The sequence below is a fragment of the Pelodiscus sinensis genome, chromosome 13 (assembly GCF_052426305.1).
Source record: "Pelodiscus sinensis isolate ZL-2025 chromosome 13, ASM5242630v1, whole genome shotgun sequence".
Lineage (NCBI taxonomy): Eukaryota > Metazoa > Chordata > Testudines > Trionychidae > Pelodiscus > Pelodiscus sinensis.
In genome coordinates, this window is record NC_143064.1 from 15,408,971 (window position 1) to 15,645,205 (window position 236,235).

General features: G+C 45.6%; 10 protein-coding genes and 1 non-coding gene across 22 annotated transcripts; 4 read left to right on the forward strand and 7 right to left on the reverse strand.

The window, feature by feature from the left end:
* Window positions 1–12,635: 12,635 nt before the first annotated feature.
* Window positions 12,636–59,034, reverse strand: SEPTIN6 (septin 6). 5 transcript variants are annotated; one of them, XM_075941007.2, is made up of 11 exons: window positions 58,881–59,034; window positions 49,506–49,620; window positions 37,329–37,524; window positions 35,565–35,751; window positions 35,141–35,302; window positions 26,619–26,715; window positions 25,975–26,143; window positions 23,836–23,968; window positions 22,038–22,228; window positions 19,446–19,488; window positions 16,857–16,995 (listed from the first exon to the last, which is right to left on the reverse strand). In XM_075941007.2, the coding sequence occupies exons 1-10, from the start codon at window positions 58,908–58,910 to the stop codon at window positions 19,485–19,487; spliced, it is 1,284 nt and encodes a 427-aa protein (XP_075797122.1). In that variant the 5' UTR covers window positions 58,911–59,034; the 3' UTR covers window positions 16,857–16,995; window positions 19,446–19,484. The 5 variants fall into 5 exon arrangements, with proteins under 5 accessions (XP_075797121.1, XP_075797117.1, XP_075797119.1 ...); XM_075941006.2 differs by lacking the exons at window positions 16,857–16,995; window positions 19,446–19,488 and adding an exon at window positions 12,636–13,145; XM_075941002.2 differs by lacking the exons at window positions 16,857–16,995; window positions 19,446–19,488 and adding an exon at window positions 15,032–15,306.
* A 21,097-nt stretch (window positions 59,035–80,131) lies between these two features.
* SOWAHD (sosondowah ankyrin repeat domain family member D) lies at window positions 80,132–90,442 on the forward strand. Its single transcript, XM_006115410.5, has 2 exons — window positions 80,132–81,103; window positions 81,570–90,442. Exon 2 carries the CDS (start codon window positions 81,722–81,724, stop codon window positions 82,766–82,768), a length of 1,047 nt encoding a protein of 348 aa, XP_006115472.3. The 5' UTR covers window positions 80,132–81,103; window positions 81,570–81,721; the 3' UTR covers window positions 82,769–90,442.
* RPL39 (ribosomal protein L39) lies at window positions 90,290–96,522 on the reverse strand. Its single transcript, XM_006115409.4, has 3 exons — window positions 96,208–96,522; window positions 94,886–94,989; window positions 90,290–90,650 (listed from the first exon to the last, which is right to left on the reverse strand). Exons 1-3 carry the CDS (start codon window positions 96,505–96,507, stop codon window positions 90,602–90,604), a joined length of 453 nt encoding a protein of 150 aa, XP_006115471.4. The 5' UTR covers window positions 96,508–96,522; the 3' UTR covers window positions 90,290–90,601.
* LOC142818257 (small nucleolar RNA SNORA69) lies at window positions 91,192–91,323 on the reverse strand. Its single transcript, XR_012895641.1, has one exon. It is a non-coding gene; the product is annotated as a small nucleolar RNA SNORA69 (small nucleolar RNA).
* A 2,974-nt stretch (window positions 96,523–99,496) lies between the features above and the next one.
* UPF3B (UPF3B regulator of nonsense mediated mRNA decay) lies at window positions 99,497–110,489 on the reverse strand. Of its 3 annotated transcripts, XM_075940999.2 has the most exons (11): window positions 110,171–110,489; window positions 109,263–109,369; window positions 109,008–109,114; window positions 106,817–106,915; window positions 105,929–106,039; window positions 105,337–105,380; window positions 104,260–104,451; window positions 103,460–103,620; window positions 101,862–102,177; window positions 101,532–101,606; window positions 100,455–100,595 (listed from the first exon to the last, which is right to left on the reverse strand). In XM_075940999.2, the coding sequence occupies exons 1-10, from the start codon at window positions 110,288–110,290 to the stop codon at window positions 101,565–101,567; spliced, it is 1,299 nt and encodes a 432-aa protein (XP_075797114.1). In that variant the 5' UTR covers window positions 110,291–110,489; the 3' UTR covers window positions 100,455–100,595; window positions 101,532–101,564. The 3 variants fall into 3 exon arrangements, with proteins under 3 accessions (XP_075797113.2, XP_075797111.2, XP_075797114.1); XM_075940998.2 differs by lacking the exon at window positions 101,532–101,606 and having other exon boundaries at window positions 99,497–100,595; window positions 104,263–104,451; XM_075940996.2 differs by lacking the exon at window positions 101,532–101,606 and having other exon boundaries at window positions 99,497–100,595.
* Window positions 110,490–110,649: 160 nt separating this feature from the next.
* NDUFA1 (NADH:ubiquinone oxidoreductase subunit A1) lies at window positions 110,650–113,124 on the forward strand. Its single transcript, XM_075941000.2, has 3 exons — window positions 110,650–110,904; window positions 111,161–111,250; window positions 112,987–113,124. Exons 1-3 carry the CDS (start codon window positions 110,803–110,805, stop codon window positions 113,005–113,007), a joined length of 213 nt encoding a protein of 70 aa, XP_075797115.1. The 5' UTR covers window positions 110,650–110,802; the 3' UTR covers window positions 113,008–113,124.
* Window positions 113,125–113,536: 412 nt separating this feature from the next.
* LOC102453801 (putative defense protein 3) lies at window positions 113,537–123,722 on the reverse strand. The gene is made up of 5 exons (XM_006115407.5): window positions 123,466–123,722; window positions 120,010–120,122; window positions 118,798–118,913; window positions 118,109–118,173; window positions 113,537–114,924 (listed from the first exon to the last, which is right to left on the reverse strand). Exons 1-5 carry the CDS (start codon window positions 123,671–123,673, stop codon window positions 114,824–114,826), a joined length of 603 nt encoding a protein of 200 aa, XP_006115469.3. The 5' UTR covers window positions 123,674–123,722; the 3' UTR covers window positions 113,537–114,823.
* An 11,405-nt stretch (window positions 123,723–135,127) lies between these two features.
* On the forward strand, window positions 135,128–146,262 carry AKAP14 (A-kinase anchoring protein 14). Of its 3 annotated transcripts, none has more exons than XM_025180904.3 (6): window positions 135,128–137,593; window positions 138,037–138,157; window positions 138,250–138,341; window positions 141,055–141,234; window positions 145,258–145,310; window positions 146,087–146,262. In XM_025180904.3, exons 2-6 carry the CDS (start codon window positions 138,040–138,042, stop codon window positions 146,169–146,171), a joined length of 528 nt encoding a protein of 175 aa, XP_025036689.2. In that variant the 5' UTR covers window positions 135,128–137,593; window positions 138,037–138,039; the 3' UTR covers window positions 146,172–146,262. The 3 variants fall into 3 exon arrangements, with proteins under 3 accessions (XP_025036689.2, XP_025036688.2, XP_089637957.1); XM_025180903.3 differs by having other exon boundaries at window positions 135,131–137,593; window positions 141,052–141,234; XM_089781831.1 differs by lacking the exon at window positions 135,128–137,593 and having other exon boundaries at window positions 138,018–138,157; window positions 141,052–141,234.
* Window positions 146,263–146,901: 639 nt separating this feature from the next.
* NKAP (NFKB activating protein) lies at window positions 146,902–157,474 on the reverse strand. Its single transcript, XM_014569717.4, has 9 exons — window positions 157,020–157,474; window positions 155,121–155,201; window positions 154,365–154,441; window positions 154,036–154,149; window positions 152,229–152,277; window positions 151,651–151,763; window positions 151,426–151,501; window positions 149,075–149,224; window positions 146,902–147,886 (listed from the first exon to the last, which is right to left on the reverse strand). Exons 1-9 carry the CDS (start codon window positions 157,343–157,345, stop codon window positions 147,712–147,714), a joined length of 1,161 nt encoding a protein of 386 aa, XP_014425203.2. The 5' UTR covers window positions 157,346–157,474; the 3' UTR covers window positions 146,902–147,711.
* Window positions 157,475–157,590: 116 nt separating this feature from the next.
* Window positions 157,591–177,147, forward strand: ZBTB33 (zinc finger and BTB domain containing 33). 3 transcript variants are annotated; one of them, XM_075940990.2, is made up of 3 exons: window positions 165,458–165,591; window positions 167,140–167,280; window positions 172,026–177,147. In XM_075940990.2, exon 3 carries the CDS (start codon window positions 172,028–172,030, stop codon window positions 174,074–174,076), a length of 2,049 nt encoding a protein of 682 aa, XP_075797105.2. In that variant the 5' UTR covers window positions 165,458–165,591; window positions 167,140–167,280; window positions 172,026–172,027; the 3' UTR covers window positions 174,077–177,147. The 3 variants fall into 3 exon arrangements, with proteins under 3 accessions (XP_006115467.3, XP_075797104.2, XP_075797105.2); XM_006115405.5 differs by lacking the exons at window positions 165,458–165,591; window positions 167,140–167,280 and adding an exon at window positions 157,591–157,751; XM_075940989.2 differs by lacking the exon at window positions 167,140–167,280 and having other exon boundaries at window positions 165,438–165,591.
* Window positions 177,148–178,821: 1,674 nt separating this feature from the next.
* On the reverse strand, window positions 178,822–235,865 carry TMEM255A (transmembrane protein 255A). Of its 2 annotated transcripts, none has more exons than XM_075940993.2 (9): window positions 235,655–235,865; window positions 226,734–226,876; window positions 216,609–216,671; window positions 200,015–200,104; window positions 197,061–197,123; window positions 195,602–195,690; window positions 192,404–192,563; window positions 188,415–188,558; window positions 178,822–181,807 (listed from the first exon to the last, which is right to left on the reverse strand). In XM_075940993.2, exons 1-9 carry the CDS (start codon window positions 235,710–235,712, stop codon window positions 181,649–181,651), a joined length of 969 nt encoding a protein of 322 aa, XP_075797108.1. In that variant the 5' UTR covers window positions 235,713–235,865; the 3' UTR covers window positions 178,822–181,648. The 2 variants fall into 2 exon arrangements, with proteins under 2 accessions (XP_075797108.1, XP_075797107.1); XM_075940992.2 differs by having other exon boundaries at window positions 178,823–181,807; window positions 192,404–192,566; window positions 235,655–235,864.
* Between the last annotated feature and the right edge of the window lie 370 nt (window positions 235,866–236,235).

The following is a 236,235-nucleotide window of genomic DNA, read 5'->3' on the forward strand; positions in this document are numbered from 1 at the left end:
GTCTTAGACTTACTGCTGTTGCTTTGACCTAAATAAAATACACTTTGTGGCAGCAACTGCTGCTGGGTGTGAAGAAATAGGGTTGTTCTGTCACTGGGAGATGTATCAGACTCTCTCTCTCTAGCTTGAGATCCCCAGTCTCTCAATGGCAAGCAAGCAACCCTGCTTCTGGTGGCCTACTGAGCCAACAGCCTCCCCCAGCTGCCTGAATGGGTCACAATCAAGCTGCTGGCTCCAGAGTCAGAGTTACACAAAATGATCAGAGCGTCCTGAGGGTGGGGTGAACACTCTCCTATAAAGCCTCTTGTTGCCAAACAGATTAGGGTCATGTGACCAGATTTCCCCACCTTTTCTGGGTATAGGATAGGGACAGAAAGGCTGATAGAGGAAAAATCAAAATGGTGGACACAAAACCATTAGTGCCCCTCCCCCAACATACATGATTGCCAAAGAGAGGGTATCTCGGTACCATCGTTGCCACGTCAATTAAACCAGGGCTACTCAGCTTTGGAAGTCCCAGAGGCCACGATACTCATAGCCAGGGACAGATGACGATTTTGCGGGGCCCAGGGCAGCACAATTTATCGCCTCCCCCCCCTTTGACATGGCTCATGCGTGGTGGCGCCATGGCGCATGCGCGGGGCTTCTTGAAGCGCGGGGCCTGGGGCGGCCACCCCACTTGCCTTGCCCTATATCTGCCCCTGCTCACAGCATGTGCCGAGAGCTGCAACTTAAGTGTGGTTGCATATACATGGAAATATATATGCAAATAACTTTTCACACTGACAAGCATGAATACAAAGCACTTCCCACAATGCTCTGGCACTCCCAGTACCTCCTCCCTGGGGGCTAGAAATGCTAACACCCTGTACCCATCCCATCTGCTTGTGTCTTTCAATGCTCATCCTGCCTAGAAGACACCTCACTGTTCTGGAGCGTGTTCCCAATGGAGGCCATTTTTAAAGGATCCCAGCCGTAGGCCGTGTGTTGAGCCCTGTGTAAACCCAAACCGTACAGTGGGCCATAAACAGGCTGCAGACCACATGTGGCCTGTGGGCCACATGTTGAGTAGCCTTGAATTAAACTCTACAATTTTATTAGAGACTATCAAAGATTCCTTTAAGGAGGCCAATTTGTGACCTTCATTACTGATACGTTGTGTGAGTGTACAGTAATTCCTCATTTAACACTATAGATGCGTTTCTGAAAATGTTTGTGCTAAGTGAAAACATGCTATGTGGGGTCAATTTTCCCATTAAAAATAATGGAAAAGGTGAGGGTTGTGTTTCAGGTGGTGGTGGTAAAGTCAATTTTTTGTTGGTGCTGGGTTGTCAACATCAGCATTAGATGATGTAGGTGGAATAGGGCGATCTTGTTCATCAGCTAATTTTTTTAGGCTGAACACACAAAAAAAACAACTTTTGATAGAGAGCTGCTTTGCTGCTTTTTGTTTTTCATTGTAAAGTTGCGTGTAGCAAGATATGGCACTTTCCAAGCTTTTCACTACTTTTGAGCTCCACTCATGATCATTCTCACCAAAAATGTTTATTACATCACTTATAAACACAAGTCGCCGCATTGTGTTAAAACACAAAGATAAACACGAGTGAGGGGAGGAGTGCTGTGACTACGTGAATTCATCCGCTCATGCATATTACCACTGTTTTCACCAACTTATACTGCCGTGTGAAGTAGTCCGCCACTTGATTTTCATGTTATTTCGGGGATAGTCGTGTTATTCGAAAAACATTCCCTACAAAAGTCATGCTATTGTGAAAATGTGTTAAGTGGGCATGTGTTAAACAAGTAATTACTGTACTTGTACTCAAAGCATTGACAACTCCCAGTCTACTGCCCACCCCTCCTAGAAGCTTGGTAGCAATTTCTTGCTTTTGCCTGGGGTATCTAGGTTACACAGAAGGAAGCACATATCTAGTTGAGTTAGCTACACTCCTGCGACTTACCTTTACCCATCGAATTATCACAATCACGGACTACAGTAATTACAAATTGAACAATAGGATACTAACAAATGGATGAATTAAGACGTGCCAAATGTTATTCATCTCTGTAGGGTTGACAAAGATTCCCACCAATGAGCAAATTTAGAGGATTGGAGCACTTTCTTCAGTATTGTCTCAATTTGAATAGTGGAATGATGCACTATTATCATTGTGTCGTCTCCCTTCTTTACAAGTTCCTGAATAAAACATTCTAGTTCTGGATGCTTTTGCAATTGCTTCAGTAAGCTCAGGTTAGCTCCCAAACTTACAGGTTCTAAATGCTCATAAAGGTGATAAGCCAGCTTTATATCCCTGGTATCCTCCTTCGCTGAAAAACTTAATGTCACAATCCTCTAGAGATAGCACAAAGATTAGGTATAAATTAGTATGAGGATTATTAACAAGATAAAATAAATTAACAATAAATTGGTTACAAGTACTTCTAATGCAGACACACTGGCTGTTGATTATAACCAATTCCAATGGAGAAATATTTCTAAGCTACATATGGTAATGACATCTTCCCTGATTCAGATCCAGACATACGTATGGTCCCCTATAGACTTTACTAGAGCACACGTATCTAGTATTTACCTCCCACACACATGAAGATGGATCTATCCTGTAATGCTCTCCCTGATCCTCTATCCCTCACGTTAGCACAGTTGTGGGCATTAATACAGCATGGTTAAAATGTATACCTAGAGGGATTTAAGGGTACATCCACTCTGCTGAGGTGTTAGCAATGGTAAGAATGTAGGTACTGTATGGCTACATCTAGACTGGCATGATTTTCCACAAATGCTTTTAATGGAAAAGTTTTCCGTTAAAAGCATTTGTGGAAAAGAGCGTCGAGATTGGCATGGACGCTTTTCCGCAAAAGCACTTTTTGTGGAAAAGCGTCCGTGCCAATCTAGATACGCTTTTCCACAAAAAAGCCCCGATCGCCATTTTCGCGATCGGGGCTTTTTTACGCAAAACAAACCTGAGCTGTCTACACTGGCCCTTTTGCGCAAAAGCTTTGAGCAAAAGGACTTTTGCCCGAATGGGAGCAGCATAGTATTTCCACAAGAAGCACTGATTTCAGACAGTAGGAAGTCAGTGCTCTTGCGGAAATTCAAGTGGCCAGTGTAGACAGCTGGCAAGTTTTTCCGCAAAAGAAAATCATGCCAGTCTTGACGTAGCCTATGGGTATAAGGATCATAATAAAAAAACATTTTCTACAATGCATGATAATCCTTTTCAAATGGTGATTTTACGTCTCGTAAGACGTTTTTAATTTCTACACAGGAGCCTTCCTTGAAAACCTACCCGAAGGATACCTTGGACCACCGTCTGGAGCCATAACTGCACCTGATTGCAGGCACTGCTCATGTTATGTTACATTGGAAGGCATTCACTGCATCTATATCCCAGTGGAAATCTTGTTTCTGAGGCTGGGTGGTTGATCTTTAGCTGGATGGCCACCTAGTGTTGAATGTCACTAATGTCCTGTATAATTTTCCTGCATTAGTTGGTTTACATGCAGCCTGGGTGAGTATTTGTCTGGTGGGACAACCCCTACCCACCAATGTTCAGGAAAGTGCATCAATTGACAGGTCATGGCTATAAGAATCAGCAGCCAGTCTGTGCTTTGACTATTGACTACTTTTCTCAAGGTAGTTTTCAGAGTACAATTTGTTTGTTCCACTAAGCCAGAGCTTTGTGAATGTCCGTCCTGTGAGGTTCCCCACCGAGCTAGCAATGGACCACTCGACCACTAATAAGGCAGTGGGCTGGACCCCACTACCACTTCCTCACCAACCCCATATGGGGATCTACGCCTGTTGTCCTGACCAGGAATGGCCCTAGGCGAGCTGCCGGCAACTGGCGCTCTGGGCGAAACACGCGATCAGCGCGCGATTGGCGCCCCCACCTCTAAAGCCCTCAACGGCCATTTATCTTGGCACCCTAGGCAACCACCTAGTTCGCCTGTATTGACGGGCCGCCACTGATCTTGACACTGATTAGTAGATCATACAACCTTGACCCCGGGGGAAATATATTGACTCTTTGGCCACTAGGATGCGCTACCACAACCACAGGGGGAAATTATATTGGTTCATTTGGCTGTCAGGCCACACTACCCCAAAAAAGAGTGGCACAGAAGTGGACTCTGGCTATGAAGCCATGTTATCCTGAGAGAGAGAGAGAGAGAGAGAGAGAGAGAGAGAGAGAAGTGACTACTGACTCTGGCCATTATGCCTCACTGTCCTGAGAAAGAGATGGGCATGGTCATTGGGCCAGGCTGCCCTGAGGGGGGGGGGATATTATAGTAGACTCTGGCCATTAGCCCATGTTGCTCAGAGAACAAGAGGTTGAGTACAGTTTGAGGGATCACAGAGGGCCCAATGCCACCCTTGCAGGGGGACAGGCAAGGTGCGCCTCGACAATGAGGAACAGGACCAATGTGATCCTGCCCTTTTGTCAGCAATCCATATGGCAGGAATTCCATGTGTGGCACCTTTTCCATCTTCAGGTTCCAATTTAGAAAGCTAGAAGTCCAGGAAGCTAATCTGGGACTGGACACTCAGGCCTCATTGATCCTTCCCAAGAATACATAGCTGATGGGCGTAGAGGTCATTCAGAGAATTACCAGGGCCAAGCCAATAATATATTCCTGGTGACTGATGGCCCAATGAGGGCTAGGACCTCCTTCTCAGAAACACTAAATTGGTGTTCCACCTCAGCTGGCATACTGGAGCCATGTGAGACTGGACACAACCCTATTGCGTGGTCTTAAAACAATACTGCACTGATCACTCCATCAGTGGAGGCCAGCTGCAGGTAGAATGTTTCGTCTGATCTAGGGTAGGCTACTGAGGGTGCTGAAGCTGGAGCCTGCTTCAGTGCAGAGAAGACATGCTGATGCTCATCAGTACACATCCACTCGTGTCCCTTCTTCAGCAACAAGTACAAGGGTTTGGCCAATTCTGCATACCTCTCAATTAATTCTTGGGAAAAAAACCATCAAACCCAAGAATGGTCTTAGCCTGGAAATATATTGAAGTACCAGGAGTTTACAGAGGAGACTGACACACTGGACATCTGGTCGTTTACCATCTGGGCCCAGGTGGATAATGAGACATGTCACCTCAGGCAAGGCTAGCTGTGCTCCGCAGGGTTGATAAACCCAGTAGACTTGATACAGTCTAAAATGGTATTCACTATCCACAGATTCTCCTCCTGGGTGGCGGTGGATATCCAGATATTGTCCACGTAGCTCAAAATTTGTTGTTTGCCCTCCATCGAATCCCACATCCTCGATACTTGTTTATGGCAAATTGAAGGGGCATTGTGTTGGCCCAGGGGTACACAAGTGAACATATATTGCTGCTCTTTATACGTAACGGCAAACTTATGTCATGATGAGAGGTGCACGGGATGGAGAAGAATGCATTAGATAAATCCAATACACGAAAGCACCTTGCTGCTGCTGCTGTCACTTCGTTGAACTTCACAACCACAGGGGCCACCCAAGGTGTGACTTAATCTACTGGAGACAAGGTGTCATCTCTTCCCCTCTGATTTGATGACTGGCAGATTGGGGAGTTACACAGACTCTCCATTGCTACTGTTACTTCCTGCTGAAGAAGTGCCGTGACGGTGTCTTCGATGCGCCTCTCTGCAGCTGCTGGATACTTGTCTTACAACTCTGGGATCAGGACCATCCATTTTGACTTCGCAGACGTCTTCCCACACTGAAGCTTACTCTTGGCAAAGGCTTCCTGATGAGTCAGAGCCTCCTGGACCACGTTGGCTGGCCATTCAGGAATTTGAAGCTTCTCAGGAGCCTTGATGGCTGCTACCCTGAGAGAACCTGGAATAACTTCCCATTGCTGGCACCTTGAATCAGCTATTAGGCCAATCAACAGTTGCCCTTAATTTTGACATCACATTGATTCCAAGGATCCCTTGCCCCTTTAAGGACCAGAGACCAAGGGATCTCTCAGGAACAATGGTGTTGATGTAACAAGTCACTGGGACTACTGATTACTTTCCATTAAACTCTTCCAATACCTTAGAGTCCATGACTGGAATGTCATCTGCTACTGGATTACTGTCTGTGCAAATCAGAGCTAGGGTGGCACCGGCATCAATTAGCATTCTTTGATTAAAATGTCCAAACTCTCCCTTTATCTCAACCAATGTTGAGGCCCTTCCCCAGTTATCATTCTCAATCGGTGCCATTAGTGGGGAAGAAAGGGCAGCTTGGGTCCATCATAGCAGGTCTGGAAGTTGACTCATTTTGTGCTACCTTTTACAACAGTTCCTCTGTAGGGAGGCGATCAATTGCTTCCATGGTTTCATATTGAAGAAGTCTTTTCCATATTTCATTCCAGTCTCTTGCTCCTCCTGATTTGAACTGCCCAGGCAATTACTCTTCTTAAGCTGGTAGGTGATTTCCTCCTGCTGTGGAGAGCTTTTCCCCTTTTGCTGGTGTTTCCAGGGCTTAGGGTATTCTCCGTCTCTGCTGCTGCCCTTGCTTGTAACTGTTACCACCTTCTTCCTAGTCCCTGCCATTGCGAAGGCTTCCTGCTGGAGTTCACAAGCCTCCTGAATACTGTGGGAGTCAGAGAATGGAGAGACGGTTTGTGTTTCCACATGTCCGAGAGCTATACGCAGGATTGGTGTCAAACCCTGTAGAACTGCCTGCCAGAACTCTACTATATCACATGAGGCAGTGCTAGCTAATCAATACAGCAGTTTCCTTCTCCCTAAATACCTCTCTGGCCTCTCCTGAGGACATTGTCTTTCAAAGTAATAGACTTTAATAGGACTCTCATACATCTGCAGAGGGTGGATGATGACATTTCCCACCTGTAGGTGCATGGGCAGAGGGCTCGCTGGCCATACACTCTTGTATTAGGGCAGAGATGTCCTCTGATCCCACCCCAGCAGGTGCACACCTTTGCTGACCAATCTAAAGCTGCATCCCTATGAAGAGGGCATAGGGTCTTGACAGTCACTCAGTCAAATAGGACTTAAAACTCTTCGCACATTTCTGATGGCCAAGACCCTGTAGACCCTGGGCCATCACTGTGGTGGATATGTGCACCATGGGTAAGCACTCAATTACAGGAGGACTGGGCTCAAGGGGAAAGAGAAGACTACTGCCCCATTTATGTTTCCTTAATCTTATGTTTTCTGGGAGGCAAACGGAGCCTCTCCATCTCAGAGATACTGGAGCTAGGGGAGCTGCTGGATTCTTCAGAACCCTTACATAAGGGATGTTTGCAGATAGCTAGTAGAAGCCCCCTACTTTGCAGCAACTTTCCTTGGAGCTTTCAGATCTCCTGCTGGCAGTCTGAGTGTTCTGCTTCCCTGGACCTAAACTCTTTAAGTGCTCAGATCGCTGCCTGAAATTCCTCTTGGCTGAACTCTGTCACGCTTTGCTGACAGCTCTGAAAGCTTGAGTCTAATTGGCTTACATGAGTGAAATACCCTTCATTTTGCCCCTCCCCCCAATTCTACCTAACCCTTAAAACTTCCAATTCAGCTTCCTTCTCTCTGACCAGTTGGTGTAATTGAGCTTCAGTGCTTGTCTGGGACCCACAGAGCTCATAGAGCTCCTTGGAGACAACATACAGCTCATAGGTGTCAATCGATGGTCAGGGCAGCGAGTGGGGTGTGTGTGGGGGTGTGTGTGTGTGGGGGTGTGTGTGTGTGTGGGGGGGGGGGTGTGTGTCACCCGAGACTTCAACTGCTGAGACCGGGGTCCCTTTGCAGCAGGCAACCTGGAGAAGGTTACAGGGAGAGCTTATTACACCTCAGATTTCAGCTGCTAGAATACAGGATCCCTTCGCAGCTGGCAGTCTAGGGAAGACAGAGATGCCCCAACGGCATCTTCCTATACCTGTCCCTTATGACCGGCTGAAGTTCTTTTAAATTGTGCTTGGTTCTGTTACAGCAACTGAAGAAGTCAGGTCACAGCTTAAACAGTTACTATTTTATTGTTATAGGGTAAACTTAGCTGTTAAATGATACTGCTGTGTTACAGATAACACATCCACTACAAAGGACAGGACAGAAATTACACTAATAAGTCACTTACAGGTACCATGAAACCCTTTTGGTTCTCTGAGCTCTTATTAAATGCATGCAAAATAGACACCTACCAGGTATATATTCTCTCCCCTGTGTTCCAGACTTGGCGTGGCCAGCATCTTTCTCTCAATCCCTCGGGAAGAAGTAGGGCGAGGTTGGGCGACCCACAGACCTCGGGAGTCAATCAATACCTGCCAGCAGGTGTAGATGATTGGAGCTCAAATGGGGTGGGCTACTAAACCCCTCTTTATACCCCTTGGGTCACGTAGGCTTCTTCCTGGTCTCAAGTGGCCAATTAGGAAAAATGGCTTTGAACGCCAAGTTTCCCACGAAGGGTGCAAAGCATAATTCACACCTGGGAAAATGCAGACAATGGGCACCTCTGGTATGTGATGGGCGAAAATTCCTCTCCTGGGACAGTGCAGGAGTGTCAATTACTGGTACTAGCCATCAGGACGGCGGGAGGCCTCGAGTCGTCAGCTAGCCCATTTACTGTCTGGTTTCTGTTTATAGTAGAGTCAGGGACAGGCAGCACACCTGCGTTCCCAGGGCATCAAAGGCTGACTGCCTTTCCCTTGCTCTCTGGGGGGAGGGGGACGGAAACCAAGATGGGGTTCATGTCTGGCTACAATAGGTCAGAGCCTTTTTTTCTGCTTCTTGTTAGCAGACTTACCCTGTGTAAATCTCTCCTAGCACCTTATCAAGGGGGAGTACGCCTTGCCTCCCTGGAGCAGCCCTCCCTTTTCCAAAGAATGCCACACAAAATGCAGTGAAAGGTTTATTCTGTGCCAGTACTCTCCTGGCTTCTCTAATGGTCCTCCCAGCCGCCAGTGGGCAAGCAGTTGATGGTTTAATACCACCCTTGCATGAAACACCAGCACACAGCCACCCACCCACGGTTGCCGCTCTAATACCCACAGTAGCATCTTCCCACCCACATACTAGACTGCTAGCTGTTGACCGAGCCAGCAAATAAATAGGTGTCCTGTTTCAATTGCTAGACTGTTAGGCAAGGACTTGATTTTATCAATCTCAGGCTAGGACATCTGGATTAGAAGGGCCCCAAGCTCAGGCTCTCCACCCGTACCATGTATTTATCACTGGTTACTAGTCAAGCATGAAGGATACAACAGGGGGGCTGGTCTAACAAACAGCTTTATTTAACACAATACCAAAACTAATAGGACACCTTGAACTGGCAAACAAAACATAAAACCCAGTTGTCAAAAGCAACACAGTGGCATCAAGCCAGAACCCAACCTACAGATAACAGAATTGCGCAAATTTGATAGCATCATGCTCTCGATTGGAGGGGAGACAGGAAGATACTGCAGGAACAGGAGGGACAGGATAGAATTCGGGGTAGCAGGTCATTGTCGTAGGCGCTCAAGTTGGGAGGGGAGGAGCGGAATTGATCTTTTCTTCAGCTCTCCCCTTCTTCACTCATTGTCATGTATGTAGAATGTGAACGAGGAAGGCAAAGGACAGGTGGTTGCAAATATTCCTGCCTTAGCTGTACTGCTGTTGCCCTGACCTAAATAAAATACACTGTGTGGCAGCAAATGCTACTGGGTGTGGGGAAATAGAGTTGCTCCAACACTGGGGTCCGTCCCTGACTCTCTGGTTTGAGATTCCCAGTCTCTCAGTGGTAGACAAGCAACCGGGCCCTAGTGGCCTATTGAGCTGATCGAATGCCCCAGCTGCCTGAAAGGGTCACAGTCAAGCTGCTGCTTCAGCACTAGAGTCGCAGAAAGCCCTGAGGGATGAGTAAGTACCCCCTTAAGTCCTTTTGTTGCCAAGCAGATTAGGGTCAGGTGACCACACTTTTTCCCACCTTCCTCTTCCGGGTTTAGGATAGTGACGGAGGCTGCCTTAGAGGAAAAATCAAAACGAAGGCCACAGAAGCACTGGTGCCCCTCCCCCAACAAGGGGAGAGAGGGTGGTAGCAGAAATTCCATGTCTTTTTTGAAATGCGAGTTGAAGACAGCGATGGACACTGACATAGTGGAGTGGGAGTCAGACTTATTGGCCCCCACTCAACTTGTGGGGAGACAAAAGACCTGAAAATTTAAGTCTCAAATCTGCCATAGGAGCAAACTTCTGGGGTTCCAGAGAATGGGCAGGTGGCTACTGCTGCCCTGTATATGAAAAAGCCAATGCCTACATTGTTATTACTATACATAGCCATGAATTTAGATTGCATACATATAGGCAAGAGAACAGTATCTCTGTAAGAGATACAGGTAATTGATAATATAGTCAGGGTAAGGTACCCCTCCTGCGATAAAGCCTAGTGATATAAATGCGAATAGGTGCCTAAAATAATGTCCACTTGCTGATATGACTGATGGCAGATCTGACCCCTCTGTGATACTCAAGAGTTATTGGACACTGCAGGGCAAGAAAAAAATGCATTAGACATCCATGGTCCCTTTCATCTGTGACCCCGAGTTCAGTTCCTCAAGTCAGGAGGCTTGGATATAGTTCAATAAAGCAGCATCAAGTCCTTTGCAATAAAGCTATACAGCTGCTGAGGCCCTCCTGGAGCAGGTGAAACCAGGGAGCAACAATCAAGAAAAATGGACATTTTAGGCTGATTGGAAACACAGAGCTGTCCTGCTACATACTGCAGGTTTGAAAAGGAACCACTCCTTGTAATGCAAGGCCCACTCAGGGTATGTCTACCCTGCATTAAAACTCCCGTGGCCCATGTCAGCTGACTCAGAGTTGCAGAGCTCAGGCTGCAGGGATATCAAACTACAGTGCAGGTGTCTGAGCTCTGCACAAGACCATTCCCAATATTGTAGTGCACTGAGTACAATTCTGCTCCAACTGTATCTAAAACCACCTCTTAAGCAACCAGTTTGTTAGCTCCTTGAGAAGTCACTTGGAGAAATTTCAATTCACGGTTACTCTCCAGTTTAGACAGCTCACGTAGTTTCCATAACTTTGTCAGACTTCCCTCAACCAACTAAGCATCTAGTTCAAACCAGATTTTTTCCCCACTTGATACAGCTAGTTACAGTACTATTTAAAAGCAGACTACTATATATAAGATGAAATACATAATAAATACATGACAGGTTGTTTCACACACTTCACATTGACAGACCCATTGCTCAAAATGAGCAATGAAATGGTGTATTTAAAGTTGCACACAAATCCAGACAAAAACATTTTTAAGGTTCAGATGAGTTTAGTGTAAAGTAGCTAACCTCAAAAGCAAAAACAAACATCCCATAAAAGGCAAAGAGCAAAATTAAGTATTTACATTCAGTTTTAATAACCTGCAGTTGTACTAACACCCAAGTAAATTTAATTACTAGCCTGATACTGCCTTCTTAAAAAAAAAGGCAGCTAAACAATTTTATCTTTAAGTGCAACAAGTTAAAAGAAAATCCATGTTGAATTTATAGAACTTTGATCCACAATACCTTAGATGCCAAACTGTAATTCTGTATTTTCACCTGCAGTTATACTATCTTAGGCTATGATCCCCTAAACCATGGGTTCCCAAACTGGGGGGCGTTGCCTCCCGGGGGGGGGGGGGGGTAGGAGAGTGAAGAAATTCCAGAGGGGGTGCGAGGCGACCCAGCCCTCCCCCGGCATCAAGTTTTGCTGCCCTGCTCAGTTCCTTGCTCAACAAGTTTTTTTGGGGGGGCGGGGAGGCATGAGGGTTTTTCAAAGATCAGAAAGGGGGGCATGTGGTGCTGGCAATTTAGTAGGGGGCACTTTCTATCTCAAGCCAGGACTGCTCTAAAGTTCAGGACAAAGTCAAGGGTGTTGAGAGAGAGAGAAAGTATTTAGGATGAGAGGTTTAAAAAAAAAAAAAAACCCCACACAAACTCTCCCCCATCCTCACGCTGTGTTTTCCATTAACAAACCTGTGTGATCCTTCTGACCAATGTGGTGATCTCCGCATCTTCGCTGCATTGCAAAGCGGCTTATCGACTGAGCTGCATACATTTCCTTCTGAGAGAACACATGACGAGAGGATGGACTGATTGAGGGGGAACCCTTAGCACAAACAACAGCAGGACATAGCTGGGCTTTTGCATTTTTTTTAATTGAAAATTTACATTGACGTTAGAAAGGTATCACACTTTAACAGTGCTGGTTCTCCAATGTTTGTCAGGTAACTATATATGCAGTGCAGTCACTCACACTTCCATTTGTAAAAAAAGGAAACAAAAAAAGAGAGAGAGACAGTAGAATACAGTTCGGAAAAACATGCAGTGAATGTATCAAGGGAGAACAAGACAAGCAAAAAAGTTCTAGGAGAGGTGTCAAATGCATTCTAAGGACACTGCATTCTAGTCACATGGTATTTGGAAGGCGTATTCTCAGCCAATTACAACTCCACCACTTTCATCTCAATAACTAAGGATAAGATCATTCTCTAACTAAAGCACACAGGGAAAGGTCAGACTATTTGGGGTATTTTACAGAATAAATGATTAACATTAAAAACAATCTCACTCAACCCTGTGTCAGTCAGGTGATACGGTTTAATAACGTGGAGGAGGCACAAATGACACTAATGGAAACATTTCATTTTGCTTTACTTCTTCGTTAGAATTAAGTATTCTGTGGCCGGCTGTCAACGTAACAAATCGCACTTCATTTCTGTTTTCTTTGCCATCGAATACAATAGTTTTCAGAACAAACCAACAAACTCACATATGGAAAACACCCCCGTCAGGCTTCCACAGATCCTTGGAGGGGGATCCATGACCCTTCTAATAAGCCCAATAAGAGGAAAAAACATGGCGGTAACCCAACGTTTTGAAAATTTGGCTACTCAATCTAAACATCACATTTCTGTTGCTCCTCCAAATTTTTGTACACGATCAGCTTTCCCCAAGATTGTGCTGTCTTGTCACACAAAATACAAGACACTTCAATTTTAAATACCATGCAAGTCAGAAAGGAGCTTCTTTCCAAGACACTAACACTGAAGATTTGGTTTCCCCTAGACATTAGAGGATCCCTAAACTCTTCTACAAGTGGAGTCTTCTCCCTCAGTGCAGCTGGCGAAGACAGATTTAAAAAAAGCTACAGGAAGAGAGAAAAACAGGAGATCATCAAAAAGGAGAAGGACATTCAATAAAGAAAGAGACTCAACATGAAAAACAATAAATAGAAAAGAGCTGGGCACATGCATCATTTCTAAGCAATTAAGGATCCTGGAGGGGCTGCTCAAAGTGCTTAAAGAAAACCAGACAAGTTACAAGAATGTTTTTAAAAAGTTTAATAGCATTAAAAAACAAAAGTCCAGTGATCTAAAACAAACCCGCAATGCAGCAAGTGAAAGCAAGATGAAAAGCCCCTTTCAGCGAATCCCTAGAACCCCTGACGAAGTGAGACTGGCGTATTTCAGAAAACATGCTTACACATTTCACAGAGCTGAAAGACGCAAAAGCTTAAAATATTTTTAAAACATTTAAAAAAGAAAATCAAGGCTTTTTGGAGGGAAAAAAGTGTCTTTACAGTGAAACAGGACACCTGAGACAATATAAATAAATCACAATTAAGCGTTTTAATAGTCTTGATTTCTAAAACGAGGCCACACCTTAGTTTCATTTATGGATTACTGTACAAGGTTAATTGACCACTTGAGTTACTAAGTGGTTGGTAAGAAGGCTCAATACACATACCACTCTAGTGCTTTAAATTCAACTCCCCATGAACATTATTTGCTAGCCTTAGAACAGGGATAGGGAACCTCAGACTCAGGGACCAGATGCGGCCCCTCACTTTCCTGGATCTGGCCCCCAAGGCTCAGGGAACCCTCCCCCCCGCAGCATTGGGGAGCCTGTGCTTATTCTCCAGCCCTCTCACTGCTGCTCCACCGCGGGTCTGGAGAACACAAAATCTATTAGGCTGGGCCTCCCTAGGGTCAGGTGAGAGTGGGGAAAGTGGAGAGTGTCTTTCTCCTCCTCAGTCAGCAGCCACTTCTCACTTGCATGTGGCTCCTGACGGATTTTTCTGTGGGTCAATGGCTCCCAACCCCAAAAAGTTCTCCACCTCTGCCTTAGAATAATACTTTTTGGAATGCCTTGCATCAGAGTATACTTCACTACTGAAGACTAGAGACTATATACACCCCTAGAGCCAGGAGTTTGTTAAAAGATTTGGGGTAGTATGTGGTCCAGAAGCTTGTTTTGAATATAAAAATCATGGTTCTCAGTGGAAACAATGAAAAATTTACCTGAGTGGTATCTATCAATTTATATCAGTACGCAGATGAGCCTCTGTTCATTAATGTGATTTACGTTCTGGCAATAACAAAGCTGTCACAAATACGCGTGGGGTACCAACGAACGGGAGGGGTTTGGGGTGGGAAATGGGGTGGAGAGTAGAAGGAAAGAGGGATGTTTGCTTCAAACTTTGTAACATTCACAATTCAGATCTTTCTAGGTAAAGTCATCTCTCAGCATACAACTTTGTATTGAAAGATCATCTTATACCCAGAATGGCCATGTAAGTGTGCTTATCTTACATGAGTTTTAAGTTTCAATGGATCATAAAAGCAGCATTTACCAACACGGACCCTGAACCTGCAGTGGGATGTGTGCTGGCAGACTGCCACAACCAGGTAGCATCAGTGCACACAGGATCCAAAAGCCAGATCAAAGTAGTAGGAATGTCAAATAAGTATTAAAATCCCCATTTTTAGGCAACATGACTTGAGAAAGATAATTAATATTTTACAACAGTCGTATCAATACAAAGCAATACAAGGAAAGTTCTTAACCTCTCAGTCATACACCATAATCAAACCAAGGTGTTGTTGTCTTCTTAAACTCACCAATAAATATATTTTAATCTGTACTGTTATTTTGACAGCACAAAAAAAAAAAAAAAAAAAAAAAAGAACCACAACCCTTAATATTTTAGGTTGGGGGGAAAGGGGAAATCTATTTAATGTTATTTAAAAAAAAAAAAAAAAAAAAAAAAAGATGTAGGGTTAACAGTGTCCAAAAACCTCATTACCTTTTTACATGGTTTAATAAAAGCAATAGCCATCAGTACACAGTAAAGACAGACTCATGATGAATATAGTTAACAGAGCAGTTTTGCATAGGAAGGCTAGGACTGAAATATCATGAGAAGCTGTCAGTTTCTACTAGAACCTCCAATTTAACAAGTAAATGAAGGTCCATTCCAGCCCACTGTATTCAGGGAATACTATTCAGTACAGAGCCATGGGTTACTGTAAAAGAAGGGCAAAAAAATGTAATGTTAACCAGAATTCACAGTCTGAGGAAGACTATAGTAAACATTTCCCCAACATATACAAGACACTCATATGCAGACTGCGTTAAGAGGTATGTCTAGGGGTCAAAGTGTACCTGGCTACTGGGTAAAATGTTAGCCTCACTGAAGTCAGTGGCAAGAGTACCATACTTCCGTGCAAATTTTGCATTGAAAAAATCTTTTGGTGAAGAGAAAACTTCAGCCACATGGCAGCATTGCTCAGGAACACACATGTTGATCATTTCTCAGCAATACTTTATGTATTAAAAACAAAAAAATATTACAGGTCCTGAAAAACAAGTCACATGGAAATATTGCAACATATCTTTCTTCATAAACACCAGTTTGTTCTAGCAAGTAAACATGGGTCCAAGCCATCAATGTTCCCTGAGTTAAGATCCAGAGTTTGTTTCAACCCACTCAAATTCATGGAGGATAAGTTCATCAGTGGCTACTGCCAGGATGGGGAGGGAGGGTGTCCCTAATTCATTTTCTAGAAGCTGGGAATGAGTGACAGGGAATGGATCACTGTATGATTACCTGTTCTGTTTATTCCCTCTGGGGCAGCTGGCACTAGCCACTGTTAGAAGACAGGATACTGGGCTAGATGGATCTTTGGTCTGACCCAATATAGTCATTCCTATGTTTATCCTAGTGGTAGAGCAAGACAATTAAGAAGGCAACCTAGACTGAATCAGATCTGAACCTCCCAAAATGCAGGAGCATTGAGATCTGACATTTTCGTTCAGTGGGGAGGGATAGCTCAGTGGTTTGAGCATTGGCCTGCTAAACCCAGGGTTGAGAGTTCAATCTTTGTGGAGGCCATTTGGGGTAAAAATTTGTCAGGGATGGTATTTGGTCCTACTGTGAAGGCAGGGGACTGGACTCAATGACCTTTCAAGGTCCCTTCCAGTTCTAGGAGATAGGCAATCTCCTTTAAATTTAAATTTAGTTCACCAGAAGGAAAGGGAAGAAACCACAGTGGCTGTGGTGCAAAGACTGTATCCTGATTTGGTTTTCCCCAAGTCTGGGGGGGGGGGGGGCTGTTCCATCCGCTGGGTTTTGGCTCAGGCCCATCCCTACTAGCATTGCAAGTTTTGTAACAGTTACTTCAAATTAACCATATCAAACAACAGCACATCTAAATAATGATGGATTAGATGTTTATACGTGAAATGAAAACAAACAAAAAAAAGAGGAAAGCCTCTATTCTAGGCAGCCACATGTCATCAAAATGCACGACTACAGCATTCACAGGCAATCTGTGATAAGGCTCAGGCATCATGGCACTAAGTGCAACCAACAAGCAGCCGTGCTCTCTTACCATGCAGTTGTGAAACAAAAGTAAGAAACAGTCATAACAATTTAGGACAGAGAACACTAGTCACTTGGCAAACGTGCTACTGATCCAGGGAACAGATAGCAGCGTTTAGCATCTCTTGTCAGTTCCACACAGGTTACTGCTGGGTTCTTCACCAAAAAACAGCCAAGAATGCAGCCTCTTTTGCTTTTTTAAGAGTGATGAGAAGGAGAGAATGGGAGGGTGATAAAGATGGGCAAACAGGCACAGTGGCACAACAGCATGTTAACAATGTGGGGGCATTCGGTTCTGGTGCGAAGGGAAAGGTTCTACAGGAAACCCGAACTGAAAATGAAAGAAAAAAAAAAGGCAGATTAATGTTTTTATGGATTAATTTTAAAATAAAAAATAATATGGTTCCAAACATACAGGACAAATGAAAGTGTTGCAGTGTGTTGTTAAAGTTTAATTTGATTGATTATGAGACATGCTTTCTACACAGGCACACACAAGCAGTGGGATGAACCAGGCTTCTATTTAAAACAATCCTTTTGGATCTCTGCACATAACAGGATGGATAATCGGTGGACCATTTACATCCTTGCAAAACAGTGACACCCTTTAGAGATCAGTAAGTATTGTGATTATTTTCTGAATTGTTGAAAAAAAATCAGATATCCATATTAAGCTCAGCAAGGACAAATGCCCATTCAAAAAGGCACTGTCTGCAATTGTGTCTTTTGAACAAAAGAACTTTATTGAATTCAGAGCCCAGCACACAACTGCATCCAGTTACAAGGACTGCCACCAAAGGCAATCCAAAACCAACAAAAATCAGTAATGTTCACTTCAACTGCATTTTAGCTCTGGCTTTGTATTCTGCACTAGAATGATCATCACTGTTCTTTGGTCTTATTTTTCATGTTCAGATCCTGGAAGGAAAGAATTGCTCTTTTCTTTGTTTTACATCACTCTCATCAGCAGTAAGAACACTCATCTTGTCAGAGGCTTGTGAAGATTTCTTTGGATTATTTTAGCAAAGACACTTCTGGAGATCTTACCGTTAAGAGGAGCTTGGTAGACACATGAGCTTCACTTACAAGTTAACATTTACTTTCTATTCTAATTACAATTATTTCCTCCCTCTCTGAATAAAACTAGAACCAGCTTTTCTTTCCCTGTTTAAGAACAGGCTGTGGATTTGTTAATAGCTAGAACCTACAGAGAGAACTTCATTTTAATAGGTTTTAGTGAGGGCGTGTAGAATGGTCCAAATGGAACTAATACTGATTCTCTTTATAAAAAGTGAGTAAATATTATTATTTTAAAGGTGCAGTCTGAAATGTTAACAGGGCTGACATGCCACCAACACTTGGACAATAAAAATGGTTGATTTGCCAAAGAGCTAGTTGTTTTATTATCTGTCTTGTAGGAAATTGAAAAACCCACATATGTACTCATAAATGCCTGTGCTTAAAACAAGTAGACAGCTGTGAACATCAGTTTTGTGTTCATCTATCCAATAGAGACATGGGTGCCTTCTGTCTCCTTCAGCTGACAAGTGCATTTCTTAAAAGTTGTCTTTTATATGAATTATCCTCCTCTTTATAACATAAGACCCCAAATGCTGAAAGCACTTGCTCACCACAAGTTATATTCTCTCTGGTCAGGCACCAGAGGACATGCATGCTCATACAGACGATGAAGCTTCCCTAGTGCTAGGCAGCACATCTCATTTCCATGTGGTAAGAATAGATGTTAGAGACAGAAGAGACCCATGAGCTAATGATATTGCAGTGAAGACAAACCTGCTTGTGCAGGATGAATAGTTTTGCAAGCTTGATTAAAATTCCTTGAGGACTAATGTACTAAGGAGGAAGCACTTTTGTAGCCTCTTTGTTGAAACATGCTCTTTTATAAGACTCTAGCAACTACCTTAAACCTGAATGTACATGGAATGGCCCAGAGAGGGGAAGGGAATTCCAGGAGATGGTTGGTTTTAAAAGATTGAATGCATCTAGGGTGGTAATCCTTTTCACCAAAAATCCTAGTTTAATATTAAAGATTACTGGCATCTCTTGCTCGATATGCAAAGCATAAACAATGTTTCTGATTTCTTAATATCAATTATGGAAGTCTGCAGCCTGTGATCCTGGATCATTTTAGAATCTGAATTGGATGTTTGTCTTACTTGACAATAGACTATTTAAAAGTAATTAATGCTCTGTGATTATATGATGCCTTTAGATGAATGAAGGCTCACAGTTCAGAGACTTTCAATGTTTTACCTGTGGCCTGGCTGAGAGTCGAGAATAAAACTCAGTTTTGAAACCAAGTCCTGCATTCTCACCAGGAGATACTACCACCACACCCCAGGTGAAAAAGCCAATTTTCACCAGATATCTTGATTCTATCATCACCATAAGCATTTCTATAACAACTATTACCATAGTGCTGGAGAAGCCTACATATTTAAAGAATAAGCTAAATGGCTGTCAAGTTCAGAAGGAAATGCCCGTTATGCTTATTTAGCTCTGTCTATTAGCATTACAAATCAAAACAATTCTATAGGCATAATCTTGCACATTACTTTGCAGCATCTTCAAAGAACATATAAAATTACAGTGCATAGGTGAAGGGTGTAACAGTGTTTGCACAACTATAGACAGGTAATACATCCACAGCAGGTAAAAAGGGCGAGAAAATGCACTGACTTTAAGTTTGTGTGTTTTTTGTTGTTTTCAGGAACTCTAATTAATCCCACTGCAAGATCTATTTTAGTTAATAAAGCTTACCAGGGCAATGTACCTCATGCACCATGCAGCAAACAGCAGTTAACTGTAAAACAGCACACAAGTAAGAACTACTGATGATGGAATGACAATAGAAAAAGAAATCAAGTCATGAATTAGTGCAATCAATAGAGTTTGAACTCCATAAAAGAAGCGAGACGTACTGGGAAATAGACAGTCTAGTCTATGTTCAGCCACTATAAAATGAGTTTAAATACTGCGTAAATATAATCCATGGCATGTTATGGAGATTTCTGATCTAAATACTATAATGGAACATATAGGACAATATCAACTCTAAGATTTAAGTAAACAGCAAAGCACAATATCACATTTAAAGACAGCTTTTGTACCTGAGAGCAGAGAATCCTCTTACTAAATTACTATCATCTTCAGTGCTCAGTATGGTGAGCGCTCACTCTTGATGGTGTTTTCTGGGTCCCTGAACTTTGCAGTGAAGATAGTACAGGTTGAACCTCTCTACTCCAGCACCCTTGGGACTTGACCAGTTCCGAACATGAGAATTGTTCAGACCATAGGAGGTCAATATTGTCTAGCAGCATTACTAACACTTCTACTGCTTAGTGGGCACTTAGGGGTAAATTAGAACTAAATAACAGCACAGAACACTGAGAGCTAGGACTGGTGGCTGTAAAACTTTATGGGACTGTGGGAAATCTGGCTACACCCATGAAAAGTGAACATCTGGCTAACTAAAATCATTCAGGACAGACGTTTCCAGACCAGAGAGTTCTGGACTAGAGAGGTTCAACCTATACTAAACCCTTTTATGCCTAATCAAGCTGAATGCTAGAAATGACACATTGGGAAAGGGACAGTCTCAACACAGATACACAGAGCATGCTTGGGTGCTTCTGGAGTTGTTTATTCTGTAGAGACATATCATGGAATATGATAATCTCTCTCTATGCTGCTCTGGCAAGATCAATCTTAAGGCAAAAAAATCTTTAATCCACAGTGAAGATCACCATGACTGTTCTGCACGTAAGATTTCTATGGATGTCTGTGTGTTCTAAATGTGGAACACATGCAAAACATGCAACAAAGTGTGATATAAGTTACAAGACAGACTTTTGTCCTCTACACCACTTAATTCCGTCCTGGTCACCTCAGTAACAAGCTGTTGAGGAACTGAAGGGAACTCAAAACAAAAATAAAAGTGAATAGGAGGCTGAAGGAACCTCCAAGAAAGGAAAGCACAGAAAAGCTAATCAGACAATAGCCACAGCCTTACAATGCGTGTGCAGCCCACAGTAAAACCAAGATGATAGAAGTTTAGAAGAATTAAGCTAAAACATAAAATGGCATATTAAATGTTGGACCTGATTCTTTACTGCTGAACGATAGTGATCAAACTGCTACAAAAAGTTCCAAACAAAGAGAAGACATCCTTTCATGACAAACGTTCTCATCTGGCTCCTTGGCCATCTCCTATATTCCTCATAGTAATGGGACTAATTGGGTTACTTAGGACTGCTTACTGCATGCAGAGTTAATCTTGCATTTGCACAGATGGTCTATGCATTTGCACAGGTGTCAATCGTGGAAGCTATAAAAATGGATTGTTATATGCATAATGCTCCTAGTACACACAAGATGGCAGTGGAACTCTGTTTCAGGTAATGTACCATCACAGAGAGAAATAACTGGCCACTTTTGGGTGGAATGACAGGTTGCCTAAGTATGGATGACTATGTTGCTCTCTAGTGGTTGCAGACTGTAGGTCATGGACCCAGTTCTCCACTCTATTACACTAGCTTTCCCAGCAAAATAATACCACTGAAAGCCTGCTTTCGATCTTAATCTCTTCACCTATGTTGAGTCACACACCAGGTTCTTACATTTTCCCCACGGAAAATATTATTTAGCTGATGTTGCTCTAAAGTAGCTAGAATTCACTGAGTAACCAATAAATGTCTACAGATCTGCATGTGTTTGTGGCAGTTGGCTTCAATGGAAAGTCTCCACAGTGTAACCAGGAGCTATACGAAAAGCTCTAAACACTGGAAAAACTCAACTCTCTCAGTTTTAAATGAACAGGTAAATGACAGACGAGAAGCTCCTTTGTTCATCTTTTGCTACCTCCTCTGCTCAAATCCTGCTCTAGATGCATGGTACATCCAAATGGCTCCAGTGCTCTTCTTGCTTCTATACCTAACTACAGCAAATGGAGCTCTGTGTGAGACCCAACATCTGGCACCTCTTTGGACCACATGGAATTGTTCTCCATCATGGTGCTCCCATGTTGTCCACAGGAAAACATGGGAGGTCCCTGAACAAGCACTACATCAGGCTAGTTTTGTTTTGAATGCCATGGCATAGATAGGGAAAAGACAGCTGAATGGTACCCCAACTAGGCCTGGTTTAAAGCACCCATCGGCTAGTGGCAGCCAAAATACTATGCAGACTAGTTAGCACTGGGTTCCTTGGTCTTCAAGATGAAATGTGATGGTCAACAGCTTCATGTTACTATTCAGCCATATTAGGGGCTGAAAGTCTGTCTCACTTCACCTTTAGGAACTAATAAAATAAATTCATTACCAGGAAGCAAACACCATCAGGTTAGCCACTTACTTTTTTCTCTCCTTCTCCCTTTTAAGAGTCTGTGATCCTCCAGCCTGCTGGGCCTGAGACTGGAGCAATTCAGCTGCCATCTTCCTTTGTTTAAACGCGTTTACTTCATCGTCCAGAGATTTCTTCTTGTCTTCCAGCTTCTTTTTTTCATCCTGATGCAGCTTCTTGAGACGATCAAACTTTTCATGCAGCTAGAGCGAAGAAGAACAGAGGCAGATCATTCAAGCAGAACAAGGCATTAGCAGACACTCCAACACGGAGGTACTGTATTGATTCTTCCTCCATCTGACTCTGCTTGGGAGAACTGATTAGATACCACAAGCCAGTTATCGTAGGTCCATAACAACATGCTATACAGCCCATGGAAATCAGGTGCTTATTATAGTAATGTCAAGAGCAGCAGTGGGCAAAGAACAGCCCGCGAGCTGGATCCAGTTTGCCAGGATTAGCCCCTGACAGGCTACCACTGCTGTATTCACCTGTCTCTCTACAGGTATGGGCAATTGCAGCTTCTGTTGGCAGCGAATCACTGTTCCTGGCCAATGAGAGCTGTGGGAAGCAGTGTCCCGATTGGTGCCACTTCTCCCACAGCTCCCATTGGCTGGGAACGGCAATCTGCAACCAATGGGAGCTGCAGTCACCCATACCTGCAGAGGCACAGATGAACACAGTGGTAGCAGCATAAAGGGGCTAACCTTGGTGAACACCAACATCTTGTTAGCCACCCCTGTCCTACAGCCCCCATTGTGCTACAGAGTAGTAAACCGTCCTTACCCCAAAACATTTACAAATCCTAGGCATTATTTTATTAATATATCATTGAGAAAGGTGTGGATAAAGTGGGAAAATTGGCAGACAATGTAGAGTTACAAAACGTAGCAGTCAACTCCCCTTCCCCGCCCAAAACAAAGGAAAAACAAGGAGTCCTTTGGCACCTTAATGACCAACACATTTATTTGGACATAAGCTTTTGTGGACTGGAACTCAGTTCATCAGATGGGTTCTTGCCTTGAAAGCTTATGCCCAAATAAAAGTGTTAGTTTTTAAGGTGGCACAGGGCTCCTTATTGTTTTTGCTGAAACAGACTAACATGACTATGCCTCTAAAATGTGTTATTTATTTATTTCAATCCATTTACTTTACTTTCTAATAGGATCTTTGGGCTATTTTTTGAAAATTTTCTGAAGTACCTACTTAACTACAGAGGTTGGTAAATTATAGGTTTTAGGCTCCAACAGCCAGATATAGATTACAGCTATCTCATGCCATAAACTTTATTCTTACAAGCCATCACATGGCAAGATTTATTCCCCTTATGATGTGCAGGAAGTATGTATGTATGTTTAAATTCCTAGCACATGGGGAAGAGAGACTGAAGATTCCATTTCTTTCAAGGCCCTAGTTTCACTCCTGGCACCTTGGCGCACACACAACTGACGTGGAGGGGAGTTCAATAAAACAAATGGAAAGAGAACAGACCAGGGATGACAACTGAACTAAGGGGTCCGAGTTCTCCCTAGGCCATGTACACATAATACCTTAAATAAATACATCACTTTCACTGTGCTATGATATTATCTGGTAGCCATCACAATAGAAGAATGTTGCATTTTCTTATGGAATAAAAATGTTACAACCAGGTTCCCCCCCAACTCCACAACCGACTCCATTCTGAGCAAGTCACTATGTGGAGAGAACGTGGCCTAGCTTCAGAATGGCAATTTCAGCACTAATGTTCCTGAGGTGAATTTAATGCTCACAACAGCAGAGGACTGGAGACAGACAGAGCCATCTTTACCTCTTTTTCGGCCTCTTTAAGTTCTGCTTCTTTCTCCTTGACTCTCTGGACGAACATTTGCCTCATCTCCTCTTCCTTTTTCTGTAGTTCCCCCAGAAACTCATTCCTCTTGGCCTCATAGGTCTCTTGTAAGCTAAAGAGGGGAAAAGCAACACAAATAATCAGTGGTCTAACTTCTGCTCTCAATTCGTGCATCTCCATTAAAAATCATGAGTGTGACTGTACATGGCAGTGCAGAATTTGACCGTGTTGCTCTAATGCCATCAGTCATCTTCAGACATCTCCCTCACTTACGGACCATTGGGGTTCTATGTGTGGCCTATGAGACATTCTGTTTGCTGCTACCCACACACAGGGTTGCCAGATTCTGTTGGCTTTTGTCCACATAATTTTTTTTCCTACTGGTATTACAAAAGTGATATGCATGTAAAGCAAGGGCACGTAAAGCGAGGTGCATGCTGATTGCACACAACATAGTGAGAGCTGTGCTCTCCCTCTGCATCCAATCAAAGCACTGCTATGGCTCAATCGGCACACCGTACAAATTCTAGGCACAGTAGCGCAATTGGAAAAACTACCCTATTCTGGGAAACTATCTTGTTACCCACTGAGATGAAGAAGGGCCACTTGTGCAGCCCACGCACTAGCCTAGATTGCCCCTCATGGTCTTAAGAGAAGGGGCCAACTCTAAACCCACATCCAATCACCCTTAGGACTCTGGAGAAGTTTGACTCCTGATCCAAACTTGGCAGAGTAGGTCTGTCTCATTTTGCAATGGGTTTGGCTGACTGTGGGCTGTGCCCACAAAAGCTCATGATACCACCTACATGTTTTGTTAGTCTTTAAAGTGCTACCAGACTATTTGTTGTTTTTTAAGATTATCCTACAAAGACTAACTCCGCTACCCCCTGAAGCTGTTCAAGAACAGTCATCTGCAAATGAATGCCCAACATACCACACCCTCCTCAGATGTCCAGCTTGGAGCAGGAGCAGTGCCCTTTGCTTCAGAGATGATAGAGAGCGTCAAACATTCCAGTTCTAGGAGAGTCTCACATCCCCACCATAAGTCAAGCTTTGTTTCTTGTGCTGCTTTCCCTTCCTCTCCTCCCTACCGCCTGACATACATTTTCCCTACCCAGTCCTCCTCACCCAGGCCCAGTTTCCTTCCCCCACTTTTCCTATCCACGACTCTTTGAGGTGAATGGAAGGCTTTCAACTGATTTCATTGGGCTTTGGATCAGACCTTCACCATTAAACCCTTCATCCACATATAACATGCTGCTCGCTAATCCATACATTTCCAAGGGCCCTTCCTGCCATGCAATTATTAGTTCTGGTCATTATCACAGAGCTTGAATGGATGGGCAAATTACTAGCCCACTACTGCCTGGCTGAACTGTTCTAGCCTCCTAACTTAGCTGTGACTGGATGAAAAAAGAACAGCAGAAACCACTACTGGATACTCTTGTGACCAGACTGACAAATCGGTCAGGCAAAGCATTTAAAGATGGACATTTATTCAAAGGGAAACGACTACACCATGCCTTGCAGGGGGTCCCCATGGGGTAAGAGGCTCCTCAGCTTCCTAAGTGAGATTACTTCCCATACTTCTCTGCTTCTGGCGTTCTCCTCGTCAACCCCTCCTCCACCCTGCACCTCATTTCATTCATGCCCCATGCTACACTGTCACTTCGTTTCCTTACTTCTCCTTCCCCCACTTCTCTCTCTCTGTGGTGGAACCTCCCACTGAAGTGTTAAGGAGCTGCGGTGGCGTTACTCAGCAGGGCTGTGAGCAGAGTCCAGTTAAGATTCCAAAGATCACACATTTCAGGAGGTTCCAGTTTTCTGCAGAGCCAGATCAGTCAGTGTTCCCTGTAAGCTGAGCGCTTGGGAAGCAGCCCAGAAAAGATTCAAATGTCACTCAGCTGACTAGCAGAGCACCTGGAGTCAGTAGCATGTGTTTCTACTGGCGGTGCACATCCCGACACATGCTTTGGTTCATATAATATTTATTCCACAAGTGGATGGGGGGGGGGGGAGGAAGGGAGGGAACATGGCACTATACAGTGCTCGTCATCCTGCCTATGCATGTCTCTCAAGCTCCTTGCTCTCCTACAGTCAGTGCTCCAGGGATCGTACCTGAATGGCTTGCTGTCTGGGTCAGTGTCTTTAAATCCCATTTCCTCCAGTTTGCATCGCCGGTACAGCTCATAGTGGCGCGTGTGGGTTTGCTCACGAAGATCCTCCATGTTCACACGGATTAGCATCTCTCTCAGCTTCACAAAGTCGCAGTGAGTTTCATTTTCAACTGTTCAGAGTTGCAAGGAGGAGTTACACAGAGACATATGCACACGTCTTCTCCGGAGACCCTCTCAGCCTTACCCTGCCCCACAAAGGGACTTCAGTAACCCTTTCTGGCATGGAAAACAGCTTCTTTTAAGAGGAGTCCCAAGCAGTGATACACCAAAGCAGTTCTCAAACTGTGCTCTGCAGAGCCCCAGGGGCTCTGCGAGGTTGACAAACCGGAAACATCGATAGGTACAACACATACAATCAGTGGACCGCTGGGGCTCCGCATACATTTTTATGCATGTAAAGGGCTCCAGAGCCCCAAAAGTTTGAGAAGCGCAGCACTAAAGGATTCAAAGGCACAGAGGTGCCCAACAGCAGAGCTACAACAAGAGATTGATGTGGACTCAGTCCTGCTTCCTCTGGTGAGATCACACTGCCAGTGGGGAGAACGGTCACAGCATGCCCAGCCAACACCGGCAAGCAGCACTCACCTTGCACTGTGCCCCAGGGATACTGACGGATTTTCATCATTTTGTTTCCTATTTTCTGTTCCTCTGTGCTGCCAATCACTGCAAACGGCAAGTGGGCCTGAAACATTTCAACAGGCCCATATTAGTCACCTTTCACTGGTCCCAACTCAGCCTCCCATCCCATAAATCCGGTCACTAAAGTGGGGCAGGGCAGTGGCTCCAGGCCATGACAAGGAAGAGCTGTGGGGATTTTACTGTTGCTAATTGTTACTGCTCTCTAGTCATGACCTCGCTGCCCCAGCTGAACCAGCACAGAGTTAGTGCCCGGACACACATGGGACCAACTCTGCTATTGGTCCTGCCCTAGCAGGCTCACTCTGACTGAGGGGTTAGTTCTGGTGTGGAACCAGCAAGACACCAATCGGTGCTTCCTTTGCTTTCTTCAGCTCTCAACACATTTTCCCTCTTTAAGACACTCAGGAACTCAGTACTCATGAATGTGACCATCTTGGAGGTTGTTCTACAGAACTCTAGCTATAGGACAGAAGCAGGCCCTTCCCTGCTGACATGTCTATGGGGGTAGATCAGTCTCCATTCCCATTCACACCTTGGTCCCCGCACTGAGCCTGCCAGCCAAGATGCCAGCCGTGATGGTTTCTCTCAATGTGGACAAATGGCTATTGTGAGCCGACATAAAACTAGCAAGATGGCAGCAACCTGCAGTTACCATGAGCTGCAATGCATCGGAACCAGCAACCTAGAAATAAAAGGGTTGCCCGCTACCAGAGTGATCTAGTCTAGCACGAGAGCCTTTAGATCCAACTCGGCAAGGAGTCTTGTGGCACCTTCGTCAGTGGGTCTTTGCCCACGAAAGCTTATGCTCCAACACTTCAGTTAGTCTATAAGGTGCCACAGGACTCCTCGCCGCTTTTGCAGATTCAGACTAACACAGCTACCCCTCTGATACTAGATCAAACTCGATTCTCTAACGGCTTTGAATCCACTCACTCAGCCTTTGAGTTCATGAGGGGTATTTATGAAGTAGCCAATGGCAGCAATTGACTCACTCAACAATATAGGAAAGGAAAGAAACCCAGGTCAAGTTAGGGAGACAAACCAAGGAGACATTTTGAAAGAGGACAAGAGTAGGAGAATGGAAGCAGTGCTCTGATTAGCTGGGATGTATTAACTTAATTTTCCTATAAGCACATGGACTCTAGGGTTTGAAAAAAAATGCAGGGATTAATCCAGCTGAAACAACCCTAAACTGCATCAGTTTACCTGCTTACCCTCAACGAAAGCACGTTCTACCCTGCACTTGTACATCTTGTAAACTTCGGAAACATCCTCTCTGCATGGCCCTTTGTCTTTGCTGTGCCAATTTACACCGCATGGTCTCACTCACTTCCCAGGTGTGCAAAAAGGCCAATGAGGGCTGCTCTCCACTCCAAAGCAGCAAGCCTGAAAGATTTGAGAATTTCATCCTTCTTTTCATTTTGGGATATTGGCACCCCACGAGTAACAGAACACAGCATGGCCTAAGAGACCAAATATAGGGTTTGAAGCCACTTCCAGGGTGTGTCTCTGACTCTGCTACCAATTCCTTCCTGGACTCTGGGTAAGTCACATAACCGCTCAGTCTCAGCTTCCCATTGTAAAACGGAGACCATATCTAACAACCTCAAATGGTTCCTGTGCAAATTAAAGATTGAAAAATATAAGGAGCTCTATAAACGTTAAGCTGCTGCTCCTAGTCAGCTTGTAGGAGCTCTTCATCCCATCCTCTAAAACCTTCCAGAAAAGCTGTAGCAGCTGAACTAAAAATGCTGTTCCCTTAGTACTTTATTCTGTCTGCTGTGTGACGCATTAGACCTGAAGGGTGGGCGGCGGGGTGGATAGGGGAATATAGCACATTCTGCGCTACAGTGAACAAATCACACTCTGTATTTCACTGTTTAAAATAAGCAGACAGCTCCTTCTCTCCCTCCATCGATCCGTAGGCTAGATACCATGCGACATTTGCTAGTAAGAGCCATTAAGCTGAACTGAATTCTGAGTAATTAATGTAGCCATGGGATACCAATTATACCAGTAAGATCAATGACCTTGGCTTTGCTTATAGGAATAAAGAATAAGGATTTAAGATCACAAGTAGGTTGAAAATTTGTTTGGATTAGTGACAAGAATCAATAAGAGCACAAAGCACACAGAGGGGAATGTGGAGAGATTTGTTTTTAAGTTGAAAGGGCTGTATTAGAGCCAGCTCAACCCACTCTCTGACACAGAGCCAGAGACCCGTCCTTCAATCCCTGAGTAGCCATGAGATACAAGAATCTTGGTGGTGCAGCAGGTCGAGTCCCTAGAAAAGGGGAGGAAGCATCAACCTGTAAGCATCACTCTGTCACCACTTTAGAGTCAAGCCTCAGTTCCACAGGAAACCATGGCCAGCCCTAGTTAGCCTGAAGGGTGGCCAGATATGATTGGGGAAGTAAGGAAGAAGTATGTACACAGGGTGGGGAAGTCTCAGTGCATAGAAGCTCCCCAGGAAAAGTGGGGTGGGCGCAGTGGTGCATGGAGAATAGCTAGTATGTTAGTGACTGATCCTGCCATGGGAGTTTTCCTATTGGCTTGAGTAAAGCAGGATTGAGTTCCTAGTAATTTTAATGGTGGTAAGCTTCAGATAAAGGATTAGAAGCTTTTTTCCACCTGAACACATCAGTGACATAGAAACCGCCACATGGGTTTAAATCCGGCTACTGAGTAACAAACAAAACACACTACAACAATGCCTGTTTGTATCAACAACAGACTGAGATGAGCTACCTGGCCTTCTCCTGGGCCATGCTGCTCTCATCCTGATGGTCAGAGCAAAGGCATGAACATACTGTACAATCAACCAATCAATCTAGTCTGAGTACTGAGATGGACCCTTAACTCCACAGGGCCAGGCAACTGTTCAATCCCTTAAGAATGTTCTGGGCTAGGTTCTATGTGGACTGACACCTCTACAGTCTCACTGAAATCATCAGGCTTGGAAGGGTGTGTGTTAGTATAGACGTGGGCCTATTACGTTCAATTTTAGCTCCTTCTGCACGAAGAAACAGAGAAAACTTTAGGAAGCAAAGCAGCCAAAGGGAAGAAATGCAACCTCATAGCTGGAAAGTAGACAGCTGCTGGAAATTAGCTAACGGCGCAGGTCTGGAAATTCAGTGCTATACTTTTAAAGAAAACAGATAAACAGTTATTGAACTGGAAACATTTGTGTGTTCTCATTTAAAATGTATTTATTGTTTTCAAGACAGAAAAATGACACACACCCCCAACCCATTCAGTCCAGAGACCTGAAGGGAAACATCTACACATGAAAGTGGAAGGAATTCATATTAGCAACTGCCCAGAAAAACAGGATATTGCCACCTACAAGATCATGAATGGGAGATTTGTTTCCTACAGCACTGTGTAGGAACAGCCAAATACAGCTTCCAGAAAACAAATATTTGAAAGAAAAGATTAAAAAAGTAACTGGACTAAAAGAGAGTAATGAGGTAGATCAAGGACAGAATTCTCCCCTCAGTTACACTAGCACAAGTCAGGAATAACTGACGATTTTAATGCAGATATACAAGTGGAGTAACTATCAACAGAATGTGCCATTTATGCTGAGTTCACCACCATGGTACAGGTAATCGTCAGTCCACATTAACTTTCTTTGAACAACTGTCAGAAATCACTAATGTACAGACAGAATTGTTCTTTCACAATGGCCAGTTTATAAACAGCAGTTACTGCACAGTGCTAGAACTTTACTGGGAAGTCTCAGAGCTGGCTCCCAGCTTTTTACTGAGCTTCTTGGAAAGAATCAATTCAGAAAGATTTTAACATTCACTGCAAGAAACCTTCCGATTTTTTACAAAGACTTTCTTATGATATCCTGTCTGTTTCAGATCTAATGTTCTCTCATCACAGGAGAGCTTTACATTTTACTTGTTGGCTCTTTGCTTTCAGATAAATAACCCAGAGGTTTTGTAACTTTGTTACCAAATCTGGATGCTTATACAGGTTGAACCTCCCTGGTCCAGCACCCTTAGAACCTTCATTATGTTGGGCATGTCACTTAACTTCTGCTTCACTTTCCCAGCTGGTTTAGAGGGGTAGCCGTGTTAGTCTGTAACTGGAAAATCAAACAACGAATAGTCCTGCAGCACCCTGAAGACTAACAGGACATGTAGCTTTCGTGGGCACAACCTACTTTTTCAGATGCATGGAGGTTGCACCAGCTACATGTTTTGTTAGTCTTTAATGTGCTGCTGGACTATTTGTTGCTTTTTAAGTTTTTGCCAGCTGGATAATGCGATCTTGGAAAAATGAATGTGAAGTGGAAAGGCAGGGGAGGAGGGCCAGCCTCTCCGCTGGGCTCCACTCCCCAGCCTCAGTTCCTGGCTGCCCCACCACCCTGCTGGCACTCCCAGCAGCCCAGCTAGCTGCAGGCTTTGCTGCCCCATGAGTTCCAACTCTGCTAGCAGGCTCTGCTCTTCACCACTGGCAGCCTCTGCCACTGGGGCTCTCTAGTCCCACAACATCCAGACCAGAGAGTCCTGGACCACAGAGCTTCAACATGTACCCTTACTAAAACCCTTTGAACTTATCCCTAAAATGAAATACGAGACAGGTCAACGTGTAGTGACTACATGATTAACTAATAAACTCGGGCTTATTGGTTAATTCTATCGACTGCACGTACTTCTCCCCACTTTGCTGCCTCTGTATGATAAGCAATGAGGGGGGGCAGGCAGGAGCCATCTGCTCCCACACCGCTGCCTCTATTAGAGGCAGCAGCGCTAGGGGGAGGGAAGGGGCACAGAAGGCTGCCAGACAGCAGCCTCTATCCATGGGGAGCCTCATGCCACTGCAGACAAAGACTACTCTGTGGGATGTCAGCACAGTTCTTGTCCGCAGGGAGCTCGGGCCCACGGGGACAGGGGCTTCTGCCGCCCCGCACTGCTGCATCTGTATCTGATGGAGAGGCAGCAGTGAGGAATGGCAGGAGGCTTCCCCAGGACTATCGAATAATCTTTTAATGGCTAAGATTTGATTCAGTTACATGATTATTCAATTAATCAGTATCTAACATCCCTATTTCATATGAGTAAGCAAAACACTTTGCAAACAAGCCTCACAACATCCTTATCAAGTATTCAATTATTGCCCCCATTTTACACATGAGTAAACTGAAGTAGCTTTTCTAAAAGTCATGCAGCTACTGAATGATGGAAGGAAGGACTGCAACCCCAGAGTTCTGGCTCAAAAGCCTGTACTCTGCCCACAAGAAATCACACCATCTGTTCGAACTATTTTATCATCTGGCTGTTATTTTAATCTTAAAAGCAGAGTATCTTCTATCACATTTCTAATTTTAGTTTATTTGGATTTTTTCAAACTATCATAACAGAGGGGCCCAGGCAATGTTCCTGGCACAGTCTTTCAAAAATACACTAAACAAGCAAACAGCTCTGTCACTTCCTCCCGATCAAATCAAGTAACCTAGCAACAGCATCGACATAATGAGGATTAATTGATCATGTCCGTACAGGAGAGTTTTGATTTGCACAAATATGAATGATCTAGTATTTTAAGAGAAACGTAATTCTGTCCTTGGTATGTAGATCTGGAGAGAAATGAGAAGAGGAATGGAAGGCCTCTCCGTCTTTTAGAGAAGTTTTTAAATAAGCCAATCCTATCTTCTGCTCCAAATGTTAATTTAAAAAGTAAAGAATCTTTCTGCTTTTGCCTTATGCATTATTCTTACAGGTTTCAATCACTCTACCAAATTATCTCCAGCACCTGAAATCAAAGCAGATTTGCTTTATGCAATTAAATTAAATTATTATAATCTATCTTCTCCATGTTTGATAAAATACTGGAATCAAATTCAGATTCCGTCCTGTATAATCATCGGTCCTCATAAACCCGGCAATTATAATTTCCATCGGTGTAATGTGAGAATTTAAATCAGAGTCTTCCTCTTTGATCAGCTGCTGGCAATTTACAGTGTATTTAAAATCTGTGAGGGCAACTCCCATTCAAGAGAAATTAAAATGACCAAAGCATAGTGACTGATATTTACCCCTGACCTTAGTATTACTAAGAAAGTGGTAGTTGTTCCTCGGTCAATTTTTTCCCCAACAATAGTTCCAAGGAAGCAAGATCCAACAGCAAAACCATTCAAATAACAAGAGCAAGCCACAACAGAAAGTACAGACCAGAGCCACTCTAAGCACACACCCGTCTCTAAAGATTCTTTCCACTTCACATTTTTCCAAGTAGACATTATGCAGCTGGGAAAGTGAGGCAGAGGTTAAATGACATGCCCAACATAACGGAGCAGCCAGTGTCACAGTAGGGGCCACACACAATCCAGTCCTCCCCCCTCCACTTCCTGTCCTTTGTTCCAACCCTAAGCAGTGCTGGTTCCCTTTCACATGTTCTCATTAGATAAAGTCACAGAAAATACTGTCCCAATGCCTTTGGCAGAAAATGCCTTTTCCATCTTAAATCTTTAGAGAATGATTGAGATGTGAGAAGATAAGAACATGAAGCTGTCCGTTTTCCAGGAGGCCAAGGTATTTACAGGGACAGTGAACACCGTGATCAGATGCAGGACACAGGTTCTTGGATCTGAATCACAATTCAATGGCAAGCAGAACAATTGCCAACACAAGTTTTGTGGGTGCAAGAGGTGGGCCTCTCTGCATTATGGTGGAAATCCAGACGTGCACAGGAGAATTTCTCTGAGTCATAGGGAAAGAGCTGTTATTTGGAAAAAGCTAAGGTGCCGCAAGCCTTTTTGGGGAGTGGAAACATTGTGATGATTAATTACAGGCACACAGTCCATCTGCTTTCTAGTTATGGCCAAAAACACGCCACCTTCATCAAAGCACGGCAGCCAGATGAATTTCTGGCTCCAAAAGCATCGAGACAACACAGAGCAACTAGAGCCAGCAAGGGGGGTTATTGTTGTGCAAAGACATGGTTACATGACGAGGAAGACCCAAAAGTGTGACTCTGCAAGAAAAAAAAGAATGCAGAAATACCAAAACAGAAATGGGGAGGAGAACAGCATAGAAGTACGAATGCATCACTGTGTCTAACATAGACAACACTGATCTGAATAAGGCATATTCCAGAACACCACTCATGTCATAGGATCAGACTTACACATCTACCCTTACCTTCCATTTGTTTGTCAGCAGCTGCAGCACATACGCATCCAGACAGCCACAAAGGGGCTAAAAGGATGCATTATTTCCTACTGTGATCGGTCAGTAAGAAAGGTAGTAAAGAAAGCATGGGACTCTGCTGGTCGGGGTGAGTTTGGGTAACTGGAGAGAAGTGTTGATTTGAAAAACTGAGGATGGACCCCTCTGGCATTCCCCTAACCTACAGTGATGTTCGTCCACGCCACTCCTGCAGAGGAACACCCACCCTCAGGAAAAGAGCAGCCCAGTGCCAACAAAGCCACCCCTCCACATCTATAGGCAGCATCTACCAATTAAGCCATGTTAGGAGAGGGCAGGGACAGTTGACTGAGGTCAGACGGGCACAGCAGAATGGGAAATTTTAACACCCTCCCTGACAGAATTTATAGGAAAACCTTTTAGCCCATTGCACTCTGAATCTGGACCGACCAGGCTACTGAGCCCCCCCAGAAACTGTTCCGTCTAAATTACATTGAATCAACGGAATTCTCCCACAAATGATTCTGACCCCAATGAAGAAGTAAATCAATCCCTTTCCTCCCCCCTCCCCCATCTCCAAAACAATTCATCTCTTAAAATGTCAAGAAGTAATAATGGCACATTTTAAACCAAGGTAAGACATTAAAGGTGACCCGGAAATGTGGGAGGCAGGGGAAGGTTTTTTTTCTTTCACTTCTTTACAGATATACAAAAGCAGAGATCCCCGAACTGTGTGCTATACCCCCTCTAGGGCCACCCACCTCGACTCTGCCCCTCGCTTTACTCCCTGCCTGGCCCCAGTCCAACCCTGCACTCAAACACGCTCTGGCCACAGCTCTACCCTTGGCCATCCCTCAGCTGCAACCACAGCCTCCTTGCCCTGTCTGCACCTGTCAGCCGACAGTCTCACGTCTGGCTACAGCACCCCACCTTTGCCCAGAAGCCATGGCCCCACCCCCAGCTCAGCACTTGGGGGGGCAGACAAGGAAAAAGGGGAAGGTCATGAAACATTTGGGGATCCCTACCTTAAAGGATATTTCGAGAAAAAAAGACACCATTTTGCTTGTTTTTTTAATATTTAAGTTGTGCCTGCCTTGCAACTTGAGGGGCAACTGGGAAAACTAATGAATTATAACAGCACTAGAGGCAGGCCACAGAGTTGGCTGTTTAACACACTTTGGATAGAACTGAACTATAAATATAAAATTGCAGCAAAATCCTCTTATTGCTCTTTAAAGAGGAATAAAGCAGAAAATGAACAAAAAAAATCAGCAGGGTGTGGGGCAAGTCACAGTTATTGTTACTTACATTCATTGTCCCGTTTATCTCAGCCACCGATTCGTCGTCTGTTGGGAACTGGTAGATCTGCACCCCATTGCTGACCAGTTCACTTGTAATTTTAATTTTAAATTTTGTCAGTTCACTCTTGGAAATGGCATCGGATTTGGCAATGATGGGAATGATATTCACCTGAAAGGGAAGCAGTAAAAAAAGGGTTTAGTCTTCACTCAGTGACAGCAGTGAAATGAGCAATTTCCATGTCTAGCAAGAAAACGTAGGGCCACATGAAGAATTTAAGTGTGTACTATGCAGCCTTCTCAGTAACTCTGCAGCATAACCTGCACTAGCTCAAGGAATGGAAGGTGGGGAGGAGCCCTGGGACAGATCTGTGAGGTTCCACAAGAGTAATCAGAGAAAAAGGAAAAGAGGATTGAGGTGATCTGCCCCGTACCTTACTGTCGAGCTTCTTCATTGTTACCAAGTCCAGAGACTTCAGGGAATGGCCTGTGGGTGCGATGAAGTACAAGCAGGCATGGATACGGGAGTCATGGAAGTTGTGCAAGACTCTCTTTATCTTCAGTTCCTCTTGCAAGTAGGCTTCAAACTGGGCATCAATGAACTCAACGATGGGCTTATAGCTTTGGGGGATAGGCGGAGAGAGAAAAAACAGTTCATTTTGCAATACAGAGCATTGTCCATCACTCAGGCTCCATCATTACAGTTTACTAACCCAGAGTGCAGCCGCCTGTGAAACTTGCTCTTTTGTAAACAGTTTGCCTTGTGCTAGGACATTGGAATTCTCATGCCCAGTGACCCTCTTAGTCCCCTGTACCTTGTGTGACAGACATCAGCCCCAGATGCTTCAGAGAAAGCGCAAGAAACCTCGTGAAAGGATGGTTACAGAATAACCTGCCTACAGGGAAGTTCCTCTTTTACCCATGGCAGTTAGTGGCCTGTCAACTTATGCCTTGAAGCGTGAGGGTTTATATCTTACTCTCACATACCTCTAGAAATTATCATATAAATGTCTAATCAGGTCTTGGCCTCATTATTGTCATGTGCCCATGAGTTTAACTGCATTTCTATTCTCATGGGGTGGCTTTAACACCACCAGTCAATTTAATCCTCCTACTACCACAGGAAGTCTATTTTCTGCAACGTGCTCTCATTTGTTTCCCTGTAGAGAGATTTGAAACCCTGAGTAGGGATATAAAATCCTAGTGAATCAGTTAACTGGTTAAACCTCAGGTTTAATTGGGTAACCGATTAGATGGGATCCAGCCCCCTTCCCTCTATGCAGCCCCACACAGAGGTGGGGTGGTCCCTGCTCCCATCCCTCCCCCACTGCATGGGCAGGTCAGTCCTAACCCCTGTGGGTCTGGAGCAACATTTCACCTGCAGCAGGCCACGGGCTGCTCCGAGGTACTGGTTAACTAGATTACCCATTCACATCCCTAATACCGACTACTGGACACATGGAAACAGAGTGACTATCGCTTAACTGCCAAGATTGCTTATTTTAAAAAAAATATGCTGAAGTAACTTCATCCAGAGACCCTCTGCAGAAAACTACAAATGAGGAGGAAGGTATTTCTGTGATCAACACTCTGCTCTTGAACCCTAAAAATGGATGTACAGTTGTACCACTCTGTTTAAGGGCCTGGAAAGGCAAGTCAGCAAGGACCAGACCAGTTCCCGCAGAGCATCTAATTAAGGTCATGTCCCATACTCCCACTTGAAAAACCATTGCCAGCCCCCAACAAAGACAAGCAGCCACTGGACCGTAATTGTGGTTTGCATCGCTGGAGCACCAGAGCGAGAGTCAGAAAATACCTCCGCTCTTTAGACAGGGAGTGCTCAGTCATCCAATGGACAGACTGCAGCTTTGGTTACTGAGGAGGACACAGCTTTCAATCAATGAACCCTGTCTTCTAGCCAATGCTCCATGCAGCACAGACACCAGTAAGAGTCTGAGAAGGTCAAATACCTGCCCACCTAACCACCATCCTATTCCAAGCAGCCACAAGCAGCAGGGTAGAAATGGGTTTTAAAATGCGATTCCTAGGAGGTGAGAAGGCACCTACCACCCTTTCAAAGCCAACTGGACCTGCCTGGGTTGATTCAGGTTAGAGAGCAGATTGGAAACCACTGTCTAGTTAAGTCAGAGAATAAAAAATACCCTCTTACAAACATCCCCTCACTTCTTTTTGCTTACCTGTCTTCTTTGTTAATCTGGTCCCCAAAGCCCACGGTGCCCACAATGGTCAGTTTCAGGTTAACATTGCTCTCCTGAAGGTCATAAGTACTGGATTTCAGCTGAACTCCAGGTTGTGAGTGAGATGCTGGCTCACCTTCGAATTTAGTATTGAAAAGGGTATCCATAAGAGTGGACTTACCAAGGCCAGTTTCTCCTTTAAAAAAAAAAAAAAAAAGAAAGAAAGAAAAAGTGGCAAAACATTTTACCAGAGTTGATAGTTCAGCCCATCAAGGTCAGAACGGTTAGCAAGGGCGAAATTTCAACAGATGCAAGCAGAACCCATGGAAGGATGTTAAACTGTGGTTATCTGGCTAATTGTGTAGTTCATACAATTTACATCCACTACACAATTAGTCGATAAGGACCGCTGTGCAGAGCTGTAGCAGGGGTAGCTTCAGGATCCAGCTTGAGCAGGGACTGAGCAATCCTGACGTGTACTGGCTCCAGGACCCACCTGCGCTTCAGCTCTGCATTTTAAATATACTAGCCACTGGGCTCGTGATACATTTAAAATGCAGAGGCGCAGCATCCCAGACCAGTGTGAGCCAATATTGCTCGGTCCAGCTCATGTTAAGTCCAGCATCCCCTGATTGCAGCGGCCAGGGTCTGTTGCCGGATCCATGTGGCCAGCCCGGGCCACCATGAACAGCAGCTGCCTGGTGGCAGCAGCCTCCCCTATCCCCACCTTGCTGCCTCTGATAGAGGCAGTGTGTGTGTTGGGGGGGGGGGGGGGAGAGTGGGCGCGGCAGCAACACCATGGAAATGGTGCTGGGGGAAATGGCTTTTAAACCTGCTCCACTCCAGCACTGACTCCTGTCTCCCTCACCCCCCCCCCCCCCCCCCCACCACCACCACCACGCTGCCTCATTAGGGTTGCCAGGTATTTGAGCTTTCTGTTCGGAAAACAAATTGAGAAAATATAAATGTCCGGTATTTTCTAAACAAGATGTAATGTCGATTGTGATGTAATGTCAAGTGTGTCTGGTATTTTTGTTGAGACCATCTGGCAACCCTATGTCTCACAGAGGCAGCAAGTGGGAAGAGAAAAGTGAGTAGTTGATACTCCAGTCGACTATCCAATAAGCTTAGGCTTATGACTACTCACTAACATCCCTAAACCCATGTTCCAAAATGAGCTGCCCAGCGAGTAGAAAGTCACATACAATGGAAGCCTGTATTCACTGGCTACTAGACTGCACAGTGTCATTAAAACCTGCAGATTAAAAGAGATGAAAAGGCAAAGGGGAAGCAGCATTCAGTCCCTGTATAAATCATGTCACTGTGCCTTGAACTGAGTTCTTCTGTACCATAGAGGTGACTGTCACTGTCAAACACAGAGCTCATTAGAAACTTCATTTCCATGAGCACCCAAATTCATGACAACTTTAAACATTGAACAAGTGTGTACATAAATATTACTGGGTGGGGGGGTAACAACAGCTTCCCTCATATACTTACCAACTTACCGGTACATGCAAAGGTACGTGTCAGGATTACCCACTGCTCATTAATTTTGATTGGTTGGTTACACTCTAACCATAGGTAAGAATTAATGCAAAAGTCAGAAGGAAAATGGACTAAAACGAAACACCCAGTTGTAGCCATCCACGCTTTTTATTTGTGCTACATTAAGGCACTGACACAGTTTACTGTACTACAGATCAAAGACCATTTGCCCTAAAGGAAAAGGGCACAGGGCTACCACAGCACTACAATCGAGTGTGCAGCTGCTCCCCGAGTTGCTCGGTTGACAATCACATCAGCCTGAGGGCAGAATCAGCATGCCCAAAAGAAAGGGCCTGATCACATGGGCATAGAAACAGATAGGAGACTGTCGCTCAGGCTGCAGTAGAATGTTTGCTCAGCCCCAATATACGAGCCAAACATGGAGCAAATATGTAAAGCATGGCAGAGCACAGCAGCTATTTCCAGAATTTAGATCAGGATTTCAAGACATCTGCTAACAGCTAAGAGAGGGCAGAAAGCACAAACAGATGCCTGTTATCACCCCACAAGGACTTTCTCAAGGATTCCAGGAAGAGGATAGCTTTAAAAAGAGAGAGAGAGAATCTAAGCAGATTTTGAGAGGGCTGTGGCATTTCCAGGAATTTCTGCCAAGCTTTCCTGCATATACTGGTGGGATAGGAGAGCTGAAGTAGCAGCATGCCCAATTTATATGGATGCCAACCTCCCTAAATAAGTGCTGAATCCTGCATCAAAAGAAATGTTGCTGCTAACTTTAGTGGGAACACACTCGACCAGGACCAGGAGAGTAGAAGAACTAGACAGTGTCAGAGGGCTTATCCCTTCACTCCCCTACTTCCCTGGTCCTTCTCATGTAAAGCGAGAACAGCAATACCCAAAGTCTGGAGAGGAAAACAATTCAATATTTATGAATCCAGATTCATTTCCTTTTCCCCTTGGGTTTTTTGCACCTCCTTCCTGTTTGTCCCCAATGTATACAGTGATATTTTCAGGTATATCTTAACCCAGTGTTTCTCAACCTTTTTTTTTTTTTTTTAAATAAAGTACCCCTTTTGAAAAAAAATTATTAAGTACCCCCAGGACTCCTGTTCTAACCCAATGCACGCACCCTCCTCCGCCAGAGCCAGGAACCCCCAGCCCTCCCTCTCTAACCCAACGCCCCTCCCCCAGAGCCAGGCACCGGATGTATGGTAATCCTACTTTTGAAGTGCCCACTTCTACCACCTGGCCCTTGTCTGCAGGGAGCAACTGGCCTGCCAGCGTGTGGACCGCCAGCGCTGGGCTCACCGGATGGGGCTGTGCACTCCCACCCAGCGTGGCGCCCGGGGGCAACTCCCCCACCCTTCACTACGCCACTGATGCGGGGTGTGTGTGTGTGTGTGTGTGTGTCCTTTGAGCAAAGCTTATTGTGCCACTTCACCACCTTTTAGCTCCTCTCTGTAGCACCACAGGAAAGGGGCAATGGGGATGCGTTGTACTGAACTTCTGGCAGCTGGCTGGAGAACCCCAGGGAAGCTGCCGGAAAGAAAAAGAGGTGGCTGTGGAAGTGATTTTTTTTCTTCTCTGCCCAAACAGACACACAGACATCAAGAACCATTAGCACCTTCACTGTGTGTAGAATCTGGTATTGGTCATCTTCCTTTCCAAGTGCAAACTAACGGTTCTTATCAGGCTCTTGTAACTATTTAGTCTTTAATGTGCTACTAGACTGTTTGTTGTTTTTTGAGCCTTTCCTGTTACAACCCTGGCCACCAACAGGTCAATCGGGATCAACAGGTCAATTGCAAGGTGTCCTGTCTGCCCCGCCCCCACTTCCTTCCCACCCCCGAGAAGACCCACTACCTACCTCAAGTGAAAATGGAGGTAGTGTCAGCTTCCTGGGGATGGACAGAAGTCCCGCAGCTTAGCGCCACTTCCGGCAATTCCAGAAGTGCGCTAGCTGCTCTGCTGGGTGTACTGCGGGAGGGAGCATCGGTTCCCTGCACCGCACAGGAGGGATGAGTCAGCCCCGGGGAAGGCGTACGCGGGGGAGGGGGAGTGTCAGCCCTGGAGAAGGGCTTTTCATGCGCCGGGGGGTGGGGGGGGGGGTCGGCGCCGGGGCAGGCATGTGCTGGTTTCCCTCGGGGGGGGGGGGGGAATTCTGGGAGGAGGCAGATGCGGGGGACTCTCTGCCTCCACTGGCACCCCACTCCCCAGCCACAGAACTCTGTCCCCACTCTCCTGTCCCTAGCTACAGAACTGTCCTTATTCCCGTCCCCACTCCCTGAACTCTGTCTACACTGGCACCCTGTCCCCTGCTGCAGACTTGATGACATTCTGAGGTCTCTTCGGGTACGTCTAGACTACATGCCTCTGTCGCCAGAGGCATGTAGATTAGACTACCCGGCATAGGAAAATGAAGCGCCTATTTAAATAATCACCGCTTCATTTAAATTTACATGGCTTCCGCGCTGAGCCAATCAGCTGTTTGTCGGCTCAGCGCGGTAGTCTGGATGCGCAGGGGTCGACATCAAAGGCATTTGTCGACCTCCCAGGTATGCCTCCTGGGATGAAACATACCTGGGAGGTCGACAAATGCCTTTGATGTCGACCCCCACGCGTCCAGACTACCGCGCTGAGCCGACAAACAGCTGATTGGCTCAGCGTGGCAGCCATGTAAATTTAAATGAAGCGGTGATTATTTAAATCGCCGCTTCATGTAGTCTAGATGTACCCTTCCAGCTCTATGGGTCTATGATTGTATGAATGTGACATCATGTGGGAGAAGAAGCAGGTGACCCTTCAAGAAAGGGAGAGTTTTCAAGCCAGTGTCATTAGTAATAAAAGGAGAAAAAAAGAAAAACAATACAGGGTCTAATCCTGAATGCATAAAGCCAACGGGCTAGCTCCCACTGACTTCAATGGTGCAACATAAAATCATGTATCAGTTGCTTTAAGCAGAGACAATGTAAGTTTAATCTACATAAATTTAGATCTTCTAAAAATATTATAAATCCAAGAGTGACTAAAATTTGTTTTCATAGGTTCTCTTTTCAAATCTCAATTAAGACAGTTTTTTTAAATTTTGATTTCAGAGGCACAGCTACCAAATAAAACAACTCAGATTTATAATAAAATTAAGACCAACGTAGGTGCTGCAGCCCAAAATATGCAAGTGCGTGTCTGTGTATAAAGATTTAAGTTTTTAAAATAACGAATGCTTCCTTGCTACGTGTAAATACTCTAACACTTGCAGCACTAAAAATCTGAAAGCACAATTAACTACATACCAGAGAAATTAATTTCTTGGTCTAAGATGAGAAATTTTAAAAAAGAGCCAATAGGTCAGCACTGATGTAAAAATGGCATGAGATTTTTCACATTTCCCATTTTTAATAAATTCTGACTTTTTGAAAAGACATCTGACAAACTAGAGAACAATGCTATTTTAAAATGGAAAAAGGAATAAAGTGAAGGATTATTGGTCAATCCCTCAGGACTTCCTGCCTAACAGAAGGAAATTTTAGCAGGCAAGAAGATGTGAATAGCGCCAACTGCTTCTGATAGGATAGAGAAGTCCAGATGGAACAGATGGTATTGTAAAAAGGACAAGAGGCAAAGTAGACTGGGCTCACTCCATCTGACAGCATTAGAATCATCTCCAGAGAACACAAACAATGAATGAGGATTAAGGGAGGTGTATTACTCTGATTGAGCACAATGGGAAAATGCCAGTGTGTTCAGACCAATGAGAATAGCCTGACTGGAGAAGCTACTGCCTGCTGTGAAGGTTACACACACTCAAGAGTCCAGTATTGGAAGTTGTATCTAAGTGTCATGCAATACTACCCAAAGTATGGCTAGGAATTTATTTAGGGAAAGGAAAGCAGTGATGACCTGCCATTGTTATAACTTGCTGTACCAGGAAACTCAGACAGCCTGCACACCTACTGAAAAGCAACAGCAACACAATTTACACTGCGTGCCTGACTTAGTAACAATGCTGAGTATGGCTGAATTGTAATATTTGTGGGAGGGGGGAGAGTAGCAGTTGAACTGACCCTTGAACTGTAATGCAACAATATTCTGCACATAGTGATCCCCACAAAAGACTTCCAAAGAGCTTTGGAAGTGTATTCTCCCTTTTTACAAATTGGTAAAAGGAGGTTGGCAGAGAGGGGGGCATTGATTTGCTCCTTACACAACGAGTGGGTGGCGGTATTAGGCATAGAGCCAATCCCTAGTCTCAAGCATTAGGCATTAGTTCATGCTGAAGCTGATATTTTGCACTGCAAATGATTTCAGATAGTTCTGCTTTATTAAGCAGTTTCTCCAAGCCTCCTTCTCCTTGATCCTGCACCACACAGTCCTGTGCCTGTGACATCCTAGACCAGGGCTACTCACCCATGGCCTGTTTGTTTGCGGCCCATGGATGGGAGCCAAAGCAAAAAGTCAGTCCATGTAATGGTCTCCTGTCGATATGCGTTTTAGTAGTTCAATTCCTGTACTGTCATTACTCATTAAAAGTGCTGTCAAATGGGCAGAAATTGGGTAAATATTGCATTTTATTAATAGCAGCAGAACTGTCTTAAATCGGGCCTGTGTGTTGTACAGTCTTGCCTTAAATCTTTGTATTCATGCCTGTCAGTGTGAAAGAAGCTATTTGCATATATATTTGCAAGTATATCCAACCACACTTAAGTTGCGGCCCTTGGCATGTGCTGTGAGTATCATTGTGGCCACCAGGGCTTCCAAAGTTGAGTAGCCCTGTCCTAGACGTTTTAGTGAAAACATGCTGTTTCACGTTCAGCTTCAGCAGAACATCCTGTAGGAACACAGGTACTCCTGATAATTGGCAAGCATGGGCTAGAGAAGCTCATGAAAGGTGAATTAATTTTAGCTTTTAAGATGGAAGTATTTTCAAGGACTGAAAACCTGAAGCCTGCTACACTGAACCCTGCACCAGAACCAAAGCACTGCCAGACAGAAGCTAGTGAGTTTTTCGATGCAGTAACTCACAACCTGCCAAGGGTGCCGCTTCTTTGCCCTACCATAATGAAGGTTTTCAGAGCCAGGACACACTTTTCCATGCTCTGATCTGCAGCAAGCGATCAGAAGGGAAAAAGCCCAATAACTGGGGTTGAGCATTTCCTCTTCAATAAAAAAAAAAAGATGTCTTTTAAAGCAAAAGCAGGCACTTTGCTAGAGAAGCAGATTACAATGTCTAAACAACACACTACCTGTTAAAGAGATTAGGATTCATATAGGCAATTCCGCATGATAAAAACATTCCCTGTGGAGAGGGGAACAATAGTTCCCTTAGGATTTGTCTGCATGGGGAAGTTTCCCTGCACACTAACCTAGTACAATGACTGTGCTATAGCTATGCTATATAAAGCTCCTAGCTGGCCACTATTCAGGAATAAAAGTCATTTTATCCCAGAACATTTGCTCCACTTCCAATAGAAATTTGTATTAGTGTAATTACAACCAAATAATTTCAGTGTAGCTATGCTGGGAAATCTTCCCACAAAGACAAGCCTTATATGAGCCCACTGTAGGGAGAACCTTTGCAAATTGTGTGGGGTTTTGGTTCTCCTTCATTAGGGAGTTTGAGGACAAAAGAGGAACAAAGTATCATTTCAAAAGAAGTACTTTGCCATTAAGTGACAGGAAGCATCCATTTCATAGCAGATGAAACAATAAAGAAAAAAAACTAAACACAAAAATAATCAGTAGGTTTCCAGGCAACTTAAAAAGACAAAGTGTCCTCTTGGCTCAAAAGTCAAAATTTAAATGCAATGAGGCAAATTCTCCTGTGCACGTGTGGGAGCTACTTATGTGCATGTGAAGGCAGAATTTGACCCCAAATCCAGAAAACTCCATACAATATTTTTCCCTCTCCTCTTTTCAGGAGCACCTTTGTATTCTAAGCAACCTCCTTATTTTGAATCCATTCTGATCAACGCCACAGATGTTCAGTTACTGCAGCTTTACAATGGCCCCTTCAAAGTCACAGCTCACAAGCCTCACTAGGCTGTTATTGAACACCGCGTGCATCTTCTCTAGGCACCATAGATTGACTTGTCAGCCTGGGTAATCAGGCAGAAGCCTCTGAATCCACCCAGTTTTGTTGTCAAATCTGTTTCAGACAAGTAAAATGTTCCCTTTGGGAAAAGTGCAATTGAGAATTGTAGTAATCCCATCACCCCAAAGCACTAGACAGAACATGAACCAACCTCAGCCCTGGCATCATACAGCACAATTGCTAATGGTACCTAGAACAGAACCTCTAACACCATGACTCAGTTTAGGCTACGAACATGAATACAGTTTCACTTCTTGGTAAAAAGTATCTAATGAGACAGACACAACTACAACTACACTGCATGCACATAACGAAACGCATAGGCAGGCTTGCAAAAACTGGGGAGAAATACGGCTCATGAAGAAACATGCTTATCTGCTGGAAACGGGCATTTCTTTTTCTTAGAGTGGCCGTGTCACAAGCTATGAGATCAAGCCCCATTCTGGGGCTGTGTCAGTTTCTCATTGCTCCAAGTGCACAAGGAGCAGGTATTTTCATTTTAAAGATTCCCTTCAGGGAAGGAGCCACTCGCGTGAAGTGGAATGACAATCTAACATGACCCTAATCTGCACTGGCCTGTATTGAGAAAGCTCACTGAAGCGCAGGAGCTACCCAATTCTATTATCTCTCTGCATTTCACTAAATAAGGTAGACAGCACGAAGGAAACAGGGGAAGGCACCAAAATATTTATCCAACTAATGCTCTGAAAAGGAAGGCAACCGCTACTTATCACTAATTATCAGGGATTCTGTTCCTGGTCTACATGGCTTCTAGTACACTGCTCAGTTATTTTTTCCCCCACTCACTCCCCATTTTTGGCTTTCATCTCAAATCAAAGATCAATTTCAGCAGACAACATCTTAAAATGGCTCTTAATCAGAATTAATCATTACAAGTCACTTCCAAGTTGTTCCTTAACAAAATGCAATCACTTTAAGAGATTCAGGGAGAGCTGACAGAATAATAGGCTTACAATGAATGTGGTATCTATTAAAAATATCTAGAGGTTGAACCTATGAAATCCAGGACACTCTGGTCCGACATCATCTGTGGTCCTGTTGCTGGACCAGAGAGCCCTGGCAACCAAGAGTGGGGACTGGATGGGAGTCCACCATCCGCGAGCCCAGGGCTGGGCAGACACAGCTGGCAGCCAGGGGCCCAGGCAGCTGCAGACAAGCTGGTGGCCAGAAGCCACACTCGACAGGGAGCAGAGCCCAGTGACCAGTGGGAGCCTCGGTGTGGTGCCTAGTGTCTAGGACCTCCCCGGTCTGACAAACTCCCTGGCTCAGAACAGTTAAGGTCCCAAAGGTTCCAGACTAGGGAGGTCCAACCTATACATAATTTCCTTTTCTCAACAAAGATTACTTGTGATTGAAGTGTTTAAATGTTGCACTTTCATATTCAACTGTCTTAAGGAATGTTATAAACTAGTTGGGTAAGCTTCCCGTTAAAAGAATCATCCCTCCATAAAAATTGCATATTGCAGAGATTAGCAAAAAGGAAAAGGGGAAGGAATCAGTTTGTGCTTTTTTAATTAATTAATTAATGGAGATTGCCTATCTCCTAGAACTGGAAGGGACCTTGAAAGGTCATCAAGTCCAGTCTGCTGCCTTCACAGCAGGACCATGTACCATCATCCCTGACAAACTTTTGCCCCAAATGGCCTCCACAAGGATTGAACTCACAACCTTGGGTTTAGCAGGCCAATGCTCAAACCACTGAGCTATCCCTCCCCCAAAGTGGCACGAAACTAAGCCTATTATTTCCCTTCTTGTGTTTTTGCATTAAAATTTCATGTCTTGACTACTTTTCTGAAAGGAAAGACTTTCTGGATGAGAAGAACTGAATATGATATGTAAATTAAACCTGACAAATAGAAAGGAGAAAGTTATTTTTTCAGAATGTTTAATAGTTTGATTGTTAACATGAAATTTAAACAAAACACTTATAAGAAAAAACAAATATTTAACAACCATTCAAATAAGACTGAAGAAAGTATATTCTGCCTGTAAGCCAACTGGCTTAGTCCTGGGCCCCAGACCTGTGCTCCGGCCTATAAATAAATAGCAGACCCCTTTAAATTAAATACCTGGCCAGCAGGATGGACCTGGCAAACAAAGACAAACAAATAGTAGTTCAACGACTGGTAAACCCAGGCCCTGGTTCAGGGCGGGACAGCAACACAAATGAAGTCCCACAGTCAGTAAGGCCCAGGCCCTGGTTCAGGAACACAAATGCAGTTCCCCAGGCAAGAGAAGGGAGGGGAAGACTGACACCTGGTATGTGGAGTGTGGGGGGGGGGGGGGAGGGGGAAGATGCGGACCCTCCCTACTCCACCAAGTCCCGGCCCACAGCCCTAGCAGGAACAGCCCTGGCTGCCATTGGGGTCAGCAGGGATCCAGCCTGCAACACACTGACACACGCTAAAGTTCTATAAGCTCAGTCGTCAGCTTCCCCTGGGCCACTTCCTGACACCCCCAGCATCTACCCAGCCCCACACAGACTGCCAGGGTAAAGAAGGTCTCTTCTTCCGAGCAGGGGCCCGGCGATCTGGGCCAGACCTCGGCCTCTGCAAGGTCCTCAGGGCCCTCCTAGCTTGGGAGCTCAGAGCAGGCCTCCGCTTCCTCAGGTGGCTGGGGTCTTACTGAGCTTCTGGGCTGGGCTTTTATCCTACCCGCCCTGCCCCTTAGCTTCCAGGGAGATAAAGGAAGCAGGGACCTGGCTTGGCTCACCCGGGATCAGAGAGGGATTCTTTTCCCTCGGGGTCAGTGAGCGGCCACCCCTGCTCACTACACTGCCCTTTGCCAAGCCATTAATGATATTTTCCTAACAAAAATTTAATTAAAAAACTAATTACAAAAGATGAAGCCAAGATAGTACAAGTGTCTAGTCTGCAATGGAATATTTCTATGAGCACTGTTGTTAGTACTTGTAATGAGAATATTAATCTCATTGATGAACCCCCTTGTTATTCATATTGATTAATGTTTGATGGGTATATATTATAGTTTTGTCCTACTCGCAGGAAAAAAAATAAGCAGAAGAAGTCAACCACTTTCCACATATCAAAGAGAATACATAATCTAAAGAGAAGCCTACAACCACAGAAACACCACCACACTTCAACAAGCAAGAAGGAAAGAGGAGTCAAGTAGTAACAGCAAAATAAGAGTACCATCTTTGGGAACGCATGCAGGGGAATTACCTAACAGCTGAACCCGACAATGACCTCCATTTGTCAATGAAGTTTATCTTCTCACAGGAATTCCGTTGTAAGGGAAAGTTTTCCTCTCAGAAACATTTGGCAGAGCTCGACTCTCACCATTTTGCTCTTCCTGTCTGAATTTCTCATGAACTCCAGAGTGCCACACACTGCATTGCATACATGGATCTTTCGTGGACAGGGAGGGGACGTTTACACTGCAATAAGACTTCCGCAGCTGGCCAGTGTCCACTGACATGGGCCCATAGTGCTCAGGCTGCAAGGCTATGAAGTTGCAGTGTCGACATTCAGGCTCGGCCTAGGGCTGCCTAAATGTCTATCCTGCAGTCGTATAGCCCACTGAGCCCAAGTCGGCTGCAAGTGTCCTACTGCAATGTAGACACATGTGGAGAGAACTTCACAAAACACAAACACCAACTATCAGAGCCAAGACAGGTCATTAGGATTTAAGGGGCAAATTTTGCTCTTATTAAGCATTAGAATCATGTCTTCCTTTGCCCCTGCTTTAGTCTATTGACAGTACCTTGAAGTCAGAGACATGCAAGCACAGTCTATCTGGAATAGCAGCTGTAGGGTAGCAAACATACTTTACCTCTGGAGGCTAGACTTAGATCAGTCAGGAGAAGTATAGTAGTCTTGTTCCACTACTCATTAAGGAATGTTTAGCCATATGGTGACACCAGTAACTAATTTTGTTTCCACCCTGTGCTACGAAGAGGCCATTTGGCTCCACAATCCCATTTAAGACTATATGGATACATCATATACTATGGTCATAAGATATAAAAATCAGACAGTAACTGCATACGATGACTGAGGTGCCCAGACAGAGCTGTGAAAGGGCAACTTGGACATGCTGAGATGCACAAAGCCTGGTCTAGACACTAACTTAACTTGCCTATAAACACCCAAGTGCACACAAGTACAGAAGAAAAGTGGATAGGGAAAGAATATTTTTGTAGTGTTTTTCTTTGCCTTTTAAGAGTAGCACAATTTTTCTTTAAGTAACTGGCAATCCAGAAAAGGCCTCGTGTCAAATTATTTGACTTCTACAGCTGATTTTTTACTAAAAGTATTGCATTAAAATATGAAAAAAATCCCCACCAAAAATAAAAAAGCTGAGGATCTTAGAAATGACTTCTACAGTTCTTTGCTCAGTAGATTTGCACATTACATGTCTCCATTACTTCAGCTGCAGACTTTTTAGAATGCCAGTAAATCTCATTAAATTACATATTACAAAAAAAATTGCATTTTGAATAAATCAAAGCTACCATATTAATCCAATTACCTAATGTGACTTCTGGCTGCAGAGCAGCCTTGTTCTGCAATAGACTATCCCAAAATGGAAATACTCACCCACACACAGGATGTTGAAACAAAAGCCATGGTTAACTGACTTATTAACCAGCTGGTCAGGCAAACTGTCAAATCCTACATGTCCAGAAAGAGGGACTGTACGGCAGCCTTCACCCTGGAAAGATTTAAAACATTTTTTAAAATTACTTCTAAATACAACATTCTAATCAATAGACACTTTTAAGATTTCCGAAGGGGAATGCGTCACTTCTTCCTTCTGCCAAGCAAGCCAAAAAACCAGATCTGTATATACTGTAAATCTTTGCTTCTTGTCAGTATACTTCCCTCACTGCTTAAAAATGGCTCCAGATAATGCAAACAAAATACCCAATTCCACTTGCACTGCAAAGCTGCTTTGCCACAGAAATATATTCAAGAAACTATGATTAAACAAGTGTGTGTGTGTGTGTGTGTGTGTGTGTGTGTATACACAGTTTATTCATAATCATTAAAGCTTTGAGGCGTAGGACTCTCAAGACTTTCCCTATAATGGAAACAACACTCATGCCCTCCCAGGGAAAATAGAAGTTAATTATCAGTAACTGTGGCTATTTTGTAATAAAAATGTCAAAATAACTTTGTTACTTATTCTTTCTAACCATCAAGTTGTAACCTTACCAATCAGACAATGGAAATGCAACATGCTTGTAAAATGTAAATATTTTAACAACTGCTGTCAACAGAACCTAAATGGAGAGCTGCTGAACATGACATTTTCCTGTATTGTTGCACATGCAAACATCTTAGTAACTGATTACAGTTAGTAAAATCCAAATAATGACTATCAGCAATAGGAAACACCCACAGCTGCCATCGTTGCAAGGACCAATAGGAAATAATTCTGCAGGTAGATTTGACTAGGTGACCCAACAGGACTTTTTCCTCTCTCTCTATTCTATACTATACTTCTGGGATTGTTGTGGTCCAAGCTATAGGCAATACTATACATAATTAGTGTTAGTTGGCAGACCATGTAACCTCTTGCATATTTATCACAAGAGGCAACAGACTGTCCAGGAAAATGCCATGAGTTGAAAATGAGTGCTGCAATTCAATTGTGTGGATCTGCAGAGAAGGAAAATTCTAGCTTCTAGATCAGGGGAGGGAAATCTTTATTGGGTTGAGGGCTGCTGACCCACAGAAAAATCAGTTGGGGGTGATGGTCACTCTACCTGCAGTGTGGGATTATTTCCTATTGGTCCTTGCAATGATGGCAGTTGTGTGTGTTTCCTATTGCTGATGGTCATTATTAGGATTTTACTGACTATAATCAGTTACTAAGATGTTTGCATGTGCAACAATACAGGAAAAATCAGGCAAGTGAGAAGCAAAAAAAACCCAAACACATTTACAGTGTCGTTGTGGTCCTCAACTGAGAAGGAGAAAGACATGCCTCACAATCCCCTTGCACACCAGAGCCTGGGAGAGGGGGCTAACCTAGTAGATTTTGTGCGTTTCAGCCCTGCAGGGGGAGGGTTGGAGTGCCAATGCTGGGGGAGAAGCCTTGGGGGCTGGATCCAGGTAAGACGGGGGCCAGATGCAGCCCCTGGGCCTTAAGTTCCCCCCTTCACTGCTCTAGGTACATAGAACCTTGCATCAACAATTACTCCTCAGCAATGCTTTGCTACCCTCCTCCCCCAAACATCTGGCAGCCTGGTTCCAATAGTTAAGATTCTCATATGGTCAAAATGTTCCTACTGAGTCAAACCCAGAAGAGACTTTCAAACAGCAGCAACTGCCAGTCATCCACTGGCTCAGCTAGAAATAATGCTTGGAGATTGGCTGCCCCAAGACTCCATCTTTTCCTGTGTCACAAACAACACTGTTACAAAATAGGGATGTTGACAGGTACCCAGGGACCAGCTCCCCACTCATGGCCTAATTAAATGGGATTTTACATCCCTATGCCAAAACAAACAGCAGCTATGCCAGAACCACCTCAAGAGTGCAGCAGAGGGATTTCAGTAGAGTGAAAAGAAGCAGTCCTTTCTCTGACTTCCGCACCTGCCCATGAAAGAGGGATGTGTGGAGTGGATAAACCTTTGTTTCCAGGCCCCCTCTCTCATGCCAGGTACACAGAGCAGCTCCTCACCACCAGCCTTTTAGAAATATTCACCTAGCTACTTGCCACAGGTCAACTTACGATAAATCTTTCTGGACACAAGCTAGACATCTGCATAAAGGTATTCAAAGTATATGCAAAGGTTCATATTCAGAGTCTGACTCATCCAAAATTCTATTTTGGTGTTAGTCTCATATTTGCACACAAATGTGCTAGGAAGAACAGTTTCTCTTAAGGATGTTAAATTGTGGTTATCTGACTAATTGTGTAGTTGATACAATTTGTACATAATTAGTCAATAAGAACTGCTATGAAGAGCTGCAGCAGGGGTAGCTCCTGGAGCTGGCTCGAGCCGGGATGGAGCTGGGAGGGGGTTCGTTTACATTCCTAGTTTCTCCCTCACAAAGACATTTTTCTCCTTCAAGGCATCTCCCTAAACCAGGTATTCCAATCTCTAGTCCAGAAAATTCACATTTGGCCTTTTAAATTCATCATTAGTTTGTTAGAAGTACAGTGGCCAAAACCAGTGTGCGAGAGTGCATAAATGTCACTTTTTAGCCTCTCGGATTTCTCTCTTTACATATTGAAAATCCTTTAAAAAAAAGATCATAAAGTGTGTTTTTTTCTTTCATTGAACTACACATTTTAGAATAGGGAAAATGTTCTCTAGAAATGCATTAGGAATAGACTGCAACATGGATGCTATTGTTTTTTATCTGAAGCTCCACATAAACTCAAGCCATTAGCCATATTTACAGTCTTGTTATGTGTAAATATGTTAGCCCAGCCATATTTTGTGTGTGCGTCTGCTTCCTCCTGCCAACATGTTCACCAAATATGGCACTTGATGAATTCCAAAGCACCTTGCCTTGAAATCACATGTTTATGAGATGAATGCATTCTAGTCACCCAAGAAATGTTAGTTTATCTCAAGCGACTTCTGAGTATGCAGCTCTGCATTCTAATAATTCAAAAAGGAGTAAGAATTAGATAATATTGTACACAGGAGGTGAATCAGGTTGCAATAAAGTCTTCACAAGCACAAATTTAAACAAGCTAAGATAAAAACCAACGGAACACTGTCTGGCACAGTTTTGTCTCTGATAAACAATCACCACTATCTTAATACCCTACTGGAAACAACCCATTGATGAGCACTAACAAAAGCAACAGATAAGGAATCACAAATAAGATTCTAAATTAGAGACAGAGACATATGAAGTGTTGTCAGTACTAAGTCTTAAATCTTCAGTATGGAAATATTACCTAAAACACTAAAACTTTAAGAATTCAATCCAAATTGCTGCAGGAAATGTGGGTGGAAGTATATGCACTCATTCAGAACACATTCTCTCTCTTCATCTCTAAATATACATGTGATACAGATGGAACAAAAAAAATTACCCATAAAAACAAGAGGCAAGCTATATTTCACAAGGTAGAACTCTATCTACAATTCACTTCCTGTTCACTCTTCTCTAGTCACCTGTGGTTTGAAAATACTGTTAGACCACACTGCACATCCGTTCTAGACATAGCAGCAAATACGGTGCAAATAACTGATTTTTAATCTTAGTATGCTAACCTTCACATTAAAACACAAAGACTACATAAAAAAAAACTTGATATATCAAGCTGTTATACACTGTTAAGTACTGAGTGTCGTAAAGATAAACAGCCCTGAAGAATGGAAATTAAGAGTCATAAAATGAAGCCCATCACTATGAAGTATAGTAGAGCCCTACACACCTAAAAAAATGCCACTAATTCTCATTGACACTTCAGTCCAGAAGTTGAGAGATAAGAAGCAGTGAAATTCATTGGAAAGTAAATGGTTTAGACTCAGGCTGCTTGAGGCATACCAGATCATCAGCAATGAGAAAAATCTGTGGGGAGAGGACACTCTTGGGCCAAAAACGTTCTGCCTGCTGGTAGCCTACTTATGCACATGGCATGTTTTCAGGACCAGGGCCTCAACATGCAAAACGTCACCTACTCAGAATGTTGCTACATGTAATGTCTATGTCAGAAACAACATACTGAGTGTTTCAGTGCAGATATGAATTAAATTTTGCTCTGAAGGAAAGCAGTTCAGTCTGTGCTGTATTTGTTTGGATGTGCACAAGAACCTCTGCCGTGAACTGCCCTTAATAAGATTTTACATATGGGATGTAAAACCTGGGATACACATTTTCTAGCATTGCTCAGCAAAGAAATCCAGGAATTTGTACACACAAGAGCTTATCTAGGTTAAGGCCATTATCTGACTGTTTCTTCTAACAAGATTGTCCTTTGATAATGGTGTCTAGTGGGGATGTAAAATCCTAGTTAATCAGTTAATGTTTAACTGGATAACTGACTAAGCAGGATCTGGGCTGGATCCCCAGTCCACAGGGCCCCTGTCCCCTATCCCATACTGGAGCTGACCAGGCCCTGCCAGTGGGGTGCCTAGACTGTCCATGGACAGAGACCCCCTGAGACGCTGGAACAAACCCCAGCCCAAGAAAGGTTGGAGCTGCTCTAGCCCCCATCAGTTACCAGTTAACCTGAACTGGTAAAAATCAAAAGCTTCAGAGGGGTAACTGAGTTAGTAACAGGAAAAACTTAAACAACAAATAGTCTGGTAGCACCTTAAAGACTAACAAAACATGTTGATGGTATCATGAGCTTTCGTGGGCACAACCCACTTCTTCAGTGACAGGAATGCTGGAAGTCCAGATCCAAGAATAAATAAGGGAAGGGGGTTGGGAGATAGAGAGAAAAAAAGGGGAGGGTATGGATCACATAGATCACATTAATGGATGTGCAGTTAAATGAGCCTCTGATTTGGCAGTTGATGTGGTTGGGTCCAGTGATGAAATGGTTGGTAGATGTGTGGGCAGAGATGGCACCAGGGCTGATTGCAGGTGAATTCCTGGATGATCATGATGGAGGTGTGTTGTGTGGTTACCGGAAATAATTTGTTTGAGGTTGGGGGTTGTCTGTAAGCGAGAACTGGCCTTTCCCCCAAGGCCTCTGAGAACAATGGGTCATTTTCCAGGATAGGTTGTAGATAGTTGATAATGCGTTTTCTTCCTCCCCTCCTTCCCTTATTTATTCTTCGATCTGGACTTTCTACACTCCTGTCATCTGAAGTAGTGGGTTGTGCCTACAAAAGCTCATGATACCATTTACATGTTTTGTTAGTCTTTAAGGTGCTATTAGATTATTTAAGTTTTTTCTGATAAAAATCACTCATTTACAGTGATCTTACTGGTTAACCTTTCACATCCCTAATGTCTAGTAAGTGTCTCACTTTTAACAAATAAAAAGATTTTCACGTCACCTTAAAGCAAGAATAATATTGGAGCAACTTCATTTTCTGGGTGCAAGACTCTGCATTATGATACTCATGTAACTTAGACCCAGGTTGGCTCTGATGAGAAGACAGCTTAAAATAGCACTTTTACTGACTGCTTCAGACTTGTACAAGTATGTGTTTCTTTTATTTATGCAATGACCAGAAATCCCTGGTGGACAGTGTAACTATATTTCAGATGCCTGCATTACAGTTGTGGAGGAAAAGGGCTTCATGCTTCTTTTTCTTTCCTCGTTATTAGTGGCAGTAGTCAGATTAATTTTTAAACAATGATTTTGAATTCACTAAAACAACAATGGCAATCTCCACTTTAACGTGATTGCACTGATCATTCATTCAACATGTAAGAACAGTGAAGTGCTTCTGGAATTTCAGACTGACTCCTTCATTGCTAGCAATTCTTGATGCCCTTGCCAAAGGTTGCAGAGATGTCAGGCTATTTGGATATTTTCCCAGGAAAAATTCCCCTCAACAAAAAACGGATACGACAACATTCAACACCCCTCCTCCTATTACTTCCAATCTTGTACTATATAAATTATATATGGCAGCTTCCTATGCACATCTAGACTCTGATCCAGCAAGCTGACCCCCAACCCCATAAACCTTTTTCATTCAAGCAGACACACCCACTTCAAATGAAAGCATTAGGCTTCTGCCTAGGATAATCAATTTACAGGATCAGGATCCTATTGTTCAGATTCACAACAATTGAGACCTGCACCCTATTCATTTGCAAAGAAGATATCAGAGGCTCATCTGCATTGCCTTGCTAACATGTCTCAACCATAAGCAGAAAGAACTGCCCTCTAGAGGTAAAGGGTGAATTTATTCTTTGCATCTCAGCAGAGGCTGACAGTAACAGTGATCATTTTTGTGCTGTGGATACATGTTCCCTGCAAAATTGGGATGTAAGTGACTAATCAACTACCCAATAAGCAGAAGCGTATCAGATATAGTCAAGCAGTCACTCGACTAGTAGCTCCTTCCACTTGCTGCCTCTACCAGAGAGGTAGCAATGGGGGGAGAGCAGAAGCTGGTGCTGGAGGGAGCTGACTTAAAAGCTGGTCCCCCCACCCTCAGCACCATCTTCACAGGAAGCAGAGGCATCCCTATTGCTGCACCTCTCTCTCTGAAATGTACAAGAGCCACCCGTGGCTCTTGCACATTTTAACGGGAAAGGCGCAGTGGGATGGTGACTATTTGATTAGTTGATTAATCAAAATTTAACATCCCTACTGCATCAATAGCACATTTATTGCCCAGAGACCACTCAGTAATCAAATGGCAATAATTTTCCGTTAATATTGATTTGGTTGGTGGCAGAGTACAGCATAGAGACAAAAGGTTTTGTATCCTCACAGTGAATCCCTGGTGCAATCCCAGTCCTGCCCTTCTTACACAATTTTAACTGCTTTCAGCAAGAACAGTGCTCTTCTTCTGCACCATGCAATGACCATGCACAACAAAACACTGCCTCAAGTCTAGGCCTAAAACAACACGAGTAATCTATCAGGGTAAAGATGTTTTCAGCTTGTGGCACACACATTTTTTGTCTAAAAAAACAAAATTAAAAAACCTCACACAATGTGAATAGCTGTCTACCTAGCCTTGCAACAGTAGCCAAGCCATATTGCAAATCTCAATGAGTTAGTGATGCATGTCTAATAGTCCTGTACAGCATTTCTTTAAGAGAATGCAATGTTGAATTTATTTTAGAAAGCAAAGAATTACAAGAAGTGTGCCAATGTTTACAGCATGACAATGTGCCAAGGGGGATGTCCAGAAGGAAATAATGTCACCAACTGGCACGGCAATGGCTGCAATCATCAGTTCAACCAAGGTCTGGCCACTGAAAATTTATAGCTTAGAAACCAAACTATGATATTCAACTCAAATGGTATTTCCATCTTAACATTTGGATATGAAAGCTGGAAATCCACCAAAAGTACAGACAAAAGTCTAAATGTCTTCAAAACTAAATGCCATTGAAAAACACTAAGTATTATAAGGAACCAATTTATAACTAATGCAAAGATTCATCATTGTTCCAACAACTCGTTATATCTAGAGTTACCTAGAAAAGGAGATGGAAATATCTGGGACATGTGCTAAGAATGAAGCCAGAGCAGCTGTGCCATGAGCAGCTGGAAGAACATGCAAAAAGAGCTAAATAAAGAACCCATTCCCTCCAACACTGCTCCAAAAGAGAAAACATATGGAGCTCAACAGCACAGGGACATGCAAAGAGCAGCTCAGGATACACAGGGTGGAAGAGCCTTGTTTGCATCAATCATGCAATGGGGGAAAGACTTAAGTCTATTAACAAAGTGAGCTGCTAATAAGCAAAGAACAAAAATGGTGAATTATGCTTCTTTATGGATGGGAAATAATGCCAAGTAAGCAAGGATTCACAGTGATGGAAGCTGCACAAGACTTTCCCATTGATATTGAAAAATGAACAGAAAACTTATTAACATCCCTTATCCTCCACTTATAAAAGTAAGTTCTTACTGCAGTCTGACAGATTTGGCATTAGTCACTTTTCTGAGAGACATTTGGATTCAAGATGAGATAAATGCAACACCTCATCAACACTGGGTGAGTTAGGGACAGTGCAACTATGCAAAAATCCAAAGTTTTTAGTCATAAACCCACCTTATTTTTAAATAACCACAGGATCAATCAAGGATATTCCTTGTTTGTAAAACGATGCTAATTTTCTATTCCAATACCCCGCTATGGCAAGATGATCTCCATGTCTAGTGTTTTGCAACCTGTGCAATCAAGCCTCTCATCCAGGACTGACAGACTTAGGGCTAGTGGGGCTTGTGCTAGAGCTCTAAGAACAGCTGTGAGGATATTATTTTAAAGGTACAGGTTAAGCTCTGAGGGCCCAAGATACAACAACACAGCACTGGATACAGAACTAGCACGACTCCCATTAGCCCAAGTCAGTCCACCCAGGCTGTGGGATGGGCTCCTGGGGCCTCAAAATGCTGGACATACCCTGAAGGGGTGCTAGTTGCACCACTCCTAGAATCATGCATATAACTCCCCCCGTTGCCAGCACAGGATGGGTTTACTAGAAACCCTTCCCCACTTCCATCAATCTATCTATCGCATGCACTCAGAGCATCTTCCAGTATCTTATGCAAGGACACACGCCCTGGCAAACCACGGGCTGTGCTGTTAGCGTTTCTGCAGAAGGGAGGAAGTGAAGCACGGAGACTGGCCCCCCGGTCACAGGAAAGTCGAATCGAACCACGCGCTCTCAAGCACCCGGGCGACCCCCTCTAACCGCCCCCACCCCTGGCCCGACCCTCTGGTCCGGCTCAAGAGTCCCTTTGGCTTTCCCGGGGGCGCGGGAAGTTGCGGACGAGCTGCACGCGCCGCACAGCCCTGCGGCCACCGAAACTCTCCCCTGCCGTCGGGGGCCACACTTGGCTGCCTCTGCGATGGCGAGCTGGGACCTCGAAGCGGAGGGGCAGGGGAGAGAAGGGGGACAATGAGCGGTAGCATCGCCAGGAAAAGGGGGGGGATCTGGGATCCCGCGGGGGGCGGAGGACAACTGGAATCCTGCGGGGGGGGGGGGGACACAACTGGAATCGCTGGGTAGCAGGGAGGGATATGGGGAGAAGGGGGGGGGGAAATCACAGGTACCCGGCGCTGGCGGAGCTCGCCTCCAAACTCTGCCTCTGGCGCAGCAGGGGCGCGGAGCCAGCTGCACATTCCCAGCCCCCACCCATCTCCCCAGGAGGGCTTAGCGGAGGGGCCTCGCCCCGAACCCACCGCCCGGTGAGGGGGGGGCGGCGCGAGCCCGGGCTCGGGGCAGCCATTCATTCGGCGCCGCCCCAGCATCGCTCCCCGCGCGTGCAGCTCCCTGCAGCCCCGGGCGCCGCCCGCCATCCCCGGCCCCGCGCCGCCGGCAGCCCCCGCCCGGCCCCGCGCTCACCACCTGCCGCGCGATCTCGGTCGCCGCCATGGCCCCGCCGCCAGGAGCCGCACAGGAAACTCCCCCTCGCGCGGCCGGGAGCCTGAGCTACACCGGGACGTGCCCACTGCAACGGCCGGGGGGGGGAGCCGCAGTGCAGCCAGCCACCTACAGAGCCCCGCAGCCCGCCAGCGCGCCCGCGCCTCCCCACGTCGCCGCCCCTCGCGCGGCCACGGGCCGGCCTAGCCCTTGCTCCCTCCTCGCTGCGTCCTCCCCGAAGACGCAGCGGCTGGACCTACCCTCCCCCCCCCGCAAGGAGAATGGTTCGCCCCGGGCCGCGAGCGAGTGCTCGGCTCGGCTACAATGTGTCTGGGCGGCGGAGCCCCCCGCGCGAGCCTGGCAAGGTGCGAGCCCCGCCCCGCCCCGCCCCGCGGCTGCCCGCACCTCCCGGCTCCAGCCCGCTCTGCACCCGCCGCGGGGGAGCAGCTCCCCTGCGATGCCAGGCCCTGCACACGCCCCACGTGCCGCATGCCCGCCCTGCTCCCTGGCCGGGATGCCTTCCTCCTTCACCTGCCCCGAGGTCTATTTGAAACCCTCCTTCACCTGCCCCGAGGGGCGGCAGCTGCCGTCCGCTGTCCTGCCAGGCAGCCTCCATCTCGGCACTGCCCTGCTGCTGGGAGCAGCTGCCTCCCTCTCCCTGCCGCGCTGCACCGGGTTCTCCCTCCGTCAGACTCCCTGTCAAGCCTCGTTCCCTAATCTCTGCCTCAACTTCATCCTTTCCTCCCGGTATGACAGTTTCTAGGCTGCTGGCACGTGCTGCACTAGTTGTCAGCTCCTTTCGCCAGGCCTCGGTATCAGGCTCCCCATCCCCCTTATTTTGTATTGTTCTTCTCTGAACTCGCCTCAATGTCAATTTAGCATCATCTGTGACGTCTTCCATGACAGACAATTCGCTCTAGGCTTCCAGGTTATTAATTAGGAGGTTAAATAAGGCCACCAGCTTATAATGAGTTTCATGGCAGTGGAGCCCCCAGTGGTGCTTGGCTCAGATACAGGGATGCATCCAGTGTTGAATTTTGCCAGGGCTGAGCCCAGTAGCCAAAGGTGCTGGACCTGGGGGTGTGGGAGGTGCTGCTGGCTTGAAACGGTTTCCATTATATACAGGGTTTCAGGATTGGTTCAGCAGCTGTCAGCACCCTCACTACACAAAATTGTTCAGTACCCTTACCAGTACCTCTAGGCTTGGCAGTTCCTAACCCTGGCATCCCTGGGCTTGCCTCATCATTTATGAAATTTTTAAAAGATGTGCTTGAGCCGCAATGCCACTTTTGTTACAAATTGAGCACTACATGCACCAACATGGAGCTGCTTCCAGGATCCAGCCCAAAGACTGATGGTGACATCAACCTCAGTTGCACTCCATTAAACATCTCCACCAATAAGATACTTTTCTGTTTGGTGTTGTCTTTGGTTTAACGCTTTTTGGTTAGTTTCAGTTCATGTGCTAGTGTTCTTACCCAATCCAATATGAATCATAGTCAGACTCCACAAGAGGTGGTATAAATGTTGTATTCAAGTACACATCTGCTAACGCGGCGAGGAGTCCTGTGGCACCTTATCGACTAACTGAAGTGTTGGTGCATAAGCTTTCGTGGGCAAAAGACCCACTTCATCAGATGCATGTAGTGGAAATTTCCAGAGGCAGGTATACCTCTGGAAATTTCCACTACATGCATCTGACGAAGTGGGTCTTTGCCCACGAAAGCTTATGCTCCAACACTTCAGTTAGTCTATAAGGTGCCACAGGACTCCTCGCCACTTTTGCAGATTCAGACTAACACAGCTACCCCTCTGACACTTGACATCTGCTAAAGGCTCCCATTCTGTGGTAAACTACATTCTGGCAGTTTCCAGGATCTGCGTACAGCTACATTGCAATCAGAGGCCACCAAACATGAGCAGTCTCATTTTGTAATTCAGATTACACCAGTTCTTGCAACACACCTAAAAGGTGAAAGCTTGGATTGATAGAGGTGGCTAGGATTCTTTTCACAGAATCACAGAATACTAGAACTGGATAAGACATCATCAAGTCCAGTCCCCTGTCCTCACAGCAGTACCAATCACAGTCTATATCATCCCTGACAGATGTCTGTCTAACCTGTTCTTAAATATCTCCAGTGATGGAGATCCCACAACCTCCCTAGGCAATTTATTCCATTGTTTAACCACCCTGAAAGTTAGGAAGTTTTTCCTAATGTCCAGCCTAAACCTCCCTTGCTGCAGTTTAAAGCCCATTGCTTCTTGTCCTATCATCAGAAGCCAAGGAGAACAATTTTACTCCTTCCTCCTCCTTCCTCCTCCTCCCTTTTAGATACTTGAAAACTGCTACCATGTCACCTCTCAGTCTTCTCTTTTCAAAACGAAACAAGCTTAATTCCGTCAGCCTTGCCTCATAGCTCATGTTTTCTAGACCTTTAATAATTTTTGTACCTCTTCTCTGGACCTTCTCCAGTTTCTCTATATCTTTCTTGAAATGTGGTGCCCAAAACTGGACACAATACTCCAGGCCTAATCAGTGCAGAGTTGAGTAGAAGAATGACTTGTCATGTCTTGCTTATGTGACGGGACAGGCCCGCACAGTGCGGAGGCGCCCTCCCAAACGGCACTATACGGCGGGATGCCAGGCACTAGCCGGCTTTGTCTGGGCTGCTCGGCAGCTGCGCAGAGCGCTTTTGTCTTAGGCACACCAGATGACGTTGGCCGGGCTCCGTGGGGGCGGCAACAGGAGGATGTCCGGACGCGAGAGGCGGGGCCGCCAGGAGACGCTGGGGTAATGGCCCCGGCGCCAGATTTAAAATGGCCCCACGGAGTAGAGACGGGAAGGAGAGGGGGAGCGGAGGTGATCGCCCCCGACGGAGGCCGGCGGCTGAAGGAGCACTCGGTTGACCCATCCCCCAGTCCTCCTGACTGGGCACCGGGCATCGACGGTGAGCGAACTGACTGGGAAGGCCGGGTGCCAAGTGGCGCCGGCACCGGAAGGGAAGGAAGCAGCCCAGGGCAGAGTCTGGATTGACTGCTGGGCTGACGTGTTAAGGGTTCACGCCCCGTCAGCCGGGTCGGGTCAAACTGAACCCGAACCCTTAGGGCCCTGGGCTGGGGCCCGTGAGAGTGGGTGGGCCCGGGCCCCCCTTCCCCTCCCGCCTTGCTAGAGAGAGGGAAACTGAAGACGAACATGTCTAGGAGGAAACTGAAGGAATTGGTTCACTAGTTAGGGGGAGTGACTCCGGGTAGGACATCGCGAGGCAACCTGGGACGTCACACTTACAACACTCCTGTAAATGCATCCCAGAATCACATTTGCTTTTTTTGCAACACTGTCATACTGCTGACTCATATTTAGCTTGTGGTCCACTATGACCCTTTCTGTAGTGCTCCTTTCTAGACAGTCACTTCGCTTTCTGTATGTGTGAAATGGATTGTTCCCTGTTACGTGGAAAATTCTGCATTTGTCCTTATTAAACTTCATCCCATTTACCTCAGGCCATTTCTCCAGTTTGTCCAGATCATTTTGAATTATGACCCTATCCTCCAGAGCAGTTGCAACCCCTCCCAGCTTGGTATCATCTGAAAACTTAATAAGTGCACTGTCTATGCCATCATCTAAATCACTGATGAAGATATTGACCAGAACTGGTTCCAAAATAGACCCCGTCGAACCCTACTTGTCATGCTCTTCCAGCATTACTGTGAACCATTAATAAGTACTCTCTGAGAATGGTTATCCAGGCAGTTATGCACTCACCTTATAGTAGCCCCATCTAAGTTGTATTTGCCTAGTTTATTGATAAGAAGGTCATGCGAGACAGTATCAAATGCCTTACTAAAGTCTAGAAGCACGACCACTGCTTCTCCTTTATCCACAAGACTTGTTATCCTATCAAAGGAAGCTATCAGATTGGTTTGACATGATTTGTTCTTTACAAATCCATGCTGGCTGTTACCTATCATCTTATTTTCTTCTAGGTGTTTGCAGATGAATTCCTTAATTACCTGTTCTATTATCTTTCCTGGCACACAATTTAAACTGACTGATCTGTAGTTTCCTGGGATGTTCTTATTTCCCTTTTTATAGATGGGCACTTTATTTCCCCTTTCCAATCTTCTGGAATCTCTCCCGACCTCCATGATTTTTCAAAGATGATAGCTAAAGGCTCAGATATCTCCTTTATCAGCTCCTTGAGTGTTCTAAGATGCCTTTCATCAGGTCTTGGTGACTTGCAGACATCTAGCTTTTCTAAGTAATTTTTAATTTGTTTTTTTTTTAATTTTACCCCATTTCCACTAGTATTCACTATGTTAGGCATCCCTTCATCATCAAACTTTTCAGTGAAGACTGAAACAAAGAAGTCATTAAGCACCTTTGCCATTTCCAAGTTCCCTGTTATTGTTTCTCCCCCCTCACTGAGCAATGGGCCTACAATGTCCTTGGTCATCTTCTTGTTTCTAATATATTTATAGAATGTCTTTTTGTTACACTTTATGTCTCTAGCTAGATTGAGCTCTTTTTGTGCCTTTGCTTTCTAATCTTGCCCCTGCATGCCTGTGTTGTTTGCTTATATTCATCCTTTGTAATTTGTCTTAGTTTCCACTTTTTACGACTCCTTTTTTACATTTAGATCATGCAATTTCTCCTGGTTAAGCCAAGGCAGTCTTTTGCCATATTTTCTATCTTTCCTATTCAGTGGAATAGCTTGCTTTGGGGCCTTTAATAATGTCCCTTTGAAAAACTGCCAACTCTCTTCATTTGTTTTTCCTCTTAATCTTGTTTCCCATGGGACCTTGCCTACCAGCTCTCAGAGTTTACTAAAATATGCCTTCCTGAAATCCATTGTCTCTAGTTTGCTGTTCTCCCTTCTTCCATCCCTTAGTATCATGAACTCTATGATGTCATGATCACTTTCACCCAAGCTGCCTTCCACTTTGAAATTCTTAACCAGTTCCTCCCTATTTGTTAAAATCTAGTCTAGAAAGCTTCCCCCCAATAGCTTTCTCAACCTTCTGAAATAAAAAATTGTCTCCAATGTAGTCCAAGAACTTATTGGATAATCTGTGCCCTGCTGTGTTAGTGTCCCAACATATATCTGGATAGTTGACGTCCCCCATCACCACCAAATCCTGCGCTTTGGATGATTTTATGAGTTATTTAAAAAAAGCCTCATCCACCTTTTCTGCCTGGGTCGGTGGTCTGTAGTATACCACGCACATCACATCACCCTTGTTTGTTACTCCTTTTAATCTAACACAGAGTCTCTCAATAAGTCTGTCCCCTACGTCCATCTCCATCTCAGTCCAAGTCTATACATTTTTAATATATAAGGCAACACCTCCCTCCCTTTTTTCCCCTACCTGTCCTTCCTGAGTAAGCTGTACCCTTCTATATTAATATTCCAATTGTGTGTATTATCCCACCAGGTCTCTGTGATACCAACTATGTCATAGCTGGTTCATTTATTAGAACTTCAAGTTCTTTCTGCTTATTATCCATATTTCTTGCATTTGTATGCAGGCATCTAAGATACTGATTTAAATTTGCCTCCCAGTTCTACCTCGTCCCTCCTTTATCTCTGCTATTATAGCCTATGCTCCCTCCCATTTCCGACCCATCTCCCGGGTCTCCATGTTTTTCACTTACCTATGGGCTTTGATCACTTGGCCCCATTGAACCTAGTTTAAAGCCCTTCTCACTAGGCTAGCCAGTCTGCATACAAATACGGTCTTCCCCTTCCTCAAAAGGTGAACCCCATCCCTGCTTAGTAGTCCTCCTTGGAACAGCATCTCATGGTCAAGGAAGCCAAATCCTCCTGGTGACACCATCTTTGGAGCCAGGCATTCACCTCCAGAATGCACCTGTCTCCATCTGGGCCCCTACCTTTGACAGGAAGGACTGAAGAGAACACCACCTGCGCTCCAAACTCCATCCGTTCTCCCAGAGCCCGACGTCACTCTTGATCTGCTCAAGGTCACACCTTGCAGTATCATTAGTGCCCACGTGGATGAGTAGCATGGGGTAGTAGTCAGAGAGCCAGATAATCCTCAACAGTGCCTCCATAACATCTTGGATATGGGCCCCTGGCAGTAGCAGCATACCTCCCAGGATGTCATGTCAGGGTGACAGATGGGTGCCTCGGTCTCCCTCAGAAGAGAGTCTCCAACCACCACTTCCTTATGTTTCCTCCTCGCAGTGGTGGCAGCAGCCCTCCCAGCCTTGGGGGTACACAGCTTCTCCTCTTCTGCTGTAGGGGGTGATGCCTCACCTCCTGTATTCAGAACAGTGTAACAGTTCTCCAGTACCACGGTGGGAGGGTTGGGAGCAGGCGTGGAGCCCTGCCAGAAGTGACCAGCTCACTAGGATTGAGAGTGACCTAGTTACCACCTGCCTCCTGCACTCACCTCCCGGCTACACCAGCCATGTGTTTGCTTTGCAGGTTGGGAATAGATGCACCCCAATCCCTGACTCCCTTCAACATGTCCACATGATCACTGGATACCCACAGAAACCAGAGATCTTTTGCCCCCAAAAGGAGCAAGGAACCCTAGTTTACCAATTTTATCAGCCATCCATTCCTGTATTAGGCTCAGCACTGCAATGCAATTATAAAACAAAAGAAATATTTTAAAGAACAAGCAGAAATTCGAATAAAAACTAGTGTGAGGGGGGTTGGGAGCAAATAGTTACATATCAAACAAAATCACGACTCACATGCTTGAGCTAAAACTTGTGTTTCTTTAGACAGGAGGATAACCTGTTATTTATGTCACCCAAAGTTCTCTCCAATGTTTTCAATCGAGCCTGGCAGAAACGCCTTTTTCGTGAAGTAAACGCACTGTCAGCGTGTTTTCTAGGTGAAGGATGCCTGCAAGTCTCTCTGCACTCCCAAATATAACAGACCAGACATTTGAGGTTCACCTCAAAATGGGATTCCTCTCCCGCCCCCACCAGTGTGTACCTCTTCCCAGGGGGGCTGATAGACTTGCAGTGCCCCTGAGTAGTGGGGTGGGCTGCTGACTCTGAACTACCAGAAGAGGCAAGGTCTTGGGAGGAAGGGATGGGGCTGGGCAGCCAGCCCTGGGTGACACCCAGAGTGTGACACTCCAGCAGCCATTTAAAGGGCCCGAGGCTCCAACCACCTCTGCTGCCTCAGTAGCAGGGGCTGGGAGCCTTAGGCCCTTTTGAATCGCCAGGCCCTGGGGTAAGTGCCCTTTAATCCCCCCTCCCCCCCCAGCATGCCTGCCTCTTCCTGTTAATAAGCTTTCGGGGATAGCCGAGTTAGTCTGTAACAGGAAAACCTTAAAAAACAGCAAATAGTCTAGTACAGTGTTTCTCAACCTTTTTTTATAAAGTGATAGAAATGTAGCCGTGTTAGTCTGATGTAGCTGAAACAAAAAACAGGACTATGTATCACTTGAAAGACTAACAAGACGGTTTATTAGGTGATGAGCATTCGTGGGCCAGACCCACTTCCTCAGATCAAATAGTGGAAGAAAATTATCACAACCATATATACCAAAGGCTACAATTTAAAAAAATGAACACATATGAAAAGGACAAATCAAATTGCAGAACAGAAGGCGGTTGGGGAAGGTAAATGTCTGTGAGCTAATGATATTAGAGATGATAATTGGGGAAGCTATCTTTGTAATGGGTAAGATAATTAATGTCTTTGTTTAAATTTAGACGTAAAGCGTTGAATTTAAGCATGAATGAAAGTTCAGAGGATTCTCTTTCAAGTGTGGTCTGAAAAGGTCTTTGAAGCAGGATGCAGGTAATCAAGTCATTGAGACAATGTCCACAGTTTCTTGCCATTTCAACCATGTGCCGCGTGCCTGGGGCAGGGGCCACCCATGCGCCCGGGGCCAGCACCGCACATGTGCCGCACGCCGGGGGTAGGGGCCACCCACACGCCCTGCGCCCGGGGCCAGCACCATGCATTTGCCGTGTGCCCGGGGCAGAGGCCACCCATGCGCCACACGCCCGGGGCTGGCACCACACATGTGCTGCGCGCCGGGGGCGGGGGCCCAGATGTTTTGGTGGGCGCACATAAATGCCCCGGCGGGCGCCATGGTGCCCACGGGCACTGCGTTGGGGACCACTGAACTACAACGACAGAACATCAATAACAACACAGACAGGCCATTAGCGCTGGAAAGCTTTGAGCAGAGTGCTTGATCCTAGGAAAGGCTGAGATACCTTCATTTTCCACGGAAGTCAACATGCTTCATCCCAGGAAATGCCCAGCCACCTCGTCTATCAATGCATTGTCACTTGACTGGCTCAACCCCCTAGCTTGCTGCTAGCAGAGCCTGTTAGCAGCGCCCCCTCTCCACCTGGTTACCTTCTTTAAGGCCAATCTCCTTACAGGTTTTGATGGACAGGTCTGGGTCCTTCTGGATCCCGCCACCCACTCAACTTTATTTTTTTCAATGGATTTATTTGGTGGTGCCTCCACCCCCTTCACTCCTTGCTGGCAGGGTCACCAGGGCATCTTGGGAGGAAAATTCTAACCCAGGATAATCCCCACGTATTTGCAAGATAGTTGAAGACTCCCAGAAAATAACACAAACACATACACTATAATAAACACAATTATATTAAACAGGACACAAATATAACATAACAGGGTAAAACACTATTTTTAGGTTCACTGGTGCCCAGCAACTGTAAGGTCAATGTCCCATTGGTACATGTACTTCGTTGGGGCCCTTGATGACTTTTGACCACAAAATTCTTCTCTGCAGGGGTTTAGCAGTGGAGCTGACTGGGTCTAGTACAGCCCAAAGGACTCCAAGTGGGAGAAGGCAGTAAATCCCTCCACAGGTTTAATATGCAGCAGGTTATAAAATCCCCAAACAAATTCCCTGACTTACTAACTAAAAGATGGTGCACTCACACACTCCATGAACGAGCCTCAGGTTCAGAGATGACTCAGTCACTGGAAAGGGGCTGCTGTCTTCTAGCAGGGATCCTCTTTGTGCAGGAATCAGGCTGCTTGGATCCCAGAATTTCCCCTCACCACAAAGGAGTGCAAGGCTCAAGGTGCAGGCCACACAACTGCACCAAAATTCAAACTATAATTTCCTACCCCCATCATTCAGACACACACAGCAGCCCCGAACCAGCAGACAGAGCAGAGCTGACCATGCAGGGACTGGTCTCACCCAGGGAGCCGGAGAGCCAACTCAGCCTGCCTGGGGAAAGCCTCCCAGCAAACTCCACAAACTGGGAATCAACAGTGGAGACATAAAACCAGCTGAGGGATCCTGCCTTCAGGTCCCTAGAGGCTAGTTCTAAGGGGGAACCCTGCATGCAGGCCTGGGCTTACTAGCTCCCACACAGCCAGTCCTCCCCTTGCCCTGGCTAACTCCAGACTCTCCCAAGCACTGCTCCTTCTTCCCCTCCTGAACTCCCTGGGCGGGGCATCTCACTCCCTAAAGGTTGTCGGGCAGACTCTGAGCCTGGTAGGGGGAGCCAAAGCAAACTCAGTGTGCGGCTCCCTGAGCTGCCAGCAGACAGAGCCCCAGGAATCTAGGGAATCTCCTTGGGGGTTACACCTCTTTACCTGAAGAATGGTTTATTCAGTGAAGCCAGTCAATGCAACATATGCACTTTACCATTGTAATTAGTCTGCTGGAGACATTTCAGGATATAACTATGGATGAGAGCTTCTGCTGCCCCGTTTATTCTGGCATTTGACTTTCTTCCTCACTAAGGGGACATACTTGGCCACTCAACCTGTGCTCCCTTCCACATAGCCTTTTCTAGAGCTGGCATTAAGTCCTTCTCCCCCTGTGAACAAAGCATGCCAAGTGTCCCTTTCTCCGCAGTGACTTCTTCATCTGTATCTCTCATAGAGGGGTCCTGCAGGGCACCTCATGTCATGGGGTTAGCTTCACTCTAAATGCAGAGTGATCCCTAAATGGGGGTTCAGGCTCTTTCATATACTCTGTCTAAGCACGTAACAGCAAGCAGCTTGCAGCTCTGAGCAAGTCGTCCCTGTAGTGAGAGCATATGGCAACTACGAACAACCCTGTTGTTAAAATTTTGCCACCTAACTGAAGGGAGAGTTAAGGGGATTTCCTAGTCCCTGAGGGTATGTCTACAGCCCTTATTTCGAAATAACTTTCCCAGCGTCTACAGAGCCAAACCGCTATTTCGAAATTAAATCGAAATAGTGGAGGACTTATTTCGAATTTGGTAAACATCATTCTACAAGGAATAACACCAAATTTGAAATAGCTAATTCGAAATAAGTGCTGTGTAGATGCTTATTTCGAAATAGAGGGCCTCCAGCCCTTCCCAGGGTGCCCTGGTGGCCACTCTGGGCACAATCAGGAAAACGTCCTCTCCTCTCCCATAGCCCCAGAGCTCTTAAAGGGGTAGACTCTGACCACAGTGCCTGTGCCAGCTCCAGGCCTGCCAGCACAGAGCCAGCTGTCATTGCCCCTGACCCAGTGACCCCACCATGACCCAGGCAGCCAGTGCCAGCCAGCCCTCCGCTGCTCCCCGGGCCCAGTCCCCCAGCTCCCAGAAGTCTTCCAGGGGCCGGAGAAGGCAGGCACCTTCCTGGTCTAGTGCGGAGATCGTGGACCTCACTGAGGTTTGGGGGGAGGCCTCCAATGTCCACGATCTCCACACTAGATGGAGGAACGTGTCCGTCTACAGGTGGATGGCTGCCAGCCTGGCCACCAGAGGCCACATGTGCAGCCAGGAGCAGGTGCACATGAAAATGAGCTGCGGCAGGCCTATGCCAGGGCCAAGGAGGGGCAGACACCTGTCCCTATTTTGATGCCCTGGATCACATCTTGGGGGGGGCGGGATGGTCCGTGTCACCCCGGGGATCATCGGTCCTGGAGCAGAGGGCCCTGACCAGGGCATGGAGCAGGAGCGCCAGGAGTTGCAGGAGCCCAGAGGGAACGTGCCATGCAGCCAGGACCCCCGAGCCATCCCAGCAGACCCATCACCAGTGTCATCCGGGGAGGTAACAACATGTGAGTGCCATCACTGTCCCTGTATTGGGGGGCGGGGAGGGAGACCAGGGACCGAGCGCATAGGCCTTACTTACCACGGAGCACGCAGCAACCTGTGCACGTGTGAGCATGTGCCGTGCCACCCTTGGGCACGTGGTCCCAGCTGGCTGCCACACTGGGGCCTTGGCCCGTTAGCCACATGCGTGTATGAAGAGACATGACATACTCCTGACCCTGGGGTGGGACACAGCAGGACGCCTTCCATCCACAAGCCCATTCTACACCGAGGCAGAGGACATCTCCCCCCACCTCACCCGCACCATACACAGCACAGGGGCATGGGTGTGGTCTCGGGGCAGCTCCCACTCCCGGGGATAGCAGGACATTCCGAACATGGCCTGTGTGCAAGCACATCGGCTCTGATGGTGCAGGGAACAGTCATCCTCACCTTGCACAGGAGGGCTGGGCTTCACCCACTGTGTCCCCAGGGAGAACTGACCACTTGTTTCTCCACAGCCGCACCAGCTGCACGTGCAGGGCGCACCACCCCGCCCGGGATATGCTCCCACACCAGAGGCCTCTGCAGGACCACCCGTGCAGTGGAGGGTACTGACAGCAGCACCTGGGGGCACTGCGAGCCCTGCGCCGCACCCTCCAGAACTGGGTGCAAGAAGATCTGGAGCTCCAGCAGGAGCACCTTGCCCAGGGCCATCCCATCTGCCAACACCTGCAGGCCCTGGTGCAGAGTGTACTGCCTCTTGCCTCTCCAGTGCCTGCTGCCTCCCCAGCTACCGCTCCTCCTCCCTCTCCTTCTCCCCCTGCTGCTTCTCTGCCCACCTCCTCCACACACTCCATCCCCTGCCCATCCCCCCGGGGATGCAGAGGCCCCCGCACCTGCGGTGCTAGGAGACAGTTGGCCTGGCAAGACCCCCACCCCTGAGCTTCCCTTCCCCCTTCTTCCCCTTCCAGCTCCCTCCTTCCAGGTTTCCCTCTCCCCTCTCCTCTCCTCTCCCGCCTCCTTTTCCCAGTCTCACCAGAGTTTCATTCCCCCCGCCCCAGTTTTGTTAAATAAAGACAGTTCGTGTTTATGAAAAATGTGTATTTTGTTTGACATCATCGAGGTAGACAAGCAAGCAGGGAAACCTGAGAACAGGCTGTCCAGAGGCGGGGGTGGGGGAGGGAAGGGGGCCACTTTAAGCACAGACCTCAGTTAGCCTCAGGCAGCAGCCACACAAGGTAAGTCCTGACCGGGTGCCCTGCCCGAACTGGTTCCGGCCAGCCTTAAATGCGATTCACAGTCCACTCAGTGTGGACGCACTATAGCAAAATGCTATTTCGAAATGTACTTTGTGTGTAGGTGCGTTATTTCAAAATAACTTATTTCGAATTAACTATTTTGAAATATGATATTTTGAAATATCGCTGTAGCGTAGCCATACCCTGAAGGAGTAATCCCTTCATACGCTGCCCCCTGTCTGCCTGCCAGAGAACAAATAAACACCTGACAAGTATTCTAAAGGGGGAAATACTATTGGGGCTCGTCTACATTGGCCCCTTTTCCGAAAGGGGCATGTTAATTTCAGAGATCGTAATAGGGAAATCCGCGGGGGATTTAAATATCCCCCGCGGCATTTAAATAAAAATGTCCGCCGCTTTTTTCCGGCTTTTCTAAAAGCCGGAAAAGAGCGTCTACACTGGCCCCGATCCTCCGGAAAAAGCGCCCTTTTCCGGAGGATCTTATTCCTACTTCAAAAGGGCGCTTTTTCCGGAGGATCGGGGCCAGTGTAGACGCTCTTTTCCGGCTTTTAGAAAAGCCGGAAAAAAGCGGCGGACATTTTTATTTAAATGCCGCGGGGGATATTTAAATCCCCCGCGGATTTCCCTATTACGATCTCTGAAATTAACATGCCCCTTTCGGAAAAGGGGCCAATGTAGACGTAGCCTTGATGTACTCAGCAGATTTCAATGACAAACTATAAAAAAGATTAGCCCCATGCAGGTGAGTTTCTGTCCTTGTGTATAGTTAAGATCAAACTTTCTTGTCTAAATGGGAGAACACATCGAGCGATTCCCATTACTCACTCTCTTTGTGAGCACATGGCCCACTTTTTCTTGGGTTCCATTGCAGAGTTGGGGGTGGGGGTGGGAAATGGTTTGAGGAAACCCTTCCCTGTACATCTCTGCCTAAGAGAAAAAAAGGGCCTGGATACTACTGGCAAAGATATGGGAGTTAGCCGTGTTAATGTGTTCCTATCATCAGCTCTGTGTTTTAACATGGTACATCAGGTATTAAGTCCAGTTTCCCCACATAACAGCCCAAAACCAAAAAGCCTGGGCAAATTCCTGATTCGACTGAGTTCAATGGCAACCCCCTCCCCAATTACTTCAGTAGGATGCAGATTTAGTCCTTTACTTTTATCACAATCCTGTAGTTTGTCACGTCTGTTAGCCACTTTTTCTAGCTGCCCACCTGCAAAATTCGGACCTCTGTGCAAAGTGGTTAATGCTTTCCAGGTTAATGCTTTCCATGACTATCCAAGATACCAGTAGGAGCTATCCCTCTGCTTAGCCTGGGAACTAGAACCAACATTTTCAATTTTAAGTGGCTAACATTAGGCAACAAAATCCAAACTAAGGCACCTAAATGAGGTTCCAGTCCTGCACTGAGATTCTCTATCTTGGCTTGTGCCTGTACAGAGTCCTAGTGGCTTCTCTGGGACTGGGCATAAGTAACACCTTAAGAGCTCCCAGTGTAGGATCGAGCACTGAGTTTTATAAGTGCTGAGTATTCAATAGTACAGCATCAGGCCCCATTCTGTAATGTTTTGAATACCCTTAACTCCCATTGATTTGGATGTAAAGTGTAAATATTCATCTCCTTGTGGGAATGACTAAACTCCAAACACCATAGGGTACTGTGAATGAATACAATTTTTTGGGGGACAGCACACCCTTCCCTACTGCTGATGTGCTTATAATGCAACTAGTTCCATTGCAAAAAATGTTGTCTGGATTGCCTGCATCAGGAGATACTCATTTTCCACCTCCTTTTTTCAGAACTTTGTAGCTGATCTATTAAAATTAGACTTCATTCTTAGTATGTATGAATGAAGAAGGGCAACTCACACCTAAGTATTGATCAACAGCATCAGACCCATGGGAACGTGAAAGTGACCTGCAAGAACTGCAGGAGGCCTATTACATTTTGTGCTATATATGTAATCCAAGATTTGGAGTACAGAAGTCAATGGCAAAACTTCCATAGACGTCACTGGAACCAGGATTTCATTCCATGTTTTATTCTATGTCTTACATGATACAGAGTTCATTGGTGAAAGTTAACAAATCCTACCCATATTTGATTTATACATCTAAATAAAACTCCTAATCCACCCTTTTCGGAAATGTAATCAAATCCGTATTAATCTGAGAGTAGGCTGTTGCTACCACAGTGGGACAAAGGACTAACAGAATGTGCACACAATTAAAAATTATGAACTCTGACACTCTCCAGTATTTGACATTTTTATATGAAGATTGCATATTTGAACCAGAATGTCTCTATTAGGCCATGTCTACACTGGGAAAGTTTGGCAACAAAACTGCTATTGACATGCAAAAGTTGCCAAAAGTCCAGCCAAACCAGCTGATGCTGAAAAGTTTGGGAACCACTGTCCTAGAGCTTTGAAAGGGGAGGAGGTGGATGCCTGTAGGGCAGCAGAGATCACAAAACACTGAGCACAGCCATCAGGGCAGGCATTGTGGGATACTGGCAGAAGCCCGTTCTTCTGACATAACAAACAGCAGTCCACACTGGCTTTTTGTTGACAATAAAGGGAGGGGGAAAGACAAGTCTTTCACAGGGCTGGAAGTTTTTGTCACCAAAACTGGGTGTTTTTCCTGGCAAAAGTTGCACTGTAGTGCGTACACTCTCATTTTTTTTGTCGCCAAAAGGCAGTTTTTGGTGACAAAAAGTGTCAGTGTAGACGAGGCCTTGGAAAAAATAGGTATTAATTCAGAGAAGTTTCGTGGACTGTGTTATCACAATGGTCCCTTCTGGTTTTATAATTCACACAGTAAGCTGAGTAAACGACAAGGCATTCAGTACCTCCCAGGATTGTGCCAGATTCTCATCTCTCTGCAGACACCAGTGTAAATCAGGAGCAATTCAGCCAAGGTCCCTGGAATTATGCTGGTTTGGGAGGAGGAGCAGACCTGGAACTCACGGGCAGTGTAAACTAAGCTTCCTGGGATTTAAAGTGTACAGAGACAATTAACCATGTGCAAATATGATTTAATATTCATGTGGCCCCAGAAGAAGCTTGTTAGCTTGATGATCTTGCAGAGATCAAAAGACAGTAGAAGTTAATTCTCTATCCAATCAGCTTTCACATCTCACACTCTGCTGGCAAGTTGTCGGTATAGCATGGAAACCATTTACTGTTGTGGGGTAACATTTTGCAGATGGTAATTAGGTGACAGGAAAACAAGAATGAGCTGCTGGAAGTGGAGTTCTGTGTATCATTCATTTATCTTCCTCTCTTATAGATAATAATTATGGAAATGTGAAGCTTTAAGGAAATAGAACTATTAAGACTTCCTAAAGAAAAAAGCTTCCTCTGAAAAGGGAGGCAAACTCCCATTCTCACTGAAGGCTAAACTTCCTTTGATGCCAATGAGAGTCTTGTTTGAGTAAAGCACTGATTGAGGTCTCATAAATGACCTTGCTCAGATGGGGCAGCCATCTGAAAAGGAGATTCAAAGGATCTTATACTGTTACATTTAGAATGTTAAGGCACGTAAGCCAGAGAGATGGTATTAGAGACACAGACTGGCTGCGTCTAGACTGGCATGATTTTCCGCAAATGCTTTTAACGGAAAACAAATCTGAGCTATCTACACTGGCCCTATTGCGCAAAAGCTTTTGCGCAAAAGGACTTTTGCCTGAACGAGAGCAGCATAGTATTTCCGCAAGAAGCACTGATTTCTTACATGAGCTCGTCAGTGTTCTTGAGGAAATTCAAGTGGCCAGTGTAGACAGCTGGTAAGCTTTTCCGCAAAAGCAGTTGCAGTCTAGACACAGCCACTAAGTAAAAAGGGTGGCTGGAACACTTAACTCTTATATTAAAGTACAGCCACCCTGCAACACCCATTTTGTAGCATAGAAAAAGAGTGAGAAGAAGTGAGATGATCAAGCTGCAGAGGAGAAAAGGAGATGGGGGGAGGAAGGCACAGCAAATCAAAGCCATTCTGGGATGAGGAGCTCTTACTATGTAATTAATAATAAAGACCTATGGGGAAAAAAACAGGAGATATTTCAGAGATGGTAGAATTTTGGCTCGTCTCTGCTCCCATGCAAGTAAAGGGCAAACTTTCCCTAGACTTGTTGTAGGAGCAAGAATAAGTGCTACAATATTCAAGTGTAGTTAGTGTGGTGATCCTTATTATACATTAAGCACCCACAGACCACTCAGCTCTGTGCAAAATACAAGAGGAAAACTCTGTGTCTGCCCCAGGGAATCTGCAAGCAAGAGAGGTCCACAGGACAGTTCGAACGGGATGAGTCAGAGCGTGGGCCCAACTCTGTGCTCCCAGAACCCTTTGCACCTCACAGGATCAGACCCTTGCAGTATAGTAAGTTTGCATACAAAAGAAGGAGTCTGTCTACTGTGTGGTTTGAACCAGACACTAATCCCATTGCCAAATACATTAACCATGTTTACTTCAAGCAGCATGGAGCAGTACGTGTGACCTCTCATGTCTGCTCTGCTGATCTCACCATGGCGACAGTAATGCCCCCAAGGAATAAAAGCCAGCAAACATTACCTGCATGGACATGTCACCTCCACTTGGCATTTCAATGCAGCCCTAGTGGTCTAAGTGGAACAACAAGGAAAGGAATTACTCCTATGCTTTCCTAGAAACTTCAATGTTTAATGTTAGCAGTCTCACCAGAGCAATTATTTCCTCTTTCATACAACTGTGGCAGGCATGGAGGAGGAGATTATGTAGGACAGTGGTCCCCAACCTTCTGGGGCTGCTGGGCGCATAGGAGCGGGGCCACTCATGTGCCAGGCACCCCGGGGGCGGGGCCGCACATGTGCCCAGGGGCAGAGCTGCACACGCACCCGGGAGCGGGGCCACCCATACACCGTGTTCCCGGTGCCAGCGCCACCTATGCACTGCACTCCCAGGGCTGGCGCCTCTCCTGCATCGCACGCCCAGGGGTGGGGCTGCCCATGCGCTACACGCCCGGGGCTGGCACCAATCCTGTGCCGCGCACCCAGGGGTGGGGACGACCATATGCCGTGTGCCCGGGGGCTGCACGCCCAGGGGCGGACCCAGCCCCGATCACTCGGCGGGTGTACAGAAATGGCCTGGTGGGCGCCATGGCACCCGCGGGCACCACGTTGGGGACCACTGATGTAGGAAGTGAACAGCAGTGCAAACCCCACTGCATGGGGGGTCACATGGAAGGGCTTCTCCAGGGTCTGGTGTCCCAGCTGGTGCAGCTCCCTCCTTCAGAACTTTCCCACTTCTTTTTCCCCCACATCACATTGCAGAGCAGAGGATTACGTGTGTCCCATATGGGACGAACTGACATCCATAAATGCAGTCTCTGATGCACATGAGAAATCTCAAATGGCTGTCATGCAAGTGGCCAGTGGTACTGGAATATTTAAAAAGGGGGGGGGGCTAAATCCCCTTACCCTGTCCACCATCACCTGAGGTTGGGAGCAAAGCTGCATCATGCAGGGCCAGCAGCTGGTACCTCAGACTGGCAGTAGAGGCCCTTGGCATAAAGGGCTCAAATTAGGACCCCAATCTGTGGGGCTGGCAGCAGAACCCTAGTTGTATGCGGCTGGCAGCCGGGAATCCAGCATGCAGGGCAGTAGAGCTCCTGGAGCATGGGGTTTAAACCAGGAACCCTTGGGCACTAGACTGGGAGCCAGGGGGTGTGCAGCACCCCGACACTCCTAGTTCCCGTGCCAAGGCAGACGGCCACAACAGAATGATCAGGTGGTGCAGCAGGGCAGAGCTACTGCAGAGGCATTGCTTGAGACTCACTAGAGCAGCCTCTGGGATTCTGCAAGCTCATCAAGGGATTCACGTTGAAAACAAAAATGCTTCCCCTGGAGTAGGGAGTTCTCTCCAGCTACTCTGATCTCCATGTTTAATACAAGATCATGTACTGTATTTCCCTCTCCTACCAGCTGCTTGGCATCCCCTGCCCACACTGCATGCAATCAACTGCCTGCAGTTCCCTTACCTCTTATGAGAGATGCTGTCCTAATGGCACAGGCAAGCTACTCGCCTGTGCATAATACCCTGACATTTTTGACCTCTTCTGTCTAGTACACATCTTGTCATTTACATCATGATTCTTCAAAGAGGACAGAGATTAAAACCCACAGGCCCCAGTCATCTGCCAGATGCTAGCCCAGCCTCTCCTTAACTACACTGCTCTCTGTGTAGCAAGAGTCAGAGGAGAACTTAAGGCAAAAGAAGGGGTCACTCTTTGTCCCACCTTGGTACCAATTTCTGCCATTGTTTACAAGCACAGCCCTACCAGTGACTCCCATGTCTCAGAGGGGTAGCCATGTGAGTCTGTGTCTGCAAAAACAATGAGGAGCCCTGTGGCACCTTAAAGACTTAACATTTATTTGGGCATAATTGTGGATAAACAACTAGGGATGTAGAATCCTGGTTACAAAGTTAACTGGTTAAATAGAATGTTAAACAATCCACTTAATCACCAGCTGGAGTGGTCCCCAGTCTGCAGCATGATGCAGTGGGCCCGGCCAAGCTGGAGCAGCCTTGTTCAGGCTGGGCTACACCCACAACACAACACCACGGGTGGGGAGCTGCTCCCGCCAGTTAATCACTTACCCAGTAGGCATCACCTAGTCAGGTTAACCAGTTACCTGTTAACATTCCTAGTAAGAACCCTCTTTGTCAGATGCACCTCCCATGGCAGGGCTGCATGTGTTCTGGGGCGTGCAGTTTGGCTCTGTGTCTCAAAACAAATTCAAATAGCTCTCCAAAAGCCAGGTTACTTACTGGCTCTAGAAGAGGAGAAAGCAGCAGTCAGCACCTGTTTCAAATCCTAATTCCAGATCTGAATTTCTCCATTCCTTTGGACAGAGGTATTAAGCTACCTTTGAACTCCCTGTATTGTGGGGCTGCTGGAGGCCTGGGGCATCAATTAGAGCAGCCCTAAGACAGTACTACCTTATCTGCTGGTTCAGACTTATCTGCTGTGTCAGACTTAAAGATGAACTGTAGCTCAGCAGTTTCTGAAACTGCTGAGCTACAGTTCATCTTTAAGTTTGACACAATCAACTCTGGATTAAACAAAGACTGTGAATGGCTTGCTAACTACAAAAGCAGCTTCTGTTCTCTTGGAATTCACACCTCCAGATCAGCTGCTAGAAGTGGGCCTCATCCTCCTTGATTGGATCCACCTGGTCATCTCCAGCCTGATCCTGGCCTGCATATTTATTCCTGCCTCTGGAAATTTCCACTACATGCATCTGACAAAGTGGGTCTTTGCCCACGAAAGCTTATGCTCCTACACTTCAGTTAGTCTATAAGGTGCCACAGGACTCCTCGTCGCTTTAACCTGGCTGGGGTTGCCAGGTGTCCGGTACTGACCCAGACAGTCTGGTAGTTTTGCCTATCGTCCGGTAAAAAAAATTCAGAAAATACTGGACACCTAAAATATCTGGTATTTTCTGACTTTTTCTCCCTGCCAGGAGGAGAAAATACCAGATCCCTGGCAACCCTACGACACACTCAGCAACTGGGCCCAACCCCTGGGCTCCAAGCCCCCCAGAGCCTCCCCCCGACCTCCTGCTTAGCTGGTTCCATAAGGAAGCTGTCTTCTGGCTTGATCAGGAAAACAAGATGGCCACCAGCAAAAAGCTTCAAAGGCTTTTCTTAAAGGGGCCATGATGTTTTATTTTTATTGTTTTTAGCTTAATAACTCCTGGGGTCCTTTTTTTTTTTTTTTTTTTTTTTTTTTTGTTCAACAACTTTGGTCTCCCCCCCTTTTTTCCTCAACAGAATTTTCTCCCTGGTGTTTTTTTTGGTGGGGGAGGGGGTTGTTCAGTATTTTTAGTTAAACCATCTGGCAACCCTAAACCTGGCTGAGGTTCAAACCTAGGCTGGGTTAGGCAGGATCATTTCCCTCTCTGACTGGAAGCCATTTGGAGCAGGGACCATGTAGGCCAGTGGTCATGATCATCACCCTGGCACAATCAGCCACACCTGGTGCAGCTTCTGACCCCTGCCTCAGAGATCTGCTGGCTCCCCTACAGCAGAAAGGAACCATGGAGCAATAACAAAGTGGTCGCTTTGTTCCCAGCTGAGACTGCAGGGCTCTCTGGCCACCAGCAGCCTAATGGGCAGGACTTTCCTGAGCCCAAGGGAGCATCCAGGGCCTACTCACTAGCACTCATGTTGCCACTATCTTCTGCCTCCTTCACCTCAGATAACTCCCGACCTTCATTTATATTCTCTAGCTGGGACTCATCTGATCCAGTCACTTGTGCTGTCCAGCTGGGGAAGGTGAGCCCAGCAGTTGTCTGCTGGGCTCCTCCCCAGAACAGGCTGGGGAGCAGCCAGTCCTTTGTGACTCTGAAAGGGGCAGACGGTCCTGTTACAGCCCCTCCTTTTGCCTGTGTTTGTACAGCACATAGTGCAACGGGGCCAAGACGAGGGCTCCTCGGCGCTATCACAACCCAAGTGCTAATAAAAGCTACTGTTGGTGCAATGTGGCGGGAGGCTTGCTCCCTACCAACTGCTTTTACAGCTACGACATTTCTGAGAACAAGGAGTGAAGGCCAATAGAAGGAGTGACCAAAGAGGGGCTTTTTCAGTGGCCATCGTTTCACTGGGGCATTGGAGAGGAGTCCTGCCCCCCTCCCTCCCCCGCCGCCACTTCTGTCATTAGCTTTTACCTTCCAAAAGTCAGCTGACTCCTGGACTCTGAGAGCAGCATGAGTGTGCCACAGCCTGATCACACCGTTACGGCAGGCTCTGAATCAAGCGTCAGCAGCCTGATGCTGCTAATAGCGTAGTTCCAGTTCTGTGTTAATCTGGAGTTAAAAGGGGAAGTGACAGTTCTCCGGAGCTTGCATGGCTGCTGGTGCTTCTTGCCTCTCAGGGAGGAGAGGTTATTGCCAAAGGGACACTGTTTGCCGTATCAAAGGGCTTCTTAATCAAGAGGTAAATTAAATGACCTCCCAGCGATTATACCTTTTAGATTGTTGGGTGTCTTAAAATGGAAGCTGCATCCCTTCTGTATTTCCTGTGATCTTTGTGCATGTGTGTTCATAGCTGGGGGTATCGCTTTGCTGCACAGAAGTGGTTAGTCGGAACTCCAAGGCAATGGAAGGCATAGGACTCAGATCCTGCTGCTCTAAAAGCCACTAGGACTTGAGTTAGGAGAATCTCCTTTAGCTGCCAGCAGTATAGAGCCCATGACACACAGTCAAGCAGTTCTGATTCCATCCAGCAGATGGCAGCCAATCCATCTGTCTCTGATGCACACTCCCACACATGTGCCGCACTTCATCACAGGGAGTTTCCAGGGGAGGGGGAGTAGCCGCTTTGAACTGATCTTTAGCGTCTCGTTGAATGGAAAAACAAGGACCTCCTAGAAATATTCAGCCTGTAGAGTAGCTGCAGTGACCTCTAACCCACACAACTACAGACATCTCTCACTTTCATTCCCGGGCATCATCAGGCCATTTATGCTTAAGGGGAATCCTTTAAAGTGCCTGGCCCAACTGGTTTTACTTGCAACCCTCCTTTTGGGGCCCATAGTTGTGACTTCACAGGCTTTAGGGCTGTGGCCCATGCATATGTTTTTCTGCTCACTGGGAACGGGTGCATTCGGTTTCACATCACCAGCGGTGGAGGGGAATGCCAGCCGTGCAGCGGAAGAGTCACGTGCAGCAGCTTAATCTGTCTCCGTTGAAAGCAAGGACAAAGGTCCCACCACAGCTTTTACTGCACAGCAAAACTTACAAGTGGCAACCTTTGCACAAAGGAACTTGGCAAGGAGCAGGCTGGTGTGCAAGAACCCACAGGAAGAGGAGGAGGGGCCCTGCAGCCGGCAGCAGCCCTCAAGGTGCCCAGCGAGACACAGGGTGGGAATACTGCCTACCCGGAGCTCTATTTTCTCTCCCAGCACAGGAGCAATTGGAAAGGTAAGCAGTAGTCAGTCCAGTGGAAAAGTCACTGCTTATTTTCAGCTTGAATGACCTGAGCAACATTTTTCTTTCGGCTGCTGTTACCATGGATTTGCCTGTAGACAGGAGGAAGTCAAACAGGTCCAGGATCTGCAGTTCTAGCTGGACAGTGGGGTGCCGTGTAGCTGTGTTGAAATACAAGTCACCAAAACCTAGAGAGGAGAGAAAACACAGCCGCTGTCTGGGGAGTTATTGAATGTTAAGCACCAGGGAGCAGGTAGCTTGGAGAGGAGGGGCTGGGAAAAGGAGGAAATTGCTCTAGCCTCTCTTTGGTAAATAAATGGCAGGCAGCAAAGTCTTTGAAAATCAGTTGATCAGCTGAAGGGTGTGCTGCCTGCTGCCGCTTGTAACTTATTTCACAACAAGTGTGTCTTCCCCTGAGCACAGAAACTAAACGCTGGTTCCTCTTTGCAACGTTTCTAAGGCAGACTCAGGAAGCTCTGCAACCGGAGAGCTCTGGTGGGGATTGGAGTCAGAATCTCATCGGGACAGGGAAGCGCTCCAGCCAAGAGAGCCTTGAACATGCTTTAAAGGGAGCCGGATGCCTCTGGGGAGCCACAGGAGGAGATCTTGGGGATGGTGAAGCTTGCCAGAGGAGGCAGCATGGCCGGGATGCAGAAGGAAGAGAGTCTGGAGGTACCAAAGGGCACTGAGCCATGTGTGTTGCCAGAGGCTTCCCAGTCTCACGCAGAGGCACTTAAAGACAGGCAGATGCCCAACCCCAGAGTCCAGGCATTATCATCATCCGCAGCAGCAGCGGGGAAGGTGAGTCTCCGCCAGTCACAGAAGCGGGACCTGATCAGGAGCCTGGGCAGATGTAGCAGAGGTTCAGGTAACTGGGAAGTGGGCTCTGACACCGCCCGGCTCTCCATAGGCCAGGGCAGCACGCGGCGGAGAGGTCTGAAGGAGTTCCTGCTGCAGAGCAGTGGAGCTGAGGGAGCCATGTGGCTTGCAGCTGCTCAGAAGATAGCCAGCAGCAGCAGCACTACTGTGGGGATACCCCAAGAGCTGGAGCAGAAGTTGGAACAGAACCCTGAGGACTTGTCCTTAGCTCTAGACCCCCTAGAGCATGAGTGGATGCTGACTGTGGCCCAGGGGAACCCGCAGGGCATCCTGAGATTGCTAGATGTGGATCCCAGCCTGCTGGGCAGAAGAGATTTTGTGACGGGCTTCACAGCCCTCCATTGGCTGGCCAAGCATGGCAACCATGAGGCGCTGATTGAGGTGATCACCTGTGCAGAGAAGAAGGGTTATCATGCGGATGTCAACATTCCCACAGCCAGCGGTGGGCTGACCCCCCTGCATCTGGCTGCCCTGCAGGGCCATGAGATGGTCATTAAGGTTCTGGTGGGAGCCTACGGTGCCAACACGAGCCTGCGGGACCACAGCGGCCACAAAGCCTGGCAGTACCTGAAAGCAGATGCCTCCAGGGAGCTGAAGGAGCTGTCAGGGGCTTTAGAGGATGACCTGGCCCAGCTAGGTGCCTGGAACACCAACAACAACTGCAAGCCATCCAGAAGGGCTGGGGACTCTGGTGCTGAAAGGAACAGTCAGATGTTCTTCAGGCTGCCCTCCTTGAGGAACATGTTCAGACAGGCACTTTCCTTCTTCCAAGACCTTTAAGTTGTCCTCTGTGCCTAAGACTCAGTTTGATGTGGCCTATGAATTGGTTGTGAAGAGCAGCTTGGTTAGGGCTAGGGGAGGTGAGGTATGGAGAACCGGGGTATGGCAAGGTTTGGTAGAGGAGACAACTGTGGAACTGGTACTAACCCATGGGTGCTGAGGCACAGAGATTACTCAAGAGCCATTGACTAAGGCTTTTGCAAACCTGTGCAGACTTGGATCCTGCACCACGCCCCTTGCAAGCCGCGTGCTTAGCCTTTGTGCCTGTGTACCTTGGGGGCAGGATTTGGCTCTCAGGAACTATTCTGCTTGAACAATGGAAGCCTCTGACAGTGACATTTCTTCTGCTGCTTCTTTAACCTCTCCACCGTGAATGGAGACCCAGAAGTGCAGCCTGCCATCCTCCACCCCCATGCAAGTGCCCCACACAGGCCTGGCTCCTTATGTTGTTCACAGCTGGCCAGGGCATGGGCCTATAAAGCATGGGGATGTTGAGAATGCCTTATAAGCAATCCCGTCTGCTTTGTTTACATTGTTTCCCTGCTTGCTCCAGCGCTGTGACTGAGAACAGCAATATGGAAAGAGGTGCTTTTACTTTTAGTGCTGTTGTCGCTGCCGACATTTCCCCCCTGCACAAGTCACAGGATGGAGTAGCAGAGGAAGCCCAATTGTGTGGTTAAAACACAGGACTGGGTGGCAGGAGAACTTGCAGGCTATTTCTGGCTTCTCATGTGACTTTGGTCAAGTCACTTTATCGCTCACTGCCTCAGTTTCCTCTTTTCCAAATGAGGAAAATGCCTGTCGCCACTGCACGGGGAGGCTGTAAGATTAGAGCGACTGTTGTCTGCAGGCTGCTGGGAGGACAGCGGACAGCCAGAGCTAGCAGTGTGTCATAAATCATTCCACGGTGACTCATTGAGAGGTCTCAGAGTTTGGACTCCAGGTGGGGAAAGAAGCAGCCACTGAAACTCCAGAGACAAACGTCTTCATTTCCTGTACATGTCTCTTCTAAGAAAGAACATGGAGGAAAACATAGAAAACAGGTAATGCCACTAAACTGCATGTGCATTCAAAACGCACTGAAAAAAGATCATTTGCATTTCTTTTCCCAGAAGAAATCTGCTGTGTCAAATAGAAACTTGAGTCCCCAATTAGACTCCAGTCCTGGAGCACAGAGAAAATGGTGGTCAGGCAGGCAGCAGCTTTATTTAAACAGCTCCAGCACTCGCAAAGAATGGACACAACGTAGAGAAAAGGAAGGACCTTAGGAACACTCTGACATCTTCTGACCACCTGGGTTTGAGGATTTTAAATTATAAAGCCCGAAGTGGCATGATAGGAGACTCAAGGCACCATAGGCAAAATTTTAAGTGCTAAATGGGATACCTTCTCATGCTCCCTACCTGTTCCCTGGACCCTGTCTCCCTATAGACATCAGTCAGCTCTGCTGGGGGGTGGGGAAAGGGGCCAGATTAGGCAGAAGTTAGTGCAGGTAGGTGCCATGCAGAGGAAAGGAACTTAGCTCACATTCCTAGGTAGGAGGAGCCATTGTTCTGGGAAATAGAAAAGGCACATAGATAAGAACAATAAACAATAATGTACAGACACTCCAGAGAAACAAGGGAGGGAGTGGTTATTAATCCCTCTTTCTAATGTATCGCTGCTCAGATTTGAAAGCATTAAAAAGATAAATCCTTTTCTACTCGCCCGTCTGACGTGTATGTTATTTATCAGAAAAATGCAACTTTGCCCAACTTGTTTTAAGTTTCGGGGCTGCCTCGCAACGACCTAAAACTAACAGCTGCCTCAGTCTTGGTTTTACACAGAATCAGTCTCATTGTTTTTAACCCTCCCCTTTATTGACAATGTGGTTCCACCTTGAAAAGTGACTGTAAAACGGCCTTCTGGTGTTCCATGCTCATCTTCTCTGGATTCCATTCATAAGGGAAAATGATATTTGCCCTCTGACAGCTCTGGAATTATAAGATGGGCTCTGAGATAGGGAGGCTACATGCTAGCACTTAACCAGTAAACTGTTTTAATTTAAGGCCTGCCGCCAGGCCCTGCCACTGCCATAGGGTCCTGCCACAGCTGTGGGGTCCCACTGCCCGGTAGGAATGTCAACATGTAGTCGACTACACAATGAACCAATAAGCCTGTGCTTATCAGTTAATCATACTGACTACTCGCATTCCCTGCCCGCCTGCTGCCTCTGTATCAGAGGCAGCAAGGGTGGGGAGCAGGATACCAGAGCCGCAGAGCCGCCTGCCCCTCCCCACCCCAGTGCTGCTGTCTCTATTGCAGAATGGGGAGACAGGGTAGACTGCCGTGGAGCAGCCTCTGTCTCCAGTGGTCCCAGGTTCGCTGCAGACAGAGGCTGCTCTGTGGGATGCCAGTGCAGCATCTCTGTCGCTGCTGCCACCCCACACTGCTGCCTCTTGCCTCTGACAAAGAGGCAGCAATGCAGGATGGCAGGGGACTCCCCAGATGTGGGGCTAGGAGCGCACTAGCTGCTGGCCCTTCCCTGGGACTATCTGACAGCCCTGTAACTGATAATATTTTGTGCGGTTACACAACTATTCAATTAATCACTAACATCCCTACTGGCCCCTTTGAGGCCGGGGCTGCTTCAGCCTGATGCAGCTGTCTGCCATTAACATTCACCAGCAAGGGCAGGTTAACCAGTAAGTGTACCAGTAAACCTTATGCTTACCAATTAAGGGGACTCAAGTTACAGGTTGGACCTCCCTGGTCCGGCACCTGGGGGACCTGACTGGTCCTGGATGAGGGATTTTTCCAGCCCAGTGGAGGTCATTTCTGGCCCCTCTCCTGCCGACCCTTCTACCAGTCTTCCTGGCCATCCTCTGCCCACAGCTTACTTGGGCCACGTGTTGACCCTCCCCCCCTTGCATAGCAATGAGTTCTCCATTATTCCAGAAAATAATCAGAGTAGCAGCATTGTGCAAGAGGGTTTTTCTTGCGCAAGAAGGGGCAGTGTAGACAGCTCCTTCTGGTGCAAGAGCCTCTTCTGCAAAAATGGCAGCTCATTAGGTATGCAAATGAGGCTCGGCGATATTCAACTCTTAGCCTCATTTGCATATTTCTTGCTTAAGAAGCAACGAGTGTAGACATAGCCTCAGAGTCCCAAGCCATAGCTAGCACTCTCAGGCCCTCTCACCTCAGCTGCACATTTTACACCTCCAGAAACAGTCATATTTAAAATATCTGTGAAACAAACATTCTCACTTATTGCATTAACAGCATCTTTGATTACTAAACCCAGCCCATTTAATTTACTCTGCATTTCACTCAGCTCAGATAATGAGCACAGACTGGTCAGTTCCTAGTAGGGATGTAAGAGGTTAAACGGTTAACTGTTTAACTGATAAGCCGATGCTTATTAGTGCCTGTTACCCTTTAAACTCCCCTAGGGAGCACAGGTGGGAAGCAAGGAGCCTGCAGGGCCAGCAGCAGCTGGCAGCATGGGGCGTGTAGTGGCTAGGATCCTGCAACCCACAGAGGCAGCATGGGGTGGGGGGGAAATATGAGTAGTCAACAGGTTATCAGGGGTGAGGAATCTCAGGCCCGGATGTGGCTCCTGGCTTACCTGGATCTGGCCCCCAAGGCTCAGGGCCCCCCCAGCATTGGGGAGCCCATGCAGGTATTCCAGCCCCCCGCCCCACCACCACGGGGATGGAGCACACAAAATCTATTAGCCTGGGTCTCTCTAAGCTCTGGTGTGAGAGGGGCATGTGGGGGGTGTCTTTCTCCTTCTCAGTTGAGGGCCACATCAGTGAGGCTTTGTTTCTTTGTTTGTTTCTCACTTGTGTGCTGCCCCCAACTGTGATTTTTCTGTGGGTCAGCAGCCCCCAGCTCAAAAAAGATTCCCCACCCCTGGGTTAACTGATAAGCCTAGATTTACCAGTTAATCATCTAGTTCAGTGTTTCTCAACCTTTTTTTTAATAAAGTATCCCCTTTTCAAAAAAAAAAAAAAAAGTACCCCTAGTACCTATAGTTTTCAGACACACAATTTTTTTTTCTACCATTGCAACACATTAGTTTAACCAACTTAATCGTAGCTGGGTGGGCAATGAGATTTTTGGGTGTAAAAAGTACAAAAATAATAAAGTGCTGTAAATTTTAAAACAAAAATTCAGGATTCTCCAAATTTCAGCTGTGTTGACATACCCCCCAGACTTCTCTGAAGTACCCCTGAGGTTGAGAAACACTGAGCTAGTTGACTACTAGCTGATATCTCTATTGTAGACTTATCTCCCTTCTCCAATGATGCTGAAATCACTTACCTCGCACATCCCCCAAAAGGACTACTGGAAGATTAAATATGACTGATGGGTCCTGAGGTTGATACAGACCACTAGCCCAAGGAAGTCTCACTAGACATTTGTAATAGCCTCAAGGTGCAGTCACTAACTCTTGCTCATGGCCACCCAGACAATTTTTCCTAAAGTCTTTAATTACCTTTAGGAAAAACTAGGGGGCTATGACCCCCGCTTGCTATGCTCACCAACCTTCCTCTCTCTGGCAGCTTTCGTAGCCAGAGTGTGAGAGTTACACTCACCAACCCCCCCTCTCTCTGGGGGTAGGTGTTTGGCCAGGTGGGAGGGTGCTGGAGTGGGCTGGGGGGTGTGAGGTCTTGGTTGAAGGGATGAGTGAGGGGGCTGAGAGTGCAGAGTCTCAGTGAAGGGGATGTGTGAGGAGGCTGGGAGTGCAGGGTTTCACCAGGGCGGTGATGGGGCTGGGGCCATACTAGGAGCCCACACTGGTGCTCCAGCCTCACCCCCCGCAAGCTGAGACCTCACACCCTCAGTCCCCTCATTCACCGCCCTGCCAAGCAGTGGGAAAAGGCTCTAGGAAGCGCATCTCTGTGCTCCTGTTCCCCCACCCGGGAGGAGCGCGTGCAGATGCTTCATCCCCACAAGCCAGATCCGGTGGGGAGCCTCAGGACTGTCTTCCCTCTCCTACCCCCTTGCAGGAAGCTGGTGCTGGTGCTTCAACCTCGCGGGGGGATGCGGCGTCCCAGTGAGCGAGGGGGCTGGAGGTGCAGGATTTTGGCAGGGCAGCGAGGAGGCTGGGGGTATGAGTGAACGGGGGTCTCGGCAGGGCAGTGAGTAAAGGGGCTGGTGATGCAGGGTCACAGTTTGGGCCGGCTGGTGGCAATGGAAACGTGGCGGTGTGTGAGGAAGGGCTGCAGGGGAAGAGACCCGTCAGTGTGGAAGGTGGCCAGGAGCAGGAGCTGTTGGTGTCCTAAGATGACGACCCTGTGGGGGAGCGATGTAAGAGCCAGAGGAGCTTCCTGGAACGGCTAGTGAGGCACCCTGTATGGAGGTAAACATGAACTGGGGGAAGGGAGACTACGCCAATGACATCATTCTGTCGTCCAATGTAGACATATATGTACACATCCAAATCATTGCAATTTTTATGTAGGCATTTATTGCAACTCAATATAATGTACAATTGTCTCTTTTGCTTAGTAGGCCTAAATGGAACAGAAACTAATGTCCTTTGCATGTTCCTGTTTTGTTTCTTTTGCTTTTAAGATTTTTTTTTCAAATTGGCTAGCTAGCAAGTCTGTTTCTGGGAAAGGTGATATTTGTGCTCGTTAACACGGCTTTGTCCCCCCTCCCAGTCACTGCTCAATACTCAACTGACTGAACGGCGGACATGAACCTTTCTTGTCTATGGCCTTTCCAGTAAGGCCTTTGGAGAGACTGGCAGTTGTGTAAAGCCCCACAAGCTGCCTGCTTTATGCAAAGTATGTGACCTAACTTAGCACACACTGCACCTTAGCATTGACTTGCTGTGAACGTCATTAAAAAGATCAGCTCCACTTATTGTAAACACTCTGCTGGTCCCACAAGGTGTGGTGAAAAAAAGCTTAAAGGTTAATTTCAACTAAATTCCCCCAGAAGGGACAGCAATTACAGCTCACTCCTCTGCTCCATTCAGCAACAAGCTCACTTGGTCTCAGCTAAATCAGTACACAAAAGTATGACCATAGTTATTTCCAGGTAAACAAAATGTACATACTGGACCCAACATGGTGCAGAGCAAGGGATCAAGAGGGGACTTGGTCCCCTCTGATGCCGAGTCAGCATGACCTTGAGCAAATCACAATGTTGCTGTGCTTCAGTTCTCCCCACTAACAAGACCTTTGTAGAACTTCCATCTTTGCTTTCAAGAATCTATATAATTGTGTCATCTAGCTAAGGGTCATTACTGTAGAGTGCAGGCATAAAATATTTCAGGGGACTGATGACTCAACCAATTATAATCCTGTCTATTCCTCCTCCCTCCCACGGCCTCCCACTAAAAAACCTCATCCTGCCTTCCTAAAGAATCAATTTTTTGATTGTTGTATCTAGAAGCATTAACAATTCAATTGGTCTGATAAATGCTCCCACTTCTGTTCAGCTAAGTCACCCAGAACTCTAATTGGAAAGATTTCCACCTTCAGTCATCCCCAACATCTCACTGTTGACCTTTTATTTTATACCCCTCCAAAATCTTCTGTGGATTGCAATGACTATCAAAATGCAAGTTTCCAAAATTAAATCTAGTTATTTGAGAATAATTGACTGTGTAAGGTTTTCTTAATGCATCACTTTTGGATTTGCAACAAAATATTTGTGCCTCCTAGCTGAATGCATGTGGATTACTCTGTGCCATTTTCTCAAATATACTGCTTGCGATTCCGTGCAATTTGACATTAAAATCACTGCAAAAGGACTTGGGATCAGATTTTTAAAGCTACTCAAGATTCTGAAAATGCAGACCAATTCTTAAATACCTTTGAAAATCTGGCCTTCAGTGTACAAAAGGGTTGTATCAGATAAAACAGACTGGGCAGACTGTTAAAAATTGAAAATATTAGCTGTATGTAATAGGTAAGATGCATACAGCAGTTTATAAGCACTAGGACAATACAAGATGGAATGGCCTGTAAGTGGAGATTTTCCAGTTTACTTGAGAAGGATTCAATTATTTTGCTCATTCATGTGGAATCCCTTGCACATTATACATAACTGTGACCCTCAAAGTTACAGACTAACATTGCTATCCTGCTGAGCTTTATTAGTTCAGTCACCTCTCCTAAATTGAGATTTGTATTTTCTTTTAAAGGCAAGCCCATATTTCTAAACTCTCTCTCAAGTTTAGTTGTTCACATATCATTATGGCAAAAGGGTACAAGAGGGAGATATTGGTTTTGTTTGCTCATGTTAAACCATAGAGATAGAAAAGCTTCAGAGGGGTAGCCGAGTTAGTCCGTAACAGGAAAAACTTAAAAAACAACAAAGTCTGGTAGCACTTTAAAGACTAACAAAACATGTTGGTATCATGAGCTTTGGAGGGCATAGCCAACTTAAGTTTTTCATACAGATAGAGACTGAGATGGCATGATCAAGTCTCAGTGATACATGCTCACATTAATTTGTCTTTATTCTCCAGATGACCCAACCATCTCACATACTCCATGTAATAAAATTCATCCAGAATCATTAAAGGATCAATAATGCTCATATTTATTAACAAACCTGTAAACCGGCAATACAAATTAAGTCAACAATATGTGAGCACAGAAATAAACCCCAATGAAACAGTTTTATTTTTTCAATTACACTTATTCCAAAGAGTCTGTTGAAGGTTATCTTTCAAGACCACAGTTTGGATTTTTTGTTGTGGAGGGAAGGAGGCAGTAAACAAGATTCAACATTCCAAAATGAATCATTGGTGGTTTTTATAGCAACGAGTATTTCAGGTCTTGGGGCAGGAGACATTTGTGTCATCAGAGTTCCCATGTGAGCAGTTCTTTACAAGCCCAGCTTGGTCCTTCTCCAATGCCTCCTTTTGGAGTTGTACCTACAACAAAAGCACCACACTTAATAAGCAAGGCACATTTGAGCGTCTGTAATGTAGATCACAATCACATTCAGAATTAACTCAGCAGTAAGGAGCTGGAATGTCTTGTAACAGTTTAGTTGGGAGTTGGTCAATCAATTTATGTTAAATTACTTCAGATTAATTTTTTAAACTGGTTTCCATATGTACATGCTTTCCTCTCTCACTAGGTATATGAACCCATACTGGATTAATATTAGCAACTGCAAAAAAGTGAAAGTTCTCAGAAGCATACTTACCTAGAAACAGCAGCACTGATTATGTGCATACACTGTGCCACTATCCTAAAAATCATGAGGTCAGTGCTGGCAGTAAAGAACTGGCTAGCTCTTAAAAACATCGTACCATTTTTACCAAAATAAAACATTCCCATTCCCAACAGAAGTGGATTCTTGAGACTATAAGTGCAGTGCATTGCAGCATGGAGAAAGCACTTTTTCTAGGGAAATAAATCCTTTAAAGCATTCAAAACTGGCACAATCCAAAACTAAAAATGTCATGCGTGTGTCCATGTTAATAGTTAGTAATTTCACCAATGGATAGGTGAAATCAAAGGCAATATTAACAGCATTACTCTCAGCAGGAAAATGGCAGTACTCCCACAGAATGAAGCACTGTAATTGCAGCCTGCTTTATCAAATATTTTGGGCAGAAAACTAATGCATCAAAAGCATCAGTTTTCTGCCCAAGTGCTGGAAGTCAAAAATAAATAAAATTATGCACTTTAGTGACACTAACTCTCCACATGCCTGCAACACAGCTAGATAGGTACTGTGCCCCTTTTACAAGTGGATAAACCAAGGCAGAGCTAAGTGACTTAAGAACAGAGAGCAAATTAATTGTAATGACAGCAATAAAACTGTGAGCTTGCATCAGACTGTGAAGACTAATCCACTGGGATCGATTTATCGGGTCTAGTGATTGCTCAGACTTTGAGGATAGGAAGGGTTTGAGGGCTTTTCCTATTAACCCATCAATAGATCTGAGGTACATTATCTTGAGTTATGTCACTATCATAACTCAAATTGCATAGCTTAGATACTGCTCCGGACAAGTGGCCCCTATCTGCAGCAGGCCCACAGCGAGGCTGGAGCAGCCCCCTGCCCCTGGCAGGCAGGGAGTTGCTCCAGCCCGTACCCTGTTAATCAGAACTAATCAAGTCCTTATCTGTTAATCGGACATCCCTACTCCAAATAAATCTATTAGTCTTTAAGATGCCACAGGACTCCTTGTTATTTTTGAAAAAAATTAAGATACTTTAAGAAATGCACCCCTGACTCTGCCTTACAACTTCAAGTATTACAGACTACGTAAAAGAGAAATACATTGTGACTGTTTTAAGTTTTGTTGTAGTTTGTGGGCAATAGGGCCCTACTAAATTCATGGCCACAAAAAAACTCGTCATGGCCCATGAAATCTGGTCTCCCAACATTAAAGCTGGTATTCTGTGTGGTTTTATCCTAATCGATACAGATTTCACAGGGGAGTCCAGTGTTTCTCAAATTGGGGGTTCTGACCCAAAAGGCAGTTGCAGAGGGTTAGGGTTAGCAAGGTTATGTTAGGGGACTGCCCTTACTTCTGTGCTGCCTTCAGAGCTGGGTGGCCAGAATCTGGTAGCAATGCCCACCTCTGAAGACAAGTTGAAAAGTCCCAGTCGTCATTTCTCACATGGGCAGCCATTTCACACCCCCTAATAATTTCTATTGCCCGTTTCTGAACCTTTCACAATTCTAATATATCCTTTTTGAGATGAGGCAACCACATCACTATTCAAGATGTGAGCATACAATGGATTTATACCAAGGACATAATAATGTGACTGTTTAAAACTGTTGGCTGGTGCATGTCAGAAGCCAGCTTAAAAGTCAGCTTCTGGCTTGCATTGGCTCCTTTGGAGCCAGATGTACTGTGGGCTCTGCCGTAGAAGCTTTATACGGCAGAGCCTCCATTGTGTAACCACTAACTTACCTAATTAACTGCTTTTTAACACCCCTGATTTATACAGAGGCAATATGCTAATTTCTGTCTTATTACCCATCCCTTTCTTAATGAGTCCCAACATGTTTGCTTTTTTGACTATGCTGCACAATGTGTAGATGTCTTCAGAAAATTATCCAAACATGACAACAAGATTTCTCTTGAGCGCCAACAGCTAACTTATAGCCCCAACTTTTTACATGCATAGTTGGGGTTATGTTTTCCAATGTGCCTTACTCTGCATTTATCAACATTAAATCTCATCTACAATTTTGTTGCCTAGTCACCCATTTTTGTGAGTTCCTTTTGAAACTCCTTGCAGTCTGGTTGGGATTTAACCAGCCTCAGTAGTTTTGAATCATCTGCAAATTTTGCCATTTCACTGTTTACCCCCTTTTCCAGATCATTTATGCATATGTTGAATAAGACTGGTCCCGTACAGACCTCTGTGTAACACCTTTCTCCATTTTGAAAAAACTAGCCACTTGTTTTTACTGTTTCTATCTTTTAACCAGTTTCTAATCCACGAGAGGATCCTTCTCTCTTCCTATGACAGGCTTACTTTGCTTACGGGCCTTTGATGAAGGACCCTGTCAAAGGCTTTCTGAAAATCTAAATATACTGGATCCTCCTTCTCCATATGCTTGTTGACCCCCTCAAAGAATTCTGGGAGACTGACTCTTCCCCAGCAAATTATAGTCATCTATGTGCCTGGCAATTTGGTTCTTTACTATAGTTTCAATCACCTTGCCCGATACTGATATTAGGCTTATTGACCTGTTAACTGCCAGGCATGCCTCTGGAGTCCTTTTGAAAAAATTGGTGTCACATTAGCTATCCTCTAGTCATCTGTTATAGTTAGTAGCTCTGCAATTTCATATGTGAATTCCATCAGAACTCTTGGATGAAACCATCTGGTCCTGGTGACCTATTGCTGTTTATCAATTTGTTCCAAGACTCTTTAATGATACCTCAATCCAGAACAGTTCTTCAGATCAGATGTGACTTAAAAAGAAGAGCCATGGTTTGGGAATCTCCCTCACATCCTCAGCTGTGAAGACCGACAAAATTATGTATGGTCTCCGCCATGGCCATATTGTCTCCAAGTTCTTTTTTAGCATCTTGATCATCCAGTGAGCCCACAAATTGTTTAGCAGCGCTTCTGCTTCTGAAGTACTATCTTTTGACTTCTGTCCCTATAACTCCTTTTTGGATCAAGCCCCTACAATTACAACACTGTAAAATTTCAGATTTAAACAATTGACTTACTATGATTTCAAAAATCCTATTACTCTGAAATTGACCAAAATGCAGTGAATTTAGTATGGATGTCATTGTGTAGTGGGCTAGACACATTCCCTCCCTGCCCCACTGCCTCTTATCAGCGGCAGCAAGGGTGGGGTAAGCAGGAGATGGTGCGCATGAGGAACTGGCTTAAAAGCCAGCTCCCCAGTCCTGCCCCTCCCCACCTCCTACAGAGGTGGGGCGGGGGCAAGCAGGAGCTGGGGGAAAGCTGGCGTAAAGGCCGGAGCCAGGATTCTGTACATCCTGTGGTTTCAGTGAAGTCACAGGCTCTTGCTTGTTTTTGTTCATTGCTAAGGTGCTACTAAATTCTAGGGATGTTAGATATTGTGTAACTGAATAGTTGTGTAACCGCATGAAATCTTAGCGGTTACATGACTACTGGATAGTCTCTGGGGGTATGTCTACACTTGCACCCTCTTTCGATAGAGGGATGCAAATGAAGACATTTGAAATTGCAAATGAAGCCGGGATTTAAATATCCCATGCTTCATTTGCATATTCGTGTTATGGCGCTATTTCAAAATAACAGACCCTGTTAAGACACGGTTATTTCGAGAGAAAACCCTTCTCTCAAAATAATCCTTATTCCTCATACAATGAGGTTTACCAGTTATTTTGAGAGAGGGCTTTTTCTCGAAATAACTGTATCTTAACATGACCTAAGGTTAGTAATACATGTTTTTTCATGACAATATATCCATGAATACAAGATTCTTCTCTCCATCCACCTGCCACTACTCATATTGCAAATGGAGCTTGTATAACTAAGGGCTTTCGCCAGTACAGCTTTATCACAGACCTCTACAATCCAAACACACAGTTATGCCAATGGAAGTGTATAGTGCAGATATGGCCTTTCTATATATATTTTGATCAAGTGTGGCGGCAAACTGTGAATTCTCAGTTGTTTTTACCTGATCTTATTGCCAGTTTTCATGCGAATCCATTGTGGGATGGGCCGGTTCTGCTTTTGCTTCTTGGCAAGGAACCGCTTGATCTTGAATGTCTTGTGGGACGACTAAGAATAAAGAGATAAAGCAAAGCCATTGGAAGCACTCTCATAACAAAAGTTGCATTCAGAGATAATCCCTGCAGCCCGATCCTGTGAGGACTTGCCTGTACATGGAAATATCAGTGGTAACCAAAGGGGCAAAATTAAGCAGATTGAGAACTAGTGCACTTGTGTACATTAGGGATGTTAACTATTGATTATTTTATTAGTCGAGTAGTTGATGGAATTTCCATCGACTTATTCAATAGGCACTTCTGCATTCCTCCTTTGAAATGTACAAAAGCCCCAAAAGGCGGGGAAGTCCTGCTTTGAAATGTACAAAAGTCTCCAGCAGGGGCTCCTGTGCATTTCAAGGGTCAGTGGGGGACTCCCCAGCTGATCCTGGGCTCCGCTCTTCAAACTGGCAGTGCAGCATGGGAGTCCCAGGTGACCCCGAGGCTCCACAACCACTTTGAAGTATCCTCTCCCCCCTACTTTGCTGCCTCTATCTGATAGGGAGGAGGAATCGACTAGTCCTTAACATCCCTAGTGTACATATGACCACCCTGCCTTAGTATCAACCTAGTCAAAGCTGCACCGGTTTATTTAAACAAGATTGTAGCACACTTACACTTGTGCCACAGAGCCTGACAAACATGGAGTGGACAGGATCTCAGAAGGAGCAGCAGAACCTAAAGGCCTAGGTCGGATTAAATAACTTCATCCAGATCTCCCCAGGTATCTCAAAAGATCACAAATCCTGACTCCAAAGCTGACGCTATCACAAAAGGGGGGGGGCTCTTCCCGGAACAGGGCGTGCTCAACCTCCCTGCCCCCCCAGGAATTAAGGCCACGTGCATTACCCTGGTTAACCCCCCCCCCGTCTCCTTTTCCTACTGAGCTGGGAAGCTCCGCATCGCCCAGTAACGGGTCTCAGGCCCGCAGCAGCTGGAGGACAGCGAGGGACGGGAGCGGCCCAGCGGACAACACCGGCCTCAGACCCTGGGACGCTGCAGGCGAGCTCCAGCCTCCTCCCACCCCTAGCGCGGCCTCGCTCGCTCCCACCAGGAACCTGCCCGGGCGGCCGTGGCTGCTCCGGCTAGGAGCGGGCCGGGAAGGGGGCGGACCCTGCTCCTGCCCCCAATTCCACCCCAGCCGGGCGGGAGGGGGACCCCTCCAGGTCCGGGCCCCGGAGCCGAGCGCGGATCAGCTCGCACAACAGCGGATGGGGCCGGATAGTCTCACCATGGTGCGGAGCGGCCAGCCGATCACCACAATGGCGGCGCAGGAAAGGAGGGGGCGGGGCTGGAGAGCAAGGGCTGATGGGGCGGCCGCAGGAACAGCGACACCCAGCGGCTCCCGGGGCCCGCTGCAGGCTGGCTCTGTCACGTGTTCCGCCTTAGAGCGACAGCCTGTAGGCGCAGGACCTCTAGCTCGCTGGGCAGCCAGAGCCAGTGGCGCGGGAACAGTTTTAAAAGTGGGGGTGCTGCCCCCCGCTGAAGCCGGGAGCAAAGCCCGGCACGCTGGCCGGGGGACCCTGCGCATTGGGGGACAGTAGAGGTCCCCGGCATACGGGGCTCAAACCGGGACCCCAGTACCCAGAGCTGGCTGCAGATCCCCTGGCGCGCGGGGCAACAGCAGCCGCCCCCCCAAGTTCCCTCAGCTATGGCCACGTCTGTTAACAGCTGCTGTAACCCACTCCAGAGACCCAGCCTATTTCCCTTGTTCAACCCCCTCCCCCCAGCTGCTTAGTCTGTGTCGTTTTTGTAGGGCCTTCCACCAAAACCGAAGAGACAAGGTCTTAATATGTTTCATGAATAAATCTTATGTTTTCTTAAAATAAACAGTTCACTATAAAAAAGTTGTTTTGTAGAAAGCATTCTACATTAGCATATTTTAGAAAGCTCATCTTACAATGAAATAACATGTAAGCTTCTCGTAGCAGGGGCTCTCTCTTTGCTGCTGGCAAAGTCAGACCAGTATTTGGATAGGAAAACTTACAGGAGCATGAAAGCTCCAATAAATAGTCGTTCACATTTATCTGCCTCTGAATCTGTGTTAAACCAATTTCTAGGGCTGCTAGAAATAGCACCTTTATCTCAACAGATATATCAAGCAGAAATTCCGAGCAGAAATTTTCAATAATTAAATACCACCTTAGTGCTTTTTGTAGGACAGTGGTGCAGCTAGCCCATCTGTCCTGGTCCAATTAAAACTCCTGTAATTAACTTTCTGCTTTCCTGAACCCCTGGACTTTACTATGCAGTTGCTCTGTATTTTGGAATAAGCTGATGTTGCATACTAGAGTTAGCTTTGCAAGTGATGTGTGTTCAATAATTTGGAGAGGAGTTTGTTGAATGCATGGAGTGCTTTGGGATCACTCACTTTGGAAGGTATTCTTTGCTGCTGTCTTGGGTAACGTGCTTTACTTTGTGTCATATATAATTTGCTAAAATATCACTGTCCTAATTGTGGTTTAGGAAAGGTAAATTGAGTTACTACCACTCCTTTATACCATTAATCAAGTTACTGTCTCTTTGGGTAGGGAATAGATCACTAATCACCACCTTCACATGAAAGGGGTCAAAAAGTGATACTTCACTGTCAGTATGAACAAGTATTTAAAAGCTTAAAAGCAAACATCCACAAAAAACAAAAACCAGAACTCATTCAAATTTTCTAGCAATTATACAGCCATTGTAAAAAGTTAATATCAGAACTACTTTGAATGATGAACTAAAAAATATCTAGTTAGCCATCTCTGTTTAACCTAAGGGGTGGCTTGATTACAGGATTTAAGTAGCAACAGAGAGAACAAACATTTAATAGGGTTTTTCCATTTGAAAGAGAAAGATATATGAGCTAATGGCTGGAAGCAGAAGCTAGATAAACTGGAAATAAGGCATAATTTTCTGACAGTAAGAGTAATTAACCACCAAAACAGTTTATCAAGGGTCATGGTGATACTTCACCACAAACTTTCAAAATCCAACATTGGATGTTTTTTCCTAAAAGATTTGTTCCATGGCCTTTGTTATACAGGTCAGCCTAGATGATCACAGTGGTCATTTTTTGCCTTTCAGGAATCTATGAAACCATACTGGATCAGACCAGTGGTCTATTTAGTCGAGTTTCCTGTCTGCCAGTAACTGTACCAGATAGTTCCAGGAAGTTGAAAGAAAGGGTGTGATGAACAATTATGGGATAGTCTATGGAGTGGCTATCCTAAATAGGGACACAAAGGCTTAATCAGTGATCCTGCATCAGCCCAGCAGTCTGCAGGCCCACCTAGATCCTGGGGTAGGGGCCTGCTCACAGTTCACTGGTTCAACATAAAGGTTAACTTTAACCGGGATTATTTATCCCTATGCTAAAACATCTGTCTAGTAAAATGAAACCTAGCAGAGATAATATAAGCAGTAGCTTAGGAAGCTAGGAAAAGTAGTGTTATTAGTTACAGACTAATACAATTTGCAACAAAAATTGGTTACTTTGACCTCTGACAATTATATGGTACTTCAGAAACAAGAACACTATGCTTTTTCAAAGTAGAGGCAGGCCCCAGGTTACGTACAAGATAGGGACTGTAGGTTTGTTTTTAAGTTGAATTTGTATGTAAGTTGGGACTGGCGTCCAGATTCAGCCGCTGCTGAAACTGACCAGTGGCTGACTACAGGAAGCCCGAGGCAGAGTTGCTCTGCCCTGGGCTTCCTGGAATCAGCCGCTGATCAGTTTCAAGAGCGGCTGAATCTGGACACCTGGGGCAGAGCAGCTGGGGTGCTGCCGGGTTGGTCCAGTAGCGCCGAGGAGCGGCGCTGCAGGAGCAACCCGGCAGCGCCCCAGCTGCTCAACCCCAGGCATCGCAAGAAAAGCCTGGTCTGCTTGGGGGGGGGAGGGGGGGAGGAGGGGGCGCACTAGCTGCGCCCCTCTCCCCCCCCCCCCCCCCCCCAGCAGACCAGGGAGACGCAGGCAGCGGGACTGCCGAGACGCGCCACGGTCCCATCTGCATCCTCTGTGGCTTTGCTCCGCATCTCCCTGGTCTGCTGGGCCCCCCCAGCAGACCAGGGAGACCCGGAGCAAAGCCACGGACAACGCGGGCAGCGGGACCGTGGCGCATCTGGGCTGTCCCGCCGCCCGTGTCCTCCGAGGCTTTGCTCCGTGTCTCCCTGGTCTGCTGGGGGAGCTCCCCCAGCAGACCAGGGAGACGCAGAGCTTTTCTCGCTCCGGAGGACGCGGGCGGCGGGACCACGGCGCGTCTGGGCAGTCCTGCTGCCCACATCCTCCGGGGTGAGAAAAGCCCCGTTCGTAACTATGGATCCGACATAAGTCGGATCCGCGTAAGTCGGGGACTGTCTGTAGTTTTGCAATGATGTAATGTATAATTCAAAGATCTGTATATAGCTGTTTGAAAGGAAGTTTCAGTAGAATCATCTGACATTGTTAACTAAATGTACAATATTTGTATGAAAAGCTTGGGGAAGATAATGCTAGTTCTGTGTCATGCCCCCAAATGAAGTCTCACTGATGACAAATATAATTTAAAGTATCTTTAATATTTTCAGGTTTTATTGGGTTTAGTACAAAAGAGCTATGGCTAAAACTTGCTAGCTTAAAGAGGATCATTATTGGTGAAGATTTTTCTGGGCCGTGAAAGAACACTCCATTGGATATGGAAAGATGAAGCAGAGAAATTGAAATGGCATATTTCCTACTTTGATAACACTAAAACAAGAGGGAATGCTTGAAAATAATCAGATGTTTTACACAGCTACACTGAATAAAAAATTGTGTACACATCAACAGACATTACATGACAATTTATCAAAACAAAAACAAAATCCCACACTAGTAGGAACAAAAACTTCCTACTCTGCAATCTTATTCAACTATTTCATCTTACATGGAAGATTCTTTATAAGGCCTCTCTCCACTTTCCTATTGCTTTATCTTGAAAAGGTTTCTGCAGAAAACTTGAAAAGGCTTCCCCGGACCACTGATGGCCCAGCTATCATAGTCTGAGAACCTCCGTTTTAGTGCTAGAATTATGCTGTAATTGTAACGTAATCTCGGGCCCAACACCACACAGCATAGCAATAAAGGATGTTATTTTTTTAAGCAAGACTGAAGCTTTAAATTTACTTTAAGTGCATCAAACACTGGTTTAGCACTGCTTTACAAAAAAGTTCTGGTTTTAGATCTAGGTGTCATCGTCCTGATTTACATGACTTACATTTCTCATACTTAAGGCCACAAAAAGCTTTTCTACTTTGCAACATTTTCTTCCCTATTGTTATCTGATGCCACGAAAATAAATTCCAATAACAATGAGAACACATTTCAGATTGAGGTTCTTTAACTAGAAACATCCAATAGCGCAATGCCCCCTTTTCTTCCTTTGTTCCTCCTTCTCTTTGAAGGCACTTCTGGATTGCGTAGTACATGCTCTTTGGCTGCTTGAATACTCAGAACATATAAGGCCTGTGTGCTCATCACTCCTCTTCTTTTGTATTACTGGTTTCACTCTCCTGTTTATCTGCTCCTTGATCCACAGACTTTGTAGCAATGTCTTCATAAGAACACAGTCTACTTCGACTTCGGGCTCCTGGCTGGTATAGCTGCATTGCTGGGCGATCCTGAAATAAAATCAGAAGGGATTAGGCGATCTTATAACCAAAGCATCACACTCATTCTTATAATTTCTCAAGGGATGATACGTAAAAAAGCAAACAGAACATGCACACACTGCTTCAGATTTTCCCAAAACTATTCAGACACTCCCAGGATATAAGTTTAATGACAAAGAGTAACTGCTCAAATGGTAGATCAAACTGCTACTGTGGATTACATACCCAAGTATTTTAAAGCAGTCGTAAGGATAATATTTTAAAGGTGCAATTTAGTTTGTCCTCTTCAAACTCAAGTCTTTAAACAAACAAACACACAAACACACTCTCCCCCAAGAACATGACAAAGATGCACCAAAATCAGTGGAGGGCAACCTGCAGACATTTTATTTATCATTGTCCACACACCAGGTTGCCAGATTCTGCTGGTTTCCATTTGCACAGGTTTTTTTTCGACTAGTATTGCTTAAGTGAAACATGTAAAGCAAGGGCATTGACCTTGAGAGCTGTGCGCTCCCTTTGTGCCTAATCAGAGTGCTGATATAGTTCAATGGGCACACCTTGCAAGTTCTAGGTACCAAGCGCTGTTAGCAAAACTACCCTATCCCAGGAGACCATCTTGGTTACAACAGCCTTGTAACCCACTGAGGTGAAGGAGAGCCACTCATGCAGATCACTCATTACCCTACGCTGCTGCCATACAAATGCAGAATCAATCCACCTCTAATCTGGATATTTTCCTATCAATAGAAGGAACACATTTTCAGGTATTCTACATGTAGAACAATATGTATATTAACACAGGGACTACAATGATGCTGCACATCAATGCCTTTGCAGAGACTTGCTGGATCAGTTAAAAGAGAGCGTTTTGAAGAAGGGGTAGTAGGGAGACTGCTTGCTGTGCATTCTCTCATTTAAAGACACTTTTTGGCATTAACTTACACACAGCATCTGCAAGAATCTGGATTCACCACATCAATTCTCTGATGACACAATGGTAAACAAGCCACCATATATCTGCTGGCAAAACCAAAAAGTTTATTCACTTTTGTTCAGAACCTGCCAGCAACAGCTGCACTTGTACATAATACCTACAAGAAATTTGCCACAACCAAGTTCAGCTTAGCAGCAAAGCTTACAAAATTTGCCTATTTTTCCCCTATATTCTTGATGGCAAAGTTTACAGTTGGTAAGAAATAGTATGATCCACCCTTTAATATTTACCACAAAACCAGGTCTTATGGAATGGGTGTGATTTTTAAGAGACAGCACCTTGTTTCTGATGCGATCTCTCCTGGCGGCAGCATCATCTTTTTTGTCCTCTTTGGTTATTTTCTCAGGTTTTTCTGTGTTGCTTGTAAAGTCTGTAAGATCACATTTCCTTCCTTTCTCTCGGAGTGAATTTATCTCCTTTTTCACCTCTTCCTCTTTTCGTCTAAAAACTTTTTCCTTCTCAAAGCGTTCTTTCTGCCTACGACGCTCTTCATCTTGACGTCTCAGTTTCTCCCGCTGCAGTCTCTCATAATCTCTCTCTCTTTCAAAGTCTCTCTCCCGGTCTCTGTAATCTTTTCCATATTCATCTTCAGATCTGTATTTAAAAACAGTAAGAAATTAAGCTTAGAAGACTGGATCAAAAAATGAATCATAGACCTGTGTAATCAATGACAGCTCCAAATCTGCATCAATATGGTCAGACAATGATTTGTAGATTTTAGATAAGAATTAAAATATTCTAGAAGCCTACAGTCATATTTTACTACAGATACAGAAAAACTGCAGTGAGGATGTAATCCTTGATACTGTGCGAGAACACTAAAGATAGGAAGTCCCACAGTTCTAATCACACAGCTGACTAACTCACCCTGTAGCCTTGGAAATTAAATCTTTGCCTCATTCCTCTGACATATGAGGGGGAACTCACACCTATACACATCACATGGATGTTGGGAAGATTAGTTATTGCAGTCCATGGTCATAATTCTGGGCTCTTTTCTGGCATAAGAATGGCCATACTGGGTCAGACCAAATGTCCATTTAGCCCAGTATCCTGTTTTCCTAACAGCAGCCAATGCCAGGGGTACGTCTACACTACATGCCTCTGCCGACAGAGGCATGTAGATTTGTTTGTTCAGCAAAGGTAAATGAAGCCGCGATTTAAATGATCGCGGCTTCATTTACATTTACATGGCTGCCGCGCTGAGCCGACAAACAGCTGATCAGCTGTTTGTCGGCTCACCGCTAGTCTGGACGTTCCCCTGTCGACATCAAAGCCCTTTGTTGGCAGCCCCAGTAAACCTCATTCCACGAGGAATAACAGGCTTCATTTGCCTTTGCTGATCTGTCTAATCTACATGCCTCTGCCGACAGAGGCATGTAGTCTAGACACAGCCCAGATGCCCAGAGAGAACGAACAGAGGAGATAATAACCAAGAGACCCATCCTCAGTCACCCACTCCCAGCTTCTGGCAAAACAGAGGCTAAGTATACCACCCCTGCCCATCCTGTGTAATAGGTTCTTCAATTACTTTAGCTTGGCCTTTCTGCTGGTAACAAAGGACTGGAAACATTGAGTTACTCCAACTCCTCCCACCAAGTTTAGTCCCTTAAGCACAGGCAGTCGCCATGCAGTTTTCCTTCCTGCCAAAGCCTCTAGAGCAGCAATGGGCAACCTATGCTAGAGAATGGGCCACATGAATGGCTCTCCTTCACCTCCGTGGGTCATAAGATTGTCATAACCAAGACAGTCCCCAGAGATATTGGAGACATTTCTTCATTTGAATATAAAAGCAGTTAGAGGACAGTGCAGCCTAAGTTTGAAAATACTGGTCTAGATGAGTTGGAGGTTTTCTGTAAATCATACATATACTGACTTTTTTGTTTTTTCCTCTTTAGCCTCTCCATCAGATCGTTTGGCTGACATACTGCTTAGTGCACCAGCAGCCTTTTCCTCCCTCGCATTCTCTTTTTCCAGTTTCTTGAACTTCTCCTTTTTCTCCATGTCTCTTTCATCTTTCTCTGGTTTCTTAAGTAGCTGTGAAGGAAACCGCTTTTATTTAAGCCAAAGCTCATTCTAATTCAACTCTGCAGCACAGCACAATTCACCTACTCTAGGATGAAATAACGTCTACATAACATGAGAAACATGCATATGTGTAACTAGTTTTTACTGCCTCTGAGCACAGAGTCTATAGCCGTGGTGTCCAACTAATTGTGTAGCAGTAGCCACTATGAATAATGCTATAGTGAACTAGCCACAGTCGTCCAGCCAAATAGCCACATGTGGCTAGTGTGTTGGACACCACAAGACTATAGAATGTCTACAAATAAAAAATTATCCAAATCCCAGAACAGGATTAATTTCCCCTTATAATAGGAGATCAAGATTAAGTATGGTAATCAAATATACCCTGATTATATTCACTTCACACATTCTGCAGAACTAAAGCATACACACAAGTATTACAATGAAAATTGTTTTAAGATAAAGCAACCAACAATCAGCATGCAAGCCCTCATTATACTTTAGAGTTATTTAACAAAAGCATGAACATTATGAGTTTACTCCTACAAAATCATGAATTAACTTGGACAAATAATAAATGCATACATTTTGTATGCAATTTTTACCAGGAAGGGCGAGGAAGACAATCTATAACAGTGACATGCTCACCACCTTAATCTTTGGTTCGTCCTTTGATTTATCCCTTTCTTTCTCTGGGCATTTGTCAACTTTCTTCAGTTTTTCTGCTTCTTTTCTTTTCCTTCTTTCTTCTTCTTTCCATTTCCTCCTTTCTTCTTCTCTTTGTCTTTTTCTTTCCAATTCTCTTCTTCGCCTCTCCTCTCTTTTTTCTTCTCTCAGTCTCTGACGGGGGAAGGGGAGGAAAATCGTATTTCCCGTATTAGAAAAAAAATTAAAGTTTCGTAAGATACCCAGTTCTGAAATGACATACTGCTTTATAAAACATTTGTTCCTCTTGTACCTTACTATTAAACAACTTACTGAAATCTTCAAAATTCAGTAGAGCAGCATTTTCGATATATATAAAAATAAAACCTGAAAAACACCTGCACATCAGAACCTACAAACTGTAAAAAGTTACACACATCAGGAAGAAAAATAGATTCATAGGACAGAAATCACCAAGGACATTAAGTCTTGCTAGTGACAATCAATCAGTTAAACAGAGTAAGGCTTGCCAACCACACAGCTGCATGCAGTTCACATGGCTTAATATTCCTATGTAACGAGGACTGTTATTACACCATCATGTTAAGCAAAATATAGTGATACATCAATACTCTGGAAGTATTAAATAGTTTGTTAAGCAAAAACCCAGGTCATACCAAGTGTCTAGGATAGAGTCCAAGAAAACCCCATTCTCATTTTAAACATTAGACTAAGGCCCTATATACACATTTCTCTTCTCTCCTGCAAGCAGGTCCAGCTGCACTACACTTACCACCTCCCAGGCAACAAAGACTCAATTAGGCAGCAGAACCCAGTTTTGTAGCAGAAGAAACAGTTGCCAGATATTTCCTAACCCTTGCCCTTCTTCTGAGAAAGGTGGGAATACTCCCTGCTTCTATCTGAACATTTCTGTAGCTCTGGGGGAATTATTTAAAACAAGATCTTTAGATCCATTTACCACCAAATGGAATCTTACTATACAGACACAAGTTCTAAGAGCAAGTTATCAAAAACACAGAACAAAAATGGTTTTAAACAGATTATAAAGACAAATCATACCTGTTTGTTTTTCAAGAAGTTCAGAAGGGGAGTTGTCTTTTTAGCTAAACAAACATTAAAAGTTAAATTATTTTTTCCTTTTACAAGTATCAAGATATGTTTTCATATGTTAGATAGTATAGACTAAGAAGTCTTTCCTGTGTTTTTTTCAATTTCAGTCTCATATCAAAACTTTTCTCTTTTCAAAACATATAACCCTCTTAAGCATGTTCATGTCTATTTCTTCTCATGTAACGTTTTAGCTAAAGTAAATGTTATTTAAATGTAAGTTGTGATTCATTTTCCATCCCACAGTACTAATATTAAAGGAGCCATTGCATTCTTCTCTGAAATGTAGCCACCACTGGGACTTAACTGTATATCAACTTAGTTGGAGAAAATTACTATATCCAACTTAAAAAAAAAAAGGACTATAGTACAGAAAAATAGAATGATACTACTAGTGAAGATTAACAACTTGATTATACAAAATAATCAAAAAAGAATGTAGACTCCCCAAAATTCAAAAGCCACAAACCTACAAAATACCGTACTTGGCATGTTTTTTACAATGTGAAAAGAGCTTCAGGTATAAGACATCAGTTTTCCATACCTATTAACTCTTTGTTTCTTGCCTCTATTTCCTCTAGTAATGTTTCCGGAGTCGATGTTAACTTTTCATCATCTGCACTGTAACTTTCCAAAAACTTCTTATATTCTGGGTCTAGGGAGAAAGATTGGGTTGTGTTACAAAATAAAATAGTGCATAGTTTGAATAGTGAATCTGCATTTTCAAAAACTTAGGAACAAACAAGAATGAATGAATTACACAGTCCTATGAGCTGCTGCTCTATAGTTGTCTTTAGCAAAATTAAAATCAAACTTTGAGATAAGAACCAGATCTAATTAGGTTTTGAAAATAATATAATTAATAGTAATAATTCAAGATTTTAACAGCTTTATTCTGCAGTGTACTTAAGATATTTTATTGGTTTTGCAGTGGTCTGTTTTTCAGCTAATATAATAAGCCTGCATAAGCTAACTAAGACAGGGACCATCTTTTCATGACCTAGTACAACAGGACCCTATCCTTTGCCCAGAGCTCAGTAAATACTATATAATTAGAGTTGTAAATATACATTAAAATAGTTTACTGGTTAGCCATGGTTGGGCCAGCCAGACATGGCTGGAATCTGGTCTGATGCAGCCTGGGCTACTCCAGTCTGTCGCAGCTTGCCATTCAACCAGTTTACCCAGTAAGCATTCTGGTAAGCGGTTAACCTTTTACATCCCTAATCACAATATCTATAATTCTATTATAGTGTAGTAGATAAGTTCTTTTGAAAAACTAGAGTGTAATTTTTGAATTGTTAAATGTTTAGTATCGAATGTTGTTACATAATGACATCAATCAAAATAAATTCAAATGCTATCAGATTGCATGCACCACATAAGTCTTCACACATGCATTCATACAAATGAATAACCCTAGTAGTTATACCATCATCAATTGTCCCAGTTTTGGCATCTTTTTTCTTATTCTTCTTTTTTGCAGATTTTTGGAAAGGTGCAAATTCTACTATGGCAGCATACTCCTGACCTGTTAAATGCAAAATGTTAAAACTGTTTAATCACTGTAGAAGAAAAAAAGAAAAAATTCCACTACATTCTTTACACAGTATTATATTGGGAGGATGGAATGGAGTGTATTTATAACAAACAGTACTATAATAGATGAACAGATGGAAGCTACTGAAATACATCATGTGATTAAAAATATAAAGAAATTACTTATAGCCCTTTCATCACAAAATGGTCTCAAAGCACCTTTCTACCTATACACAAAATACATACAAAACTACTTTAAAAGAAAGTTAAAGATGCAAAACGTAATACCAAAAATTAAGGAAATGCCAAAGCTAAGATTACTCAGGAACATTATCACAACACCCTGATATTTATGCATTATGATTACATGTTGTTTCTCCCCCTTACCCTCAGTCCCACATTCCTGCTTCATTCACTGTGTGTGTATGGGAAGGGGGACATTTTACACTGGGAACATATGGGAGACAGAAAATTCTGTATTTGATAAAATCCAATTGGATTGATAAAGACTCCATGCAAAACAAAGAACTTGGCTTTCAAGGGTTTTTCTGAATGACATCAAACACAATAAGTTGCACAAACTCAATCTACCCTCTAAGGTAGATACAGTGAATTAAAAGGTTTCAAAAAAGTATTTTCATGGAATCTAGGTAATGTAAGTTAATGCTTGGAACATGAAGATGTCAACTGTCATAGCGCTATTTCACAAAAAGCAGCTGGTTGGTGGAAGATTAAGAACACAAAAAATAAAATCTCTCAAAAAACCCTACATCTATCAAAATAGCCAAATAAAAGTAGAGTTTAAAGAGTTAAATTCTGCTCCCACCTTAAGTGGGAAACAGTGGCAAGAATTATCCTATGGAGTCAGAGTTTTACCCAGTATATATATTAGAGCAGGGGTGGGCAATATTTTTTAGGGGGGAGAAGGAGAGCACACCAAGAATTTGCTACGTGGTCAAGGGTGGCACTCTTCCATGATATTAATGGAGGAAGTGCAGAGTCTAGGATGAAGGTTGGGTAGAGAAGGGAGTGTGGGATCCGGGAAGGAATTTGGGTAAAGAGACCAGGGTGCAGGAAAGGATTCTGACCTGGAGGAGGGATATAGTATGGGGTACAGAGTCTGGAAGGGGATTGTGACCTGGGGCAGCAGTACAGGAGAGAGTGCAGGGATTTGCGTTGCGACCGGGGGGCAGGGGAATTGGCGTGCAACATTTGGGGGGGTGGGGGTTATGAGCTGGATGGGTGTAGAATGGGGTGCACAGAGTTTGGGTTATGTGGGACAGCGGTGCAGAGGGAACTGCAGTGCCATAGGCAGGCTCTGGCCCAGAGACACTTACATGGATGGCTCACTGCCAGAAGCCCTTTCCCAGCAGGTTCCTCAGCCAGGTCTGGGCCACATGTACTACTCTCAATGTTGGGGGTGGGGATTTACTTTGAGTGCTGTCTATCCTGAAAATAGGCAGCTGCAAAATTTTGCTGGAGGCAGGAGCAGAAAGCAAAGCATCTCTCCCCTCTCCCAGGCTCAGAAGATTCAGAAAGGTGCTCTGAGCAGCATGCATGAGCAGGGCAGGCAAGGAGCAGGACTGAACCTCCAGCTGTACCCCCAGGCCAGATCTGATGGCTTGGCAGGCTGCATCTAACCCACAACTCATATTTTACCTGCCCCTGGAAATCAGCAACACCAATAAGTTTTAGTATTAGGCGCTGAATAGTCCTAATAAACCATGTAAGTGTCATTTCAAGTATTCTATTAGCTAAAAACATATATAGTGTAAATGTAAATTACTTGAGTGGGAATTCCCCTTAAGCAATTTGTTTAGAAAATTTTGCACTAATACTGCTTTAAAAAGAGTTTTATTATTATTATTTTAAGCTGTATTTAAAATCTACTACAAAAAGTGTCATGAAGTTTATTAAAATACTACATGCAGGCACTATGTCTTCACTTCTAATGTATCATTCTACCATCAAAATAAAGCAAACAAGAAAAAAAATGGAACTAAGCTACCTTACAATCTCCTAAATCTCACTGAATATATTTATACAAAGATTTCAGTAAATAACCAAGTTTTAGGTTTACTTGCCTTTGTGATCAACAAAAACATAACCATCAAAGCGATCCCTGAACAGTACTATGTCTTCTTGATTTTTAAAGTTGATGTATGCTCTGGAAAACATGTGAGGATACAAACTGCAAAAGGACAAAAGATAGCAATGTGTAAAGTGATGCTGCCTAGTTGCTGATGATTTGAACTATATGTATACACACAAGTGTAATTTAAAAGACATCTCTGACATACTAAGTTACATGAAAACATTGAAACCTGAAGTGTTTGTACCTGGAATCATTAGCGAAGAACTCAAAATAGTCATGTTCTGGCAAAGGCTGAAGATGTTCTTCCAGTTGTTCCTTTGTCAAACTGGGAGGCAAGCGTCGAATTACCACCTTATCATAGAAATTTAAGAGTGCAAAATTATCACCTGCCTGAGACTGCATTTCAGATTTGCTACTTGAAAAATACCATTGAACAACAAAACTAAGTCAACAGCAGTGGCTCATGAGAAGATTGGGAAAAATCTCTTTCATCCAGCATAGCTTTAATACCATTTTTATAAAGTACTGAGTAACCTGGAAACACCACAATTTTACCAGAAAGCGCAGAAAGACTGGGGGCCTGATCCAACTCCCATTCAAGTCAAATAAAAGACTCCAATCCCCCTCCCCGCAATGGAAGCGGCCCTAAATGAGGAAACGCGGCCCAATGGTTTAACGCAAAGAATTCAGAGGCAAGAAGCCAGATCTCCATTCCGTCTTCTACCACAAACTGCATGCGCTGCTTTGAGCAAGTGACTTGGGCCGCACGTTTTCCCAGGGATCCCGAATGCCACCAGCCCCGGGCTTTCCAACACGTGCCGAGCGCCGCTCGAGCGCCAGCGGAACAAGGCACCTCCCGAGCAAACCAGCAGCCCTCGGCGCCTCAGGCTGCCCCCGAAGCACGAGACACCGCCAGCGACTCGCCGCGTTGTGAAGGGGCTACCCCGGGCGCCCCCTCTCCAGAAGCGCGAGAACGGGCCCTGCCCGGGGGCTGAGGCGCTGGCACTGGGCTCTACAGAGCAGCCCGCCGGGGACCAGGGTGGCGGCAGGATCGCGGCCCGGGAGATGCGCGGAGCTACGGGCGGGTGCAGCCTCCGCAGGACCGGGCCCGAGAGCGCTCCCCTCCGCGGCGCGGGCCGGCCCCCGCCTCACCTTGCTCAGCGTCTCCTTCTTGTCCTTCGGCCGCTCGGGCTCCCCGCCCCCCCGGGTGTCCAGGGGGCTGCCGGGCGCCCGCTTTTCCTTGGGCCTAGTGTTCTCCTTATCCTCCTTCATCCCGGCCTCCGGCCCAGCGAGCCACGCCCCTTCCGCCCCATTGGCCGCTGCGCCTCTCGCGGGATTACAGCCTTAAAGGGCCACGAACCCGCCGTTGCAGCCTAGGGCCGGAGGCGGCTCCTGAAGGGCAGAACACTGTGAGGCCTGGAGCTCCCGTCCCAACATGCACTGGGGCTAGCGGGGGGGCCGCTCCCGGCATGCTCCTGAAGTTACTAGCGGGCAGGCCAGGGGGGCGGGGCCATGGGAACTTCCCAGCCCCGCCCTGTGCTAAGCCTAATGGGATGGCGAGCGCGGCCCCCGCCCCAGTCACTGCAGGGATCTAGCCCCGCCCGACCGCAGTTGTTGACACTCCCAGCAGCCTTTGGCCTCGGCACAATGGCGGCGACCCACCGTCGCGGTGCATGATGGGAAGGCGGCGGTCTGCGCTGGGCTGAGGCGCATGCGCGGCTGAAGGCCTTTCCCGGCCTCTGCCTCACGCAGCGGTCAGGGAAGCGGTTGGAGCCGACGGCGGGATGTGGTACGAGATCCTGCCCGCGGCGGGCCTCATGGGCGTGTTCCTGGCCATGCCCGGCTTGTCCCTCATCTACATCCACAGATACTGCAACGGGGGCAAGGTCAGGAGCGGGGCGGGGTTGGGCCGGTCCCGGTGGAGGGGAGGGGGTGCTAGCTGAGGCGTGAGGAAGCGGGGGCCGCCTCCTAGCCCGGCACCAGCCGCTTCGCCCCTGCAGCGCTTGACGCCGCGAGAGCTGCTTTAACGTTTGCTGCGCCTGTGCCCCTCCCCCCCACTCCGGGGCTTTGCCCGGGGCGCGCCCCCCGTGCTCGCTGTCCACGCGCCGTCCCGCGGCGGTGACCGTTGCTCTGTGTGCGCAGGAGAAGCGGATTGCGCGTGTCACCTACCAGTGGTACCTGATGGAGCGAGACAGGCGCCTCTCCGGGGTTAACGAGTATTTCCGGACCAAGGTAAATCCCTTCCCGCGCGGCGCTATAGCTACAAAGCAGGCTCCTCACAAGTCACCCAACCGGGAGAGGAAAACGACAGCTGTAGGGCTCCGCATTGAGCCTTTGTTACGGTGTGAGCTGAGCGAGACCAACCACGGGCAACCTAGACTGCAGAGAGGCCGCATCGGTGGCCCTCCAGCTTGCTGGGTTGCCAGATTGTCATAGGGCGGGCTTGCTGTTTGCACTTGCAGGTCCGGAATTTGCAGGGGGTGCTGATTTGAGTTGGAACGGCGCTTTGATTGGATGGAGGGGAGTGCCCTGCTCTCCCTCCATGTTGTGTGCAATAAGCATGCACCTCCCCTCACGTGCCCTTGCTTTCTGTGCATATCATTTTAGCAATAGCAAGTAGGAAAAAAAACTATGTGACTGGAAACCAGCAGAATCTGGTAATGGAAAATAAAATGTCTCACAGGTCATACATAGGGCCGCAGATTGCCCACCATTGTATTAGACTTTTGGATGGGTTCTCCTCTCTGTTACTTTAGTCTGAAGTCACCAGTCCTGATGATAACTGAGGGTAGAACTCAGCCTGCTAACTGGAGCATAAATCAAGTGCTTATTTTTAAATTTCAAATTAGTCGTACAACTAATCAATGGACTGGCTTGTTTTGGGGACTTCAGATATGGATGTGATCTTTGCAAACCCCTAAGCCTCTTTTAGCATTAATTTCTTTTCATCTTCACTTGATCAGTGCATTCTTGCTTCTGTTAACACTGCTGTGTAGATGTACCCTTAATATTTCAGAATAACTGACGTCTACACTACAAGCCTTTATTTTGAAATAATGTCATGCTAGAGGACTTCTTACTCCAACTCATTTTCACTAGGAGTAAGGGAAGTCAAAGGGAAAGTGTTCTTCCTTTGACTTCCTACTGTGTAGATAGCGCCAAAAGCCGAGTTAAGTTATTTCTACTTCAGCTACATCAATTGCTTAGCTTAAGTTGTGTAGGTTAATTCGACTTCAGCCCTGCTGTGTAGACATGCCCTTAGAGATGACCTGCAAGGGGCTTTAAGAGCCTATATTTGTTGCTTTAACTTAACAAGAAAGGTTGTAATACTTTATTAGAAGTGTTGATCTTTTTTATGTTTCTGGGGATGTGTACTATGAGCTATTACATTAGCAGAAGGGATTGGAATATTTAATTTGTTACTTCCATTCCAAAAGCCCTGTTTAGTCACTGAAGTGAAATAGGGATTAATAAAAACAGGTTAAATTTCTTTTCCTATGAATTGCTCAACTTTTCATTATCTACTAAAGTAATGTATTAGCACTGGTTCTGAGGTTAGCATAGTGTTCCTGAGCAGACAAAACTTAAATGTTAGCACAAGGGGGAGGTGTGCATGTGTGTGTGAATTTTTTTAAAAACCTTTTCAAATCACCTTTAGCCATAATAAATAGGGATGGTGTAATTTGCAAGAGGCATTCTTAATGAAATGGGTCTCGTCCCTTTGTAATTTCTATGATGCTATCACATTGGTTTGCCTAGTATTATTCCCATCCTTTGTGTTTTAGTGATCCCCTTCCCCCACTTAAAAATATCATGTTTGAAAAAACATGTGAACTTATTTCGCTGAGGAATGTATAGTTAGAAAAAGAGTAGTAAATTGATTTGTACTTTCTGAGACTTGTATACAGACTTGTATTGAGTGTGTTATTTGTTCTGTATGGATAATTAATGTTTCACATATTTTTCAGGGATTGGAGAACATTGACTAAGAAGCAGTTCACTGAGTGAAGAGTCCTAGTTCCTGTTCAAAGCAGTTTGGCTGCAGTAAACATGAATTTATATTTATGCAATGTGTTATATGTTGCACATAAACCTACACAGTGAAAGTGGGTCTCTGCACTTGTTTTATTGGTATAACTTTTAGACGTGTATACTGGAAATAAAGTTGCCCGTAAATATTCTGTAATCAAACATACAAAAAGGGATACAGCAGAGTTAGGCAATTACCCAGCATTATAAATGTGCTTTCAATTAAGAAACTTGCAACAAAAGTTAGTGGAGTGACAAGTGTCAAAGTTAGACGCAGGACTCACGATTTTCGTAGACCACTCTGTTTTATTAGCAAAGCGCTTTGCTAATACATCCAGAAAAAGTGAGCCCTCACAGAAACCCACGTCATCTTATTTATATAGATAAAAGAGGCGAGCAGACCGAGGATTGAAAAAGGGCATGAACTGACAAGGTTACCTGGGGTCAGTCAAATACCTCATTTCCTTATTAACTCTTACCAATCTCCTGTTAATGTCCCGCTATCACCCTTAAGTGGAACCATTGTCCTCTGCCTTAACATCTTCCTTCCTGCTTGCACACAAACAACTTTACCTTAACATCTCTCTTCCTGCTAAAGGAACAAACATTTCTTTAATTCATTCTACTTTATAATTCAGTCTACTTTCACACAAGGAAATAAATATCTTATTTATATACCTGTTATTTTCAGTAAGCTGTGTAACTGCAGATAAACTAAGACTACTAAGCTGCTCTAAATAGCAGAAATAACCATTTATTGAATAGGTTGTGTGCACCCTCATGATATTAGCTTGCAATGAGCAATGCTAAGCCTTAATGTCGTCTTTGTTACAAAGCTGTTATAACATGACAGCAGGAGATGATGCTTTTAAAGGGAACATTACCCTTCTCAAAACTGAGAGGTTGCAAAGAGTAGTAGCAATATAGGGATTACTTAATGAAATGACCTGCCTTTTGAGAAATTTGAGTGTCTCTCTGCTTCTTACTGTTAATGTATCATTAGCTTGAACCAGAAGTGAATACAGTGCCTATTTAGATAGGATAAAATAACTGAGGAATAATGATATTATAGCAGCAAGTCATTGCCTGTTAATTCTATAGATGTTTTGTACTAGATGTTGAACCTCTAAAATCCAGGACACTCTGGTCTGGCAAAATCTGTGGCTGGCAGGGAGTGCGGGGCTGGTCAGCATAGTGGGGAGCCTTGATCTCCCCTGGTACAGCAGCTCCGTGGTTCAGGACTGCTCAGGTCCTGAGGGTGCTGGACCAGAGATGCCCTAGCTGTACTCATTGTATTAATACAATAATATTGATACAGTGTCCGGATATATCATTCCTGATACAAAGTAAAAGTGGTGATCTTGTATATGTTCTAATTTAGAATGGAGTTGAAGTCATGGCACTAATTTTTTTTTTCAAATCAATTTTAGCTGCTCTCTCATTGCCTTTGTGTTACACATCTTTAGTCTTAGTCTACACACACATCAAATAACATTAAAAGTGCACTGGTTAGGGTTGTGAGGGTTCTACCCCCTAGAGAGGACATTGTTATATGGGTATAATATTCCTGTAGGAAGATGTACCAGCATACCTGCATAGTAGAGGGTTGTATTACTTTAACTATTATGGTATAGTTTAAAAACCAGTATAACTTGTGTATAAACAATGGTCTTAGGCTTCCGGAATTCACTTCATGGCAGAATCAAATGCAGTGATTGTATATGGGGTCTGTATTTGTTCCTTATCCATTGACTAGATCCTCTTAAACTCCAACACTTAATATAAGAAGCTTGGCAAAAGCAGTAAGTGGAAAGGCACCAGTGTTACAATAGTTATTGTCCATGTAAACTTCCCAGCAGCACACGTAGCTTTAGAATCTGTAGTTTAAAAAACAAAATGGATGTTATCTTCAATTTAAAGTTAGTTTTTATTATACAATTAAGGAAACATTGATAATAGTGTGGTCATCAGTTCTTCTCCCCCTTTAATTCTGTTTCAACAACTGTGAAAAAGCAACAGTAGTTGTCATTTGTTCCATTCATATTCGCAATTAGTAGTGATGCCTAATCATCTTTGTAGTTTTTCAGGCAACCAACATCTGTGGATTAACAGGCTAAGTGGAGCTGATATATGGAAGCAGTGAACAGGACATTAATGAACTTCTAAGAAACTTTTCAAACTGTACTTTGCATTTACAGCATGTTTTATGCAAAGAATAATATCTATCACTTAAGATTAGAGGGAAAAACCAAAGCACAGAGAGGCCTTGTGCTGTGCCTCCACTCCCACAATCAGTCGCAAAGTGGAAAATGTAGCACGGTGAGACAAGTGCCTAGTTTGTGCTCTAGCTATTTTGCACTATAATCCTGATAATCTTAAGTATTAATAACCTCATTATTAATCTGACAGCTATATAAAATGCCTTGCTCAGTCTGCTTCCTCACTCCTTGTCTATTCTGTGTTGCAGGCTTTCAAAGGGTACTGTTACCTTGTTTTGTTACTGCTAACTTGAGACATTTTGTCTCTTGCTTTTGAATATCTTTGAATATTTATGTTGGTTTTAAAATATAATGTTCCTGTGTCAGGAAAGTCACGAGTCATACTAGAACAGATTAAATAAATTTCCAAAAAGCGTTCTTGCTATTAAATCAAGCATCTACTGATGGAATGAATTCAACAAAGACAGCTAATTTTTTGGATGAGAGACAATGTCAAATTTAGATACTACATATTAGGGATGTTAGTGTGTAGTTAACAAGATTAACCAATACAACTGGGTTTAATGGTTAATCCTAACTACATGTGCATACACCCCCCCCTTGCTGCCCTGTGGGGCTGCCTCCCCTTCCCCCCTCCATGCTGCTGCCTCTGATAGAGGTGCGGGGTGGGGGAGAACAGGCAGGAGCTGGTATGCATGAGGAGCTTTTCCCTCCCCTCCCCTCCCCTCCCCTCCACTCCACCTGTAAATGCGTGCTAACCTCCCTACTACCTATGCTGTTTGTGTCAAAGCACATCAACTAGACACTGATGTTTTGGTGAATTACTTAGGCTTGATGCTTAGCATAGTGGAGATAATCTTGAGTCCCCTTCACTGAGTATTTGAATTAATTATGATTTGTTGTTTCAGAGCTTTGTCTTTGCCAGTTGCAAGGAGATGTTCCATCCCTCAAACTATGCAATTTCTCTGTACAATCAGCATTTAAGACTAGTAGAGACCATTAGATAATCTGGTCTGACCTGTATATCATAGGCCATTATCACCTCCCACCTTTATGCTAAACTCAAATTAATGACCTATGCAGTTTTTTTAGTCAGATTTTTCCATAAAGTAAATCCTTTATTATATTAAGCCTACACAAGCGGACTTAGCATTGTATAGCAAACTAGACAAGATCTTACCTGTGCACCTTACAACACGAATTGCATAGGGAAACCTAAAGGAAGGTTGTGTTGTAATGCATTTTCTTTCTTTCTCGCTTTGAATAAGGGCTAGGTGATGGCATTTTCATTACAATGTGTTAATACTGGTGGGCCTCAGGGTGAATATATCTTAGGAAGAGAAGGCGAAGGCTAAAGAGTGATATTGACAAAGCGCATGATGATAGATGGGTGGGAGAAGGTAGGTAGGACTATGAAGTGATGATTAGTTTCTTATGATGCTGCAGAGGCAAAATGATGTCATTGTTAGTACCATTTCTCATATGTAAGGTAAGAGCAACTCTTGACTGCACCCTAAAGCCCTGGAATAATGACCCCTAAGCAAGTTGCAGTGACACATTCTAAAATACCGGCCTTCAACTTGTTCTTACTAATGAGCAATCACCTTAAAGGAGCTTATGTTTTTGTATTGAGGGGGAAGTGACAGTATTTTGCTTCCTTTTAGTATTGAGTCAAGAACTCAAAGCACTTCACAAACATTAATGGATCAAGCCCCAGCACCTGTGTAAGGAGGGAATGGCCTATCCTTGTATTACTGATGGTGACCTTGAGGCACATTTCACGTGAATTACCCGTTGATTCAGTTACAGATCCAGAAACCAAATCAAGGAGGGTCTTACTCCCACCCTCCACCTGTTGCTTGAATAGCCATCTAATGTTGGAGCCACTTTAGCAGGCAACTGTTCCTGTGTAGTTTGTATCCTTACTGCTAGCAATTGACACGTTCTGAGACGAGCATGCTGTCTTTTGCAAGAGGATAACACTAACAAAGAACATATGAAAATTGTGATTTAGGTGAGTAGCTAGACTTAGGATTCGTTCTGCATTAATTTCCTAGCTAAGATTTCAAGCAATATGTTGAACATGGTTCTGCTTTCAGATTTGAGCAGCTGCAGAGATTAAGACTTCATATAATTAACATTGAATGGGATATAGTGGCACTTTTTCCTATGAGCTGTGCAACAGTATTCAAGGCAACCTTCACTATAGTGTTATCTTGAGGCATTATTTGGCTCTTGACATAGTTAAAGGTTTTCTTATTAGTTGAATTGAGAGAAAGAGAGTCTCCCTAGAGAAGAGCCAAACCAGAAATACACTCTTCTGATAACTTGGATATTTGTATACATAAATTCCTGTTGGTGCAAATTACTCTTCTGTACCTTCCCAGATGCAGGAGTCAGCTCTTACAGTAACTAGTCTGTTTTCCCTTTTCTGTGCAAGATTCCCATTAGTAGCAGTGGCTAATAGTTTAATACATAACACTTGATTCATATCTTCACCTGAGACCTTGTATATTTTATATAGTTCTGTGCACCTTGTTAATAGAGAGAGATTGTCAGACTGGAAGGTGTTCAGAGAAGAGCATCAAAGATTATTAGTGGGCTGGAACAAATGATTTAGAAGAATGGACTAAGAGCTACATATATAAATTCCATCGTAGTGAACTGCACTGAAAGCTTATGTGATGAAGAAAAGTATTTTCAAAGCAAACTCCATACAAAATACTACCCTCTTTATTTCTGATACAGCATCCTCTGACTCTTCGCTTGTTGCATCTAATTTTCATTTGCGTTAGTATCAGAATCCACTGACTTAAATTGGAATTAAAAAATCATTACTCACCTCTCCACATCACTTTGGATTTGACACCAAGCCAGTAAATTTCACGAGACTGTGCTACAGTTGCTCTGTTCAAAAGGGAAAAAAAACCCAACATAATATGGTTATAAAATGGGAGGATGTCCCCTTCACACCCATGAAGACAGTCCAATACCTTACTGTAGCTGTTCTGAGATGCTGCTTTGCTCATAAAATTAGCAAATGGTAATGTAAGCCTAATCTCATGGAAAAATGAATCCACCTTTTCCAGCACACAGAAAAATTAGTTGTGACTGGTTGATGACTTCCCAATGGAAAATCCTTCCACCCCCCAGCAAGGATCAAAATACTGTTCCTGCAGTGTCCTCTAGCAGCATAGCAACACTTCTGCTTTAGTATCATTTGCAATCTTAATAGTGTGAAGCAGAGCTCATTAGTTTTGTGCAGCTTCCCCCCGACAGATGAATTCTTCTGCTGATTGAGTCCCTAATGTATTAAGGGTAAAATTTTGAGAAGTGGCTTAGAAGCACAAGACCCTGAAAGTCAATGGGGATTATGCCCTGAGAGCACTTTGCTGTTTTTGAAAATCCTGCTGTATATTAAACTGAACCTTTTATGACTAATGTATAGATAGAGAAAAGAGAAGAACATATATTGGAGATGTCCATTGGAGGACTTCATTTAAAAGGGAATGGTCTCATAAAGCTGCTTACATGAATGTAATGACTGGGAGGCAGCCAGAGTTCGGGGGCAGCCAGGTATAAGTAGAGAGGCTTGTTTTTAACTCAGTGTTCGAATGAGTAATTGCACCTTTTGGGTTTCCAGAGCACTGCAAAGAAAAGAATATCAAATCTATGTATTAACTCTGTAATTATTAATAGAGTATCTGTCTCACACTCAGTCATTAGTCCCCAAACTGTGGAGTACACCCCCTAGGGTGGCCTTGAAAATTTTGGAGGGGGTGTGGCAGGGCCTGGCCCAGCTGCTATGAGGTGCTGGGATGGAATGTCATCCAGCCCCATGCTGGCCTCAGCCTTGTCCCCTGCTTAAGGCCCTGGCTTTAGCTTCCATTGGGGCTTCCACTTTCAGCCCCGTTCCCAGTGGGGCATGGACAGATTAGAGTAAGAGAAGGTCACAACATGAAAAGTGTGGGGACCACCACACTAGGGGCATGTACAAGCAATCTGGAAATAAATCCCCTCAGTTTCCATGTCAATTATAACTTCCCCTCCCATTCCCAGAAGCCTGGGTAACGGACACCCCTATGCAACATGCCGCGATCCAGCCAAATGCTTCCACCCTGCTCAAGCTCTTCTGATGTGTCAGAACATAAGTACTGGCCCCTCCATTTTCCACTATGAGGTATCCAGAGAGCTGTGATATGAATAGGGACTAGTGGAGGAGGAAATCCAAGTCCTGCAAAGCTGTGGATTCTGCCCAGCTGCCTGGAGGAAATCTCATCTATACCCAGCAGGGCCAATAACTGGGCTGTATGGACTGATGGTCAGTGGTTGCACTCAGTTGCAGTGTATGCTAGAAGAGTAAATGGTAACTCAGGCTGCATAAGGGAGGAGAGCAGGGCATGCTGCTTTTCTAGGGATCCAATTCAGCTCATGTCTCCAGCTACCTTTGCTGTTGTATGTTATTTCTCTTGCTACTTTTAATTTCACAGTATCTATCATATAATGGAGATTGCCTATCTCCTAGAGCTGGAAGGGACCTTGAAAGGTCATTGAGTCCAGTCCCCTGCCTTCACAGCAGGACTAAGTACCATCCCTGACAAATTTTTACCCCAAATGGCCTCCACAAGGATTGAACTCACAACCCTGGGTTTAGCAGGCCAATGCTCAAACCACTGAGCTGTTCCTGGCCTTATCATGCCATTAGGCTACATAAAGGTGAGAAATGAGATGCTCCAAGCTTACCTGTAAGAACTTAGTGTTATTGGCAGGATTCTGCCAACTGCCGAGTGCAGCAGTGGAGCCAAAGGTGCGAGCTTCCAGCAACAAGCCTCTGTATCCTGGCCCTACAATCTGAACTGGAAGAGAGTATACACATCTATCACACGTTACTCATGCATAGCTGGGACTGGCTTCTCAGATGGTCACTAGCATGTATTAACTCCAAAGATACACCAAATGTATCTTTGCACATCAGCTGTGTCTGCAAAAATAGCCCAGTGATTACATGCCAGCCTGGGTCTCAGCTGGTTCAATTCCCTCTTTGCCACTGATTTCGTGTGGCACCCTGGGTTTGTCATTTAGTCCCTCTGTGCCTTGGTTTTTTCCAACTGCAAAATGGGGATGATAACAGCTCTCTGTGTTACAGGGATCTGAAAGGAGGGTGAGGTGCTCTTTTACTGTTGTTTCTGGGGCAATGTAAGTACCACAGGGATCAAATGAAAAAGGCTTTAGATAAAATTCTTCCTTCGGGTAATTGGTTGCAGTTCCCATTGAGATTATAAGCAGGGTTAGGGACAGGGAGCTTTGTTTTACTTGTTCTAAATGATACTCCTGGGAAGTGTTCCCTCTAATTTTTCCATCCATGTGCACCAAGGCATGTGTGGACATATATCACCAGTAGAAACACATGCTGGCAGGTGTGGTGGTTCTGTTATTCAGCTGGGTGGCATTTGAATCTCTCCTGAGTGGCTACCCATGCACTCAGCTTAGAGGGAATATTGCTCCTGCGGTTTCTAAGCAGCCACCTAAGGCTTCCTCCTGGACTTGAACAGCAACACATTCCATCTCCAGGAGTCAGCCAGGATGTAAAAGGAGACAGGACTTGAATGCTCTGGGCAGTTATGGTCACCTCTTCTCAAAAAATACATTAGAATTGAAAACAGTTCAGAAAAGGGTGATGAAAACATCAAAAGTATGGGAGAGCTTCCAGAAAAGCAATTAAACTGGGAATGGTTCAACTTCTGAAAGAGATGACTAAAGAGAATTGGGATATGATAAAGCCTAAACAATCAGAAATGGTGTGGAGAAAGTGAATGAGGAAGTGGTATGCACGTAAGACCTAGGGGGCACCTGGTGAAATGTATAGTAAGCAGATTTAAAACAAATAAAAGGAAGCTCTTCTTCCTTCAATGCACAGTCAACTTGTGGCATTTGTTGCCAGGGGATGTTGTGAGGGTGAAAGTGCAATTAGGTTCAGAAAATAGGTAAATTCCTGCAAAATTGGTCCACCAGTGGCTACTAGCCAAGATGGTTGGGGATACTATCCATGCTCTCTGGGTATCCCTAAACCTCTGATTACCAGAAACTGGGGCTGAATGACAGGAGGGATCAGGGTGTCCCTACCTATACACAAAACATGCAGCCATGTGGGGCACCAAATTGCACCAAATTTCATGCTGCCCAATGCAGCTGTGTGCACGGTCCCCATCCCCCAGCTGCCTCCCCGGCTGAGTGACAGTGCAGTGCCCCCCCATCCCCTGGCTGCCCCCTCAGAAGTCATTGCCCAGCCCATGCTCACCAAGTGGCAGTGAGCAATGCTCATGGGGCCAGAGGACTCAGAGCAGGGGGCAGCTGCACAGCAGGCAGATAGAGAGTATTGGCACTTGCCCCTTAAAAGTGCCGCTTCTCTCTGGCTGGCTGCATGACTGCCCACTGCTCCTCCGGCCCATGCCTCACTGCCGGCTCTACTCCAGCCACGTCTCCTGGACCGGACAGGCCAGACACCATTGCAGTAAATGGTGTCAGATCCAGGAGAATCACGAACTCCTTTCCCCACTTTGTTTCAGCCCCCTCTTTGTACAGAGCAGCCACTTGGAGGGGCGGGGGAGAGTGCTGGTGCTGGGCTGTGTAGGGCACCAACACTGCTAAGAACATCCCCTCCCCCCTGAATTGCCCTGTTCTGTTCATTCCCTCTGACACATTTGGCACTAACCAGATACTGGGTTAAATGGACCATCGGTCGAAACCAGTGTGGCCATTATGTTCTAGGACCAAGGGTTACAAAGAACCCGAAAAGGAATGGACTAGGGAGAAAAGTGAAGAGAGGAAGTCTGGGCCTTTGGAAAAGGAGGACAGAGAGGGTCAGATGGTAGCCAGAGAGGCAAAGAAGACAGACATGAGAGACATAATGGGATTGAAGAAGACACTGCACTGTATGCTAAGCAAGTAACCAGGAACGAGTCAGCCGGGGAAAGGATGGTCTTTTTACTAGTATCTAGGACAGGGAGTCAGGACTCCTGGCTTCTGTTCCCAAAGCTGACAATTATTCTCTTAAGGGATGTGGGAAAGTCTTCTCTCTTCTCTAGCCTCAGTTACGCTTCTGATTACCAAGTCATTTCACATGGGTCAGCAAGGAACTAGCAGTCGTTAATTTCTGCTTACTGCCTCCCTTGGTGTAAAACAAATCTCTGAACTATTGGTGTTATCTATCTGGTACCTGTTAACATCCAGTACTCATTTCATAGTAATAGAAATGTAGCCGTGTTAGTCTGGGGTAGCTGAAGCAAAATGCAGGACTAGGTAGCACTTTAAAGACTAACAAGATGGTTTATTAGATGATGAGCTTTCGTGGGCCAGACCCACTTCCTCAGATCAAATAGTGGAAGAAAATAGTCACAGCCATATATACCAAAGGATACAATTAAAAAAAATGAACACATATGAAAAGGACAAGTCACATTCCAGACACTTCACAGATCACAAATCACAATTCACAGACACTTACCTTCCTTCCTTCCCCCCCTCCCCCCCCCCCCCGCATCCCCCTCCTGTTCTGAAATGTGATTTGTCCTTTTCATATGTGTTCATTTTTTAAAAATTGTATCCTTTGGTATATATGGTTGTGACTATTTTCTTCCACTATTTGATCTGAGGAAGTGGGTCTGGCCCACGAAAGCTCATCATCTAATAAACCATCTTGTTAGTCTTTAAAGTGCTACCTAGTCCTGCATTTTACTCATTTCATGGCATTGACACAATCCTGCCAGATGCTGAACTGATCCTATGAGAGGCTAACCTTCATCTGATTCATCACTATATTATCAGCGTCACTATAATAGAATGCAGTTAGTTTGCACACCCTGAAAACGGCGGTAACATGGTTAGTTGTTGGGCATACAGACAAGGCAGATGTTAAGATAATTTGTACAGTGTTTGTAAGATCAGGTTCTCCTCTGCAAGTAGTTCTCAGATTATTTCTATTGCTCTTCTTCTGCTAATCTGCACACAGTGGTTTTCATTCATTTCACTGAACAGAAGTTTTTCTATACACATTTTAGGGAGAAAATATGGAGAAAAAGAGAAACTCGCTAATAATACTGCTCCTTTTACACAGAAAGCACACCGAATTCAAACAACTATGAAGAAATCGTATATTTATGCAAATTTTTCAATCCAGTTAAGAAGTTGGAACTTAATTACCATTAATCATCTGCCTGTTCACGAAAGAAGGTGCATCAATCTGGACCTCATAGGGGGCTGGGCTTGGCTGGGGATGGACCCCCATATGCACAGGCATCATATTCTCACAGGCTGTTGCTGGGGCTCCTGTTGGAAAAGCAACACATGGACTAATAATATTCCAAAAGATGATGTAGCCAAGGAGAAGTGAAGTATTCCAGTAAGCCATGACTGGGGTTGCCTGTCCTTTGAATCAACAATAAATCCTCTCTGATTGCAGACACATTTAACACAGAGGAAAGAGGAGGAAGGCTCTGCTGAGTCACTTACCCTCAACAAATTAATTTTCTAGCATGAGGGTTTGAATGCCTTTTGTGCACCCCCTCTCTGAATGAGGGCTGTGTTCTGTGATTTCTAGCTATTTGCTATCTGCATAAGGTACTCTTGGGGGAATTCTGCACCCAAAAATGCAAAATTCTGCATATTTGTCAAAATAATTCAGTATAATCATACTACAGGCAGTCCCCGGGTTACGTACAAGATAGGGACTGTAGGTTTGTTCTTAAGTTGAATCCGTATGTAAGTCGGAACTGGCGCCCAGATTCAGCCGCTGCTGAAACTGATCAATTTCAACCGCGGCTGAATCTGGACGCCAGTTCTGACTTACATACAGATTCAACTTAAGAACCCCAGGCATCCCCAAGTCAGCTGTTGCTGAAACTGATCAGTGGCTGATTCCAGGAAGCCCGGGGCAGGGGCTTCCTGTAGTCAGTCACTGGTCAGTTTCGGAAGCGGCTGACTTGGGGACGCCTGGGGCAGAGCAGCTGGGGTGCTGCTGGGTTGGTCCAGTAGCGCCGCCGCTCCTCAGCGCTACTGGAGCAACCCAGCAGCACCCAAGCTGCTCTGCCCCAGGCGTCCTGATTCAGCTGCTGCAGAAACTGACCAGCAGTGGCTGAATCAGGACTCCTGGGGCAGAGCAGCTGGGGTGCTGCCGGGTTGGTCCAGTAGCGCCCAGAGCAGAGCTACGGGACCAACTGGCAGTGCCCCAGCTGCTGTACCACAGGCGTCTGGAGCAAAGCCGCAGAGCACGGGGGCAGCGGGACAGCCCAGACGCGCCGTGGCTGTCCTGCTGCCCTCGGGCTCCGCAGCTTTGCTCTGCTTTGCTCCCCGTCTCCCTGGTCTGCAGACCAGGAGGACGGGGAGCAAAGCCACGGAGCACGCGGGCAGCGGACGCGGGACGTGTCTGGGTTGTCCGCTGCCCACGTGTTCCGCCGCTTTGCTTCCTCTCCCTGGTCTGCTGGAGACCAGGGAGATGGGCCCCGTTCGTAACTGCGGATCCGACATAAGTCGGATCTGCATAACTCGGGGACTGCCTGTAGTTTCACTCATTTTGGTAATTATTTTAAATATATCATACAAAAAAATCACAATAACTGTTCGGCATTTCCTAACCATATAAAAGTTAGGTTAGAATCATAGAACCATAGGGCTGGAAGAGACCACATGAGGTCATCAAGTCCAAACCCCTGCCCAAAGCAGGACCAACCTCAGCTAAATCATCCCAGACAGGCCTTTGTCAAGCTAGGACTTAAAAACCTTTAGGGATGGAGATTCTACCACCTCCCTTGGTAGCCTATTCCAGTGCTTCCCCACCCTCCTAATACAATAATTTTTCCTAATATTCAACCTAGGCCTCCCCCACTGCAACTTGAGACCATTGCTCCTCATTCTTTCATCTGTCACTACAGAGAACAGCCTCTCTCCATCCTCTTTGGAACCTCCTTTTAGGGAGTTAAAAGCTGCTATCAAATCCCCCCTTGCTAGTGTCTTCTGCAGACTAAATAAGCCTAAATCCTTCAGCCTCTTCTCATAGGTCATGTGCTCCAGCCCCCTAATCATCTTCATTGCCCTCCACTGGACCCTCTCCAATGTGTCCACATCCTTTCTGTTATGGAGGAGGGCAGAACTGGATGCAACACTCCAGACGTAGCCTCACTAGTACCGAATAAAGGGGAATATTCACTTCTCTAAATCTGCTGTCAATGCTCCTTCTAATGCATCCTAATATGCCATTAGTCTTCTTGGCTACAAGGGTGCACTATTGTCTCATATCCAGCTTCTCATCCACTGTAATCCCCAGGTCCTTTTCTGCAGAATTGCTGTTTAGTCAGTCGGTCTCCAGCCTGTAGCAGTGCTTGGGATTCTGCCGTCCCAAGTGCAGGACTCTCTACTTGTCCTTGTTGAACTTCATCAGATGTCTTTTGGCCCAAGCCTCCAATTTGTCTAGGCCTTTCTGAACCCTATTCCTACCCTCCAACTTATCTACCTCGCCCCCTAGCTTAGTGTCACCTGTGAACTTGTTGAGAGTGCAACCCATCCCCTCATCCAGGTCATTAATAAAGATGGTGAATAAAACCAGCCCTAGAATGGATCCTGGGGGCACTGTGCTTGAAACCGATCACCAGACATCGAGCTATTGATCACTACCCATTGAGCCCAACAATCTAGCCATCTTTCTATCCACCTTATAAACCATTTATCCTATCCGTATTTCTTTAACTTGTTGGCAAAAATACTGTGGGAGATCGTATCAAAAACTTTGCTAAAGTCAAGGTATATCACATCCATCAACCCCATGTCCACTGAGCCAGTTACCTTGTCATAGAAGGCAATCAGGTTGGTCAGGCATAACTTGCCTTTGGTGAATCCATGTTGACTATTCCTGATCACTTTCTTCTCTCCCAAGTGTTTCAAAATGGATTCCTTGAGGATCCCCTCCATGATTTTTCTAGGGACTGAGGTGAGGCTGGTCAGTCTGTAGTTCCCTGTATTGTCCTTCTTCCCCTTTCTAAAGATGGACACTACATTTGCCTTTTTCCAGTCATCCAGGATCTCTCCCAATCTCCACGAGTTTTCAAAGACAATGTCATTGCAGAGCCACTGGCCATCTGCCAACTCCCTCCGTCCCCTCGGATGCATTAGATCTGGTCCCATGGATCTGTGTATGTTCAATTTTTCTAAATAGTTCTTAACCTGTTCTTTCTCCACCAGGCTGCCCACCTCCTTTCCATACTGTGTTGCCTAGTGCAGTAGTCTGGGAGCTGACTTTGTGAAGACAGCGGCAAAAAAAGCATTGAGTGGTTCAGCTTTTCCCACAGCTGTCACTAGGGCCGTGTCCAGACTCAGGGTTTTTTTCGGGAAAAGTAGCCCTTTCCCGAAAAAACTTCCCCTGCGTCCAGACTCAAGCCGCGTTCTTTCGAAATTATTTCGAAAGAACGCGGCTTTTCTTTCGATGGCGGTAAACCTCATTTCACGAGGAAGAACGCCTTCTTTCGAAAGCTCCTCTTTCGAAAGAAGGCGTTCTTCAATGTAAAGAGGCCGTCTTCGAAAGAGAGCATCCAGACTCGCTGGGTGCTCTCTTTCGAAAAAGCGGATTTCTCTTTCAAAAGATCCGCCTGCAGTCTAGACGCGATCTTTCGAAAGAGCCTCTTTCGAAAGAAGCCTGCAGTCTAGACATAGCCTAGGTTACCTCCCTCATCCAGTAAAAGTCCCACACCCACCCTGATCTCCAGGCTGTCAAAGACCAGATCTTTTTTCTGAGGCCCCTTTAGTGCAGGGTCCTGGATGCAGCTCCTCAAGTCCCTGCACGTTATCTGGCTCTGCCCGGCTGTGGGGAGGGAGGAACTTGCTGGGGGACACTCCATCCATTCACAGGAACCACAGCCAATGGGAGCTGCAGGAGTGATGCCTACAGGTGATCACAGGGCAGTGCAGACTGCACCAAGCCACCTGCTTTCCCCCACCACCAAAAGGGAGCTGCCCAGGTAAGCACCCTACATCGCAAGCTCCCTCTGCCCCCTAATAGACTCCAATCCCTTGCCCCAGCTCTGAGCCCCTCCATCTAAATCTCTAACTCCCTCCTAGACTCTGCACTCCACCCCAGTCTCCTGTCCTGAGCCTCCTCCTACACTCCTTGCAGCAGCTTGGAGTCCCCTCCTGTACCCCAAACACCTCAGCTCTACCCTAGACCCTGCACCTCCAGTTGAAGCCCTCACCCCTTCCCGCACCCAATCCACTGCCTCAACACCCCCGCACTCTGAACCCTTAATTTTGGCCCCACTCCAGAGTCTAGGGAGTGACCCATAAAATAGAATAGCCCTGGACACCCAGAAGAGTTAATCCAGTCCTGACTACAGGTGAGGTTGAGTGAGATTTCTATTGTTGTTGTTTGCTTGTGTGTGACCCAGGACAGAAAAAAGGTTCGCCCCCCTGCATTAATCTTGTGAATGATGCCAGAATGAACATGTGGCCTGGAAATGTGAAGGAAGGTCCACGACTTTTTTTTTTACATAATCACAGTGAAATTGCCTACAACTGAGAGCCATTTCACTCATCACAATCTTTCTACACACTTAGAAGTGACATTTTCCACTGAATTGCTATTACTCTGATTAGACTCACGTACAAAAACAAAACAGCTTTCCACCCAATAGGAATTAGTACTAGAAAATGCAAGGGAGCTGGTGAAGATGCATGGGCCAGAATTCCTGAACATTAAGAAAGATTAAAGGAATAATCAAGCGTCTCTTCCAATTCTCTATTTCCCATGGCAAATGCCAAGACTGGCCAGGTGCTCTCTGTACGCTGACAAGAATAAATGGACATTTGTTCACATTGTTGGAGAAAAATTTACAGTGCCCTTCTCAAGGCTAAGAGAGGAGAGATTAAAGAGTGAGGAAAGGGAAGGGAGTTTGTTGTAGGCTGAGACAAAGAGAAAAGGAAAGAAAAACAGCCCTGACCCCTTTGCGGGGTACGACGCATGCAAACCAGAGAACAAAAGCCATTAAGTTTGCAGATGACACCAAACTGGGTGGGGTTGCAACTTCTTTGGAGGATAGGGACATAATTCAAAATGACCTTAGCAAGTTAGAGAAATGGTCAGAGGTAAACAGGATGAGGTTTAATAAAGAGAAATGCAAAGTGCTCCACTTAGGAAGGAACAATCAGTTCCATACATACAAGATGGGAAGCGACTGTCTAGGAAGGAGCATGGCGGAAAGGGATCTAGGGGTCATAATGGACCACAAGTTGAATATGAGTCAACAGTGTGATGCTGTTGCAAAAAAAGCAAATATGATTCTAGGTTGTATCAACAGGTGTGTTGTAAGCAAAACTCGTGAAGTCATTCTGCCGCTCTACTCTGCACTAGTTAGGCCTCAGCTGGAGTACTGTGTCCAGTTCTGGGCGCCACATTTCAAGAAAGATGTGGAGAAATTGGAAAGGGTACAGAGAAGAGCGACAAGAATGATTAAAGGTTTAGAGAACATGACCTGTGAAGCCAGGCTTCATGAACTGGGCTTGTTTAGTTTGGAAAAAAGAAGATTAAGGGGGGACATGATAGCGGTTTTCAAATATCTAAAAGGGTGTCACGAGGAGGAAGGAGAAAATTTGTTCCTCTTGGTTTCTGAGGACAGGACAAGGAGTAATGGGCTTAAAGTGCAGCAGGGGAGGTTTAGATTGGACATTAGGAAAAAATTCCTAACTGTCAGGGTGGTCAAATATTGGAATAAATTGCCAAGGGAGGTGGTGGAATCTCCCTCTCTGGAGATATTTAAGAACAGGTTAGATAGACATCTGTCAGGGATGGTGTAGACAGAGCTTGGTCCTGCCTTGAGGGCGGGGGGCTGGACTCGATGACCTCTCGAGGTCCCTTCCAGTCCTATTATTCTATGATTCTATGATTCTATGAAATAATAGAAGATGTTGATCTACTTTCCTCATATTGGGGGAAATCAGGAGATGCTTGACTAGGGTGGAGCCGGTGTGTGTGAAGGGGGAGAGGGAGGGAGAATTAGGCCCTCCCCTGACACATTCTTCATGAAGAGAAGGGATGGATTTTCTGAAATGCTAACACTTCAAGAGCCCACTGAAGTCAATGGGCATTAAGGGTACTCAGCACTTCTGAAAACCAGGTTCTTTAGGTTTGATATATGCATGCTGGGGAAGCAGCTTTTACCTCTCATGTTATAATGCCTTTATTTCAGCTTACTGATGACTTGGTAGTATAACTGCCTCAGTATTTGGTTTCACACAGATATTTTAGAAAATGGAACTCTATTGCAGTATAAAAGAGAACTTAAGCCAACATTTAGATCTGAATTGCTCCACGTTTGGGGGTGGGATGGGGAATCTCATCTGAGCCTTAAAATATTGTTTGTATGTTGCTAAGCACTGAGACCCTGAGTTCATTTCTGAGGACACCCTGAGTGGTAGCTAAAAAAAAAAAAATCTCAGAAGAGTAGCTGTGTTAGTCTGTAACTTTAAAAACAAGTGGTCCCATGGTACCTTAGAGACTAACCAAAATATAAGGAGTCATGAGCTTTCAGGGGTAAAACCTACTTCCTTAGATGAATTGGAGTGGAAATAACAGAAGCCAAGAGATGAGTGGTAGCTGTAAGAACACTGTGTTCTAGGTTAGCTGGGAGTCGCGGTGGGGGTGAGGGGGGGGGGGGTGGCACTAACTCAGATCACATGGCTTTGTTTTCAGTCCATTGACAATTCATCATGTTTCCTACCTCAGCCTATCTTTTGAAAGATGGAGACAGCTTGGAAATCAATTAAACACAAAGCCCAAAGATCCTGTCACAAGTGGATCAGCTGCAACACTGGAGGAAGAGTCAGAGGGAGGGGACAGGACAGATGATGGGAAAAGGGAGTGTGTGAGTGATGATCAGGGTGAGAAAACCGTGGAGGAGGAAGGGAGCACATGACAGAAAAGGAAAGGATGCCAAGTACCCAATTGCTGATAATGTGGATTGCCCTAATATCCCAGCTGCACTGTGCCCCACCGCAACCCTTGCCCAGACCCCACCTCCCATCCTGCTCCTGCATCCCCCTACTGTCCAGACCCTCCCACTCCCAACCCACTTCTGAACCCTCCCAACCTCCCAGACCCCCAAACCCATTCCTGCACCCCAGCTCCTGCCCAGTCCTGCACCCTACATCCCACCCAGCCCTGCCATCCCCAGCTCGCTCCTGCACCTTACCTCCCACCCAGCCCTCCTACCCCCAGTGACCCCAGCCCCAGGATCCCTGGTTCCTGACCATACTGCAGTTCCTGACCTAGCTGCTGTGGACCTAGCAGCCCCAATGTAGCACCAGCTCCCATCTCCCGCGGTCACGCTGTATCCCTGCCTCAGCAGATCTGGACCCTACAGCAATAGTAAGCAATCCTAACTAAGGATGTTAAGAGGTGAGTAACTGGAAAATTGTGTAGTTGATATAAATAGTATCACAATTAGTCGATAAGGCACTCAATCCTGGCTTGAGCTATGTCCAGGAGCTACCCCCACAATGGCTCTGCAGTTTAAATGTAAGAGCCGGGCTGCAGAGCTGCACTGGTAGTAATTCCCTGACCCACTGTGAGTTGGGACTGAGCTGGACTTTCTCAGTCCCAGCACACGCTGGGTCCAGCATCCCCCCTTCCCCCCAACGCTGCTGCCTCTGATAAAGGCAGCAGCGAGGTGGGGCAGGTGGCACCATGGAGATGGTGCCGGGGGGAACCAGCTTTTAAGCTTGCTCCCCTCAGCACTAGCTCCTGCTTCCTCCTCCCTTGCTGCCTTTGATACAGAGGCAGTAAGGGAGAGGGAGAATGCTACTAGCTTTCAACCCTAATCCTAACCCCACCCAGGCTGCCCTGTCCTCATCAACAGTTAACTGGCTAAACCATATAATTTTCATTGTTTAACCGGTTAACTGTTTTGATTGATATTTATATCCCTAGTGCATAGTCATTCTCTCTCTAGCCAGCTTTCACTTGTCTAAGATAAAGGAAAGTACTGCAAGTGCTAGATGAGATGAAAGGAAATACTACCTGCTGGGGCTGGAGCCACCAGGGCCAGGATCTGGGGCCTTGTGACACATCCAGGTCCCACCTGCCCATCATGCAACCCTGACTACCGTCCTCATCTCCTGAGGTTCTTGCCAGCCTCTTCCATACAGCTGGTTAACTGGTTACCAAGTAGGCATTCCAGTAAGCCTAACGCTTACCAGGTAAACAGTTAACAGATTAACCTTTTACATCCCTACTGTGCCCAAATAGCACTTTGGCCCTTTATATTCTTCCATCCCCTTCGGAGGTGACTCCCTAGTCAGTCTCAACAAGTAACCACAGAGTCCTGCCAGATTACTTCATTGTTAGTCAACCTCACCTCAATGAAGTAGGGTTTCTGGCTGGGATACATTTCAACAGTCAAGCACCTAAGTTAACAATCCTCTTCTGATGCCTTTTGCCAGCCACTTTTGGAATTCCAGTCCAACAGGGAGACAAAGAGATAGCAAAGTGCTGTGTGATCAAAATTGCATTTGCAGGTTAGTAAAGATACATACTAGAGTTCACAAGCTGAAACCATTCATCAATTGTAGAGGCAGACTCCCCCATCACCAGTGCACACCTGAGAAGACAAATGTAGTGACAGTGTCCAGACTCTGCCCAGACACAGGAAGCTTCGGAGCACGTGGGATCCAAAGGTTGGGTCCAACAAAGCAGCCAAGTGACTGTTCACTTGGGCGAACCCAGCCACATTCCATGGAGAGGGGTGCCACCTCAGAGATTAAATAAAAGGGACTTCTGGGATGATCCTGAAACCAACATACTGGGAGCTGGCAGTGCGTGTTGAGCACTTGTACAGATTTCCCAGGACAGCTACCTCTAAAAAATGAATGATAATGGGAAAATGTAGACAGGAGGTGGCAATCCCATCCATGGGCAATATTCTCACTTGGGCCTGATGTGGCTTTTTATTCTGGAAATCCAATGGCAAGGACTTTTCTCATTTATGGAATATGATTTGATGGAGAACTGGAAGAAACTCCCTTTCTGGTAATTATCATGGGTATACTAGAGCATGGGTCTGGACAACATGCTGAGCAAAGTCTGCCTCTTGCCAAACAGACAGTAAATGTTCTGGGTTGTTAGCACCAAGCCTTATCCCCTGGGATGGTTTTAGTGTGATCTATCCTGTAGCTCTTGGGCAAGAGGTTTGCAGCACGTATCAACACGGTACCTTGCACCAGGTTCCATGTGTTTCTGCTTCCACATTTCTTGCTCATAACGCTTATCTTTTCAGAATCTATCCCCTTCCCTTTCATTCAGGGGGTCCATGTTCTGGCAGCCCCCCTGTTCTGAAGAGTCTGGAATTCTCTTCACTGATGACACAAAAAAATCATTATGAACTCCAACTTCTCTGTCTGCTGACTGGCCTGAGACTCTTGATTCTGGATTTCTGATCTCTGGAAGGCTGCCCAGCATTAAGCTTTGGAAAGTCATGGTAATCAATTTGGCCTTTTAATCCTAGGAGCTCTAAACAGGGTTAGGTGATGTAATGGCAAAGCTACTAACCTTCTATGGGCCCCTTGTCCATGCTACAGCTTATGCTGTTGTTACAGCTAATGGGGGAATTACAGGTCCCATTTTTGTAGCCTTAGGGGAACTACTCACCTGCTGGACCAGATCCATTTCTGCCGTTCAGCTGGGACTCTTAAATCCAGTTTCTCACTAAGAACACATGTAACCCCCTTTTTCCTCTCCAGGTTACTCAGGAGCAGGTCATACTCACAGGTGTGCCTCGGTGGCTGATGTTTTAACATCAAAGGAGATCCTGAGTACCCCAGTGTTGATGTTGTTTAGTTGGGGATTCCCTATCTACCCCCTTGCTACAGTCCCTTGCTCATAAAGAGTATACAATGGTGGTGCCTCCACTTGGCTGGCCCTGTACACACTTAATGGTATGCCTTGGGAGGCTCCAGGAATAAAATTATTCCAGCAATAATCTGGATCCAACTCCAGAACAACAGTTACAAATGATAAATAATATACATCTAATTGATTACATTAGAATGAACACACCTTTACTTAACAACTTTAAGAAACAGGTTTAACAGATTAACAGTGAATAAAATCAATTAACAAAGTACACAGAAGTAATAGGCACTTATCTAGCTGGCATTTGCACTGCCACCATTTATCCCAGCCCACAGTGTGCACTCCTCTGGATTCAGAATCCCAGACGCTTTCGTGGGCGTGCTTGAAGATCTGCCACTGGAGTGGAGGTTCTCTGTAGGTTTTGTGTGTGTGTGCGCGCGTGCATGTGAGTCCAAGCTATGCCGCCAGCTGCAAACTTCCTCTGCCATTGGAACAAGCTCCACCAAATGTCAGCAGGTTGGACACTGCCTCTCTTTGGACCCAGAGTTAGTCTATATCCCTGAGGTCTGTCCCAGGCAGCACTCCCCAAAGAGCCCATTTACTTACAGCCTCCTCCTGTGTGCTGGTGGTTGTATAGTCCTTCTGAGCCACAGACACAGCCAGAGTCTCTCCCCTCTAGGGCAATTAGCTGCCCCAGGAGCAGCCTGCTAGATCCAAATCCCAAAAGCTCTCAGTCCCAGGCTGTAGCTGCAATATAACAGCTCCTGGACTGGATAAGGATCCTTCACAGCAGCCTGACTCCTCTGCCAAGATGGAGAATCCCCAACTCCCCCTTGAAATCCCCTCTCCACATGCCTGGACAAAACTTCCCTTCCTCATTTCCTCAAGGGCTCATGGGAGTCGTAGTCTCTAGGGCTAGATTACAGCACACAGGATCCTCCCAGAAAAAGCCAGAGGCACCTGTAGTAAGGAGACTACACACAGATGGGGCTATTACATTTCTGAATAATCTACAGAAAGAAACAAGGATTATTGTAAAGTTTTGGGCTCAGAGCTGTGTGATTTATCAGGTGAATTGAATGCAGAGCAGGAGGCAAGACACCATTTAAGAGCACAGAGCCAGCAAATTTTAATGATCAAAGCAGGGTTTCATTGATGCTCTCAGATGTTTACTTTTAATTTAATTTTCTTTCCTCCCAGAAGTAAACTAAGGTCCCATGTGTCCCTCTTAGTCACCACTCCAAAGAACAGTCACTTTGGACTGGCTTGCAGATGATGCAATCTACAGGGCATAGTCTCTGGTTTTCACATGCTTCTGTTGCTGAGCTATATACCATGTTCCCCAATCCCTGCATGCTCCCCTACTTTCTCTTTGCTTCTGGCATGTTTCCTTGTAATAATAATGGCATTTCTAGAGCACCTCCCACAAACATCAAGGAGTGTCACAAACATCAGTCTATACCCCCTGCAACATCCTTGGGCCAAGATACAAAAAGGGATTAAGGCCCACATTTTCAGAAATGGCCTCCAATTTGGGTGCCCCCCTTAGTATCACCAGCCCCAAGAGTTACAAAATCCAAAGTCAGTCTCCTCAGAATCTATTTCCCTATGTCTACGTTCACGGCTTCTCGTGCGAGAAATATGCAAATGAGGCTAAGCGTGGAATATCACCGAGCCTCATTTGCATACCAAATGAGCCACCATTTTTGCGGAAAAGGCTCTTGTGCCAGAAGGAGCTGTCTACACTGCCCCTTCTTGCGCAAGAAAAGCCCTCCTGCGCAATGCCGTTACGCCAATTATTTTCAGGAATAACGGCATTGCGCAAGAGGGTTTTTCTTGCGCAAGAAGGGGCAGCGTAGACAGCTCCTTCTGGCGCAAGAGCCTCTTCTGCAAAAATGGCAGCTCATTAGGTATGCAAACGATGCTCGGCGATATTCTATGCTTAGCCTGTATGCATATTACTCGTGCAAGAAGCCGCAAGTGTAGACATAGCCCTGGGGTTTTTAGCATCTCTTTTGATTTTGAACCTTCTTCCCTTCCCCAGCACATGAACCAATTTGCACAGCCAACTCTCTCCAATGTAGTGACTGACGGAGGTGAGGTGAATCTCCTCACCCTTCCTGCAGGAGTTCTGGTTGCTGCCTGACTGGTTGGATTAAGCTTCCATCATCTCCCCAGGCTCCATGATGTGAAATAGTTAATTCTGTGTCTCCACAGCCCTACACTCCCCAGAAATTTCTCCTTCAATGCCAAGTCAGTGCAGAGTTCCAGCCTCATTGCTGTTCCTGTGGGGGCTCTTCATCCTCCACACCCCATTCCCAAGTGTGATACTTCTGGAATGCAGTGGGGAGCAGCATGACTCATTTTTCACAGGAGAGGAGGAGCTGGTGCTAGATTGAACTGCTGGGCTCTGCCTGCTCACTCTTCCCGGAGGGCAAGCAGCGAAGGCAGTCAATCAAAGAGGATTTTCCCTGGTTGGAATGGGGGAGGGGTGCTGAACGGGCTGCAGCTTCTCATGTTGTCATTGGCTCCAGCCCCAGCCAAACTGCATCACGGACAAGGAAATAGCATGTTGGCAACACTGGGGAGACACCAAGAGTCAGATCCACAAAGGGTATTCAGGCACCTAAGTTCTACTGATTTTAATGTGCATTAGGTGCCTAAATACTTTGAAGATGTGGGCCAAAGAGGCTGATCTTCAGAGGGGCTTAGCACCTGCAAGCCCTGATAGGTTTCAAGTGGAATGATGGGGACCTATGTTGGACACCTCACAAACTGAGCCATCCAACATCAGAAGGCACTTTTCAAAAGTTGGTTTTTGGTCCTTGTCCAAGGACACACATTGGATCAGCATCAGAGCCCGAGCCACAATGCACGCTCCTGTCTCCCAGTTTTGTAGTGTGAGCACTAAACCATGCTGAAAGCCCACTTCATTATTATCCCTTTCTCTTCCTCTGCATATGCTCCAGGTCATACTTTCCTTCCCAAGCAACATTTCCCATTCAGACATGCTTTCTAACTGCTCTGGTTTGCCACAGTCACAATCACATTGCCCAGTGTTCAGTCTCCAAGGCAAGCCTTGACTTTTTCAAATTTATATTTGCGCATACTATGGTGAAGTCACATGGGCCATGTCTAGACTACAGATTAGACCAAAGCAGCCGCAATCGATCTTCTGGAGTTTGAATTAGCGGATCTGGTGAAAACATGCTAATTTGAACTGAGAGGGTGCTCCCGTCAATGCCGGTACTCCTGCTTCTACGAGGAGTAAGGGAAGTCGAAGGGAGAGTGTGTTCCCTTTCACTTCCCACAGTGTGAATGTGCCAAATTCAAGTTAAGATATTTTGACATAAGATACACAATTAACGTAGTTAAGTTGCGTATCTTAATTTGAATGTATCCCCTTGTGTAGACCAGGCCTTGGAAACATGGACAAATCCTATAAGACTGTCACATGTTTCAATGTGAGGCCAGCCGATCAGTGAAAATGGAATGAAGAGCAAAGCTTCTGGGCTGAGATATTAGGTGGGATGAAATTATGATTTTGTTTTTGTGAAAGTTTGCCAAAAGAAGCCCATTTTCTCTCTCCCCATTGAGTTAGCACCACTAGCCAGGGCCTACGGCATGTTGTGGGTGGAGGCAGATACAAGGTAATAGGAAACACGACTTCAGCATTATTCTACTGTATCATCACTCTGGGACAGAGGAAGGAAAGGTAATGATGGTGCAGAGCATTAGAGAAATTTAATGGTGAAAAATTCAGTTAAGTCCCTTTCCTGTCACCAGCGAAGTTCCATGCCAGATTTGATCCTCTGCAATCTCCTGTGCTAAATTCAAGCCAAAGCTACTTACAAGGAATCCAGGAAATCTGACACAGGGATTCAACAGTCTCTCCTTACCCATTGCAGGTATTCACCATGGTTGGGGGGTGTAAGTCCCACTGTCATAGAAGGCAGTGATGGCAAAAGCCCACTGGATCCTGGAATCCATCTCCCTGCTAAGGCTGACCAGCTGTTCCTTAGCAGGACAGACTGACCAGTGAAGTGCTGCTAGTTAGGATTATTGTTCCACACTTAGTGTGGCACAGACATAGAGGAAGACAGAGTTTGCTCCAGGGAGCGCTACTCTATGAGCTTGATCCTATTCAATGAGAGCAGAACTGGGGCCCCTCTCGACACTCAGTAGCAACAAAGCCATGAAGCCTGCACTGAAAGGCCAAACTTTCAGCAATTTTCCTTTTCTTGTTTTAAAAATACGATGGAATGCCTGTACATTGACACTGTTTTTCTATTGGCTGGCACCAGTGTTGCCTGGGTGACGGCTGTGAGCAAACACTTCTAAGGAACTTGGAGCCAGATGCTTCATGAACCCTGGGAATCTGCAGCCTACAAGGGATAGAGCAGATCTTTGCACTAAGGAAAAAAACTATAAATTGCATTCAGACAGGTAGGCATATGAGCAATTCCACTGTCTCCCCCTAGGGCCCGAAGATTCAGTGCCAAGTTTGAGGCTCGGACCTGATGTCCCAGGAATATCACCACTCTTGTTCTGTCGCCAGCTAAATCCCTAAACTACCTTCTGCATATTACTGCAGCAGAAGAAAAAGATTAGTCCAGTACACTAAACCTACTTTGTTTATGAGAGTAGCAGAGGTTGCTTTCTAACATTGGCAGGAAGATATATTATGACTAGACATAGGCATGGGTATTTACAGGCTCTAACCATCAGGGGCTATAAGGGAATTGACCCATGAAATCAGCTGCTGTTTTGCTATCTTTTTCCAGATCAGCTGAAGGTCTGTTGGGGTAGATTAGCAAGAAAGCTCAGCTCTCCCCAAGTTTCATGTTTTGACCTTCTTTTAGTGAACCTGTCAATTTCTCTCTCTAAAGCTGATGAGAATGGATGTGGAAGATGCAGATGCTGCCATCAAGGAAAAAGCACACGTTGTAATTGAGAATGTAATCCGGGATGCAAAAGAACATCTTCAAGATTTGCAAGAAAAAGAGAGAGGTACTGAAATACAAAAAGCCTGCTGCTTTCAAAGCTCTTTAGCATGTCAGAGCCCCATGAGACCACTTAAGCAGCATATTGTCTGTTTTCAGAAGCGGAGTACATCATCCAAAACATTCAATGGACATCCTGCAAGGACTTTACAGTGGAGAGAGGACAGCAGCAAATTGAGGAATACATGTCAGTAAGTCACAGAGCCATCCTTTCCTTCAGCATGGCTGTAAGCAAACTGAGCCATCAGGGCCTGCTCCCTCTGCAGTTGATGAGCAAAGTTGCAAATTGATTATTTATTGCAGGTAGTAATTAATCTGCTTTCCAAATGGAGACCCAGCACCCCTCTTCCAGATGCATTTTTAGAGCAGCCTGCCTTTACAGTGCCCCATAAGTGTGTGTGCATGGCGGGAGAGGATTGGACTTCTCAGTCTGACTCTCATTGATGGCAGCCGAAGGACGAGGGCTTTGAATACCCATGCAGATGTCATTTGAGTCATGTTGAAAGGTGCTTGGATATGTTCTGGAGCTGGCTCTGTTCCCTGGTAGCTCTGAATATTCCTTTTGTGCTGCTGAAACCCTTCTCACTTTTTCTCAAGCTTCACTTGGGTTTCCTGTCCCCACTTTGCTTCCTCAGCAAGCCCTTTAACTACTCCATGGCACGCTGGGGTGGCTTTCTAATTGGCCGGAATGTTCTCTGCCCTCACATGCTTGGGTCCTCTCCATTTCCTTATAGGGTTACCAGATGGGTTTCAAAAAAATACCAGACACACTTGATCTCAGAACAGTGGGGGGAGAGGAGGAGGACACTGGCTGGGAGGGGAGCAGGGCTGGCCAGGAGGGGGACGGGGGGGGGAGAGGGGCTGGCTGGGGGAGTTCGGAGTGGGGGGGACCATCTGGCAGGGAGCAGGGCTGGCTGGGAGGGGGTTGGGAGGAGCGGGGCTGGCTGGGGGAGATCGGGGGAAGGAACTGGCCAGCAGGAAGCAGGGCTGGCCAGGAGGGGTTCAGGGGGAGCAGGGCTGGTCGGGGGGAACCGGCCGGCGGGAAGCAGGGCTGGCCAAAGACAGCACTGTTTCCTCTGGTCTCGCAGACTGCTTGCCTGCAGCAGTAACTTGTTAAAATCCCGTCTCTAATGCTGATTTAATGTAGCCTGGGATAAATTACTTAGGGCTAATATTTATAAGTGCCTCTAAATTTTAGGCACCCAACTTTTGAAAGCCCTTGGTTCTGGTTTTCAGAAACACTGAGCACCTGCTGTTCTCATTGTGCTCATCTAGAGCGGAGGAAACTTAGAAACTCTGAAAAAGAAAGAGGCCTTTGGTGTCTAATGCTAACCACCCAAAAACTGAGGCATCCAAAACTAGACACATACATTAAGAACTTGGGCCTAAAGCTGTGTGCCTTCATGTTCCCATCTGCACAACAGGGAACACACTCACTTTTCTCACATGATGTTCATGGTTTTTAAGGTGCTTTGAATATGAAAAGTACCACAAATTAGAAATGCACCTAGCCAATACAGTAAAACCTGTGTTATCCAGCACGCTCAGGGATTAGGGTCTTCCGGTTATCCAAAAATTCCTGTTATCTGAGGGTCCCATCAACCTAGGAAAAACCAACGGACAATAATAGTAAAACTCAAGTTTTTAACCTTAGTAGTTTTGTAGTGTGAGGCAATTGGTCTCACATTTATAGTTTGAGTTAAAGATGATTAGTACCTCTTAAATAAAAATGTGTTAAGCCAATCATGGTAAACCAAGCCAGGCCTGTGCTCCTGAAGCTGTGACAGTGTTGTGGCTGGGGGAAATTCAGGCCAACAAAGTTTTCTGGTTAACAGAGTGCCAGATAACAAAGGTTTTACTGTATTAGAGTATGCAATATTCAATAAAGAACAATCCCTCCATACTCTACAGACAATCCAGTTTTTGCTTGGAAGCATTAGAATAACAACCCAGCTAACTTTGACTTGCCTTCTGTTATTGCAAACACTGCTTTGTGTACACTGAATCTTCTGTGAAGCTTGCTGAACTATTTGCCCCAGTTATATGCTGCAGAAGAAAGTTCTTCAGGGGACTATGATTGGCCAACGTTTAAAAGTAACATTTCCTTTATACCATGTCCCCTCAATCTTGATTTGCATGGCAGAGTTAAACAAGAGCAACTCAAGCTCTCCTCCCACCAACTTTCCTTAAGTCATCTGTACTAGGGAGTGCAACTCTTATAGGGTATGTCTACACTAGCCCCTAGTTCGAACTAGGGAGGCTAATGTAGGCATTTGAAGTTGCAAATGAAGCCAGGGATTTAAATATACCGGGTTTTATTTGCATGTTCCTGTCTGGTTGCCATTTTTAAATTCCACTAGTCTGAAGTAACTGCCCGCGGCTACACGCGGCAGTGAAACGGTAATTCGAACTAAATCCTTAGTTCGAATTCACTGTTACATCTCATTCCATGTTACACCTCATTCCATTCCATGAGGTGTAACAGTTAATTCGAACTAAGGACTTAGTTCGAATTACCGTTTCACTGCCGCGTGTAGCCGCGGGCAGTTACATCGAACTAGTGGAATTTAAAAATGGAGACCGGACGGGAACATGCAAATAAAGCCTGGGGTATTTAAATCCCGGGCTTCATTTGCAACTTTGAATGCCTACATTAGCCTCCCTAGTTTGAACTAGGGGGCTAGTGTAGACATACCCATAGTGTGGTCAGGGCCAGATTAAGACCTTTAGATGCCCTAAGCACTGAAAAGATTATGGTGCCCCCCATATGTAATTCAAAATAAAAACAATACTATACTGTAAAATCTCATTTTTTGGGTGCCCCTGCTTTTCTGGTGCCCTAAGCACATACCTAGTCTGCCTATTGGGTAATCCAGCCCTGAGTGTGGTGTATTCATGCAGCAGACATGGGAGTTTCATGAGAGCTGGCTTCACTGGTCAGACTATCTCCAGGAAGAAGAACTGAAGTACAGCAAAAGATACCATTACCGGGTTCGCTGGAGCATCCCAACCTGCAGGAAGCCCATCCCACGAGCTACAGCATGCATCTATTTCATCATTGAAATCTCCAAAATTAAACCACCTGTAAGTATTCAAAATATTACTCAACCATCTCTTTTTCCCCTTTGAAAAGAGAAACCCCCTACTTTATTCCTTCCGTGGAATGAGAAAGCAGTCGAACAAATGATCATAATATGTAGGGTGGCTGGCAGTGTGCCGTTAGCTGTGCGTTTGTGTGGCTGCTCAGGAGAGATTCAAATGCCACTCAGCTAATTAGCAGAACACCTACAAGCTCAGTTTTTCATTTCTACTAGTGGGGCACATTCGCACATGTCTCTGTGTACCTAATAATTTATTCCACACATGGATGGAAAAGATTAGAGGGAACATTGGTGTCAGGTGTCAAAATTTGTCCAAGTAAGTTAAGTGAAGGTCTTATCTGCACAAGTGATTAGATCAGGATCTTATCCCTTTCAAGATTCTGGTTGCACAATGAGCAAACATCCTATCTTGTGCGGTGACTAATATTCCAGGAAGGGGCCTGCAATATGAAATCTACAACCTAAGAGACCCTTACTGAAACTGATAGTTCTTTGGTCTTCCCTCCTCTTTGCTGCTACAATGTCACCTCATAGTGCATGCTATTGAGGTCTTTTCATTAATTTTACATTATTAGCAAATGTGCTGTAATACTGAAAAAATATAAAAAATCTAAGGGTATGTCTACACAGCAAAGTTATTTCGAAATAACAGCCCTTATTTCGAAATAACTTTCCTAGCGTCTACACAGCCAAACTGCTATTTCGAAATAAATTTGAAATAGTGGAGCACTTATTTCGAATTTGGTAAACCTCATTCTACGAGGAATAACGCCAAATTTGAAATAGCTATTTCGAAATAAGTGCTGTGTAGACACTTATTTCAAAATAGGGGGCCTCCAGCCTTCCCTGGGTGCCCTGGTGGCCACTCCAGCCTCAACCAAGAACACTTCTCTCCCGCTCCACCCCCGGAGCCCTTAAAGGGTTAGACTACAAGCCTGCCAGCCCAGAGCCAGCAGTCACTGCCCCTGACCCAGTGGCCCCAAAACATGAGCCAGCAAGCCACTGGCAGCCAGCCCTCCACTGCTCCCCAGTAGCAGTCTGCCAGCTCCAAGGAGTCTGCCAGGGCCCGGAGAAGGTGGGCGCCTTCCTGGTCCAGGATTGAGATCATGGACCTTATTCAGGTTTGGGGGGGGGATGCCCCCAACATCCATGATCTCCGCACTAGATGGAGGAATGCGGACATCTATGGCAGGATAGCTGACAGCCTGGCCACCAAAGGCCACATGTGAACCCAGGAGCAGGTTTGCATGACAATCAAGTTGGTCCAGCAAGCCCCCCAACCCTGAGGTTCCCCTCCCCCTTCTTCCTCTTGCTTCCCCTTTCCAGCTCCCTCTTCCCAGGTTTCCCCCTCCCCTCTTGCACCCTCTCTTCTTCCCTCTCCCGCCTCCTTTCCCCAGTCTCACCAGAGTTTCATTCCCTCCCACGTTTTGTTAAATAAAGAGAGTTTGTGTTCATGAAAATACGTGTATTTTATTTTACATCAGGAAGGGAGGTTAGGGAGGGGTAAGTGGAAGGACGTGAGGGAGGAATGAGGCACAAGCCCCCAGTGGGGCAGACCAGGGAGGCTCTTAGTGCTCCTCAGGGTGGAAGCTCTCCCGCAGGGCCTCCTGGATACAGATAGCCCCCCGATGGACCTCCCGGATGGCAGCCTGCAGAAAGTGCACCCAGGCTCACAGCAACGCATCCAAGAGAAGCACCAGAGTGCCCAGGGGCAGCTCTGGCTCCATGTTGCCGAGTGCTGTTGTGTCCTGAGTGAGGGCAACCAGGGCACACAGAGACAAAATGCTTTGCTGTCCCACATCGAGGTAGGCAAGCAAGCAGGGAAACCTGAGAACTGGCTGTCCAGAGGAGTCCCTTTAAGCACAGACCTCAGATAGCCTCAGGCATCAGCCCCACACAGTAAGTCCTGATCTGATGCCCTACCGGACCTGGTTCCAGCCAGCCTTAAATGCAATTCAGTGTCTATTCAGTGTGGAATTGCTATTTCGAAATAGCAAAACACTATTTCAAAATGCATTTTGTGTGTAGACACATTATTTTGAAATAACTTATTTCGAATTAACTATTTCGAAATAATGCTGTAGAGTGGACATACCCCACGTGTCAAAATAAATGAAGTTTTCAGTGAGCCATCTGTGATGGGGTGCCATTGCCCCACACTTGGGGGAACCATGGCAAGGGATTGGGGGGGGAGGAACCTTGAACAGACGCCAGCGAGAGCCGTGCGGCGAAATGGAACCCGCCAGGAGAGGAGCCAGAACGGCCCAGACAACTGATAGCAGGGGCCGTCCAGATGCTGGAGACGCAAGGGTTGGGGAACGGCCGGATGATGTCACTAGCCACACCGGCGATGAGAACACTGGTTGCGCCGTGGTGACAGCCCCAGAGGAGGCGGCGGGGAATTCAAAAGGAGCCCTGCCAGGGGGCAGAGGGGAGGAATGGGGGAGCAAGGACAACTGGGGAATAACGGGGACGGTGAGTTACTTGAAAGGATGAGCGACCCCCGGAGACGGGAGGGGGAAGGAAGCAACCCAGGGGAGGGCTGTGGAACCCGTGAGCAGGTGGTTTAGGGTATGTCACCCCCACCCGCTGGATAGGGGCACAAGTTCCCTACCCTTAGGGCCCTGAGTTGGGATTCGGGAGAGAGGGTGGGCCTGAGTCCCCCTTGCACCTGATGGGGCTTGTATCGCCTGTCTAAAGGCAATTATCTTGGTTAAAACGTTAATAGTCTGTATTCTGATGTAACGGAGGGGAGGATTGTAAGCCAATGGGAAGAGGATTGACACAATAAATTGGATCTGGGTAGAGCCTTGGTCCCGTAAATTAATTTAGGGTCATGGAACCCAAGGGTGGACCCATAACACCATCCAGTCTTCTTTGATGGTTTTTGCTGATTCACTCAGTTGCAATTCTGGGGCTTATCCAGTAGATCTCCCACTCGACAGAGCAGCTCGGCAAAATCTAGCTCTAGGAAGGCTTAATATTGTGTGTAAACAAATACCTTTCTGTTCTGATTTAGATCAGTGCTTTTTTTGTGACGGTATGGCCCGGAATAGCGTACCGTCACCTATTTCCCCAGCCCACAGAAAACGAATGGGATTCCCCCATGCGTACTGGCACCTATTTTCCTGGGGTGGCTCAGCTCCTGATGGAAGCCTGCTAGGGATGTGTGGTGTTTTTTTTCCGGCTTCCAGTGCGGTGCTGTGGCTCTCAAAGGGGCCGCAACCGCATTTTGATCCCCAACATGGTTTTTTTTTTTTTTTTTGCTCAACAAGTTTGCTCCAGAATACCAGCACCGTTTTTCTTACAAAAAAACCCACTGATTTAGATTAAGAATGGATTACATTGTTCTAGACATGCAAACTTTTTAAGAGAGAGAATTATAACTGATAAAAATACCTACTTCAACTGTTCTCCAGTAGGGATGAAATAGTGTAGTTGACTAACCAATAAGCAAAAGCTTATAGGTTAATGCTATAGACTATATGCATTTCCTCTCCTTCTCCCCTTGCCAGTAAATTTTTTAGCAGGCTGGCCAGCAGCCCAGCTCAATCCTGTGACGGGTCTGGGACCTACCCCTACTGTGGCTCTGCATTTAAAATGTATTAGGAGCCGAGTGGGCAGGCAGCCCAGCTCTGTTCTGGCTCACACTGGATCCAGGAGTTCAGACCCCTCCAGATAAGGCCTGCTGCCACCCAGTGCTGCTGCTTCATCAGAGGCAGCAGCATAGGGCGACAGGCAGCTGGTCCATGAGGGGAGCTGGTTTTTAAACTGGCTCCTCTCTTGGACCAGCTCCCACCTGACACCCTACGCAGCTGCCTCTGTTACAGGCTCCTCTGGAGCAAGGCCAGAGCCCACTGGCTGCCGGCCCCAATCCCCAGTCTACAGATTAGTGGACTAACCAATAAGAATTCATGAAGTTACTCGACTATTCAATTAACCGATATTTAACATCCCTATACTCCAGTAAATGTCTGAACTCTACCACAACTTTCATCTCTTGCAGACCTTGCCAGTTGAGGTATTCTTCATTTTGGAATCAAATAAGCTTATTCACAGGTATATTGTTTTTTCTTTAAGCAATGAACTGGTGTAGAAGGACCCTAGCAACTGTGCAGAAAACATGGTTAATTTCAGGTGCATCCGGCTATATTAGAAATGGGGACAGATACATTCAGCTATGGTGGGATGGGGTTTGTCCAGGAGTCAGTTCCAGCAGGCTAACGCTCTCTGGAGCCCTACCCTGCTATTAGCCGCTCTTGTGCCAGTTGAGGCTATTGTGTTTTGGCCATACCCTCCCAGCAGGGCTAAGTGGCGGTGATATATGTCAACTATGGTGACTCTCCAAATGCTGGTGCCTCCCCAGAGGGGGAGTTCCCAGGCTGTTTGTAGCACAACAGGGATGAAGCTAAGATTCTGATCTAGGATGTAATTAGCATTCCACAAACAAGTTACAGAAACCCGGAGCCCAACCTAGCTCCACCAGCATTTGACTATCACAAGCAAGTTACAGGACAGTGATACAGCAGAGGCAAGAAAAAAAGCTGGCTATAGCAGAACTCTTAAAATCCTACCCATGCAACTCAGGGAAACCATACTGAAATCCCACCAAACAAAAATTTCTCAAGCCACTTTGAGCTAGCATAGTTTTTTATCGCAGAATGGACATGTTCCATGGGCATCTGCTTCCTGACTACTGAATTAGTGACAGATTTACACTGGCCTATAAAGCCATGTACTTTGCCTACTTCAAAGGGCCTCTTTCCAGATGACTGAACTCTGATTTGCAGCTGACTGCCATCTTTGTTCTTAATTTGTTTGTTCTTTTTTTCTAGACCAGGACAGTGTCGGGTTAGAGAAAAATGGCTCAAAGACATCATTGAAAGCAAGAGGATACTCATGGACAGCATAACTTTCTAAATTAATATTTGATTCAGATTAAATCTAACTCAAAAGGGCACCTGCAGTTTGTTGGCGTTATATGGAAAATAAACTAAGGACACTGCAATAGCCTTTTTTTGGTCCTTCCTTCTCTTTTACTAGCTCTTCTAAATTATATCCTATAATAATGTTACCTGACTACTGCACTATACGCACACATTTTAAATTAGCGTGACATTAACATTTGACAGCCTAAGGACCTGATCTTGCAACTGTCTCTGCAGAAGAGAGCTAAAAGATCAGGATGTACATAATTTAAAAGATTATGTGAGGTAGTTTAAGCGTAATGTTATGCTAAAATAAGGTTTAGAAATCCAACAGAAGCGGATAACACAATTTCTAAAATTTGTATGGACACCTACAAAGGGTAGAAGTATTTCCACTTTTCAGAACGACTAACCATGGATTTTAAAAGTATGTACAGACATTCTTTTAAAAAAAGTATTTAAGAAAGGGTAGGTTAAAGGATCTGCAGGATACTCATTTTGGAAATATGCCAGATGCCAATGGGGGCGGGAGGGGGGGAAGGGACCGTGGATAAGAACTGATGGGGGGGGGGGGGGGAAAGAGGGGCCTCTAACCTCAAATCTTAAGAGATTAATACTTCTGAAAAAAAGAAAATTAAAATACAAGGAGTAAAAATAAGAGTTTGACAAGAGTAAAAACAAGATTTCCAAGAGCAAAGAAATTCAGAACTGGAATGAAAATCCTCAGTTACTGCTTGTGTATTTCTAGAACTTACAAACACTGGTTACTACTGTACCCCATCAGCCAGATATCTATGTACAGCAGCTAAGTAAAAAAGGAAGCAAACTTTAAATTCTTTCATTCAATGTCTTGGGCTTTGTAGGTTTTAGGCCAGACCCTTACTGTTCCTACTTTTGCAATACACACTGCTGTGATTCATTTTAAAATAGTTGAAATCAGCATCTATTAAATTACAAATACATTTCTATTTACAAATGGAGTTTGAATCACAAACCATGAAGTCAATTCTTTTGAGGAAGAAAACAAAAAGGAAACCATAAGTAGAACTTGTCAAAAGCACATAATAAATGAACAGATGTATGAACTGACATTTAGGAATTCCTTAATTTTTGCCACTAGTAGTAGTAGCCTGTTCATGGTGGTTAAGTCTAGTCTGATTATGCCATGTTGATTAACCAAAATAATCAGAAGATGGTTACGTTTCATTTCACCAGCAGCAGCCCCACTGGTGATGGAATCTTGTGTCCATATCAAGGTCTAATACAGTATATTACTATATTCTGTAAACCACCCTGCATGCTTCTCAGACTCATTCAGGAGTCTGCACTTCCCCTAATGACAGTTGCCTACAGCTGCTGAGTGAGTTATCCAAGCAGTCTATTAAGGATAAATGTTTCTTTGATATAAATGATCCATTCCTGAGAACTGGATCCCATTGGGTAGAAGGCACTTTACAGCTGTTTCCAAGTCAAACAAGGGAGAGGTTAGCCTCTGTTGACAACAATCTGTGCTGTACAATTAAAAAAAGCAGTCATTTGTCTTCTTTGCCCTTAGTCTTTCTGTAGACCATTTCTCGGAAGCTAGCCAGGATCTTGTTCTCTCGCTTCCGTCTCTCCTCCTGGTTGAAAGATGCCAGAGCTCTCTTCTCATCTGCACTGTAGATCTGGTTCTCTTTACGCAGACGCACAGCTTCCATTCGGCGATGCCTGAGGAGAACATTGCATTTGTTAATAGGCAAAAATCCATTTAGCCTCACTCTTTTTGCAAGAATATTCCTCGCCCTACACTGCTTTTCATATTATCCAACATGCTACCTGGAATTCACCAACACCACCTTCCCTATTATCTCAACAATATTTACATTCTAATGCAATTATAATACTTAGCTCTTATATACTTTTAATCTGTAGATCCCAAAGCACTTTACAAAGGAGGTCTGAATCAGTACCCCCATTTTACAGAAGGCAAACTGAGGCACAGAGGTGAAGCGGATAGCAAAAATACTCTGCAGCTCTGCTATTGGGAAAAACATACCTGTAGTAAACTTACTATGTTTGTACTTACTACAATAGGTTTATAGTCATAGGCTTTTTCACCCTTTTTGTTGTTGCATAATATACAGATTGTGCCTCTAAAATCTGGGACACTCCGGTCTGGCAAAACCCGCGCAGGGGCTGGGCTGGTGGTGGGGAGCGCAGCTCCAGCAGTAGGAGGGCTGGGGGGGAAGAAGGGGGAGCACAGACGCATCCTGGAGCACAGCCCCAGCTGCAGTGGAACCAGCACAGTGGGGAGAGGAGCCCTGCCTGGAGCTGGAAGCACAGTCCCAGCTGAGCCAGTATAGCGGGGAGTGTAGCCCCATCCAGATAGAGGCAGTGGAGCCGGCACCTGGGAACACAGCCCCAGCTGGAGTCAGTGTGCTGGGGAGCATAGTCCCAGTCCCAGGTGGGAAGCGCAGCCCCAGCTGGGGGCAGCGGGGAGCAGGGTGGACCTCCCCTGGTCTGGAAAACTCTGTCATTTGGATCACTGTGGTCCGAAAGGTGCCAGATTAGGGAGGTCCAACCTGTACATACTTAGCAACTTTTCTTTGGTGCTTTCAACCTGATCACCCATACAAGGGCGGATGAGAGTTTTGCAGGGCCCAGGGCAGCACAATTTCACAGGGCCCCTCTCACCTGGCATCTCCTCTCTCACCTGTGTTGTGCGGCGTTTCAGCACGCCACGTATGCGCTCCTTCACCATGTGGCACGCGGCGCCGGGGAATTTAAAATGCGGTATCCTGCCGGGCCAGTCTGCCCCTGAGCGTGGGGCCCAGGGCAACCGCCCCACCCTATATCGCCACTGCACCCATGCAGTCATAAATCTCACCCTAAGTACCTTAATAAAAAAAACCCTACCTGCTACCACTCATTACATAACCAGAGCACTCGAATGATGCAATCTCTTCACTGGTCAAGCCAATTTCACCTCTTCGAGGGATACGTTTTCCAGCCTTTACGTACTCTGCCATAGCTGCACCTTCACCAGGTAGCAAAGCATGACCATAGCTTTAAAAAAAAAAAAAAAAAAAAGAGAAGTCACAAGTTTGAAACTGAACAATCACAAGTATAATTAAACCACAGGCTAAAACAAAGGTGATCTCACAAATCTAGCACTGGAAACCCAACTAAGCAATATTTATTTCACTAAATTGGAGCAGCATCATATTTAATAATTTGTTCAAACTCTTGGACATGACATACTGGAATACTCACTCCCATGCTGAATATACAGACTAACTGAAGCAAGGAAGTTTGTAACAAAAGTTTCCATTTACAGCAGGACTGCCTTCCTCTGAGTTGACATGTTACTAAAGAACAATTGTGCTGGAGAGGAAGACTCACTAGGAGTAACTCACTTGATCTCTCGCTATTCATCACTGTATATAGTCAGTTCTCTAGTTAATGTCCGTGCTTCCTTTAATCTCAAGAGAGATTATAAACTATGATCTTAATAGAAAAATTATTATAGTAGGGAAAAATACATAATAATAATAATAATAATAATAATAATAATAATGTGGCCACTCTATTGAAAAAAATGGAATAAAATATCTGTAACAAAAGTAATCAGGTACGCATGCTGAGGTTTATCTGATTTCAGGAGGCTTTCCATTTAAGAATAAACCAAGATTTATTAGTGCCCCTAACAAATGAAAGTGAGGGAAAACCTCACCTTCCCTCATGGCTGCATGTGCTATAATAATAGATGAAGTCTCTGTAACAATCTCTACTGACATAAACAAAAAGACAGAAGTATGTAGCACTTTAAAGACTAACAAGATGGTTTATTAGGTGATGAGCTTTCGTGGGCCAGACCCACTTCCTCAGATCAATATGTGGAAGAAAATCAGCACAACCATACATACCAAAGTGATACAATCAAAAAAATGAACGCATGTGAAATTGACAAATCAAATTTTAGAACAGAGTGGGGGTGGGGGGGAAGGTTAGTGTCTGTGAGGTAATGACATAGGGGTGATAATAGGGGAAGTTTCTGTGAGGTAATGACATTAGGGGTGATAATTAGGGAAGCTATCTTTGTAATGGGTGAGATAATTAGAGTCTTTGTTTAAACCCATACATAAAGTGTCAAATTTAAGCATGAATGACAATTCTGAAGTTTCTCGTTTAAGTCTGGAGTTAAAGTCTCTTTGAAGCAATATGCATGTTTTAAGGTCACTGAGGGAATGGTCAGTCTGGCTGAAATGGCAAGCAACAGCTTTCTCTCTGTGAGAGAGTCTTATGTCTGTTTTGTGCGCATTGATTCTTTGATGAAGTGTCTGAGACATTTGTCCAATGTACATAGCAGACGGACACTTTAGGCACATGATGGCATAAATTATATTTTTGAATGAACAGGAATATGTGTTCTTGATCTTGTAACTGGCATGGTTAGGTCCAATAATGGTTGTACCTTCCCCCCTTACCCCCACTCTGTTCTAAAATTTGATTTGTCAATTTCACATGCGTTCATTTTTTTTAATTGTATCACTTTGGTATATATGGTTGTGCTGATTTTCTTTCACATATTGATCTGAGGAAGTGGGTCTGGCCCACGAAAGCTCATCACCTAATAAACCATCTTGTGAGTCTTTAAAGTGCTACATAATCCTGTATTTTGTTTCAGCTAGACCAGACTAACACGGCTGCATCTCTATCACTATTCTATTGACAGAAAACTTCATGTACAGTAAAACTCCGATAGTCCGGCATCCAACTGTTCGGCACTTCCAATACTCCGGCATCAAAATGCCAAGCGTTCCTGACCAGCTGATTAAAAAGCCTGCCGCTCAGCACATGTGCTGGCTGTAACCAGACGGAGCATAAGGATGGGGAGAGGGAGTGGGATCGTGTTACAGTATGGAGAAGAGCATTTTACTTCAGCAAAGGGGAAAGGGGAGAGGAGAGGGAGGAGGATCAGGTTACAGCACAGAGGAGACGGGAAGAGGAAAGGGGAGCGGAGAGGGAGGGAGATTGTGTCCTGGCCAGCTGTTAAGCCGTGCAGCTGTACCGGACCTCCTGATTCTCTGGCAAATCTGATAATCCAGCACCACCTAGATCCAAAAGGTGCCGGATTATCGGAAGTCTACTGTACATATGCAGCAACTTTCTAGTACACAGAGGCCAGATAAAAAGGTGGCATAGCAGCCTTCATGTTTACTTTCCTTGATTTGATCTGTTTGTGTAAATCACATATAGCTACTTACTTCAAAGGCCTATCATCTTGAGATGCATGCATTTTTGGAGCTTCTGGTCCAATTAAATTATCAGCATCTGTACTTTCTGCAATACACAAATAAACAAGAATATTACTGCTGTACCTTCTTGCTTTGCATAAATCTGTCACATAGGATATCAACATAGCAGCAGCTGATGCTACTGAACAGAATATTGAGGAGTTTTAACAGAAGTGTTAAACAGAAACAACCTACTTGATCTCTCAATCCAGAGATCATCCCCTTGAAGCGCTTCATCAGAATCTTCACTACTTGAATCACTGGATTTCTTCCTACTCCTCTTACTCTTCTTTTTTTTAGACTTCTTTCTGTTTTACAAAGTTAAAGATGGAATAGTCAGACATTTATACACTAGCAGAGAAAAGGAAACAGTGCTAGAGGCCAGGCTTAACTGATCAATTATTCAAGCAGTGTCCAGCTGGAGGGTTCAATAGAATGATTTTCCCTTTTTCAGTATCTATTTGTTCAATAATTCACCAAAAATGCTTCTTTCCACAGATCATACAATTATCTTTATAGGTCTTGATTATTCTTTCAAGTTTAGACTGGGTTTTTTATTAGCGAGAATTCAGTTTGTCTGAGGTAGAATCATGTTGATTCTGAAGATAGCCTATTACAGGATATCCTTTTAACTACATGAGAAACAGAAGGATTGACTTTTCCTTACTCATTAGATAGGCAAATAATATCACAACCATGCTGCCCCCTAATGGAAGATACAGATTTTAAAACAGCAGTGTTTTGAATGCAATATTTTGGAGAATTGCTCTTACTTTCTATGTTTCTTTTTCTTCTTCTTGGTTTTCTTTTTCTCTTCCTCATCTGAAAAAATTGAACGTAAAATAACCAAAATCCCACAATAATAAAATGAAGTACCAAGCTTTATTGGAAATACAATCCTCTCTACAACAGCAGCTACAGTAAGAAGGAGAGAACTAAAGCCATGTACACTTAGCAACTCATCTGAGATAAGAGTAGACATGCTATTGAATTCCTCGACTCACCATACACCAGAATGGCTTAATGGTTAGCTACTACTCCTGGGGGAATTCTGCACCACTGTGCATGTGCAAAATTCATCCCCCCTTCCCCCTAGAAAATATATTCTGCTTACTAATTGTTGCAGTTCTGCCTTTCATCCACCAGAGGCCACTGTGGCACCAGAACAGCCAGCAGCCTGCTGGGTTCATCATAGCATCCTACTCAGAGTCAGGTTTGGACGGATAAAGGGGGGGGGGGCGCCTCTGGAGGGGTTACAGACTGAGGTTCAGAAGGGCTCGTGGAGGAGAGATACTGAAAGGGGCACAAGTTCAGGAGCTAGAGGAGTGACAGCACAAAGCCAGGGCTGATGGGAGCAAATGTGCCTGAATGAATGGGAGAGGTTTTGGGTCGGCTAGGGTCTGCCTGGGGAAGGTTCCCCAGCTTTTTAACAACCTCTCCCACCCAGCCAAAAATCCCCCCCAACAAAATTGTTTCATGCTTTTCCCACCCACATTCAACAACCCTCCAGATTTACTCCCAGGCTCCTTCCCTGTCTCTCAGCTCTCTGTTATCCCAATGACACCAAGCCTTTGCACTGTTCTGAAGGGTAGGAGAAATACATTTTTGTAGTGTAGTTTAAAGGAATTATTCAATGTTCTGTATAAATATGTCTAGTAAGAAATCTATTTGTCTCTACTGTTACAGACATACTTGCTGACAAGTAATTTGAAATACAATTACCAAAATATTTGAAAATTGAGTGATTATATTGTGTTTTGACAAATAAAATATGCACAATTTTAAAATACTGAGCACAGAAATCCCCCAGGAATAAGTTATATGTATTAGAGGGGACGGTCTCAATTCCAGGCTATTTACGGTTTCAAAACAATGGCAAAAATAATATTATTGAATGTACTGATATACTATCACCACATGACCTGAAATGCCTGATGGATTAAATTCAGGATACCTTTCCCTGATGGCCAGATCCCACGCACAGAAGCAAGGCACACAGAAAAACTGAACAGTGAAAGAATTTAAAATACAGGATTATTCACTTATATGAGAATGGTTACAGAAGTGCAGCAGCAGACGCAGTTTGTTGCCTCTGGACTATAATGATGTGCTTTCACATCTTGAACAAAGTGGATTAGGGCTGAGAGACTTCATAGAAGATATGTTTTAAGGAGACATTTGAGTGGAGAGAGTGGTGATTTAGTGCACAAGAATAGAGGCCATTCTAAAGGTAAGAGGTAGCCTGGAGATGAGAATAGGAAAATGGCACAAAGAGAAACTGGTCAACGTTAGACTTGGGATAGAGCTAGAAAATGAGAGCCAAGCACAGGTACAAGTGGAATTTCAAAAAGCTTCATTACAATTTATACAGCTATGGGGAGAAGAGAAAAATGTATCTTAGTATATAAGCTATAGTTAAGAGATTCATTTTTTCCCCTTAATGAGCAACTAATATACAAAATCCCAGAATGCCATGAGGATGCAAACACAACAAATACAATATTCCACATGATTATAAAGAATGCATACAATAGAAAGTTTCAAATCATATATAGCTTAATAGAAGCCTTGCTTTCTTACCACTGGAGTTTAGTTCAGACTCAGATTCACTGTCACTGTCCCCAGAATGCTTTCTGTGTTTTCTTTTAGACCTCTTTCTTTTCTTTTCCTTTTTTTTCTTCTTTTTTTTCTCTTCTGAAAAGATTTGAAAAGGGAACATTAACTTTCAAGATAAGTGTAGCCTGGCATGCCATTAATATTTTGGCTTTAGTATACTAGAACCCCTTTACATGGAATTTTATTATGCTAGCTTAACTAAGTCACGAAGTTCTTTGTAAGTAAGGTGAACAGATTCTAACCCTTAATCTTCTATTAATGTGTAAACAACTTCTGAGGTCAAAACAAAATACCTTCTGAACTGGAATCTGAAGAGCTGCTCCTCTTAGATTTTGCTTCCTCATCTTCTGCTGGGGTATGCTCATCAGAACTGAACAGACACAAAAAGATCTTAAAAATTATGAAACATCATTTGAAGTGGGGATTGTTTGTCCAAAAATCAAATACATGTATAGAGCTCTGCAAATGCAGATATCCACTTTATATCTGTGGGTATGCGCATCTGTGGATGTGGATATCCACAGCTCATTTTTTAAGATATGGATGCAGGTGAGGATATAATTTTTGTATATAGAACCCTGAATATTTGCAGATATCTGCTTTATATCCATGGGTATCCACATCCATGGATGTCAATGCAGATATTCTCAGCTCATTTTTGCAGATACAAAGGTGGATACAAATTTTGTATCCACACAGGGATCTACACATGTACAATTTTTGCAAATTCAGAGCCTGTGTTAGTAATCAAGGAAACGATTAAATAGCTAATATCTGAATCACTCTTCAAACCACAATACTAAGACAACATCATTTGATCTACAACATGCTGAAACCTTATGTAATTGATTTGTTGGCATTATACAAAATATGGTATCCAGATATGGCTGTTTAGTGATTTAACTTTGGAGACATGTAACATGAATTACAAAGAACAACAACAAGACATTTCTGTAAATATTAGTGTTGATATTAATTAAATGTTATCTTATATAAGCCTCCAAATTAGAGTGCCAGAAGGCAAAAAAATCCCATGAGAAATTGCTTACTCTGGGTCAGGAACCTTTGGTGACAGTCCCCAGACTTCAGGTGCTCCCAGTTCTCCAATCCTCTCTCTCTCATTCAGTCTCCTATAAAGATACATACCTGCATTAAAACCGAATATGCTACCATCAAACAGGTATTCAAAACCTGAATAGTTTGTTTTATCAGCATTTCTCGTCTCCATAATTAAATTTTCTGAAAGGATATTTTCTTCATGTTAGTATTTAAAATTTGCTTATTCTCTCCAAAAACAAGACACTTCAACACTAATTTTTCAGTTACTGGGGGGCCAGTATGTTTGAGACATTTTTAAGAAACACTTCTGCATGCTTCAGTTAACCCTCAGACTTTGTAGTCTGGTAAAACAGGATTTTTGGCCACATATGTAATGTTCTTGATTGTTTTAGGAAGTGGATGTAATCATCATGGTAAATATTTAGATACATAATTTGTAATGGAAAAACTAACAGGCAAAGGTACCTAGTCTGTGGCAGATAACTGCACAAAACATCTCTCCATGTGCCCTCGTCTAAAAAAATGGAAGACCTAATTTGTAGAGACAACACATTCTAATATGTGATGCTTTGCTTCTGATCGGAACAATCAGACTTGTCATCACTGTTGACTGTAATCAGGGATACTGGCAGTTTTTATATTGGGGGTGCTGAAAATCATCAAACCAAACTGTAAATCCTGTTATAATTGAAACCACTTCAAGCCAGGAGGAGCAATAGCACCCTCTGCACCCCTAATTTCAGCACCTAAAGCTGTACTATATGTAGGGCCCTATCAAATTCATAGACATGCAAAATGCATCGTCGACTGTGAAATCTGGAGTCCTCCCAATGAAATGTGGACTTGTGTGTGATTTTACCCTATACTATACATGGGGAAACCAGTGTTTCTCACATTGGGTGTCCTGACCCAAAAGGGAGTTGCAGGGGGATCACAAGGTTATTTTAGGAGGGCCACAGTACTGCCATCCTTAGTTCTGTGCTGCCTTCAGCGCTGGGCAACTATACAGCAGTAATTGTAATTTGAAAGGCAGCATCTTGCCAGCAGCAGTTCAGTGGCAATACAGTACTGCTACTTTCAGCGATGGGCACCTGGAGAACGGCAGCTGCTAACTAAGGTCCCAGCTCTGCAGGCAGAAGTGCAGAAAGAAGGATAGCAGTACCATAACATACCATCCTTATTTCTGTGCTGCTGCTGGCAGTAGCAATGTCTTCCACGCTGGACTCCCAGCCACCACTTTCCAGATCCCCAGTTCTGAAGGCAGCACCACCACCATCTGCAGCACAAAAGTGCAGTAGTGCCACCCCCCGCCACTCAAACCTTGCAAACCCCATACAACTCCTTTGTGGATCAGGACCCCTGCAATTGCAACAGCATGAAGCTCCAGCTTTTAATATCCAAAATCATTATATTTACCATTTAAAAAATCCTATAATCATGACATTGACCCAAATGGACTATGAATTTGGTTGGGCCCTAACTATCTGGAAGATTGTCACTTTTGCAAGCTACCCATGATAACTTAACAAGTTGGGCCCTATCATACCTGTGGGGCTGCATCATTGCATTAACACAGATGTCGCCACACTATTTCATTTCATGTCCCTTTGAGGCTCTAATTTACATCCCTGCATAATTTCTTTAATAGACAAAGTTAGGGAAAACGGACCTAATTTTCCAAAAAAAATAAGGTAGAGCAAGGACTACTATGAGAAGGAGAACCTGGTAGCTAAGTGGTAAGGGGCATTTAAAAGAAGATTGGACAAGGCACGGAAAGGTACGTAACAGGGAACACGCCTGCACTGGGAAAAGGGGCGGGGCACACGCTGCAGCTCGGGTAGCCGGGGCGGGCGAAGGCAGCTCGGTTGGGGGGGGGCGGGGGGACTCGCCTCTGCCGCAGGATCTCTTCCTTCTCCTTCTCATAGTAGTCCGGCCACTGCTTGCCGCCGCCGTGGTGATGGTGCCCGTGGTGAGCGGAGGAGGAGCGCGGCCCGCCCGGCGTGCGCTCCCGGGAGCGGGACCAGCTGCGGCTCCGCCGATGCTTCGAGCCGTTGCGCTCCCGGGACCGCGACCTCCTGCCCCGCTTCTCGGGGGACGCAGGCCGGTGGGGCCGGAGGGTTCTCGGGGGCGAGGGACTCGCCGAGGAGCTGCTGCCGCCCTTCCGCCGGGGGCCTGGAGATCCTGGAGGGCTTCGAGACCGGGACACAGGCGCCATCTCGGCCTCCCGGGCCGGGGGCAGGAGAGGTCTCCTGGGTTGCTACCGTAGCGCCAGCAGCGACCGCGGGGACTTCCGGGTGGCGCACTTCTGAACTATCCCGTGCAACACCACTTCCGGTTTCTGCGCCCTTTCCCCCCCATATTAAGAAAGTGCTTCCGGGTACAACCACCCACATCCGTCCCCCGGGAAACAATTTCCGAGTGTTGCTACCAACCCCTTCCGGTACTCGTGCACAGAGCAATTGAACAACCGAGTGCAACAGGCTGAGTCGCCGCCCGGAAACGAGGCGGTGTCGCTTGGTTCCTACGGCAGGGTTCGTTGCGGGCGACCCCGTGCGAGCGGCCAGACGGCTTCGGGTTGTCGGAGTCCGGCGGGATGCAGGAGAACGGGGTCGAAGCGCCAGGTAAGGAGGGACCAAGAGGCGGGCGGGCACCCCGCCCCCATCTGACAGCGGGGCGGCCTGACCCTCACGCATGGTGCTGCCCCCCATGTGGGTGCAGGGGACGCAGCCCGCCCTGTGGCCGGGGGAACCCAGCGCCCATGGCTCTGCTGGAGATGGGCTCCCCCCAAAGGTCCCGCGGGGCAGGCCTCAGCCTCCTGGGGTCGCCAGGCTGAGAAGAGAGAACAGGTGGCCCCACCCGGCGCAGTGGGGAGGGTGAAACTCGGCCCCCGGGAGCGGCCTGAGACCAGCATCTCCCCGACATAGGTCCCAGACCAGCCATCAGATGGAAGCAGCGTTTAGTCAATACTTAAGGCAGTCAAGCAACAGCAGCAGCTGGATATCCCATCCCATCCCCAGCCCCTTCCATTGCTGTAGTGAGGTATCACTGAATCATTTAATCCGTGGCTCTACAAAGGTGCCATTAAACAAGGAGGACTCAGAATCCTGTGGGAGATGGAAGTGCCCAAGGAGAACAGGAGTAAACGACAGTCAAAATTTCTGTCCTCCTACTGTTTTGGCATTGTCATCAGCATCCTGTTCTGTGCAATCTGTGAGATGCAACCTAGTTGGTCACTGTGCTAACAGGGCAAGCTGCATACAATGCTTCAGTCAAAGTAAAAGTCAGTAGAAAAGACTTTCCCTCACTGACTCCATATTACACTTGATAACTACGGTGACCTGTACATGGGGATGAATATGCAAGTTCTGGAAAAGCCTCATGATGCAGCAGCCCATCTTACTGACCAGCATCAAAAGGCAAGAGTGCATTTTAATCTAGTGCCTTCAGGAACTACACAGACTAAGCTTTGAATGTCCGATAGACAGTTCAAAGTCACAGTGCTATTCTCCAAAGTTTCTCTTCAAATGGGATGTGTCCCAGCTGCCTGAATTAACATCTATGACTTTTTTCTGGAATGATGGAGCTGTCCACAACAGGAACAATGTTTAAAATAAGTGGAAACAGCACTTTTCCAGTGGACAGCTCATGGTTATGGAACTTCCTTCCCCCCAAAATTAGAATGACTGAATCTTCCTGCTTTCGTATTTCAATGCAAAATCCAACCTTTTGCCCTTAGTTTTTCCACAGCAGTTGACCCTTTGCCCCCACCAAACAACCATCAGCAATGAAGGAATAAACAAACATGCAAAACATACAAAAAGCCACTACGTTTTCATTAGTCCTTAGATTTTTTTATTTTAAAAGGTCACCTTAGAATCAAAATAAACAACACAGCAATAATCCAGAGAGTTATAAAAGTTACATAATAAAAGCAAACAGCCTTTTTTTTTTTTAAATGGGTGTCAATGGAGGAAATCTTTATCAAGGATGTTGTTTGTTTTTTTAAAAGCCCTCTTGTAGGTAACAGTCTTTCTTTTGCTTGGGGAAGTAATGTATAATATTGTCCTGACATCAAGTAAGCCTGCCATAAATATCCAAAGAATTATTTTATAATATTATCTCATACTGTCATGTCATCTTATGTAAGCCAAAATCAAATCGAATAGAAGGATATGTCTCAACGTTGTTTATAGTTGGACAGCTGTTTCAGTTACCAGATCTATAAGGTGTGGCATAAGCAGCAAAAAACCTGTTCAAATTATATATGGAAATTAGTAAATGTATAGCACTATGCATTTGGTAAATTGGTAAATGTATAGCACCAAAGAACTGCACTATGCATGGTATTCTTACATTATGTTTCTATCTATGCAGTGAGGCTGTCTAGACTACATGCCTCTGTCGTCAGAGGCATGTAGATTAGACACATAGGCAAAGGCAAATGAAGCCGCGATTTAAATGATCGCGGCTTCATTTACATTTACATGGCTGCCGCGCTGAGCCGACAAACAGCTGATCAGCTGTTTGTCCGCTCAGCGCGCTAGTCTGGACGCTCCCCTGCCGACATCAAAGCCCTTTGTCGGCAGCCCCATTATTCCTCGTGGGATGAGGTTTACCGGGGCTGCCGACAAAGGGCTTTGATGTCGGCAGGGGAGCGTCCAGACTAGCGCGCTGAGCGGACAAACAGCTGATCAGCTGTTTGTCGGCTCAGCGCGGCAGCCATGTAAATGTAAATGAAGCTGCGATCATTTAAATCGCGGCTTCATTTGCCTTTGCCAAAACAACAAATCTACATGGCTCTGTCGATGGAGCCATGTAGTTTAGACGTACCCTTAGGTTGGGATATCTCTTCCATTGCCAGAAGTGCTGTGGGGATAATGACAATGAATATCAGGAGACTTCCCTTGTTTAATGCTTCTGAGTGATCTCTTTAAAGTGCTAGTAGACTATTGGTTGTTTTTTAAGTTTTTCATGTTACAGACTAACATGGCTACCCCTCTGAAGCCTATGTTCTAATAGAGTAGGAGGAGAGTAGTGAATTGAGTACAAGTCAGTGAGCCTGAGTTCTAATCCCAGCTCTGACACAATCTGTGGAACTAGACTAAATTGTGGCCAGAATTTTAACTGAGCTGAGCACCTTCAGCCTCCAGTGAAGTCAGACACTCAGGCTGTGTCTACATTGGCATGATCTTGCGCCAGAGCGGCCGCTTTTGCACACAAACATGCTGCCTGTCTACACTGGCGGGGAGTTCTTGCGCAAGAACACCGACATTCTAATGTGTGAAATCAGTGCTTCTTGCGCAAGAACTATGATGCTCCCACTCAGGAATAAGCCCTCTTGCGCAACTGTTCTTGCGCAAGAGGCCAGTGTAGACAGGCAACATTAATTTCTTGTGCAAGAAAGCCCGATGACTAAAATGGCCATCGGAGCTTTCTTGCGCAAGAGAGCATCTACACTGGCATGGATGCTTTTGCGCAAAAGCACATCTCTTGCGCAACAGCACATGCTAGTGTAGATGCTCTCTTGCGCAAATACTTTAACACAAAAACTCTTGTGTTAAAAGTATTTGCACAAAATCTTGCCAATGTAGACGTAGCCTTAGCTTTTAGTTGCACTGAAGACAGCTACTCATTACCTCGAAAACTAAGACCATGAATCTCTCCTTTAGTTTTTCTGTTGGTAAAATGGTGATTAACATATTCAACTATCCCTCAGTAGTCTTCTGTGGGTTAATTAGTAATTGTAAAGCTCTTTGAAGTATTTTATACATAGGTTACGTCTACACTGGCACCCTTTTCCGGAAATGCTTAAAACGGAACAGTTTTCCGTTATAAGTATTTCTGGAAAAACCGCATCTACATTGGCAGGATGCTTTTCCGGAAAAGCACTTTTTCCGGAAAAGCGTCCGTGGCCAATGCAGACGCGCTTTTCCGGAAAAAAGCCCCGATCGTCATTTTCGCGATAGGGGCTTTTTTGCGGAAAAGATTACTGTGCTGTTTACACTGGCCCTTTTCCGGAACAATTTTTCCGGAAAAGGACTTTTGCCCAAATGGGAGCAGCATAGTTTTTCCGGAAAAACACTGACAATTTTACAGTAGATTGTCATTGCTTTTCCGGAAAAGCAAGCGGCCAGTGTAGACAGCTGGCAAGTTATTCCGGAAAAGCAGTTGCTTTTCCGGAATAAGTGGCCCATTGATAGTGTTTATATAATTATTGCATTCTACATATAACAGCATGCTGCTACATGTGGCATATGATCCAACTCCAAGTAATGTTAAAAGAAAGTCTTCCACAGACTTTAGTGGGAGTTGAACTAGGTTTTATTACAATATTAAAAGCCAACCAATGCATAAAATACAAAACAAAGCAAAAAATAGAAATCAGATGGGAATTAGTGTTCTACTGTCCTTCTGGCATTAGTAGTGTTCCCAGCATCACAATATTGCTCTTTGTATAGATTATTTCTGTCCCTAGAGATAATCCAGTTAAAATGACTGTCAAATTTTCATTGGTACTGAAAATTGAACCTAGGTATTCAGTGAAGATATTTCTGTCTCATGACATGTTCATGAAAGCTTGGTTCTGTTATTTAGTCTCTAGCAAATTTTATTTATTCTTTTAAAATAAATTAAGTATAACTCTGTCATGACTGAAGACTTTTCCCTGTCTCACAGAAGTAAGTCTTTAAAAATGCTTTCTGTCCCTAAGTATTTCTACCATGAACATTTCCTTTTTCAAAAAAGAAAACTACTCTTAAGATGGTTTAAGTCAAAACTTCACATCTATTGCTCTTAGGGATGTTAAAATGGTTAAGTGGTTTAACTCAGAGTGGTTTAACTCAGAGCCTGGTCCCACTGCATCCTGCAGCATCCATTTAGTCACTTTTTAATTCCAACATCCATTTGTCACACCAAACTGAGAAAGCAAATTTCTGAATTGAACGCCCTCCACACAAAATGCTATAATCAAGCAGTGCCCAACCACCAGGCTGCAGCTCACTGTCAGGCCACAGACCTTTGGCTGCTGGGCTGCGGTGGCTCTGGGGCCCAAGGCTGGGATACACTGCTCTTGCCGTAGTTGTTGGGAGAGTCGTGTCCTGCCTCACCTCTCAGCCAACTAGTGAGGGGCAGGGGCAGAGTCTCCTCCCGGCCACAGAAGAATGCTTTCCTGCTCTGTGGGAAGGCTGCCTGGAGCCGCTCCATATGACCCTCCCACTGCACAGAGAAGAGCTTGTCCATGGCTGGAGGAGACCCTGCCCCTGCCCGGTGCTGGTTGGCTGAGAGGCGGGGCAGGACATGCCTTTCCCAACAGCTGCAGTGGGAGGGAAGGTGATGGGTGGTGTACCCAGACCTGGCCGTGATGCAGTCAGCAGTGCAGGCCTGGGTGAGGGGGTGGGGCTAATGCTGGGGAGCTCTGGAGGCTGAGCTAGTGGTGGGGGCAGGCTATAGAGGCAGGGATAGCACTGGGGTAAGGATGTTAAATTTAGATTAATCAACTAATCAAATAGTCAATGCAATTTGCATCAACTATTTGATTAGTTGATAAGGGCACCTCCACCTTTGAAATGTAGCAAGAGCCCTGCTGGCTCTTCCTATATTTCAAAGGCAGAAGTGCCACAGGAGCATGGGGTTAGTGGGGGACTCATGCACTTTATGCCTGACCAATCTGATTAGATGCTATGATAAGGCTCTGTGGACAAGGGAAAGTCAATGGATGTGACATATTTGACTTTAGAAAAGCTTTGGATATGATCTCCCACAATATTCTTATCAGCAAGTTAAGGAAGTATGGATTGGATAAATGGACTGTAAGGTGGATAGTAAACTGGCTAGATTGTTGGGCCCAACGGGTAGTGATCAATGGATCAATAGCTGGTTGGCGGTCGGTTTCAAGTGGAGTGCCCCAAGGGTCGGTTCCAAGGCCAGTTTTGTTCGACATCTTTATTACTGACCTGGATGAGGGGATGGATTGCACCCTCAGCAAGTTTGTGGATGACACTAAGCTAGGGGGAGAGGTAGATATGTTGCAGGGCAGGGATAGGGTCCAGAGTAACCTATACAGATTAGAGGATTGGGCCAAAAGAAAGCTGTTGAGGTTCAACAAGGACAAGTGCAGAGTCCTGCACTTGGGACGGCCGAATCCCAAGCATTCTTACAGGCTGGGGACCAATTGGTTATGTAGCAGTTCAGCAGAAAAGTTTTTCACCCTCCTCCTTGAACAGTCTTCCATGTATTTGAAAACTGTTTGTCATGTTTTGTGGACCTTTAATAATTTTTGTTACCCTCCTTTAGACTTTCTCTAGTTTGTCCATATCTTTCCTGAAATGTGGCACCCAGGACTGTGCACAATACTTCAACTGAGACCTTGTCAGAATAGAGAGGAAGACACTTGTTGTGTCTTCAGTATTCTAACACTGCAACTGAGGTTTTAAACCATGTTAGTTCAAGCCCCCCGCAGGATTAGCTCACCACAAAAATCACCAATTCTTCAAAGGTTGTTTACAGTTTATAGTGCCTAAATAATGTTAATTGAGAGCACCTAATTAACTATTGCACTTCATCTCTTGTCATTCCCACATTGCAAAGCAGGTATGGTGGAATTTTTACACCTACTTTGGCTGCTGTAACTGAATATGCAAGGTACACTGCAATGGTGAATCAAATCACTTAGCCCTATGCATTGTTCTGATCAGCCAAGACAACATGTTTCTTCATGGCACAAAGGCATCTCCAGGTTGTTAAACCTTTCCATTTAAAAATGGTTTGCAAAGGGGAAAATGCTGAGCCAATGGCTCCTTTTGCTTCTTTATAATGTTTAAAGACCTAGGGTTATTTAAAAGAAAATCAGCTTTCTGGATTTTTACTTTCACATGTTCTATCTAGATAAAAGACTGATTGATTGAGGAATTAGTAATGGCAATGTGACAAGAGATTACAGAGTGAAAGTTGAGCTAAGGGAAATAGATTTTTATCAGACTGTTTAACACTACTTTGTTGATAAAACCTATTTAAATGACTGACATTTTCAGGAGAGTGTGCCTTTGTTAAAGATACACTTTTTATATACTGTATGTCCATTAATATGCTGAGTGCTCATGATTAGAGAAGGGCAATGTTGAAAAATAAATAAAAAATCATTAAGGGTCAGAAAACATTTTTTTAAATTTTCAGTAAAAAGTTGAGGAAAATGTGGATCAAGTGAAATATTCATTCCACCTGAAACATTTAAGTTAGATTTTGTGCACTTAATTTTTTAAAAATAAAACTAAATAATATTTCAAAACAAATAATTTTGTATAAAAAGTGGAAACATTTCATCTTAAAGAAACCAAACCTTTTTTTTTTAATCCAGAAAAATAATTGGTAAGTGATTTTGTCACTACATTTTCATTTTTTTCCAAAAGAAGTTGAGAAGTTTTGCCCAGCCCAATCAACAATAACTTAGCATGAACTCCCGCTGAACCCTTTTGACAGAACCAGGAAAGACTAGACTGGACATTCTTAATTAGGGCAAGTGCCTTTGTTGGCTGGAAATAAGGAAAAACATATTTAAAAAAAAAAGAGAGAATGCTTTATTTTAAGTTACATTTTAAGGGAACCCTATTTCCATTAGAGTATCAGTTTTTTCCCCTCAAGCATACTTTCTACTGCTCTCAAGTACACAATGTAACTATCATAAGCTTCAGTGGTAGCTTTTATATGATCAATGACCATCCTTTAAAATATGGGTCAGATGATCACTACTAATGTTGCCAATTTTGAATAGATACATTGCTGGAAATTTCATCACATGACATGATTTTTTAAAATATTTAATTCCTGGAGATGCCAGTGCAGTCCTGGAGGGGTGGGGACCTTTGGGTCGCCCTTCAGACCAATCCATGAAATGAAGGACAACCCTTAAAATAAGGTCTGGGTGGTCCTCACCCAATTCCCAGTGGCAGAAAGCCCCATACCCGGGTTACCCCCGCAGCAGCCCAGCTAGCAGCCACCCGGGTTAGGCGGGTGACCAGACACCCCACTATTAGGGGCTTTGTCTTATATCCTCAGCGCCCCCCCCCAATATTTCACTCAGGGCTGGGAGGGGGGGGCAGCCCACGTGCTGGGGACGCCCAGGCCCAGCCAGGTCGGAAATGGCAGGTCTGACCCCGTCGGTTTCTCCTTCCCCAACCCCCATTGTACCCGCGGCCCGCCCCGCCCCCCGCAGAGCCCGCCCCGCCCCGAGGCGCGCGCTGAGGGCGCTCCGGGAAGAGCCGAGCGGGCCCGAGGGCGCTCGGGGCAGGCTCCGAAGGGGGCCGAGCGTGCTCGGGGCGGGCAGGGAGCGCGGCAGCCGGGGGGAGAAGCGCGCCCCCTGGCGGCCGCGTGGCGGGGGTGGCGCGGCGGCGGGCGGGGCCGCGGCGGCTGCTGGCGAGCTGGTGCCCGTTGTCTGCTGGCGGAAGGAGCGCGGCTCTCGGAGCGCAGGTACCTGGGACCCTCCCCCACGTCGCGGCCTGGGCCCGGCCCGCGGGCCCCTCTCCCCGGCGCCGCCGCCGCTCTCCTCGCGTGAACCAGGAAGCGGCGGCGGCTCCCCCACCCTTTGTGTGGGCAGAGCTGCCCCTCCCCCCCCGCCACCGGCTCGCGCCCCCCCACTCGCCAGGCCCGGGCCGCGCTGCTCCATAGGCCGGGGGGCGGGAGAGGCACGGCCAGAGCCGCCTCCCCCACCCCGGACGGAAAGCCCCCCGGATCCCACCTCGCCTCACGTGCCTCAACCAGGCGCCTGCTGCCCTGCCCAGAGCCCCCCCCCCATCCACCTCATCGGCCCTGCCTCGCCTCACGAACCTCCCCAGGCCTCATCTAGGTCCCACCTCTTTGCCCTCACCCGCACCCGCAGCTAGAGCCCACGTGTCGCTCCTCACTCATCCCCCTGCCCAGCCCCCCATACTCCACCTGGAACCCCCCTCACTGTCCTTCCCCAGCCTCACACACCCCGCCACCAGTTCCCCACCTAGATCCTGCTCCCCACCTTAACAGCCTCCCTTACCCTTCCTTCCCAATCTATAACTTCCCCGTATTTCATCACCTGTATTTAGTGTCCCATGTTCCACCATCTCATGGCTGTACCCAGACCCTCACTATCCCCCATGCACTGTTGTGTCCCCAGCCAGCCCCTTATACACTTCCTGCTCAGCCCCCCAGTAGCTCACCTCAGTGTCCCTTCCTTAGACAGCCCCGTACACGTATGTTTACTCTGCACTACCCAGACTGCCAGCCTCCAGTACTCACCTCAGAATATCTCACCTGGCTCCCAATATATGGCCTCCAATACCCACCTCATAGCCTTATATAAAGATTGTGCACGTAGCCCCTCTCCAACATACTTCCTATATCTGTGATACCTCGCCTCCAATATCTATCCACCAACTCTCTTACCCAAGGCTGAATATTGAAGTCAGAAACATGGTTGTGGGGAATACATCCACACAGTGCCCCACTAACAAAACCACAATCCTCATACTAGATCCCCTTGTCATGCTGTATTCAGCCCTATACTTAGTCTGACAATATGGCACCCACAATTCCCTAAGCTCAGCCTTCTAGTCTTCTGTAATTAAAGTGCACACACTTCCCCTTTGAAACGTGACAACAGAGCAGCTCTCCATATATGCTCTGCCTTACGCACTCTCTACAGTTCCTGTATAAATACAAATCCCGCTTAATCCTCAACTAGTTAATATATGGACAGTACTCCTACCTTTCTTGTTGTTATAAGGAACAAACATTTAACCCCCATTTATCTAAAGCATTTTGCCTCCCTAATCTGCTAGTGCAGGGGTTCTCAAACTGGGGGTCAAGGTTACAAGATGGGGGGAGGGGGTTGTGAGCTGTCAAATTTTACCCCAAACCTTGCTTCACCTCCGAGGCATCTTCAGTTTATAAGGGAGTCACACTCAGAGGCTTGTTATGTGAAAGGGGTTACCAGTACAAATGTTTGAGAACCACTGTGCTAGTATGAGGTGTCTATTTCCCCAGATGGCTTCCACGCACGATCCCCATCCAATGCAGCTGCTCCCTCCCCTTCATCTGCCATTACCATGCATTGTTGTTTCATGCTGCTGCCTGCAACCTGCCACACTCCCTCTTTGCTCATGCACCTGCAGCACCCAATCAGCTGTAAGTTTTACTACTTATCAGTATTTTGTCCTCCCATGCTAGGCACAAAAATGCAGTCATCAAACATGCACGCTTCTGTAGAGATCTAGCAGACTGTTCCCCTCCTAATCTGCTTCTTAACTTCAAAGTCTTTCCTTTCTCCATGATACTTATATTACCTGTATTTTTTGAATATTTAATACTATAAAGATTCTTTGGCAAAGCACTGTTAATATTTCTTGATGGGACTGTTGTTCATACACAGGCTAATCCCCCATATTCAGGGCTGGCCTTACCATGAGGTGAACTGAGGCAGCTGTCTCAGGTGCCAGACTGTGAGGGGGTGCCACTAGGACCCAGAGTGTAGAAAATTGTGTCTGCTGCTGGTACATATATATTCTTTCTGCAGTACCATGAGAGGAGAACAACAGGAAGAAGGCAGAATTGAGACCTTTACAAGTTTTGGCCCAAGCGAGGGGGCATGGTGGCGTCATTTGAGCTCCCCACCTTAGTTGCCAAAATGTTGTGGGCCGGCCCTGCCCATATTTGTTTTCATTAGAGTTTTTATCTCCTCTACTCCTGTTTCAAAATGGTTGTGTTGCAGCATTTAGTTCTTCCCCTAGGCTGAGTCTTGTTGCAGATCCTCAGCAGCTATCTAGGCCATAGATGGGCAACCAGAAATGGTAGGTGGGCTGAATGAGTGGCCCTCCTTCACCTCAGTGGCCTGCAGCCTCACTCCCTCCTTCTCCTCTGTCTGCCCCCCCTCTGCACTTGCCCCTTGCACACCAAGGCACCAGTGCCCTACACTTACCTGTTCTTTCTCCTCCCTCCCAGCACTTAGGTCATGCACAAATTGCCTGAATTCCACGAACAGCTGATTTGTGGTGTTCTAGCTCTGGGATGAAAGAGGCGGAATAGGGACAAAGCACAATTCAGGCAATCTGTGGCTCCTCTTGAAAGTGCTGGAAGGGAGGAGGAGGAGCAGGAAGTGTGGAGCTACAGTGTCCTGGTGTGCAAGAGGTGTGAGGGGAAGGGGAGCAGCAAAGGGGTCTGTGGGCCGTAGGTGGAACCTAAGTGGGCAGCATGCAACCTATAGGTTGCCTGCCAACACTGATCTAGACAGACAACCCACAATGTATTTGATTTTTTTTTTGTTCGTATTACTTAAATTTTACTCTGAGCAGGCAGTAGGCAACTGAAGCTTTCTCTCCATTGACATGTAGTAGAGATTTTTATTTAAAACATAAGTGTTTAAATTCCCACACTTAAAAGGCTGAGGTTGGTGGCAGTGTGCTCAGTTTACCCATTTTTAAGGGTTAGTATGTTTTGTGTTCTTTTGAAATTGTTTGACACTGTAAAGGGAAATGATGTATACTTGATATATAAATTAACATTTTTAAACCCAAAAGTTCATTTTTTTTCAATAAAAACAAGATGTCATAATGATAGTCCTGATAATGCTATAATACTGTTTTCAAACCATGGAATTTTTGGAAAGATTTAGTAGCTTTGACGTAAAGTTGTATGATACCTACATTTCCTTTTCCAAAGAAGTAGCATTCTAAAGTTACTTACTTTGTGCTAATTCTTTTGGAGAAAAAAAAGCTGTACTTAGCTACAAAGTTACCTACAGTGAAGGAGGAATTTAAAATTTGCTTATTATCAGGTCAGTAATTATCAATATTTTATAGGGATAAACAATCTGTCAGCACCCATTTTAAGTAGTGTGACATTTGTAATTAATATCTAGTATTTTATCTGTCACTTCCAACCCACCTGTAAAATGTCAGTCTATGTAAAGGGGTAAAAATTGATATTAAATTTGTTTCCTTGCCAGCTGTGTTTTTAATTTATTAAAAATTATTTATTTTCTTTCCTTTTCACTGTAGTGCTTTGCATTTTACTGAAATGCATCATATTGGGAGATGAAAATAGACCTGTTGGTTTCACTTTCTGGCACTCCATTAACATAATGTTGTAGTATCTGAGTTGCAAACTTCTGTTCACATGGGGCAAATAAGTTACTTTTTTTTTGGATGAGGAGTAAAAGATCTGTATCTTTTTCATTAGCATTAGTCACTGTGGTAAAGAGCACATGCATAATTTTGTTAGTTGGGTTTGTAATTAGCTTAAGACAATTTTGCATGGTTGCTTATATTTATACAGGCAGTCCCCGAGTTACGCGGATCCGACTTACATCGGATCCGCAGTTACGAACGGGTCTTTTCTCGCCCCGGAGGACGGGAGCGGCGGGACGCCCAGATGCGCCGCGGTCCGCTGCCCCCGTCCTCCGGGGCGAGAAAAGCTGCTCCCCGTCTCCCTGGTCTGCAGGGAGACGGGGAGCAAAGCCTTGGAGCACGCCCGCAGCGGGACAGCCCGGGTGCGCTTGAGCTGTCCCCCTGCGGGCATGCTCCGCGGCTTTGCTCCCCGTCTCCCGACCAGCAGACCAGGGAGATGGGGAGCAAAGCCTCGGAGCACGCCCGCAGTGGGACAGCCGCTGTGCGCCTGGACTGTCCCGCTGCCCGCGTGCTCTGCGGCTTTGCTCCGCGTCTCCCGGGTCAGCAGACCAGGGAGACGGAGCAAAGCCGTGGAGGACTTGGGCGGTCCCGCCACCCCCGTCTCCCTGGTCTGCTGGGGGGGGGGGGGTGCAGCTAGTGCCCCCTCCCAGCAGACCAGGCTTTTCTCGCCTACCTCTGGGATAGAGCAGCTGGGGGCTGCAGGGTTGGTCCCGCAGCGCCGCTCCGGACCAACCCGGCAGCACCCCAGCTGCTCTGCCCCAGGCGTCCTGATTCAGCCGCTGCTGGTCAGTTTCAGCAGTGGCTGAATCAGGACGCCTGGGGCAGAGCAGCTGGGGTGCTGCTGGGTTGCTCCAGTAGCACCGAGGAGCTGCGCTACTGGAGCAACCCAGCAGCCCCCCAGCTGCTCTGCCCCAGGCGACCCCAAGTCTGCCGCTGCTGAAACTGGCCAGCGGCTGACTACAGGAACCCCAAGGCAGAGTTGCTCTGCCCCAGGCTTCCTGGAATCAGCCACTGATCAGTTTCAGCAGCAGCTTACTTGGTGACGCCTGGGTTTCTTAAGTTGAATCTGTATGTAAGTCAGAACTGGCGTCCAGATTCAGCCGCGGTTGAAACTGATCAGTTTCAGCAGCGGCTGACGCCAGTTCCGACTTACATACAGATTCAACTTATGAACAAACCTACAGTCCCTATCTTGTACGTAACCCGGGGACTGCCTGTACATGAAATTTTATTTTTTTAACTGAATATTTCCATTTTTAAAGGTGTTTTTTTTTTAAACTTTAGATTTGCAGAGACTAAATATTGATTGTATCAGTCTGACATTGAACTTCAATTAATGGTGTCTCCAGCTACCATGGGCTGGGTAAAATACAGCCCATGGGCTGGATTTGGCCAACCAAGACTCTGGGTCCATCCTGCAGGCACAGTGGGAACCTCAGCCAGGCTCTCTGCCTGTCCTATTCCCAGGTGCTGTTCAGAAAAGCTGGCTGCAGACCTACGTGCTTCTGAGTGCTCTGAGCCTGGGGCAGTGGAGAAGAGGCTTTGCATGTTCCTCCGACCCCCATCTCGCAGCATCCATTGGTCCATTTCTGATTAAGGGGAGCTGCCTATTTGCAGGACAGGCAGCATGCCAAGTACTTTTCCCCCCTCCTTCAGGCTCGCAGTGTTCAGGCTCAGGAATCTGTTGGGCAGGGCAGTTAGGCAGGTAAGCGCCTCCCGGCAAATCCTCCCTCTGACACCCCAGCCCCTCCCGTCCCCCAGCCTTCTGCTTCTGCACCCCTTACCCCATGAAACCCAAACTATGCAATCTCTATGCTCCTGTACACCCTTCTACACTCCTTCTCCAAGTCATAAGTCCCTCTCAGAAATTGCACCCTAATTCACTATTCCCCTCCCCTGTTCATAGCCCAAATCTCTGTACCTCCTCCCCCCGACCACTCCTCCAAATAACAACTCCCCACCCAGACTCTGCACCCGCTCCTCCAGATCAGAATCGTCTCCTGCATCCATATCCCCTCCCGGACTCTGCACTCCCATCTCCTGCTCCAGATCACAACCCCCTCATTCACACAGACTCCCTCCCAGATCCCACTCTACCTCCTGTACCCCAGTTCCTTACCCCAAACTCCCTTCTGCACCCTACCTCCATCCCAGACCCTGCATCTCCTCCATTAATATCAAGGAAGAGTGCAGTCCTTGACTACTTGCCAAATTCTTGGAGTGGTCCCCCAGCAAAAATTATTGCCCACCCCTGAGCTAACACTTGCTTGACTCTCTCATTTTATTGAACACAGACTTTTGAATATATTTATAACTATGGAGAACAAGTAGCAGAAATCTTTAAACTTACAAGTAGTACAGTATATGGACTGTTTAACAGTGAGAATCAGACTTTGTTTACACTGCTGCACCTATACTGGTATAAATATGTGTAGCCTTCCAGTGTAGTGGTAGTATATGCTGACAGAGTTTTTTCTGCTAGTGTAGGAACACCGCCTGCCCAGGTAATGTTAGCTGTGCCTACATTGGGGTTTGGCCAACATAACTATGTTGGTCAGGGGTGTGTTTATCTCACTCTTTTTTGAGATAACTATGCTGATATAAATTTTAAGTATAGACAGTGCCTCAGAACTAAGAGTTAGTTTGGGCAGAGGAAAAACCAGTATGAATGTGAGGATTCTGTGCTGCAGCTGAAAATTTTATAAATTCGGTAAACTAACCTGGTTCCTTTTACTTTTCTTTTTGAAGGAATGGAGGGGAAAAAACTGATTTCTGCAACAGACACCCAGTACTCTGGTATGCTACTACAGTCTTTGAATGAACAACGTGACCATGGACTTTTTTGTGATGTTACTGTCATCGTGGAAGACCGGAAATTTCGAGCCCACAGAAATGTCCTTTCTGCATCTAGCACATATTTTCACCAGCTTTTCTCAGTTGCTGGGCAAGTGGTTGAACTGAGCTTTATAAGAGCAGAGATTTTTGCAGAAATACTAAACTATATTTATAGCTCAAAAATAATCCGAGTTAGATCAGACTTACTTGACGAGTTGATTAAATCAGGGCAATTACTAGGAGTAAAATTTATAGCAGATCTGGGTGTTCCTCTGTCACAAGTAAAAAGCCTGTCTGGTGGCATGCAAGATGGTATCTCGGAAACTGTACCTTCTAGCGCCGATCAAGAGAGTCTTGAAACACAAATATCCCCAACAAAACATGTGACTCAACATGTAATTGGTGGGATGCCTGTTATAACAGAGTCATTTTCCTTACATGGTGAAGAATACGAAACTACAAAAATTACAGTGAGTGATTCAGATGATGATGATGATGATGTCATCTTCTGTTCTGAAATTGTGCCGGCAAAAGAACGTTCTCCAGAGATCAGTGCAGGGGCACAGAGCCAGCCCTGTCCAAATCCTGCTGGGGTTTCTGATCAAATGTCCTGTAGCACTGGTGGATCTCCCCCTCTAACTAGTATTGCAGTAACTCAACTCACTTCCTCTGCCAACCAACCAAGTCCAAACCAAACACAAACTAATGATGAATCACTCGACTCCTCAACTCCAAAGCATTTGACTCCGAACATAATTTTGCTAAATCAGTCTCAACTCAATTCATCGTTGAATGTCAGTTCCTCACATCAACAACACATGTCTCCTACAGTTAATTTGCTTGAGGAGAACCATCGGCCATCTAATAATGAGTCTTTAGCTGAAATGGAAACAAATGCTGTTGATGAGGAGGAAGAAGAGGAGGAGGAGGATGTGGAAGATGATGATATCATTAGCTCATCTAGTGCAGGTTCAGTTAGTAGCAGCTCTTTGGTTCAGCAATCTTCTTCCCCCAAAGTACCAGCATTTGAAGGATCAGGTGTACAGAAAAAACAGGTTGTTACTTTTGCACAAGAACCATCTTCCAAACTTGGAGAGTTTAAAATAAAAATCTCAGACGTTCTTACTGGAAGCAATAAGGATTCTTCTGTGGGTGTAGCATCAAAACATGCGATGGAAGGTCAGAAGATCATAACGTTAGATACAGCTACTGAAATAGAAGGCCTATCAACAGGTTGTAAGGTTTATGCAAATATTGGTGAAGATACATATGACATAGTAATTCCTGTAAAAGATGATCCAGATGAAGGAGAAGTCAAACTTGACGAGATGCCTAGAACATCTGGCGATGATCCTGAAAACAGAAAACGCATGAAGCTAAAGCATGATGATCATTATGAGCTCATAGTTGATGGAAGGGTCTACTACATTTGTATTGTATGCAAGAGATCCTATGTATGTCTGACAAGTTTGCGGAGACACTTTAATGTTCATTCCTGGGAGAAAAAGTATCCATGTCGATACTGTGAGAAAGTTTTCCCTCTTGCAGAATACCGTACAAAACATGAAATTCACCACACTGGTGAGCGAAGGTACCAGTGCTTGACATGTGGGAAATCTTTCATCAATTATCAGGTTATGGCTTCACATATAAGATCAGTTCATAGTCAAGACCCTTCTGGAGATACCAAGCTTTATCGTTTGCATCCTTGTAGGTCTTTACAGATCAGACAATATGCATATATTACTGATCGTTCAAGCAGTATACCTGTAATAAATGAGGATGGACTTGTTTATAGTGTTAATGCAGGAAAAGATGATGCTGAAGGAACACCTTCTAATCCTCCAGCCAAGCCAATGACCTGGGATGATATTTTCATTCAGCAGGGAAGTGAATCAATTTTTAAACAAAGTCTATCAGAAGGTGGTACAGAATTTGAGTTTGTAATACCAGAGTCTTACTGAAATGCTTGAAGTGCTGAAAAAGCTTCAGTATAGAAAAGTTGCAACTGTTTCAAATGAACTGCTAAAAATATTGTAAAACAAATTGTTAAAGTGAAAACAAGTTAACTTGTTCTACCAAGTCATCAAAGGGTAGTATTTAGATGGATTATTTGTAGCTGCAAGTCATTTGTAGTAGCAATTCATGTGAAAGTTTTCTTGAATACAGATTAAGATATTTCCAAGGAGCTATCAGTGTTTTTTCTAGTTCACTAATTTTGATCAAAAAATGGAAATGTATAGCTTGACAAGGTACAGTTTCCTTAAATAATTTGAAACATTGTTTTTCTTCTAAAATAAATGGGTATTTCCCATACTTTGAAACATTACATAAACTTTTTCTTTCATGTTAGCACTTTAATGCTGAATTCTCTTTAAATGTTAATACCAATACCACAATAAGATGTTCGGCATAGTCTCTTGGATATGGAATAATTTAAAAAAATCCCAATACTCATACATAAATATAAATAGCGTATTAGAGTAAGGGTCCAAAATAACTTATCCATTAGTTTGGAGCAGTGTATTTTTGAACCAGCATTTGAGTTTGGGTTTTGGTTTTTTTTGGGTCAATATGAACCAATTGGGAAAATGTTCATACTGATAAGAAAAATTCAGTTTGGGCTAAACTAAACAAGTTTTATTTATATTTGTCAATATGGTAAGCAGAGTATTCAGTGGCTGGACCATTATATTTTATTCTTTTTTGTAATGGGGAAAAATGTCAAATTACGAAACTGAAGAAAAAGAACATTGCAGAGAAAGATCATGTTTTGCAGTATGTTTTTATAATCCTGAAGAATAATGTCAGACCATCTTATTATTAAAGAGTATGCTGATTATTTAGAATGAATGGGTGCTTTCCTGTTTTGTTCATTATGGCAGAAGGCTTTTATCAGGTATTTTAAACATTTTTATAATACTTTTCCTAGCAGAAGACTGCAGAATATGCTTCTTGAAACCAAGAAGTAATATAAATGATGTGTCAGCTCTGTAGCTGACCCTGTAACAGATTTACAGGCCTGTTTAGCTAGATTTTTAATGAAGTATTGAAAATACTTTTCCATTCGGAAGGGTTGCTGTCAGAAGGACTAAATCAATAATCAGGTTTTTTTTAAATGTGTTTATTTAGGTTCCATAGCATATCAATATTCATTTTCAGTTTTAATAATGTCACGCATTTCCCATGTAATTAGTACATATTTAGGCACTTAGAAGATGGTTCAGTAAAAGTTCAACTGGAGCAAGAAATACTAGTACTGAAAGTAAACTATCAGCACAGTCGCATAGTCTAGCATTTCTGATTTAGTAAGTTGTTGAATTTTTGTAAATGGTAATATGAAAATTAAACAGGCTTATAGATAACTGAAAAGGATTATTGTGCATAGTGTTAGTTATCAGTAACTTTTCATTAAATCTCTTACCTAAATCACAGTTTAGGATTTTTTTCCCTAATATTCATGTTTTAAGAAAAACATTTATTTCCCGTTCAGACCAACACTTCTTCACCTTATTACCTTCAATCTTAAATTTTCATATGCCCATTATTCTTAACAGAAAGATAAGTTATATTTCAAGGTAAATGATTCAAATATATTTGAAGCTACAATTAACGGGTACCAGAAGTCAGTATTTGTAATAATGGGAGGAGGATTATGTTTAGCTACTAGGTATAGTATGCAGCACTTCTGTTTTCTAGACTAAGAATACAATATGTATAAATGTTTTAATAGTGTAAATTTACCCTTTTAAAATTAGGAATTAGGATTTAATTCAAAACTAGGTGCATTGTCAAAATCATAAAATAGGTTGATTTTGTGTAGATGTTGATAAAAATTGCTCTTTGGGCATCGGGGAATATTATTAAATGTGATAGGTTGAATGTTGTTTGAATTTCATTGATGGCATCTCAGCAGTTTATACACAAGCCTTTCAAAGAAAGAAATATTGATTGCCGAAAGCAGCACAGGTTGCTCTGACTTACCTGTGTGCTAGATAAAAAAACAAACAGACCTCAGCCTCTTGTCATGAAAAATATTTGAGGGTATTTTGTAAGTTTGCCTATTCTGACACATTTGGAATTAAGATTACCTTGCAAAATCTATATCCAGTAATGGCTATCAATGTTTGCTGCTGCTAAGTTTTAAATCTTAAATTAAACCGTGCCTACTAAGGTGTCTTTTTAGGAAAAAAACTGGAAAATTAGTGATTCAGAAGTTGTAGTTTTGCCAGAAGACTTGAGCCTGCATGTGTCTCTGTCTTCAGTTTTCCTTGGAAGTGAGCTTCAATATCCAAAGTCCAGAGGTCATGTAAAATACACTTTTTTAAAATTTCACTTCCAGTATTTATTGGATTGGAAACATGTTAGACCCTTCTTTTGAACTCTTTATGGGTCCATAGGCTTTTATATTTAGATTTCTGGCTATTGTACTTAGGGTGGATTTTGTTTTTGTTTTGTTTTTTAAATCTTTATCATTACCTTCCAATTTGATGTAATACAAAACATTTTGTAAATATTAAGAAATTGGCTCTGGAAAAAAAATTGGATTTACACTGATTGAATCTGAAAATGCATTTATATAAACACAATTACAACATTGAGTAGAGATCCTGTAGCAAACCTACAAATATAAAAGGTAAATCTGATCTACAAAATGTAATAATGATGGTTGAGAGGCCTCACTGTGTGGCTCCTATGGGAATTCATACCACAGCATTCCAATATATATGAATAAAACAAATACGGAGATAACAGAATTGATAGGTTGCTTATTTATTTTGTATTGATAAAGCATGCAGCTTATACAAAATGCAAAAGCTGACAACTGTATACATTGAACATTGGGTTCTACAGCTGTTACCCTATAAAGTGTTCTGTGTGAAACATTGTTCATTTTTACCAATACTGTAATGTATATACTTGTACAGTCTTTTCCTTAATATAGTTTTTAAAGTTGTGTTCTACTTTTCATTAACCAATACTTGATATTAGTTCTTAGAGCTTTCTATGGCAAAAATAAAAAGTTTTAATTCTAGAGATGTGCAGAATGTTTCTTTTCAAGGGTAATTTACTTTTTGAGAGAAACTGTTTCTCAATAACCAGTCTGTGGACCAGCACCCTTCCCCCACCCCGAGATCTCCCTGACAATTTAGGAAGACAGCAAGCAATTCTTGAGATCCAAAAGGTTGAAACAACTTTAGATGCATTAATGTTTATAGTTGTCTCCTGTGGGACTTTTAAAGATTGTAGTGAATTCTCAAAAAATTATGGAGTTTGGAGGTTTCTTAATTAGTTGAACAATGGTGCATAATGTAAACTGCTTAGTCAAAGTATTTTGAGCCAGTATAGTTTAGAAACTTATACTCATCTTATTCAGCTCAGGTATTTTAGTTAACTCATGGTGGAGCAACTTCCTATTTGCAACTAAATTAATCTGTAATTGGTTATATGGTTTGAAATTTTTCAATCTGTAGTTCTTAACTGTAGTGTTGAGATAATTGATACTTCCCAAAGTAGACCTAATAAATTCAGTGGGAGTATTTGCAGGAGTAAGTGCTAATCAGCATAGTAAAATTAATGTGAGGAAACAATTTGACAAGAAAAACATAGCTACAGGTTGAAATGCTGTTAACCGGGACTCTCTGGTCTGGCAGGTTATAGGACCAGAAAGTCCAAGTAGAGGGACTAGTGCCTGGGAGCCCTGCATGCTGGCTCTGCAGTGGGAACCGGATGTGCAGAGGCAGCAGGGCTGCACAGCACAGCACTGGGTGCATGAAGGCAGCGGGGCTGCCAGGCACTGCAGCAGGAGCCCGGTGTGTGCATAGGCGGTGAGGCTGCCTGGCATGGCAGTGGAAGCCTGGGGAGCAGAGACAGCATTGCTGCCTGGCACAGCAGCAGGAGATGGGCGGGACACAGGAACCTGGTGTTCAGAGGTGGCGGACTGCCCGATAGGGAAATGGGGGCTGACAGCAGGGCCAATGAGGCCAGCAAGAGGGAGAAGCCAGCTGCAAGGGCAGCAGTTGGACCAGGGCTGGAGAGGGCTTGGCTGCAAGGGGACCAGAAATGACCACCACTGGTCCGGCAAATCCCTCATCTGGTACCAGAGAGGTCCAACCTGTACTAGGAAACCTGTCAAAAACCTCCCAAAAAGTTTGGGAGAAAATATCAGGAACATTAGTAAAACATCTCATTCAAGTAGGGATTGGGCTTGCTGCAATTGGAGTCAACAGCAAAATTCCCCTGAAAATTGGTGGTGCAGAATCAAGCCCAGCATAATGTATTGAACTTAATATAAAATAAGTGAATGGAATACTGTGCTGATTATATTATTCATTTCTGTATTAAAGAAAGCTTTCTATTTTAATGTTCTTTAGCAAAATTTCCCAGTGCGTAACAGACTATAGAGATCTTGCTGTAGGCTTTAAGTCCAGCGAATTGAACCACACATGGCCTTCTGCATATTGGGGTTGAAGTTATGAGAATAACCCCCCTGAAATCAATGGCACTACTCCTGTGAATAAGAACCACAGAATTGTAGCTTCAGAGGGGTAGATGAATTAGTCTGTAACAGGAAAAACTTAAAATACAACACATAGTCTGGTAGCACTTTAAAGACTAATAAAATATGTAGATGGTATCATGAGCTTTCGTGGGCACTTCTGTCATCTGAAGAAGTGGGCTGTGCCCACGAAAACTCATGATACCATCTACATATTTTATTAGTCTTTAAAGTGCTACCAGACTATTTCTTGTATTTTAAGTTTTTCACAGAATTGTAGTTACAACTAGAAAATGCATAGGATACCTTTGTTCTTTGAACACATAATTTACAAAATAAGGGCCAAATGACTTAACTGGGACTACTTAGGGTAATAAGCACCATGCCCAGTAAGATTGGCAGTTCTGGGTTGTAAAATAACAAATACTGTCTTGGTTGGCTTTTTCTGTAGTTCTTAGTTGTGAATTTCAGTGTAATGGTTGCAAAACTAATACTCGGAAAAGACTGCTAAAATGTAAACTGCAACTTTGTAAACATTTACAAAATTCTCTGTTTTATTTTACTTTTGTGAAGTAATAAAAGGTACACAGGAGTCATGTAATTTTACATTCTCATAAGACATAATGGATACAGTGCATAAGAGTGCATTTATGTTAAATGCTTATATTGTTGTTGAAGCAGAAGGAAAACAGGTGATGAAACAGAAAATCCCAATGATGCTTTAATGTTAATTTTGAGTTTTCCTTTTATAATGAATTTAAAGCAGCAATGCAGCTTTTGCTTAAATATACCAGCATATAACAATTTATTTAAAGCTCAAAGGTTTGGAAAAGGGTTTTGACAAAGTTTTTCTGCTTCTGTCAGGCCAAAAGTACCAACAGTACACTTGCTTTCAAAGATCCTTTTTCTGGCACCGAGGAATTTTTTTGTCCCCCCCGTGACTGTGCAATAGGCCTTCATTCTGACTTGCAGCCTATTCCCTATAGCCCTATTTAATAGGGATAGGCACAACTGACATACTCTGTTTCCCAGGTGAGGAGAGAAGAACATTTATGCAATATATTTCCCACAGGTACTGTCACTTTTTTAATTGCATGCAAAGTCTCTTTTTAAGATGGGATTGAATTGAGCAGCCGTAAGGCTAATTTAGAACAGAAGGAGTACTAGTGTGCTAATTTATTTCTGGTGCCTAATCTTATGAGAGCTGTATTTTAAACTGTACATAATGAGGGGAAGGAAGTCTACTTGTTGGAATATATTTCTGCACAAACTACTGCTTTAAATTCAGTGAGCATCTTCCATGTATTTCTCCTCCCTCCATTTTCACTATCAGAGAGAAGTTCAACATTTGCTTCTGGATGAACAATTTAATCTCTCTTTAATTTGAGACTAGATAGACTTGTACCTGATAGGGAACTGCTGAGTTTTAAAAACTGTCTAAATGCTTTGCAAATGTATAGGATTAAAAGCAGCATGTTAAAGCGTGGTTGTTCTCTGAAAGTGGCATCATGGGTTCAACAGGTAGCTTCCTTTGTGACACCACCTCACCTTTGCTTGGGTTGCACACAGAAAGATGCTGCAGTCTGAAGTCCCAACTGCATTTGTTGTGGCTCACTTAACAGCATTAAACTCTACAAAGCTGAATTTTGCTCACCATTACATTTTGTCTGGATTGAGGTGGCACAGCTCTAAATATGTGCTGCTTGACAGTTTACACTTCTTCAGGTGCAGGAGTTGAAATAGAATCCAGCTTTTCAAATATAACAAGTAAAAAGCAGATACTTTATTTTTATCTCCAAAGTAAACAGACATGAGATGGAATACTCAGTGAGCAGTTCTCAACCGGAAGTTGCCAAACGAAATCACTTCTTGAGCAACAACCAGACTTTAAAGGCGCATTGTGCCACTTAATAAGATTGAACTTTTTTGTTATGCAAGATGCATGCAAAAGCTGCATGAAATCTAGATCAGCACAATTATCATTTGAAGATTAAAAGAACTCACAACAATAACAGCACATTCTTTGTCCTAATCTATTGTTTACATTGTGTTGAATTTTATCCACAAAAGACTTACATCTTCAGAACAAATAATGGAAATTCATTACATGCAGTCTGTAATACAGCCACTAAAAAAAGTTCCTATACAGAGTGCTGATTCAAAACAGTCTTAACAAAAATTCCCAAGGAAAACACATGGTTTTGCTGAAGTGTGATTCAGTGATTTCTGGACAGACAGCATCAGATGCCTTTTCTTTGCAGAATGGGAAAAAAATGAATCTTTCTATTTAGGAGGTATTAGCAACTGGATTGTAGATACACCACCATTCAAACAGTGATTTGTATATCATTTATACATACCGGAACTAGCAATACTCTGTTCAATGTTACACCTCCTACCTTATGAAGTATCTGGAAAAAAGCCAACCTGGCTCATGCAGTTCTCCCTCAGTAGGCTCTACTCCAGTTATAGGATTACTACAGGGCATCATCTCCCATAGGTTTGTATTATGATTTAAGAAACTCATGCTCTTCTTTGGATTTTCCTTTGATAAGGATGTAGACTGTAATCAATGAAAAATATTAACTACATTCTGTAGCCCAGTGATATTCTGACTGTAGGAAGTGAAAGGCCAAACAAAATTAACATCAAAGATGATTTGCAAGCATCCTCATCTGTAGAGCAATTCTGGCCATCTCCACTCCATATGTATCCAGGTTACTGCTTGGCTCAAGCTGAAGCATGGCAGACTACGATCAATAGTCTGACCAGGTAGCACCTCTTTAAAAATCAAGGACTACTGTGAATTGTATTGTAAAACAGGCTTGAATTTAGGTCACCTGCTATTCACTGATACTAATAAGCACCAATGCAATAATCCTTGCTCTATACACGCTTGTTAAACCTGTAAAATAAGTCTTGCAAGAATGAACAGAACTCAGTATTTTATATTGTCTTCTGTAATGTTCTCTCTCTCCCACCCCAGTAAAATATAAATACAAAATGTTCACAAATATTTCAACAGCACATTTTTTCTTTAGGGTGTATAAGGTGGTGGCTTTTCAAAAGGAGGAAAATATGGTGGGGAATAACGAGGAGGAGCATTGGAGGACCACATGTAGCTTGGAGATGGTGACATTGACTGGGGATCATCTGAAAGTCCAGAAGGAGTGGAAGCTGGAAACACACTGGAATGCTGCGAAAAAGAGAGACAAATACTTTTGTCAATATCAAACTTGAAAAGAATACAAGGTAAATAAGCATTTCTTAATTTCATACACTGAAAGGCACAGTGATCAGTTAAAAAAAAAAGTTTTTACCAAACAGTATGATGTTGCTAATATTTTACACCTTGATCCTACAACCACTTATTACACGTTTAACTTTATTCAAATGAAAAGCTCCACTGAAATCAAGTTAAGCAACTGAGTAACTATTTGCAAGATAAGAGCTTAAGGTTGTTTAAACTTAAGAGTTAAATTTGATTTCCCATTCATCATTTCTGCTGCTTACTTAACACAGTTGTCTCCAACCTTTTTACGCCCAAGATGACTTTTTAAATGTCAGGGCAAGCCAAGATCTTCCCCAAACCCCACCTCTTCCTTGAGGCCCTGCCCTCTCTGTTCCCCTCATCTCCATCACTTGCTATCTCCAGCCCTTACTCACTCTCACTAGGCTGAGAAAGAAGGTGTGGACTCTGGGGTGAGAATGAGAGAAGGGGTGAAAGTGCAAGCTCTAAGAGGGAATTTGGGTGCAGGAGGAGGTAGAGAGGAGGATGCTGGCTCAGGGAGGGGGCTCCAGGCTGGAAAGTTTTGGAGTCAGGTGGACGGTTGGGATGCTGAACAAGCCGCAGGTTGTGGATGTGGGGGTGCAGGAGTTTGGGTTATGGTACATAAGGGGCTCAGGGCAGGGGGAGTTGGGAGTATGAAGGGCTCAGAGCACAGGTTTGCGGTGTGTGGGTGGTGCAGGTGTGTTGTGGACCAAGATTGAGGATGTATTGGGTGCAGGAGTTCGGGGATGTGAGGGGATCAGGACAGGGGGTTCCGGTGTATGATAGGCTTAAGGTTGGGGTTTGTAGGGGGTGCAGGAATGTTATGATGCTGCGGCCAATTGGGGGCTTGTTGGCCAGGTTTCATTTTTAAATAAAATATTATGTCCAACACAAAAGGTTTCACCATTGTCTTTATTTATGGGAGAGTCGGGGAACCTATTTTGGGTCAGGGACCACACAAAGGAGATGCAAAAAAAACAACCCCTCCAACCCCCCAAGCTTCACTGATGTGGCTCCAACTGAGACATCTCACTCCCCTGGTGTGGGGGGGAAGGGTCAAGGCCTCAGGCCAGATTAACCCTTCTGAGGTTCCAGGGTTAGTGGATTTTATGGGCCCCTCTACACTCTGAGGTGGGGCCAAAAATGAGGGATCCCGTGTGCAGGAAAGGGCTGCCAATGAGTGGGACAGGGTTGCAGAATCTGCATGGAAAGTAGGGTACAGGAGCAAGCTGGGGATAGGTGTCTGGCCAGGAGGGAGGGGGCAGGAGCAGGGTGCTGGTGGGTGTCTGGCCAGAAGGCAGGAGCAAGGTGCTGGTGAGGGTCTGGGTAGGAGCAGAGTGCTGGTGGAGGTTTGGCCAGGGGAGAGGCGGCAGGGACAGCTTGGCTGGTACCTGGGGGTCTCCAGGGACAAGGATCTCTGGGGCAGGATCTGTGGGGTAGCGCTGGAAGAAGTGCATGTGTGGCTCCTTAAAAAAATCCAGCTGCTCCAGATCCTGCATTGCCATCTTAAACTGCCCCCCATCTCCCTAGAGCACAGGGAAGGAAGGGAAGACAAGAAAGCGCGTGCACTGTTGTGGGCAAGGAAGGAGTGTGCACTTTCTTGTCTTCCCTTCCTTTCCCTTGCTGTCTTCCTTCTTTCCTGCAGCATGGGGTGGGGGTGGGGGTGGAGGAAAGTCCTGTGGCTGTGCGCTAGATCCAGCTTATCAGGAAGCATGCCCGCTGTTGTAGGGAGGGGAAGAGCAGCGCACATACTTCCTGAGGAGCTGGATCTGGCACGCAGCCATGGGACTTCGCTGTATGCTGCAGGAAGCCAGAGCTAGCTCCATTTTTGCAGGAGGAGAGTGCCGGTGTGGGCTCCTCGTTAGGGGTGGGAGGAGCAAGGGGAAGGGATGGGAACACCTTGAGATCGACTGGATGTGCCCCCACAATCGACATGGTTGGTGACCATGGACTTAACCCATTTCACTGAACTTGTACACTTAATACAGACTAATCAGTTTCATCCTTTGTTTTTCATACATTAGACCACTTCTGTAAAATTTAGATTGCAACCACTGCCTGAGAATCAAATCTTTCTGTATGTTTGTTTGGCTTTTACATTAATGAAAGGGGGGGCACTTCAATTTTGTAAAATCAGATTTGTTACACAAAATTTGCATACTTCCAGGCTATTCAATAGAATCCCTTTTGATACTGGTTGTGAAGAATTGTGAGGCTGTGAAGGATTAGGGATAAATTACACATTAACAAAGTATCATACAATTATATTACATGCAAAGATATTACAAATTACCACTTGGACACTTTTGTTTGTTTTTTATACCACAAATATAGCCTGGAAAGCACCTAATATACTGGTGAGGTTAGTTGATACCTTGCCTGAGAGCATAGGGCGATTTACGGTGAGGATAAAATCTTTGCATTGTGCTGAAAAGGTAAATACAATGAGAGCAAGTGTTCTGATTGTGTGTCAGAAAAGAGCGTTTATAGCTCTGGAGGATTAAGGTGTAAGCAGTAATAGGCTATGAAGTTGGGATATAACCTGAGAAGACTGTGAAAATTGCTTTAAGTTTCTTAAAATTATATTCTGGAGGTCATATATACACATGATTTTCCCCATCACAGATCTATTACAGCTTACTGAGCAAATATTGTGCCACCAGGTAAAAGCAGGCTTGGATACCTGTGGAGCAGATTGTGGCATCCATAAAAAAGTCTTAGAAACCAATGACTTTGGTTTTTTATTTGCTTTTAAAATGCAAAACAGCTTTTCCTCACCTCCCAATTAGGGCTAAGCCTCTGCTCCCTGCCAGGTTTCAGCCATCTGAACCCCTCAAAATGCTAAGGTTTGAAACATAGGGGGGCTTTGCTGTGGCAGGTGTTGCGGTTGTACTTTCTAGAGAACACAACCTTGAGTTTCAAACATTACGGAGCACCCGTGTGTTGCTGCCTAGCAACAGCCATGAGCTTTTGAGGAGAGCCGGCTTTGTTGCAGCTGTAGAGTGGGCCTGGCTTATTTTGGTTCCTGCCAGCAGTCAGATTTTATTAATGAAACAGGCCATTGAAAGGGCTGCACTTGAAACCTCCCTTTCTAAAAGGAACAAAAAGTGGAACGAGCCACTACTGGGATGAAACAACCTACTCATTTGCATTTGCTTCTCAGCACCGCACTTGGCCTGCTACCTACAGAAGTCAAAACACAGCAGGGATGAGACTTTCCCAGCTGATCGTTCCCTGCTCCCCGCTTTCTAATACACAACATGAATGACTAGCACAGAGTGAGGAGTACTATTTTTATGCAGAGGCTGATATAGAGGGTTGCCAGATCGTCCCCCCAAAAATACCAGACACGTGGTATTTTGGTCAAGCAAAAAAAAAAAAAAAACAACCACCCCAATGCGGGCTAACGTCCCAGCCACTTCCCCCGCTCCCGCCAGGCTTCGCACAATCACAGGCTCCTAGCACTGATCATGGCTCCGCCCCTCCAGCCGCTCCCCCCCGCCCACGCCAGGCTTCCGTCTGGTGCACAGCCGGAAAAATCAGAGAATAGCGGCCATTGCACATGTCCTGTATTCTCTGATTTTTTTTACCGTACAAAGAGCGCAAATACCGGACTGTCTGGTAGAATACCGGACACCTGGCAACCCTACGATATCTGGCAAGCGGGAAACTGTTAAAACGGGATGAGAGAAGTAAGGGTCTGCTGCCACTGTCATTGGAGATGCCTCTGTTCAAGTGGTTGGAATGTCATGGACAACAGGAAGCTGGTCTAGGCTCACACCTGGCCTGAAACAATCTCAGCCCAACCTGTGCGCCTAAAAACGAACAAAGACTCCGTCACTCTGATAACACATGCACAAAGCTGGAGAGAGTTTGTCAGAGGATAGGGAAGGAGACAAAGTCAGGAGATCTGGGCTCTATTCCAGGTGCTTCTGTGTCCTCTTATCAAAGTAATAGAGTGACTCCACAGAAGAAAACAACAAATGGTCTAGTAGCACTTTATAGACTAACAAAACATGTAGATAGTCTGAGGGAACTATTTTCAAGGCCCTTAGGGGTTTAGGAGCTCAAGTCTTGGTGTCTACTTCTGAAGATGGGACTCCAGTGTTTTTGAAAATGCTACCTTTGGTCCAAACACAGGTTGTGTGACCATTTAACTGTACCAGTTTAGAAATAAGAGCGTGCATAAGTACAGCACCTTAGAAAGGTGCTTGTCAGTATGATTCAGTTTGGTAAATGCATAGGAATAAGCTATGCTGAAGTAGTCCTTTCACAGCAGTGTAAGTCCACAATCTGGGGGGTTGCACGGATCTAATGAAATTGGTACAGAAACAGTGTGTAGGACAAGTCCTAAAAATCCCGAGCCTAAGAATACTCCCTGCTTTAGAACCTTCCTGACGTCAGCGTTACCAGGACAGAACCTGGAGGGCTAGTGGTAAACAGAGAAGACTGAGGACAAGGGAAGGTGTGAAATGTACATTGACTCCTCCTTTCTTAAATTACCCCAAAAAGCCACCAAAATGCTAATCATAAATAAGGATACTTGTTAAACACCACAGCAGGAATGTTCAGAATCTTGGCACATCTCCAAGAGGATACTCCGGTCATGGGGAAGGGAAGTAGAGGACCATTTTCCTGCTCATCAGTGTGTATAAGAAAAGGGGAAGTAGGACTGTGTTATGAAGATCTAAAACAACCCATTATGAGGGACGTGTGCCCCTTCCCCAGGGAATCTAGGGTTGGGAGGCTCCTCACCACCACCTGCCCCTTAGCATGAGGAAGTCTTGTCTGTGCCTGCAGATCAGCTCTCTGATACCACCAGCCTCAGGCAGCAATAACATAGCCTTCCAGGTCCCCACAGGCCTTGTGCTCTTTGCACAGGTTAGCAATAGGCACACATGAACCCCCAAGTCTTCCGAGCATCCCTCTGGCATGTCTAATCCCTGTTCCACGCGCAGAACAATCAAGTTCGCTACTCCCAAAAGACCAGTGTGTACCATGTCACAACAGCTGATTTAGGAAGCACACCTCTTAACACATAGCACAGAGATACATAGTGAAAACAGGAATAAGTTTATCATTAATAGACATTCAAGTGATGGCAAATAAGAATATTAGAAACAAATGGTTTCATAAAAAAAACAGACTCAGAGGCTAGATCGGGGTGGGCAATAATTTTTAAAAGGGAGCCTTGGGTGGAAGGGGTGGGGCCAGGAGATTGGCTTGGGAAGGGGGAGCGTGAGAAGTCTTCTCCCTCCCTCCCCCACTCTCTAGAGAAACCCAGCTGTTTTAAAACAGGTGCCTAGTGGAAAGAGACCTCATGCACGCTTCCTGCCCCCAGGCCAATCAGGACCTGGGGGCAGGGAAGCATGCGGCAGCTAGAGCCACACGCAGGCAGTTTTAAAACAGCCGGCATGTCTCTCTTGCCGCCGTGTGCTCTTGTGGAGGCAAGAAGACTTCATGTGCTCCCCTGCCCCCAGATCTCCTGCCCTCACAAACCGATGCTTAGCATGTTGTTCAGATGTGAAGGGTGCTATTCTCAATGTAAACATGACCACAGCCTGAGATAAGTGTCTGTTCCTCTCTGCCTGACAGGCAGACTGGGACCACTTCTGGTGACCTGCCTTAACACACCAACCCAACTAACATAATTTTAAGTATATTTTTAAAAGTCTTTACATCTTTTCTGTGCCTGCATCTTGCAATGATTATGATGATTTGCGTGGCAGACTTTCACTAGAGACCTTCTGTGGTATTCACTGACAGACTAGAACAGTGGTTCCCAAACTTTTCAACATCACACCCCCTTTTTGAAAAACTCTCACTCCCCCCCCCCCCCCAAATAGCAGCAAAACTTGTTGAGGAAAAAAAAAAGGAACTGACCGGGGCAGCAAAACTTGATGGGGGGGGGAGGAGTGAGGGTTTTTCAAAAAGGGGGCGTGGCGTGATGTCGAAAAGTTTGGGAACCACTGTTCTAGTCTGTCTCGTGCCCCCCTGGAATTTCTTCATGCCCCCTCCAGTTTGGGAACCTATGGACTAGAGGATCTCAGGGAATCCCTGTACCTCTGGATGCACCTGTGCCCTCTGGCATCAAGTGGTCCATGGGTCACAGCAGGGTTGAAGGAGGCACAATTTGTTCCATTGCCCTGGAGGTGGAGGCTCGGTATGTCTACACTGTAATCACTGAGGATGGCTGCAGCTCACACAGACACATCAGAGATAACTCGGGTGCAAGTTGCAGTAGTGAGTGAGGGGCAGCCTGGAACCTGGAGTAATGACTCGGGCCAGATGATAGCTAGTGCGGGGATGGCTACGCAAGTGGCAGTCACACCCTATGACTCCAGTCTGGACATGCTCCTAGTGTAACTTCAATACAGAGCCTAAGGACAAGCTGTGGGCTTGCAGAGGAGGTCTAGTGCCCTATGTAAGGAGGCGGGATCGCCGTAGGTAGATCTCTGGGGAAGGCACACCTTCATGGTCCCCAGGCTAAGGTATTCTTATCTATTTAATGCCACTGTCTGTTGTGCCATACCTGGAAGTCATACGCTGAGTATGGCGGCAGATGAGGTGTGCTGTGGTAATAAGTGTTGTAAGAAGTCACCTGTGGCCTCGAGTAGTAGGATACTGAGGGATGCGCATTTTCAACTGTACAGTTCAGTGTAGGAAGGGAGGGAGTCTGTGGAGACAAAAACACACACGGGGTGACACAAAGGTTAACTTGCACCTGCCCCACACTCAGGGCCGTCCTTAGGCATATGCGGAGTACGCAGTTGCGTAGGGCACCACACTTTCTGGGGCACCACTCTGCCAGCCTGGGGAAGCATACGTGTGCGCTCTGCACCGGAGCCAGTAGGGGCACTGCCGGCACTGGCGGCCCCGCCAGAAGACCCCACCGGGCCGAGGGACTCCGGCGAGGAGGCCAGCAAGCTGATCCCGGCTGGGGAAGGGAAGCTGTCAGCCTGGGCAGCAGCGTTGGGAGGAGCCGGGCTGCACCAGGGGCAGGGTCACGCGCAGCTTAGCATTGCGGCGCCATTTTTAAAAACAGCCAGGTCGCGCCACGGCAGGCAAGCGGGGTGCAGGGGGGCAGAGCCTTGCTAGGGCAGGACCTGCCATGTTGTGATGGGCCGGAGCTGCGAGTGCCAAGCGGCCCGGCACTGGCATGTGCTCTGGAGCCCGGGCTGCGGGGACTTCTGGGGTCCGATTGCAGCAGACTCCAGCCCTGCAAACGGGAAGGTAGGTGAGGGGGAGGGGAGGGGTGGGAGAGGAAGGGGCTTGTGCTGATGAGAGGGGAGCAGGTCAGGAGAAGAAAGGGCAAGGCACCAAGGGGTAGGGGTGCAGGAGAGATTAATGCGGGGGGGGGGGCAAGCAGAGACAATGAGGAAAAGGGCAGGAGGGGAGAGGTCAGTGGTAGAGGGACAGGGTGATGCTGGGAGAGGAGAGGAGAGGGGAAGGGCATTGGGGGCTAGAGGGAGGAGGGGATGGAGCAAGGCATGTGTGAGGGCACAGAGGCAGGAGGGGAACGGGGCAGAGAGTGGTGGAGGGTGGGGCATCAGGGAAAAACAGGGCAAAGGGGGCAGGGGCAGTAAGGGAAGGGGGAGGCACCAGGAGGGTGCAGGGCTAAGGGAAGGTGCAGGTGCCAGGGGATTCTGGAGGTGAAGCAGAAGAGCAGACACCTGCAGGGAAGGGAGCAGCACCAGAGGAGAGAGGCAGAACGAGTGTGTAGAGGGAGGTGTTAGAAGAGGGGATGAGGAGGGGTAGCTCACGTGATCAGAGTGGGGCTACTGGAGGAGTGGGCACAGGGGGTAGAGAAGGGTTGGTGGAGGGGGGCAGGTCTCAGGAAGGCTGAGGGCAGTGAGAATGGCAGGAGTCAGGACAGCAGAGGAGGCTTGGGGGCAGCAGGCACCAGGGGAGCTGATGGAGCAAGGGGAGGAGACATGGCAGCAGAGGGAAAAGGTAGAGGTTTATAAGATATTTATTAATAACTTGGGTGCCACAGTGGCATATCCAAACAAGCCACATGAACTCAGTACTGGTGCACAACACAAAATTCATTTTGCTCATGGGAGGAAACTCTTAATGTCTACACTGGCATGATTTTGCGCAAGAACACTTTTGCGGAAGAGTTCTTGTGCAAAAACTCTTCCAGAAGAGAGAGTCTACACTGGCATGTGCCTTTGCACAAGAGATGTGCTTTTGCGCAAGAGCATCCATGCCAGTGTAGACGCTCTCTTGCGCAAGAAAGCTCTGATGGCCATTTTAACCATAGGGCTTTCTTGCGTAAGAAATTCATGTTGCCTGTCTACACTGGCCTCTTGTGCAAGACCAGTTGCGCAAGAGGGCTTATTCCTGAGCGGGAGCATCAGAGTTCTTGCGCAAGAACTTGTGGCCAGTGTAGACAGGCAGCAAGTTTTGGCGCAAAAGCGCTTGCTTTTGCGCAAGATGGCACCAATGTAGACACAGCCTGAGATGGAACACTTCCCCCAGCCTCTCCGCCCCCCCCCCCGAGGTTAATGTCACACACATTGGGGTAATGCAATTGCAGGATAGTTGCATGAGGGGGGTTTGGTGGGGGCCAATCTAATCCCTATTGGTAGGAGGATGGTGGGAAAAGTCCTGGGGGGGGGGTCACATGACACCTTTTACTTTGGTCATGTGTCCATCTTGCCCTGAGAGTGTTGCCTCCAGAGGCATGGCTAACGAGGGTCAGGGGTGTGGCTAATGGGGGTCAAAGAGTACATTTTAAAAAATTCTTTGGGTGCACACCCTAATGAAATGTGCTGCGCATGCCTATGACAGGAAGCAGTAGAGCATGTAACAGCAGGGCTGGGTCCTAGAGAGCTGAATGCACTGCCTGCAGCATAGTCTCAGGGAAGGGATTGGCTGCTGGGGTTTCTGGGAAGGGGAGGGACTAGGGGTGGAAGCGCAAGTCAGTTATAGGGGCACCAGTTTAATAATCTCGCGTAGGGCACCATAAATCCTAAGGACGGCCCTGCCCACACTCACAGATAACTAACACCTGCACAGCTGCAGAAGTGATTTAAAGGAAGAGAAATTGATTTCAGAGCCCAGTTCAGGTGAATTAACAACTTGCAATTCTGTCTGACTGCTCTGAAGTCAATTCATTCTTTCGCTAGTAAAGGTGTTTCCTTTAAGAGCAAACAGTCCAAAGCGCGTTCCACAATAATACTTAAATGAAGTGGGTTTTCAGAATGGCTTCACAAATGGGAGAAGGAAATTGTCTTTAAAATTGTTTATTCTAGTAAGCTGATCTCTTTGCAACCGTGCATTAAAATGCATTGGATATTACAACTCTTCTGTTAGAGGTGGTTCTGTACTTCTCTCTTTGCATACTTTATAGTCAGAATGATTTGGACTGAGTTTAGAAGGCAATACTACTTAAGCAAACCGTAACCAGTGACCTCAGTATATACCTCATATTTTGACAATATTCATATTTTGTTTGGGAAGATTTTGATGGATTTTGAAGAGAGGGTCAAAAAATGTGTATTTCTGATATTAGGAGCATTGGCTAAAGAGCCCATTATTAATTCTGCAAGAGGAATACATCATCTGGAGGAACAAACTCTCTGTCATAGAATCATAGAGCTGGAAGAGACCTCAGAAGGAAGAGACCTGTCACATCCCTTTCACTTAGAATTATTCCAAATGAGCCACAAAGGACAGAAGAGACAAGTGTACATGAATCTGCTTCTGTGACTATTCATGTGTGTGTGTGTCTCTCTCTCTCTCTTTTCAAGCCTACCACAATACCACCAAGTGTCAGAACAGTATTTTCATGTTCTTTCAGGGCCCAAATTATCTTAGCTGCTTTCCCCCAAAAAATCAACTCTAACCATTTTACATGAAGGCCCCATTTAGACAGGGCCAAATGGGGAAAAAGTCTCTTCTTTCAGCCAAGCCTTATTCCTCGTAGAACGAGGTATACAGGGCTTCCTGAAAGAGCCCATTTGCTCTTTCACTAAAAAAAGCGGATGAGCAAACGCATTCCCTGGACGCGGCAGAGTTTTTCCGGGATACCTCCGGTGTCCTGGAAAAACCCACCAGTCTAGACGTACCCGAAGGTGGATATACAGGTTGCACCTTTACAATCTGGGTGGGATTCTCTGGTCCGGCAACATCTGTGGTCCAGCATGATCACGGATGTTCCAGGATCAGAGAGTCCTGGTGCACTGATTTAATCTTACATTTCTTCATGTGCTTATTCATTAACCTTTTGCAATTCCCTCTGCTTATACAGTATCATTAGATCTGCCAACTTAGCCAGTTTCACTTTCTGCTTATAGTTTTTTCAGTGCCACCTTCTCAGCACAAGCACAATGGTGCATGGTGTGAATTATTCACACATAGTAAAGAGAATTTAAACAACCACCCTCTGCACATTCTGTAATATCATCACCAGTGCGCTTTTTAAGGCTCTTTCAAGAGAACACTCAAAATGTGTAGGTCTAAACTTGTCTCATCCCATCCTTTTCATTTCTCTAGAAGTCTGCATCATCTTACCATGTCTTTAAAGCCTCCAAGGATGGCAGCTGTGATAATCCCTAGAAACAATCCAACTATGTTCAAAATTGTCGCTGACCAGAGCAAGTGGTAAAGGTGAATAATATCCTGGCAGCTGCTGACATCAATATATTCATAGTAGCCACCGGAAATTTCCACTCTGCTGATTAGAAAAGAAACCACAGTATAAAAATCCAAAAAAGCCCACGTCAATAAAAGAATGTATTCCTTTAATGAACCAGGGGTCCTAATGTAAGTGCATGTTTCTACAGGTGAGGACCCTGGAGTAGGCCCATCACGTTGGGACCTAAATTTTGACATCTCCCCACATGATCACAGCAGGGGAGGATACTCCTCTTGAATACATGTCTTGACCCCCTGGGAGCTTCCTCTAACATTCCTACCTCATGTCCTCCCAGTTAGCCCAGGGCTGCTTAATGCCAGAATAATAGATAATTAAGTAATGCTCTGTTCTTGTACAGCACCATTAACCAGATGATCTCAAAACACTTCCTATACTTTACAGTTTCTCACCCCTCCCTGAGAGGTTAGTATGCATAACCATAGCCATTTGATAGGTGGATCATTTATAGACACAGAGGACACATAGCTTAACCAAGTCTACACTGCCTCAGAGCTGGGAACTGAACTGTGGAGTCACTTAAATGAAATTTGGTAAAAGGCTGATATTCAATATCTATTTCATCTGGCATTTACATAGAGCCTTTCATTCCAAATGTTCTCCAGTACAGTACAGACTGATAACCACTACGTACACACCACCCCATTCCCCTACTGAAATGTAGCACAGCAGCTGTTCCTACCACCTCTGGCTCAAGTCCTGACAGTTCTCTGATAGCATCCACCAATGTTACACAACAGTTACATCAAGAAATAAAGAATATTTATTGTGACCCTAAGCACTCGGGACCTTGGGTTTAGATTTCATCGGTCACATCCCATCTTGTGCATTTACGCACCCGCTTCCCCTGTAAAATATCAAATAAAAATTTTCATTATTTGGATATGGCAGGAGGAGTGCCACTGCAAACCCAGCAACCTTGAGTCTTAAACGTAAGGTTCTCCCATAATCACTTCTTTCTGAATGCCACTCCAGGAAGTAAATCAGATGGATCTCCAGTGGATCCTAAAGAATACTGTTTCAGACACTGTAAGCATCTAGAATATGCATGTCTCAGTACTTGGAAACTACATTCAGGGTTCTTATGGTCACACACAAATTCAAATTATATGGGAAAGTCCAATCCCTGCAGAGCTTTGGAAAATTGATACTTTTTTCCAAATCAATTTTTCATTAAAAATGTAAAAATGTTTTGGTTCTCTGAAACTATTCATGAATTCAGGTCAAACCTGGCCAATATTTTTTTTTTAAATCAACATGTTTAGTTTCGGAGATTTCAAAACATTCATTTCTAAATTAACAATTGGACGATGTAAAAAAAACTAAACCAATAATATTCAATTAACCAAAACAATTTGATTGATTTGAAACCAAATATTTTTGAGTTGATTTGATGACAAAAAAATATTTTGTTTTGGGTTTTAATAGAAATGTATTTTCAGTTCCATCCTGAACCCCAAAATCTATTATTCACTCGTCTCAGATATTGGTGAAAACAATCTGGTAATAAAATCTTAGGATTTGGAGACTGAAGATCTGAGTTTCATGCTAAGATCCACTGCAAATTCCTTTACCATCTGAGGTAACTCAGTGTGAGCAATGTTTGCAAACTGCCCTCTAATTTTAGGGGTTCAATTTGAGACCCCTCCGGAGACCGATTTTTAGAGGCCCTGAGCACTCAAAACTCCATCTTACATTAATGGGGCCTGCAGCAGCTCAGCCCTGCTGAAAATCAGCTCCCTAAGGCTATCTCAAGCTGGGGGACCAAAAGCTAGCAGCACCCAAACCAGAGACCACTACTGAAAATTTTCACATGGTCAACTTACACATAATTCTGTCTGAAAAATATTCCACTATTGTTTTTATGCATGCCTAAGACTGCAGTAGCAGTAGCTGGAAGAGAACAGAAACAACTCTCTTCTCTCTTTTTATTGTTGACTTTGTGCATTTGACAGAACTTGGACTATACTCAGTTTCACCATTTCCTGCATCTCTCCCCCCTCCCCGCCTCCGCCCCGCCCCTGTATAATCAGTTTGTTGGTTTTTGTGTTTTCTATTGCTTCATACAGCACTGTGGAGAAAACAAGCACATTTTTAAAAACCAGTGAAGTCACAACATTTGGCAAAGAAAATGGGGGTTAGGTGTAGTGCCTGAAATGAGTTTTAAATTTAAAAAACCCAACTGAATAGTTTACAAGTTGACTGTGGTCCCTTAAATCTTTGGCTGCGTCTAGACTACATCCCTTTTCCGTAAAAGGGATGCAAATTAGACAGATCGCAATTGCAAATGAAGCGGGGATTTAAATCCCCCATGCTTCATTTGCATAAACATGGCTGCCGCTTTTTTCCGGCTCGGAGCTCTGCCGGGAAAAAGCGCCAGTCTAGACGCGGATCTTTCGGAAAATAAAGCCTTTTCCGAAAGATCCCTTATTTCTTTTTTTAAGAGGAATAAGGGATCTTTCGGAAAAGGCTTTATTTTCCGAAAGATCCCCATCTAGACTGGCGCTTTTTTCTGGCAAAGCTCCGAGCCGGAAAAAAGCGGCAGCCATGTTTATGCAAATGAAGCATGGGGGATTTAAATCCCCGCTTCAATTGCAATTGCGATCTGTCTAATTTGCATCCCTTTTACAGAAAAGGGATGCAGTCTAGACACAGCCTTCATGTTTCAATTTCCTCATTTTGTAAAGTGGGGGTAATACTTGCCATCCTCATAGGGGAGGCACCAGGCTCAACCCATTCACATTTATGTAGCATGTTGAGATCACCGGAGAAGATACTGCAGGGGAGCAGATGAGTAGTTAAGCTTGCTTGAACATACTGAACGACTAGATTGACATTTTGCAGCATTACTTGAGCTAACTTTAATTTAGATGGTAGGATCACTACTTGAAGTAATAATGCAAGATTGATCTCTATAGTAGCTATAATTACCAAATACTATACATACTCCCTACCATATCCTGTAGGATTCCCTAACCTCTTTAAGCATGAGCAAACCAAGGCATCCCATACTTGCTCTTAACATGGATGCTGAATGCTATTTGTTATATACTCACTTTCCACAGTTGTATAGGTCACAGCAGAAGCAGGTGTTGGTTTTTATTTTAGGTGTGCAGGGTCCCCGGCGCTGAGGATTACAGATCCCCTGTGTGAACACAAAGGGAAGGGGATACAAGGAACCCAGGAAGAGATGAGCAATGGCCTTTTGCTGTTTTCTCTCAGGCCTGTATGCAGATTCTGTACCAGTATAGCGGACGGGGTGGCCCTTTACTGATGTAATTCTACTGGTATAACCCCCAGTGCGGGGGAAGCAAAAAGGTCCCTTATGCTAGCATAGGGTATTCTCCTTCCTGTACAGAAATTGCTGTACTAGCATAAGTACATTCATACTAGGATATCTCCACCCACACTAGGGGGTTACCGGTATAATTACAGTTGTGCAACTTGTGTGGGTAGCACAGCTCTGACAGAAGGAGCTATTTCCTCTCCCCCTTCCCCTAATCTCCAGTTAGTGACCTCTGGGCATGGACTTCTCAATGGGATAGTGCAAACAGGAAAAGATTCCCAGGCCAAGACCATGAGGTGGTGGCAACTGCTGGATGGTTTCTGCCATGTAAACAGACACAGGAACATGTGTCCATCTAATCCCAGTTATTGCCTGGCTCGCTTTGGATATGTGACCTCCTGGGGCCAGTGAGATTTGACCTTCTCCCTATCACGGCTCCGCTGCTCATCCTGAACCCCAGGCAAGTGCTGGGGGGATATTCCAGTTGTTGGGGTGGGGAGGAGCCAGGGAAGCAAAACAGATTTTGCTGCCAGGCGGATCATTTTTATACTGCAGCTCCTGAAAGTGGCTCAGCTCTTTGGAAGGAAAGTCCTGGAGGATGCAAAGCAGACAAAAGTGTCCCATACATGATTTGTTGCTCAGGTATCACCCACTCCATGAGATCATAGAGGCTTCCCCCTTTTTCGGGAATAAGTTTCCCTGTCTCCCTAATGTGGGATGGGGAGCTGCTTCTCTTACAGCTGGGCAAAGCTGTCGTTCACTTCCCCCATCAATGTCCGCCATGGAAATGCAGGTATAGTTGCAATGTTGAGCTGCTTTATTACCAGCACTGCCCTCTGGACTGAAGGCTGGAGAGGCTACCCACATGGATGTCTCATATTCTCTCTGTGTGTTCTTCATCTTCTGTCAGGTTGGCAATCCCAGACAGGGCTCCAAGCTCGCTCTCTCTGGTCCCCATCCCTCTGTTCATTGTGCCACACTCCCAATGCCCTTGCTGTGTGCTAGTGTTCCCTTCTCCACTGCTGTGCTCCCCCATGATCACAGGTGCCCCATGCTCCCCCCTCTCCAAGACCCCAGTGCTGCCCCCTCCCACAAAGTCTTACTCCCCTGTGCATGCAGGGAACTAATGAATCCATCCTAAGGAGTCTGTTTCCCTGTCTGGCCTGCTGTGCATACACCTCCTCGCCTCTGACAACCCTGTGAAAAAATGCCACCAAATCTTCTCTCACCTCGGGCGGAGTTGTACTTTTGGAATAATACTGGCATCGGCCTGCATATAGTGGCCTAAGATCCTGCAGAAGGAAAGAAGGGGTTTAGCATAACATTCAAAGCCAAGTGGCAGTTCAAATCTGGCACACTGTCATTTACCTGAGCAGGGAGGAGAGGGCTGGACTGGGATGGATTTTCAAAAGAGCACCGTGCCCCAACCAGCACCGGATTGAAGAGGCCAGGTTTGCAGAAGCACTCCGCATGCAGCAGCTCCCATGGTGAGCTATTTGAAAATCTGCCCACAGAGGGCATGTCCTCACTGCAGAGTTAACCCGAACGAGCTACGCCCAGGCCTACGTCCCCAAGTTAGCCTAGCGCAGGTGGGAGCAGACATGCTGCAAAGCCCTACTTGAGTTACTGTCAATGTTCTCTTTAATTTTTTCCATCTGTGGGCAGAATAAATTTTGTTATTTGCATCAAGGCATGTGTACCACCAGTAGAAACAAGTGCTGCTGTGCTCTGCTAATGAGCTGGGCAGCACCTGACTCTCCCCTGAGTGAGTCACCCAAGTGCTCAACTTACAGGGAACACTGTTTACTTTGTCCTCTCTCAGGACTGCACTCAGCCTCATGCATCACGTGGCATCGTATTGACACCCACCTTACTCATCCACAGGGTTTGAACTTTTAAATCGCACCACACACACCTCTGCCTCTTGAGCTAAGGGAGTAAATGACAGCAATAATAGGTTCTCGTCCTCTCTGTGGGAGTCACTAGGACTTCTGGGGCCACGTCCCATGGCTCTTTATGCTGCGGTAATCTGAGCTGCTCTGATTCTTTTCATGTGAATTGGGGAGAATTTATCATTCTGGGCCTCCAAGGGAGCTGTGTAAAGGCACTGGAGGACTAATAGCATAGGGATCCTTTACCCTTGTTGCAGAACAGGTGGGTTATCAGCCGAGTGAAAGCCTCACTCCAGCTCAGCCTAGATCCCAGGATGAGCCAGCTAGGTTGGGCAGAAAGTGCCCACATGCAAGGGAGTGGGGTCTTTGGATATGGATGCAGGTGATGGGGGTTGAGGGAGAGAGGGAAGGGAGAGCAATTCCCAGGTAAGAACCCAAACAAGCACAGTAAAGACATATCTTTATTTAGGGAGTTGTTGGAAGCTGATCTCTTTGAAAGATCTGGCCCAAAGCCAGTGTGTTGGGGTAGGGAAATGGTAGCAGAAAGAGCATAATGTGTTCAGAGGTACATATGACAGGTACAAGCTGAAAAGGCACAATCAGGTTCATTAATTGAGATGCAGAAACCAGAACCTGGAACTTCTGTTGTTCCAACTGATCTTCTCTCGCCATCACATGCCAGCATGGGGGAGAGGGGAGGGGAGAGGGGCTGGCAAAGATGAATCTCAGTCTCACATCCTTGTACAACAAGCAGAATCAGCTACTGTGATCCTTAAAGAGCAGTGCTGAGATCAGGTCTATAGGTCCCCACATGGCCAGAATCCACCATGAGTTAAAAACAGCTCACTAGTTTATATTGCACAGCATCCCAGAGCTCAGAGATGGAGAAGAAACCTACTCAGAGCCAGACAGACAAACCAAGAGATGCCAGGCAACTTTATATTGTGGAGGGCTGAAGTACTTTGTTGCAGTTTGAGGCACTTAAAGGGGGTCACTCTAAAATATGGCCCAGCTGCAAGTAAGACTGTACGGCCTTCATATCTCACATGTGCCAATATAACCAATACATCTCATCTCTCAGCTGGCATGCTAAGCCTACCATACAGACTCCCCTGTCTGGCTTTCTGTCTGTATCTATCTGTTGTCTCCTCTCATATACTTCGATTGTAAGCTCCTTGGGGCAAGAACAGTGAAATCACCAGCGTCTGGTGGTATGTCTCCTTCCATAAATTTCCAGGTCCTTAAACTCATCCCACTGTATTTCACTGCTACCCATCCAGCTGCTACACCAGTCAGGGCACTTACATAGCCTCTCTCGTTGATTTGCTTTACCAGCTACACATGTCAGGGCACCCACCACTGAAATACAACCGCTGTTCAAGTTGGGTGGCTGCTGAACTCTACAGAGGAAATGAAGAGCACACTGTGGACAGTAATCAAAGAGGAATATCGTATCTGAAACCATGGCTACAGAAACACAGTACAGAGAAGACAGGAAAGCTTTGATGAGTTACCTCTGAGAAAGTATTCTGCCTTCCATCTAGACTATGGGGTGGAACACAGAGGGTATGTCTACACTGCATTCCTCTTTTGAGAGAGGAATGCAAATGCAGACAAGCAAAATTACAAATGAAACACGGATTTGAATTTCCTGCACTTCATTTGCATAATCGCGGCCTGCCGCTTTTTCGAAATACCCTATTTTGAGATAAAAAACGCTGTTTAGACGCGGTTATTTCAAGAAAAAACCCTTCTTTCAAAATAACCTTTCCTCCTTATAAAATGAGGTTTCAGGTTTATTTTGAAAGAAGGGTTTTTTCTCGAAATAACCGCGTCTAAACAGCGTTTTTATCTTGAAATAGGGTATTTAGAAAAAAAGCGGCCAGCCGCGATTAAGCAAATAAAGCATGGGAAATTCAAATCCACGCTTCATTTGCAGTTTCATTTGTCTGCATTTGCATTCCTCTCTCGAAAGAGGAATGCAGTATAGACATACCCAGAGAATGTAGGTACAGCAGCATGCATGTTCTAGGGATGTAAAATCATGTTTAATTGGTTAATGGGTTAAATGTTAACTTTAACTGGTTAACAGATTAAACAGAGTGCAGGGGAGAAATTGGAGTGCAAGGGCTGCTCTGGCCAGGCTGGAGTGCCCCTCACACACAGCGGACCCTGCGGGGATGGAACACTGGAGCAGCCCTTTACAGTGGTGGGTCAGGGGCTGCTCCAGCCCCTAACGGTTAACCAGTTAACCATTAACATCCCTAGCATGTTCCTTTGGAAATACTTACTATATGTCTGGCAGCAAAGACCCCATCAACTATGGCACAGCAGAATGCAGCAATGACTCCAAAACTGATGAAGACAATGGATGCAACCAACTGTGGAAGGAAAACAAAACAAAGTATCAGCTGCTTCCACAAAACAATTCCTGCTTCACACTTAAGGAGATAAAGCCTATCTATCCTAATCAAGAAATGATCAATGGTCCAAACACTACCCTAGCTCCAGTTCTCACCAAAAACCAAGAAATAGGAGGCACAACAAAGGCACTTTGCCACTAAAGAAAGTTTTTGTGAGTGCATCACAATCCACAAAGGACTCAACAAACACTTGAACTATCTCACCCATTACCAAGACAGTTTCCCCAATTATCACCTCTAATACCATTAACTCACAAACATCCCACTCTCCCTACCTGTAATATCATCAATTCACAGACACTTACCTTCCTTCCTTCCTCCCTCCCCCCCCCCCCCCCGCATCCCCCTCCTGTTCTGCAATGTGATTTGTCCTTTTCATATTTGTTCATTTTTTTAATTGTATCCTTTGGTATATATGGTTGTGACTACTTTCTTCCACTGTTGGATCTGAGGAAGTGGGTCTGGCCCACGAAAGCTCATCATCTAATAAACCATCTTGTTAGTCTTTAAAGTGCTACATTGTCCTGCATTTTGCTTCAGCTAGCCCAGACTAACAGGCTACATTTCTATCACAAACCATGAGACAACTATCCAGCAAAACAGCATGTGATTCTCTGCTGGAGAAGCGTATTGGGGATTTTCTGTGGTAACATCAGGGCAATCCAGATTTTCAAGTGCAAAACTAAGTGTTGTAACAATTCATTTGTTGAACTAGTCAAGTGTGTGTTGCTATTTTTATATTTGCTGTCACACAGTAACACCTATTCCAGTTGTTACATGAACAAAAATACTTGAGTTGTTTCCAAAGAGTTTGTTATTTACTGAACATGCTTGTCAACAAATAACAGATTTTTCCACTCTTCTTGGTTTCTAGGTCAAGATCATTGTGTGCTGAGATTATATGATTTATATGGGAATCCCTGCAATAGACTATTCAAGGAAGAATGTTTTATATATACACAAGTGTGGGATAAGAAGATCCATGACTAGCCTAAGCTGTCTGTATTACAAGACCATGTCACGTCTCTCCTTGACCCATCCATACACTGTCTAATTCAGAGCTTGACCCCTCAACGTTCTCTGCACATAGGTTCTGTTTGTTTTCAGTGGCAGTTCCAGGCATGGAGGATTTGCAGGAATGAACTTTTATGCTAGAAGGTTATCGGGGAAAGGACCATGTGCCTGATTCTCCTTGCAAACCAGCTTTACATCCGTGTGACTCCACTGCCTTAAGTAGAGTTCTCACTTAGGTCCCATCCTGCCCTCAAATCCATATAAAGACCCTAAGAACCATGGCAAGTCCTTCTGAAGTCTGCAGAGCTCTTCGCAGGTACAAGTCTGCCTGCAAGGATCCAGTAGCCAGATGAGTGCCGTGTTCCTGACCGCGAGTGTGAGACAAGAATGAGGTCTGCTGAGTAATAACTAATTGTTTTAGTGCACTGTATTCAGCATCTGAGTGAAGGATTAACAAGAGCTGTTTCCACCCAGCTTTTAGTCTTTATTATACTACAAGCCAGACTCAGGGGAAGAGCTACTGAGCGTCACCAACCTTACGAGCAAGCTCAGAGCCAATTTCTAGGTGAGCACTGAACCCCAAGCCCAATTCTCCGTTTCCCTTGAATTTGAACTGAAACTCGACCATTTCAAATGGATTTCACTTTGATTTTCTGGTCATATTTGGAGCCCAACTACCACAGTTAAACTCAGGAGGTCTGGATCTCTGTGGAACTTGACCATAGTGTTTTGCAAGACTCGAACTTTCAGGACCGATAAAACAGGGAGACGTGCAGTCAACGTGAGTCGCTCCCTAGACAGGCCCTGGCCAACTGTGTCTTGCATCGTGCCCACATGGAGACAAACCCGGAGGCCACAAGGTTGATACTTTGTTCCAGTGGCCATCAAGATTGGGTGGCAGCATGCACCATGTGGTGCCGCTACAATGTGTCCATGTATCAGGAGGTTGATTCACTGAGCTGCATCATCAAGTACTGATGCACTTTTTCTCCTTCCACTTGAGAGGGAAGGGCTCAGGATCAGTGTTTCCTCTAAGCTGCGGGGCAGCGCAGCTTCCTAGGGGATTAATCAACCCTGCCCAGTCAGAGGGGCAGGGCTCTGTGCATGGAGCTGACTGACTGGGCAGGGCTGATTAATCCCCTGTGAAGCTGTGCTGCCAAACTGCTCAGGACACATCTTGCTGTTGGGAAGAGGTTTCTTGCCTTCATCTTCTGCCAGCTGTTCTTTCACCCACTCTATCCCTTTCTCTATGGGGGGCAGGAGAGGGCTGATTTGACTTGCAGTTTTTCTTCCTCACATTCCAATAAATTTCAGCATCAGGCAAACAATAATCCCATCTCCAGCATGGAGAAGAACGGCACAGTGGCAGGTTCAGCTGTCCACACATACAAAGGCTGCTGTGCCACAAGACTGGACCACTGGTTTCTTGAAAGCAGTGACTTGGCAACAGCAGCTCAGCAAGAGACATCTAAAATATCAGTGACAAACACAGAAGCTGTGTCTAGACTGGCAAGTTTTTCCGCAAAATCATCTGCTTTTGCGGAAAAACTTGCCAGCTGTCTACACTGGCCGCTTGAATTTCCACAAAAGCATTGACAATCTCATGTAAGATTGTCACTGCTTTTGCGGAAATACTGTGCTGCTCCCGTTCGGGCAAAAGTCTTTTTCCAAAAAACTTTTGCACAGAAGGGCCAGTGTAGACCGCCCAGATTTGTTTTCCGCAAAAAAGCCCCGATGGCGAAAATGGTGATCGGGGCTTTTTTGCGGAAAAGCGCGTCTAGATTGGCCACGGACGCTTTTCCGCAAAAAGTGCTTTTGTGGAAAAGCGTCCTGCCAATCTAGACGCTCTGTTCCGAAAATGCTTTTAACAGAAAACTTTTCCATTAAAAGCATTTCCGGAAAATCATGCCAGTGTAGACGTAGCCTAAGGGTATGTCTACATTGCAGAATTTTTCCAGAAAAACTTCACCTACGTTCACACTGCAATCGCATTCTTTTGGGAAAAAAATCGAAAGAACAGAGGGGTTTTTCCGACATTGGTAAACCTCTTTCTATGAGGAAGAAGCCTTTTTTTGAAAGAGCTCTTAAATGCGAGATAGCGTCTATTCAGTGCGGACACTATCTTTTGAAAAAGCAGATTGCCTTTTTGATGCACTTTGGCATTGTGGACGCTCTCTTTCAGAAGAAGTTTTTTCGGAAGATCTCTTCTGGAAAAGCTTCTTCCGAAAGAGGCCTGAAGTCCAGACGTAGCCTGAGTCACAAAAGCCAGGGAACTCAGTGCTGAAGGTAATCTGCCACAGAAAAAAATAAGGGGTGTGCGCTATTTTTCGCTCTTCTTCCCAATGTCTAAATAAAAGACCTTGCTTTGCCTATCATCTTTTCTCCTGGAAGACTCCATGGAATAGAGAACAGGTAGAATTTGGACCCCGTTAATAACAGTGAAAGCTGAAACAAAAGGATTTTTAGTCAGGTTGTGGGTTTTTTTTTTTCCTTTTTGCTACCACCTTTCTCATTCAAAGGCCTAATAAACTTTTAGGAGAAAAGCTCTCTTGGCTAATTAGTCATTCCCCCCCCCACATACACACTTTCAATTAGGCCGTGGCTAAAGAGCACATTCCAGTTCCCTGTTAATCGATGCAAGCTGGCAGCCCTAAAGACAGCAGTCAATACTGGCTAGGGTTTTTTGCAAAGGGTTTGTTTATTATACTAATTTAAAAACAAATTTAAAATGTTTAAAATACAATAAAGAAAGGGGGGAATGCCCAATCTACTCTAAGAATATATTGAAGGGGGGAGAAGGTGTGTTCTTAACTCACCTTAGTGAACTCAGGTTAAAAGAGCAGCAAATACACAACAGCTCAGCCATTATCAACTCAAAGTCAATCCCACATTCTCATACGGGCTTTACCATTTGCTGCTAGCCCCAGGGAAATGCCGAACTGTGTCTTCCTGCTATTTTAACCATGGTAGCTAGCCTGAGTTATGAATATTTTATTTAAAAAAACTCCAAGTGAAGACGTGGTCTAAGGAAGGGCTGGCCTTCTGTTGAAGGGGCTAAGTTCTGTTCTTCCCTAATGAACTGTCTTGGTGGTATAGCGTAGTCCAAACCTGTCTGCCAAAGTGCCTATAGAAAACAATGGTCTGATCATGCCCTTGTCAAAAACCTCTTGGCTGTGGTTAATAAGCATGGGGAAGGGAGACTGCTCCTTGCTAGAGTACGCATCCCTCCAAGCCTTTTCTGCCCTCCTTTCCACTTGGTTTCACTTCCCTGCATTCCAGGAGAATGAGACTTCCCTTTGGATAGGTCACTGTTGTGTTCCACACACTGATCTGCCACAGGCTTGAAATCTGACATTTTTCTTTCTCTCTAAATTACCCGCGTCTCTTCAGCAGGCAGTTTAGTGTGTGTGTGTTGAGGGATAGGGCAGTGGGTAAGGGGAAAATAATATGTGTGTGTGTGAAAGATTACAAGCTGTTCATTTTGTCAAGGTTTTTTTTTCTCCCTCGCCCTTACAAAAAAGCAGCTCTGTAGCTGGGTTTATGGGCTATTTCACAAGACACCGTTTGGAGGGAACTGGCTGATTTCCCCTGCAGAACAGAGAAACGCTCTTAACGGCTGTTTCCTATGCTTTTTCCATTCTCTGGTGTTGAGGAAATCAGTTGTTCATTTACTGGCAGGAATGGAAAGTTGCTGTTGCCTATGTGAATGGCCTGCTTTGGTAAAAGGCAGTACAGGATAGGGATGTTAGAGTGTAGTCATTTGTGCCTGTTGGTTATCCAAACAGTTACACGTGGCTCTCAGTCCAGCTCCCAGAAAGGCAGCAACAATGGGCTTAAAAGCTGTCTTCCAGCACACAGAGGCTCCTGGGGAGCTGGCTGCTGCCCTGACAGGTTACACAATTATACGCCTTTGAACATCCCTAGTACCGGGGGTTACATGGCATTGCCAACACTTGCAAATTTCCTGCAAGTCGGTTGGTGTTGGGTGTCTGTCTTGAAGACGCGCCCCTGGAATCACATGACTACTTAAGAGTCTCAAAATGCAAGTAGTAAAAATGCAACCTGCCTCATTATGGAGGGAAGCTTAAAAACATGAACCTGGCCCTTGAAAACCAGAAGCCAAAACAACCCCAAATGACAGCTTAAAAATTATGAGATTTTAATGACTAACATCACTGTTTTCAGCCAGAAATCCCTCCACTGTGAGAGAAAAAGCCATTTTACAGAACAGGGGCACCTCACTTCTGACTATAATATCCAGTTTGCTGCAAGAGGGAGCAGAGGATATTAGCAGGAGGCTTAAGGAAGTCCCGAGCTCAGGTTACTGCCTGCCAGTGACCTGGAAAAGGCTGGCTTATTTCTTTATATTTGAAATCCTTTCTGCTGTGTCTGTCACAGCTCCATAAAACCACCTCAGCCATGGAGGTGCCTCAGGAATAAGAGAAAATGTGAAGGCCCCTACAAGAAAAACACTCAAGCAAGAGGCACAGCACTTGAAGGGAGCGGTCTCTTTGACGCTGATTTCTCTCTTGCTCACAGCAGGCTAATCTCAGAAGTCTCCTTCCCTCACGAGGCAAGGATCAGCCCAGATAGCATGGAGCCTGTCCAAGAGCCCAGAGAACAGGGAGGACAAAGAACATGGAATCTGCCCTGTCTTGACCAAACCACAGAAAACACACTTGTCCATGCGGGTACCCACTGGGATCTAATTAAAACATCCTCTTGCTTTAAATAACTTAAAGGAGGGCAAATGCAACTGGTTGCTGGGAGCAAAAAGCACAATTGCCTCGACTGCCAAGGCTGGTGATCCAAATACACAAATGTTCTGTTGAGAAGGCTGCACTCTTGAAGGGACAATGGGAGGCAGGGATAAATATACGTATGTGAATGGGTAACTGGTTACCCGATAAGCATCAACCTTGTACCAATTAATTGGTCCTGGGAGCAGAAGCTGGCTGCCCCATGTGTAGGAGGGGGGACGGGAGCAGGAGCTGGCCCCCACTTGCGTGCAGCTAGCTGCTACGGCCTCCTGCTGCTGAGCCCCCTACACGAGGGAGGAGGGGAGAGCGAGGGAGCAGGATCCCGCTTGGTCAGTTAACCAGTGAACTCTAAGGTTTAACCGGTTAACTGATTAACTGGGATTTTACATCCCTACTGTCTACACAGAGGAGTTGTACCAGCACAGCAAGAGCAGAATGATTTACTCCACTGTAACTATGCAGGTCCATTTCACCGAGTAGACAAGCCCTTATTAAAACAGGTTGGCAACACATGCAAGCGAGGCAGCTTAATGCAAGCCTAAAATCCCTATGAGAGGAACGTGAGCAGGGCTGGGAGCTGCTACCGGCGCAGGCTGGTAACGCCCATTGACATGATGTGAGCAGATCTGAAAGGAAAGTGGCAAGAGAATACAGCAGATGAGTGTCACGGGAAATAGAGGAAAAGCCAGGAGGAGAGGAGTGTGTGGGAGAATAGAAAGGGAGCGGGAATAGGGAGAAGGGGAGGGGGGCTATAAAAGGGAATAACACAGAGACAACACACACTTACATTTCTTCTGCAGGGAGTGTTCCCAGGAAAATGATCTCCACACTTTCCCTGGGAAAGCCAGAACGTGGATTCTCACAGGGGCTCTTGGGATGAACCATGGCCCAGTCCTCATGTGACAGGCCCCCACATGCCAAGCAAGACCTCTCATTGTGAAAATGCTGCCTTGATGTTTTGCAGACTTCTCTGACTGCCTGAGGGGGCCCAGTCGGAGTCTGAGGTGCAGCTGTTGGCCTATAAAGCCATGTGTAACTTCAGCAATTATCCAGGGCAGTGGAGACTGCAGAGCCACTCTGTAGATTTAGGGCAGTGTAAGGGAGAGAGGGAAGATGACACCTGCACAATTAGGTCAGTCAATTGTTTATTTTCTTCCTTCTTTAAAATAACTTTCTAAATGGAGCATAATGCCTGAAACCTTGTCTTGTCCCACGGCTAATACACATTTCTGTTGGCTGTGTGCGAGCAGCATGCTGTAGTGTTAATCTGAGTACCATAAGAATGAGCCACTGTGATAACTGAAGGTTTTTTTTTTCTGCAAACATGTATTGAGTGTCCCTCTGAACTCCTGTGGAACTACACCAAGCAGTAGGTGGTTGCGGGACCAGGGTCTAAGACAGTAAAGTGTTGTATTTTATTAGCCTCTGTAGTGGTGTGGTGGCCCCCTCTGGAAGAGGAGGGGAGAAAACAGTCTTAGAAAGGCTGTGCAGAGCCCAACTGATGGAGAAAGGGCTTACAGGAAGCCAATCAGGTGAAAGCTAGAAGCAGCCAAGAGGGCCACGCTGGGCCCTATAGGAAAGGCTGTAGAGCAAGAGGAAGGAAGTTTCTCCCTGGAGGGCAAGGGAGAAAGTCTGGCTGCTTAGACTGTGCTGAGTAGGGGCACAAGCAAAGGACAAAGGACCAGGAAGGTGCTGGCGCTATGAGGAAGTGACCTAGGGAAGTGAATAGAGCGGGTTGCAGGAAACACAGCGCATGGCTGTAGCCTAGAACAGTGTTTCTCAACCTTTTTTTTTTTATAAAGTACCTCTTTAAAAAAAATTGTAAGTACCCCCAATACCTACAGTTTTCAGAAATACAAACATTTTTTCTACCATTGCAACACATTGGTTTAAACAACTTAATAGTAGCCAGGCGGGCGATAAAATTTTTGGGTGTAAAAAGGACAAAAATAATAAAGTGCTGTAAAACTTAAAACAAAAATTCAGTTTTTTCCAAGGTTCAGGTGTGTTGACATACCCCACAGAATTCTCTCAAGTGGGTACTCGTACCACTGGCTGAGAAACACTGCCCTAGAAGGTTCCTGTGGCAGGACCTGGAGTAGTGAGCAGGTCTGAATTTCCCTCTCCTATTTGCACACCTGCTTCTTGAGGAGTATGACCGACCCAGACCGTAGTTTATCCCTGAGGTGAGGGGCTAAGTTTTGGACTGCAGTTGTCCATGGAGGCAGGTGCCCGGACTGAGGACTCCTGGTTCCCCGTGAAGGGGGAGAACAAAGCTGGGACACAGCTGGAGAGCTTTACCCTGAGGGGGGCTCAGTGTCCAGGAGAGACACGGGTCCAAGATCTGAAGAAGGGGGAGACAGCGCAACAGATAACGGGTGAGACATCACTCCAAGAGGGTGCACGGCAGCTGAACTAAGCTAATTCCCAGAATGACCAGCAGAAAACGCTGTGGTGCGGAGTCTGTGCCCCATTACACTCGCATTTTGAGCAGCCTGGCACTGCCTCAGGGTCCTACAGGGCTGCTGCCTGGGAGCCATGTCCAGAGCCTGCTTATGGCACCCCCCCCCCCCACTCCCTGCCCCAGGTCACCACTCAGACCCTTTGCACTCTCCCTCCCCTAGATCACAATTCTCTCTCAGACCCTGCACCTCCTCCTATACGCCCCCCCCAGCCAGAATCCTCTGCTGCATCCATACCCCCTCCCAGACCCTGCACCCTAATCCCCTGGCCCAGATCACAACCCGCTCCTTCATCCACACTCCCTCTCAGAACCCACACCCTCTCCTGCACCCCAGTTCCTTTCTGCACCCAACCTCCATCCCAAACCACACCCCCCTCCACAGAAAAGTGTGGCCCTTGACCCAGGGCTGGCCTTACCATGAGGCAAAATGAGGCATCCACCTCAGGTGCCAGACTGTGAGGGTGGGGGGAGCGCCACTAGGACCTACAGTGTAGAAAATTGTGTCTGCTGCTGGTGCATAAGTATTCTCTCTGCTTTAGATGCACAGAGGTGGTGGAGGGCCGTGCTGGAGGAAGGAGGGCACAAGAGACATAACAGACAGGCAGGAGAAAGGAGGCATGGGGGCGTCATTTGAGCTCCCCGCCTCAGGTGCCAAAATGTTGTAGGCCGGCCCTGCCTTGACCACTTACCACAATCTTGGAGAGGCTCCCCCCTATTGAAAATTGCTGCCTATCACTGGCACACAGACACAGGAAGGTATCTGCATGGCAACGTAATTTCCATTCTGATACTGGAGAAGCTACCCAGGAGATGATTATGGAGGCACTGTTAGCAGCTCTACACTGAAGGTTGTGCTGAGTTCTAATCTATTCTATGAAGGGAAGAAAGCCCTTCTATTTGCAGGGACAAATCCATACTTTACAGCAGGGCTACTCAACATGCGGCTCACGGCCCGTTTGTTTGTGGCCCGCAGTGCGGTTTGGGTTTGCCCGGGGCTCAACATGTGGCGCGTGGGTGGTGTCCTTTGAACATGGCCTCCACTGGGAACATGCTCCACAACGGCGAGTCAATAGAATGGTCTTCTGTTGAGATGCATTTTAGTAGTTAAATTCCTGGACTGTCATTGCTCAGTAAAAGTGCTGTCATATGGGTGGAAATTGGGTCAATGTTGCATTTTATTAATATTGGCAGAACTGACTTAAATAGGGCCTACGTGTTGTGTAGTCTTGCCTTCATCTTTGTATTCATGCCTGTCAGTGTGAAAGGAGCTATTTGCATTTATTTGCATATATTTTTGCATGTATACAACCACACTTAAGTTGCGGCCCTCGGCATGTGCTGTATCGTTGTGGCTGCCGGGGATTCCAAAATTGAGAGCCCTGCTCTACAGGGTAATACGTGGAAGCAAGGATACGAGGGGCAGTGGACCAAATGCTTTTCCTCAGTGCTGCGCAGTTCTGCTGAAGGCTTTTACTAAGCTAATGCACTGAACAGTTCATGGATTAACCAGTGTTTTTAAAGCCCTGAACAATTCCAGTGACTATTATGGAAAAAAACGACAAGGTGTCTGACAGGAATAAAGCGCCAGCAGTAGACACACTCAACACACAGACAGGGACAGTGTTCTAAGAGCTAGTTGCCAGCAAAGGTGCAGTCACCAGCCAGCCTAAGGTCCTGGTATGATCCTTGCTGGGGGAGGGAGGAGGGTGTCAGAGATACCTTTCTGGACTAGCCCAAGGGCAATGTCCTTTATCTGCTGTCAAACCAGGCCTGGTCTATCTGTGAACAGGAGATCGACCTAGCTACATTGGTTTTAGGGCTGTGAAAAAACATGCATCTCTATCACCAGAGTCAGGCTGAACTAGTCCCCAGCATAGATGCAGCCAGGTCGATGGAAGGATTCTTCCATCAACTTTGCTATTGCCGCTCAGAGAGGACTACCAACAGTGATGGGAAAAACCTCTTCCATCGACGTAGGAAGTGTTGAGGTTGCAGCTATGGAATAGATGTGCCCTGAGTCTAGGCCGCTCTTGGCTTTGAAAAAACAAAACAGAGCCAACTTCAAATCACTCTTATTTTATAGACTGACCACAAAGAATTCAGAGCAGAGGGCAGGAGTAATATGATCGTGGTTACTCAGCCAGCGCCTAAAATATGCTGGTGCTGCAGCACGGTGAGCCATCCGCCAGCAGCAGACAAGCTTGATGGAGGGTCCTGACCACATCACAAGGGAACGTGCTGCTCTTGCAACAAACAAGGGTGGCAACAAATACGGGTGGGTTGAAGTGAAACAAACACCTTGACACCGCATCAGACAAAGGGAGGGCAGGTTCTCTGCTATCACGGCAACATTTGTTACAGCTGCACCTACTGCGGCAACACATCTTGTTACAGTGTGGAAGCCATCTTCATGCATAATTTGCCCACCCAGTGCTCTGCAGTGAGCCCAGCGCTCATGAATCGGAGAGCTGGACAACAGGGGCTAGCACTAGGATCAGCAAGGGCAGGTGCTACTCCAACTCTGCCAACTTATTTTGGCCCTAACCAGCAGCACCTGCATGCCTGGACTTCTCCTGCAGAGGCAGCCAGCTGAGCCAAACTGTATTACTGATGTTGATGAATGTTGAGGTACTCAGCAAATACATTCATCTGAACCCCCAAAACGTGCAGGATTTTGGAGAGTAGAATAGTCACACACACATTCCTGGAATACTAGACTTTCTTGGATTTCTGGGAATGGCACAACTCCAACCCCACTGGTATGGCTGCATATAGTGCATGCAAGATCATGCCAGTGTGGGTAGAGCGGTGCACTCCTCAAAATTGCATCCTCCATTCAGTCCTGGGCAAAATCCTGTTTGGTTTTGTCACAGTGCGGGACAGGGGACAAGCCATCCAAGGGGAGGGCTGTCTGGTTTAAAACTGGTCGAGGGGCCTCCGGTTTGTTGAAATGTCCGAGACAGTCAGTTTCAGTGCACAAACACGAGACCTGTGATTGTAAACCATTACAGCTGAATGTGTCTAGCTGCCAAACGATGGAACCCCCAAAACATGGGGAGTTCAGATTCCTGGAGCCGCATCTGAGGCCTGGTCTATACTACGTGGTTAGGTCAAAGTGAGCTGCCTTGCATCAGTCTAGATGTGAAGTGGCTGACATAAATGCCTCTCTATGCTGCTAGAATACCATCATCTCCCCCAAGGCCTTGCCCTACGTAGCCCAGCACCAACACAGAGGGTGTGTCTAGACTACAGGGTTTTTTCGAAAAAAGGCTACTTTTTTCGAAAATACTTAACCTGCATCTAGACTGCAGCTGCGTTCTTCCGAAAGTAAATCGAAAGAACGCGGCAGTTTTTTCGATCGCAGTAAACCTCATTTTACGAGGAATGACGCCTTTTTTCGAAATTACTCTTTCGAAAAAAGGCGCTATTGAATACAAACTGTGCTTTTTTGAATGAGTGTCTAGACTCTCTTTCGAAAAAGTGGCTCACTTTTTTGAAAAATCTGCTTGTAGTCTAGACACTCTCTTTCAAAAGAGGCTTTTTTGAAATAATCTTTCGAAAAAGCCTCTTTCGAAAGAGGCTTGTAGTCTAGATGTACCTAGAGAGGGGGAAGGGGGAAAGGAGACTGCAGGGGCAGAAGCTATGGAGGGCAGGTTGTTGTCAACTCTCCTGGTTTGCTGCAATGGCGTCTGGTCCAGGAGAGTTAGCAGCTCTGGAGCAGGGCAGGAGGGAGGAGGCGTGGGCAGCACAAGTGCAGGCTGGAGGAGTAGAGGGTGGCCATGTTGCTGGCCAGAGAAAAGTGATGCTTTGAAGGGGCAACTGTTGCTTCTCTCCAGCCACCAGCTGTACAGCTGCCCCCTGCTCCTCCAGAGTCCTTTGGCCTGCACTTGTGCCACTCACTGCCTCCTGGTGAATGGGGGCTGGACACAGAGCCATGGAGGGGGCAGTTGGGATGGGATGGGGCTGCTGGAGCCAGTGCTGAGCCTGTGGGGAGGGGCCTGGCCAGGAGGTAGGGCTGCTAGAACCCTGTCGCTGAGGCTGGGGCGCCGGGGGAGATGGGCACCACTAAATATAAAGCAAAGATCCATGGATTTGCAGGGCTCCAGCAGTAACTTCCTATATACTCTTGAGTGGGAAAATAGGCCAAACCATCCAGTATTCTCTGGAAAGTGCCACCTAGAGGCTGGGTTCAGCATTGCATTTAGTTGAAAGGAAGATTTTTAAGCAAGGGGGGGATTCACACACCACCAGTTCCTACAGAGCAGCGGCTTCTAAACTGATCCGCGGACCAATTTTTGGTGGTCTGTAAAGAGCTGGCTGTTCCCACAAAGCTAACCCTCTGTTTCCCTTCCTCAGTCACATTAAACAGACAGCGTAGGACACTTTCAATGCCTTCCCCCACATTCGTTTTCAATGTAAGCAATTATTATAATCGTCACGGGGCTGCGAGTGACAACTGTGGATGTGAGGGGAGCTGTGAATGAGCCAGACCTCCTGTCTACAGTATGCTATAAAAAAGTGTGAGAACCTGCTAGACAGCCCCAGCAGGGACACTGATGTATCTTGTTTCTCTGTCTTTTATGGCTTCTCATATCTATGGTTTGGATCCTTTTGTTACTGGATGAAAAATATATCTCTTGTTTTATGCTAGCCTGTTGGAGAGGGGCTTGAAAATAAAGCCTTAAGGAATAAAGAACATGATCGAATCCCACCCCCAGATGCACTGCAATAAAATACTTTTGCTTATGAAGCCTGAGAAGTTGATCATGTTTCAGTTACAATCTGCTTCTCCACTTCCACCACCTACATTACTCAGTGACACTGCTCTAGAAATACATAACTATCTCATGGACATTTCATCTATTTTTTTCCCAAAACACACCATTGTTTCCAGAAGGGTTGTAAGTCTTAATCACTCTGGAGCTGTTTGTAGGATTGGTACGGGCTAGCCCTCCATAGAAATCATGCCACATCATTTGGCCTTAAAATAAATATGTGATCTATTTTTAGACGGATTGCTTAAATACGATACGGCTAAAACCAAATTTTGTGCTCCCCTCAGAAAAGTGACTTATTACAAAATGATATGATCACAAGAAAGGCATGGGGCTTTATTGTATCCTGGCCCAGTCCAGCTAAGCACTGATGCATGTGCTTAACTTTAAGCACTCGAATAGTTCCACTGATCTTAAGGGAAGAATGCACAGGCTGAATCTGCTTCAAGTTAAGCCTGTGATTAAATATTTTCCTGGATTACATCAGACTCCTCCGCTTGTACCAATTTTTGCTTCTTAACAATAGCACAAAAAGGCTGTTTACAATTTTTCTTTCTTGTGTTTTTATTTTATTTTATTTGTTTCGCTGGAGTAATTTCAGGGGTTCTCTAAGGATGTACATTATTAGCTGTCAAACTTCAGCTGAAAGGATGGGGGAGGGAAGATGTCAATTCTTTAACAAAGGCTTCCTTTCTCCAAGGAATTAGTCAGGCATTGAAGTTAAATGGATACTAGCAAAAAAGTCTTTGAGAACAGAACACAAACTCTCACAGTTCATCCCTGTTTCAGCTGCGCTCACACTAACTCTTTCTTTGACTGCTTTCCAGCACCTCATGCCTGGAGTTTGTCCTCCATAGGGTTTTGCAGCTGGTACCTTCCATTGGTGACACAAAGGGCCCTGCAAGAGCCTTCGACTACTCCCTGAAGTTTCTAAAGTAGGGGTGGGAAACCTCAGGCCCAAGGGCTGGATGTAGCTCCCGGCTTGCTTGAATCTGGCCCCCGAGCCTCAGGGCTCTCCCCCCCAGCATTGGGGAGCCTGCGCTGGCACTCCAGCTCCCCCACTGCCCCACCGTGGGGCTGAAGCTCGCAAAATCTACTAGCCTGGGTCTGCCTAGGCTCTGGTGTGGGAGGAGAATGTGGGAAATGTCTTTTTCTTCTCAGATGGGGGCCACGTCAGAGGAGGTTTGGTTTTGGTTTTTTTTTTTTCTTTTTTTTGCTTTTTGTTGCTTCTCACTTGTGTGCGGCCTCCGACTGATTTTTCTGTGGGTCAGCAGCCCCTGACCCAAAAAAAAAAGGTTCCCCGCCCCTCATCTAAAGCAGCGGTTCCCAACCTTTTCCAGATGGGGACCCATTTTGACAATTCAGAAAGACTTGGCGACCCAAGGCAATTCAAAAAGGGGGGGGAGGAGTGGGGGCAGAGCCACCTGGGGAGACACTTGGCGACCCTTTTGAAATGTAATGGTGACCCATAGCTTGGGAAACCCTGATCTAAAGGCATAGCTGCAGTTTCCTAAGTTGCCCCCCTTCTCTGCAACTTCCTCCTCTTTTTATACTGAAATCACCTGATTCCAGGGGAGCTGACAGGACTGCCAGGACCCTGGACATTGTGGGGTGGAGGGACTCTGACTTGTGCACCCAGAAGGGATGGAGTTGGGACAGACAGCCCCCAGCACTGCCTGGACAGTGCTAGGGATGTCAACGTGTAATCAATTATACGATTAACTGATAAGCCTAGTATTACCGGTTAATCTTGTCAATTACATGCATTCCCCTCCCCCCCCCTTGCTGCTTTGCAGTAGCCTCTCCCACTCCCTCCCTCCCTTGCACAACAGCTTCTGTGCATGGGGAGGTTGGACCCCCACGGACAGGGGCTTCTGCCTCTGTATCAGAGGCAGCAGCACGAGGTGGCAGGGGGCTCCCTGAGAGTGGGGCCGGAGCGCACTGCCAGCCCTGCCCCTGGGGACTATCCAATAGTTGTGTAACAGCTAAGATTTCATGCGGTTACGCGACTATTCAGTTACTCGATATCTAACATCCCTAGCCAGCGCAGTGCCCCCACCCCGCCGGCCCTCAGAGCCAGCCAGAGAGCTTGGCATGGGGTTCTCCAGCATGCAGCACTTCCACAGTAGTTTTAAAGGGCCTGGGAAACTGGCCATCCGCACTGCTGCAGTAGCAGCCGGCCCTTTAGAATCAGCAGGCCGCTAGAGTTGCCAGGAGTCCAGTATTCTACCGGTCAGTCCGGGATTTGCGCTTTGTCCAGTAAAAAAAAAAAAAAATCAGAAAATACTGGACACGTGCAATGTCCGGTATTTTCTGATTTTTCCAGCTGCGCACCGGTCGGAAGCCTGGCAGGGCAGGGGGACCGGCTGGAAGATGCGGCCACGATCGGCACTAGGAGCCGGCGATTGCACAAAAGCCTGGCGGGGGTTGGGAGAGTGGCTGGGACTCCCAGACACTCCCCCACCCCCCGCCAGGCTTCTGCGCAATCACAGGCTCCCAGCGCCAATCGTGGCCCCGCCTCCCAGCCTGGGAGTCCCAGCTGGCAGGTGGGCTGCAATCGCCGCTCTGGGCGCGTCAGAAGCCTAGTGGGGGCAGGGGGAGTGGCTGGGAGTGGGGCGCGATCGGCGCTGGGAGCTCTCTACAATCATTTCAGCTGCAGGACAGAAAGGAGTTCTATAGCCTTAGCTTTAGAGGAAACGAACACAATGAAAATAGCATACACATTTGCACAATTACTTCTAAGCCTCTTTACATAGAGATGGTGTAGGATGAAGACTGTTTATAATAAAGTTAAGTATTAAACATAGCATGTGTGTTCATGGCAGTGGGGGGTTTTTTTGGGGGGGGGGCTCAACAAATTTGTAGCCTGCGTGTTCGGTATTTTTTGGGAGACCACCTGGCAACCCTATAGGCTGCAGGGCAACTGCCCCCATTCGCAGGCCGGTTTGATCCCTCTCACATGGCTCATTCTGAAAAAACTTAGGCCCTGGCTCTCCAGTCCATAGACAAGTAAGCCTGTTAATACCTGTAACAGGAGTGTCATGTGTAGGCACCAGCAAAGCAGACATTCTGGAAGGAAGGACCGCGGCTCCAGGCTTAAAAAGTATTTTCTGTGTATCACTTATGCTCTTGTGCTGGCTGCCTTTACTCTGGAGATTGGGGCCAGATCCTCAGCTGGTAACAACAGAGCAGCGCTACTGACCTCAATGGAACGTCAGTGAATGACAGCAGCTGAGTAGCTGTCCCTTTAAAATAAACTTAACTACAAACCAGACAAGGAACTGGAAGCTCATTCATTACTGTTCAGCTAGTCTACAAAAATGCAAGGCTGACAAACGCAGTACTCTAGTGCTAGACAAACGCGTTCTAGCACTTTTTAAAAGGCTTTTATAACTTATTACTATTGTTTAGGTAATTTTAAAAATTAGCTACACAAATACTGAACTTACCATTTGTCTTTTGTTTTCTATCAAGTTTGATCCAATTATTCCAAGAAATGACCCAAAACCAAGCTGAAAAACAACATATTGCAAATGTTTACATACAGAAGATACACAGCATTATTAGCATGCACACAGAGTAGGGTTAGAACAGAAGCAACAAAATATGTTTCAAATATTTAACCATTTCTCTTTGTAAAAGAGGCCCAAACTTAAAATCTCAAGACGCTCAAGAAAATAAATGTTGGAATAATGGTAGTGGTGTAATGCTTCTAATACTTCCTACCTGAAACTGCTGAATACACAGTTTACATGGCAATACAATTACTTCTAACATATAAAACTAAATATTTATACATGCGTGTATCACTATAGATAACATTTTGAAATGGGCAAATGGATGCACAATGAAGATGTTTATTGCTGGTCTTCTTGGAAAAAAGTTGGCTCCCTCAGGCTTCCCCAGCAAACATTTCTGCATGCAAGTAACTTTGTGTATATGGAGTAGACCCACTGAAACCAATGGGACAATACAATACATGTTTGCAAAATCTGGGCCTAAGTGACTGTACCAAAGATCACCAAAATCTAAGTTAAACAATGATATTGTTCGTCATCACTCATTCAAAGTAAATGTTTATATTTATTGCACTGACATTCATATTAGCACTCATTTAACTACTTCCCTTCCTACCTCATTTGAAGGGGTGCCACAAGATGCTTTTGAGGGCAATTAACAATAATCCTAAAGCAAACTATTATAAAATAATTTCACTGCATTTAGCATAATGTCTCGGTACAACAGATCCGACTTTGCCTGTTTTATATAGTCTGTTTATTTACTTACTGATTGAATGCTACTGATCCTCTCATTAAGTCCGAAAACCCAACTCATCGGATATTGTAGGTTTTAAGGTTTTTGATTTAGGTGCCAAGAAATAAAACAGAAAAGAGTGTCTCTGAATGACCACATTAGAAGGATTCAAAGAACTGAGTCAAGTAGCTTGTGATCACAACATTTATATTTTGAGGAAGGAAAATTGGTTTATACAAACTACATTAATAGAAATGTCCATGATATTTAGCCCACTACAAAGGGGATGAAAACAGATGTTTGGATTTAAGTCCTTCCCTGCTTTGTTTGCAAACCAAATTATCCAATATTATTGTGTAATGCAAAAGAACCAAAAATGAAAGTCACTGGTCTCTTTTCTTTGTTTAAACTGAGCAAAAAGGAATCTAACAGCAAAAGTCACAAAAATCAAATTAAATTTTTTAAATTATTTCAGCATAGGAATCTACAGCATTATTAGCAACAAAGCAATAGATATTACTTTTCACCTGACAGCATATAAGTAGCAGAGAAAGGGGGTGACAAGTATCTAGAGCAGATATTTAAGAAAACTCTTGCATGTGTCTGTACAAAATCAATTCAGCATACATTTGAAGAGAAATGTGCATGTGGATGTAGAGAATAGCCACAAACCAAAAGGTGAAATGCAATAATTCAAAGTGAAAAATACAAATGAAACTTGTGCAGGTGTAGCAGTAACAGTGTCTATTAGAGATGTCATCATGTAGATGACTACATGATTAACCAATATTCCCCAAGTGGAGAAAAGCTTTGAATTTAAGAAATCTGAAGTCTCTAAAGACCAAAGACAAATAGAAAGAATCCAAGCTTAGAACTTAAAAAAAAAACACTCACGATTTTTAGGCCAATCCTATTTTTGGACCTGGCTCATGATTTGCGAACACATGAGGAAGTCTTGCTCAGCCCACCAAATATTTCCTTATATACCTTTCACTCCAATTCTCTGCTCACAGGTTAAATTGAATTTAAAATACAAGAGGGAAAACACACCAACAAAAAGACTTATCCTCAAAACATGATCATAAGAATCTACAGTAAACCTCCGATAATCTGGCACCTTTAGGACTCAGGGGGTGCCGGATTATCAGATATGCCGGACTATTGGAAGGGGGGGCTATGAGAGGTCTGGGGCGGGGGGGGATGCCACCTCAGACCCCTCATAGTCCCCCCCTTCCAATAGTCCGGCTCTGCCCCAGGCATCCCCGATTCAGCCGCTGCTGGTCAGTTTCAGCAGCAGCTGAATCCGGGACGCCTGGGGCAGAGCAGCTGGGGTGCTGCCGGGTTGGTCCAGTAGCACCGCCCCTTGGTGCTGCGAGACCAACCCGGCAGCACCCAGCTGCTTTTGGGGATGCCTGGGATAGAGTAGATGGGGTGCTGTCGGGTTGGTCCCGCAGCGCCGAGGGGTGGGCGCTACGGGACCAACCCGGCAGCACCCCAGATGCTCTGCCCCAGGCATCCCCGATTCAGCCGCTGCTGAAACTGACCAGCGGCTGACTTGAATCAGCCGGTGGTCAGTTTCAGCAGCAGCTGAATCGGGGACGCCTGCAGCAGAGCAGCTGGGGTGCTGCCGGGTTGGTCCCGTAGCGCCCGTCCCTGCTCTCGTAGCACCCCAGCTGCTCTTCCCCAGGCATCCCCAAGAGCAGCTGGGGTGCTGCCGGGTTGGTCCCACAGTCCCGAGGGGCAGCGCTACAGGACCAACCCGGCAGCACCCCAGCTGCTCTGCCCCTGGCTTCCCCGATTCAGCTGACGGTCAGTTTCAGCAGAATCGGGAAAGCTGGGCGCAAAGCAGCTCCAATTGTCCAGCAGCCGGAGCACTTCCGGGTTCCTGATGGTGCCGGACCATCAGGAGTGCTGGAGCATTGGATGCCGGACTAATGGAGTTTTACTGTACTATCCTGAATAATATCCTGCACAAGGCACACTGGCAAAAAGAGGCAAGGTCCCTGCAGAATGTATCAAGTGAAAAGGCACATACTTAGCTAGCTCTGCTAAACAATAAAATTAACCCCAGATATCTTGATGTTGATTTATGAATTTTGCCGATAACCAATAGCAGGAAAAGAGTAAAGTGTCAAGTAATAATTTCTATGATTTCCTATTTGATAGTGTTCTTTTGGGGTGGGAATACCTGAACTTTAATCACTTGAACAGTGGGAGGATAGTTTTGAAAAGGAAACACAGAAGCCTGCTCAGTAAAATACTTTATAGGAAGGACAGTCCAGGACTTAAGTTACTAGCCTGGGACATTTTGGGGGATCAAGGAATGGAATCCAGATCTCCAGACTTCCTTGGTCATGTCTCTTAATCTCTCTGTGCCTCAGTTCTCCATCTGCAAATAGGTAAGTTTCCTGCCTCACAAGGGTGTTGTGAGGATAAATACATAAAAATACTGTAAGGTGCACAGGTAATTTAGTGATGAGGGTCAGATAAGGTACTATAGTAGTAATTAAAAAGAGATTTGTTCTTAGTTTGTTCCCTTATCTTATTACCTGTAATAATTTCACTTCTCTTAGCACGAATAATTCATATTTTATTAGAATAGCAACTGAACATGTCAGGTGGGTTCCTTAACTGTTTGTTTTTATTGTTCAGACTTGGTTGTACAGCTTTTTACAGACACAATTACAGTAGCAGCCAGGATCAGTCTGTGGGAAAAGCAATACAAGCACTGCCACCTGAAGTCCACAAGCTACTGCTCCTGGTTACCAAGATTATCTTTAAACCAGATTCTAGCATGATCAGCACAAAAAATGATTTTATATTTTTAACCTCCAAAGAAAAGGCAAAGCCCTGTTCCAATTAAAATCAAGTGTTAAATTCCCCACTAATTTCAATGAAATGGAAGCAGGCCCTTAATTGGTTCTATTCAAACAACAAAATCATGTCATGAGGAGGTACTTGGATAAACAGAAGACGTTCTCATCTGCATAGCTCCCTAAATTGAGCCTGTCTACACTGCTACTTTTCTGTGCTGTAACTTTCTCACTCATGGTGTGAAAAAGCACCTCCCTCTGAGTGCAGCAAGTTACAGCGCTGTAAAGCGCCAGGGTAAGCAAGCCCCCAGGCGCTGTTAGCTACTCCCCACATGGAGCTGGTTTACCGACAGCACTGGGAGAGCTCTTTAAACTTACAAGTGTAGACAAAACTGGAGTCACCACACTGAACCACCTCTTGAGGAGAGCCACCCTTCAAAGAAACAAGTAAACTGGTAAGCCATAGGCACAGATCAGAGGGCCAGGAAGATTTGGCAGTAGCAATCTCACTAGAATAGCATTGGACAAAACCAGGACAACAATTGGTGCCTCTGCCCAATCCGGAGGGTGGAGAAAACCTTCTCTTCTACCTAAAATAAATCAAACTTTACTTGCTGCACTCAGACTCAGTAACTATGTTGGCCATAACTTCTCCCATTCCGGTGAGGTGTAAACCATTCACAGTGTGTTAGTGTTTCACAGGAAAGCTACATACAGAACAAAACAGATACTGTTCTCAGCAGACAGACCAAAGGCTTAACAGGAATCCTGGGTACAGCCCGTGATCGTCTTGTGAAAGGCCACAAGCCTCAGAAGAGGAATTTGGAGTTTTCAGTCCTTACAGTTCTCTTAGAATTGTCCAAATCCCCATTCTCTGCATCTAGGAGTGCTCAGCTGATTTCTTCTCAAGGAAAAAAAAAATCACAACGGACAGACGACTCCACAAACCTTCAGTTAGCAGAACATCTTTGCATGAACTGAAAGCCTCGAGGCAGGGCCCTCATCTGTGAGTCTGATCATGCTGCACCCAGCAAAACAGAACCTCCAAGTACTGGTGTCAGTTAAACATTGGCCAGCCAGGAGCCCCGAACCAGGCTGATGTGGGAAAGGCCTTTCCTCCGACTGCAGTAACATTCACAAGCCTCTGCACACTACCAGCATGGACCTCGTCCTAGGTTGCACATTTCCCCAGAGTCATGCAGACTTGGCCACTCTGTAAACACGAAGCTGTAAATGGGGCAAATGGGGTCACTTATCTCCCACACTTTCTAATCCATCCAGAAAGAACATCCTACTGCAGTGTGTCAAAATCAATGGGTGTCTTACCAAACACGGTTTTATTCATAAACGTGCACCAAGCACCACACAATTCCTAACATCCCCAAAACTGCAGGAATAGACAGAGACCAATTTACCACCCCACATTACTGCAGCTGACTCAAAATACTCTTTCGAGGCCTCCTCAACCACATAGCTCCATGTTAAGCTCTTCTAATAACTCTGCTGTGTGAACTCAGCAGACAGCTGCTCTACCTTGGCCTTCCACCCTGATGGCATCTTCTACCACTCTGCCTCCCAGATACTGGGCGGGACACAACATGGAGCTATAACAATTGGGATATTTTTCTCACTGAGATCCAGTCTGGTCAGTACACAAGCCTGGAGACCCTTCAGTCTGCCAATCACACATTCAGCTGTCATTCTGGGCCAACTGAACCCGTGGACAAATCTTTCCTCGGTGCTGTTGAGGGGGCCAGTGTACGGCTTCACGTGCCAAGAGAGTAAAGAGGGGTCCTCAGGATCACTAATGGCATTTCAGCATCCCCGATGGTCAGGGCTCGACAAACTGGGGTGAGAGCTACTCTCCAGCGCCGTGCATGCGCGCAGTGCCGGTGAATGGGGCACCCGGAGCGACCAGCTGAAATCCACTCGCCAGAGGCGAGTAGAAACAGTGGTTTGTCGAGCCTGCCAATGGTAATCCACTGCTTGGGAAAGAATGTCCCTGCTCACAGCTTTCTGAACAGTCCTGTGCTCTTAAAGACGTGAGTATCTTCCCTGAGCAGCCCACGTGGATGTTTCTGAAGCATCCCGGTGATCCACTAACCCTTGCCTAAGCGCAGACATGTAGCCCTTTCTGTTGATGGCAAGGTGCCAACACGAATGGCACACATCTCCCTACTGCCCTGCTACAGTTTGGGAATCCCATTGCTGCAAATCCATCCATTACGTCCTGCACTTTAATGGCCCCACATGCTCGCATGGCAGCAGCCTCCACTGTGGATTTTACAACTCCAAACCAACTTCCCACGGGCTGGTAGCAATCCAGCACCACCAAGTGACTGTCAGTCACTTCTTAACTCAGGGCAGCTCTCATTCTGGTGCTCCTGTGCTGGAGGACTGGGGTGAGCGTGGCACACAGATCCAGGTATGTGGCCTCTCGAATCCAGAAGTTCTGCAGCCACAGCTCATCATCCCAATCGTGCGGCTGTGTCTTGCCCAAAGACACTAAGCAGGTAAGCGATAGAGCTGGGAACAGAATCCAGCTTTGCTGAGACCCAATCCAGTGCTCTATCTACTAGGCCGCACTTCCTCCCTTGAATGCACAAATTAAGCATACCCAACAAATAACCAACATATCCCTCAGCGTCACAAAGTTTAGACACCCCACACTACAGCACGACTGTGGACTGTGTTACTTATATCTCCAAGACCAGGTCATCCGCCTGTGTAAATGGGCATGGAAGTCAATGGAACTTTGTCAACATACATTGACTGAGGACCTCACTCTAGGGTTCTGCTATTTCCCATTTGAGCTGTAAAAAAATAACCAGCAACACCAGAAATATTTTTACTGAAATTCCCACAAGAAGAACAAAAGCCCAAGAAAACAATCATTTGATTCAGACAACTATCAACGTACACAGTTCTTCACCAGCCCCCTTTGTAAATTGTGTTTGCACAGAACAGACAAAATACAGGAAGGAAATAAATGAGTACTAAGCAAAGCAGTTACTAAAAATACTGTTGACACAAGAAAACTATAGAATAAAGTGAAATCTATTATTACAAATTTCAGAGAAAACGTAGGATTCCACACAAATTAGCAAAGCAGGAGAGATATGGCACATAAACGAGCAGTTTTCTTTTAAACAAGAAATTGCATTCAGGATACCTGGGTTCCACCGAAGAACTGTTGCAAAATTTGCTGCATGTCCAAAGGCAAATCACTTAATTTCTTTATGCTTCAGTTGGTAATCTATAAAGCGGATCTTACTTATTGTCTATAAGCACTTTGCAGTTATTGGAGGAAAAGTGCTAAGTATTATTAGTATGTCTCTGTTTAACGATGACTTCCTACAGAGACAATTCTACCTTTGATCTTTGCACAGATCACCCCGGGAAATCAAGGGACTAAGAGCATATGAGAGTTTTATGAAAAAATATTCAGACCGCCACAAACTCACCTGTTTTAAGAAAAAAATATAATTGTTAACTCAGTGGTTTAGGGTTTTCCCTTTATGCCCTAAGAGGCATAGGTGGCAAGTCACGTGAGCCCATGGTGTGTATGCTCCACCAGTATTTAGGAATATCACCAATGTTTGGGCTTATAAGCCATCCCATCTATAAGACAGTCTGGTGTAACTGCCCTGAGCCTGGTGCTTTGCGGGGCTCTGCATTTCAGGGAGAAGCAGGGGTCAGGGTAGCCTGGGGGATTAGTGTGGCATCACCAGCAGCAAACAACCCAGGCCCAGCTCACCCCTCCCTGCCTCTTTCCAGCCTGCTCCATCTGTACCACACTTCTTTCCAGCACAGTTCTGCCTTCTCTCCATCCCCAATCCACCCTTCCCTCAAACACCTGTCCTGCCTCTTTCTGGCTTTTGCCCCCCTGCCCTGCCAAATGACACCAAGAGTCAGCAGGAAAGAGCAGAGTGGGGCAGGCAGGGATGGGGTCATTCACTACTAATGGTGACCGATCCCCCACTAATCCTCCAGTCTGCCCTGGACTATGTGAATGAGTAACCAGTTAACCGGTTATCTAGCAGGCATTAGGGATGTCATAGTGTAGACGACTACACAATTAACTGATAAGCCTGGGCATTTCCCCCGACCTTGCTTGCTGCCTCTGTATCAGGGGCAGCTAGGGAGGGGGGAGTGGGAGTCAGTCCCCATAAGGAACTGGCTTAAAACCTGGCTCCCCACAAACCCCAGATCCACCTGCCCCCTCCCTGCTGCCTCTGATAGAGTCAGCAGCGCAGAAGGAGAGGGGGGCCGGCTGGAGCCAATGTATGTGGGCAGTGGCTTTCCAGCCAGCTCCCAACGAATAACAGCTCCCGCGGACCTGCCTGCCTCCCCTTGCTGCCTCCTACGGGGGGGAGGGGAGGCAGGAGCCGATGCCGAGGGGAGCTGGCTTAAAAGCCAGTTCCCCCCAGGACCAGCTCTCCAGTGCCGCCTGCCCCCCCTGCACGTGGCGGGGCGGGGCGGGGGGACAGAGGAGGCTGCCATGAAGCAGCCTCTGTCTGCAGCAGGCCCGAGCCCCCCACAGGGGCTGTTCTGCATCCCTCAAAGCAGCCTCTCTCAGCAGCAAGCCTGGATCCTCTGCAGACAGAGGCTGCTGCACAGCAGCAACCCCTATCCGCAGGGAGCTCAGACCCCCATAGACAGGGGCTGCTCCCACCCCCCCACTGCTTCCTCTATATAAGAAGTGGCAGCATGCAGGCAGCCAGACTGCGCAGGGAGCTGGTTTTTAAAAAGGCTTCTCTCGCGGACCAGCTCCCCCCTGCGCTGCTTCCTCTGATAGAGAGGCAGCTGCGTGGAGTGGCAGGGAGCTCCCCAGGAGTAGGGCAGGGAGCCCACAGGCTGCCAGCCCTGCCCCCTGGGGACTAGCAGATAGTCACGTAACCACTAAGTTTTCATGCGGTTACACGACTTTTCAATTACACAGTATCTAACATCCCTAGCAGGCATCACCCTTAAAGGGTAACGCTTACTAGGTAATGATGAACTGCTACCCGAGAGCAGCCCCCCACTCATGCCCCACTGCTGGGAGTCAGCAGCCTTGCATACAGGGAGTGGGGTTGGCGGATGACTCACAGCCCAGCATAGGATCGGCAGCTGCTGCCCTTGGCGTAGGGGTAGTGGTGGGGAGTGGACCCTCAAAGCGCAGGGTCTAGAGCTTTTCCCTCCTATTTTTTCTGGCCACCGCCAAAAAATACACAAACTTGGCAGCAATGGTAACAGGACCATTGGATGATCTGCACTTCCGCACGTTCTATTGCAATTCAAACGTGTGTCAGAACCAAGCCATTCATTCCTCTGGAGCTCTGGAAGCTAGATCCTTTGGGAAGTCTCTCTCTTCCCAGCATGTGCTCTCCTTCCAGCAGTCTTTTAACACAAGAAAAAAAAAAAGAAAAAAGAAAAGAAGCCCCAGAGTGTTGTGAAACACTGGCTATTTTAAGTATGGACTGGTAACCCAGCAGCAGCATTTGCAATGTTGATGTGTACAGATAGGTATGTGAGCTCACCCACCAACCATTTTCATCTATACAGTTAACAAACTAACAGGCAGGGAGCATTTGTGGTAGAGGTGCCATTTGAATAGCCAGGCTGCTCCAGCCTGCTATGCAGAGTAGTTAATTAAACTAGTACCATCAAGAATCTTGGTGACAATGGGAAGAGTTAAGGGTATTTTTGGGTGGTGGAGACACTTCTTCGATGGAGGTACAAACTTTGAGATTAACACCACTCATCATTGTAAAAAGGTAACCTTCAAATGTCTGTAATCAGGATTGGATTCAAACCAGTGAACTTCCAGGTGTTTAGGCTCCACAATCATATTCCTAGCACTAAATAATTTTTTCACTGAATGAATCACTTTCAGGAAGATAAACATCTTTCTATGAGAGGATCTTATTTTCCCCTTTTCATTTTGAAATAAAAATGGGCATATTAACAGTTTTGACATGGATCAAACACTTGTCCTTGTAAAACAAAGATATCTAGCACTAATTTTTCCCCCTCTTCTTCAACTTTTCCAAGTTTTTTTTCCCAATCTGTGGACGTGACTCTGTAAACACCCTTGAATGCACGATTTATCCCATTGTGCTTATGTGTGTAAATATTATGGGCCTTAATTTCCCAATGGTTTTTTGTTTCTCTTTTTTGCCCTGCACTGGATGAACTGGATTTATGCAAATTAAAAACAGTTTACAACAAACCCTATGTCAGCCCCAAAAAAATCACATTTATCTGGAGAATCACAAGCTGTGTAGATCAAAGTATTATTATGGCCCAACCCTAGATTGGAGAAGACCGCAATTTGACTGGATGGGCTTTTCACGTGGACATGAGGTGGGATGTGTAAAATAATAAGACATCATACATGGCAATAAAGTAGCTGAGAAGATGTTAGTGTTTAGCAGAGGGCTGTACTTTTATAACATTTGCAGCAACACAAACGACTTTGTAGGCAATAAGTTTTCTAGACCTACCTACGAGTTCTATACTTACAATAACCCCAGGGTAATAACCTCCAACAGTCACATTTTGGGTTCTTGTTGTAGCAGCTAGGCCCACCGTAAGAATTAATACTGACACAATGAGGAGAGTCACAGTTACGTAGAGGGAATTTCTTTTTCTTCTATTGAATGACCCTAAAACACACATACATAATAGAATTCGCTAATTCCATCTGGGGACAGCAACCATTCCCAAAGTTCCCCACCCACCATCACATGCTGACAATGCTTTATTTTCTCTCTGACAATTTCATATCCAGCTCTTTTTTATTTCTGTTGGCCATTTCTCGCTTCAAGTGAATATATAAACCACTGTAGATCTGGAAGGAATTAAGTTATATCTATCACTGTTGGCATATATAGCAATGGATATCAGCTGGTGTAAATCTTCATAGTTCATTTGCTTTCCATGAATTTATGTTGATTTATACCAGACCTAGCCCCTAATTTTGAGACAATGAAACTAACAAGAAATATTATTTTATGACTTGTATATGTATTAAATAAATATTTATTTAATCTATTTGCTGTTAACTTAAACAGCTACCATCCACTTTTAAAGGTGATCCTATCACATGATGATAAATACAGATATCCACAATTTTCTACGTAAATGAGCATTAATAACAACCATTTTTCCTCATCCCATGGCATAAATATTAAACTATAACTAAGCTACAGGTATTTTAGATGCTATTTGTGAATTATTAAAAGTTACATAAAACTGCCAATGCACACTTAGATTCTGAACTTGAATTTTAAAAAATAAGCTTAAGTATGTATAGGTTGCCTGAAAGAGTGTAAATACAAAGTAATGATTCCATTAGCCAGTAGAAAAGCCAGTTGTGATGTCTAAACACTGTTTATTCAATATATATTTTGCAAAGTTTAAAACACTTTGATGATCAATCTTTCTGATTAAATTTTATAAATTATGTAAACCCGAGTGCAAGTATTCAAATGGCAGTATAATATATTTCCAAAAGCTCCCCTTCCTGGCTATCTGCATTGTGAGTCTGCATCCGACATTATCAAGAGCTAGCACATAGGGATGTAATTGTTCAGAGGACTACACAAGTAACTGATAAGCCAGGGTTTACTGGTTAATCTTGTCGACTACAGGCAGTCCCCGGGTTACGTACAAGATAGGGACTATAGGTTTGTTCTTAAGTTGAATCTGTATGTAAGTCGGAACTGGCGTCAGCCGCTGCTGAAACTGATCAGTTTCAACAGCGGCTGAATCTGGACACCAGTTCTGACTTACATACGGATTCAACTTAAGAAACAAGTCAGCTGCTGCTGAAACTGATCAGCGGCTGATTCCAGGAAGCCCCGGGCAGAGCAACTCTGCCTCGGGCTTCCTGTAGTCAGCGCTGGTCAGTTTCAGCAGCGGCTGACTTGGGGACGCCTGGGGCAGAGCAGCTGGGGTGCTGCCGGGTTGGTACAGTAGCGCCGAGGAGCGGCACGGCGGGACCAACCCAGCAGCGCCCCAGCTGCTCTACCCCAGGCATAGGCAAGAAAAGCCTGGTCTGCTGGGGGGGGGGGCACTAGCTGCACCCTCCCCCCCCAGCAGACCAGGGAGACGCGGGTGGCAGGACCGCCCGCGTCCTCCACGGCTTTGCTCCGTCTCCCTGGTCTGCTGACCAGGGAGACGGGGAGCAAAGCCGAGGAGCACGCCCGCAGCGGGACAGCCCAGGCGCGCCCGGGCTGTCCCGCTGTGGGCGTGCTCCGCGTCTCTGCTCCGCATCTCCCTGGTCTGCTGGGGGGGGGGGGGTTCCCCCCCAGCAGACCAGGGAAACGTGGAGCAGCTTTTCTTGCCCTAGAGGACGGGGGCGGCGGGACTGCAGCGCATCTGGGCGTCCCGCCGCTCCAGTCCTCTGGGGCGAGAAAAGCCTCGTTCGTGACTGCGGATCCGACATAAGTTGGATCCGCCTAACTTGGGGACTGCCTGTACTCACAACACCCTCTGATAGAAAGGCAGCAGCAGCACGGAGTAGCAGGGGATGTCCCGATAGCGAGGCTGGGAGCACACTGGCTGCTGGCCCACCCCCAGGGACTATCGAATAGTCGTATAACTGCTAAAATTTGATGCGGTTACACAACTATTCAATTACACGCTAACATCCCTACTGGCAAAGAGGAACAACTAATGATGAAAAAAGAAGAAAGGACCAGCCCCACAGAGGAAGATCCCACACTCAAAGCTCCCAACACAGGGCACAGAGGAGAGAAGTGATCCCGCAGACTTCCTGACTCCCCATTAAATACAGTAAAACGTGTACAGCAAACAGATCCTTCGGTCTCAAGGCCATGCCAGCTGTAATCCCAATTTGCTTTTCTTTCTGGTTTACCCACAGATTTTGTATCTATATAATGATGTTGATTGGGGTGTGATTAGTTTGCTAAATGTTTGTACAGCCCCTAGTATGGATGCAGTTTTATCAATATAAAAGTGCCTTATAAAGTACAACTTATTCTCCTTCCCATATAGGAGTACCAGTATAAAATTCCTTTATAATGGGTGCATGCAATTTGCCTTAGAGGGATTGTATTGCTTTAACTCTACCAACACAGTGGAAACACCTTGCGTTTGTAGACAACCCCTTAAGAAGGCCTTAGGCCACCTCCATTAAGCAAAAGTCTCTCAAATGGTCACTGACCTGTACATTGCATTTCACTGCATATTAAAGAAACGCTTTAAGGTTCCCTTCACACAGTGACACCATGGCAGCCTGATCCATATCCCGTGGCATAATAGGATATTGCTGCACCACATACAAGCACAGGGATCGCAATCTTTGTAACCTACTTGTGCAAGTATTCCGACTCCGACTGATTTAATTGGAACACCATATTTACATAAGGTTTACTCATATGAGTAAGGGCTGCAGGATCAAGGAATAATACCAGTAATATTCCTGATGCAGGCTGACTGAATTAAGGTTAGCTGCAGCCAGCCAACTACAAACATTTTGCCCTTACCTCTGCATACCAATTGCCAGCTTCTTTTCCTGCAGTCTCACCGTTCCTCCCACTGATACTTCACGTTTAACCAGTTAATCAGTTGGGGGGGGGGGGCATTCCAGAGCATATGCTCCCCCACCCCATCGCCACAGGCAGGGGCTGCTCTGGATGCCTGGAGCAGGCCCTGCCTGAGACGCACCCAGGCCCTCATGGACAGTGGCTGCTTCAGATACCCAGAGCAGCCCCTGTCTGTAGCAGGTCCCATGGGGCTGGAGCAGTCTCCCGACCATGATGGACAGGGAGCTGCTTCAGCCCCCATGGGTTAACCCGGAACAGATAAGCATCACCTGTTAAGGGTGATGCTTACTGGTTAACCAGTTAACCTTTCACATCCCTAATGCACACAACCCTGAGTCATCAATTCAGCAAAGTCCTTTAATCTTTTTTAAGCACAGTCTGAAAATGTAATCCACTATGGAAAAGTTTCCGCCTAGTGTGCATTTCAGAACAAATACAATTTGTTAATGTGGTAAGAGGGTGTGTTCTGCTCCGGGGTTGACACACTATTTTTTAAAAAACAACAAATAGTCTGGTAGCACTTTAATAGACTAACAAAACGTGTAGATGGCATCATGAGATTTTGTGGGCACAGCCCACTTCTAAGCTCATGATACCATCTACATGTTTTGTTGGTCTATAAAGTGCTACCAGACCATTTGTTGTTTTTTCTGTACAGACTAACTCGGCTACCCCCTGAAGACTCTACTTTTTGTTAACATTAGTGATTCATTTACTAATTCTGATACCCTGTGGGGGAAAAATGACTTGAAAAATTGGTGAAAACTCTGGAAAGTGACACCTCATGAGAGAACAGCATGAGACCAGCGAGATCATGTCTAGCACAAGTGCTTATCCAGGCTAACGCTAACTAACAAAAAACAGGTATAAATTTGTTCAATTTTTTTTAAACAGCTTTTCCTAAAGCCACTGAAGATTATCAAAGCTGCTCCTAAAATTCAGGCCAGATCTCTTATCACCAAGCCCTGAATTCTTTGTATGTTACAGAATGAATCAGTGTGCATGTGTATAGGTGGCTAATATTTTTCTATTTTGTATTTTGCTAAATGTGCCAAATAAGTTAACGCAAAATACGTGCTGCTAAAGCATTTACAATCTGTTGAGTCTTAGTGAGAACATTTGCTTTGTATTTACTGCCTGACAAATTCTAAAATGTAGCTTTCCCTAATACTCCATTTGTTTGTATATTTATTAAATCCCAATTTGATTGCTTTTATAAATGTACATTCCAGATGGATGCCTTAAATTCTCAAAGACTTACAGGTTTAACTTAGCCAAATGGGCAAAACTTCTGGAAAGAAAAGTTAAAAAAAAAAAGTCATCACCTCTTAATAAAGAATAATTTAAATTATCCCTGAATTTTGTGAGATACCGAGTTGCTGTATTAACCAACTTTAATCAATGGCTAATAAGCAAATTAGTTTGAATTAGGGATGTTCGATAACTTTTATTTTAGTAATCATGTAGCTGCAAAAAAATGTATCAGTGACACGGTTACTTAAATACTCTCCAGGGACGGGCTGGCAGCCAGTCCACTCCTGGATCCAGTCCCACTCCTAGGGAGCCACCTGCCACATTGCACTGCAGTCTCTGACACAGGATGCAGCAGCATGGGGTGACAGGCAGAGCATCTGCAAGGAGAGCCTCTCCTCCCCCACGCTGCCTCTGTGGGAGGCAGCAAGGGAGGGGAGATGGCTCCATGGAGCCAGCACATGTGGCGAGCTGGCTTAAAAGCTAGCTCCCTACACATATTGGCTCCCGCCTGACCTCCCCTCACCCTCAACGCTGCTGCCTCTCTATCAGAGGCAGCTGCATGGGTGGGGGGAGGCAAGTGGTTCTGTGGGATCCGGTGCTCATGGGGAGTCAGCTTTTAATCTGGCTTCTCACTAGGGTTGCCAGATGGTTTCAACAAAAATACCGGACACACTTGACATTACATCACAATCTACATTACATCTTATTTAGAAAATACTGGACATTTATATTTTCTCAATTTGTTTCCCGAACAGAAAGCTCAAATATTAGATTGTCTGGTTCTAAACCGGAGACCTGGCAATCCTACTTCCCATGGGCATTAGTTCCCACCCCTCCCGCACCCTCGTTTCTCCTACAGAGGCAGCAGGAATGTGTGTGCATGTAATTGTTAGGATTAACCGATAAGCCTAGGCTTATCGGTTAATCGTTTAGATGACGATATGCTAACATCCCTAGTTGGAATATACACTTAAAGTGTTTTAGCTATAGACTAGCATAGAAGTGGATTGGGTAGGCCTGATTAATTGTTTTGGGAAGAAGAAAGGAAGAGTTAGGAATTAGTGTGGGTTGTTTGTGTTGTATGTTTTGCCAACATATTTAAAATGTGTCTGACTTTCAAAAAGATCATTCATTTTGAACCTCAGAAGTGTCCTATTAGTCACAACTTTGTAGAATATGCCCTCTGGAAAACAACAAACACACCAGTTTTTTATGTCACTTTTAAAAGTTTAGGGTATTATCATGGGCAGGGCTTGCCAAGCAGCGGTGAACCCCACTCGCCAGCTGCACAGTTCTGCGCTCTGCGCTGGCTCTTCCGGGGTGTAATCTACTCGCCACGGGTGAGTAGATTACATTATTTGTCGAGCCCTGATCATGGGTATATTATTAGGCCGTGGACTAAAAAATAAAATGATCATCAGAAGTGGAAAGGATAGCACATAACGAGCACACATTTAATACTTATTCCTTGGCCATTATGCCTCTTAGCAATCATTTCCATTATTTAGAATTGAAATACTGGTTTTGTGCAATTATTTAATTGAACGTATTTGGATCTGTGATCATTGCATTAAAGCCTATCTTCCTCTAAAATGAGTAAGAGGCATGAAATAGATATTTATTTGTAATGGTTCTCAGAAGGATAAATTAAATTGGTCAGAAAATATCTTTCAAAATAGCTAAAGAGCACCATGAATGCATATGGCCAAAACTGATAAGTAGGATAAGCAGGATGTCTAATGCGGGCTAGCTCACTGGAAAAAGGAAGGGTATGCCATCTTAAGATAGAGTTATTATCTGTCTCAGGCTCCCAATAGCTCAAGCCCAAGCTACTTTTATTGTTCTAAGACACTGTAGTCATCTGTGACTCCACTGTCAACACCCTTTCAAACTAGGGATGTAATAGTGTAATCAGTTAACTGATAAGCAAAAGCTTATAGGTTAATGCTACAGACTACATGCATCCTCCCCGCTGGTAAATTTTTTAGCAGGCTGGCCAGCAGCCTGTCTCAGTGCTGGCTTGCACCAGGTCTGGGACCTTCCCCTGCTGCAGCTCTGCATTTAAAGGCTGTGTCTACATTGGTGCGATCTTGCGCCAAAGCGGCCACTTTTGCGCAAAAACATGCTGCCTGTCTACACTGGTGGGGAGTTCTTGTGCAAGAACACTGACGTTCTAATGTATGGAATCAGTGCTTCTTGCGCAAGAACTATGATGCTCCCGCTCAGGAATAAGCCCCCTTGCACAACTGTTCTTGCGCAAGAGGCAGTGTAGACAGGCAACATGAATTTCTTGCGCAAGAAAGCCCGATGGTTAAAATGGCCATCGGAGCTTTCTTGCACAAGAGAGCATCTACACTGGCATGGATGCTCTTGCGCAAAAGCACATCTCTTGAGCAAAGGCACATGCCAGTGTAGACGCGCTCTTGTGCAAATACTTTAACGCAAGAACTCTTGCATTAAAGAGTATTTGTGCAAGATCATGCCAATGTAGACGTAGCCAAAGTGTATTAGGAGCTGGGTGGGCAGACAGCCTGGCTCAGTCCTGGCTTATGCCACGTTCAGGATCTACCCCTGCTGCGGCTCTGCATTTAAAGTGTATTATGAGCCAGGCAGGTAGCCCAGCTCAGTTTCAGCTTGTATCCGGTCAGGGAGCTCAGACCCACCACCTGCCAGCCTGCACTGCTGCCTCTGTATCAGAGGCAGCAGCATGGAGCAACAGGCAGCCGGTCCACAAGGGGGCTGTTTTTTAAACTGGCTCCTCTCACAGACCAGCAGCTCCTGCCTGGCACCCCCTGCTATTGCGTCCAATACAGAGGCAGCAGCACGGAATGGCAGGGGGCTCCTTGGCAGTGGGGCCAGGGTGCACTGGCTGCTGGCCCCATCCCCAGGGACTATCGAATACTTGAGTAACCGATAATCAACTATTCAGTTAACCAATATTTAACATCCCTATTTCAAACCGCCTAGCAAGAAACAGTGCTTATGCGTTCAGTGATTCCCAAGAACAAGTCTACAGCATTCCCCACAACTGCACAACCTGACCCAGAATTAGTGCTTTATTAACGCATAAACAAGAGCAGGTGGCATTCACAATACATAAAAAGGCTGAAAAACACATTAGCTTCCTGCTCCTTACAGAATTAGGAGGATAAGAGACAAAGTTTTTGGAGAGAGACTGTGAATTCTCCAGTATTTCCTGACATATGCTGCTTGAATTGCAAACAGGAAGCTACTTAACCATATAGCAGGGGTCTCAAACTCATGGCCCACAGGCCATCTGCAGCCCAAGCAGTTCCACAATTCAGCCTGCTGGCACGTGAGTCACTGCTGGAGATGGAAGGCAGAGTGTCCGTACTCTTCTCCCCAAGTCCAGCCTCTGCCTTACCTCTTCCCACCCTGCTCTGCCCGCATCACACCCCTTCCTTCAGGCTCCCACCCATGAGGGATGCAGCCTGGTGAAGGGGTGGCACCAGGGGTCTGGTGAAGGGGTGGCACCAGGGGTCTGCCCCCCCCATCATTGTGGCAGCAGGAGCTGTGGGGAAGTGGAGCAACCCAGCAGCTTCCACTCTGCTCCACTGCCCTCTCGCAGGCTAGCAGTGGGAAGCAGAGCGCCCCAGCCCCAGTGCGGGCTGGCTTGGGAGTTGGCCACAGAGTGGAGGAGGCTGCTGTGTAGCTCCACTTTCCTGCAGCTCCTGCTGCTGTGGTGAAGGTGTGAGAGGCCCAACCCCTATTGCCAGCCCCAGCCCATCCAGGGCCCTGCAGGCTAACCTGAGTATGGGGGGATGCGGGGACACCTTCTCCAGGCCACAGGGATGTGCCAGTGCACAGCTAGCAGCTGGAAGCCTCTCTAGCTTGTTGTGGGGGCCCGGTGGTGGCACTGGGCCTCCTGGGGCGATTCAAGTGCCCAGGGGAAGCGGGCAGGGCCAGCGGACGCATGTGGGGAGCGCCCAGGCCAACAGGCAGGTCCGGGTGACACATGGGAGAGTGAACACTCCCGAAGCCCTGCCAGAGGGGTGCCTGCTGGCCCACTGGGAGGATCCGAGGACTGGCACTGGCCCTAAGGTCAAGCGAGTTTGAGAGCCCTGCCATACAGTGTTCGTTGCAAAGGGTATTTAGCGGAATGGATTTCAGAACCAGGCTTGAAAGTGGAAGGATTCAACTTGCTCTTAACGAGGAGCAGAATTTCCTAGAAAACCCTGCCTGGGAGGCACTGCATGGGCAGGAGGGGCGCAGGGTGGGGCCCCGACTCCTGCAAGCCAAAATGAGCCGTTCCTTGCAGAAGGGGGCCAGGGGCAAGCTGACAAGCTCCCCGAGGCCGGCCAGGCTAGTCCCTTGGAGACAGACACTTGCTGCCTCTGCTCGCGCCGTCCCATGCGACGTGCAGCGGGAGCAGCAGGCCCCGCGCCTCTCGGTGCCAAGCCGGCTCCCTGGCAGGAGCGGGGCCTGGCAGGTGGACACGGGGGGCCGAGCGCTGCGCCATTCACCCGCCTGGCAGCCGAGCTGCGAGCCTTCCCCCAAAGCGCCCGGGCAAGGCGGGGACCCCCCTGGGGGGCTGCACGTGCCCTCCCCGCGGCCGGGAGCTGCCTGCAATCCCGCCGCCCCGCGCCCTGCACTTACCCGCGGAGTCAGGCAGGGGGACGGCGCTGGAGCGCTGCTGAGTCAGGGACTGGCGCATGGTGCCGGCTGCGGCGCTGCCCAGCGCCTAGAAGGCAGGAGCGCGGCGCCTCCTCCCCGGCCGGCTGCGCCCAGCAGCGGCCGCGTCCCCCGGCGCAGCTCGCCTGGCCATGCCCGGGGCAGCCGCTCTGGAGGCGGCCCGCTGGCGCCTGCGCAAGGCTTCCCCTGCCCAGCGCGCCGGGGAGCCCCCCCAGGAGGGGAGCCCTGGCTGTGCGCGCCAGCCCCGCGGGTTACCAGTGCCCCCCTCGCCGTGAGCCAGCAGCGTCCGGGGGCAGCCGGAGCGCCACTACCAAGCCCACTAACAGCAGTGGCTAGCGGATGCTGATTCAGGGCAGTGTCACCCCCGCAGCGATACCCAGGGCATCTGAGCGGGGGCTGAGCGGCACAGTCCAGTCCTGACTCCCAAATTTCCGGGGCGTGGGCCAGATGCGGGCTGGGTTCTGAGGTTGGAGCTCACAGCCAGGAGGTTTAGGGGTGTTGGGCAGATCGGAGTTCAGCTCCTTGCAGGGGCAAGAGAAAAACGT

What these genes read in the sequence shown, in the direction of transcription:
- SEPTIN6 (XM_075941002.2), bottom strand. Translation starts at nt 58,910, where the DNA reads ATGGCGGCGACCGAGATCGCGCGGCAGGTG. An exon ending in CAGATTAACAAAGAAGACAG is followed by an intron (nt 35,752 to 37,328) that starts GTAAGCAAAAAG and finishes TATCCCCCAAAG; the next exon opens with CTATAAGCCCATCGTTGAGT. An exon ending in CCAGACAGCAAGCCATTCAG is followed by an intron (nt 23,969 to 25,974) that starts GTACGATCCCTG and finishes TCCCCTCTTTAG; the next exon opens with CTTACAAGAGACCTATGAGG.
- SOWAHD (XM_006115410.5), top strand. Translation starts at nt 81,722, where the DNA reads ATGGTGAAGCTTGCCAGAGGAGGCAGCATGGCCGGGATGCAGAAGGAA.
- RPL39 (XM_006115409.4), bottom strand. Translation starts at nt 96,507, where the DNA reads ATGCGCAGGGTCCCCCGGCCAGCGTGCCGGGCTTTGCTCCCGGCTTCA. An exon ending in GCTGGCCGCTCCGCACCATG is followed by an intron (nt 94,990 to 96,207) that starts GTGAGACTATCC and finishes CTTTATTCTTAG; the next exon opens with TCGTCCCACAAGACATTCAA. An exon ending in AAAACTGGCAATAAGATCAG is followed by an intron (nt 90,651 to 94,885) that starts GTAAAAACAACT and finishes CTTTTGTTGTAG; the next exon opens with GTACAACTCCAAAAGGAGGC.
- UPF3B (XM_075940996.2), bottom strand. Translation starts at nt 110,290, where the DNA reads ATGAAGGAGGATAAGGAGAACACTAGGCCCAAGGAAAAGCGGGCGCCC. An exon ending in AGAAGGAGACGCTGAGCAAG is followed by an intron (nt 109,370 to 110,170) that starts GTGAGGCGGGGG and finishes TTCTATGATAAG; the next exon opens with GTGGTAATTCGACGCTTGCC. An exon ending in AAAGAGGAAAAAACAAAAAA is followed by an intron (nt 102,178 to 103,459) that starts GTCAGTATATGT and finishes TTTTAAATACAG; the next exon opens with ATCTGAAGATGAATATGGAA.
- NDUFA1 (XM_075941000.2), top strand. Translation starts at nt 110,803, where the DNA reads ATGTGGTACGAGATCCTGCCCGCGGCGGGCCTCATGGGCGTGTTCCTG. An exon ending in GATACTGCAACGGGGGCAAG is followed by an intron (nt 110,905 to 111,160) that starts GTCAGGAGCGGG and finishes CTGTGTGCGCAG; the next exon opens with GAGAAGCGGATTGCGCGTGT. An exon ending in ACGAGTATTTCCGGACCAAG is followed by an intron (nt 111,251 to 112,986) that starts GTAAATCCCTTC and finishes CATATTTTTCAG; the next exon opens with GGATTGGAGAACATTGACTA.
- LOC102453801 (XM_006115407.5), bottom strand. Translation starts at nt 123,673, where the DNA reads ATGGCTTACTGGAATACTTCACTTCTCCTTGGCTACATCATCTTTTGG. An exon ending in GAACAGGCAGATGATTAATG is followed by an intron (nt 120,123 to 123,465) that starts GTAATTAAGTTC and finishes ACTCTCTTCCAG; the next exon opens with TTCAGATTGTAGGGCCAGGA. An exon ending in ATAACACTAAGTTCTTACAG is followed by an intron (nt 118,914 to 120,009) that starts GTAAGCTTGGAG and finishes TTTTCTTTGCAG; the next exon opens with TGCTCTGGAAACCCAAAAGG.
- AKAP14 (XM_025180903.3), top strand. Translation starts at nt 138,040, where the DNA reads ATGAGAATGGATGTGGAAGATGCAGATGCTGCCATCAAGGAAAAAGCA. An exon ending in AAATTGAGGAATACATGTCA is followed by an intron (nt 138,342 to 141,051) that starts GTAAGTCACAGA and finishes GTATTCATGCAG; the next exon opens with CAGACATGGGAGTTTCATGA. An exon ending in TCTCCAAAATTAAACCACCT is followed by an intron (nt 141,235 to 145,257) that starts GTAAGTATTCAA and finishes CATCTCTTGCAG; the next exon opens with ACCTTGCCAGTTGAGGTATT.
- NKAP (XM_014569717.4), bottom strand. Translation starts at nt 157,345, where the DNA reads ATGGCGCCTGTGTCCCGGTCTCGAAGCCCTCCAGGATCTCCAGGCCCC. An exon ending in CCAAAGGTTCCTGACCCAGA is followed by an intron (nt 154,442 to 155,120) that starts GTAAGCAATTTC and finishes GTGTCTGTTCAG; the next exon opens with TTCTGATGAGCATACCCCAG. An exon ending in TTCAGATTCCAGTTCAGAAG is followed by an intron (nt 154,150 to 154,364) that starts GTATTTTGTTTT and finishes AAATCTTTTCAG; the next exon opens with AAGAGAAAAAAAAGAAGAAA.
- ZBTB33 (XM_006115405.5), top strand. Translation starts at nt 157,724, where the DNA reads ATGCAGGAGAACGGGGTCGAAGCGCCAG. An exon ending in GAACGGGGTCGAAGCGCCAG is followed by an intron (nt 157,752 to 172,025) that starts GTAAGGAGGGAC and finishes TTCTTTTTGAAG; the next exon opens with GAATGGAGGGGAAAAAACTG.
- TMEM255A (XM_075940992.2), bottom strand. Translation starts at nt 235,712, where the DNA reads ATGCGCCAGTCCCTGACTCAGCAGCGCTCCAGCGCCGTCCCCCTGCCT. An exon ending in TAGAAAACAAAAGACAAATG is followed by an intron (nt 200,105 to 216,608) that starts GTAAGTTCAGTA and finishes TTCCTTCCACAG; the next exon opens with TTGGTTGCATCCATTGTCTT. An exon ending in GACCTATACAACTGTGGAAA is followed by an intron (nt 192,567 to 195,601) that starts GTGAGTATATAA and finishes TTTTCTAATCAG; the next exon opens with CAGAGTGGAAATTTCCGGTG.